At 39.2% G+C, this 288358-nt stretch overlaps 4 protein-coding genes across 7 annotated transcripts; 1 reads left to right on the top strand and 3 right to left on the bottom strand.

Moving 5' to 3' along the window:
* Positions 1 to 83146: 83146 nt before the first annotated feature.
* Positions 83147 to 141637, top strand: DAPP1 (dual adaptor of phosphotyrosine and 3-phosphoinositides 1). The gene is made up of 9 exons (XM_061191686.1): positions 83147 to 83247; positions 103232 to 103354; positions 105754 to 105887; positions 119244 to 119374; positions 134529 to 134576; positions 135960 to 136022; positions 137468 to 137553; positions 140147 to 140234; positions 141569 to 141637. The coding sequence occupies exons 1-9, from the start codon at positions 83147 to 83149 to the stop codon at positions 141635 to 141637; spliced, it is 843 nt and encodes a 280-aa protein (XP_061047669.1).
* A 5676-nt stretch (positions 141638 to 147313) lies between these two features.
* LAMTOR3 (late endosomal/lysosomal adaptor, MAPK and MTOR activator 3) lies at positions 147314 to 163978 on the bottom strand. Its single transcript, XM_061191687.1, has 7 exons — positions 163844 to 163978; positions 163480 to 163525; positions 160865 to 160899; positions 152452 to 152510; positions 150783 to 150916; positions 149582 to 149645; positions 147314 to 147879 (listed from the first exon to the last, which is right to left on the bottom strand). Exons 2-7 carry the CDS (start codon positions 163486 to 163488, stop codon positions 147806 to 147808), a joined length of 375 nt encoding a protein of 124 aa, XP_061047670.1. The 5' UTR covers positions 163489 to 163525; positions 163844 to 163978; the 3' UTR covers positions 147314 to 147805.
* A 9417-nt stretch (positions 163979 to 173395) lies between these two features.
* On the bottom strand, positions 173396 to 216374 carry DNAJB14 (DnaJ heat shock protein family (Hsp40) member B14). 4 transcript variants are annotated; one of them, XM_061191683.1, is made up of 8 exons: positions 216129 to 216374; positions 200345 to 200516; positions 193627 to 193772; positions 181353 to 181538; positions 179713 to 179807; positions 178783 to 178892; positions 177760 to 177932; positions 173396 to 173936 (listed from the first exon to the last, which is right to left on the bottom strand). In XM_061191683.1, the coding sequence occupies exons 1-8, from the start codon at positions 216259 to 216261 to the stop codon at positions 173812 to 173814; spliced, it is 1140 nt and encodes a 379-aa protein (XP_061047666.1). In that variant the 5' UTR covers positions 216262 to 216374; the 3' UTR covers positions 173396 to 173811. The 4 variants fall into 4 exon arrangements, with proteins under 4 accessions (XP_061047666.1, XP_061047668.1, XP_061047665.1 ...); XM_061191682.1 differs by lacking the exon at positions 216129 to 216374 and adding an exon at positions 200772 to 200790 and having other exon boundaries at positions 173402 to 173936; XM_061191685.1 differs by lacking the exon at positions 200345 to 200516 and having other exon boundaries at positions 216129 to 216232.
* A 1509-nt stretch (positions 216375 to 217883) lies between these two features.
* LOC133092390 (histone H2A.Z) lies at positions 217884 to 220134 on the bottom strand. Its single transcript, XM_061191681.1, has 5 exons — positions 219952 to 220134; positions 219431 to 219508; positions 219033 to 219146; positions 218553 to 218682; positions 217884 to 218294 (listed from the first exon to the last, which is right to left on the bottom strand). The coding sequence occupies exons 1-5, from the start codon at positions 219952 to 219954 to the stop codon at positions 218233 to 218235; spliced, it is 387 nt and encodes a 128-aa protein (XP_061047664.1). The 5' UTR covers positions 219955 to 220134; the 3' UTR covers positions 217884 to 218232.
* Positions 220135 to 288358: the final 68224 nt, after the last annotated feature.

Genomic DNA, 288358 nt, shown 5'->3' with positions numbered 1-288358 from the left:
AAGTAAAACAATTAAGAACACCAAACTTCGGCCCTCTGGCATTTTCAGAGCTCTGGATCAGTATATGTGACTATGCAATACTCTCAATTCTGTTGAAAAAAATTTTTGTCATTCATTAGCCATAGAGCCTTTTATTTCCTAACATGACTACAGTCATCTTTTTTTTTTTGCAGATGAACTCAGGGGTTGCCTACCTGATCTCAACTCTTGAGCAATTAACAGTGACTAATGCCACCAGCATTAACCCACGTTAAGCAAGCATACTTGCTAGACCAGGCAAGGTATACTCGGCAGACAACTTTATATGGGAATTCAAAGAGCAACAAAAAGGAAATGACTCGTGTCATTATTTTTATCTCTGCAGAGAAAGTTTCTTAGCATTCCCTGAAAGTCTTGTGAAATGTATCATAGTAGGGAAACCTTTAACATGATTAAAGAAGTGAAGAATGAAGGCCACGCTATCCAGCAACTGGTAAAAGGGTATGGTTATGTTTCAGGTCTCTGACAGTGGCATAGTATGATAGACAAACATCTCATTTGAAAGGAAGAACAGTTTATCAGAGGTAGACTGGAAGAGCAGAAATGAAGAGGTAGGTTTAAACTCTGACTCAAACTAGGAGTTGGACAAAAGATTTTCCAAACAGAAACATTCTCAGGATTCTCTGGGGTGCAACAGGAGAGAGAAAGGGAGAGAGAGAGAGAGAGAGAGAGAGAGAGAGAGAGAGAGACTGATTACTTTAAATTTTGTGTAAGGCTTTCCATAAACACCTGCACGCCTATCCGCACACACTGATGTGAAGGAGGCTTTTCTTCAGGCCACTGCTTAATGCCCAGGGTGTAGCCAGCTGTTTCTCTTCCTGGCCCAGGTTGACACCTGTAAGAATTACATCTGAAGGAAAGGCACCATTTTCATTTGTTTGGTTGGTTTTTTGGCTGGTTGTGCCAGAGTGTCTATTATTTAGTTACTGATATAAATGTTTTACACACTTTAACTCTTTAAATCTTCTCAAAAACACCATGCAAGGGCAATTATTATTCCCATTTTATGGATAAAAAATTGAGTGAAGACATGTAACCTGGATGACTTTTCACAACTAGTAAGTGCTGGAGCCCTCACTACCTGGCTCCAAGGGACTCAAGCCCACTCTCAGCTGATGGCTGGGCTTTCAGTCCATGAGGTGGAGGTCACAGGCTCTTTCCCAGTGCTGGCCAGTTAGCTGTTCCGCAGCCTCCACCAGCTGCCTGCACACGGGAGAGCTGGTCACCATGGAGACCAAGGAAACGGAGTGGCAGGATTAGTGTAAAACTATCCCTGTGAGTAGAAAACAGCATGTCCCGTGAGGATGAATAAGTAGCCCTATCTTCTTGCGCAAAGAAGAACACGTTATCGTAGAAGCGTGCCGTGCACATTGGAGATGCAACCTCTTAGCTATGCCCTTAAAACTTGGAAAGACAAGAAGGAACAGTTCACCACCAGAAATAAAATGTTCGTAGACACAGGGCACGCAGAGGGCAGAGGTGGTGCGAGAAGTCCTTTACTATTCCCCTTGAGTCAGGATGTGTATTGGGTGTTACTCCTCTCTGGTCCCTCCCAGCCCACCGCCTGTCTCAGTGGTCTCCTACACATGTGCCCACCCCCTTTCCCCAGACCCATGCCCCTTCTTCTTCCTCTTGGCCCCTGACAATAGTTCCCATCTCGTTCTCTCTTGAGGGAGTAGTGGAGTTTTGGGTGTTTCAGATCTTACTGGATAAAGAAAAATTATCCCTTCCAGACCAACCTCAGAGTGAAACTTGGACAGGACAAATAAGTCTTCTTCTGTGGGATACAGACCACTTTGAAGAGTCTAACTCTAAATGTTTGTCCATCTCACCCAAGGCTGTCTGTTATCCTAGCCTGTAGCAGGCGGGAGCCTGAGAGGGCTGTTGCTAAGGTTGCCTCCTTGGTCTGGGAGAGCAGGTCAGGGAAGGTGCCTTCTTAGGGTTTCACAAGTTACTGTAAATTCTTTTCTGGTTGGTGTTGAAACAGAATTTAAAGCATCAATCAACTCAGCTGTCTGTCTACGGAGTAACATCAATGACTTATTTCTGAGACTTTAGAAAGGAATTTCTTTTTGCCTTTTAATTCTTGATATTGCATTTTGGGGCCTAAAATCATGTTTCTGCTTTGTGTTACTTTGGAAAATATTTCTTCTCCCCACATTTCTGATTTCAGACTGCAGCAATTTCAAACCGGAGCCTTTAAAGATATACTCAGTATTTTATTTTTCAGCTTTCTATTTTCTATGAATATTTGGAATCATTATGAAAATTAAGAGCTCATTTCTTTCCTTGCTTCAAATCTCACATTTAAATCTGCTCAAAATTCAAGTACTGAGATGCAAATTAGGCAACTTTTTAGAAAACAATCTGACAGTTCCTATCATACATAATAAGACCATTAGGGTTTAATAACATATGTACAGGAATGTTTATTGCAATGTGTTGTGATAGCAAAAATAAATTGAAAGCCATGTGAATATCAACCAGTAGAGGACGGTTGATTGACTACAGAGCATGCGTGCTATAGCTCACTGTGCAGACATCCATTCTTCAGACACTAAATGAAGAGAGACATACGTTCCAATCTTGGAAGAATTTCCATGAAAAGAAAATTACAGAATAAAAATCTATTAGTATGATTCTACTTCAAAAACAATAATAAAACTTAGTGAACATTACTTACCATGTAGAAGTATAACACCAAACTGACATTGTTTTTGTATATGTAAGAAGGTAAGATTGAAAATTATTATTAAATTTTCCTTTATGCAGCTCAGTGTTGTTTGAACTGTTGCAACAAACAAGTTTTTCTTTTATAATAAAAAAAATTTATTTTGGAAAAATTTCATTTCTCTGTAAACTTTCCTTAAGTTAAGCCAATGCAGCTTAGAGTGGAAACAAAGACAACTCACTGCAGAAGACCAAAGAGACTTTTTAAGTTTACTTTCTTATTTCATTAATGTAGGAAATGAAGTTCAGAGACTGTAAGTGACTTGCCCAAGGTCACACAGCGGCAATGAATAGTGGAGGAGGAGTAGAATCCATTTCTCCTGACTCCAAATTCAGTGCTTGTTCCTGTGTTGCTCAAACTTAGTCATTGAAGTGACCAAAGGGAATAGGAGATCAAATTGCATTCTCAAAAAATTGGGGTATGATCCCTAAAAAAGCAAATAATTTTATTGTGGAGTTATGTTTTACCTTAAAAACTAATGTCGATTAAATAAACAAACTATTGCCACATGCAGCAATATAAATGAATCTCACAAATGTAATGTTAGGAAGAAGCCAGCTGCAAAGAGAACATACTAAATGATTCTATTTATATAAAAATCTGAAACAGGACAAACGAATCACTGATGTTGGAAGTCTATCAGGATGGTGGTGACCTTTGGGGGTAGGGTCAGAGAAGGGCCAGTGGGGCCTCTGGAGTGCTGTAAGTTCTACTTCTCCATCCGGTGCTGGTTACATGGATGTGTTTACTTTGTGAAAGTATATTGAGCTATATGCTTACGATTGTTCACTTTTCTGTACGCACGTTACACAACACGTTCATTAAAAAATTAATGTGATGTTTACAACCATAATATACCCATATCTAATTTCATATATTTTTTTGAAATCTTGAAATAAAGTTGATAGTTTGTTAAAATGTGCAGTATTTGTCACTTCACATTCCCCTGGGCAAACTCCAGGGTGTCTCCAGATGCACCAGTACCCCTGGTATTGATGAGAAGCGAGGAGTCATGGCCATCCTTGGCTGCAGCAGAAGTCAGGATATTTCGGGCCGATCAACAGAGTGTTCCAGCACTTGGGCACTGGAGTTACACTGCCTGAGTCTGAATAATGACTCCACCTCTCCTAGCTGTGCAACTGAGAACAAGTAATTTAACTTCCCTTTACCCCAATAGAGTACATGTCAATAGAGCTGTGAGGATTAAAACTGGATAATCCACTTAAAGCACTTAGCACAGGGCCTGGCCCATAGTAGGCATGGAATAAATGTTAATTATTGCTAACTCTGGTTATGCTGTGTGGAAATTTTAACCCTTCTCTACCTACATGTGTATCTCCCAACTCCACCTCCCAACCAGAACACCACATGTTGCTTTATACGTATCAAATGTTCAATATTTTTTAATTGAATTGAATCCAATGCTTCCCCATGGTCTATAGGAGAAAGTCCAATCTCCTAGTTTTCATTTAAGGTTGTCCCTCACTTCATCCCCATCTATTTTCCAGCTTCAGTTTCTTCACTCTTCCATATTAATCCCCTATCCCAATCATGCAAGTCTAAAACAATTTCCAGGCATGCCTTGCACTTCTGTATCTCAGAATATTTCATTGCTTATGTCTTGCACTGTCCCCACTTCCCATAATATCCTTCCTCCTTCTCTGTTCCTTTCTATAATTTAACCAATCTTTTAAAACTGAGATTAAATTGATCTCCTATAGCAATGCTTCTGATCTTTTTTGACTTACAAAACCCTTTGAGAATTTGACAATTGCAATTTGACAATTCTCTTTCTTAGAAAAAATATGTACACATGTACAAACCACCTGGTTCTGGAGGTTTCACAATCCCTCTGAGCCCTGGTCCAGTCCCCCACCTGTGGCCCTTAGACTACTATCACCATTATAAAGTGACTCTTATTCTCAATGCCCATAGTAATCCCTCTCTGGACTAATACATTGTCCCTTCTTTTGACATTTATTTTCACTTTTTTGTGTTTTTTCTCATACCCAGAATGTAATTTTCTTGAGGATAAGGGCTTTGTCTCACACATCTGTTTGCCCACAATGACTAGGCAGTGTGCCTTGAACATAGTGAGTCCGGAGTAAAAATGTGTTGACTAAATTGTTCACTTATCATCTGTCTTCTCTCCTCAGGTGATCTCATCCTGGCCCATGGTTTTAAATGCTTTACGTTTGCTGGTGCCTGCCAATATTATGCCTTCAGCCTAGCCGTTGTTCCTCAATTCCAGATTCTTATACCCCGTAGGCTACTTGACGTTTTCACGTGAATGTCCAATAGGCATCACAGGTATAACATGTCAAGAAGGGAACTCGTGGTTGTTCGCACCACCCTTCCCCTTCCCCAGACAATCTTATTTCTATCCCAGGCTTTTCCATCTCAACAGTGGTACTTCCATCAGTAGAGAAGCTGGTCCTGCCTTTTACTCTGCTCATCCCCATCCCATTCTATGGTAAGTCGTCTTAAATCAATCTCCAAAATATATGCCAAAGCCATTCCCTACCCTCCATCTCCAGAGCTGCCGCCATGGCCCAAGCCCTCACAGTTCTCACATGGCCCCCAAACTGCTCTCCCTCTTTTCCCCTCAAATTCATTCTTCAGCTGCTAAAATGATTTTTTACAAATGCAAAGGAGTGCTGCCACTCCCTCTCTTCAAAACCCTTTCCACTGCTCTTGGAATAAAGTCCAAACCATGCACAAGCTGGCTCTCACCTGCGTTTCCAGGGTGGGCTCCCTCAGTGGTCCTCCAGAAGCCAGCCCTTCCCTGCCTTGGGCTATCAATCTGTCTGAAAAACCCTTCTTCTTTCCCCCGAGCTCTTGAATACCTGGCTTCTCCTTATCCTTCATATTTTAGCTTAATCTTCATTTTCACATGAGATCTTCCCTGACCATCGTATTTAAAGTGGGCCTCAGAATGACCATGTATCCCATCACTCTGTATATTCCATTCCATTCCATTCCAATCCAATTACCTTAATAAAATGTATGTCTTTATTTACTGCCCATCTTTTCCACCAGAATTTAAACTCTCTGTAGGCAGGGAACATGTCTGACTTGTATATTACTTCAATCCCAACATCTAGGAAAATATAAGCTCCTCAGGGCAGAGATTTTCTTTTTCTTTTCTTTTCTTTTTCTTTCTTTCTCCCCTCCCTTCCTCCCTTCCTCCGTCTCTCCCTCCCTCCCTTCTTTCCTTTCTTTTTCTTTTCTTTTCTTTTTTGCTTCTTTTGTTCTTTGATATTGACCCCAGTACCTAAAAAATGTCGTGCCACTAGTAGGCACACAACGAACTTTTGTTGCCTGTGGAAGAGTAGGGACTCAGTAAATGCTATTTTGTCTACTTTATTGAATCAATCAGTCAATCAATAGCTTAATTATTACTTTTGGATAACTGGAGAAAAGCTAACAACATTATTTAGGGAAAATCCTTCTTAAATGACTAGCTAAAAATGATTTATAACTAACGTATCAGAGCACTGTGATCTCTGGGAATTATTAACACATTGTTTATAAACGGTTTCATCCAAAGTCCTTAGAAACACTTAGTACTCAAAAGTTAGCAAACGATTCCCTCGTTATCTTGTTTACCTTAAAAATTTGCTTAGTAAAAAACTGTTTTAAATAAAGCAAACATAAACTTCTAAATACACTGTTATCAAATAATACATATTCAGAATGAATAAATCCTAAAATAATGACTTTTGTATATAATCCAGCTCAACAGCTGATGAGGTAAATTCAGAAGAGGCCTCTTTGGAGTATGCCTTAGCACTTCATCAAACCTGTCACTGCGTCCAACAAAATTCTCTGCTGTCTGTACATCGGCCAATTATATCAAGTAGGAGCTTCCTGGGTCAAAAGAGATCTCTGAATACATAGTCTTTAAAAGCTCAGGGGTCATTCATCAAGAACGACTGTTTCCATTAAGCTCCAAAAGCTGACCATTTTCTGCCAGCAGCCACGGGTGATGAAGGATGCAAGGAGATCTAACTTTCACTGCCGAGCATCTAGGCTTAGTGGGATTACAAAGGAAGGAGAAATCAGCCAGATACATTTCAGGCCCACAGACCCTTCTTATATTTATAACAACATGTTTTCCTAGTAACAGTTTATTTTGCTGAAAACATTTAATAAAAACGTTCAGAGCCTCTTAGGAGAAGACGGCTTCACTTTCCCTAGTCGAGCACCTGCCTGACTTTAATGTGGTACTATTTTAGTCCCTGGAAACATATACCGCCTTCCGTAAGACTCAAGTTGGTCTCTGTATAATCACCAAGCTCACAGCCCCTAAGAATAGAAATAGGTGCAGAGGATTTTTCTGGCTAACTCTGGTGAACTGTGCTCTCTCAAGCCCTTAGCAGCCAGGGAAGCAAACTCATGGGAAAGAATACCATTTCTAACTCAACACAACACACTTTAAAAATATATATATATTATTGAAGTATAGTTGCTTTACAGTGTTGTGTTCATTTCTGCTGTACAGCAAAGTGATTCGGATATATAAATATATATATATTCTTTTTCGTATTCTTTTCCATTATGGTTTATCACAGGATATTGAATATAGTTCCCTGTGCTATATGGTAGGACCTTGTTTGTCCATTCTATATATAATAGTTTGCATCTGCTAATCCCAAACTCGCAATCCATCCCTCCCCGACCCTACCTTGGCAACCACAAGTCCGTTCTCTGTATCTGTGAGTCTGTTTCTGTTCAGTAGATAAGTTCATGTGTCAACACAACACACTTTTAATATGAGAGCTCACAAAACATTTTTTCACTGACTTTGACACATGTTCTCCTAGTTTTGAAAGTTCTTCTCACCTGAGTTTCCTCCCAACTGTCTTAGTGTAACTAAAGCAACCTCTATACAATTCTGGATGAGACCTCACAGACTGATCAAAAACACAAAGAGAGATTTGGATTGGTACTTGGGACCAGGAGACATCCTTCCCTTGGGCCTTTTCACTCACTAAATGGCAATTTTAATTCACAGTGGAGTCAGGCTGGTTGGGCTTCTATGGGTTTCTAAGACTGTGCTTAAGGTAAAAAGACAGGTAAGGTCAAAATTACCCTTGGAAATCCCTTAAATTGCCCATAAATTCTGATTTCAGGCTTTTGAGTGTACAACCCTGTATAACATAATTTGTGAATCTGTATGATTATGTACAATAGATAATTTAGAAGTGCACATGTTTATTCAGTATATAATAAAAAAATATATGCAGAAGAACACTTGATAACATTTTATTTCCAGCCTCCCACGCCCCACAAACAGAGTGGCTGAATTTGCATAAATCAAATTTACTTGAATTGAAGATGGCTCTCTATTTCAGCAATCAGAGATACCATTTGGGCTCTGAGTTCTATCCTGAAGCCTTGATTTCCATTCTGTGCTTGAAACAAGCCCATTAGGAACCAGTTGTGTACCTTAGATATTATTCCCATGGAAAAACTTTAATAAATATCAACAACCTTACTTAGACAAACAAAACAGTCATAAGAAACTCATATTTGGGTCATCTGATTATCTAGAAAGGCAGGTAGTTTTTCTTTCTAAGCCAGAGAGAGCCCTGATCTTTTCAAATTCCTATCTGTTATTTGCTGCCTTTCTTCCATAAAATGATTCATTTTATTCATTCATCAAGCGATTCATTCACTTGATGGACTTTTGATGTTGTACTTGAGTTTTAAAAAAGCCACTAAATGTAAAACATGTTCCATTTCTAATATTGTAGTATGCAATCAAATCTAAATTATTTGAAATGGCTGAAGTGAATGCTTTGTGGATGTGTATATTTGTGCGTGTGTGTGTGTGTGTGTGTGTGTGTGGAAGTGGAGGGTGAGGAGGACTGCATTTCACAACCTCTAAGCACAGTTATACCTCTCAGAATGGACTTCTAGAGCACATGTTTACCCTTTTGCTGCGAATGGATGTGTTTTACTCAGTTCTTACTTTGCAGAGCTTCACTTTTTAAAGTTCAGCTCTCATTGCTACTAGCATAAAGAAGACCATGCTGAGGACTCCACAGAAAAAATAAGAATGCTCTCCTCTCCCCGGTGCCTGATGAGTATAGAATGTAGAATACTCTCAATGAGAAACCAGGCAACTCTGAAAACTGAGATAACCATAGCTAACATGTTGAGGGTGAGGATTAAAGTAGGTAAAGCATGAACGTGTGAAGTACTTAAAATATTGCCCAGCATACAAGGAGTCCTCCATTGTTCTTGGTATTGCTCCTATTGCTGCTCTCGTGATAACAGGCATCCTGGGAATGAGTTCAGATTTTTTGAACCATCTAGTGAAGGTGTTATAACTCACTGACCCAAGATACTACAAAGATAAATAAAAGGCTGGTAGAGTTCACTTTTAATAGTAGATATCCATTTGAAACAAAGACTCATCCAAGCCTTTCATTTTTTATAGCCTTTGTAGGGGGAAAAAAGTAGGCTGTGATTTCTCTGTTGGAGAATGAGTAGAAATCTGGAGGAAGAGTGACTCTATAGGTTATTTAGTTCAACCTAGTTAGTGTAAAGCTGATAAAATTGAGAATAAGACAGGCACCAAGGCAACAGACACTTGTCACTACCAGTGTCTACACTACAAGTAGGTCTTCTTTCCGCATTTGTCCAATTCTATGGGGAAAGGAAAACCAAAATCACATTTAACCATGAGATTGAAACACAGCCCAATCTTCTTTAAAGGACGTGAACTCTAATGTGTCTTTTTAAATTAGTCCTACTGTGAAGATTTAACTAAACCCACAAAATTTTCAGACACTTGACCAAAGCTATAGTTATAAATCTCTATGAAGAGTTGAATAGTTGAACAATTTATGCATTTTCATTATCTATAATAGGTAACCTACCTGTAAAAAGAGTAATCAATCAGAATATAAATAAACAGCAAAATTAGATTTATTGTTATAATTTTGCCTTGGTTCAGTAATACGTGCTTCTATCATGAGAATACTTGCAACATACTTGCTATATTGTGAGTTATAGAAAGGAGTGAAGAAACTAGAAAAATAGGTATGTTGTAAAATAAAATAATGATTATTATAGATGTAATTACATGTGTGCAAGAAATACAGGGTAATAACTGAGACTGCTATAATATAGAAATGAAAATTTTTTATCTTTTACCTTGTAATGAATTTACCTGCAAGTTGAAAACAAGATTTTTGCCTTCTCCATAATCCTCATCAACACATTGTCATCATTATCATCAATACCTTTTAATGAGTAGTTTTTATGAGCCAGCAATATGCTAAGTGTTTTACATATATTATCTAAGTAATCCTTACATCAGTCCTCTGGGTTAGGTTCTTTTTATAATCATGAAGCTGACAGGACAACTGAGGCACATCTTTCCTAAGGTCATACTGCTAGTAAGTGATGGCAGAGCAGTGATTTAACTATTTCCAAAGCCTAACTTCTGAATCACTAAACTTTATTGCTAAAATTTGGTAAATCTCAATGAAAGGGGTAAAAAGTCCAAAACTCTGAAAACATTTTCAAATGGAAATTAAACTGTACATGAGAGACCAGATAAAGTTGATGATTTATTAGCACTCTAGGATTTGAGGGAGGATCGTACCTTCAAGTTCTATGTGACACTGTATTCATTATCATTTGCTGACCAACATATTCTGCCACAACTTAAGGGCTTAAACGAACATGTGGTTATTATTTCACACAATTTCTGTGGGTCAGGAATTTGGGAGTTGCTTAGCTGAAGTGTTCTGGCTCAGGATCTCTTGTGAGGTTGCAGTGAAGATGTCAGAGAGGGCTGAAGATGCATGAAGGCTTAGCTGGGGCTGGAGCATCCAATTCCAAGATGGCTTACTCACACATCGGCAAGGAAATCCAGTTCCTCACCAGCAGTTGGTAGGAGGCCTCAGTTCCTGACCACATGGGCCTCTCCATAGGGCTGCTTGAGCATCTTCCTAACACAAAATCTGGCTACCCCAGAGCGAGTGATCCAAGAGTAAGAGAACAAGACAGAAGACAGGATGCCTTTTATGATCTAGCTTTGGAAGTCACGTACTTCTGCCTCATTCTCTTGATCACGATGTGGGAGGGGACTACACAAGAGTGTGAAGTCTAGAAGGGAGTGATCACTGGGGACCATCTTGGAGGCAGGCTACCACAGACACCTTCCAAAACTCCCCATCATTGTCAACTGAAGTAAATGGTGATTTTTACACACAGTTTCTATTAGGATGTCTAACCTAATCACCATGGCCATTCTCAGGTATTGTGTTTATTTTCAGGAAGTTTTCATAAAATATTTGGACTTAAGAACACAGACAAAGAGAACTAATTTGAATGTCCTCTCTGGATAGTATCCTTTAGCAGTCATTATTCAACAATCTTCTATTATTATCCCATCATTCCTTTATTTTTCAAGGATATTTAGATCCTGGGATTACCACCATCATCATCATTATGGTCTTTCTTGGTATTGAATGGAGCCATAACAAACGTAAGGGCCAACATAAGACCCTGAGAAATACTCCTTATGTTTTTTTGGATGACAAGTATCTATGAGGAATCCTCTTGACCTTCTCCTCATTTCTGTGTCCGTGGCATTACAGCATAGTCTGGCATATAGTGATGTAAATAAGATGAATATTAGAGCTACTGTTGGTGACAAGAACTTAGTGAACATTCTTATATGGGATAATCTTTGAAAGAGAAAGTTCTAAAATAACTTCAAAGAAATTCAGAGGAAGATAGGCTACTAAGGATATAGAACTCTCCATGGGAGCCAAATGGCCATGAAGAGAAGCTAGGCCTTGTGGCCAGCTCAAGTCATGAAGGGTCCCAGCTTCGTGGAAAGGTAGAGCCAACTATTACATCCAAGTTGGTGAGTCTGCCTCAGGAAAAAATGAAACTGACTGGGTTGAAGGGAAGAAAGAAACTTGGTATGACCATGCACCAGGAAACCTTTGCCAACAGCCCAGCCTATGGTAAGCTCTTTGACACTTGTATCTGGTCCCCTCTAAAGCCAGGACAAATCCAGTAGTAATAAACCATGAGGATAATGTCAGAGTAGAAAGGGTCAGGGTTGGAGATTTGGGAGAGATTTGTATGTGAGGCATCTAGACACACATACCCAAACAGACACTTTATGAGCTGACCCCCCCCCCATTTTTCTGATGTCATCCTTACTTCTCTCCCCCTTACTCTCTGTTCCAGCCCTAATTTTCTCTTTACTGTTTTTAAAAACATGAGGTACTTTTCACTTTTGCGGTTTACATTGGCTGTTCCCTCTGCCTGTAATATTCTTCCCCAATCGTCCTCATGGCTAGCTCCCTCCCCTTTTTAAGTTTTTGCTTAAATGTCAATTTCTCAAAGAGGTCTACCCTGGCCGCCCTATTTAAAATGTAAACCTGCTCCCAACTCCTCCACTCCTGATGTACTTTCACTGCCCAGATTATTAAATAGTACTTACTACTTTCTAATATACTACAAAATTTATTTATTTATACTTATTTATTATGTTTTTCATTGTCTGACTCTCTCCACTGCTAGAAATAAGTTCAGTGAGAGCAGGGGTTTCTGTCTGTTTTGTTTACTCACATTTCCAAGCATCTAGCAGAGCACCTGATGCGAAGTAGGTGCTCTATAAATATGTGTTAAGGAAATAAACGATTTACATATTAAAGGGATGAATCTTGATGCACTGTGGAGAGAAGGCTTCTGGAGAAGAGTGAGAGGTGAAGCAAGAAGACCAAGTAGGAGCCTAGCACTCCAGTTCAGGTGAGAGGTGACAGCAGCTGAGTAATCCTGTTTCTGGCCCAGTCGCCTTGTCTGAACAGAGCTGGCCTTACTGTGAGTGATTGCTGTACAATGTATCCCCATTTGGTCCTGGCCTTACTCTTAAATCTTGTTGGATAGTATCTCTTTAAAGCCCGGCTTAAATGTTAATATCCATGTGAAGCCACAATGAACTTCTGCCCATCCCAGGCCAAGTTCATTACTACCTCGTCTTGTTTTCACAACATCTTGCCCATCCCTTTATATATAACACTCGTTGCACTATATGAAAATTAGAATACATATCTTTACATAGTCATGAACGTGTGCTTCCCCTGCCAGATCGTGAGGCCCCAGAGAAGAGTGAATATGTTTTATTGGTTTTTATCTTTGTAACTAAAACAAGATTAATGCCTGCCCATGGTAAATGGTCAGGAAATAAATAACAATTATTTTAGATCCAGCTCGATTAATTTCATTTTAAAGAGGGATATCTTTTTGTCTTAAACAGTATTAATTTAATCATGTGGTAACAATTGATGCAAAATGATTCTTTTTGAAAGAAGTCATGCATTTTTACAATTTTTAAAGTCATTTTTTAAAAGTGAACGAGAGGAGCTACAATTTCTGCAATTGAATTTTTTTTAAATGTAGAATAGTTCAAACATAATAGTTTGCATTTTGGTTTTGGTTTTGTTTTTTTACCAGAAAAAAAAATCAGAATTTCAGGCGATCGCTCATTAGGTCCCAAGTTTCTGGTCTGGAAGGTTAAGCATGTCTTCAGCTCCAAAGGAGCAGATTAAACCAGTTGTGCTGTCAGCTTGAGGCATTTGGAGGCTGGCCAGAACTGCCTAAGAATTTTTTTTTTCCTTCTTCTTCTCTTCCTTTCTGCCAGGCTCGCTCAGTGAGTCCATTTGCAGAATCAAATGAAAATCAATCCCTTTTATGCAAACCTTCCTGAAGCAGCAGGGCTATGTTTGGTCACAAGAGCAGGGGTTCGTGCAGTGAAAGCCCTTGTGGTGATTTCTCTCCACCCAGGGCTCGCCAAGATCCACTCCACCACGCAGTGATGAAAGGGAGGATCAAACAGCTCTCTCAAAGCTCAGCTCCATCAGACTGCCCTTTTCTAAATATAGCGCACTTCAGTAAGCACCACGGTGAATGTGCAGTGTGCTTGCTGGGGAATACGTTGCCACCACCATCAAAATTTTATGCATGCATGTACATATCTAGATCTTATTGGACCCTCTTTCATCAACTAAAATACTAAGCAAATTCTCTTTTTATGTTAAACTTTGACATTCCATCAGTTTCTGCTCAGTGCTTTAGATAAATTAACTTGAGGGAAAGGGCTCTGAATGAGGGAAGGTTGAATGAATGAAGTTTAACCACAGACAAGGTTGAGTTCTCTGAAATTCTTGAAAATATTACTGTAGGCCAGGTTACTGAGGTTCACTGCCCTGTGTCCAGGATATGACACTTCGCCAGTCAAATAAGGACTGGGTCAATCAAATTAAGACATTGCATTGCTTTAGACAGATTCTCCTGAGCAGTGTTTCTGATATAATTATAAAAATGTGTTCTGTTTTATTATCTGAAGCCCCCAGTGGTGAAGGTGCTGTCCTTATTTTTGGTTTACGTTCACCTTTGATCCTGATGGAAATTACACATCTTTGTTCTGGAGCCAGCACCTGGTCCTTAGGCTTCGGTTCACCCTCACCTAAAAAAAAGATCAGGTGAGAAAGCATACCAAGTGTGCAAAGCTCAACGATGGTTTAGGACATGCACCAAGAACGGGATCTCCAATGGGAGCCCTAGGGATCACCATCAGAGGATGTGAAGGTTCAAACTGACTTTGACCCACGAAACCCCCATGCGGGTGGGAGAGACATGGAAATCTAGAGGTGACACTTTCTGAGATCAGCTTCCCTCACCACTGGGCTCAACCACTTTAGTTTTTACATGGAAGAAAGTTTGGAACCTCAGTGATTCATGACTCCCTCCATGTATGGTTTTTAATACCTGTGATTTGGGGGTTGATGAGGTTTTTCATTACTCTACACACCAATTTCTACTTCATTCATCTATCAAGTCAACCCAACACGTTAGGATGCCAGTTTTAGAAAACAAATCTTTCAGTCTTGAATCAGACAGAAAAAGAAATGAAACATAAGATAATGCTAGCCAAATGTGAGAGATGTAGATGCTAATAGACAGGACCAAAGAGGGAAAATTAAGATCCCAAAAAAGACTTACAAAATATACATTAAGGGTGGTTTTCTTCTTTACAAAAGGATTCGTCAGTAGGTTCCTTTAAATCAGAATTATGCAGACCAGAGCTGTCAAGTGGTGGAAAGAATCAAAAAGTCGTAATTAATGTCCCAGCTACACCGTTTATTAGCTATGTGACCTTGAGCACTTGTCAGTTAACCTTTTTGAGCTTCTGTTTTCTCTTCTATAAATGGAGATAACAACACCTACTTCACAGACTTGTTAGGATCAAATGAGATAATTTGTGTAGAAGCACTTGGTTAACATAACTCATTTATCTGTGAGTTCAGTGAACGTTCAGGGAGAATGTACTATGTGCCAGGCACCATTAGGCACTGATATTATGATCTACACAGCATGTGACACTTTCATTTGCAATTTTCATCTCTTAGAAACTTCCAACTTGGTTTGTATGTAGTATAATCCCAACTTCTCAGAAATATATCAACTCGCGGGAATTTCCTGGCGGTCCAGTAGTTAGGACTCGGAGCTTTCACTGCCGATGGCCTGGGTTCAATCCCTGGTCAGGGAACTAAGATCACGCAAGCCGTGCAGCGTGGCCAAAAAAAGAAAAAAAAGAAAAGAAAAAAAAAAAGAAATATATCAGCTGGGTAAAGTGAAAGACAATAACACACATTTGTTTACCTTTTGTATATTTCATATGCACCATGAATTACGAACAAGGGGCCTACTTCTAGAAGACTTACCATCCTTATTGAAATGAGAAGTTTCGGGACTCTCAGCCTTTCCCAAACACAGAATGGAAACGAAACACCTCTTGGTGTGTGGGCGCAGATGTTGCTGAGGGGCTGGCCATTCTGAAGACTCTTCCATGTTCCTCTGCAGTCTGTACGTTGGGCACATAGCAGGGCATCCTTGTTGGGGCTGGTTTCTATATTCCAGAGCCAGGCTGTATTGATAGAAGTTCTGCTTCAGTCTGTTCTCTGTATTGATGGAAGTCTGCTTCAGTCTGTTCTGATGCCAAGTGCCTTGTACGACCTCCCTGTGTCCTTCCTCAACTGCTGAGAGCCCACTGCCACCTGCCCTCCTCTCCTCTCTCAGCCCTTGTGTGAAGAAAGGACGGTTTCCGTCTTGCATTAGATCCTAAAAGCGACCATCAGTAATCTTGCCTTACCCTCACCTCTTCTATTTAGTAGGACTTATATACCTCACATAACATTTCTCAAGCAGCTTTGCAGACTACTTCTAGAAACTTCCGTTTGCACAACCATAGGGAGCAGGAGGGCAGCATTGCACAACTTCCAGAGGTTTTAAACACATTGCGGTCTATGTCAGCCGCATCTCCTGGAGTTGTACAGTGCACAGCCTGTCAGCCACACCTGGTAGCCTTGATAGGAAAACTAGAAGCTTGGGAAGATTCCCTGAAACTGAATCTGAAGCTTGATCACATGTGAAATCCACACTCTGTCTGTCCCCCGAAAATTGTTTTGACCACTTTAATCTAGCTTTCTAGTCAGCAGTGGAAAGAGTCCTGTCTAAGTACAGGCATGCTTAATGCCTTGGAATCTCTCTCCTCTCCTCTATGCAAATAGTCAGATAGTCACCACCTTAGTGCAGGTCTCTGTCATCTCTCCCCTGAGTTCCTGTAGCCACCTCCTATCTGGTCTCCCTGCTTTCTGTCCCACCTCCCATCACCATCCATTCGCTAGTGTTGACAGGGTGACCCATCTCAATCACAAATCTGCTCATGTCATGCCCCTACTTGCAATCCTTTAATATCTTTCCATCGCCTTCAGGATAAAATCCAGCCTCCTTAGCATGGATATAGGACCCTTCATGATTCTGGCTCGTGCTCTGGTCTTCTGCTTCTGAAACACCGTACTGGCCCAAGTCAAACCCAGGCCTTTGTGTCTAACATTTGCTTTGCCTAGAATGCCCTTCCACCCCCTGCCCCGCCCCCTCCTCCTGACCAAACCCAGCTCAGATGTTAAAGACAAAAGCAGGGACCTGGCAGTCAGCAATGAAACTATCTCTTCAGCCCACAAAGTGTGGAATCTTGAAGAAAGGTCAGGAAGAAAGTCATAGCTGGCCCTGCACACGCTGGTTCACAGGGGTTAGATGTTGGTGGCAAGAAGTTCAGAGAGCTCTGCGGAGAGCAAGGCCGTGCTGAGTCTATTTCACTGCTTTCCTTCCTGGCCTCTGGGCCACCAAACGGAGATAACCAGATGGCAGAAAGACCCCATGAGGCGCAGCCTCAAGTTGCCTGGAAAATAAAAGTCAGAAAACGTAGCAGAAAAAGTTAAGTTCAGGAACCAGAAAAACTGAGTTCTGGTCACAGTATCTTTAGATCTCAGCTTATCATTTTATTGTGAAAGGACTGACTCAGTAGGAGATTTTCATATTGTGCTTCATACAACCCTCGGGGTTTCCAGATGTTTTTCAAGGGCCACATCAGGGGAAGAGATGTCGAGGGGATGGATGCAAGTCCCCCAGAGCATCCCCACTCTTGTCCGATATTCCGTTCCTCTGTGTAAGATCGCATCTGAAGAAAGGGTTATGTTGCTTAAAATGCATTGGAAAACCGGAAAAGAGATGAATACACAGCAGACATTCCATGAACCGACATACGCTTCATCTTCTCCCAGGGTTAAGGAGGACTTGTTGACCGATGTGGTCAGTGGGAACTGGGCACTGCTTGTGGCTCTTCCCTCAGCAGCTTACCTACTCTGTTCCCTCCAGCTGGGCTGCATACCATCCAAGGGTCAGTTGGACTTTGTCCCCAGACCCGTCAGTGCCAGTTATGCTTACGATTTTGATTGTATTCTTTTAATTACATATTATATACACCAGTGTAATACAGTGAAATGAGTTTCACGAGTACTTCTATGAATGCTAAGGAGAACGTTTTAGAAAGACAATAAAAACAAGTCACTAAAACTATTGCTATGGAATTACGTGTGAGCAAGTTGATTCTTTGGGGAAAGACTGTAAACATCTGGATGGAATCTACTCTCAGATCGTTTCACAAGTATCTTGGAGTTCTAATTCCACTTTAAAGAAACCCAGCCGGGGAATTGTGCATGGTGCATCAGAAAGTGGGGTTCACCAGTAAGAGGCAACAACACAACTCCAAACAGTGTGTCCACACTCAAAACAAGACCTGGTCCTAAATTAGACACTGGAAAATAAATAGACATCTATGTTTTAAGATAACATAAAATATTTAAATATATATGCATATTATTTTTATCATTTTCCACTTCGATTTTTTCAATTATCTGATAGTCCAACCACCAATGTGTGTATGTGTGTGTATATATCTAGAGACAGACTAGAAAATATTCTTTCCACAAAAACAAACAAACAAACACAAAGACAAACCCAGAGCAACAGCCCAGGATCTGAGGTTCTGTTGGCATTTTTCCTACAAACGGAGAAGACACTTCTATCGAAGTGGACCTTGACTGGCCTTGCATTTGTGCAGCTGTCAGGCTCAGCGGCCACTATAACACAGACAACACGGTCGTTTCCAACTTCGACAGGTGTCCCTGATTTTTAGTCTTTCTTAAGTTTCAGCAGAGACTGCAGTATGATCATGGGAAAAAAAATTGAACTAGAAGAAGAAAGATAGTCGAGGGTGCAGAATGAATGGTGTGCCCTGGGGGCCTCTCTAACTGGTCGGTACATTTGTGGTGCCAGAGGGCTCTTCTTGGCAAGCCCAGTATTAGGAAGATTTACTGATTCTGCTTTCAACTGTGATCAGTCACTGAATGACTTAGCTAGTTTGGGTCAGGTAGTGGCAGCACATCTACCATACAAATCCATCTTTGCCCAGTGATAGTTGTAACTGTTTACAGCAAAATCAGCATTAATAGAGGTCAACAGAAATGTGCCAACTGGGTGGGCATTGGCCTAAAAAGAGTAATACATTAGTGAAAGGAAGATGCCCTATCTCAGTTGGTGGAGGTATAGCCATGGTGCAATCTGAGTGTGGATCCCTGGTATGTAAAGCAGTTTTGTGAAAGAATAATAATTTATTTTATTAGGAGTTTCTATGACATGTAATTAAATTACAACCTTTAGTAAACAAATCAAGAGCTTAGTGTCTTAAATTATACATAAGGCATGAGCTCCCAGAGTGGCATCTTGGCCCATGTAGAATTCCACCTGGGAAAGTGCACTAGGTCTCAAAAAACCTCCAAAAAGTAAATATCTCCTACATCCAACCACTCTCTGACCTCCGCAGCCCCTCTTCTTTATGATAGCCATTGTCTCAGTTCAACAGATTTTACGTATATTAAAATATATTTTCTTTTTATAACACAGTTGAAATCACATTTTATATACGTTCTGCAAATTGCTTTATGCGTCTTATTTTTTAAGCTATACCTTGGTGTAGAGTTCTCTTAATAACCAAAGATTATTTAGCTAGCTAGCTCATGTCATACTTTAACGAGGGAATATGGGCATAGTGGGAAAAAAAAGCATGGAAACAATACAGAAAGATACAACTTTTTCAAAAACTGCTGACAGCATGGGAGATACAAGAGATCATGTGAGGGGTGGGGAAGGGGCTGACATCTGAGAGGGAGACATGTCTTTTTTTTTTTAACATCTTTATTGGAGTATAATTGCTATACAATGGTGTGTTAGTTTCTGCTGTATAACAAAGTGAATCAGCTATACATACACATATATCCCCATATCTCCTCCCTCTTGCGTCTCCCTCCCACCCTCCCTATCCCACCCCTCTAGGTGGTCGCAAAGCACCGAGCTGATCTTCCTGTGCTATATGCAGCTGCTTCCCACTAGCTATCTATTTTACATTTGGTAGTGTATGTATGTCCATGCCACTCTCTCACTTTGTCCCAGCTTACCCTTCCCCCTCCCCGTATCCTCAAGTCCATTCTCTACATCTGTGTCTTTATTCCTGTACTGCCCCTAGGTTCTTCATGACCATTTTTTTTTTTTTTAGATTCCATATATATGTGTTAGCATACTGTATTTCTTTTTCTCTTTCTGACTTACTTCCCTCTGTATGACAGACTCTAACTCCATCCACCTCATTACAAATACCTCCATTTCATTTCTTTTTATGGCTGAGTAATATTCCATTGTATATATGTGCCACATCTTCTTTATCCATTCATCCGATGATGGACACCTAGGTTGCTTCCATGCCCTGGCTATTGTAAACAGAGCTGCAATGAACATTTTGGTACATGACTCTTTTTGAATTATGGTTTTCTCAGGGTATATGCCCAGTAGTGGGATTGCTGGGTAGACATGTCTTTTAAGAGCAGGGATAGGCCTGCTGTGATGAACCTTACCATCTTCTGTGAAATGCAGGGCTAACCTCAGTCTCAGTGAGGCTTCATTTTCCAGGGAGCAACCTGTAGAACAGAACTTGAGTCATATCAGGAAATGTCTTCCAGCATTGTCATTATCCCCAGCTGATCTCTGCTAGTTTACAGCACAAGTAAGGTACTAATTAAGTAGGAGTCAGAGTTTTTGAATGCCAGGCTTTCTGGTGGAGTGGGAGTCAAGCTATTATGAGAGCTCTTTATTCCCTTGGTTAATTTTTCCTTTCCTCCAGGACTGTGCTTACTTTTTGTGGGGAAGCTGAGTGAGTTTAATGGAGTCCTCTCTATTAACAGGGCCAACTGGAACACAGTTCTTAAGGAGATGAAGAGTCTTGAGGGTGTTTAGCTTCCATCAGCAAGGATGGAGTTGTTGGATTCTACAAAAAGGGCACGGGCTTCGGTTCAAATCCAGGGTCTACTACATACTAGCCATGTGACCTAGTCATGACTCAATCCTTCAAGCCTCTATTTACTCATATGTAAGATGAGGGATATTAATCCCTCCATTATAGGGTTATTGGTAGAAGTCACTCAGATAACGTATGCTCTCATGGGCCAGGTCCCTAAACACACTGCGTCAGGCACTGTGCTAGATTTCCAGAGACTGGACACATGTTAAACACGTGGTGGGCAGTCACTAGAGACTTGTTGAGCTGACATGATCTCGTAAAGTAATAGGGAGACTCAAAAATAAAACAAACATATAAACACTATCGTTGAAAGGGCTTTGGAACTGTGCTATGAGACAGTAGATTAAATAGCTCTTTCCATGTAAGTTCCACAGGCCTTCTTCCCCAGAAACAGAAATAGAGAGAAGTAGGGAGAAGAAAAATAAGATATTTCTTGAGACTAAAAAAATGATTCATAGAAATAATGTATGCAATACGTCTACTGCAGCATGATTATTAATGAAAAACTCCATTGTGAAGGGTCGCAGCTTAAACCCTGGCCCTGTTCTCTTTGGATGCAGATATTGAGGACGGTATTCCTCAACCTCGGCACTATCGACATTTTGGGATAGATATTGCTGCGTTGTTGGGGGCTGTCCCGTGCTTCCTAATGTGTTTAGCAGCACACCTGACCTCTACCCACTAAATGCCAGTAGCACCCTCCTCCAAGTTGTGACAGCCAAAAATGTCTCCAGACATTGCCAAATATCCCATGGGGGATAAAACTGCTCCCAGCTGAGAACCAGTGCACTAGGGTCTATTTGACCAAAGAACTTAAGAAAAAATGTATCCCCAAGGAAGAGACTCAATACCCAGGCTTAGCCCAATATCAGCACCTCAGCTGCTGGGACACTTCTGAGTGTCGGTGTTTCTGCCACCCAGATCTGACCTCCAGTCCAGCTGCATATTTGTGCCCAAAGGGGAAAAGGACTACAAAAATTGGAAAGATCTGCTTTCACTGAAGTCTCTCCGAGACATTGAGAAATATCCTTCCTTGCCATTGTTCCCTCTTGCTAACTTTCCTCTAGCCACTCCGCCCCTTAGATATTCCTCAAACATACTGTATTAATTGTGTCTTTTATTCTGTACTTTGGATGCTTTGGCATCTTGGGGCTTGCTGACCCTGGTGGGATTCCCATCCAAGGGCTAGGCAATTTCTAGAGATAACAAACAGCTTGTCTGTGAGTGTGCTCTCATATGCAAACCAACCAACCCAGAGCCCATACCACCAACCACCTCCTTGCACACTCAGGGCAACTATTATATTTCCCTGCTCTAACCACCTCAAGACCAAATACCAGACAAGTAGGGAGAGTCCCTCTCGCCCAGAGCCCGCTGTAACTATTCAAACTAGCCAATTCTAAGCTGCATACCCTCCTTGCCCGTTCCTTCCCACAGAAACCACGATAAAGGCTCTTCCACTCGTTTCTCCCTTGCTCCCTCAGCCTCCAACCCTTGTGCTTCTCCGTGTGCCCCTTCCTCTTGAGATCTGTGAGTATAAGAAATGATCTTTTCAATGGCAATTGTCTCCTGATCCATTGGCCTCTCCATACCTGGAAAATAATGGAACCTACTTTTTAAATTTATTTATTTATGGCTGTGTTGGGTCTTCGTTTCTGTGCGAGGGCTTTCTCTAGTTGTGGCAAGCGGGGGCCATTCTTCATCGCGGTGCACGGGCCTCTCACTATCGCGGCCTCTCTTGTTGCGGAGCACAGGCTCCAGACGCGCAGGCTCAGCAATTGTGGCTCACGGGCCCAGTTGCTCCGCGGCATGTGGGATCTTCCCAGACCAGGGCTCGAACCCGTGTCCCCTGCATTGGCAGGCAGATTCTCAACCACTGCGCCACCAGGGAAGCCCTGGAACCTACTTTTTAAAACACCATGTTGTAGACGCTCACGGCTCCAGGGCTTTCTCCAGTTCTTCAAGCACACCATGCCCCTCCTGCCATGGAGCGTTTGCCCTTGCTATTCCTTCTGCCAGAGATGACCCTCTCTCTTCAGAACCCCTTCCCCCAGACCTAGAGCGCTTCTCCGTACCCAGATCTCATCTCAACAGCGCCTTCCTCACAGAACTTCCCTGAGTCCCAGCCTGGGTCAAGTCCCTTTCGCGTTGTTCTCAGGGCATGCTACTTTTTCTTTGTGGCACTTAACATAGCTTGTGTTTGATTCCCTGGGCGATTATATGATTCAGGTTTGGTTTCCTCCGTAAGGCTGGAAACACCAAGAGAGCAGCAGCTCTGCCTATTTTTCCTCACTATTGCATTCTCAGTGCACTGCCCGGTACATGCTATGTGTTCAATATTTGTTGATTGAATGAATGGATGAATCCCTTGGGGATGCCTAGAAATAAGAGGTGGAGCCTTTGAAGAGAACCTGAAGCCCAGCAAAAGAAAGTTGGAAGAGAGTCAGAGAAACATATTTTATTACTGTTAACATGGCTTCATTTTCCCCAGGCAGCTGGATCATAACAGACAACATAAAGTTGACAACATAAGGTGTTAAATAAATTGTGGTATATACACATGATGGAATATCATACAACCATTAGGAATCATCTTTGCAATCTAAGTGTCTCATACGTATGTCATAGTCATAAAGAAACATTATGTAGTTATTCAAGTTATATTGCAAATTTAATTTTGTTAACATGTGAAAATGATCCTGACATATTATTCAGTTTTTAAAAAAACAGGTTTTAGAACAATTTGTAGAGGTTGGTATTGTCTTGTTTAAAATTAGTATGAAATTATAAATATGTGCTTATGATATGCCAGGCACTGTGAAAAACATTTTCCCTTTATATGAAGTATCTTATACTTATATAAGTATCCTTATAAGGAAGATAATATTATTAGTAGAGATTTTAAAGATAAGAAAATGAGGCTTTTAGAGGTAGAACATTTGTCTATGGCTCAGAGATAACTATATTATTAGTGATCTTCTCTGGTTAGTTAGGACTATTTGCTTCCTCTATTTGCTAAATTTTCTTCAAATAAACATGGGTTAATTTAATTTTGCAATAAAACATAATAAATTTTAAAATACATATAAATGTTTTTAATGGCAAAAGTGTTCTTTATGCAGTGTTTATTGTCAGATAAGACAGTAAGATAAATTTTATATACAGGAGACTTTCAATTATGTTTTCTAAAATGCTGAGAGAATGTACTGGAAGGAAATGTGTACAAATGTTATAAATGAGTCTTTTTTTCTGTCTCTATTTAGGCATGTTTACTTCCGGGATTTCTTACAATGACCTTGTATTTGCCTTCACTATTAAGCAATTTGCCAAAGTTGCCTACTGTGGAGCAGTTAGCCCTGAGATGCTTTAACTTCAGTCCAATTCCCCAAAAAGTATCTGAGGCAATTTCAACTCTCCTCCCACAGTGTCAGGTGTGCAAGAAAGATATTTAAAATGTTTTCCTATAGCAATATTAATTTTTATTTCAAATCTTCACTTTCCAAGAATGGAAAATCTTGGTCTCAATACATTTCACTCTCCTTCATTTCCAGCCCACCTCTTCCTTCACCCCTGTCTGCACCCCCATCCTAGGGATTAACCGTGGTGTTTTAGCACATGTCAAACAACAGGGAAAGAGTAACATATGTTAGTATTTCAGAAATAATATCCTGCCTCACATCAGTGGTGCTGAAACACTGAAACAAGCAATCTGATCCCAAACCAGACCAACCTGGATTTACCCATCTGAGTGATTGGCCTTTGCGGGGCAGGACTAAATTATAAAATCCACCCTCCTGTGACTTAGTCAGCCAGGCTGACAAGAGCTCTCTTTCCTCAGGTTGAGAGTTTATTGTCAAATGGAGATAGAATCCTCTTTACCTAGAAAGGGTGGTCACACCAGGTCATCCTGGAGGGAACTAAAAGAGTACATTGAAGCCTAAGCTGGCAGCTGCTTTTGCCTATTAAGTAGTCTTTCTGCTCTAGAGCAGATGGTGTTGGCAGTGCCATGCAAGTCACTCTGGAAAGACACAAACACATTTAAAAGTTGGCTTTAACTTTCCACATTGAATATCCTTTGAATTTATACCTACATTTAGAAAATATATATTTTTGAGTTCCCATATATATATTGTATATATATCTTTGAGTTTGATATATACATGATATTGTATGCCCATATCTCTAGCATTTATGTGATGTTTACTTGGCAGACTGGTCTGTCGGTGAATTTTCAATGCCTATCTAATCCAGTGCTTGGCACACACTGGGCGCTCAATATCTCTCTGTTTTATCGATGATAAATAGAAGCCACCCTTTCATAAAAGGTGAATGTCCACAGATAATATGCACATAGCTATGACACAATTCAAAAGTATTTTATCTATAAAATGACCCCTGGGGAGTCTTAGGGAAAAGAGTGTAACTAGCTGCTTTTCCCAGAGCTCCAGAGTTGGAGCAGAGTTATCTGGCTGCAGGAGTCCATCTGGAGTAGAAAATACTTAGAGTTGTGCCATGCCGAGTGTGGGGAGGAGGGAGGTCCTCGCTTCGTCCTCGGGTATACCAGGTTCAGACCAGAGTGGAGGCATGCCAGGGGACCCGCAGAGAGTCAGCTTCAAGAGCAGCTTATCTCACAACTCAGGAAAGCCTCAGGTAGAAGAGCATCCCTAGATATCCTAGGACCAGCCAGAAGTACACAGGTGGTGACTCCTCATAGTGGCTGGGAAGTAGGAGATAGATGGGCCCCTGGGCTGGCAGCTGGTGATTGTCATGTGGAGTAAAAGGGAAGCTGTGTCCTCCCCCAGATGCTCCAAGGACAAAGCTAGTGGCAGAAGCTGAGCTCTGCTGAAGTAAAGAGGTAAGATGACCACTCCAGAGGTCGAGGAAAACTTCCCTGTCTGCACATGTGCAGGAAGGCTCCTTGGGGGGGGGGGTCAAAAAGGGAGAGGCCCCCACCCCATAATATGTGTGGACATGCACCCACAGGCCTCTGCGGTGGGATCCATCTTAGCAAAAAGTTGCGTACGCGTGTTGGGGAGGGTCCTGGGACCAGTCAGGTGAAAAAAGAAACAAGATAATTGGCCAAATGTAAACAAAGACCCAGAAGGACTGTCCTATAGAAGGGATTTTAATCTCCTCTTCACTGCACTCCTCTTCCAGGACTCCCGCACTCCTCTCCGGGGGTGTATTTCTGCCTAGCTAGCTTCTGACTTAAATAAGTAAACTGATTCTCTGTGTGCTCTCCCATACGTTGTGCTGTGTCTCTAATAATAAACTTTGTACCTGTTTTTATAGTTTTTGCCTCCTTGAAACATTCTTGTTTTCAAAGAGGGGAAAGAGCTAGGGCCACTTTGCTTCTAATCTCTAGCCCCTGGCGGTCTGGTGGCTAGGAGTCCTGGTTTTCATCCAGGCTACCCAGGTTCTATTCCTGGGCAGGGAACTAAAATGTCTCTTCAGGACCGCTCACTGTTGTCTCTCCAAGATCAGCTGTAGAGTGTTAACCTGTACTCTTCAGAACCTGGTATTGGAATCAGCCAAAACTCCAAGCTCAAATATAGATCTCATAAAGAGTTTAGGTATTTGGAAGTTGGTGCCTGTGGACACCCTCTGTTTTCATTATCATAGTCATGATCATTAACTTTGCAATTACATTTATTTGAACACCTACACACCAGGCACAGTCCCAAGTACTTTGTTTCTAATCATTGCAACCTCTCTGGAAGTTTTCATTATCTCCACATTACGAAAGAGAACATGTGCCCCAGAGAGGGCTTACATCTAGGAATGGGCTTGCCTTCTCAGCTCAAAAATCCATTACTGGAATCCAAAAAAAAAAAAAAAAATGGTTCTGATGAACCTAGGGGCAGGACAGGAATAAAGACGCAGACGTAGAGAATGGACTTGAGGACACAGGGAGGGGAAGGGTAAGCTGGGATGAAGTGAGAGAGTGGCATGGACTTATATACACTACCAAATGTAAAATAGACAGCTAGTGGGAAGCAGCTGCATAGCACAGGGAGATCAGCTCGGTGCTTTGTGACCACCTAGAGGGGTGGGATAGGGAGGGTGGGAGGGAGACGCAAGAGGGAGGAGGAATGGGGATAAATGTATATGTATAGATGATTCACTTTGTTATACAGCAGAAACTAACACAACACTGTAAAGCAATTATACTCCAATAAAGATGTTAAAAAAAATTAAATTAAAAAAAAAATCCATTACTGACTCCCCGTTACCTAAAGTTCCCATTTGTATCTATATTTCAAAGAACCCTAGATGGAGCCACAGAGGCACCTCAGGAGCCATCTCAAGGCAAGTCACAGAGTTCCTCCCTGAAGCACACATTTGATGAAGCTTCCCTGATGTCATCTATTTTCAATAATAGGCAGTCATGTAAGATTTAATTTCATTTCTTCAGGGCTCTGCTCTGATATTTGATAAAAATAACAGAAATAAAGAAAGGAAGAGATTGAAGTAGGAAGGGTGGGAGGGAAAGATGAAAAACGATGGGCCTAAAGAAGAAAATCTAAACTTCTTAATTTGGGCATTTCCAGACCTTCAGAAACTTTCCCCAGGATATCATCCCTTAAGGAACCACAATCTCTATTCTTGAACACTTTTACTCCTGCTTTTAAAACTGTAAAGTAAAAGTAACTTAGTTTGAAGAAGAGCAGGGGAAGAGAGAGAATTTAAATTCTGTGTCCTGTCTGATCTTCAACAGATCACGTGCCTTTATCTTCAGCTGCAATCAGTTTGATTCATTCCATAATGTTTCCTGAGAAGAAAATCCAAATGTTAAACCAAGGTAGGCAGTCATATTTCCAGTAAAACTAAAGGATTATTCTGATGGTATTGCCGAGAAGCTATTATCTGTTGAAGCAGATATAAGAGCGCTACTCGTGTAATTTACCTTTAGAAGGCATCCTTTAACCATTTGCATGCCACACATTTCCTTTGATTACCACCGTGCTGCACACATGCTCAGGGCTGCCCTTTGACATGAATACTCGTCACAGCTGACACTGCTGGACACAAAATCATTTCTGACTGGCCAACTGGCTATGTTGACTCATCAGAATATGGATCTCTAATCTTTCTTAAGACGATAATGTGGCATCACAGAATGTTCTTTGATTAAGACAATTGCAAAAATATAAACGACCATAGAAATAAATTTTCCAATAGAAAATAAATCTTAGAATTATAGAACACGCTTATGGGTGAATCAAAAACCCTGTAAGTTTAATCAATGCAATGTCTAAATGATGCCAACACTGCGTGCCAGAGATCGAATCTATTCTAAAATAACATCTTACTTCTCCTGAATCATTCCTTTTGCTGTTGTAGAACAGTGAGGGTTACAGGAATTTAGAAAACGACGTCTCAGAGTTTCCTCGTTGGTGAGTCACCTAGCAGAACCGGGGGCAGTGAGTAGAGCTGTTTACATGAGTTTGGTTACTCATTGATAGCCTCTCTCATCTGATGAGCTAAGATCTAAAGGTTTCTTTTAGAGAGGAAATAGGTGAGGAAGATAAGCTTATTTTGAGGTTGAAATGAACTTTAGCATCTCACTATCTCGGGTACATGTGTCAAGTAAATCATACAAGTTGTACAGAGTGGATGAAGGCTTAAGGCGAAACATCTAGGGGCCCAATGTCACAGAGTCCTCCATGAATGGAGTTAATAAAATGATGATGGCTCAAGATAGAAAGCTTGAGGGCCCACAGACACACTGAGAAATATCTTCCTCCCCAGGGGCCAGTGAGGGGGCAGAACTGAGGACACAGTGATTGAGTGGCCCAGGATCCCCCCAAACCTGGAGATGCTATTTGGAATCAACTTTGGGAGAGACCATCGCCATATTTTTAACAGTGCTCATCCAAATGTGCTTAATTTACTGTAGCAAACTCAGAGTGGGATTAATGACAAAAAAAACCAAGGTGCAGTATCTAGCTAAGAAGCATGGGATTAGGTTTAGTCAGATTAAGGGAAGAAATCTATGCTTTCTGTGTCAGCCAATTCTATGCTAGAGTCAAAGACGAACCCTGCCTCAGATGAACTAAAAGATGAAGTCATTTTTCTGACTTGGTGACAGTGAGGATGAGGGAAGCAGTGTAACATGTGCTGAGGATGCTGTGTGCAGAGGACAGGGGCCATCCTAGCCAGGAGGCTGGAAAGAGACAGCGTTATAGCAACAGGAAAGGTAAAATACAGGAGGGAAAGAATCAGGACAGCTTAAGGATGTTTAACCTCATCCAATCTGGAACTTTCCCTGTAGGCATGTTGATGTATTTGATACGGTCATTCAGTAGCTGGTGGGAAGTTTTAAAGCTCCCAGAGGTTACCAGTGGTTACTTCTAACGATGAAAGGAGAATTTATACAAGCAACAACTTTGTTGAACACAGCAGTGGCCCACAGTAATACTCTTCTTAACCCGACAACAAGACTCAGAAAAGATTTATGATAGAAATTTTGAAATAGGACAGGCCCACGAGGGCCTCTTTCTTGGGATAGTTTTCTAAACCCAATCTCTGGATTTTGACTTTTCAGTAAGGATCAAATATCATTTTCAGATATAACCCTTGTTAAGGTTATTGCTATTGGCCAGTTTTATAAATGTACACTTTAAGTGGAGCCATAAGCACAGACACTTTTGAATGAAATAATCCTTTATGCATAAGTTACCAAACTTTGTATCACATGATGGTGTTACCATGAGTACAACTAATTGGCCAAGGGCAGGCCTTTGAGCCAAAGGCAGTCATCTATAGCTTGGCCAGCAGCTTATGAGCTGGGGAGCCATAATGATGCATAATACGGACACTCCCTAGGCACTCCATGCATATTGCAGTCAGATGCTCTCTCTCTCTCTCAGGGAGTTGAACTCAGAGAGATGGAAAAGAAAAGAACCTGAAAGATGCAGAAATAAGGCAGTAAACAGAAGCCTGAGACTGCAAGGGCATAGAGGCTGTTTTCAGTGGCAATAGAGAGGTAAGAGCAGTAGAGGTGAAATGTTGAGTCACCAAAATGGTGGAAGGCTGGCATAGACAGTGAAAGATGTGCGCTGTTGATGGAATGTGGACATAACCAAAGGCCAGCCAGTTGAGAACAAGCAAAGGCCATTTATTCTGAGCTTGCTATAGCAAGGGAGTTTGCCACTGTCACCTGAATTTGGGCAGAGGCTCAAAGGCAGGTAGAGGAGTGCGAAAGCTTTGTACTGGACAAAAGGGAAGGCTTCAGCTGTGCCCTGATTGGAGGCTGTTGGCATGGGGAAGCCATAGGCAGGTTAACTAGAAGTGGGCCATCCTGTGGGGTTGGTTAGGGGTGGGTACTTCTCTTTCTCTAACTGATTCTAAGTTGGAAGCAGGAACAAAAATTAGGGAAGCTGTCAGTTATTAAGCAGGTCCCAGCCATGTTGGGCTGATTATTACAAAAGTTATTGTTTAGCATCTTAAACTGTGCTAGAGATAGCAATCTGGCTTCCTGCAAGTGTGACTTAGAGCAGGTGGGCTTCCTGGGTTGTTTATTGCAGACAAGGGGTTGGTTTCCTGGGCAAGTTGCTGCAGGTTGTGGGTCAAAGGTCTGTTTTTATACATGATCTGGCCATTGTCCATTTGTATATTCGATCTCTCAGGAATCTTTAGCATTTGTGTCTGAACTGATAATCCAGTTCTCCATATGACCTGACACTACGGTGGTTGAGACAGTTCCCCTATATTTTCTGCTTCTGAAATGTTTTCTGTTTCCAAAACTGGGACTGTTTCAGGTTTAACACAAAACCTCCTATATCCTGGGAAAGCCCTCAGTTCCAGGCAAATCGGGATGGTAGGTCATCCTACTTGTATATATTCTTTCAGTAGCCCTAATTAACTGAGTTAATAAGCAAAGCATTGATGGTTTTTAAAATCTCATCATGCTCAATATTCTCTATCCCTTGAAAAACAAAACAGCCTAGCTAACGCCGGGCAACATGATATCCTTGTTTTGTACAATCAGAGTAGTGAAAAGTACATTTGTCTAATATCATTTGCATATGAGTGCGATAGAATGCTGCCCTGGCAATTAGGAGGCCTGCATTTGCTGCCAACAAGCTCTGTGACCTTGGATACATTGCAAAAGAGCAAAATGGTCACCTGTGCACGTTGCGGACACAGTGTACAGGCTTGGTTTTGACAGTTCCTTCTCTACAGCTTTGGAAAACTTATTTAATTTTTGAGCCCAAATTTTCTCATTTGTAAAAATAGAGATTCTAATAATCTAGATTTTAAGATCATTGTAAGAAGCATATGAAATAATAATGTATGTAAAACAGTTATCCCATTGCCTGGCATGTAACATGCTTCAATACATTTACGCACGTTGCAAATATATTTTCTTGCTAATACCTCCTGTTATGGACTGAGTTGTGCCACCCACACCCCCCCCCCAAAAAAAAATTCGTATGTTGAAGTCCTCATCCCCAGTAACTCAGAATGAGAGTATTTGAAGATAGGGCCTTTATAGAGGTGATTAAATTAAAATGGGGTCTTAAGGGTGACGCCTCATCCAATATGATTGGTGTCCTTATAGGAAGAGGAAATTAGGACCCACGCAAGTACATAGGGAAGATGATGTGAAGACACAGGGAGAAGATGGCCATCTACAAGTCAAGGAGAGAGGAAATCAACTCTGCTGACACCTTGATCTCATAGTTATAGCCTCCAGAATCACGGGAAAATTTGCTGTTTAAGCCACTTAGTCCGTGATACTTTGTTATGGCAATCTTAGCGATCTAATGTACCGCCTAAAGATACCATCCTAATTTAAATGAACAACTTGAAATAGAGTAGCAACATGTTCAATACTATGATCTGCTATTTGGTTGGTTATTATTTGATTTGATCTATATCTGATTCTCATACGTGATTCTCATACATAAACAAGAAAATATCGTGCAAAACGTTTCTATTCAAGAGATGGCTATAGCAAGCAAATGTTTGAATGTCTCAGAATCAGTGGGTTTCTAATGATGTCTACTGAAATTACATTACTTTTGTGCTATATAAATCTTAAAATCACCTATTGGAAAGCAGATTTCAATTTTTTCATAAACACCTGATTCCTAATCTCAACAAATGAGAAAATCTGTGTTTCAAAGAGCAGTCTACACACCCCATGACAAAATAGAGTGTTCTCATTGCCAGACAGGCAAGAAGATGCCTCTTAGAAGAAATGGCTGTTGTCAAGAAGGATTCCCTCTTCCCCATCTGTCAGGCTCAGTTGCCAGGACTACAGCCTGGCCTCAGGGTACAGTTGTGAATCTTCAGGTGCTGATGAGCTCTAGTGCATTAACCACCACACAGCAGGGTCCTTCATCCAGGGAACTGCTGGAGAGTGCCAGGGGTGGCCCTTGTCCTGAATCTGTCATCCCTGTGATAGATTAGCCTTTGATAAAGCACCTAGTTAAGGGAGGGAAGAATATTTCAGTGATTCCAGTTAAAAGGTCAAGGCTGCAACTTCAACGCATTAGACTTTTCAACCCAGAAGACTTCAATCCTTTTCTCTTAATTGTCTGATAACAGACGCAGGTTATCTGCAAATGCCTAACTGGTTTTCAGAGAGACTAGGGTTGCTCCATTTCCTACATTCCCAGAGGAGAGTGTGAGCTACTCTCACTGAAGAAACAACTATCAGCCTGGCTTGGGTGTCAATTTCCTCCAAAAAGACAGGAGCAGTGCAAGAGAATAAAATAAAATTGAATTAAAAATAAAATAAAATAAAATAGGCAATCTTGCCATGCTAAGTTGCAACCACGACTAAAACAAAGTAACACCACAGCAAATATGCTGTAAAGCAGAGTAAACGTACCCTTTCAAGAAAAAAACATGATAATTTGGTGCTTTTCATTTGGAACACACACCGGAGCTTTGAAAAACAAAAAAAACTTGAGACATCCAAGCTCATGGAGGTTTCAAAAGGCCAGCAACATGGAGTATCTAGGAAGAAAGAAAATGTTAAACTAGTATATGCAGAGTGCCAAAGCACCGCATCAGTTTGAAGCCCCAATTTAGTCGGTCAGCTACAACTATACCGCATGCTTTGACGGCAGTTTGGGGTATTTGGGTCTCCTGTAACGTCAGCCTCCACGTGCTTCTGAGCTCGAGTCTCCTCCGCTCCCCTGATGTTAGTTGGGGGAAAGGGATGAGGGTCAAGGTTGGAGGGGGACATGAATTGCTTCTCAGGCTGTCAGAGAAACAGCTGTTCCCTCCTATCAGGGACTGGATTTCAATCTGAAAAATTTTGTCATAGTGTTCTTTACTTCGTTTCCAGCTCTCCAAATTTAAATTCTATAAACATTTGGGTATTTTTTATTACTACAGAAGATAGCTACACTGATTTACTTTTTAAATAGCCTTTCAAATATTTTGAAATCATTTAGCACTATAATTTGAGAATCCTTAGTTTGGAGAATGTTTTGTTCTCCAAGGAGACAAATGGCAGTTCCCAAGCCCCAATTACAAAGTTAAGGGAATGTTGCCTGTGACTCTGAACTCCCAACTTTGTTTTTCCAGTCAAATGAGAAGGAAGGTTAGGGGAAAAGAGGGTTTAAGTCTTTAGTCTTTGGAAAGTTTGCTCAGCCTACAAAATCCCTACCAGTCTTTCGCCTTTTCCAGGGACTGTGGCAGTGAAGTGCCTGATGACTGTAACTTAAGACAGTTTTAATAACCTTCTCCAAAGGTATGATTTTAATTCAAATTCAAACTTCTGCTCTCTCAAAAGCTGACTTCGTTCATGCTTGCTTAATTTCTTTCTTGCCTTGTGCTACGGTAATTATTTTAATATGAATCAAATGCAAAAGGATAGAATTTTCAACCACATCCCTTTGCTTGATAAAGTCCTACTTTACACCACGGCCCAACTCAGAGCCTTCTAGCAACCTTGAAGAATCTTCTCCAAATGGATCTAGTTCCATCCTCCTGATTATCCCACAGCATCATGTTTGTCCACCTATAATAGCACTCAACACATCAGAAAAGTCTCTCAACACTGGATTATAAACTCCTTGAGGAGAGAAATAGTACATGATTCTTCTCTACATCCTCAGGGCCCAGCACAGTCCCTGGAATACAGGCAAAGTAAATCCTTATTGAATTGAGTTTTCAAGGCTCTGTTGAAGTCAAAGACACCTTTGGACACCTCTGTTTTATGAAAACTCATCCATGATCCAGGTGCTAAAAAATAAAGACAGTCCCAAGACAATGTTTATACATGATATTCTATCTTTGTGATGATTTTCTATAAAGTTACAGAAACAGTCTCAGACCTGTAACATGATGCTTATCAGAGCCATTGTCCTTGGGGTGCGTAAAAATTATCGAGGGAAGAGCTGATGTCTAGATCCTTGCAACTCTGCAGGCCAGAAGAAAGTAGCACAACACAGTTAAAGATCCACGCAGCTCTGAGAGCTACAGTTATTAAAAGGGTGGCTAGAGCATGTTAAGGACCTTTTGAGTTCTCTCTCTTTCTATTTCATCAAGAAGGGCAAGAATCAAAAAGAATCAAATCAATCTTTGCCTTGCATGCTTGTCTCCATGACCATTAAATGTTCTCAGTCACATATATCAGTGACACCTGAAAAGGGCTTGTGATTTCAGAACGTGACCATGCCTTTTCTTAACATACTAAGGCCTCATTCAATAAAAATGTATAATTTACTATTTGCTGGGCACAATGTTAGATGCTGGGATTGTGGCAGTCATTAATGTTTTCCTACTCAGAATCCAATTGTCTTGCCCCTTACTTCCTTATTAATTTTGTTCAAGCTAATAATGTGCTGAGCTGAAAGTCTCAGCTTCCCGGAGTCTCTCAGAACTGGGGGCGGCAAAGCAACACCGTCATGGACAATAAAATATAAACTAAAGGCTTCTGGGAGATCATCCTTATGCATTTAAGCCATTTGGGGGACAGGTCTCTGTTACTTGCAGCTGAGTGAATTTCCGACAAGACAGCCAAGCAAACCCAAGTTGGAGTGTGGCAGTTATCTGCCTGAGGAATGACGGGGCTTAAATGTTGACGTCTCATATCCTGAGCCTTTTATCTCTCGACCGACCTGAAATCTTCTCCGTGGGTGGATGAATGAGAAGAATTGAGGAAATACACCTTCTCCTGTTTTAGGGAAGGAAGAGGATTATGGGCCCATATGATTACCATTAGGCCTAAGACACGGCGTGGGTGTTTGTTGTAAAGCAGCATGTGTGTGAATGAATCCATTTGGGAGTGTGGTCCCGGTGGGTAAAGAAGTGAAGTTCAAAGTGAAGGTCATTTCCCACAGTGCTATGAAACTCCTCCAGGGCAGCAATCTGGCCCTTCCTAGGGAGGAAACTCGATCATTACAGGACACAGAAGGCACTTATTTCCTATTTCTCTAAATCCAGATTTCCTTACAGACGCTGCCATTGATGCCCTTGAAGAGAAGGCAGTCCAGGACGAGAATTTCCTTATTAGCAAACAAATTATGGCTGAAAACCAAAACCACTGGTAGAAGAGTATTGGGTTTGGGGAGAGGGGACGATGTTAAATGCAGTGAAATGGAGCTACATGACTGAGTTTCCTGCCTCTTTTTTGAAGTCACCTCAGTCCTGAGATCATCTTTGTAACCATCATTCGCTTTTGACTGGAGAAGCAAAGTCCCTCCCACTGTCACGGGTAAATATAGTAAGAAACTGGAAATACAAGGCTTTGCAGAGCCAGGATCCTCTATAGGGAGCAACTTCATCTCGATAACAAAGAGATAATAAAGCGACTCCAGCTGGCCTGATGGGCGTTCTGGAACTCAAACAGCTGCTTCCGGATGGAGCATTCCCACTTTTCACAGCCTTTTGGCAGAAATAGTTATTGGCTCACTCATGGGAGAGAAAATCTTTCCAATTAAGCAAGTTGTTGTAAAGGCACAAGGAGGGAGCTGGCAAAGTTTCCTGGAGGAGCCCACCTCAAATGGCAGCCTGACTCCACACTGAGGGCAAGTGTGCTCTGTGCACATCAGATGCTTTAGTCGCAGACAGGGGACCAGGGTGCCTAGGATAGGGTCCTGCCCATTTTTTCCGTATTACCTCATTTCTGGTGTAGGAGTCTTTAATTTTTTCAATCATAACCATAAATCCTTTCTGGGCAGCTATGTGTGTGTGTGTGCATATGCCTGTATGTTTGGAGAGAAAGGAAAGTGGGAGGGAAGAAAAAGCCTCCTACTCCCTGGAGAGTGATATATTTGCAGTCATGAGAGATGTTTATAAATAAATATACTTAAAGTACTTTCTGAATGGCTCAAATATGAGAAACATAAAAAAGAAAGTATTGGACTAAAATAAAAAGTGAGTCTTAGGAAAGGGTCTTGCCGTTTAGTTTTAAGAGTAGGCTTTTTTTCCCTCTCCATCACCTGCCTATCCGGTCTGGGCTAATTCATCTCGCCAAGGCCAGTGACTCAGCAGAGCGTGAGTCCAGCAGCTACTGAATGACACCCCGGGAGCTGCAACTGTCGGTCTCTCCGCTTCTGAGCGGCAGAGTGACCTACAAGGCGTTGTGTCTTTGTTTTCACAGTTCCTGTCTTGACATACATGCCATGGCTGTGAGCATTTTCTGCGCGTTTCCGTGTTGCCTCCTTATCATAAAGTAACCCAGTAAAGGGCTGCTAGATAGGCCTCCTGCAGTCTTCTGTCTCAAGCCTGCAACTTTCTTATCTGATTTGGCATTTAGAACAGCTAGATGGCTCCAACCCCTGGCAAACGTTGCTTGGAGCTGTGCACCGGGGATGTGTTGCTTTGTGATATGATTAAGTAAAAGCATACGCTTTCTCTTTTGTTGACTTTCTCTGTGCTCAGAACTGCAATCAACCCAATCAGTAAAATCCTGATGCAGCAGATGAGAAACCCCCAGCCTTCCTACCGTTACCAAGAAAAGCCCATACTCAGCTCCCTTGATCCCCTCGGGGGAGTTTACCCTTTACCTGGAGACCAGTAATTTCCCTCCATGTTGAAAAGCACGGAATTGCCATTAGATGGAGCTCAATGAAAGAAAGAATAGAGGATTGGCTATTTCTGGGTTAGAAAGAGGTTTTTTCTGGTAAGTCTATTGGAAGTGTTAAGGGGGCAGGTTTCACCCCGGTATGTGATTTCACAGAGGAAACCTCCACGTAAACTCAGTAGACATCTCTCGGACATTAATGTTATCAGTGCAAACTCATAAGCATGAATATCAGTGAGGAAACTGGTAAGTGTGAAATATAAGGCTCTAGGAAATGATCTCAAAATCAAATAGAATAATCTAGTTGATATGACAGAGTGTAGAGCATACGAGCAAACCCAGAGTCCTCGTACTTTGTCAAATGAGATCTCTCTAGCTTGTTCCCATTTCCTTCCTCCTCAGTCACCCACACCGCCATCTCACAAATGGAGAAAACTAGAGTCAAAGAGACGTGCAGCCTGAAAAGAGAAAGGTTTACGGTTAGAAGGCAGTTTCCAGTCTCACTCTGTGTGATGGTGGCACGATGGCCAAGCCAACTGCCCAGCCAGGCAAGATTGTTCTCTTTTGCTTTATGGATTGGGCCAAATCAGGATGTACACGATCCTATGTAATAGGGAAAAATGTATGTGTCATGGGAAAAGTACAACCCTTCTGAGTGACACAGGGGGAAAAACCCCTGAAGATTTTTGTTAACACCAAGCCAGTAACATAATTTAATTGTATCATAACCATTTATATTCCATTGAGTGACACTGGGAATTTGCGAAGGACATTTCATTTAAACACTTCTGTGTGGTGAGGTTTTCTACTACCGTAGAGCTCAAAACACCAAGGGAAAGAAAACAAAAATAAATCATTTCACTGCATTTATTCGTACCCATACTAAACCACAGTATGTGATTTGTGTGCTATGAGCATTTAAAAGGTGAATTTGGTTCTATAAACTGATCTGTACTGATCAGTTTTTGAAAGAAGTCATTTTTCTGCTCTTTTCTAATATACACATATACAATTCTTCCCTTAATACAGGGATTGCCCATTTGTCCTTTCCTTTCCCCCTGTATATGTCACTTGACACATCAGAAGAGATGTGCCTTTAACACATTTTTTTGTAAATCAAAATATGTTTTAATTGCAGTGGGGCAGTCTTTATTACACTATTAAGAATGATTTCAGAGGAAAAAAAACATCTTTTAGGAGGTGAATAATTAAACTGTTGTAAGTCTTTTCACATAAATAGAAGTTCATACGCTAAGTGTGCATAGTATTAAATATCCCACACAATGTAGTAAACCGTGGCACTCTCTACCCATATGGCAGGTGTTCCCAGTTTGGCCGACTACCTCTTGCTTTCCAGAAAGATGTCCCAGGGGTCCTCAAAGATTCCAAAGATCTGAGCTCCTCCACCAGAATTCAAGTGACAACCCCACATGCCTTCTCTGACATCCTGATTTCCACTCTGAAAATGACCTGGTCTTGAGTCTGGTTACATCTAAAAACAGAGGTGGGAAGGTGTCAGGAAACAATAAACTTGTTCTTGAGTCTCCAGGAAGATACTTCCTCCCAAAGAATCAGGGAAGAAATCTTGAGGGGCAGGAAGGCAAGATGCAAGAAGAGGAAGACGACAACAAAGCATAATTAAAGTGTCGCGACCTTAGCCTGTGGTTCGACATTAGGCTTATCAGTGAGTGCCTGGATGGAATATTAATTTGGATTTCTATTCCTGCATTTACCTCCTTTAAAAAAGAAAAAAAAAATGTAGGACTTAGTGACTGACTGGGGAGTGAGAGGGAAAAAAGCATCAGGAGGATGTGGGGTTCCCGACGTGGATGACCAGTGGGTGATGGGCTCTTCGCTGCGCTCAGGGTGGACGCTTCTGTAAGTTCAGCGCTAGGATGAATGCAGAACATGTCTGTCTGCACGGGTAAAAGACAGTGTTATAAAGAACGGCAGTACTATGGCTTTATATTTATATAATGCTTTGTAGTTCTCCAAGTATTTTCAAAAACACTATCCCTTCTGATACTCACAGCAACCCAATAAAATATGTGGGTTAGTTATCAATAGCCTTGTTTTAGAGATAAGAAAACTGAGGCCGCAAAAGTGTAAATGATTTTCCAAAGGTCAAGGGGGAAATAGGTGGCAGGGTGGGGCTTGAACTTTAGTTGGCTGACTCTAAATCTTTAGGCCACTGAATTTAGCATTTAATTATTTTTCATAACTTATGAGTGTTAGTTAGGTTGCTGGTTTGAAATTAGAGTATAAAGTCTCTGAAGCAGAGGAATCATAGCATATGTTTAGTTCTGGAGTTTCTTGATCTTAGCGCTATTGATCTTTTGAGCCGGAAGTTGTCCTACGCATTGTAGGGTGTTTAGTAGCATCCCTGGCCTCTATCCACTAGCCCACTAAAGGCCAGTAGCCTTCTCCAAGTTGTGACAGGTAAATAGGCAATCAGTCATTGCCAAATATTCCCTGAAGGGCAAATCACCTCCGGTCAAAAATCAGTGATTTAGTCATTTCACAATCCTGGGCACTAAAGAGAAGCCCAGTAAATTCCTGGTGGTTGATTGAAAGCTAATATGCATTCTGAAATGTTTTTAATAGAAAGCAATCAAACAGGGAAGTTAAAATGGAGCGTAAAGTCAAGGCCATTGCCTTTTTAGAGTTTGGGATGGTGCCTAAAAAATCAAGAAGGCTGTGATGGTGACTGTCCTTGTGATGATTAGCAGACTTAGTTTTATAGGGATCAGTGTGGGAACAGAAGAGGGACATTGTTTCTCTCAAAGGTAGGTATGTGCACAGCCCTGCATCTCCCTGCACACAGCAACAGTGACTCTTGAGTAGAGGACGCACTCATGTCTATTTCATTTGTTTAGAAATCCCAGCCACCATGGAAGAGCTCCTTAACGGGCCATGAGTGCAAGGAGCCCAGGACTTGAGCACCTTGGGAGTGGAGTCTATTTCTAACCCTGCTACTAATCGAGTAGGAAGACCTTTGGCAGGTCACTGCCCGGCTCTGAACTCAGAGTCCTCATTCATAAAACGAGGAGGTTGGGATGTATTATCTTGCAGGTACCTTCCAACTTGAACATTTATTTATGATTCTATCATGCAGGCTCTCAATCCTCTGTTTGCAAACGTAGATATTGCATGTGTTCCTGAACTCAAACTCTTCCCATTCTTTCAAAAATAGTAAAGTGCATAAGCTAGTTTTTATAACGCTTCCAGTGAGGGCTGAGGCAACACTACCAAATTAAACACATTAGTATTTCTCCAGGAAAATGTATGGCTGTTCACACTCAGGGAAATAAATTAAGGTAATTAACAGCCTTTCATCAGTTCAGGGAAGATTTTGTTGCCAAACGAGTTTGCCACAAACACAAACAAACAAAAACCCTTTTGGTATTCAGACCACTTTAAACTTCAGAATTGTGGATATGCTATCGTGTGTGTGTACTCAATTCTGATTACTGATATTTCACGAATAAATCATGCTATAGGTAAGTAAAGTCTGTTAAATAAGTCTAGGTATACTTTTTTCTTAACTCTTTGAGAGGTATAGTTTCATTAAAAAAATAGAAGGTCTTTTCTTAATATTTATTTTCTTGTTTCCCCAATTTCAAAGTTAACACAATAGGCATTTTTTTCAGACCTCGATTTTTATTCTAATATTTCATTATGATGCAAAAAATTATTATTCCAGGTAATGTGTATGGGAAAAGTACGAATGAAAATAAAAATGAAATGAATTCCTTCTTTAGCTTAATGTAAAAGCATATAATACATTTCATGAAAATAGTAACTGAATGAAAACTTATCAAAATAAATGTAACAAAATTAACAAATAAAATATTACTGTTTGCTTGTTTCATGTTATGTTAATTAGGGGCACGTTAACCTGCAGTTTGGCAAAATGAAAAGGGAACAAGATTCAGTAAGTATCGTTCCCGGGGCACTAATACCAGAAAGCTCGGGTGGTTCCCGGCTGGGACGGACGTCAAGCTCTCAGGTCGGACATGAGTCTCACTCGTACGGGGTCTCCGTTTTCCAAATGACTATTAATAGTGCTGCCAACCATGGCACCTTCCTTCACTCACGCAGCCCTTTCTGTCACGTATGAATAATACTCCACAACAGAAAAAAACCTCTGAACTAAATATGTTAAAAAGTCTTTACCGAATAGAACATGCGTGCTCACGATACTGAAGGGGAAAGTAAGGGAGGTCGTGAGCCAGCAGTAAACGTCATGCGATCTTTCCATCAGGAGCCAAGAGCAGAATACAATTGTCTCGCAGTTTCTGTGAGCAGCCAAGTGTGAAGCTGAAGCTTTACATATTGCAAGCCGTAGAGAAATGAGAGAGAGAAAGTGTTGGGGGAAGGGACAGAGGGAGGAAGGGAAAGAGGGAGGGAAGAGTTTGTGCAATGGTGTCAGTTACAGAAAATTTCTGTGAAGCATCCACCAGTTCAGTTGCCCATTTCATCTCATTCATGAGATCAGTCACTGTGCTAGGGGTGGGGACTACAGTGATGAGCAAGACACTTGAAACTTAAAGCTTAGTGATATAAACAGACAGTAAACAAGTTAAGAAAAATATAATTTCAGATAGATGCTGCGCAGGAAAACAATCGTGTAATCAAATGACACGCAACTTGTACGGGATGCTTCCTATGGGATTGTCGGTGAAGGCCTTTCTAGGAGGTGAGAGTTAGACTGAATCCTGAAGGAAGAGAATAAGTCAGCCCCAGGAGGCACTCCCAGTGCCAAAGCCAGAGACAGGAAAGGGCTCGGAAGAGAAAGGAGGCCCAGGGATGAAGAGGGAGAAAAGGCAGGATCCAGGGCTGCAGGAAAGGAGAGATGGGCTGGTTTATATTTTAAAATGAACATGTCAGCTGCTTTGTGGAAAAATGGATTGGAAAGGGGCATGAGCAAAAGTCAGAGCACTAGCTTGAAGGCTGATGCGGACGACGATATTGCAGTTTAAGAACATTCTAACACGCTAAGACTAAGGCTAGTTAATGAGAGAATGAGATATTACCTTTTCATATCTTTGTCCTCCAAGCCTATACTTTTTATAAGCTTTACGTGTATCTTTTTATATTGTCAACTTGCAACCTCTGTATGATTAAAATACATATTTATTTCTTGGTGTGGATGCTTTTTTATAATCCAAATATAGACAAGACTTTCACAAAGGCCACATTGTTAAAGACCTAAGCATACACACTGTCGTCAGATGAACAATTCCTCTTTAACTTGTCCACCTCCTGTAGGATATTAAAGACTTAAATTTTATTTCCTTTCAACCTTTATCTTCCTAGATTGAAAAATATCTGTCTCATATACATGCGCCTTTATTATTGTATCTATTTTCAGTCCTCCTGCCTCTCTTTTTATTCCAAGTTGACTAGTGGATTTTCTTGAGATGTGGAATTAGCACTGCATCTGAAAAGCTGAACATGAATCCTATGATTTATTTTGTTTCTTTTAGAGCAAATTTTTACCTTGCTTTGGAATTTGTATTATACTTCAATGGGTCAGCAGTTTGTTTCAGCTCAGAACAATGAAAGGTGAGGAGGACATCTGTTGTTGTGTGTGTGTGTGTGTGTGTGTGTGTGTGTGCTGGCTTTAATTATCACATTGTTAAACTTCTTAATCAGGATTTCATATGTTGATGTCAACTTTAGTCATCCTGTGAAGACTCAGCTTTGGGCTCATACTCATAATGACTTGCTGTTGAGTTGTTTTTAGTGACAGCTTTTGTTTGCTACACACCTCATTGGCTTGCTTACCAACACCAGTTAGATGTGGTTCCCTCTTTCATATCCAAACCAGAACACATCTGGGTATTCCTGAGACTTTATAGAGCGTGTATTGTTTGTTATATGAACCTAACCTACCTTGTTGTTTTCTCATATTAAGAAATGTAAATCTACTTTGCTTTAGTGGAGCTATTTTGGTAATGTTTAAGCAATTTTGGTTCTGTTTAGGGAGTGAATTCAAGGTTTCCATCACTTGATTTGGGCTTTGCTAATTTTGTACCAGTAACACAACCATTTTGATTTATCTAAATAAAACATTGCTTCCCCTCCCCTCAACCAAAAGACTCTGCTTTCATGGTTGTCTGAGTAGTCTCTGTGCTCTCACTGGTGAAATGAGGTCAAATAAGGGATTTAATTAGTTATATGTTGGTGTGTAACAAATTTCCAAACCTAGCAACTTATAACAACAAGAAATATTTACTATCTCACAGTTTCTATAGGTCAGGAATTCAGGAGAAGCTTAGCTGGTTGGCTCTGGCTCAGGATGTCTCATGAAGTTGCAATGTCTGCCAGGGCTGCAGTCACCTGAAAGCCTGAAGCTAAAAGATCTGCTTCCGAATGTTCACAAATTGAATTTGGCTCTTGGCAGGAGGCCTCAGTTCTTTCATAAGGCTGCTTGAGTGTCCTCCTGACATGGCAGCTGGCTTCCCCCAGAGGTAGGAATCCAAAAGAGAATGAGGCAGAAACCAAAATATCTTCTATGACTCAGCCTTGGAAGTCATATTCCATCATTTCTGCAACATCCTATTGGTTACCTAGGTCAGCTCTATTCAGTGTACACCCAGGCATGAGTACCAGGAGGTGAGAGTCATCATGGGCCATCTTGGAGACCACCTACCATAGAACGTAAACTAGAACAGGGAGAGGCATACAGGGGAGGAGGAGGCCATGGAACCAGACACACGCCATGACAAGGAGACCAACTGTTGTTCTTTTGGGGAAGTCCCACTGGCTAGATGCAGAATCTGGAAGGTATGGCAGCAGGTGCCACTTCTAGAATGTAGAGAGCTGTGCAGTATTACACGTGTGTGGATCGGGCATCAAAACATGGCATCGATTCATGTCAGAGCAGGAGGTATTCTGATTCAGATGGGCACTAAGCAGCATCTGGAAAAATATTCATTATTCACTTATATATTAAATATTTACTGAAGAACTATGGGCACTGGACACTAAGGATACAATGGAAACATTGACTCCCTGACATCATGAAGCTTTGAATTCAGGAGGGACTGTGTGTAAGTGAAAAGGTCACTATAATGTGATGAGGTCTGTGATAGGAGAAGCATAGGATGGTGGGGATTTCATAAGAGGAACATTTGACTGTAATTGGAAAGGTCAAGAGAGGTGAAAAGAAGAAGTGACATTGGAACCAAAGCTTGAAAAGGAGTTGGAGGTGAAAGACAGGAAAACAGAGAGTATTCCAGACTATGAGAATAGCACAGGGAGCAGAGATGACCCTGGAGCAAGAAAGAGCACGTCCCCTAAAGCAGATAAAATGTGTCCGGAGCTATGCATGTAACCCTGAGGAGCAAGAGTGAGGAGGGAGTGGCGACCCAGTGCAGGGTTTCAGATGGGGTGATGGGGCAGAACCGCAACCTTGGGAGGGAGGGAAGCTCAAGGGGAGGCAAAGGAAGGTCCAGCTCTGGAGGCACAGGGATTCTCTGAAGTCTTCCAGACAGGAACTGTGAGGCTGGAACCGACATGGGCCGGAGGTCATACCAACTCAGACAGCATCTAAGGTAGGAGGTCTCTAAGCATCTAAGCATCTAAGATGGGAGGTCTGATTGTTCATATCAGAAGCCATCACCTTCATGAAAGTGCTGGGATAGGGAGGACCAGGAGAGGCAGGGAGTGACCCTGAGAGGATGAGGCAGGAGATGTGCACAGGAGTCCTCAGACAATAGTGTCCAGAGGATAATGCAGAAGTGAAGATGATGCAAATAAGGGTCAGGAGCTAAACCCACAAACTCTGGACAAACATCCCTTCATGCAGAGCCCTAAACTTCTTGCCAGGAGAAGAGTAGCTTCTCAGAAACCCTTCCCAGACTAGACAAGATGAGTAAGGGGAAACTAGTCTGCTTGAAATTAATGTCACAAGAACAAAGCAGAAATGTAGCTGTCCCTGGAGCCTAACATTAGAGCAGACCTGCGGTGGTCAGACTGGGTCCTGTTGCCTCCATTAAATCAGAGATCTTCAGGATTAGATTGGGAGATTGCATGGGCTGAGCTTTCAAAAAGGGCCCATCAGTGGTCCTGTTGGTGGAGAAAATAAGTAGGACCCAACATCCAATGGTTCTTGACCCATGGAAAATGTAAGGCTCTGCATTATTTCATACCGTGGTTCTTAAACTTTAGTCTGCATTAGAATAATGTGAAATCCTTGTGAAAGGCAGATTTCTAGGGCCCATCTCCAGGCACTCCAATTCAGCTGATCAGCAGTGGAGTGCAGAAATCTGTGTTTTAAGAAGACTTGCTGGGCAACATTGATGGACCTAGAGATTGTCATACTGAGTGAAGCAAGTCAGTCACAGAAAGACAAATATCATATGATATCGCTTATATGTGGAATCTAAAAAAAAGGGGTACAAATGAACTTATTTACAAAACAGAAATAGAGTCACGGATGTAGAAAAAAAACTTATGGTTGCCAGGTGATAAGGGAGGGAGGGATAAACTGGGAAATTGGGATTGATGTTATACACACTACTATATATAAAATAGACAACTAATAAGAACCTGCTGTATAGCACAGGGAACTCTACTCAATATTCTGTAATGGCCTATATGGGAAAAGAATCTAAAAAAGAGTGGATATATGTATAACTGATTCACTTTTCTGTACACCTGAAAGTAACACAACATTGTAAATCAGCTATATTCCAATAAAAATTAAAAAAAGAAGAAAGACTTGCAGGTAATTCTGAGGCCAAGAAGGTGGCAGATCACACTTTGAAAACAATTATTTGGAACTTAAAATTTAGCCTAGTGGGTAAGAGTGTGGGCTCTGTGTAGATATCAATGCCCAGCTCTGTCACTTCCCACAGTCTCCCAGAAGGTCAATCTATGCCTCAGTTTTCTCAGCTGTAAAAGGAGGTGATGATACCCACCTGACTGTGAGGTGGCAGAGGTTGGACAAGTTAGGAAATGTAAAGTACAGCGCCTGGCACAGTTTGAATACTAAATGTTAGCAATTAACTGCAAACTCATGCAAATAGTGCTTGAAAAAATGTTACATGTGAAATTCCAAGCCTTATGGATTTTTTCAGGGCTAACATTTATGGTAGAAGAAAAAAGAATAAAATTTACATCAAAATCCATTTCTGTCCCAGCTGATCTGTCAAATACTTTATTTCTTTCTGCCTATCCTGAAACTCTTAAACTCAGTATAATTATTTGAAAATGTTAAAAATGGGAGGAAGTTAGAAACAATACTGGAAACACTGATTAAATTGTATAAAGATGATGATTGTCATTTGTGTGACGTGCTTCTTGCCTGTCCGCATTCAAAGGGTGGTGTGCGTGATGAGCTCTGATCGGGCCCCCTCTGTCCACCCTACCACCCATCATGCTGGTCAGTGGGTGATACCAAGCATTCGCCAAACTCGCTCTCCACTGATACTTAGATAGTCAGACATGATAACTCAGCCCTGACCTCTGATTCGCTACAAGGAAGACAAGATTGATGGCAACTTCCACCTCTGTAATTCTCAGCCATTCCCTCTGTAGGGATATAAGGCAAGTCATATTGTTCCCATTTTTATGAATGAGGAAGCTGGAGCCCAAAAAGTATATGTGGCTAATAAAAAAGAAAATCAGTATTCAAACCCAGGCCTTCAAATGCAGTCTAGTCTTTAAAATATATATATATATATTTAATAAAATATTCTTTATATATATAAGATATATACATATCTTACTATGCTGTTTTTCTATATAATAAAAAGAGTGACCATTAAAAATAACATTCTACCTAGAGATTAAAGTAGGACTCAAAAAAGAGAGAGAGAGAGAAGGAAAGCAATACACTAATTGTGCCCATGAGGAACAGTAAGCTAGTGATATCACAGTCTAAATGTTTAGGTACCCTCACTTGAGGGACCGCAAGTATGACACCTTTGTATGACACATGTAAGAACTATACATATAAAACCTGTACATATAAAATGATTTTGAGCTATACAGATATGCAGGAATAAACGTCATGGCAGTTGTTGAAATAAGAGTAATATGATACAAGGGGCGTTATTTGATGGTTGTAAGGAGATTCTGATAAAGGGTATTTTCACAGCTGCTTTTGAGAATATGTGGGAGAACCATACTCAGTACTATTTATTGCGCACCTACTCTGTACTAGGAATTTTAAAGAGGTGATCTCATGTAGTCTGAAAACAACCAGAAGAGCTGGGAGTTGGCGTCCACATTTAGCAGAAGAGTAGCTGAGACTCAGAGTAGTTCGTCCCGTGGGCTGGGACTTGTAATGATGGAGAGAGTTGCTATTCGAAGTCTGGTCTGTCTGACTCCGTCCACACGGTCTTGCTCCTACACCAGCTGCTGCAAATTAACGGAACCTAAAGAATTCTCATTTCTTTCTCTTCTGATTCCTTGATGCTGAGTCTGCTAAAAACCCATTCTCGTTAATTGACGTTTCTCCCAAATCTGCTTCTCTCATGTGCTTTCTCTCTGTGACTCCCCTGGCATTCATCCCAATTAGTCAGGCTTGAAGCCTTTCTTTCATTCATCCCCCATCCAATCTGCGGACGAGTTCTGGCAATTCTAATCCTGTCTTCATTTTCACACCACTCCCCTATCTCTGCCCGACAGAAACCACCTACTGCAATGCCTCACTACTTCTAGCTTACTAGATGGAAATAACCTCTAAAATGGTCCCTGATGATCCCTGCTTGCTGATATTTACACTTTTGGGTAAACTCCTCTCCTTGCGTGTGGCCTGGGCTTGGCAACTCGCTTTGTATGAATAGAATAAGGCACCATAAGTAGAACATGGCACATGTGGTGGGAAATCACTTCTGAGACTAGGCTACAAAAAGACTGGTTTCCATCTTGCTTGCCCTTTCTTGCTCTCTGCCACACTGACTTTGATGGACGCTGGCTGCCATGTTATGAGCTGCCGCATGGAAAGGCTCACAGTGGCAAGGAAGTGAGGGAGACCTCTGACCTATGGCATCGAGGAACTGAGGTTCCCAGTCCAAAAGCCTATGAAGAGTTGAATCCTGCCTATAACTACACCCAGATTTCTGACTTACAGAAACTATAAGAAAATGAATGTTTGCTGTTTTAAGCTGCTGAATTTTGGGATAATTTATCATGCAGCAATAGATAACTAGTATATTTCCTAATGGGTATTCCCAAATCCAGGAATAGCACTGTTCATTTTTCTGCTGCCAAATTAAACTTTTAGAAATACAGTTCTGATTCCATCATTCCCATGTTCAAAACTTTTCAATGAGTCCTCATTTGCCTCTAGAAAATATCTAAGCCTCTCAGCTTGGCAATGATGATGCTTTATCACCAAGTCCCAGAACACCAGTTAATAATTAATTAGGGATTAGTTGAGTGCAATAGTGTATAATTCAGATATCAGCTGAGGCTGCTCTATCCCTTAAAGGCTAAATAAGATTGACTCAAACCACTGCTACACATTTTTGTGGAAGATCCAACATCCTTCCCAAGATTCCTACCAATTCCTGGTGGGTTTATGTTCTCACAGTCACCTCTGGCTTCATTTTGCTTCTGTTGAATTAACTCAAGGTATGGATTACCTCTCCATCCCACACCTGTTACTGTTCCACATCATGTCAACCCAGATGTGGAACTCAGTCCCTTCCCTTGACACAAACACACACACACACAACACACATAAACACTTCATATAACACTGTTGTGTGAAACAGACTTTACCAAATTTCGAGAATTTGCCTCACAGCTCAAATAACTTAAGTTGAATACTAGACGTCACTATTAAAATATTTTTGGAAGGCAGAAAATAAAATACAAATTACTTTTGGTTTGTATTTGCACAAATACTGGAAAGAAGCACTAGAAAGTAAAAAGGCAATTACCTGGTGGGGATGGTGGGGGTGAGGGGGAGAGCGTCATGGGGTGGATGGGACAGAAGTTGAACCAAGACATTTCACTGTGTCCTCGATGTTATTTGGATTTATGAATTATGTAAATGGTTTTATTTTTCAGACATGAATTTCTCACAGCAGTGTGTGGCATAGAATAGATGTTCAGTAAACAGTGGCTAAACAAAACACATCATCACCATCACCATCACCATCACCACCACCATCATTAGAAAAGGTATCGTATGAAAAACTAGAAAAAGGCTCTCGGTCCAGGCCTAGAGGAAGCTGTTAGAGGTCATGACACAGATGATGATTGAGAGCCACAAAAGAAAATGGGAGATAAACCGGACACTTAAGGGACTCTGAGGGAAGGTAAAAGGAGAATGGGGGTACATGTGGGATCCTTATGGATATGCAACCAGGCATGGTAGTAAAATCAGACTCCATGCAGCTGAATTTAGAAAGGTCATCTTGCTTCCTCTGCTGAGCCACACAACTCTGAAGGAAGAGGGGAGAAGCTAGGAGGAAGAAGAGGAGAAAAAATAGCGTCCGCTATATTTAGATTTTCCCAGTAAGAGCCATGAATCCTATAAGCATCCTCCCCAAAGGTAGCTTCAATATCCAGGCATAAAGCCCCTTCTGAGCACAGGACGTGTTGCAGTCTGGGCGTTGTCATGCTGCTTCTGCACAGGGCCTGCTTTTCCCCTTCCTCGTCTTCATTTCCTCATCTTCCTGCGCGAGGCAGTTTTAGCTATTGAAAAATCTTTACTAATTGCAATGGCTGGTGCTGTGCTGGGGACAAGGCTCCTGACACACGTGGGTGCGCACAATGGCTCACCACTCGGGATGGGTGTTTCAAGGAAAGGAGAGATGCCACAGTGAGGCTTCCTCTGGGAAAGCCGTCCGTCTGGCACAGGATCTAGGAGAGGTGTTCAATACTTGCCCCCTGTTTAAGCCTGCTATTTATTGTTGTTGTTTCCCTGCGGTTCTTCGAGTCTGTGGAGCCTGTTTCTAGCCTACAGTGTGGCAGGCCCGGCCCCCGTGATGAGTGTGTGGGTGCATGGCTGCCTTCCTCTTTGTCTCTCTGCGCTCTCCTCTCCAGGAGCCCCACAGGACTACACGACCAAAGAGCAGACGTGTCTGCAGGCTGCTTTGTTGTCTACTTCTCTGCCAGGCAGGACAGCTCTATGTGGGAACATTCTAGCCTGGCGTGAGTAAAAGCTTGCTTACCTCTCCCAGCAGACCAATGTATATGTCTGTTCCCACACCACATACAGTTTCACAGCTGGGGGCTCTAGTGATAACAGAGAATTATTTTTGATCTAAATTAATATTACTCCTTGCCTACAATCTCTTCTTAGAAGGATATTGTTAGGAAAGGGGGGCTGAATTATCTCATCTTCCTCTATGCATTTCTGTATGTACAGAGGTTCAGGAAAAAGCAATTTTGCACATTCAGAGAACTTGGAAATGAATGTTTGCATTATTTATACTATAAAAATGCTTTTCTCCTGTAATACAACTCCAGAAATCCTTTCCTCATATCATTTACTATGATATAAATATTGTGGCTAAAAGTACTAGCCTTTGGTTTATTCTGTCCTCCAAGTCTCAAAAGTATCTCTTCATTTAATTAATGCCTCAGTCTCAAATCACATTTATTAGCATACAAAAATACTGGCCAGGTTCAGATCCCCAAAGTCTTCTGAAACTCAAACACAGCATTAAAATCCAAAGTCAGCTTAATTGATTAGCGATCGTTATTTGTTAAGGGCCTGCTAGTTTTGTTCCATTCCACTCAGTTCAACAAATGGAATGTGCCTTGCCAGGCAGAGGGGAGACAAAGATGCCCTCAGACACCTGATGGTCTCCTGGGGACAACTGGAGCACAAACACATCATTTCAACCCGATGCCTGAGTGCTCTGGCTAGTCTTCCCACTGGTTGCTATGGGAACACAGAGAGGGAACAATTTACCAGTCTGCAGTTTGGAGAGATCTGGAGAAATTCTCCACCAGACCTAAGATGTGAAAGATGTGTAGAAATTGATCAGGCCAGGGGAGAGGATGGACACCTGGATGCAGCAAAGGAATTTACCCCCTCATGTGACGTATGAGTGAGGAAATGACAGTAGATGAGGCCAGAGAATTTTTAGGTTACCCATAAAACATTGCTAGAGTCAAGCGTTTTGACCTACAGAAATGACAATTTCATATGGTTCCACCACCTGTCAGAGGGAGTCAGTCACAGACAACTTTGTATTAATTCCAGGTTGAAGAATTTGCACTTTATCTTGCTTGGGGTGGGAAAGTAATGAAGAATTGTAACTAGATGAGTTTTACCCCTCATCTCCAGTTTCTCTCATTTTCTCCCGTCTGGTAATAGCCTAGACGAGACACAGCAGAGGTCTCGACTAAGACTGAGGTACAAATGTAGAGGATCAATTACAGCATGTAATCACAAGATGAAATCTGTCAGAGCTGGTGACTGATTTTCAGTGGAGAAGAAGAGAGAGAAGAAAGTCCCAGGTTTCTGGTTTGCTTCACTAGAGGGAATTTGGAGCCATTAACTCATATTTTAAAAAAAAAGAGAGAGAGAGAAAAGGAGCAGGTTTGGGGTGAAAACAATGAGTTTTGGTTATATTGATTATGAGGTGCTTGAGATAGTTCTCCAGAAGGAAATGGAATATAGGAGTCTAATCCAGGGAGGATTCTGAATTGGAATTGGAGATCTGGGAATCCTCAGATCATGGTGGGGGCAGGAGGGGAGGGGGCGGTGGGAGGAGGGAGAGAGACAGGGGAAGGCAGGGCATCCAGAGCATGAGAGAAGTTGACACTACTGAGAAGCATGCAGTTTTCAAGGGACTTTAGAGATCTTGTGTTTTCTTTACATGCGTTTTGACTGAAAAGCAAAAATAATAATCTTACTTGGAACTCCAACATATGAAAAAGAGTTGCTTTGGCTGAAATGGGGGTGAGAGCGGCAGAACCCTGCTTGCTCAGGCTCCCTACTCTTTTTTATTCCCTTAAGATGGTCCCAGAAATCTCTGAGGAACACTTGGAAAATGATTGGTCTGGACTAGGGGTCAAAAAACTACCTCCTGTGGGCCAAATCCGCCCACCTCCTGTTTTTATAGATAAAGTTATATCAGAACATAGCTACATGTACTCGTTTTCTTATTGTCTGTCTGCATTCATGCTACAGCAGCAGGGTTGAGTTGTTACAGGGATTGTGTAGACTGCAGAGCTGAAAATATTTACTATCTGGACCTTTACAGAAGTTTGTCCACCCCTGATCTAGACTAAACCTTTATTTCACAAATGAGAAAGCTGAGGTCCAGAGAATTTAAATAACATCTGAAAAGCTGCTCAGGCTAGAACACAAGCCTTGGGATACAGCCCCTACTGTCCTTCAAAAAAAAAAAAAAAAGAGAGAGAATTAGCAATCAATTTGCCAAAGAATGAACTGGATACATTGCCCACCCATAATAATTCTCGTAAGAACAGCAAATAGCTCTGAACTTCCTTTCACTCACTGTTGAACAAAATATAGTTTTTAGCATTTTGTTGTTGTTATTATCTCCGAAATCAATTCCCTTTGTCCTATATTACTAGTTACTCTTCCTTAATTCAACGACCAACTTTATGTTAAAATGTGAGGTACTGTGTATCCTCTTTTCTACAGTAAGTAACATGGGTTAAAAATTAGTTTTCCAAGGTAGAGTCACTATGGTTGGTTCACAGAGGTGTGACACCTGCTGTTCCAGGTCGCATTACATTTATGCACCCTGCTTTCACCCCACTACGTGCCTGGGTCCCACCCGGCCCGCAGCTTTCACCCCTTCCCTCATCTCGATCCTTCCAGGCTCTGCTCCTCTTAGTAGACACCGTGTCAAAACTAGGACCAGAAACGAGCGAGGGAATAAGGCTGCAGAACCTTCAGAGCTGGAGACGCGAGGAGAGAGGGGCAGGGAAGGATGCACAGGGACCTGCCATCTCGACAGGTGGCGGCGCCGTGGTCCTGCCTCTGCACGCCTCCTCCTTCTCCTTCGGTCCGCTCTCCCGCAAGCGGCCGGAGGAGAGACCCAAGGCGAGAGGCGCGCGCTGCAGAGTCTAAATGTAGCTCAGGCAGCGCCCGCTGAGAATGGAAACGTTTCCCGCAGTTCACCGCAAGGATTTGAATGGAGTCAGTTAGAGAGCTGGAGCTCTTCAAAGAGACCCGAATTTGGTCTTGGTTCATCTGCTGACAAAGCAATGTTGACAAACAGACTTCATTTTCTTCCATTTGTATCCTGAATTTCTAGAGCAATAAAGCGAACGTAGAAACATGAACAGTAATCATTTACTTGTCACGTTTCTTTTAAGGATGACAAGGGGGAAATGACCAGTCACAAATGAAAAGGAAAGGGTTACTTTCGTAGATAGATAAACGCTAAGATGTTTAAAAGCCCCAAAATAAAATTTCCACTGTGTTTGGTTAAGACTTTGACAGATCACACAAAGTGGGGAAGAGAAATGTGAAGGAGGAGCATAGAATAAAGATCTTTATGAGAAAATGAGGCATTTAGCTCTTTTTTTGTAAGTGTACCAACCCACTTAACCTACCCATCTCCACTAGTTTTGTAAATCATGAGTTCCATTTTATATCATCAGCCACGTGGGTTTCAAATATTAAATATAATAAAGAAAAGCACATGTAAAGTTAAATTCAGATCTTGAGGGTGGACATTATAGTACCATACATTTATTTATTAAATATTTATGTAGTTGCTTACTAGGTGCCAGGAACTGTTTTAAGAGCCTCAGAAATACTGACTCTTGAACAGTTACAGACCTTATCTGAGAAAGAACTGAACACTCATGTATAAAAATTGGTACAGAAAAAAAAAAGGAAAACATCACTAGAAGCAAGATTCAGGAAAAAATGGAAACTATGTTGACAACTGATACTTTCCTTTACTCTATTTTGTTCCTACAGTGCCCCTTCTCTCCTGAGCAAGCACCTTGTCGCTTCACTTAGAGTATTTCTGTGAGAAAAAGAGTCCCATGCCTAAAGGCTGCTCAGCTGGCAAGGGCACCTCATCTCCCTAAGGGGCACTCACATTAATGATAGGTCTTTCTTGCTGCTCGAAATTAAAAGAAAAAAATTGCTGACATTTCTATGATGCTTTTTAGTTATTTTATGTACTTCATTACACAGCTTTAAATATGTAACTTGTATTTAAATTTACATTGTATTCAAATTTACATTAAATTACATTGTAATTACATATTTAAATATGTAAATTATAATACCAAAAAATTTTATTTAATTACAATATTTGTACATTTCCCAATTACCAAGAACTTTCCATAGGTGTATAATAACCACTTCCTATAACTGCAGTATCCTCAAGTTTTCACAATTTTCCTTTCCTTTTTATTTCATCTGGAATGTGTCCTGTCCTTCCAGTTGGCTCTTCTGAATCTTTACAAATCTCTGACTTAGGCATTTCCACTAGATCAATAACCTCATTCATGCAAATGTGATTCTGTGTGTTTCCTTTCCTCTTTCAATTTGCTCACACCTGACCAATTTGTATTCAAAGAATTCAGAGACCCTGCATTGTTGTCTTTCCTCCAGCCTTCTCCATCTTTTGGTCAGAGTATGCTCTAGACCCTGAATGCTTCACTGCCTGTAGCCAGCAGAGGGCTATGCGAGTTTTCTATGTATTTCTGCTGTCTAAGCCCCTCTATTTCCTGAGCTCATGCCTCATCCTCAAGTCTACTCCTTTCTAAAGCTCTTCTTTATATAGTATAAAACAGTTGTTTGGATCTCCTTTTATCCATTCATCTGACAAATACTGTTTGTTAAGCTTATATTATGTGCCAGGCACAGGTGTGTTATCTCTATGTATCCAATGATGAACAAAATAGACATCATCCCAAGTCTCAAGGAGCAATAAGGAAATAAATGTTGTTTCAATTGGGTTAAGTGCCAGGAAGGAAATAACCAAGGATCACTGAGGACAATAAAAGAGGAGACCTACTTAGAATGGTCAAGAAAGACTTCTTAATGAAATGTCATTATAGCTGGGATCCTAACGATTTTTCTATGATACATTTCCCTGATTTTATCTTTGGGGACTTTTACCCTTGTCCTTCATTCATCTCCTAGGATTCTTTCATAGAGGTGCCTTTCTCTGTTAGCAAAGCTCCTAGATTAACACACCCTTGCCCACACCTTTTTGCAGAACTGGAAAAACTTGCTTTCTTTGTTGTCATCTCTTGCCTTAGAAATAAAAGAGTGCTATCCTCTGGTGGCCTACGCATGGGTACACGAGCCACCAACTGTGCTCTACTGTGTGGTCAAAATAAAATCCCCTCCATAGATCGCCCCACCATCCAGACAAACTTGGTCATTGGGAGAGAGATTTGGCACCAGGGACCACGTGACCAATTTTATCCTGTTTTCTGAAAACTTTTCTGATCCAGTCCCAAGATCTTTTTTCCACATTTTGATTTTGATTTCTGAATTTCTTCTGCTGCCTTCATCCCCTCTGAATGGCATATCAAGATTCTCTTTAACCATCCTCCACTTGTATAATACATCTTTAATGGCTTGAAGCTCTTTTATTCCGTGGGAAGCAGAAGAGCACAGCGGTTAAGCACACAGCCATGCACTTGAACCCATGCTTTACCACTTTCTAGCAGTGAGGCCTTGAGCGAGTTACCAACTTCTAGATTCCATTTTCCTCATATGTAGAGTGAGGACAGGACATCTGTATTAATTTTCTATTGCCATGTACCAAATTACTGCAAACTTAGTGGCTTAGAATGGCACCCATTTATTAATTCACAGTTTCTGTGGGCTAGAAGTCCAGGTACAACTTAGCCCACTCCTCTGCTTAGGTCCTCACGGGCTGCAGTCAGGGCATCAACTGGGCTGTGTTTTCACCTGGAGACTTGACAGGGGAAGAATCTGTTTCCAAACTCCCTTAGTTTGTTGGAAGAAGTCATTTCCTTGCAGTAGCAAGGCTGTGGACCCCATCTTCTTACTGGCTGTTGGCTGGAGGCTGCCCTCAGTTCCAAGAGGTCAGTTCCTTGACTCATGGCTTCTCCAGCAAGGCCACTTACTCCTGTAAGCAGAAGGAGAGTCTCTAGCTCCAGTCTGCCAAACAGGAGTCTTAAATAATGTAACATAATCACGTGACATTCACCACATAATGTAACCTAATCAAAGGGGTGACATCCCATCACCTTTGCCATATTCTATTGTTTGAAGCAAGACACAGATTCAACCTGCACTCTAAAGATAGTACTGGGGGTGGCAGAGACCACAGAGGCCATCTTAGAACTCTGCCTACCACAGCATGCCTCATAGGGCTACTTAAAGAGGAATATTAAATGAAATTGTACATGTAAAACACAACACAGTGCCTGGTAGGTGCTAAACACTCAACAAGTAGCTATTATTACACTGCTTCTTTGTTGTACTTTTTAAAACCTACTGCCAGAAGGATGTCAGCTTCTTAAGTTCTAACTGAGCACTGACTGCATCTTCCAATCACCATTTTACCTTCACAAGCTTGTCTCTTAAATACCTTTTCTGAGATCCTTATCTCTGCTTTCTCCACTGGCCACTTGATTGGTTTCCTCAACACCTGAGCCCTAGGATGGATGAAGCGCATACCATCAGCGTATTCTCAGGCACACCATGTCACGGATGATCTTAAGGAGAGAATTACATTTGTCTGATCAAGTTTTTTCTATAGTCCTGAACAAAATAAATACCTTTCCATGCCCCTCCTTTGACACATAGGTTATTTCTCTGCTGCTTTCTTGTACCTCTGCATCACCAGTGCTGTGCCCTCTGCTGTTCTTGGCAGCTTTGCAGCAAGTTTACTTCAAAACCTCTTAGAACAGTGTTTAGAATATTAGCAGCTTCCAATGTCTAATTTCCTTTTGTTTAAATAAAATTGACTGTGCCTGCCCTTGTAAATATCATTGAGCTGGTCCTGTCTGTATCCAGAGTTTTCGTCATCCCATGGGATCCTAAGCCCTGTGTAAAAAGGGACCTAATAGGGCTGGAGGGTTGAAAGAGATGCTGTGGTTATTGTCTGAATCTGTTAGAAGCTGGTGTGGAAATGGCATGGGACGAAAATGGAGGGTCAGCTTTAAGGAGAGAAGAAAAAAGAAGAGGCCCTTAGGATGGGCCATAATCTGTAGTAGCCAGACCACAATCAGAGATGGAACCCTACAGTCTGGTGCTCATGCTGAGATCAAGTGAACTGAGAGACCCAAAAGGGGATTAAAGCAAAGAAGGGAAGAACTTCAGTGTGCTTAAACATCACTGCACACAGACCCAGATGTGGAAATGGTTGCTGGTCTGGCAGGTGGGCCAGAGGAGAAAGTGTCATCACCATAGGAGATAATTTTTGCATGTTTAGCCTCAGCTGTATCTAGCTTGAAAGTGACTGTCCTTGCCAGCTGGCACATTGGCATGTGTCACCCAATTTATTAGCAATTAATTCTGGCAAGTTTGATTCTAAAGTTCTGGGTCATCCCAGTGGGCCCTGTTGCCCTGCCTTTTCCTCTGCATTTTCCTCCGTAGACCATGGTTGACTCAGGCCAAATTCACATGTCAACTATCGTGACACGGGCTGCTTCATTTTTTGGCTAGTAACCGAAGCCCAACCTGCACTATTTCCCTTCTCTCTGTACTTTTCCTGCTTCCGAAGCCATCCCTTAAAGAACCCCCCTTTCAAAAATCTAGCTATAGAAAAAACATATGCACACACAAAAATGTGAATTAAAATGTTCACATATATTAGTGGTTATCTCTGGATAGCACATGTAGCAGTTTTCTATGGCTGTTGTAATAAGTTACCAAACACAGAGTGGCTTAAAGCAACCCCAATTCATTATCTTACACTTCTGTTATTCAGTAGTCCAAAATGAGTCTCACTGGACTAAAATCACGATGTCAGAAGGGCTGCATTCTTTTCTGGAGGCTTCAGAGGAGAATTCATTTCCTTGCCCTTTCCAGCAACTAGAGGCTGCCCGTGTCCATTGGCTTATGGCCCCTTCCTCTGTCTTCAAAGACAACACTGGTGGGCCGAGTCCTTCTCCTGCTGCCATCTCTCTGGTTCTGTCTTTTGACATCCTCTTCCACTTTTAAGAAACTTTGTGATTACATTGGGAAGAGTTTTACTATCTTAAGGCCTAGTGGATTAGCAAACTTAATTCCATCTGCAACTTTATTTCCCCTTTGCCATGTAACCTACCCTATTCACAGGTTACAGGATTGGGATGCAGACATCTGTAGGGGGTCATTATTCTGCCTACCACGGTGGGATTATGTGTGATTTTGTTGTTGTTACTGTTTATTTTGCCTTACATGTATTTTAAAATTTCTATGTAATAAGCATGGATTACTCATATAAATTAAAAAAAATCAACTCACAACATAATATAACTCTCTCATCCATAATTTTCTTTTCAATGTCCCTCTTGTAACACCACCATCACCACTACCACTCTTTATCTTAAGGGCAAAATAAGTCACTGCAATTTTCTACACGTGACTACTCTTTCCTGACCATTTGCTTCTTTTAACAGCTCTGTTGTGTCCCCAAAGTTGTCTTTGACTTGCTCTTCAAATTTTTACTATTTTTTCACTTCTGTGTTTGGAAGTCGGGGAAATATTTGTTTTTAGAATTTTCTCTACCAAAGAGTCACTACTGACTCTTTTACTTGAGAGAATTTTGACATGTTTTAAACTATCAGTCTCTGATATTTAGAAAAAATAATCATAATTCTTTCCATTGACCTTTCCTCTTATAATAATAGTTTATATAGCACTTATGATGTTCCAGGCACTGTTCTAAACACTTTATCTATATTAAGCTAACTCATTTACTGTACACAAAAATTTAATGAGATATCTGCTATCATTATAAACACTTTAAAGATGGAAATGAGGCATGGAGGAAAGGCAAAGAGAGGTTAAGTGACTTGCCTAAGGCCACATGGCTAATAAGAGATGGAGCTGATATGCAGACTCCAAAATACATCCTCTTAAGTATTTTGTTATGTTGCCTCTCATATTTTTATATCTTCTTGTTCCAACATTTTTCTTAATTTACAATAATTTTTTTCCCCTCTCTCATTCCCTTTGTCCAAATTACCACTTTTTGAGAACCTGATTTCTTCTATTAGCACAGCAGGATCAGAAAAAGAAAGTATGGCATCTCTCATAATCTCTATTCTTCTAGGCACATAAATGCCATGAATCCTAATTATGATTACTCTTTTTTGGAAGAATACTCTTGATTACTGCTGTGTTCTTCAATCCTCTATTTATGCAAGTTGATCCTAAGTATTTGATTTCTGGTCACCTTTTTGTTATTTCTGATCTCATTTGATTGCTTTCTGCAACACAGTTAAGTCCTATTCTATGATAAACAGGACAAACACTATACTCCAAAGTCAAATTCACTTTTACATTTATTTTAGAGAAGAAGAAAGGAAGTTAAAGTATATCGATTGGCTCTTAGGCCAGGAAAGAGGAAGTCCTTTTTCAAATGTCTTATTTAACCTTCACAATGAAGCTGTGAGGTAGATGGGCTCCATCCTTATTTTACAGCTGAGGAGTGAGCGCTCAAGAGAATAATTACTCCTACCATAATTACTGATGGCTTGCTTTGATCCACCACTCTGTTTCCATACATTATCTTATTTAATTCTTAGAGCAACCAAACAAGGTGGTATTACTTATCTCCATTTATAGATGAGGAAGCTAAGGTTTAAGGAGGTAATAAAATCCCTAAGATCATACAGCAAGGCTGGTTTATCTGACTTTAAAGACTATTTCCTTTTCTTTTTACCACCCTGGGATCTTGGCTCCACTTCTGCTGGAGAATCTGTTATTATGTTCTTTAATCCTTCTCTTTATGAATTTTTTGAAATTGCGGTGAATTCAAATGCCTACAGGCTCAAAGAAGGTAACAAAAGGGAGTGAGACAAGCCATGTGTCAGAAACACAGTGGTTCAAGCTAAATGGAAGTGGCCACTGGTCCTAGACCTCGGAGTCCCAGGGACGCATGCGCAGTACAAGCGTGAGGCTGGTCCGTGCACAGAATAAAGGTTCGGAAGTGCAGCATTCATGAGTGATGGAGACTGGACGTCTGAGGGCTCAGGGGCCCATATTTCCGTGTGGGAACATCATCCCATGCTCCAGATCTTCAGATTTTTCAAGGCAAGACAGAAAGTTATACTTTTAAATTACAGTTCTTAATTTTTCAATGATGGCAGTTAATTCAACTCTTTCCTCTTGGGCCTCCAGTTTGGGAAAGTCTGCTCTGAATGATCTCATGCTCCACCTGCTTCACTTTAACTTTACTTTCCTCCCTCTTTGCCCATAATTTCATGGAATTTTTCCCCTTTATTTTCTATATAACTTTTTAAAGAAACATTTCATCTCTAACTTTTCATAATACCTTTATTTTTAATTTATTTATTTATTTTTGGCTGAGTTGGGTCTTTGTTGCTGCACGTGGGCTTTCTCTAGTTGCGGCGAGCGGGGACTACTCTTCGTTGCAGTGTGCGGGCTTCTCATTGCGGTGGCTTCTCTTGTTGCGGAGCATGGGCTCTAGGCGTGCAGGCTTCTGTAGTTGTGGCTCGTGGGCCCTAGAGCGCGGGCTTCAGTAGTTGTGGCGCACAGGCTCAGTTGCTCTGGGGCATGTGGGATCTTCCTGGACCAGGGCTCGAACCTGTGTCCCCTGCATTGGCAGGCGGATTCCCAACCACTGCGCCACCAGGGAAGCCCCATACTCCCTTTATTACACAGGGAGAAGATGACCATTTGGGAACCAAGGAGAGAGGCTTTGAACAGAAGCCCTCACGGCCTTCAGAAGGGACCAGCCCTGCTGTCACCTTAGTCTCATATTTCTAGCCGCCAGAACTGTGAGAAACACGTTTCTGTTGCTTAAGCCACTGTCTGGGTACTTTTTGTTACAGCAGCCTGAGAAGACTCATACACGGTCCTTCGCTCTGTTCAGCAGAGTGGCAGAGTGACCCTGTGACAGCATGAGTCTGTTGGAGAGGGGAATTCCTGCTCTACCCCTCTTGAGTTTTTGTGGTGGAACTAATAACAAAAGTGTCGCAAGAAAGGTGAACAGGAGGAAAAAGAAACAAATTTTAATTCATGAGCATGGAGTTCTTACAGAAATGGGGCCTAAGAAGTGGCCAAAGTGGGAAGCTTTTATACTTTTTAGACAAAGAAATAATATATCTGTGAGGAATTGACAGGAGGACCAAGAAATTTAAGTTTGGGGTACCCAGTTAGTAAAGAATCTAAACAGAGTTTGAGTTTGTGGTAGTACATTCAAGAAGTAACAAGGCTTGTTTATACTGGCTTCTTGGCCGGAGTTCCCCACCTCTGGTGATAAGTATGTCCTTCTACCTCCGGGTATAGGGAGTGCACCTTTCCCTGGAGAGATTTATTTCCTGCTTTCAGGGACACAGAGGAGCGTCAGAATGTCCCTCTTGCATTGGCCATTTCTAAAGTAACTTTAATTCAAAATAATCAATATGCCATTGTGGTGTATTTTGGAGCGGTCTGCCCTGGGCCACAAGAAGTCAAATTACACTTCTTCTCTGTTAAAACTCCCCAGAGGCAAGGTTCTTTCACAGATCCACAGGGATCCACACTCCATCCCACCTTCCCGGCATCCTCTCCTGCCCCCCTCCCCTGCTCTGCCTCCACCCCCAAGGCAGTCTGCTGTTCACGGCCCCCCTCCCCATACTGCCGGGCCTTCTGCCCTGAGCACTCTTCCCAGGCTTTTCACCTGGCTCGGGTACAAGCTTTCCAGTGAGCCCATTTGACTTAAATTTACAACCCCTCACACCCTACTTTCTATCCCCCCTTGCCTGCCTTCTCATTCTCCGTAGTCCATAGTACTCTCCAACATAGGGCATTTTTCTTTTCTTTTAATATTGTCTGTCACCCTGCTAGAATAAGTTCTACTGAGGGCAAGGACTTTTGACTGTTTTAGTCACTCCTTTATCTACCGTGCCTGACACATAATTGGTGCTCAATAAATAGTTCTTGAATGAATAAATGAATTCATGAATGAAGAAATTCTTTACACGAATTAGAACACTTCCTTCTTCCTAAATGACATCTTTGGTGATATTAACTTCATCCTACCCTTTCCACAGTTTACAGCACACTGTAATGTAAAACTTTTTCTGATAGTTTTACCGGTGCTCTTGGATTGGCCAAAAAGTTCATTCGGGGTTTTCCAGAAGATGTTACAGAAAAACCTGAACGAACTTTTTGGCCAACCCAATATTAACTTATCACACCAGATTTAACCACAGCATAATACCAATTAAAACCCCTAATCAGTTCTGAAAGAGGATGAGAAGTTTTTTTTTTTCCCCTGTCAATGGCTCTTTTTATCATCCCCTTTCCTTGATAAAATAAAGCTAATAAATGTAAAACAAATCTAATTTCTTTGCTGTTCCAATGGGTGTGAGTTCCCCTCACACCCATTCACAAGATTTGTTCCAGCAGTAAAATTCTATTCTTCCACACATCTCTTCTTCCTTCACAGAATTTGAAGTGCTACAACCATTCCCTTGGTTTTATCTCAATGGAATTAATAATCAAAGTACTCAGTGACTTGCTGTGGCCAATGTACGTTGTCTGCTTTCCTAGTAAATCCAGAGAGTCATGCTTTCTACGTAAAAATGAAATTCCAAACAATACTAAAACCATTATACTTTAATAGGATGCTAAGGATAAATAGTAATAGATTTCTTAATCTCCAAAGGTAGAACCATATTCTAAATTTGATGAGAGACAGTTAGAAATGCTGTATTTTTAAAAATATGGCCTGGAAAAGTTTCAGAAATGATTTTAAGCATCCAGCCTCTTCTGTTTCAAGATGTCCCCAAAAGCCCCTGAGCTCATCCTGCCCCTTTTGAAGGACTTCTCTGACGGCTACTTTCCTCTCCATCATGTGACTCACAAGAGTAAAAACTGTGCCTTCCTTAAAGTCTCTCCCATTGAGATTCTATGAATGTTACTCATGCTGGGTAAGGAAACGTCCACAAATTATTTAAGCTGTCATTGGTGTGAGAGTTGTTGTTGGAATATTTTTGGTCTTTAAGCAAACATATTTTTAAGCAACAATTCAGTTTTCTTTTTGGTTTCTAAAGGATTTTTAGGAATCAGGGTGATCAAGAGACTGTTCTAGCAGTTGAAGCTTCCGACTTGATTTCAATGGCTTCCGAGAACTATCTGCCAAGTGAGACCATGGTGGGAGACAAAAGAGATACATAACCTCAGCCCTAAAAATGCCTGCCTTCTGGCAGTGAAGATCAAACTAACTAGCATCTTTAAAACAGTGAGAGGCCAAAAAATGCAAATTGGGTGGTACTGATGAAAAGTGTAAGAGCAGTTCAGAGAAAAGACAGAAGTGTGGTCTGCAAAATCAGGGAAGGCCTCAGGGAAAGAGGCAGTATTCTAGACTGAACTTTAGGAGTGCCTAGGATTGGGGTTGATAGAGTAGGCAGGAAGGCACTGTAGTCAAGAGAAATAGCATAGGCAAAGGCATGGACATCTTTCCTGGAATTCTCAATAGAGGAGAAAAATCTTCAGCCTCCAGCCTTTTCCTCCAAGATGCCTGGGTGCCTGGCCCCCATAGGACTCCGAAAGCACCCCAACCCTGAAGCCCACGTGTGTCAAGTGAGAGAAGACGTTGACATCTATCTCCAGAATAGTTGTGAGCAGTCTCTTGATTTTTTTCCATTAGATTTTGAAGAAAATAAATGAGCAAATGTCAGATTCAAATAGATCCCCCAAGAAGGATAATTTTAATTGACTGTTTGGGCCTGGAAGCCTGTCTGGGCACGTACAAGCACACAGATATCAGTTACCTTTGCTTACTGAGGAGGAGCACGTGTCTACACAAAGCTTCTGCTAGCCAAACTGATTTAAAATGGCACGGTCCTCCTCCGCAGCCTCAGGGATTAGAGAGCGCGGCAGGCCCAAGATCACCTTCCCTACAGATGGCTTCTGAGGACACCTGTACTTAATTAACTGTCACAGTCGATGGCTACATCTGAACCTGACACTCTGTCCCAAAAGGAACACGAAGTTATAATAGTACAATGCCGTTGAGCTCAGGACCTGGAGAAAGTGACTCCAGGCTATCTGTCCCGGGTTCAATGACTTCTGGAACGATGCTGGGTCTCTCTGAGCTCCTGTGTAACTCTAAGTAAGTCAGGCAAAGGTACAACTTATTATGCTTTCTTATTGCTGTGTTATTACTTTTTCAATTTGTCAAACATGTTTACTGAGCATTTATTTAGTCTGTGCAAGGCTCTCTGCAAATGTTTGAGGGGAAAAAGGGAAACACAAAGGTGAACGAGGCAACTGATGTCTTCAAACAGTGTAAAACCTTCTCTGGTATCTCAGTAGGGCAGAGTAAGTCTGAGGCCAAGAGACAGGTACAGAATATGCCAAGGGAAGCAGGGAGTGGAGTGATTAATTCTGAGGGAACGTTTCAGGGATGACTCCTCATAAGCATCTTTTGACTTGTATTTGGCAGAACAGACAATATTCTGAAGACACTGAGGGACACACTTGATCTTCAGTTGCCTGGTGACCATCAGGGTAGCGATCATCCAGGGGTGATTAGAGATATTCCCTTGTTCTCTCATAGCATTTGACAGAGGTGATGGCTGCTAGTTCAGATATTTGGGAACATTTAGGGTGATCTTTTGTTTGTTTTTTGTTCATCTGTTTGGAAAGTTAACAATTGGGGAAATATAAGTTTCAGTTCTGGTGAATCTTCCAAACTAAAGACAAGAAGAAGGAAAATATTCTGAGATCAAATTTCTTCTAGAAAACTTCAGCAGAGTGTAGAGGCAAACATCATGGGAAATCTCGTAACAGAGCTACAAAGGCCACAATCATTTGTCTTTTAAGCGGGGAGACCAGGCCTTTGGCCTGATGGCATGGGATGAGGCTCATTTATTTTAATTCCATCTACTAAGACCCTTATCTACATAAGCAATTGCTTTTGGCCAATTATAAAGGGTTATGCCTTCCTTGAATGCGATTTTAAAACATGCTCTTTCCCAAAGATTCTGAGGAGGGGGACTCGTGATCTTGGGGAGCTCCAAAGAGGTGGTCCCCCAAGAACACACCTCTGCTCTGAGAAACCCGCAGGTCTTGCCTCAGGAACAGGAGGGGCGGCAGCCCTTTGACCAAAGAGCTCATTCAGGAATAGCGGAAGTAAAGCAATTCAGTGGAATTCGTGCTGAAGAGTTTCAAATTCCTCTGAGAGTAAAGCTAATGCGCTCCTGTATTTCCAGAGCAATTATTAAAGCTTTTATTGGTTGAAAACTTTTAAAAGATTCAGATTACTGCAATTAATACCTTTAAGTGATCTTGCCCAGCATCTAGATAATCAACTTGAACAACTTCGGTAATAACATTTGCTTTTACTCCTTCGAAAACACTTGTAAAACACGATTTGGAAAATACATTCTTGAATGACAAACACAGAAATATAAAGCAAATTTGGTCCCCAGATGTGGGCATTTTGATATGTTTATTCATAGTTATAATTGAGCAGTGTGTTGATCCAACTGACAATTATGATCATTGTTACCTGCAAAGGAGTATTTACAGCGTAGGATTTCAGAGTAATTGTGTGTGTGTATACGTGAGTTTGTGTGTGTTTGAGGTTTGCCTCAACTTACGGAAGAAGACTTGCATAAATTTGCCTCGTAGGAAACTGTCTTTGTCCAAAAAGAGTTCTTGATTCCTGTACTATATCGCTACCTTACAGTTTGAGGACAATGAAAACGTCATCTGAAAGGAAAAATGTGCTTAGGAAATTCGCTACACCTCTTTTTGATTTTTTAGGTAGTTTCCACAAAGCTGACATGAGGTTTTTTCTTTGTGGCTGTTTCTCTTACAAAAGAAATGAACAAATATGTAACTGAGAAGATGTTTTTAACAAGAGTGAGTTTTACCGCTGTATATGATCCTAAAACCAAATACTCTAAAGACACAAACTTCCCAAGCAAGGGGGAATAAACAGTAACATTCTTTGTAAAAATGCCGTCTTGCCACTAATAAGAATGAGTTTTGGTGATTACAGCTAGCCGTGATGCAAATTCCCATGACACAGGGGCAGTGTGGCATTAGGCATGGAAAGTACAGACCCTTTCTCAGAGCCTTGGACACCCTCTCCGATCAAGTCCTCTCTGCCCCAGGCCTCTTTCTGGCTCATTCCCAGCCCATGGCCTCTCATGTGGAAACTTGTTTAAATCTGCCGGCTCCACCAGGTCCTACACTCGGTGGAAACTTATCATCTGCACATGCTACTTCCCATCCTCCATGCTGGAAGACGCTGCTGACATGTAATACTCCAGACTTCCAGAGTCATTGCCAGGAATTCACTATTTTTCATGGCAGGCATCCATGAACCACTCTACTCTATAGATGGTCAGGCTGAGTCCCAAGGAGTGAATGACTTGCCCTTTGAAAACAAAGCAGTGGCAGAGCCAGGTTCAGAAGGTAGGAGGGCCCCCCCAAAAATGGGTCACCCCACATGCCAACTCAGGAAGTGAAAATGTGGCCTCAAGCTCTATGGCAGCGGCAGCGGAGAACTTTTAGTCCGGCTAAATATAGTGACCCGAACTGGAGGACAGCCAAAGCTCAGGGTGCCAGCCTCACAGGAGCATTCTAGGATCCTTAATTGCCACAGGTGGGCTGCATAGTTCTTTTAAAACTCGCCTAAAAATAAACCTTCAATGAGTCTAACTCCAAGGGTTGATTGTATTATCATTATAAAAATCAGGATGAAAAGAGGTAGTGGTGAGGAGGAGAAGGAAGAGGTAGGTTATTCTTAGGAAATTGGAGGAGGTACCTTCCACGAGTTGCTGGGGAATGATGTTGAAAATCGATACTTTTTTTCTTCTTCTTTTTAAAAATGTCTTACAGACAACTATTGTATTTGCTGTTTACAGTATTCTCTTTGTTGCGTAGAAGCCTGAGAAATGTACCTGTCAATCTGTGATTCCTCACTGCCTGAGGGCTGAGGATGACCTCTGGAGATGTCTATTTGCAGCCTGGGGCACCAGCCCCAAGCAGGGAAAAGTGAGCCCACCGATAGGCTGGCAAGGTGCCTTCTCCACTCCCTGGGGAGCCCTAACCTCCTTGGGTGCAACAGGAGAACCGGGTGGGAATGAACAAGAGCTTTGGAGCCAGATAGACCCAGAGTTTGAAGCTGGGTTTCACTCTCACTGCCGTTTCTAGACGCAAGCCTTGGGTTATTTGTTTCTACCTCAGAAATAATAAAATACCCAACCTTCAAACAGAGGCCGCGAGATCAGATGAGGGAACGGTACAGGGTGGCTTCCAAAGGGCCTGACACGTGATACCGTCAGTGCACTCTTAGGGGTCCTTGCTTAGCATCTAAATAATCACCTTGAACAATTTAGGTAATCGCAATTACTTTTAGTGCAACTAAAACACTTTTGTTCAACAAGGTTTGGTACTGGGAATAGAGTACTGGGGACAGCATTAGTTTTACAGCGGCAGTGCTTCCATGGGATAACTTGCAGAGAATAACTTATTTTATGACTATCAGAAATACAGAGGGAAGACCTCTTCTTTTTTTAAAATTTAAAAATTTTTTTATTTCTTGTTTTTTGGCCATGGTGTGGCATGCGGGATCTTAGTTTCCCACCAGGGATCAAACCTGTGCCACCTGCAGTGGAAGCACAGTGGAGTCCTAACCACTGGACCAACAGGGAAGTCCCAAGACCTCTTCCTAATTGGTATTTCAAATGTCCTCTGATTTTTTTTATTTGACTACTAACTTAAAGTCAAATTAATTTTCTTCCTGGATAGAAGGTGAGTGAATTACCGGGGCCCAACTATGCCGAACTGGCTCCTTGTTACACGTTTGCCATCGGGCGTCCTCCATATTGTCATGTGCCTTTTCCCTTCCTCAAAAGCAGAAGCCTTCTTAGCCACATCTAAGAGGCTAGATGTTCTCTTCTTCCCCAAGCTAGTGACTCTCTAGTGTTCTGTGACTTCTTCATCCAGTAACATTGGACTCATGTGGGACCATTTTCTGCTGAGGGATTTCTCCAGACACACACCTACAAGCTGAGTTTCCCGGTTCCTGAAAGCCACTTTCTCCTCTCACACTTGTGCATTTAAATATAATCCTCAATAAACAAACAGTTTTTACCACTACCAGTTGGCCCCTTTTTTTTTGTTTGGCTGTTTTTATTTCCACCCAAGTCTACTCCTTTGTGTTTTTCTCCTGTAAAATCTTTTTAGAAACGAGGTTTTACTTGGAGACTTTTAGCTTTCCTGAGGCCGGGGTGGTGAATTTCTATTGGTTGAATTTTGTTGATGTGCTTGAAAAATTCTAATTAGAACCCTCTGGGGAGTTGCTCTGCACACGGCTGTATAAAAGAAGAGCTGGAAGGATGACCTGACACACCGGCGAAGATTAAACAGACGTCACTTTGGGGCTGGGCACAGCTGCCGCAGCTCGTGCCCCAACCGGTAACCCTGGGACAAAGGTTCGCTGTGATACATTGTTATATTTTCCTGGGTGCTTAGAAGGAGACTTCTTCAAGGAAGGGTTTTGTAGCACTGTTGATTCAGGTGAAGTTGGCTGCCTCTCCCAGCTGATTTAGGGGCACCAAGGAGTCCCCCGAAATAATCGCCCTACCTTGTTCTCTGAAAATGGTCCAAGCCTTTCATCCTATAATTAAAAGGTCAAGTGTGGAATCTAAACACCCCTGCTAAAGTCACAGTGTGCCACTTTATAAGAGAGTCACCAACTGGTCAGGGAACTGTCATAGGAGACGCCATGACGTCTTAGAAGTCCCCTTAGAAGGAAAAGCTTTGGAGAAGGGAATTTATGAATACGTACTGTCCCTGGTCCAGTCCAATGAGAGGAAATAGATTTTCTCATTAAGGACATCCAATGAGGAGTCTCAGGACAGCTACTGCCCCGATCCCCCGACTCTCACCACCCTTGCTTTACCTTAGAGCCTACAATCCACCATGAACGTCTAGCCCTTTGGGCTAAGAATTGTCTTTTTCTCTGAGTGCCTATTTTTGGTTGCTGTTTGCAGATGTAGGGGCTGGGGGTGCCGGCAAGGAGAACACCAGGTTGCTTACACTTTTGCTTCTCAAAGTTCGGCCCACGGCCCAGCAGCAACATCACCTGGGTTGATGTTGATGAGAAATGAAATATTAATGAATTGGAATTAAAGTCTGTATTTTAACAGACTTTAAGGTCTGTATTTAAGGTCTGTATTTAATTTAAGGTCCATGGATGACAAATACGCATATTAAAGTTTAAGAAGCTCTGACTCGCAGCTTAATGTAGATTTATTTATTTGGGGTTTGCATGTTGGAAAGACAATGGACCATTTCTGGATGTTGAAAGAGGATACGAGGACACAAGAAAGTGGACCTCATGCTATTCCCTGGTAGATTTACTTGAATGTCTCCAAGGCCCATCAGCTTGGCTGTCCTAGGTAAAGCCCCTTCACCAGTTTGTCCCCGTGCTGGCTCGATGCACCCCCTCCACCCGCCAGTGGCCGGGTCCAAGTCACTCCGCATTCTTGTGTCTGTCTCGAGGGTCCTGGAAGGGGAAGGGTGTCTCTCACAGACACTCGGGCCTCTACCTCTTGCTCCAGCTGCTGCTAAATTCTTGGGCAGTCTCTGCTTCCAGTCTCTGGAGCTTTAATGCTGCTGCAGACACAGGTCTCCAACCGCGCATGGAAAAAGTGGACACGTTCCAGACCTCCAAGCCCAGAGCAGCTGTTCTCTCTTCTACTGTCACCTGGAGCGCGTTGCCATCTGCTTCATGGTCTCTGATACTCACCTCTTTTTCAGGTAAGAACACCTCCATCCACGTGGCCACCTCTCTTTTGGAGAGGAGGCCAGGGACAGAGAAGGTTGGGAGAAGAAAGGCGCCTCATGCAAGATGGTGGAAAATGTGACCAGACGGCAAAGCTGATCCCCAAGTAATGCTCTGGGGAGGTGCTGAAGAAGACATTCAGCAGAGAGAGACTAGTATTCAACGTGAAGATTTTCTCTGAGCTGTGCTATAGTATGAGCCTCTCTCCATCTCTCCAGGCAAACCTTCAGTAAAGCTTGCTGTCTCCAACTCTTTGGCAGGAGAACTGAGGTTCGAAGGACCATGTGTAGCCAGAGGTCGGGGGTGCAGTGACAGGAAGCATCACCTGACCTAAGAAGGCAGCCGGCTGGCAAAGTGACCTAGATTTCAGCGGAAGCCAGAGTGGAGAACAGTTCCTACGAAAGTGTAGTCTTGGGTAGATCACTGGATTTGCCACAGGATGTGGGATGGGGAAGGCTGGAACAATTACTTTTTAAATTAAAGGAGTGAAAAAGAATAGATACATGTACATGTATAACTGAATCACTTTTCTGTACACCTGAAACTATCACAACATTGTTAATCAACTACACTCCAATATAAAATAAAAAGTTAAATAAATTAATTAATAAATTAGTTAATTAAAGGAATGAGTGCCCCCAAAACGGATGTGGATCACCTAGGAAACAGTTACACTACTGAGTATCATCGGGCCCTTTCCTTCCAGGACACGAAGTGCAGCAGGGTGAGAGAGATTGGGTTGAGCTGAGGTCAGGAAAAGCCACTGCTACCTGCCTGCATCGAGCCCTGAGGACCCCCTTCGTCTGTCCCCGAAATCCAGCTTCTGCCCCTGTCTGTCAGGCACGTGTGTGTCTGAACCCTAAGTCTGGATAAAGTTCAAATTCCCTTTCATGGGACTCCAGGGCCCCCAAATTACCAGTGATATTGAATAATCCCTGACCCCTAAGAAGGCTTGGAGCACACAGGGAGGATCCTCATGGGGAGCCACCACATCCTGACGCCTGCAGAGCTGAGTCTCAGCTGAGCTGCAGCCGAGGGACACGGGCACAAGAGAACTTGGCATCACTTAGCTGCCACCGTGCAAGCAGGAAGAGATCCTGGCCTTTCCTGTTTTTAGGCGTTCTCCTTTCTCCCCATCCCCAGCCCACTGCCAGCCAGCACACACAGATGTTTCAAGGGAATGACTGAGCCTTCCTTGGTGCAGAATGTTGACAGGTGCAAACATGCACAGCGGGTTAGGTCACGCCCTGCCCAGCTTCCTCGGCTCAGGCTTACAGCACTCATCCTTTACCCGTAAGCCCCCACATCTGTCACCATACCACTCTTGGTCTGCAGGCTCTTCCCTAGTCTCCAAGAGTCCTCAGCCTTTGGAGGGTATAAGAATTACCTGGGGCGACGGTCAAGGATGCAGATTCCGGGCCCTGGGCATGGCTAGGGTTTTGAGGCTGTGGACACCCTGGGAGAAGCCCAGCTCCAGTGCTTGGTCTTGGTTATCCAGTGCGCTAACTCCAAGCTCCCTGCCCTCCAGGGTCTTTTGGAGCCATTCATTTTTCCTTCTACATGGCCTTCGGGTCCTTAAATTCCCTTTAGGTTCATCCTTTCTGCTTCTGGTATATTATTGTTTTAATAGTCACCTATTTCATCAATTTAGCCAAGGGCCCTCTTTTCTAGTTTCCCTGATCCCTTCATTTTTCTTTTCTAAAATCCTCTTCTAGTTCCTCATAATTCTGCCCTTCCTCCTGCTTCCTCACTCCACTTAACCTTCTAGAAAAAAAATCACCTTTGTAATAGTCCCCTTAATATAGACCAAAAAGACCAAAATAAAACACAATTACATTTTAAGGGAAACTTCTCTTTATTATCATTAAAATGTTTAAAATACCAAAGACCTCACATTTATATAGTTAACCAGAGACCTATAGGCCAGAAAGGAGCAGTGACAAACAATCTACTTCAGAATTGTTGCTGTGGCCAAATCATGTTCTCTGTCAATGAACGCCGCTCTCAATTCGTTGCTGCGTGCGGGCTTCCTCTAGTCGCGGCGAGCCGGGGCTACTCTTCGTTGCAGTGCGCGGGCTTCTCATTGCGGTGGCCTCTTTTTGTTGTGGAGCACGGGCTCTAGGTGCATGGGCTTTGGTAGTTGCGGTACGTGGGCTCAGTAGTTGTGGCTCGCCGGCTCTAGGGCGCAGGTTCAGTAGTTGTGGCGCACGGGCTTTAAGTTGCTCTGCGGCATGTGGGATCTTCCAGGACCAGGGCTCGAACCCGTGTCCCCTGCATTGGCAGGCGTATTCTTAACCACTGTACCACCAGGGAAGTCCCTGAAATGAAACTTCATTCAGTGAAAGGATTCTGCTCTAGCCGTTTAATAGTTAACAGTTCATAATAAAAGGTTTCTACTTTAACAGTTTGATAGTCACCCACATGCTTTATTTTACATGAAAAATGAGATGCTTTGAAGATTTATATTTACTAACTGGGGGGGGGGGGAAGTAAGTGCTTAAAATATAGTGTAATTGCAGGAACAAAAATCATTTCTAGGTATACAATTGAAGTTTTAGATTCAAATCTCTTTTTACTCATTCAAATCCTTTTGGTAAGGGTCGGGAAGCTTTAAAGGGAAGGAGAGCGGAATACTGAACAACTGAACCATTTAAAGCCTGATGAGACAGGTAATGAATGATACTTGAATCATTTAATGGTTTGGTTTTTAGTATATCTTCTACAAATGAGGTGTTGGGTAGTAGTGCTTAAATTCGGCTTCTTTAATAAAGAGCTATGCATACTCTTATAGATAAGAGGAAAAAGCAATGGATCTGATCTCCACTCTGGATAAAGCAGCCGCCGCAGAGCCCCCTAACCGGTGCGGTATGACTGCCACCTAGTGGCGGCATATCCTCACCACAGGAGTCCTGCCCAGTGGACGTGGAGGACAGGGGGGGCCGAAAGCTCCCCGATGGCAGAGCTGATCTGCAAGTTAAAGCACCCGGTAACTAGAATAAAGTTATATTTTCTATCATGTCAACTCTTACAGCTTCTATCTTAAGGTCTATTTTACGAAATATACCTTTATTGATGCAGTTTCAAAAAGAGTTATATAAGGACATGAAACCTTGGTTTTCACTTGAGAGTTTATCTTTATTCCACTCAGGCTCCAAATGGACAAATAACATATATCCTATATGTGTGTGTGTGTGCGTATCATATATACATATATAAAATATAAATTTGTATGAATTTAATTCTAGCCCAGAAAGCATTTTGTGACTTAAAAAGCACTGAACTTTGCTGGCTTTTGAATCACTGGAATCAGTAAGGAAAGAACCATGAGCTAAGTCAGATTCACTCAGCTCCACCACTGACCACCTGCCCGATCTCAGACAAGTACTTTATTACGTTCCAACGCATTTGCCCAACGTGTTACACAGGGGAGTTGAAATAGATTCTCTCTAGGATGCTCTCCATGAAAAGTTCTAAGACCTCTCCTGTTGATTAATTTCCACCCTAAGGGGGAACAAAACATTTTGAAACTTTAGCTGAGCTACTCCATTCCCTCTGCACTCCCCATCGCCACTCCCAGATTATTCTGGGTGATTTCAAGGCTGACCCATTTTCATAACCTGGTTCTACCCTGGAGCCTCCAGAGAAGCTAGAATATCTCAGAAATATGTCGGCTGGCCAGCTGGTCAAATAATTTTTGCTCTTTGCTATTTGCACCTATTAGCTAGTACAGCAATCTTTTCAAATGAACTCAGACCAGGACAAAAAGTTTTAAAATAAGGCCCACAAGATCTAAAGGTGTGTAACTTGACATGGTTTCACTTTGTTGAGGTAGCAGCTAATTTTTGCAAGCTGGAAAACAAAAGCTAGTGTGTTTGAGGTTTCACTTCAGTCCCTGCTTTCACTATTCAGCAATCAGTGCAAAGACAGTTAAGCATGACCTTTCCATACAGCTGGTGCCACCCTTCACCAGCTCAAAGAGCACCCGTCACATTAACCCTCGAAGGCAGATGTTTGCTCACTTTTGAGACCTAGTTTCTTAAAATGGCAGAGAGTGCTGAAGTAAGGACTTTGCAGAAGGGAGCATAATATCACTTAATCTGCTTGCACTACTTGAGAAAAAAGTCATACTGCAGTTCTAGGAAATTAGGAGACACATAAAACAAAGCACTCTTCTTAAACCACATGTACACGTGCTTTCTTAAAATTATTACAAACACCTCTCTATTTGAAGGCATATTGATCACAGCGATAAGAGGTGTTTTGTTGAATGCAATGGTCCCCGGCTTCAACACAAAGCATAATGTATACTGCTTGTGGGCAGGAGAGCTTCAGCAACCCTGCAGGATTGTTCCAGAAAGTCCCAATATCTCAAAGTTTAAAAGAATCTTAAAAGCGATTTCCTCCAAATACAAGAATCCTTGTATCAGTAGCTACAAAGGCAGGGTAAATGAGGGGGTGAGAGCAATCTAACCCCAAGGATAGCCAGTAAGAAATGAGAAACAACGATAAACCCCATGAGAAGTCAGCCTGCTTTTGTTATCACCAGACACCAGCAATTCCGAACGACCTCAGTGATAAGATGCTCCTCTGGGCAGGGGTAGGCCATCCCCACTCCCCAGACCCCCCCCTACCCGGTCCCCTGCTTTCTACCCTATCTGGCCTCTGATTTAATGTTAGGTGACTAAGAGTACGCTCCTTTCTAATTTTTAAAAAAGAGGTTTTCTACTTCATATCCCCTAACTATCAAAGTGATATTTTATATCTTAGAAGATACACAAAGAATATTAAGAAGCATTTAAGAAATTGTCCATAATTTCACTATTCACTGCTGTTTCCAGCCTAACTTTTGGCAAATTTCCTGCGTTTCCTTCTATAAAGTTTTTCTTTAAGTGATTACGATTATGTGTATATTTATTCTAAAGACCCTTGGAAAACTACATTTTTAAAGGCTACATAAAAATCCACTCTACGGCTGTGCCATACATTTCTTAACTATTGTGTTAATATTAGGCGTTTAGGCTGTTTCCAGCCTGTCACTCTTATAAGATGACGATTACTGTATTATTATTGTATTTGTCTATTTTGGTTATTTTGGTCTATTTGGTTATTATTTGGGTTGAAATTCCTAGAAATGGAAGTACTGGGTCAAAGATACAGCACTTCTTGCAAAAACCTTAGAAATTAAAAATAAACTGCTAAGGGGCCAGTTTTCATACCCAGAGCCGTGTATAAAAACGCTCGTTACACCAGACCTCACTTAATGAAGCATTAATAGGTGGTTGGGTTTTGGGGGCGGGGAGGAGAGAGGGTTGTTGGTGTATTTTCATTTTTGCTAAGTTGATAAGCCGAAAGAAAAGAAAAAACAAGTATCCCATTGCTAATCTGATGTATATTTCTTTGATGACCAGTGGGATTTTGCATTTGCGTTTTCTCATTTATGATTCTTTTTTCAAGTCCTTTACCCACATAGATAATCATCTCTTATTTTTTACTGAAGACCTCATGAAGAAGCCCTAATTTTTATAGGGCTGCCTGCCTGGCAACTCTCACGCTGGAGAGCATTCTCCACTGACCAAGTCCTGCCCTTCTGCAACCACACACACCAAGCGTCCTTTCCTTTCCACGGGCCTTCAGACCCTTACACACAACCATCACAGTCCCCTCTGTGGCTTTTCTTCCAGATTTATCAACTGTTCCACCATCCTGGTTGGACACATTTTAGTTTGTTGGAGTCCACTAGAGTGGCGGACAGAAGGTTACGAAAACCAAGCTATGGTCTCACCAGGAGCTTGGGGCAGGGCTGTGATCTCCATTGGTATTGGTGCCATTTGTTTCTGTGCATGTTGCCTGTGTCCTTAATCTTTTTTTTCCCCTATACTCTCTGACGGAGGTCTCACAGTGAGGAAGAAAGCTACCAACCCCCCAGCTCTTTTTCAGATGACTCTTCTCAAACTGGGTCTCTTATTCTGTGCTTAAAGCATTGGCTTGAAGGCTCTAAAGGCAGACCTTTACCTTCCTGGGAGGTGTGGCAGATACCACTAGCAGTCCAAAATATTTCATCCTGACACACAGCTGGATTACACTTCCAGGTTCCATTGCATTGGATAGAGCCCCGTGATAAGCTGTCTTTGGTGGAATAAGAGTGCTTATGTGTATTTCTTATTGGTCCAGCCCAAAAAACCCTCCCCCACCTGCTCCTCCATGCTGAGTGGATTTATGAAGCAAAAGCAACTTTGAAATCCGTGTGTTAAAGATACGAGACCACTATCAGCCTGGCTTCTATTTTTTTTTTTTTTTTTCTTTTCAGCCTGGCTTCTAAATGACTGTGAGGTAGAGGGTTGCCCTCCGTGCTGGGCAGTTACGTGAATAAGGATTAAACTTCCTCTGTATGGAAGTATTAGATGTTGGGTCTATCTGAAGTAGCAATTTCGCATACCCTGACCAACACTGGAGAAAATGAGGCATGGTGCAAAGAGCCTAGAATGAAAATATTATGTGCCAGTAACTCTTGCTGACCCTCAGCTCCACTTTTTTACTTTCTCTGCTCTCCTTATATCACAGGGGGCTGGAAGCTTCCAAACTACATTTCATTGATTGCCTTGCCAGCTTTCTTCCAGAAAGAACTTGCCAATTAGGAGACTAGAGAAAGGAAGAAACAAGAAACTTTGTTTTCTTTCTGCTTTAGGCACTCCACGCAGCAGCAGTGGTGGCAGTTGTCGGAAGCATTAGTGCCAGTTTTCAGCTGCACCAGCAAAGGTGTGTCCTCCCAGCTTCCCCAGACCCGCAGCTGTGACGTCTCCATCAGTGCATCAGCAAGTGTGGACTTGCACGGCCTGGATCAAAGGCAGTGACAGCTTCACGATCTCCCCCTGAGTCCTCTTGTTCTTCCAACACCTGACTAGCCAATTCCCTGCGTTATATCGGTCTCCGGATGAACTATCTAGAAGGCTTTCTCTTTTCCAATCTGTTCACTGACTGATGCACACAAATTCTCTTCCTGGTACAGCTAATTACTAACAAGTTCCTTGGCTTTTCCGAGCCTCAGTTGTCTCATCTGTTAAAAAACAAGAATAATGAAACCAGCTCTGCCTAATTAACATAACATTCATGATCCAAATAAAAGTGATGATGGAAACTCATTGTATATAGAGATACATTACTATATTGTTTTATGGATCCTGGTTAAATTTCCTCATGTGGGTCACATCTTACTCTTTTGAGAATTTCAAGAGTCTCTTGAATATTTCGACATCTTGGTTCAGTTAAATATACCAGTTATTTCTTCCTCTGAAAAGGACTAATATAACCAACTGCCAACAGGGAGAGCTGCTCCTTTATAACCAGAGGGTGATTGTGTTTCTTATTCGAGGACAAAGCTTTAGTTGTTACAACACTGCTGGTAAATATCACCCATGAACCAATCAGCCTGGCTTCCCGTAACCATGCAGAACTGATTGAATGCCAGGGATGGGTTTGGGCACAGAATACATGGTAGACACGAAGGAAGAGTGATCTCAACATCCTGGGTTAATGTTCCTTGACTTCTACTCACTTCTACTCACTCACTCTGGTCCCTCTTAGAAGAGGCGGGACCTCAGCCTTTAACCTTCATACCCTCCATGGTTCTTTCTCAGACTTCCCAGAAACATCACCTCACATGTGATGAAAACCAAGTCTCCTGCTGTTCTCTTGTTCTACCCTTTGCGCCAAGGATCATGCCGAGGCCCTTTAGCCCAAGTCCCCTGTGAGGTCGCCCTCTGCAGTGCAGGACTCCATCCCGTTCCCCCCACCCCGGCCCCCATTCCCTTGGTCACTCTGGCTCTTTGGAGGCAATTTAGTAAAGTGGACAGAAGCAGATGAGGAGGGCTGGCTTTTGATTGCATTTCAACTCTTTTTTTAGGTAGGTGACTGTGCATAGCTACTGTCAGTGGATTTATGGTATCATCGTTTTTAGGATGCTCTTGGAATGAGAAAAAAAATGTGCTTGCCGTGGACCAGACTGCCCCTTTTGATTGTTTGGGTGAGACAATGCTTTGTTGTCGGGGGTGTCCTGTGCATTGACGCTCGGAAGCACAATGCACTAGATGCCGGTAGGCTCCCCGGGTTGGGAAACCAAAATGTCTCCAGATGCTACCAAACGTCCCAGGAGGGCAAAACTGCCCCTAGTTGAGCACCGCAGTTTTAAGAACTATGGATACTGTATTAGGATTCTCCAGAGAAACAGAACCAATAGTATGCATATATATAAAGAGGCTTATTATAAGGAATTGGCTCATCTGATTTGGAGGCCGCAAGTACAAAATCTGCAGAGTGGGCTAGCAGACCGGAGACCCAGGAGAGCCGATGTTCCGCTTTGAGTTCAAAGGCCATCTGCTGTAGAATCCGTGAGAACCATGTTACAGAAGAAGTCGGAAGGCAGTCTGCTGGAGAACTGTCTTGCTCGGGGGAGGCTGGTCTTTTTGTTCTGTTCAGGCCTTCAACTGATTAGATGAGACCCACTCAATTCTGAAGAACAATTTGCTGTACTCAAAATCCACCAATTTAAATGTTAATCTCACTAAAAATCTCCCTCCCTGAAACACCCAGAATAATGTTTGACCAAATATCTGAGCGCCTTGTGGCCCAGCCAAGTTGACACATAAAATTAACCATCACAGATACGTAGCTGTGAAGACGCTTAAAGTCACTGCCTCCTGAAGCTCACATTCTAGACAGTGACCCAGATGGTAAACAAGTGTTTTAGTTATCTGTCACTGGATAACAAATCACCCCAAACTCTGTGGCATAAAACAGCAGCCATTTTATTATGTGCGTGTATTCCTTAGATCCCAAATTCCAACAGGGCATAGACGGGATGGCTTGTCTCTGCTCTTCAATGCCTGGGACTTAGTGGGACTCAGTCACTGGGAGTGACTCAGCTGGCTGCAGGCTGGAATCATCTGGATCCTTCTTCAGTTGTGTGTCTGGAACCTGGACTGAGACGACTCGAGCTGGGTCTCCTGGGACTGTCAACAGAGCACATGCAGGAAGCACTCCATGTGACTTGGGCTTCTCCCGGCATGACAGCTGGGTTCCACAAGGGAACACTCTGGAAGGAAGGCCTGGAGAATGGGTGTTCAAAGAGACCAGGCTGAAGCTCAAGGCTTCTTACGATGACCTCCCCTCAAAAGTCATGCAGTGTCACCTCTACCACATGCCTAGCTGACATCACCACTTGGCTGCTTTGTATTTCTCAATGACTAAAATTTACCTTTATGAACTATTTCCTGAGCATCTGGGAGCCCATACCTTGGGTCTGCTGATGTTATTTTTTCAGAATTTTAAATCACCGAGGAAACCATATTTTCTGTAGGAATGCTTAGGAAAGTAAAATCCAACGTGTTTATATCCTTCCTTTCCCCTTCAGAGAAAATCCTTTCATTTGTTTCTGGTTTTCCACTCTCCTGAGAGAGGAAGGGATTAGAGTGAAGTTTATACCTTGAAGTTGGTGAGTTATAGCCGCATACAGACAGCTTTATCCAATAAAGAAGCTAGGACTGGTTATCTAGACAAGAGAAGAAAATGAAATAGGGTCCCAGTTAATTCAAGACAACCAATTGCCTTGGCCTTTGATACTGTAGTAAGTGATCACATAATTGTGGCAGAGAACACAGAAGTGGCAGCTTGAAATAAAACTCCAACTGACATACATTTAAAAGCAATATGGCAGCTGTGAGTTTGCCACAGAATTAGGAGGAGAGCTGGAAGACTTCCCTTTAGAAAGCCGGCCTGCAGCTGAGAAACAATGGTTAGTTCTTTCTTCCTCTGCTGTTCCTCTGTTCCAATTTAACATGAAATGATAATTTCTTCTTTTTCATGGGTGGGGAGAACAGCCAGTGGGAAACAGAGTAAGGGTCCCTCAACCCCAAGCTATGGTAACCTCAGTCCATGGTAATCCCAAGCCATGGTTTCCCTTTACAGAATGTATCCTTTCTTTCCCACCAACATCAATGATGGAGAAGAGACCATGCTTATGTAACAGTTAACAGTTAACCAACCAAAGGAGCTGAAGGACCATTCCCTCTGTGCTGTGAAGAGCGTGAGTAGAGTTGCCATTGCCAGGTAACCAGGTGCAAAGTAACACTGTGTTATCTGAGCTTTCTGTAGAGACAAATAAATTAGGAAAAGATTTAAAAGGGTCTTCAACCCGGAGGAATAGATAAGGAAGATGAGGTACATATATACAATGGAATATTAGCCATAAAAAAGAACAAAATAATGCCATTTGCAGTGACATGGATGGACCTAGAGACTGTCATACTGAGTAAAGTTAAGTCAGACAGAGAAAGACAAATATCATATAATATCGCTTATATGTGGAATCTAAAAAAAGGGTACAAATGAGCCTATTTACAAAACAGAAATAGAGTCACAGATGTAGAAAACAAACTTATGGTTACCAAGGGGGAAAGAGGGGAAGGGATAAACTGGGAGATTGGGATTGACATATATACATTACTATACATAAAATAGATAACTAATAAGGACCTACTATATAGCACAGGGAACTCTACTCAATACTCTGTAATGGCCTATATGGGAAAAGAATCTAAAAAAGAGTGGATATATGTATATATATAACTGATTCACTTTGCTGTACACCTGAAACTAGCACAACATTGTAAATCAACTATACTCCAATAAAAATTAATTTTAAAAAATTTAAAAAAGAAAAACTTCCTTGAACAATTATAAGAAAAAAAGGGGGGTGTCTTCAACCACATGGAACTCTTTCTTTTGAAAAAGTTCTTCTTAGAGTAGTCTCAAATGTTAGAAATTCAAATCTGGGGAATTCCCTGGCAGTCCAGTGGTTAGGACTTGGTGCTTTCACTGCTGGGGCCCAGGTTCAATCCCTGGTCAGGGAACTAAGATCCTGAAAGCTGCGTGGTATGGCCAAAAAAAAAAAAAAAAAAAAAATTCAAATCTGAACAAAATAGCTCTCCCTGAATCCTCTTTATGAGAAAATTGATGATTTGAGTGTGATAGTCATCCCGACGATGACTATCTTGATAACATTTATAACATTTCTTGAAAAAGAAAATATTTTTCCAACAAAAAATAAGATGTTCCAAAATTGTTAAAACACTCGATTGTTAGTGCCCATTTCTATGTGCAATACAGTGTGGAAAGAATTCAGTTGCATGAACAAGCATCATTGAAAAGAGAATAAAGAAATAAATAAGAAGTGAACTATGTGCTTTTAAAAAATATTCTTTGTGCTTGTTTGCAAAGTGTTTGAAAGCAAAAGTTGCAGTTTCTTTAATTAGAAGAAATAATGTAGCATGTGACCAATCTAATATAAAAAATATTACCAAATATTTTATGACTGTCCAGCATTTTATTGAAACCATCTAGTAATTCTGCGGCAACTGGTTCCCCTATGATGCTGAATGCATGCGGACTTAGCGGAGCAGGGGGGCGGTAGGAATGGGAGGGGTCCTGGGGAACATGGAATAAGTGACAAAAAGAAAGAATGACATCAAAGGAAAGGACAACAGATGGGATAGCAAAATGAGAAAGGGAGGGGACAGGAAGATTGAAAAGGGAATGAGGGTCATACAGAGTGAAGTAAGTCAGAAAGAGAAAAACAAATACCGTATGCTAACACATATATATGGAATCTAAAAAAACAAAAAAGGTTCTGAAGAACCTAGGGGCAGGACGGGAATAAAGACGCAGACGTAGAGAATGGACCTGAGGACATGGGGAGGGAGAAGGCTAAGCTGGGATGAAGTGAAAGAGTGGCATGGACATATATACACTACCAAATAAATATAAAATAGATAGCTAGTGGGAAGCAGCCACATAGCACAGGGAGATCAGCTCGGTGCTTTGTGACCACCTAGAGGGGTGGGATAGGGAGGGTGGGAGGGAGACACAAGAGGGATGGGATATGGGGATATATGTATACATATAGCTGATTCACTTTGTTATACAGCAGGAACTAACACAACATTGTAAAGCAGTTATACTCCAATAAAGATGTTTAAAAAATAAAAATATATTAAAAAAAAAAGAAAAGGGGATGAGGGTTGTCTTAGTAAATTCTGCTACTTTCCTAAAAAAAAAAAGAAAAACCAGAATTTGCTTAAACAGGAACGGAATAGATACTAAAACCCTGAACAAAGAGTTGTAGAATGGGAACAAGAACTCTGCCCGGCTCTCCCCCTATCTCTGCTGTGTTCACATTCAGCACCTCCCTGGCCAGGACTGGCCTCTGTTGCAAGTGGACACTGTGCTTCTCTCCGAACAAACTGTAGTCAAGAGAATTTTAAATGTTGGTGTACCGTCATTCCCGTGTGTTATCAGAGCCCAGTCTCCGCTCAGGAATCTCTCCCTGGCAGTCAGAGTAAGCCAGGGTCTCACACAGCACTGACAAACAGAGATCATAGGGAAGGACTGTAAGAAAAGCTAGAATAATGCCAGGGGCCGACCAGCCTCTCCTCTTGGAACAGCTCTGCTATCTTGGTTTCCTATAAAGCAGTCTCCTCAAACTTTAACTCGCACAGGAGTCAACTTGGGGATCTTGTTTAAATGCAAATACTGGTTCAGAGGCGCTGGGATGAACCCAAATTCCGCATTCTAACAAGCTCCTGGGGACGCGGCTGGTCCTCAGACACACTGGGAGAAGTGAGTTATAGAGCACCGAGGTGAACCCTGGGTGAGTCAGGTGTGACAAGAGGGAGAGACAGAGAGAGAACAGGCGAGAGAGAAGCACACTCTCTCCTGCAGGTTACATACAGAGAGAACACAGGAAGCGACATACGTTCTTTATTCATTCATTACGGTACTTTGTCCATTCATTACGGTACTTTGTCCAATTCCCCAGCATTCAGAGTGATGACAGTTTCCCTTCTGGACTTTTAGGCAGCTGGCATTCTCTACACATGAGTCTGGACACAGAGCGATACCAGCTGTGAGTAAGCCCAGGGAAGGAAGTGGAACTCGAAGACTCGAGGAGTTCTAACCTGCCCTGTTAGCTGGGCACCCGGCGGGCCCCCCTGCAGCTTTTCCTGCCTTCTTCTCACCCAGTCCTTCTTCCACGGAGCAATGATAATTGTCTCTGAATCATGCTCAACCTGAACGTCAAGGGTATGCTGGAAAGCTCAGGTGATTGAAGCAGAAATATTGAGAAAGTGCTAAAAACCAGACTTCATGATGGAAGCCAGTGGTTTGAGTCTGATTTCTTTACCCCTTTGAAAGATGTTCCTGATCCAGAAGCTTCCTCGATGCTCCTTATGTTTGTGGGTGAGACGGAAGGTGTAGGTGATGGAGTGCATCCTCGACAAACCAGAGGCAAATAGCACTAAGGAAAAACTATGGTTTGGCCTCACGAAGAGAGTTGGAATTAAGAGTCAATTTCAGTTGGAGCAGTTTGATCTTTATTTCCTTTGCCAGAAACTGCGTGTGGCATGATGCAGCGTGGGTGTCCTCAGAGGTGGCTACGCAGCTTTGCGTGTTTCCTGACGGACACAACACTCCTGCCAGCACCTAGGGGCCAGGGCGGGGAGTGTCAGTGGGAGGAGTAACCAAGTTTCACTTCCTTGCTGGTGGAGACTCAGCTACAGCTGGCTTCTCTCGCAGTGGGGAGGGGAGGGCGTGAGGAGTAGCAGAACGTCTCTCTCTCTGCCTCTTACCCAGAGCACCTCGCAGGGGCTTAGCGGACGTGAGGCGTGCGAATGGGCAGAGCAGAATCTCTAGAAGGGAAAATGAGCACCCAGGATCCTTCAGATCTGTGGAGCAGGTCGGACGGAGAAGCTGAGCTGCTCCAGGACTTGGGGTAAGAGGGCAAGTCCCCTTTTCCAAGCGCTTATTGGGTGAACCTTAACTCCTCACTCCTACGCAAATGCTCATCTTGATGAATGATTATCTTTAGCACTCTTTCTCTCTGACACCCCAATCTTCTACCCATTCCACTTTACTCATCTGTGTCTGTTGGGGCCCAATTCCACTGTGAAAGTATGGATTACCTTTCCAGATGTGCAAACAAGTAGGTGGAGAAAATGGGACAAAAAAAAAAATCAAATGCTGGACGTTCTTTGAGATTAGGGACAGAATTGGGCTGTAGTCGCGGTCGTTGCTGGGTTTCCTTGTTATTGATCTGGTCTATGAATAAATGTGCTATAAAAGGTTCTGAGCTCCAAGCTACTGACAGTAAGAGGGCTGCGCTGCTGGTGAGATAAACAGAAAGCCTAGACCCTGCAGTAAGGGAAAGGGACTTTTTCAAAGGAGAAAGAACGAGGAAGTGTCTGCAGCAGTGTCCCATATGTGCTTCTTGCTCCTGACACTGCATTTGTGAGCTCTTGTATGCATGCATGTCTGTAAGGGCAACTTTGAGCCTTCTAAGTACTAACAAGTCAGGAAGAGGATAAACACTCTGCCCCAGACAGGTTACACATTTAGGTAGGAAGAGGCACTGTAGTCCCGTCTTTAAGAAGGGACCAGATGAGACAACGCATCAGGATACGTAATAAAAGAAGCAAATGTTACACAAGAGGGGGGTAGGGGATTTCCTAGAGAAACTGCTCCTTTCCCTTGAAGCACCGGGAATAGCCTGGTGAGGCTGATTTTGACACCTGTGATTCCCAAGAGGCGAGACCTGCACCTGCTGTCTCACTAAACAGCTCTGATCTTCACAAACACTCAAGGGCAGAGGAGCTGCGATCCTCTCCATCTTCCAAAGGAAGAAAACAAGCACCAAAGGGATTGAATAACTTGCCTGTGGTCACACATCAGTTACAAGTCGGGATTCCAATCTGCCAAGTCTATGTCCTTAACCAGAGAAAAACTAAAGTAGGGATGAAATCTCTCTGCCTCAAGACTGCAGAGATTGTATTTTGGGGTGTTGTAAGCGTTCTCAATAAGTCCTGTCTTTATATTTTAAACTTGAGGTCTCAGAATTGAACTTTACCTTCATAGGGTAAATCAAACGTAACAGCTAGACTTTTCAGTAAAGTAAACTCCCCTTATGGGGAGTCAGAGCTCCAGGACACCTCTAGCCTTCTAGACCAAATCCCCAAACTGCAGAGGTAAAATGTTCCCTGAGCATCCAAAATGGGTGTCACAAAGTCCAGGCACTAAAGCTGGACCCTGGACTCTCACTTAGATCCATATGAAGTTATTCAACTATCATTCTTTATGTGTTTGGTTATATGGATTCCCAGCCCACCATCGGTAGGAAGCCACAGAGGAGAAGAGAGACAAAGGAAATATTCAGCTCTGGTCCTTTAATTCAACAATTTTTGAGCCTAGGCTCTGTGCTTGAGTACCCTTGGCACTCACTTGGATGACAAACGTGAGCTAAACACTGTCTCTTCTCCCCACCTTAGTGCCCGTAGCAGGAAGCAACCTTAGGTAAAACCCACTAGGAAACAGAACTGTGTCTTCCCTCCATGTGCAGAGATGGACATTCAATACAACCCAGAAACACCCCAAAAAGGTGCTTTTATGTCCATACTTCACTATTTCAGAAGGCCTGGAAATGTCTTAAACATTGGAAGACGGTTTCTGTAACAACAGGCAAGCTACAGTGGTCTAGGGAAGTTGCTCTACGGTTTCGGTTCTTAACCTTGGCTGTGCGCTAGAATTACCCAAGGAGTTTTTCAAAATTCCTGCCCAGGCCACACACCAGACAAATGACATCAGTATCTTGGGGGTGAGCGTTTTCTTTTTAAACTTTCCAAGTGATTTCAGAGCAAGACCAAGGTTGAGAATCACTGCATAGAATAGAAATCCATCAGAAGCACTGAGTAAATGGGCCCTTGTTTGTTGGATATGTACCTGAATCTTAAAGCCATTAATAAACATTGACATTTCGTCTGTGGGTTTGGGAGCATTTGTTTAACAATTTTATTGAGGTATATTTTATAGATCATAGAGCTCACTCATTTCCAGTGTACAATTCAATAACCTGTAGTGCCTTTAAAGAGTGGTACAACCATCACCATAAATCAATTTTAGAACATTTTCATCCCCCCAATAAGAAACCTCAGAAGCAATTTTTTTAATATACTCAGTGGTGTGTTAATAAACCACCTGGGTGAGGGATAGCCCTGATTCAAGAGTCTGCCTGTTTCCCCGGTATAAATACTCCAATCACAGGCATTTTCAAGCTGCCAAGGGTTTAACAACAAGATTACAAAATTCCTGAGAATTTAATAATGGACTTGAGTTAGTACTTGTGCCTCTAGGACAATCCTGATATACCTCTCATAGGTCATAAGATCTGAGAAAACTTGAAAATGACCTGTTGCCTCTGGCAGAATTCTGAATGAAATGAAACTTCTTCTTTGAACCTCTAGGCTACTGGTTAGGTATAATCTACCCCCAAACTTCTAATTAATTCAGTTTTTAAAACGCTCCTTAAAAACAAAATGATTTAAAGCAGTTGATAGACAAAAAGTGGCTGGTTTTAATGCCTTCATTTTGAAATCATTTTTAATAGGTTATCTGAGTAGTTAGGTAGGTTCTTACATTTGTATTTTTGATAGATACAAACAGACAAGGTGGTGGTTAAATTAAAGAGATGGCATACATCTTTGTTCTTTGGTCCCATTTTTCTTCGGGTTCTGGAATCTGTAAGCTCTGCAAATTAAACCCTGCATTGCAACAAATCCATCCCCTGCCTTTCTAGGACACACACGACTTGCTCAGAAGACATTCTTTCTAAAGTACCTAAATCAAGCAACTCAGATGCATTTCTGTGTCTCATTTGCAGAGTATCAGTCTAAAAACACTTATTTTCCTTCATCCTAAACATATTAATGCATCCAGAAGCAAATGCGAGATAACACAATTTGCAATGGTTGCTCAGCTTCACTTACACGTTGGCAGAATGGGATGGGGGAGGGAGGGGCAAAGCCTGTGGAGAATGGTCAGTGAGAAGCAGGAGGTGTATTGGGAACAGAGGGCAGGCTGTGTGTGGCTTCCAAAATGAAGCGACGGGGCTGTGAAACAAATAGTGAATATTTGAGACACCACCTAAGGAACAAACTAGGATAGAATTGCTAATCAGTTAACAATTTATGATTCCAGCAATTCTTTGATTATAACAAAGGCTCCTACAAAACAATGTAGTTTTGTATGTAACTACAAACTATATAACTACAGACACAAAAGGGATACTGTGAAATAAAAATATTTTAGCATATTTTTAAATATTCAAATTATCTAGTCAGACATATTCCTTCAAGCAAGAAATATAATAAATGTTCCCTTTTTTATATATTTTCCCGTCTCAAATTTTATAAGGAAGTGTCTGTGTTTGGCTGTGCTGTCAGAGTCAAGAAAGTAGATTCTAAGCTCTGGATATTTAAATAAATTAATTAAAAACTCTCTAATTTCTCTGCTGCTTCCCATATAAGAGAAGGTTAGAGCAGATCAGGGATCAGCAAACTTTTTTTGTCAGGAGCCAGGTAATAAATATTTTAGGCTTTGCAGGCTTTATGATTTCTGCTTCAGCTACTCACATCTGCCATTGTCATGCAAAAACAGCCATAGATAACACAGAAACAGATGATTGTGACGGTGTTCAAACAAAATATTATTTAAGGACACTGAAATTTGAATTTCATACAGTTGTCATGAGTCATAAAATATTCTTCTTCTTTTTTCCCCCTAACCACTTAAAAACGTAAAACCATGCTTGGCTCACAGTCTACACCAAAACGTGTACCCTGGTAGGAACTGGCCCTCACGTGGTGGTTTGCTGACGACCCAGGGAATAAGTAACAATAACCGAAGCAAGTTCTTATGAGGAGGCAGACATTTTGCATACAAGAGCTCTGGCCTTCAAAAGGTATCTACGTTCCAGCTTTACCTACGAGGAGACTCATTAGCAGAGAAATCAAGCTGCCTGGAGTCCCAGAGAATCTGGGTCCCAAGTCCATGCTTATTCCACCAAACCAGGTTGCCCTCTTGTTGTGAGAGTCATTTGCCGGCACCAGGTCGTTCACATCATTTGGCCTTCACAGTAACACCATCAATACAGTATGATTATACTCATTTTATAGATGCAGAAGGTGACTTCAGATCAGTCAAGTGAACTGTCCAGGTCACAGACCTCATAGGTGGTGCCCTGAGAGTGCCTAGGCGCGTACTCCAAAGCTGACTCTCTCTCCACCGATGGAAGAAGGTACACCTTCTAAGAACGGCAATTTAGTAAGGGTTGGATGCTCACCATGTGCCAGGCACTATTTTAAGCCTTTTGCTCGTATGACTTATTAAATTCACACATCACTGCCAGGTAGATACTACCACTAGTGACATTCCTGCTCACAAATGAGAAAAATGAAGGACAGAGCTTTTATCACATGTTCAAGATGACACGCTCATAAACCTTCAAATCCAGGAGTTTGGCTCCAGAGCCCACATGCTTCTCCACTAACACAACTTCCTGCTTATTATATCAGCACTGTTAGTGCTAGTGAGAACTGAGAGAAAAAAATGTTCTGTGATTACTACCACCAACACATTTTTTTACTAAAAGACATTATTCTTTCACATTCTTCACATAACAGACATGCATACAAAGCCAGGTCAATATCCTAATTCATCAGAACTTTTTTGAATTGTGTGTAGATTCCTTTCTTCGGGGGCTAGGCAAATCGAATAGGCTAAGAAAAGCATAGTAAATTCAAAGCTTTGAAGGAAGCTGTTTACAGAGCTGATGCCAAGTAGAGCAAAAAAGCTTGTTCCTCTTCTGGGCACAATTCTGTAATCTTGGACTCTAAAAATGGAAGGTGATTCTCTTGTGGCTGAGCGAGAGTATGTAACTAGTGTACAGTTGGATCTCTGCTTGAACTAAAGTGAATTTCCTCTTCAGTTGTGTTTCTGTTCCTCTATGGGTAACGGTGACTTCCTTCTACTTACATGTGGAAATCTGGCCACACACGTTCTCCACATTGAGTGGGGCCACTTTGTTTCATTCATTCTCTTTTCCATTTATTCATAGACCCATATGTTGAATGATGACACTATACAAGGCAGTGTGTGAGTTGCTGACAGTAAGAAGAAGTGGCTGTCCCCTCAAGGAGTTTACAGTGCAGAGGACAGAGAATGCACGAGTGGGTGGAGTTAGAATGCAGGATAGAGGGACTGAGGGTCATTGCAGTGTCTACATAAAGCACACAGCAGATGGCAAGAAAGAAGGAGATCATTGGATGTGGAGAAGATGGCCTTGGAACCCGTAGGATTTTTGTCAGTTGAAGGCAGAGAAGAAGACATTTTCTAAAGAGAAAATGGCATGAATAAAACAGTAAAAGTGGCAAAACACGAATATTCAGAAAATAAAAAGTGTCCACATGGACTCAGACCCTCCCAGTCCCTGGGACCCAGCAGTTACTCATCGTTCAGTCCTGTTCTGGTCTTTACCTCTCAGAGTGCCCACCTTCAGCTACATTCTATGAGAAAGCTTCCACCTGGCTTTCCTCTTCTAGTTTCTAGTGTCATAACCATACACTTAGCCTGTTTTGTTTTCTTTTTTTTTAAGCCTGGGTTAATTTCTTGCTCCCACCAACTCCTCTCAATTATCCTATCAACGAGGATAAATTCCTAGTCTGATCCCCCATGCTCTGGCTCCTACCCCCTGAGGTGGGCCTGTCTGAACCCAACCACAGCCCACGTAGCTAAGTCTTGGCTGTCACTCGGTCACCTACAGATTCCCTGTGGTCCTGCTTCCCCGACTACTAGTGCCTGCTCCCGTTATCTGTTGTTAGACCTTCTTTGTTCAAAAATATTGAAATTTTAAAAAGCCTAAGGGCAATAACTTAATTTGTTTTGATAAAAGTATAGCTATGTAAGAGAATGTTGCTTTTTAGAGACACATGCTGAATTACTTAAGATTAAAGTGCTATGATATCTGTAACTTACTTTTAAAACATTCATCCAAAAATATATGAAGGAAATCTGGCAAAAAGTTAAAAATTATTCCACCTAAAATATGGGTATTATTTAAATGTAGGTATTATTTATACTAATTTTTCTACTTTCTTGTATATTTGGAATTATTTATAATAAACACTTTAAAATAATAATAAAATGTATTAATTATTGAAAATTTGGTGAATAAAGAAAAGCACCAAAAATGTCAGCCCTGTACCACCACCCAAAATGACATATTGCTCAACTTCTCTCCAGTCTTTAAAAAATATTTTTCTGTAAACACATACACACACACACACACGCACGTGCACATAGATTGAATCGCGCTCGTACCATGCATATAATTTTGCTCTTACTTTCTGGTAGCATACATTTTCATCATCTGCTTCTTGTTCTTTCTCAAAGCAGGTTCTGGGTCTGGTCTTTCGAAGGCTATCCTGTTTCCCTGTATTAAAATTTGAATATTTAGATTGATCCAAATTCCAGAAGGCCTTAAATAGATTGACTTTGGACTTTGGTCAAACGTCATTTGACAATATGTAATCATTGAATGTTTATAGGAACGTGGAACTACATGGTCATCATGGTTTTTTTTTAAGGTAGATTAATCTGGTAGTTGAGCATGATCAATAGTAATGAGTCCAGAGACAATAAAACTAATGAGTGAGAGAGTTTACAGACTGGTGTATAAGAAACTAGAGTGAGGACCTGGGAATAGTAAGGAAGGAACAGGGGTGGAAGCCAGTAATTCTACTGAGCTAAAAACATAAGTGATTCACATCCAAATAAGAATGAGTTCTGCTTTTGTATAGTTTTTCAAAATAGCATCAAAGAAGTTTTGAAAATCTTAATGGCATGAAATTCTTCTAATTCATCCATTGTTTGCTTTCTCATTGTAAATATCTAAAGTTACCTGGGTCTCATGTGATTGCTCGTACGATTCTGACTCCCCACCAGTTGAGTCTATACTTTGGGTTAATTCTCTACATAATCTTAGAATCATTTTCTAGATGTCAGTCCTAAAGCCCTAAGAGGTTTGGCCACCTGCTCTAGGCTGAGCACAGTACACTCTTTTTGACAGTGATCTCCTTAGGGGCAGGGCAGTAGGTTACTCATATTTGTCTATTCCATCCAAGCTCAGCACTTGACAAAGAGCAGATGTCTAAATATCTGAATTGTCCCAAGTTGGGTCAAAGCCAAGACCAGAACTCAAGGTCCCTGACTTCAGCCCTCCACACCAACACTGGTGATGTTCTTGTATTTATTACCCTCAGACTCACTCAGTCCTCTTAACAAAAGTTTTTACTGCTGGGACAAATTGACGTTGGTTAGAGGTAGCATCTGAACAATGGAAGAGACAGGAGATAACTAATGAAACAAAGATCTTTTTTTTACATCCCCCAAAGTTTGGGACTTTTTCCTAGAGTTATAGCTTCCTGAAAGTGACCTGACCTTCTCTGTCTCCTGTCCCAACCCACAATGGTAGGTTGTCAATGACAACTACAGTCCAAAGACAATTACCCTGAGGCAGCATTTTATGATGTATATAGGATGCAAGAATAACCACAGTAAGTGCAGAGTCAAGCTTGATTCCACTCCGAGATGAGCCCTCCTGAGAGAGCCTCTGGTTTGGGATCTCTGCCCAGGCATTTAAGTCCCCCTCAAGCTCTTATCCATGAAATAGTTTTTCTAGTCAGTCTCTGAGCTTTGGTTCCCAGTCCAAATCAAACATTCCCTGAGCCCCAACTGCTGGAGAAGCAATGATGCTCTTTTGGTTTTACAGCCACTCGTGTACTGTGCAGGCCGACCTGGGGACTGGAGAGGACCTCTGCTGCAATGAGACACAATTTGCCTCCCACGCCCCATCTCCCCATCCGTGACTCTGCCCTCGGGTCTCTCATGTCTCTGACAGCCCTGGGTGCATTGACCCAAGGCATGCTCTGTGGGTCTGTATCTTTCTCTCACTTTGGTTTCTCTGCCTCTGTCTCCTGGACCACTCTGATTGGGTTTCTACTTGTGTTCCCTAGGTCACTGTTCCTACGTGCTTCTGGCTACCTACATGAGCCGCTGTGCCTTTCTCTTGTCTCTAGGTCTGTATATCTCTCTTTCTACAGCTTTTGACTTATGTATCTCTCACTCTTTGTGCCCATCTGTGTCTCTGGATCTCTGAGTCTCTCTCTTTCTGTGTTTCCATCTCTCAGAACTTCTTGCCTCATTCATCAGGCTCCTTCAAGAACAAGTTTATCCTGGTTTCCAACTCCCACAGAATTACCATACCCCTTCAGTCTTGTTTCCCTGTAGCTGAGCCTTGACTCCGGAAAAAAAACACTTGGGGCCCCACCTTTAGTTCATTGTTTGACCAAATACTCACATACTCTGCCTCTGTCATCACTCAGGTATGCTTCCTAAAGCCTGGGGCAGCTGGCCTCACCATTTAGCTCTGCTATTAGCATTTGTAAATGTGGACATTTAGAACGGCAATGTGGAAAGTCTCAGACAAGCTGGTTCCATCACGGAAACCTCCTGATTGCAAAGACTATGGTCTTTCTTCAGCCTCCCCTATGTATCACACTACAATACATAGAACTTTCAAACTTTTTGCAAAGCCTCTCCTTGGTTCTCTCCTTGGTCAGGGTCCATTTGCTATGATCAATGGAAAGGTCAGCCCACATTTGTGAACAGGGGACTTAACATGCTTATGTGGTCAACACCACGTTGTCACATAATATACGCCACCGCCTGACTATAATACAAATTGCCGCACTGATAGTTTTTGATAGTTTTGATAGTAAATAAGACATTTCCTTTTCCTTAATCCATGATTTCTGATGGCTTAAAGAGTCAAGCGCTTCATGCTTTCACGAAGTCAAAGTGTCTAGCACCAACACTGTGAACAAATGTACACAAAGGCAATCAGCAGTAAAGCAAATCCCATGGAGTGACTCAAGTGCTGAGGACACATGAGCCCAAGTTAAGATTGCTTAGATTGAGATTGCCTAATAGATTCATTTTTTATTCTATTGTCATTGTGTTAGCAGGATTCTGAGGCCAAGCACAGACTTAGCAAGCAAGAAGACAGATCAATGAGCTGTGTTATCCATGGCCTTAAGAAAAGCTCTGTTATCCATGGCATCATAGGTTATGCATTTGCCATCTTTGGTCTAGAGAGTTCAGAAAGTATGTCAGCGTCATTCAAAAGTGAAAATAAGTTTGAAAATGAAAAAAAAAGTGAAAATTCTCCAAAGAAGTGAGCTTTTGTTGGCTGTTCAACTCCAACACCTGTTAGCTCTTTTTACACAATTAGGAATTTCTATTATTGCTTTGGGTTGAAATGTATGTCCTCTTTATAAGCCTGAAGGGACAGAATCTAGGTTCTATGTCACTTCTCTTTGCCAGGAAGGGGAAAAATATGTCATTAAATATATGAATAATCTGTAAACGTGGGTTACTAAGAAAATTTCTCCCCAAGATGTATGTAATCTAAACGGATGTATGGCTCATGTTTTAACATGCAAGACTGATTTCTGTGCCCACTTGTTCTTCCAGTCTTGTTTTGCATTACTCTTCAACATAGACCCTCTGTTCCAGGTAGGCATTGTGTTTCCTGTATACACCATGCATATGTCAACCTCAGTGCCTTTGCTTATGCTACTGCTCTGGTTGGAATGCTTTTTTCTCTCACACTTGATGAATTCTATATCTATTCTTCAAGTTCCAACTCATGGTATTCCTCCTCCATGAAGTTTTCCCTGATCATTTCATCCCCGCACGGGCTCTTCCTTCTATACCATTTACTGTCCCCATCACTAAGATGGCAGCTATTTGGGGATTTTTTTTTATGAAATTTGCCACAGATCCTTCTCGTTTCCTCTAAGTACTTATTTCCTAAGTACTGTAAAGCTCCTTAGTACATTCTTTGCTCTCTTTGTCCCGCTTTTAGATACCACACTCTGTACACTCAAACCATCAAGGTTACTGAAATGAGTTAAAGTTTTTAGGACCAAGAGTTCTTCAGCTCCATGCTTCTCAAACGCTAAACTGCATAGCAGTCATGTGGGGCTCTTGATAAAAACAGATTATAATTCAGCAGGTCTAGGAGGCCTGCAAATGTGAATTCCTAACAAAATCTCAGGGTATTGAGTGGAAAGGCACTATTGTTTTTCAAACACCAGGTACAACCCAAGAGTGTTCTTAAAGTTAATTTAGTGGGTCACAATCAATATTTGTTAAAAAGAAATAGAAAAGAATATAGTAAATAGTGTTTAGAAGAATAGTGTTGTTTCCTATAACACTTTTTGGTTTTTTGTGTATGTTTATAATGTAAGTGCGTGTGTGTGTGTGTGTGTGTGTGTGTGTGTGTGTAGAGAGAGAGAGGCAAAAGAGAGGGAGGCAAAATGTATTTTATACTATGGGCCAATTCGAAAAGTTTGAAAGCCTCTCCTTTAAAGGACAGAGCAGAATGAGATATAAACTTGTATCAGTAAATTAAGACAATAAAACCGATTGGGATAAGAAACTGTGAAGGATCCAATAGGCCTGGGCAATTTCCCAGAAGTTTCTAACACAAAGGGCACGGGAATGAGAGAAGAGGCAGAGCTGAGGACCAGTTTTCTGGATCAAGCCCGACTGCCTTCTCTGTGGTTGATCTTATTTCCTGTATCTTACTGAGAGGCAGCTATGAAAATTCTTTAGTGGGTGGGTGTTTCCTGATTTGTTACTGTATCATGGGAGGGATAACGCCACTCTTTCCTTCAAGGCCAGCTGTGGGTTTGATAATCTCATAAACCCAGTACAAATATTCTTTGGACGCTTGATGAGCCTCTGCTGACTATTAGCCTTGAGACTTATTTATGACGATGTGTGGACCTTGGGGGAAAAGGAAAATACAACATTGCTTCGAAAGTGTTGTTATAAAGAGTAATTTCTTGCTCTTTTTTACTTCTTCAGAGAAAATGAGACAGAAAGGCTTTTTTTTTTTAAGTTTCAGGAGAATGAACCCTATCCCAAATAGCAGAGAAGTCGTATTCCCAGCACGCAGTACAGTGTCCAGCATATTCATAATATGTTGTATAAATAACAAAGTTTTTACCTTGTTCTCTTCTGCAAAAGTTAAAGAGTCATATGAGAAGTTTATTAAAGAAGTCAGTGTTCCAACATGAAAATAAGAGAGTTTTCCTACCAGGTGTTATTATTAGTCACCTTGGCAGATGAGAAAGACAGAGGTTGCTACTCGTGTGGTGTCACATAGCGAACGCCGCTAAGGAAAAGAGTGGAGACAAAGGCCAGCTCTCACCTCGCACAATTTTCGCTGATACTGCATGGGTGTCTGTGACCCAGGTTAGCTGCTTATTAGCGTTCCCTTTCACTTGGCAGTTCCCAGGAGCAAAAAGGTTTCTTATTGCGCTTAATTCTAAAAACATCACCTTTCTAACGCAGCTGGGGGAGAAGTGGCAGAGCCGCAGAGGAAGATGACTTGCTTGGGGGTTTTAATCAACAGCAGGTCTAGCGTGAATCAGCAGCATGATGCAACTGTCAAGAAATGAATGCAATCTTGGGTTGCCTTACAGCGTACCTGGCAGCCAGAATGGGGAGATACTGTGGGGCTTTGTTTTGCACGTCAGATCTTACCTTGAAGATAGATTTTGAAAATTTAGAAGGTATTCAGAGGATATAAGTTCTCTGGGTGATCAAGGGACTGAAAATCTATTGTAAAAGGAGAAGTTGAAGATGATGGAAACAAAAGAGAGAACATTCTAAATGCTTCTAACTATTTGTATATGTATCATCTACATAAATCCAAGAAGTAGCTCTGAGACCATCTGTTGAAAGCCGTACAGCAAGAAAACGTTAATTTGATATATAGGCAAGAGTTTTCTGGCCATCAATCATGGAAGTATGGAATGGGCTTGCCTGGGAAGTAGTGAGTTCTGCATCATTAGTAATATGTAAACAAAGATTGAATAAGGGTCTTATCAGGGTTTAGACTTTATTCACACACTGTACAAAAATTAGAAATATAAACCAAGCTGCTGGTTGTGATTTTCTCTGCGATGAGGGGATTATATGTGGCTTTTATTTACTAAGTTAAACATTTTTAATTATTTAATTTTTTAAAAAATAAAAAGCAGACATGGCTTTTATAATCACCAGAAGTGAGAGTGTGAAGCCAATGAAGGTTCAGCTTCAGGTCCTCTGCCTTGCACAGACCCTAGTGATGTAGTTAAAATAAATGTAGTCAACTCAAAGAGTATTTAAGATTAATCCCTGAACATTAAAATTTTAAATACCCTGAAATCTTACAGCTCATTTATGAAAGAAATTTGATAGAGGTTCTCAAATTTTCCAACGGCCCTAAAAACTTCATTAGCAATATCACATCGTGAAGTTGAAAATAACATTTCTATGCTATCAATAATTTTAAAAAACATTATAGGTGAAAGACTGAATTCTTATTCTATTCTCTATATAGAAAATTGTAGTATACAATTGTTTTTAGATGAAGAAATAACCAGAGATGACATGGCCAAAAGTATAGAGAAAAAAAGGTATAGGGGTATGTAAACACTTAATTAATGAATATAAGTTGTTTTCTCAGTTTTGAAATGTTTGTGATATTTGTCAGTTTTTTATTTTTATTTTTTTAATTCGTGATATAATTGACATATAACATTATATTCGTTTCAGAAGTAAAATAAATATAACGATTTGATAATGTATATATAGCAAAATGACCACTGCAATCAGTCCAGTTAACAACCATCACCACACATGGTGAACAAAACTTTTTTTTTCCTGTGATGAGAGCTTTCAAGATCCACTTTTCTAGCAACATTCAAATAAGCAATACAGTATTATTAACTGTAGTCACCAAGCTGTACATTACATCCCCATGACTTAGTCATTTTATAACTGGAAATTTGTACCTTTTGGTACCCTTTACCCATCTCACTATCCCTTCCTCCCCCACCTCTGGCAACCAGCAATCTGTTCTCTCTATCCATGAACTTGGTTTTTCGTTTGTTTTTTGTTGTTATTTTATTTTTACTTATTTATTATCTTTTCATAGTTAAAGCTTGGTGAATTTTTATTCTTTTTTAATCAAAATATAGTTGACATACAATATTATGTTAGTTTCAGGTGTACTACATAGTGACTTGACATCTGTGTACATTATGAAATGATCGCCATGCTAAGTATAGTAACCATCTGTGCCCTACAAAGTTATTACAATATTATTGACCATATTCCTTATGCTGTATATTACATCCCTGTGGCTTATTTATTTTATATCTGGTCGTTAGTACCCCTTAATCTCCTATACATAGTTCACACACAACCCCCTCCCTTACGGCAACTATACATTTGTTTTCTGTATCTCTGAGTCTGTTTTAATTTAGTTTAGTTTGGTTGGTTGTTTTGTTTTCTGGATTTCTCATATAAGTGAGATCATATGGTATCTACCTTTTTCTGTCTGACGTTTCCTTTAGCATAATGCACTCAAGGTCCACCCATGTTGTCAAAAATGGCCAGATTTCACTCTTTTTATGGCTGAATATATATACATATATAAAACATTTTCCTTATCCATTCATCCATCAATGGACATTTAGTTGTTTCCATGTCTTGGCTATTGTAAACAATGCTGCAATGAATATGGGGGTGCATATATCTTTTCTAATAAGTGTTTTAATTTTCCTCAGATAAATACCTGGGAGTGGTATTGCTGGGTCATATAGTAGCTCTATTTTTAATTTTTTGAGAAACCTCCCTACTGTTTTCTATAGTGGTTGCACTAATTTACATGTCCACCAACCTCTTCTCCACATCCTCACCAACACTTGTTAGTTCTTGTCTAATGATGGCCATTCTAACAGGTGTGAGGTGGTATCTCATTGTGGTTTTGATTTGCATTTCCCCGATGATTAGTGATGTTGAGCATATTTTCATATATCTGTTGGCCATCTGTGTGTCTGTTTTGGAAAATGTCCATTCAGATTTCTGCCCATTTTTAAATCGGATTGCTTTGGATTATTTGTTTTTTTGCTATTGAGTTGTATGAGTTCTTTATCTATTTTGAATATTAACCCATTATCAGATATATGATTTGCAAGTATTTATTCCCATTCAGTAGGTTGCCTTTTGTTGATGTCAGCTTTTAAAATTTGTAATCTATTGTGATTTCTCATTCTAAATAATTATTCTTTTCTTTTTTTGGTAATTTTATACTAATTTTCTTAGAGACTTCCAAATTTTGTAAGTTTCAAGCCCCTTAAAATTTGACTCTTCCATCTAATAATCAGAAGAACAAAATAAAAAAATGTTAAACACAGTCCCAATTACAGAAACTTTAGGCCCGTGCAATTAGGACTCTATGTAATGAGCTAGTGTATATGCGTATTAATCCACAAAAAGCCCTGTAGACATCAGCCAAGGAACTGTCAGCATCCAGGGCCCAGTATAAGACAGCATCAGTCTCCTCCCAGCTTTGTCTCACCATGCCTGACTGCTGCCCTTTGGCACTCACCTGAATTGCTCACCCCACGATGCAGGGCTCTGACCCTGTACATACCTGGCATTCTCTTGCTTCTTGGCCTTTGTTCCTGTTATTCCCTTTGCACAGAATAGCTCCCTGAACGATTGTCACTCCATATCCCACCAGACTTTAAATAGAGAAAAAGTCTCTCTCTCCCTCCCCGCAAATGCTAGATCATTTCCAGTGTTCAATAAACAATAGTTGAATAAGTAAATTAAGTAAAATAATTAAATAAAGCCAACATTAACAGGACCCTGGAGGTTGGATCAAGGTAGACATACAATTTTCTTTTTTTCAAATTTTAGTTACCCAATTAATATATGCGTGTATTTTATTTTATTTTTCATTAGAACAAGCTAAATTAGGAAAATCTGATGGAGCTAAAGTCCCCTTTAACAACGCCCTCAATCCTGGTTCCTTCTTTTAAGGACCAAACTTATGAGTTTGGTGTGTATTTTATCAGACTTCTATTTTGTGCTTTTATATATTATTATATGTGTATGTGTTGTATTGTTTGGAGGGAATGAGAGAGATTTTTCAAAATTAAGTGGTTTCAGACTATACCTGCCACCAGTTCCTCTAACTTAACAATATGTTTTGGGATCTGTCAACTTTGATGTGCGTGGACACAAATATTCACTCCGTGTTTCTCCGTGGGGGAGTGATTAGCATTCTGAGAGGGACAATTCTCAGTTGTTCAGGACTGCATCGGCCATCAGAGGGTGGTAATCATTCCTGGTGCCCCCTCACAATGTGTTGGTAGCACCCAACCCCCTGCCTTTGGCATTTGGCAACCAACAAGCTCTTAGCTTTTCAAACTCTTTTGGTTAACTTTTAACATAATCTCATCCTATGAGCACTCACTGCACTGCACTTATCTGTCATCTCACTGTTGGTGGATATTTAGGATGGCTCCTAATTTTTATTCTCACAAACGCTCTGCAGTAGACACCTTAATTCACACTTCCTTCTGTGTACGTGTGAGTGTTTCACTAATAAGCCACCAGAAGTGGAGTCATTGGTCATGTGTGCATGTCCAGTTACACTAGACGTGCTAAGTTCCCCTCCAACTTAAACACCTGCCAACAGTAGATGATAATATCCATGGCCCCCAAATTCTCCAGAACTTAATACCAACCCTTCAATTTTAGCTGATCTGGTGGATTACAAAAGTACTGCATTGTTGTTTTAATTTGCATTTTTCTGATTAATAGTGAGACTGTTTATTTGAAATACATATTTCCTCTTCTGTGAAAGACTTTAATTTTCTCTTCTGTATGTGTACATATTTCAGTTTTTACTACATATGCTTTATAATCAGAAAAAAATAATGCACACTTTAAAAAATAACTTACATATTCTTCAAGGCCTACTTAGATGTTGGGTCTTTCAAAAAATGGCCTTGATCTTTCTTCCTATAACCCCCACTGGATACTTTACTCTCTCTTGGATGTAGTTTACAAAGTACTTGTCTTACCCTCTTGACTAGATTAATGGTTTCTTGAGGCTCGGCCTGGGTTTGTGTTCCCTTTGACCTGCCTAATACAATGCCTTGCACAGATTTGAGCTTAATAGATAAAGATTTATAAAGTCAAATGATAGAAGGTAGAGAAGGTTAACTGTGGGAAAACTACCAGCTGAACAAGACTGTATTTTCAACCTTTCACAGATGGACATATTCCTGCAAAGGGTATGTAATGTTATTTGGCTTTATAGTCAATTCCCTGGAAGATATGCTGATCTGAAGTTCCTAGGAAAGGATGCTTAAGTCAATTAAGACAGGGAGCTTAGGTATTTGTGGAAGAGTTGTTTGGGGCATGAGGGTCCTCATTGCCCTGCAGACATCATGAAGCGTAGGTGCTGCCTGGCAGCCTCTGTCTCAGGTTTTCCCAGGCCCAGGACTCCATGAAAACTGTGACAGTGATGTTGACGCAACCAAGTGATGTTTCTCACCCAGAAATTAACACTCCCTGACATGTTCCAAATTAGAGCACAGTGTGATCCTTCTTGCTTTATATTCAAGGATTTCTTATGTGTTTATGATATATAGCTACTGTTTAAAAGATTACCATAAAAAAGTTCTCAGTAAAAACTGCCGCCAAGCTAGAATGATCAGAATTCTGTAAATGCTTTAGACAGACATCAGATCTTGTTGAAAATAATCCCAAAGAGTGTCCAAATTCTTTACATTTTAGAATTTTTTGTTGATCAAATTTTGTTGCTTCAAGGGACTTCCCTGGTGGTCCAGTAGTTAAGACTCTGTGCTTCCAATGCAGGGGGCACGGGTTTGATCCCTGCTGGGGCAACTAAGATCCCACACACTGCGCAGCCAAAATAAATAAACAAATAAACAAATTTTGTTGCTTCCAATAAGTAATCTATTGGCTGAAACTGAATGGTTTGCTGAAATGTTCATTCAAAAAATAATTATAGGCAAAATGTATTTAAGAACTTGTGACCTCATAGAGATTTCACTTATCAAAAGGAATTAGAATTTTGTCTGTAACCAAACCTGAAGTTTTTGATAGCCTCACTTTTAGCTCCTCCAATTGTCCTTTTTAAAAAAAAAAAAAAAAATGAGGTATAATTGACATACAACATACTAGTTTTAGGTTCCAATTGTCTTTTGTAGGAATTTCATTCCGTGAAGATTTGAGCATGTCTGGGAATTAGTCCAATGAATGGGTAAATATGTCAATGGGATTTCTTATAAAATGCTTCGCCTTGCCATTGCTTTCAGCTAGCAAGCTCACTTCTAACACAGGATGGAGGCATCTCTGCCCCAAAGAGGAAATGTGCTAAAGAAGCAGATATTAGGAAATGCAGATTTAGAAAACTGGTAGCTTGGAGACCTATGTAGAAACTTGCTTCTACATTTGGTCTTACATTTAATTTCTATTATCAGGTGAAAATATCGTGCCACAGGGATAATCCCAGTAGGATCCCTCACCCCCAGAGCAGGGGTCTTCCTTGTACACCATGCACATCTCTTTAACGGTACTTAGTTCACTGACATTACCAATATTTGTGTAATTGCTTGTGTCCCCTTCCCCTCCACTGCCCTGGACCTTTGGTCCTTTGCAGCAGCTGCTGTCCCCAGGACCTAGCTTTCTCTTATCTGCAGTAAGTTGAAAGTAATAAACAATTATATTTGAGCAACAAGAAAATCACGCCACAGAAGATACATCGCAAGTTATGGCTTTGTGGATCTCAATGGCTTCATGACAACTCCTAATGTGTTTTGAGCCCTGCTGTTTGCCAAGCCTGTTTTGACCATTTCATATGTGTTAATGTGAGCAGGACTTAACAACTGGGCCACAAGGTACAACTGTTATTAATTCTATTTTAGAGGTGAGAAAACGGAGACTCGGATTGGTTAGGTAACTTGCCCACGGTGGTACAGCTAATAAGAGGTGCCACCCAGATCGGGACTCAGGCAAAGTGACTGCAGAGCCCACAGTCCTCATCACCACACTGAACTCTCTCTACCAGCTCATTAGAAAGAACGGGAAAAAACTGTCATTAGGAAAAAGGAGTGAGGTGTACAACAGTGTGCCTGGAATGCTCTTATTTCCATAGAACTGCGGCAGCGGACAGGCCTGAATGCCTCTAAATGCACGGGATACCTCTCAGGAGGAAGCACAAAAAATGGTTAACGTTGGGGTCCTCTGGGGAAAGGAACAGGGGAACTGAGGATTAAGGGAGAGAAAAAAGCTTTATGTTCATTATGTTTTCTTTTGAACTACGTAGATTTTTTTTTTTCTACTGTGGATATATTTTACCTTTTCTGATGTGTTTCTGTTTTTTGGTTTTTATTTTTATTTTTTAATTTTTTTTTTTTTGGCTACATTGGGTCTTCGTTGCTGCACGTGGGCTTTCTCTAGTTGCAGCGAGCGGGGGCTTATCTTGCTGCGGAGCATGGGCTCTAGGCGTGCGGGCTTCAGTAGTTGTGGCACGCGGGCTCAGTAGTTGTGGCTCGTGGTCTCTAGAGCATAGGCTCAGTAGTTGTGGCTCACGGGCTTAGTTGCTCCGTGGCATGTGGGATCTTCCCAGACCAGGGCTCAAACCTGTTTCCCTTGCATTGGCAGGTGGATTCTTAACCACTGTGCCACCAGGGAAGCCCTGTTTTTTGTTTTTTAAAACACATACATCAGTTTGGGCTTCCCTGGTGGCTCAGTGGTTGAGAATCTGCCTGCCAATGCAGGCAACACGGGTTCGAGCCCTGGTCTGGGAAGATCCTACGTGCCGCGGAGCAGCTGGGCCCGTGAGCCACAGCTGCTGAGCCTGCGCGTCTGGAGCCTGTGCTCCGCAACAAGAGAGGCCGCGATAGTGAGAGGCCCGCGCACCGCGATGAAGAGTGGCCCCCGCTTGCCACAACTAGAGAAAGCCCTCGCACAGAAACGAAGACCCAGCACAGCCATAAATAAATAAATAAACAAATACTTTAAAAAAAAAAAACAACACATACATCAGTTTGAATCTCCTTGGGACTTCCCCAGCTGTGCAGATATTTGTCAGTTTGAAACAATATTGGATGAGGCTTGCATCTCAGTATAAAACATCTGAATTCTTTGTGCTCAACTTCATTTCCCTCATGACAATGGACTCTGGTATAACTGCTCAGTGGTTTTCTACACTGCAAAAGGTGGTACCATACTTTCGAAAGAGAGTGTGAGAGAGACCAAAAGAAAGAGAGAAAATTGGCCAAAACCTATTCTTATGGTTATTTTTGACTTGGATTTTTTTAAAAACTTTCTGTCTACAAAGTAAAGTGTGTGTTTGTTTGCTAGGACTGCAATGACAAAGTACCACAAAATGAGTGGCTTAAACAGCGGAAACTGATTATCTCACAGTTCTGGAGGCTAGATGCCCGAAATCAAGGTGTCAGTAGAGTGGGTTCCTTTTGAGGGCTGTGAAGGAGGATCTGCTCCAGTCCGCCCTCCTTGACTTGCAGATGGCCTTCTTCATGTTCACACGGCATTCTCCCTGCGTGCAAGTTCGTCTCCAGAAGTCTCCATTTCACAAGAGGACACCAGTCCTATTGAATTAGGGCCCACCTTAATAACCTCATTATAACTCGCTGAAGACCCTATCTCCAAATAAGGCCACATTCTGAGATATTGGGGCTTAGCACTTCAACAGGATACAATTCAACCCATAACACTCTGCGATTAGCCAACTCTCTCCTTTCCCCTTCAGCCTCATCCAGCAATTTCCTTTTCTTGATGTACTGGCTCAGAGTTTGGTCTCGAGGCTACCAGAGTGGAGAATATTGCTGAGAGGAAAACCCAGTGCAGGAAGAGTCCCCTGTGGTTCACCCTGAGTGAAAATGCTGCTCTCTCCTCCTCAGGTGGTACCATGGTAACCTCACCCGACATGCAGCCGAGGCTCTTCTCCTCTCCAATGGATGCGACGGGAGCTACCTTCTGCGGGACAGCAATGAAAGGACCGGGCTGTACTCTCTCTCTGTGAGGTAGGATGCGTGAGAACTCTATAAATTCAGTGGGGTCCCATCTCTTATTTATAGGGGCACTGACTTCATGGTCACACTCAGATTGCCAGAGAACCGAATTCTCTTGATTCCTGCTAGACCAGCAGGTCCGAGGACGCCAAGCTCTGAGTGGTGAGCCTGCAAAAAACATTCTTGCCCCTTCCATTGGTGGAGAAAAAAATGTTAGAGCTGAAGGAGATTTTATGAATTGTTTAATCCAAAACTCTTGCTTGACTGATGAAGAAACTGAAACCTGAAGTGGTAAAGTGTCTTCCACCCAATAAATCAGTGATAGAAACAGCACCAGAATCACATCCTGAAAGCTGGCCAGTGCCCCTTTCACTATTCCTTGCTTCCTCTGGAAAATCAGAATGACTTGTGGCTGTGCAATTTTCATAATCACAAACTCAAGCAGGCAGTATGCAACTTTTAGTTTTTTTCTATAAATGGACTGACCTTCTTTCTTGAATTTCCATTTCCCCTATTAAGAAAGTTAATCTAGTCCCCACCAGGTATGCCCTGCTCAAAACAGTGATCGTCCAGTTCTTTCAGGGTTTCTCTCCCATCCCCTTCCTCCTGGTGGGCCTCCCTTTCAGAGAAGGTGACCTAGTCACGTGATAATCAGGGAGAGTCATTGGTTATCTGTCAGCATCTGTCCCCTTGGCTTCCACTGACATGTAGCAAGTCTTTCTGGGTTCACAGAGAGTTGCCCCTGGGTCAGAATGGTGATGTGAGGACTCCATGTAATTGCCCTCGGCCACCCAGCCAATAACCTCAAACCATTATTGTTTTATTTTATTTACAAATTTTCTAAAAAACATTTTTGGGAAAAATATTCACCAAAAATAGAATTCTGCTTTGGGGGAAACAGAAATTGTGCTTTCTCAAATCAACAGCAAATGTTAAAATTACATTAAAGTGGTTAGATTGTTGATCCGTTATTGCATGGATCTCCCCCAGATCTCAAACAAATCTGTGGAATTGTTGGCTAAAAGAATGTTAACTTTTCACTTTTGTATGTCTCGCCTGAACAATTAGATCATAAGCTCCTTACAAAGAGATGACATATATATTACATCTATATACAAAGTTAAAATATAAAATATTAATTTCCATTACAAGCACTTGGAAATGCTTTAAAAAATAATAACCACCAGCAAAGGTAAGAGGAATCACAGACCAGCTCACGAGAATGATTGTTTTTATTCATTTGGTCATTCGCTTCCTTAATAATAAATATTTCAAAGCATCTGCTCTGTGCCTACCACTTTGATAAGTGCTGTAGAAGATTCAAAGACCTTGACATCAGGAAGTATAGCCTCACAGGGGCAATAAGACCATATCCAAATACCTTACTACAAAGTAGAGCGCTGTAAATGCCGTGAAAGAAAACAAGGTAAGTGCTTGGGTTGTTGAGAAGAGAAAAGGCAAGTAACTCAAGCCAGAAGTAGCAGCCAATATTTGATAGAGTAAGTGGCATTTGAACTGAAACTTGATCAGAAACAAAGTGGAAGAAGTCACAGGTGAAGGGAACTGTACGAGCTAAGGGACAAAGGCAGAAACTCCTAGGAGAATACTAAGCGCGGCTGGACTACAGCAGTTCCCAAGGTGTGGTCCCCAGACCAGTAGCATCACCGGAGAGCAGGTTAGGAATACAAATCTCAGGCCCCACCCCAGACCTACTGAATCAGGAATTCAGGGGATAGGGCCCAGAAATCTGGGCCCTGCAGGTGCTTCTGGTTTCTGATGTTTGCTAAAGTTGGAGCATGCCCTGCAAGAGAGGAATGGTGGAAGTGAGGCTAGAAAGATAGGATTGGGTCAAATCAAGTATATATATATATATAAATTTTAAAAAATTTAATTCTCTGCCTTATTCCAAAAATGAAGTGGAGAATGACAATGTAGGAAATCTGATATTTTATTCAGCAGGCAGTGGAATAGGCACGGGAGGCAAAGGGCTGGGCTCACATAACTGATTAAGTGACACAAGCAGAATTTGGATTGACTCCCAAACAAGTAAGGGAGGAGGGCCAGGCACAGAGAAGAATCTGAGGAGGGAGGGACTTGCCATTTCTATCATCTCTCTTCCTGCCCTTCTTAAACTCATGCCCCTTAAGAGGTTAATGTTCAAAGACTCGTTCGGCAAGTCAGAGAATACACAGGGAGCACCGGCTCTTGTCTTTTATTAGAATGAAAAATTGAGAGCACGCTCTGCCCGAAGAAACCAGCGCTGTTCTTTAAGTGCCAGGGGTTCCAGTGATTGTGTCATAACTCTCAGCTTTTAGAAGGGTTTAATGGTGATGCTAATGCCTAAAGTTACATTCCCCTTCAAAAAATATACTCGTTTCTTAAATAACGTTAAACATTTTTTTCCCTTTTAGAGCCAAAGACTCTGTCAAACACTTTCACGTTGAATATACTGGATATTCATTTAAATTTGGCTTTAATGAATTCTCATCTTTGAAGGATTTTGTCAAGCATTTTGCAAATCAGCCTTTGATTGGAAGTGAGACAGGTAAGCTATGGACAGATACTTGACCTGTGAGATATCATTTCAGGATGGAGGCGGAACAAAGCGGGTTTCAATTAAATAGTTGTCACTTCTATTGAATTATGTGCATACTATATGCAACTGGATATGTTTAGAAACTTTTTTTTCCAATTACAGTGCCATATGCTACATTAAAAAAATATATATATATTTCAGTATATACATATATATATATATCAGTATGTTAGTATTATTTTTAGGAGAAAATAATGTGCCTTGTACAAAATAGGTATTTTTCTCAGAATGTGTTATTTAATGGATTGATTAAAAGCACACATTTCTTTAAAATGACCTATTTGTTTTATAATGATATATACAGTAAACAAAGAAAGAACAAAGGAAAGAACAACTTTTTGATTCCTCAGAAGTTTAGGTATGAGAAGTTTGCATATTGGGGAGACCCAAAAACGATCATTTTGAGCAGTTTTTGAGCATTTTAAAATGAAATGCAATTTCCCAACCATCATTGAATATTAAAAATACTGACCAGAAATTACTCCCCTGAACAATTCCTTAATTTCATCATAAAATTCTGTTTCTCTTGTCTTGGTTTCTGATAAGTTTTTACATGGCACTTAAGTATGGCTGGAAATAGTTTAAAATTTCCTTTCTGGGTGGTTAGAGTCAAACCAGAAAATTCAAGTTAAAAAACAAACACACCCTCTTGGTATTTAAATTATCTGACTCATTTGTCTATACTATTTAAATAAAGTAAAAGATTTCCTCTGTATTTGTGACATAGAATCATAATTTTATATGTCCTAAATGTTGATAATTCTCAGTTAATCAAAAATTGGACAGTTCCAAGAACCAAGCACAAGAGGAATTCAAGCCTTAATAGCAGAGTCAGTTGCTGCGAATTTGTACACACTCATTTTCATGGTAAACTTGGTTAGTGGGCTTTTTGTTGATCACACTGGGAGAAATGCCACCAGTGCCTTTTCCTTTTCTGCTATTTCTGTGGCCTGAATAGACCCTGATATGACTCACACAGAGTCAAGGAAAGACAAAAAGCACAGTGGAAACCACAAAATAGTTGACTTACTTTATACTGACCATACAAGGTCTTTGATAGATTATTTCAAACCATAAAATTGAAGCAATCATCGTTTTTTTTTCTGGTGGAAATTCTCCTAATCAACCCTGAAAATTACTTTATCATTTAACCAGCAATAATTCTCATAAACAAAGGGCAAGTGGCAATGATTTTATTTCCATTGCTACTTTGGCCTTGGCAAGCATTTCAATTTCAAATCCCTTCCCTTCAGACTTATTTCCTACTTGTGTCCCAATCTACCCTCATTTTCGTTCAATTCTTGGTCACTGGCAATGGAGAGGAGATGTTGAAGCCAAGGACTCTGTTTTGTCTACTTCAACTTTTGTCCTTCTCTGTGTCTCCCAGGTCCTGGTACAGTGCGTGGTGCTTTGGGTGAGTGAATGAATAAATGAATGAATGATGACTGTGAGTTGCAACTCTTTGTATCCTTCAAAGCCATTACCATTGTTACTTTCCAGCCTCCTCTCGCCAAGCAAAATCAGCTCCCTTCTTTTAAACTCTCCCTCTAGACTCTATTTTCAGTATCTTTGGTCATTCTCCGTACTCCTTTCCAGACTTTCTCCAAGTTAGGAAAAAGTACATACTCTGCCTACTAGCAGGTTTCAAAACCTCCTTTTTTTAAAGTTTTTTTTGTTTTATTTTAAATTCTTTTTAATTGAAGTATAGTTGAAGTACAATACTATATGTTACAGGTGTACAATATAGTGATTCACAATTTTTAAAAATTTTACTCCATTTATAGTCATTATAAAATATTGGCTATATTCCCTGTGCTATAGAATATATCCATGTAGCTTTTTTTAAGCACAATAGTTTGTACCTCTTAACCCGCTACCCCTATACTGTCCCTCTCCTCTTCCCCCTCCCCACTGGTAACCATTAGTTTGTTCTCTATGTCTGTGAGTCTGCTTCTTTTTTTATTATATTCACTAGTTTGCTGTATTTTTTAGATTCCACATATAAGTGATATACAGTATTTGTCTTTCTCTGTCTGACTTATTTCACTTAGTATAATGCCCTCCAAATCCATCCATGTTGCTGCAAATGGCAAGATTTCATTTTTTTTATGGCTGAGTAGTATTCCATTGTGTGTGTATATGTATGTACCACATCTTCTTTGAGATCAAAGTGAATGCAGTCCTTTCCGGTTGAGCTTTCCTGGCACTGATCCGATCACTAGGTGAAAGGATCACCTAAGACTGCCCCGAAGTAAAGGCTCCTCAGTGTTACATTTGGGTCAATATTAAGCTTCCCAGCAAATAGATTAATCTGACCAAAGAAGGTCTGTGATTAATGCAATAGGGATTATAAAGATTTGTAATCCAGACACCTATGGTAGTTTTCTTCAAATTGGCAGAGGGTGGGTGGTGGTGGTGGGATGAATTGGGAGATTAGGATTCACATATATACACTAATATGTATAAAATGGATGACTAATAAGAACCTGCTGTATAAAAAAATGAATAAAATAAAATTCAAAAATTAAAAAAAAAAAAGCTGAAACTTGCTGTAGCCTTATCATCACTATAATTGTTACTTTATTTATTGCAATAAAACTTAGGAAACTGAGATTTTTGCTCTCCATTGCCTCTCCTCTGTTCTATTCATTACCCAGTTGGGAATTTGCTGCTATTTAAACCCCTGCTACAGACCCTGGGTGCTGATAGATATGTACTTGACAAACTGGCTTCCAGCTCTTGAGTTAAATCCCAGTAACTCTGAAATATTCCTCTTATCTGTCCATGCCAGCTGAAGGCAAAGCCACCAAAGCTGGGAACAAGGGGCAAAACCCATGACATATGAGCTTCTGTTATGCCCTCTGGGAGTAATAGGCCTCCGGAAACAAGATAACCTGCTGAAGCTATGATGGCTTTTAAGCCCAGATGGTCCTTGGAAGTCACAGAGTCAGCAGTGTGACCTATGAATAACAGTGAATGGAAACTGGGATTCCATCTTCTAAAAACAGATCTCTTCTTGTTCATGTAAGAATTGGCTCCTGGGGACTTCCCTGGTGGCACAGTGGTTAAGAATCCGCCTGCCAATGCAGGGGACACGGGTTCGATCCTTGGTCCGGGAAGATCCCACGTGCCGCGGAGCAACTAAGCCCTTGCACCACAACTACCGAGCCTGCGCTCTAGAGCCCACGAGCCACAACTACTGAAGCCCCTGCGCGTACAGCTTGTGCTCCGCAATAAAAGAAGCCACCGCAATGAGAAGCCGGCACGCAGCAATGAAGACCCAACGCAGACAAAAAGAAAGAAAGAAAGAATTGGCTCCTGAAGAAAAGGGGAACCCTCCTACACTGTTGGTGGGAATGTAAACTGGTACAGCCACTATGGAAAACAGTATGGAGGTTCCTTAAAAAACTAAAAATAGAACTACCATATGATCCATCAGTCCTACTCCTAGGCATATAGCCAGACAAAACTATAATTCAAAAAGATACCTGCACCTCTACGTTCATTGCAGCACTAGTCACAACAGCCAAGACATGGAAACAGCCTAAATATCCATCAACAGATGAATGGATAAAGAAGATGTGGTACATATATACAATGGAATACTACTTAGACATAAAAAAGAACAAAATAATGCCATTTTGCAGCAACATGGTTGGACCTAGAGATTATCATACTAAGTGAAGTAAGTCAGAAAGAGAAAGACCAATACCATATGATATCACTTATGTGTGGAATCGAAAATATGGCACAAATGAACCTATCTATGAAACAGAAACAGACTCATAGACATAGAGAAATGACTTGTGGTTGCCAAGGGGGAGGGAGAGGGATGCACTGGGAGTTTGGGGTTGGTAGATACAGACTATTACATTTAGAATGGGTAAACAACAGGACCTACTTTATAGCACAGGGAACTATATCCAATCTCCTGGGATAAACCATAATGGAAAAGAATATTTTAAAAAAGAGTGTGTATATATATACATACACATATATATAACTGAGTCACTTTGCTGTACAGCTGAGATTGGCTCAACACTGTACATCAATTATAGGTCAATTAAAAAATAGAATTGGCTCCTGCAAAACTATATTTCAAAAAGATACATGCACCCCTATGTTCATAGCAGCACTATTCACAATAGCCAGGACATGAAAACAACCTAAATGTCCATCGACAGATGAATGGATAAATAACTGTTATGTATGGGATGGATGGGCAACAAGGTCCTACTGTATAGCACAGGGAACTATATTCAGTGTCCTGTGATGAACCATATGGAAAAGAATATAAAGAAGAATGTATATATATGTATGGCTGAATCACTTTGCTGTGCAGCAAAAATGAACACAACTTTGTAAATCAACTGTACTTCAATTAAAAATTTAAAAAATTTAAAAAGAATTGGCTTACAGTGATCAGGAGACCTCCAGGCTGATGATTCCTTCTTCACCATCAGATGAAGTGTAAATTCTTATTAAAATTTTTGTTCGGTTAAGGATCACCAGGGGAAGCATTTGTCTGCACGATGGATGAGGCCCTGCCAGGGTTCTGACCTCCAGATCCCCAGAAGGGGAAGGACTAGAACTGAGTATTTCAGGCCACTCTGCAGACCAGCCCAGCTCAGGCCAGCCTCGCCCTCCAGGGCCTGGGCAGTGAGTTTATTTAAGAGAGACTTTCTCACACTCATTCACCGGCAGGAATGGCATCACCTTTGAGGGCAACAGGGAAGATGTCCAAATAAACAACAACCGTACACTTTCGCCTTACAATCTTATATCTATTTAACGTCTTCAGTAGGGTGAAACCAGAATTCTTGGTCCTGGGTCATAAGAAAATATTTGCTCTCAGGATAGGTAAAAGTGTTAACCTAAAGGGATGAATACTCTTTTAAGATTTCTTTTTCTTCTTTTATTCCTATTATTTAAACTCCCAGGATTTCTGCCTCCTAAGCTAAAGAATGAAGATTTTGTAAGCAAGATCTAACCCTCCTGACAACTTTAAGATTCTATTATTATAATTTTCCCTTTCCCTTGTTGTAATCTACATTTAATCTCTCTAATCTTCATTAAAGTTTCCGTTCACTCTAATTTCTCCTTATGAATACCCATAAACACTCTTAAGATATTTCTCATTCTCAAAACCCAATCATCTCCCAAGTATATCATAGAGATATATACAATGTACCCACTTGCTTTACTCTCTTCAATGGCCCATTTACCTTCTAACATATTTTTAATTCACTTATTTTTTAAAAACCTTCACACTCGTATGTAAGCTCTATGAGAAGAGGGATTTTTGTCAGTTTTTTTCCCTGTTATGTCCCAGCACCTAAAAGAATAAATGCTAATCATTACCCACAGCATTCTGTGGTGGGTATCCCATTACCAAAGCCCGCGTTGCAGCTTTCATGGCAGCCTCGCAACCAGCAAGCTACTGACAATTAGTTTTTACTCCCAAAGTGCACACAAAGCATAATTTGAAAATGATGATTTGCATTGTATGTATGCTCAGTAATGATCAAATTCAGACCCTGCCTTTCATTTGTAATAGTAAGATGTTATGTAAAACTTCTATTCATATTTGTACAAGGCTTCTAAATTCAACTCAAATAGATTTGGAAATTTGAGGCTTTTTTTTCAGTATGAATATGTTTGGTCCATTATGAATTTTTACTGTATCCTCTTGTAACTGACTGAGTGTCATCTTGGAAAATGTAGACACCATTTATCTTTATGCTTAAATGTCCAAATAGTATTAAAACAAAAATTGCCTTTCCCATTACCTTTTATTTATATTGCAATACTTTTGTACATGAAATTGTCTTGTACAATTTATTATAGGAATTACTGTGTTGTGACTTTAATCACCTAACTAGCATGAAAAAAATGTGGTATAAGTCAAGTGTGCTGTATTTGTGCTTACCCTTTATAGTAATTGGTTCTCAATTTTGAAGATCCTATCTGGTTCTTTCTTAAATGTCAAATTTCCACTTCTCTTTTTGTTTTGGCGTGGGGATTCCCAACCTTTTAACTGCTACAGTTATTATTTTATTTTGCGATACCAGCCATTTTACCCAGACAGCATTTTAAAATAATTAATTTAAAATTAATTTTAGTTTGAGAATTATGTGACACTTCTGAAAATAATTGGTGACAACTTAGAATGTTGCCAAACCACAACCAAGAGTCACTTCTTTAGTTTATGTTTGCCAAAAATATAAATCTTCTTAGTTTGTAGATGAGGTGTGTTTGAAAAAGGAAAAAGTAGGCAAGGAAGAGAATGAAACAAATCTTTGTGGACTTTTACTAAGTTTGAGGTATGCTACTAGATATTTTCACATATACCAAGTTATTTAAGCTTCTGGACCACCCACTATAATGTGTGAAGTGGTCCCATTTTCAGATGAGGAAATAAAAAGTCAAAGATTTTAATTTATTTGCTCAAGCTGCACACATAGAAAGCATCAGAGCTGAGACTGGAATCCAGGCTAACTGGTTCTAAAGTGTGTGTGCTTTCCACTCATTTTGCTGTCTCCTGAAACTGGTGTCACAGTGACACTGCAATACAGTATTGCCACATCACAGCATGGCCTTGAACGGATTTGGATGGGAAGAATCCCTGCCACGTGATGTAACAGAATGCTTGTAGGATACGGCAGGCCTACAATACATGTTTTAGTCCTCAGTCTCTTTAAAACCTTTAATATTTTTGGTATGTGATATAAAGCCATTGTTCTAAAGAATGTGACTCAATTTGAACTTCTGTCTTCGTGTTTATTGCTGTTCTTAATTTATTTACATAAATTGCCATTGGAGAAATTATACTAGGAAATCATGAAACATAAAAAAGGCTGACTAGGAAACATCCCCCAAATACTTAGCCCCATCTCATTCATGACTCTCCAGAAAGGATATAAAATAGCCTACGTAATTACAGTAAAGTAAAATAAAATTTAAAGTTTGAAGAGAAGGTGGAGGAAAAGAAAAATGAGAGGCAAAAATAAAATGACATCAGGATAAAGTATATCAAGTGAATATTGTACATTTGCAGAAACAGGGTAAACATTTTGTTACTAAGCATCCTAATATTTCTTGCCCTTCAGTTGGGCCTGTGCTTTTAACTAGATTTACAGAATGTTGGATTTGGAAGGGAGCTCAGAGACCATTTCATTTCTCCTTTACAAATGAAGAAACTGAGGCCTGGTGAGAAATTTTGAAGCAAAAACTCTCCTCTCCTTTCCTCAAGTTGCCTCTTAAAGAATCCACTTCTTCGAATTTTGATTTATACATGTGATCTCTTGCCCACAATAGCCAAGAACAACATTTCACTTGCCGTAGAGAGTTTCCATGGTGGTCATTATCACCAAGGCTGAGAAAAACGTATGGTATAATGAGTAAATATGTGAACTCCCAGTTCTAACTCCAGCCTTTGCCATGTATCAGCTAACTGTGTGTCCTCGGGCAAGTTACGTGACCTCTCTGAGCTTCAGTTTCATCATCTTATAAAACTGAGCTGATGGTAATAGTTGATATCTTAATGACTTGCTGTGAAGATTGAATGAGATGAGGCATATTTAGAATGATTCTTAGCATGGCATAAATACTTAATTATTATTACTGTTATTTAATGAAGCCCTTTTATGGTAATTCATTCCAATAATTATATGCAAGAGCTGTATATTCTTTGGCATATCATGAAGAGTTGGTTTAGGGACAATTGGATTAGTGTTTATCAAATCTTTGTGATGTCCTCTTCAAATTTTAAGCCAGTTCCATAGTGCATTCATCTGAAAGGTAGAATCAAGTACTCCAAAAAAAGTGACCTGATTTGACTTGGATGTTTAACAGACTTCTTTTTCTCTGGCTAACTGGTCTGCTTTTCCTACTTCAGTATATTTCTCTTTTCCTACCTCAGTATATTTCTCTTCTCTTAATATTTTTAATATTAAAACCAATATTAAAACCCCTTCATCTATAAATGAATGTGGTTTTACTAGCCCCCTTTTATGATGAGTTCAAGTTTATTTGCAGAAAAGGTAGCAAAGAAGAAAAGAGAAAGATCTTAAATAGTCTTATAAACCCCCTTAGAAAGTCACTTCCCATTGGTGGGAGGAGATGGAGGAACCCACCATGCATACGCCAGTTGGAAAGTTTGTTTTCTGAACCTGAGGGCAATAATAAAACATGGATGGATATAATCTTACTTTAATTTAATTCATAATTAACAACTACGTATTGAGTGCCAGCTATGAGCTGGGCATTGCTGGCCACTGATAACACAGTGATGAAACAGGTATCATCCTTGCCCTCAAACATTTTACAGTCTAGGTGGGCAACCTGGCTGAGTAAGTATTGAATACTAGCTTTAGTGCATAAAAAAAATATTCTAAACAAAAGTTTCTTTTTTAGGAGCTATATGTGCCTTGCTCTACTCTCTATTTTAGATATCAAACCAATGCCTAAGGCTTGAGACTGTCCTTACTCTTTTTCTGAATTCCTGCTGGGATACAAGATAAGGAGTCCTTCAATGCAATCTCATAGTATTACACACTGAGTAGGTGTCCTGTAAGTTACGGTTCAGCCAAAGCAAATTTAAATACCTGCCTCGATCCTGCTCTGATCACTTCAAAAATATACCTCCACCAAGCATTTCTGATACCAGGTTTCATGTCAAAGGCAGGAAACAGCAGTCTCTTCCTTCATGTAGTTCAGAAACTGAAGTGAAACTTAGAGCGAGCGTTCCAACCTGTGGTTGCAGATCTGTGTCTCTTCTCTCTCTACAAGCCCTTGTCTCCTGTTGCCTTTTATCTGAATTTTCAAACCAAGTCCTGGGGTTAATTTTGTCTGAATATCACTAACCCAGAGCTCTCTCTTATGGAGCCAACGTGCTGTCTTGAACCTTGGGTGGAACTTATATAATGAGTCTGTGGTGGCAACATTAGATAAGTTTCGTTTGACTGCAAATGACAGAAAGTAACCCTGGCTAGCTGAATTAAAAAAAAAAAAAAAAAAAGGAAAAGAAGGATACAGGGAGAAAAGTGGAATTTTTTGGAAAGATATTCGTATATCAGCTCAGAATTTAAGGGCAAGCTAAACCACAAGAGACAGTAAGTAATCAGCCCAGCGATCATGGCAACTCTGTAGCTTTCAGCAAATTGAAATGCCTGCCTTCCTCCTGCTCTGATCATCTCAAAAACGTATCTCCACTGAGCATTTCTGAAACCAGCTTTCATGTCAAAGGCAGGAAACAAGTCTTCTCCGTGAACTCAGAAACTGAAGTTAGTGGACCTTTTTTCCAGAGAAGTGGCTAATCAGATCACTGGGTTGGTCCAATGAGTGTGTCCAGGTTAGGTGTTAGCGGAGGAAGGCCAGCGTCTTTGGGGTCTACTTCTGTGTAAGGGGATGGGACGATCTCTACAAAAGGGGAAATCATTGTAAGCCTAGCAGCCATGCCAAGAAGTCCATATATTGGCCCTTCCTTGGGCAGAATAGTTGGCTAAGAAGACCTGTTTCTCAAGAGGCCATATTTTTATCAGTGGAAGTTATTTTATTCATTTATTTATTTATTTTTGGCTGCACCATGTGACATGCAAAACTTCCCCGCCCTGAGATCGAGCCCATGCCCCCTGCATTGGAAGCGCAGAGTCTTAACCACTGGACCACCAGGGAAGTCCTGGAAGTTATCATTTTATAAGTAGTTTGTCATTTTCTTCATTCTACCATTCAATCTAGCCTCATTCATGGTCTTACTAGTTAATATCTATCTATGGTCAATTCTGCTTTCCTGGTTGACTCAATATCATTTACCTTAGCTTAGCTATTCATTGGTTAAACTTCAGAGGAAGTTTTCAAAATAGAATTTGGGTCCCCCCAATGGAGATTTGGAGAGCCGAATTTGGAATTGTTGTCCTGTTGTCATGATTACCCTTGCCCCAGACCAGGGTAATCATGGACCTGGAAGAGCCTGGTTCATCTCAGGCTCTTCCCTGCCTTAAATCTGATTTACTGTGGCATTCATTCATCCATTCACTCATCAAGCCTTCCCTACGTCAGAAACTCTACCAGGAGGTAGGGATACAAAGATAAATTTGGCACCATTACCTGCTCTGAAGGGACTCACAGGGCTTGGAAATGCACGTGTTGGAAAGGCAATGGCTTTACAGTACCAACTGGTTACGGCACTGCAGGCTCAGGCAGCAACCCTGGCCCAGAGGTCCTTACAATGCAGCACAACGGGCCCCTATGGCTATGCTTACCTCCCAGAAACTGATACCGTGGTAAGCAGGATAATGACCCCCCCAAAAGCATTCCCATCCATCCCCGGAAATGTGAATGTTACATTACATGGGAAGAGGGAATTAAGTTTGCTGATAGAATTAAGGCTACTAATTAGCTGACTTTGAGATGGGGAGATTATCCTGGATAATCAGGAGCAACCACTGTAATCACAAGGGTCCTTATAAGATGGAGGTAGAAGAGGGAGAACTGGAGAGATAGCAGCATAAGAAAGACTTGACCCGCTGTTGCTGGCTTTAAAGATGGAGGAATGGGGCCGCCAGTCAAGGAATGCAGGCAGCCTCCAGAAGCTAGAAAAGGCAAGGGAATGGATTGTCCCCTAGAGCCTCCAAAAGGAAAGCAGCCCTGCCGATACTTTCACTTTAGTGAGACCCATTTCGGACTTCTGACCTCCAGAACTGTAGGATAATAAATTTGAGTTATTTTAAGTCACTACGCTTGTGACGATTTGTTACAGCTGCAGTAGGAAACCTGTATAGGTAGGCATATACCTGGGGAATGCTTGGTTCTATGCAAAAGGACAGAGGATTGTCCAGGTGCATCTTTCTAGGGCATCATTTAAAATATTATTTTCATATTAAGCATATGGAATAGGATGATAATTTAGCATCAACTTTGAAGATGAAGCACAAGATTTCACATTTTTTTCTTATTTGTGAGCCGCTTTGAGCCCTGAGCTCCGGTCCCCCTCTCCTCCATTGTCAGATGAAGTGTTTAAGAGGCACCTGTTTGTCTTAGCGCTATATCGTCAGTGTCTACTAAACTACTGCCATTTTTATTCTTAGCACATCGTTACACTTAGGTCTTTCTTAACTTATTTTAAAATCCACATTCCCAAAGATGCCACTCATTGGAATTTCACTCAAGGGTTTAAAAATGCTCTATATCAAAGCATAACAACATCGAACATTGTTATAATCCTTTCACAAACACTTCTCTATTTGGTGCTTAAAACAGCTTCATGAAGAAAGCATAATTATGCTCACTTGTCAGAGGAAGAAACAGAAGCTTGTGATAGAATGTCCAAAGTTAACAGGTGCTGAGTGGCCATGGTGGCTCTTTCCATGATGCCTGGGTGGCTGCCAGGAGGTGTTTCTCTGGGGTAGGCCACTTAGAAGCCAGCCCCCAATTCACCAAGCATCTGCCATGTCACAGCTGCGTCCACAGTGACCCTGAGACTGCATAACGGCTGCTGTTGATTTAGGTGTTGCTGCTTTCATTATGACTGTGAACCTGTAACTGGCCCCTTGTCCTGATATGACTGGATCTGTTCTCATGAAAGAATCACATGGACAAAAGGGAGCACAGACAATGTGCATGAGCAGTACTGGAGCTTCTGATAACTGCAAACGCCATTTTCCACTGTGTTCCCAGGGTTCCTGAGGTGATTGGGTACAGAGAGAGCAGGAGGGTATTGTTTTGGGGCCAAGATTAGAGCCCTCTTTTGGCTGTTCTCAATGCTCCTTTTCACTTTGCAGCAGGGCACTATCTGGGCCCAGGTATCAGAAGGCACGGTTCTGTTTTTGCAGTCAGTACACTGTATGTACTCAAGCCTCATAGAAAGGTTTTGCTTTGTTTGTAGGTTTATCATTATTATTAAGGGTTTTTTAACTGCAGAGGAGGTATTTTCCTTTCCTCCTTGTCTCTTTCTTACTGCAATTCAAGGTCTATACTTTCTATGAGCTTTCTGTCACCCTGTCAAAGAAGGCTTCCCTGACCTGATATAAATACCACCCTCCCCAACCCCTCTCTTTTCGCTCTCTGTTCCTTTACATTGCTCTGTTAGGGTTTTCATAAAGATTCTCTCACTTGACATATTCTTTTTTTCACATTTTTTTCTGTCTCCCCTGCCATGAGAGCAGACGCTACATCTCCTTTGTCTGTTGCTGCATCTCCAGGGCCTAGACAAGTGCCTGGCAATTAGTAGAGCTCAGTAAATATTTGTTGAATGAATTACTGAATTCTTTGCATCTCCTCCAATGTCTGGTACAATCCTGGGCCTGCCATATAAAAGATCTGCGTGAAATTAAAAAAACAAGAAGCCATAGCAAGGAGGAGAAAACCCTTAACTTAGTCTTTTTGTAGTCAGTTTCTAGTTTCTGACTGACTGATTGACTGGGGAAATGGAAGGATGCAGAAGGGGGAAATGTCAATGTTGAGCTGAAAGCGCTCAGCCCTCTGAATGACTCGCCCAAGCCCCCAATGCCTGGCCCCTGGGGGGACCCTTTTTCTGCCGGGATCCCCCTCCTCCAGATGGAAGTGAAGGTAATCACACAGGAGCCCCAGCCTATTCACTTCATGTTCACTTAAGAAAAGCAAAGACTTCATTTCCTCCAGCTGTTAATTTATTTTCTCCCATTCTGGTAGGAGATACTACGGAAAATGCTACGAGCTCATATTTTTCAGGTCCACTGATTTGTTGCAAGTTGTTCTGAAACTAGTGAGAAGTAGGGCAATGGAATAAATCCTCCTATACCCGGAGTATTTGATTAGTTTTGTTTGCATGGCTTTTGTAAAGCCCACCTGGAAAACCTCCAGTTACAGCTTTAAGGTCTAGAACGGTGTTGCCTCCCCTAGGAACGAGTTTCTGAAGCATTCCACAGAAAGGCTCTTCTTATGCATGACCTTTTTGTCTCTGTGGTACTTTTTCTACCCTGCCACCAGTGACATCTCTCCTAAAAAGCACAGTTACCACACAGGCTCCCAGCATGCTTGGTTCACGTGGCCGACGTTGGTCTCATCACCCCATTCAGTTAAATGACTATGTTCATTGCTAGCTCTGTCCCAGCACGAGGAGGCCAGATATCGTCTCATCCTGCTTTGTATCTCCAGCGACTGGCTTAAGTGCCTGGCATGTAGTTCGTACTCGATACATGTTGAGAAAATGAGTAAGTGAATCCATGAAAAAACAAGAGACTTTACAATTCGGCCACAGTTATCCAGTTGTTAGCATTTGGACCTTATTTCTGGGGATTCTACTCATGTTTTTTTGTCTTCATTCAGGCACTCTGATTGTTCTGAAACATCCCTATCCAAGAAAAGTGGAAGAACCATCCATTTATGAATCCGTCCGGGTTCACACAGCAATGCAGACAGGAAGAACAGAAAACGACCTCGTGCCCACTGCCCCTTCTGTAAGTGGCCATCCATCTACCCACGGGGCTCACTGTCTAAAAGCGGTAACAGTTACACACTTTTAAAAATATATTTGTTCACATAAAAATTCTAACTTGGGATATAAAAGCTGGAAACGAACATAAGGTTCAAAGCCTATGACTCAGTTCATCCGGTCCAGGGTAAATTGTATAAAATTACAATGCAATAGTGATAGGATTTTTTTTTTTTTAACATCTTTATTGGAGTATAATTGCTTTACAATGGTGTGTTAGTTTCTGCTTTATAACAAAGTGAATCAGCTATTCGTATACATATATCCCCATATCCCCTCCCTCTTGCGTCTCCCTCCCACCCTCCCTATCCCACCCCTCTAGGTAGTCACAAAGCACCGAGCTGATCTCCCTGTGCTATGCAGCTGCTTCCCACTAGCTATTCTACATTTGGTAGTATATATAAGTCCATGCCACTCTCTCACTTCGTCCCAGCTTACCCTTCCCCCTCCCTGTGCCCTCAAGACCGTTCTCTACCTCTGTGTCTTTATTCCTGTCCTGCCCCTAGGTTCTTCATAACCACTTTTTTTTTTTTTAGACTCCATATATATGTGTTAGCATACGGCATTTGTTTTTCTCTTTCTGACTTACTTCACTCTGTATGACAGGCTCTAGGTCCATCTACCTCACTACAAATAACTCAATTTTGTTTCTTTTTATGGCTGAGTAATATTCCATTGTATATATGTGCCACATCTTCTTTATCCATTCATCTGTCAATGGACACATAGGTTGCTTCCATGTCCCGGCTAATGTAAATAGAGCTGCAATGAACATTGTGGTGCATGACTCTTTTTCAATTATGGTTTTCTCAGGGTATATGCCCAGTACTGGGATTGCTGGGTGGTATGGTAGTTCTCTTTTTAGTTTTCTAAGGAACCTCCATACTGTTCTCCATAGTGGCTGTATCAATTTACATTCCCACCAACAATGCAACAGGGTTCCCTTTTCTCCACACCCTCTCCAGCATTTATTGTTTGTAGATTTTTTGATGATGGCCATTCTGACTGGTGTGAGGTGATACCTCATTGTAGTTTTGATTTGCATTTCTCTAATGATTACTGATGCTGAGCATCCTTTCATGTGTTTGTTGGCAATCTGTATATCTTCTTTGGAGAAATGTCTATTTAGGTCTTCTGCCCATTTTTGGGTTGGGTTGTTATTTTTTTGATATTGAGCTGTTTGTAAATTTTGGAGATTAATCCTTTGTCAGTTGCTTCATTTGCAAATATTTTCTCCCATTCTGAGGGTTGTCTTTTGGTCTTGTTTATGGTTTCCTTTGCTGTGCAAAAGCTTTTAAGTTTCATTAGGTCCCATTTGTTAATTTTTTTCAATTTCCATTTCTCTAGGAGGTGGGTCAAAAAGGATCTTGCTGTGATTTGTGTCATAGAGTATTCTGCCTATGTTTTCCTCTAAGAGTTTTATAGTGTCTGGCCTTACATTTAGGTCTTTAATCCATTTTGACTTTATTTTTGTGTATGGTGTTAGGGAGGGTTCTAATTTCATTCTTTACATGTAGCTGTCCAGTTTTCCCAGCACCACTTATTGAAGAGGCTGTCTTTTCTCCACTGTATATTCTTGCCTCCTTTATCAAAGATAAGGTGACCATATGTGCGTGGGTTTATCTCTGGGCTTTCTCTCCTGTTCCATTGATCTATATTTCTGTTTTTGTGCCAGTACCATACTGTCTTGATTACTGTAGCTTTGTAGTATAGTCTGAAGTCAGGGAGCCTGATTCCTGCAGCTCCATTTTTCTTTCTCAGGGTTGCTTTGGCTATTCAGGGTTTTTTGTGTTTCCATACAAATTATGAAATTTTTTGTTCTACTTCTGTGAAAAATGTCATTTGTAGTTTGATAGGGATTGCATTCAATCTGCAGATTGCTTTGGGTAGTATAGTCATTTTCACAATGTTGATTCTTCCAATCCAAGAACATGGTATATCTCTCCATCTGTTTGTATCATCTTTAATTTCTTTCAACAGCATCATAGTTTTCTGCATACAGGTCTTTTGTCTCCTTAGGTAGGTTTATTCCTAGGTATTTTATTCTTTTTGTTGCAATGGTAAATGGGACTGTTTCCTTAATTTCTCTTTCAGATTTTTCATCATTAGTGTATAGGAATGCAAGAGATTTCTGTGCATTCATTTTGTTTCCTGCTACTTTACCGAATTCATTGATTAGCTCTAGTAGTCTTCTGGTAGCGTCTTTAGGATTCTTTATATATAGTATCATGTCATCTGCAAACAGTGACAGCTTTATTTCTTTTCCAATTTGGATTCCTTTTATTTCTTTTTCTTCTCTGATTACTGTGGCTGACACTTCCAAAACTATGTTGAATAATAGTGGTGAGAGTGGTCAACCTTGTCTTGTTCCTGATCTTAGTGGAAATGGTTTCAGTTTTTCACCATTGAGGACGATGTTGGCTGTGGGTTTGTCATATATGGCCTTTATTATGTTGAGGTAGGTGCCCTCTATGCCTACTTTCTGGAGGGTTTTTATCATAAATGGGTGTTGAATTTTGTCGAAAGCTTTTTCTGCATCTATTGAGATGATCATATGGTTTTTCTCCTTCAATTTGTTAATATGGTGTATCACATTGATTGATTTGCGTATATTGAAGAATCCTTGCATTCCTGGGATAAACCCCACTTGATCATGGTGTATGATCCTTTTAATGTGCTGTTGCATTCTGTTTGCTAGTATTTTGTTGAGGATTTTTGCATCTATGTTCATCAGTGATATTGGCCTGTAGTTTTCTTTCTTTGTGACATCTTTGTCTGGTTTTGGTATCAGGGTGATGGTGGCCTCGTAGAATGAGTTTAGGAGTGTTCCTCCCTCTGCTATATTTTGGAAGAGTTTGAGAAGGATAGGTGTTACCTCTTTTCTAAATGTTTGATAGAATTTGCCTGTGAAGCCATCTGGTTGTGGGCTTTTGTTTGTTGGAAGATTTTTAATCACAGTCTCAATTTCAGTGCTTGTGATTGGTTTGTTCATTTTTGCTATTTCTTCCTGGTTCAGGCTTGGAAGGTTGTGCTTTTCTAAGAATTTGTCCATTTCTTCCAGGTTGCCCATTTTATTGGCATATAGTTGCTTGTAGTAATCTCTCATGATCCTTTGTATTTCTGCAGTGTCAGTTGTTACTTCTCCTTTTTCACTTCTAATTCTATTGATTTGAGTCTTCTCCCTTTTTTTCTTGATGAGTCAGGCTAGTGGTTTATCAATTTTGTTTATCTTCTCAAAGAACCAGCTTTTAGTTTTATTGATCTTTGCTGTTGTTTCCTTCGTTTCTTTTTCATTTATTTCTGATCTGATCTTTATGATTTCTTTCCTTCTGCTAACTTTGGTTTTTTTTTTTTTGTTGTTCTTCTTTCTCTAATTGCTTTAGGTGTAAGGTTAGGTTATTTATTTGAGATGTTTCTTGTTTCTTGAGGTAGGATTGTATTGCTATAAACTTCCCTCTTAGAACTGCTTTTGCTGCATCCCATAGGTTTTGGGTCGTCGTGTTTTCATTGTCATTTGTTTCTAGGTATTTTTTGATTTCCTTTTTGATTTCTTCAGTGATCTCTTGGTTATTAAGTAGTGCACTGTTTAGCCTCCATGTGTTTGTATTTTTTACAGATTATTTTCCTGTAATTGATATCTAGTCTCATAGCATTGTGGTTGGCAAAGATACTTGATACGATTTCAATTTTCTTAAATTTACCAAGGCTTGATTTGTGACCCAATATATGATGTATCCAGGAGAATGTTCCATGAGCACTTGAGAAGAAAGTGTATTCTGTTGTTTTTGGGTGGAATGTCCTATAAATATCAATTCAGTCCATCTTGTCTAATGTATCATTTAAAGCTTTTGTTTCCTTATTTATTTTCATTTTGGATGATCTGTCCATTGGTGAAAGTGTGGTGTTAAAGTCCCTACTATGATTGTGTTACTGTCGATTTCCCCTCTTATGGCTGTTAACATTTGCCTTAAGTACTGACGTGCTCCTATGTTGGGTGCATAAATATTTACAATTGCTGTATCTTCTTCTTGGATTGATCCCTTGATCATTATGTAGTGTCTTTCTTTGTCTCTTGTAATAGTCTTTATTTTAAAGTCTATTTTGTGTGATATGAGAATTGCTACTCCAGCTTTCTTTTGATTTCCATTTGCATGGAATATCTTTTTCCATGCTCTCACTTTCAGTCTGTATGTGTCCCTTGGTCTGAAGTGGGTCTCTTGTAGACAGCATATACACGAGTCTTGTTTTTGTATCCATTCAGCCAGTCTATGTCTTTTGGTTGGAGCATTTAATCCATTTACATTTAAGGTAATTATCGATATGTATGTTTCTATTACCATTTTCTTAATTGTTTTGGGTTTGTTATTGTAGGTCCTTTCCTCCTCTTGTGTTTCCTGCCTGGAGAAGTTCCTTTAGCATTTGTTGTAAAGCTGGTTTGGTGGTGCTGAATTCTCTTAGCTTTTGCTTGTCTGTAAAGGTTTTAATTTCTCTGTCAAATCTGAAAGAGATCCTTGCTGGGTAGAGTGATATTGGTTGTAGTTTTTTCCCTTTCATCCCTTCAAATATGTCCTGCTACTCCCTTCTGGCTTGCAGAGTTTCTGCTGAAAGATCAGCTGTTAACCTTGTGGGGATTCCCTTGTACGTTATTTGCTGTTTTTCCTTTGCTGCTTTTAATATTTTTTCTTTGTATTTAATTTTTGGTAGTTTGACTAATATGTATGTTGGCATGTTTCTCCTTGGATTTATCCTGTATGGGACTCTGCACTTTCTAGCCTTGATTGACTATTTCCTTCCCCATATTAGGGAAGTTTTCAACTATAATCTCTTGAAATATTTTCTCATTCCCTTTCTTTTTCTCTTCTTCTTCTGGGACCCCTATAATTCGAATGTTGGTGCATTTAATGTTGTCCCAGAGGTCTCTGAGACTGTCCTCAATTCTTTTCATTCTTTTTTCTTTATTCTTCTCTGCAGTAGTTATTTCCACTATTTTATCTTCCAGGTCACTTATCCATTCTTCTGCCTCAGTTATTCTGCTATTGAGTCCTTCCTGAGAATTTTTAATCTCATTTATTGTGTTGTTCATCATTGTTTGTTTGCTCTTTAGTTCTTCTAGGTCCTTGTTAAACGTTTCTTGTATTTTCTCCATTGTATTTCCAAGATTTTGGATCATCTTTACTATCATTACTCTGAATTCTTTTTTCAGGTAGACTGCCTATTTCCTCTTCATTTGTTTGGTTTGGTGGGTTTTTATCTTGCTCCTTCATCTGCTGTGTGTTTCTCTGTCTCCTCATTTAGCTTAAGTTACTGTGTTTGGCGTGTCCTTTTTGCAGGCTGCAGGTTCTTAGTTCCTGTTGTTTTTGCTGTCTGCCCCCAGTGGCTAATGTTGGTTCAGTGGGTTGTGCAGGCTTCCTGGTGGAGGGGACTGGTGCCTGTGTTCTGGTGGATGAGGCTGGATCTTGTCTTTCTGGTTGGCAGGTCCGTGTCCGGTGGTGTGTTTTGGAGTGTCTGTGACGTTTTTATGATTTTAGCCAGCCTCTCTGCTAATGGGTGGGGTTGTGTTCCTGTCTTGCTAGTTGTTTGGCATAGGGTGTCCAGCACTGTAGCTTGCTGGTTGTTGAGTGGAGCTGGGTCTTAGCATTGAGATGGAGGTCTCTGGGAGAGCTTTTGCCATTTAATATTACATGGAGCTGGGAGGTCTATGGTGGACCAATGTCCTGAACTCTGCTCTCCCACCTCAGAGGCACAGGCCTGACACCCGGCCGGAGCCCCAAAACCCTGTCAGCCACACGGCTCAGAAGAAAAGGGGGGAAAAAAGAGAGAAAGAAAGAAAAAAATAAAATAAAATACAGTTATTAAAATAAAAAATAAAAAATAATTATTAAAAAGAAAAAAAAAAGAAAGAAAGAGAGAAGAGAGCAACCAAACAAGAAAACAAATTCACCAATGATAACAAGCGCTAAGAACTATACTAAAAAAAAAAAAAAAAGAACAAAAAAACCAGACAGACAGAACTCTAGGACAAATGGTAAAAGCAAAGCTATACAGACAAAATCACACACAGGAGCATACACATACACACCCACAAAAAGAGAAAAAAGGAAAAAATACATATATATCCTTGCTCCCAAAGTCCCCCGCCTCAATTTGGGATGATTCGTTGTCTATTCAGGTATTCCACAGATGCAGGCACATCAAGTTGATTGTGGAGATTTAATCCGCTGCTCCTGAGGCTGCTGGGAGAGATTTCCTTTTCTCTTCCTTGTTCGCACAGCTCCCGGGGTTCAGCTTTGGATTTGGCCCCGCCTCTGCGTGTAGGTCGCCTGAGGGTGTCTGTTCTTCGCTCAGACAGGACGGGGTTAAAGGAGCAGCTGATTCGGGGGCTCTGGCTCAGTCAGGCCGGGGGAGGGAGGGGTACGGAGGAGGCGGGGCGAGCCTGCGGCGGCAGAGGCCGGCGTGACGTTGCAGCAGCCTGAGGTATGCCGTGCGTTCTCCCGGGGAAGTTGTCCCCGGATCACGGGAGCCTGGCCGTGGCGGGCTGCACTGGCTCCCGGGGGGGGGCGGTGTGGAGAGTGACCTGTGCTCACACACAGGCTTCTTGGTGGCGGCAGCAGCAGCCTTAGCGTCTCATGCCCGCCTCTGGGGTCCGCGCTGATAGCTGCGGCTCGCGCCCGTCTCTGGAGCTCGTTTAGGCGGCGCTCTGAATCCCCTCTCCCCTGCGCGCCGCGAAACAAAGAGGCAAGAAAAAGTCTCTTGCCTCTTCGACAGCTGCAGACCTTTTCCCGGACTCCCTCCCGGCTAGCTGTGGTGCGCTAACCCCTTCAGACTGTGTTCACGCCGCCAACCCCAGTCCTCTCCCTGGGATCCGACCTCCGAAGCCCGAGCCTCAGCTCCCAGCCCCGCCCGCCCCGGCGGGGGAGCAGACAAGCCTCTCGGGCTGGTGAGTGCTGCTCGGCGCCGAGCCTCTGTGCGGGAATCTCTCCGCTTTACCCTCCGCAGCTCAGAAGCTTCCCTCCTCCGCCACCCCTGTCTCCGCCCGCGAAGGGGCTCCTAGTGTGTGGAAACCTTTCCTCCTTCACAGCTCCCTCCCACTGGCGCAGGGCCCGTCCCTATTCTTTTGTCGCTGTTTTTTCTTTTTTCTTTTGCCCTACCCAGGTACATGGGGATTTTCTTGCCTTTTGGGAGGTCTGAGGTCTTCTGCCAGCGTTCAGTAGGTGTTCTGTAGGAGTTGTTCCACATGTAGATGTATTTCTGACGTATCTGTGGGGAGGAAGGTGATCTCCGCGTCTTACCTTTCCGCCGTCTTGAAGGTCTCCCTTCAGTGATAGGATTTTAAAGACTTCAGAAATGGCACTTAAATCCCGGCCTTAGTTCACCAAAGAAGTTCGTGGTAGAATGGGCGAGAGGTTTATGGTCACACAGTTGGCTAAACTGTTATTCTACAAATTTCTTAAACTAAGAATAGAAAAATCTTCTTTTACATTTCAACTTTGTATGGAAGAAAAAGATTCTCCACCTTGGCCGTAATCTCTCAGGATGTTATTCTTTCCTGGCCTTTTTTTCCTTCACTGAGTGAAGGGTACGGACAGAAGACACTTGCGTTTCTTTGCAGCGTGTGAGCCACTGTTCAGTTTCAGTGTAACTGGGGCTTTCATTGTTCTCCTCAGTCCGTTTATGTTTGTTCTGGGAGCTGGGACCCTGCAAAGATTCTTCTCCAGCACCCTTTTCCCTTCATCATGTGCAGCGCTCCCCTATTCTTTCCCTCTTCCTCGTTGGCTACATGCTCTGGTATAAGACATCTGGATGTGTGCCGATGACAAAGAGGACAACACCCAAATGAAATTTCAAAAATTAGTTCTAGACAGCAACCATTATGCTTGAAGATGTTCAGTTACAAATTATGTTAAAACATGCTTGACCTTTTTGTCTTTGCGGTACTTTCTCTACCCCGCCACCAGAGACATCTCTCCTAAGAAGTAGATTTACTACATGACCTCCCTGCTTAACATCCTTCGGTGGTGCCCACTGTCTTCATCCGCCTGGAACCTGCTCACCTCTCTGGCCTGACCTCATGTTCCTCCTACACTCACGCTATGGACCCCACCTCTTTCCACAACTGTGCTCCTCCTCCCCTGCCTGCATCAGAAATGCTGCCAACACTGCTACTGTCCCCTCATCCTTAGAGACTTGCATCCAGGATCAGTCTCTTCCAGGAAGCCTTCTTGGACCCCTCTTAGCTTCCTCTAAAATGCCCCTCCTCTGTGCACTCTCGGCTCACCTTTATCCTGGAATCATCATCCTGGGGGCTGACTACCCTCACGGTGTCTGCCCTCTCCAGGAGCCTGACACTTCCCGGGACAGGAATCATAGCCTGTCTTCATAGCTTTATAGCCTAGCCAGGTTCACGACATATTACATTGTTACTACGCTACATCTACTCAAAAATAAAACTTCTGGAAATTGGTTGAGAAAGATGTTTTAGCTTTGTTAGAGTTAGAAGGGCAAGGATAAGACCTCAGAACTAGAGAAATTTAGGAAAGCAAGACAATAAATAGTCCCAAGTCAAAACAGACCAAAGAACACATTAAGGTCTACCCTCTAACCAATCCTTTGTTTTCCAGTCGACGGGACTCTTCCTAACCTTCCTCTTTACGATCCTTACCCCACCACCGATCACTTTAACAGCGTTTTCATTTGTACTCTCAGTTAAACTTACATTCTCATCTGTTACCTTCCCCTAAAGATCTCCACTCAAGGTCAATCGAACCATACCCTACTACGTGCAACATTTTTCAACAGTAAAATGCTGATAAGACCTAATTTGTGGAGTTGGTGTAAACATGAGACACAGCATACTAAGGTAGATACAGCCCTCTTGAGATCAAATTCTGCAAGCCTTATTGCTTACCTTCTTTGCTCGCTCCAGGTATCAGATCGATTCACCTGCCCAAGTATTCAAATGTGAATATACACAAAAGGTTCTGTATAATGGAGTTTTTAAAACAGTGATGAGTGAATAGTTGAAAATGTCTGCACTCACACTGTATAATGAGAGGTCCATGACATTTATTGTGTATTGATATAGACAGAAACCTATAAAGGTTTTCTAGTGGATTCTGCAGTGTCACACTATTCCTCACTAAGAAATGATTGATAACTGAACCAGCCCACTGGGGAACCAGTTCTGTTCTGATTAGAAGCTCTTGTCCCTTGCTGAGCACAAAAGCTCACAGCCTTGATTGATTACTCCCATGCACATATGATACTGCACCTCCACCCCAACCTGAGAGCTCTGAGGGCTTCTAGACATCTGCCTTCTTCTTTGGGGATGGGGTTCTTGCACAAGCTCTGGCAGTGGAGGAAGAGGATTAAGTGCTATTTACAGGAAAAAGAACTTGCTTGAAGTGAAAATGAAAATAGGTGTCTTATTGCCCAGAAATGTAGATGTTTCTGCAAAACTGTTTACCATCCTTTGGCAACTGCATTTGGGGAAATTACGATTTATATATTTTATACACAACATAGGATAGGGCTTCTGAGATAGGATGAAATTTAACTTATTCATTTATTTAACAAACTTTTTAAAAAGTGCCTACAATGCACCCAGGACTGTTTTAAGCACTGGAGAGTTGGGAATAAATTAGGCAAAGGTTCTGCCCTTACTGAGCTCACACTGTAGTAGGGGGACCATAGACAATCACCAATGGAATATTATAAACCCAGATACTAATAGGTCATAAAAAGAAAAAGTAGGATAAGGGGAGGAGAGGGAAGCAAGGGAGGCCTCTAGGAGGAGGTGACATTAGAGCAGAGGCTTCACAGAAGGGAAGGAATGACTCAGGTCAGGATGTAGAAGAGCATTGCAGGCAGAGATCAGGACAAAAGCCTCGAGGTGGGAACTAAATTGAGGCGGTTTAAAGACTAGTAAGAAGATCTAGCAACTGGCATGGAGTGAGCTAGAGGGAAAGTGGTAGGAGATGAGATTATTGGGGTGATGAGGGGTCAGATCATGTAGCCAATGGGGTTCTCAAAGCGCAGTGCCACCCAGCTGAGTGTTTGGAAATTTATGAGCATTTCAGTTGTCACAATGCTCTGGAGCATTGCCAGCATTAGTGGGTGTCTGGAGCTGTGAAGGGTCTGGGACTTTACCCTTCTTGCCAGCTAACAAGTTTGCCTGCCACCGTTTCACAGGTGTTGAAAGACACAAAAGGCTTCTGCTTGTCTGCCTTTTCCTCTGAAGCGAGCACTATTTCTATCTTTTCAGGCTGTCTGCTATACAAATATGCTTTAAAAATTGGTGTGGGACAAAGGGCTGTTGGTGCCTTGCTCCTAAGACATGGAGAAACACAAGAGACCCCTGGAGAATTGTCCAACAATGGGCAGGGGTCATGGAGGCTAAATATCCCACAACACATGATGAAGAATTACCCAAAATGCTAATTGTCCTTTCCTTACACAACACGAAAGGCCTTGTAGGATAAGGTAGAGAATTAATTTTTTTTCTAAGCGTTGATAAAAAAAATCATGGGAGTTTGAGTAACACAATTTGTTTAAGTTTTAAAATTTTTAAAAAGATAATTTTCACCACTAAGTTGAAAATGGAGTCGGGGCAAAGTTGGAGGCAAGGAGACCAGTTAGGAGGCTGTGACAACCGTACAGGTGAGAGACCATGGTAGTTGAAACCAGAGGGGAATAAGAATAGTAGTTAGAACAGGAGGAAGGCATAAGAACTGGTCAACTTCACGATGTGTTTCAAAGGTAGAAGAAACAAGACTTCCTGATGGATTGAATGTAGTGTGTGAAGGAAAGAGCAACGGAGTAAATACTCCTGCTGTTTACTGAGATGGCTGAGATTGCAGGAGGAGTGGGAGATGGGAAAGAGGTGTAGTTTTGGACCTGGGGACTGCAAACCACCAGTTAGTTATGTTAGTAGAGTTTACGGGAGATAATATATGTCGAGTGCTTGACATAGACCACAGCCTATCTCAAATGTCAGCTCATTAGCTTCCTTAGCTTCCCGTTTGTGGTATTTGACATTTTTAAGAACTCTCTTCCTCTAAAAATTCTGTTTCCTTTGCTTCTGCAACCTCTTTCTGTCTTTATTATGTTATCTTTTCAGCACATTTTACAGTTCCTCTTCTTAGACACCTCCCCTGCATGCTGGCCTTTCCAGTATTCTGTCTTTGAAGCTCTTCTCACAGTTTTGGTGTCTATCCTTCTAGTCTTTTTCTTGAATAAATGTATATATTTTGTTAACTGCACAAAGTCACGTTTGGTTTTGTCCATTTAAACATTATCACACAATCCTATTCTAAAAGACAAATGCTCATTAAAAACAAACAAAAATAAAAACTCACAACCTTAATAACCTAGAAGATTTGTCATTTAAAGAAGGTTTAAAAGGAAAAAAAAGGGGGTGGCAGAAGAGGGGTTTTCTTACAAGCTTTTCAGCAAGTGTCACATTTTCTCCTTAAAGGGAAGGATTTCAAAACAAAGGTGAAATGGCTTAAATAGAAGTATTCATAAAAAGGAACTTTACAGAATTGTCAACAATATTAAGACAACATTGACTAACCAGTTTCATTATGGCATCTTCCCCCACTCTTCATTGTCGAGTTATAATATGCTTGTTTAATTAATTATATATTGTGAACATCTTCCACGTCATTACATAGTCTTCTAAAACATCATTAAAACAAATTCCTTAACATTTCATTATTTGGATATATCATAATTTATTTTGTTAATTCTCTATTTTTACATGCTATTTTTTAATTTTCAATAATTGCAAAGTTATAGAAAAATTGAAAGAACAATACAAAGAAAGTAAATTGCCTGCATGATGCCATCACCCCAGTACTTCAGTGTGTATTCCCTACACACAAGGACATTTGCCTCAGGACCACACGGAGCCATTCAAATGAGGAAATTAACATTGATACAGCACCATGGTCCCATCCACAGATCTCATTTAGGCATCACCAGTTGTCCCAGTAAGGCCCTTTAGAGCGAAAGGATCCAATCCAAGATCACAAGTTGCTTTTATTTGTCCCGCCTCTTGAGTATTCTTCACTCTGGAACACTTCCTCAGTTTTTCCTTGATATTGTGACTTTGACACTTCTGAATATTAAAGGCTAATTATTTTGTGAACTGTTCCCCAACTTTAACTTATCAGCTGTAGCCTTGTGATTAGATTCGGGTTTTGCATTTTTTGGTAGAAATACCACAAAAGTGATGCTCTGCACGTCTCACTGCATCCTGTCAAGTGGAACACGATTTCAATTTGTCTTATTCCAGTGTGTTTGATGACTTGATTAATGGGTGTCTGCCAGGTTTCTTCACTCTGAAGTCACCTTATTCCCTTTGTCATTAATAAATATTTTGGGGGGAGATTATTTGAGACTAAGTAGGTATCCTGTTCCTCATTAAACTTTCATCCACCAATTTTATCATCCATTGATGTTTCTTGGCTGCTTTAATTACTGTGATTGTTGCCAAGTGGTGATTCTGTGGTTGTCTTATTCCTTTTACATTTATTGGTTGTCATTCTACTGAAAAGAAAAGCTTTTTATTCTTTGAATTTATCCAATTATTTTTATATCATGGGTTCTAATCATGACTGTTATTATTTATTTTGATCCCTCCAATTTCCCCAGTTTTGGCCAGTAAGAGCTATTTCCACATGACTTTTGTATCCATACAACCTCATAATTCTTTGAGAATTTTCTTAATTTCTGGTACAGCAAATTGTTCCAGGCTTATCTTGCACTTTTCTTGTATCCAGCTCTACAATCAGCTATTTCTGGAGAGTAGTACTTTAGAAATCCAGATCTGGATGCTACAGTTGCATTATTAGCAGAATGTCACTCTCCCAGCCCACTCTGAGAACAGAGCTAGGGAAAATATGTATGTCTATACATATGTACACTTACCTATATTGCTGTCTGTATTTCTTTCTAGGTCTATCTATCTAAATTTCTTTCTATCTCTCTCTCTATCTACCTATCTATCTATCTATCTATCATCTATCATCTATCCATGGGTTTGCACCCATACCTCCAATCCTACTCCAGTTCCACAAGGCTTATTTTAATTTCTTCACTTTTCATAGTTGTAACTCTCTTTCCCCACAGTGAGGAACATGGATTCCATTATCTTCAATATATTCACTTATTTGTAGATCAGTCAAATGTAATCAATCTCCAATTGCAGCCAGGCAGGAACCCCACTGCCTGTCTACTTTCACTCCCTCCCCTACCGCAGATGCCCACGTAGCCCGACTTGGCTCTGAAACTGTGCCCTGGCTGGCACCTCCACGCCTCTGGGGCGGAAGCCCTCCTCGCCCTGCCAGGCTTCAATGCCTGGCACCGAGCTGCCACCCCCGCCATTGTCCCCACAGATGCCCTCTGTTCCCTGACTGGACTCCACCCTGTACGAAGGTGCACCAGTGCCCTGCACACACTCACACTGATGCCTGCCTTGCTTCATCCCACCTGATGGTTTTGGACTAAATTTAAGGCAGGTAGGGAGGCAGGTAGAAAGGAGGGTAGGCAGGTTAATGCTTTATTTTTAAAATATTTAGGTTGTTTCCAATTTGGGGCTATTATAAACATCTTTCTTATTACAGATCATGTATTTTTAAAAACATAAATCTGCCATATAGTTGTTTCCTTTCTTACCTCCTGAGGCCGTGAATAAAATTGGTATTCTCAGCTTTTTTCTCTGCAAACTTCTATTTATCTGTCAAAACTTTAGAAAGATACTAGACTTATAATATATTGTTTGGATGGAGGTAAGATAGAGTGAATAGCATATCCCTTAGTAAGATTTTAGTAAATAATTCTATCAGAGTCTTCTATGAAACAATTTACCCTTAATTATTTTGCCTCTGCAGACTCAACAATCCAAAATGTTAAGTTTTTTCTATTTCCATAATACAATACCCAAACTCAATTCAGTCAGTTCAATTTTTTTTAGTGTCAAAATAAGCTGATTATCTGATATCAAATTCACCAATATTATTTAGCATTATTTAAATGAACGCCTGGGAAGTTCATCCTTACTTAAATGCCATAGAACTGTAGAGGAAGTGGTCATATATTATTTCTAGTTTTCACTCTCTTTGTGGTTCCTCTTTTTATTTGGTAGGGAGAATTCACCTCAGGGAAACATACTCTAGAAACTCCCAGGGAAAAAACATTGACATCAACAGGTCATTTCCCAGTTTTTATTCATTTTTTTCTTACTAATATAAGATATATTATGACATTATATTAGAACATAACATCTTACCAGGAATTCAATTTCTTTGGAAATTTATGAACTTAGAATTTTTTTCATCTGAGGGTCCTGGTTTTATGCAAATTTCTATTCACACAGTTCCCCACCATTCCTTACATTTTGTAGGTGCCAGCTAAGTGTGTAATGTTGCTGTTACTCTGGAATTAATGATGAGTGAGTTAAAAGGAATGACTCATTCTCACTTCAAATCCCTTTTGGATGAATCCAGTGTAAATAAATCTGCACTCATGAAAATCTGTTCCATGGACTATAGGTCTCAAGAGACGGTCTGCAAAAAAATAAAAGGAGGTTTCAAGGAGAATTACATGATAAAATAAATGTTGAAAATGCTATTCCTAATGTTCCTTCTTTACAATTCATGAAGCATATTAGCATAAAACAGACTCCGGGAAGTACAGAAATCCTTCTTTGCTTAATCCAGAGTTTCCCAGGTACTGACCCCATGTCAGTGTGTGTGGACATATTTATGTGCATAACACCCCACCAACAATGCAAGCAGCTGGGACGCACACACACACTTTGCCCAATGCCAACTTTTATAAGTGGTATGATGTGGCTGATGGTTTGCAAACTGCGAACTCGTGTTAGAGGAGAATCTGTCCATTGTTGCCTGTTGCTACAGAATCACGCCAGATGATCTGGTCTGAAAACAGTCTTTCACAGCACAGGGAGGGTTTTCAAGTGCCTAGATGAGAACTGAAAGGCAATTACTTAAAGATCAAAGGCAAACTTGTGTTTCATTTTAAAATAGGACAGAAATAGAAAGACAAAAATAAAGTTGTGATATTTCTGGGTTTCACTTGTTTCTTTCTTTTTTCAGCTGGGCACCAAAGAAGGCTACCTCACCAAACAGGGGGGGCTCGTCAAGGTAAGGAAGCACGTTGCTGCCAGCCACAAAGAAAGAGAGCACGTCATGGGGGCTCAACCCTCATTTTGACTTTTTAAAAAGCAGAACCTACTTATTTTGACCCAGTTATAATATTTACCTGTTTCCAGAGTTCATCTTTATGGCCAATATTAGTCAAAATTCTGGAAAATGACTTCACTCTTCTTTGGCAAAGCCAAATGTATGAGAATAGCCTACATTTAATACCCAAGAAAACATGTAATCCTTTTGATGCAATGATTGAGGATGAACGTAGCAAGTTAACTCTAGCACATATCTTGGCCTTTTAAGATTTTTTAACAAAAAAGAAGTGAAAATTGGATGAAATGTTTACCTAACAGTAGGCCCCAAAAAACCCGTCACTGGCATGAATGTAAGTGTATTATAAAATTCCACAGAAAACAAAATTTAGGACTTTACTAGTTGGGGGGGTATCCTCTATTTATGTGATTGTACCTTTAAAGTTACTCTATTTCATTTTCACGTGCCAAGAAGACCTTCATGGAATGTGTCTGTTCTTTCCCATTTTAAGAGTCAGGACACTTAACCTCTCGACGATACTGGCCTGCTTGAATTTAACTTAAGTATTTCGTTATTTGTGTCCCTACTGGACTGGATGCTCCCTAAGGAGAGCAAGTATTCATGTTCACAGCATTATTTTTAAATCCAGTTACTTCTTTCAACCGGGAACATTGCCACCCAACATCATTAGTGTTCTGTTAGTACATAAGAAAGAGGCAGTGGGTAACAACTGTTTATCCACCAATGCCACGGAATTCTTAGGCAAGGTTTAGAATAGCATGTGGTTCAGCTTCCTAAACCTCAATCTGCTTATCTGTAAAACAAGAATAATAATATTGGGTTGGCCAAAAAGTTCGTTCGGGTTTTTCCGTAGGATGGTAGGCAATCCCGAACGAACTTTTTGGCCAACCCAATATTTGGCAATGTATGGGGATTGGCTATAATGTATATAAACCTCCAAGAATAGTATGTAGCCCTCAGTAGGTGCTGAAAAATGATATCTATTCTTATTATGGAGTTTTACTAAGATTATTAAGTCTTATTAAGATGGAAATTTCAGCGGTTTGTTATAAATCACCTTGAATGTTTATAATAGGTTATTTCTTTTGTTTAAAAATGTTGTTATCTTTGCCTTAGTTGTGAGCTTAATGCATGGAATCATTTTAATTTTTGAAACTTTAAAATTTTATTTTATTTTGAAAGTTTTTTCCTCAGAAACAACACTGCAAGAATATTTTATTGTACCTAACCTTTTAGGTACTTTTACAACAAAAGGAAATTAACTAGTTCAAATATTATGGTCCTGTATTCAAAACCTACATGTTTAATTTTTTTTTTTTTCAGACCTGGAAAACGAGGTGGTTCACTTTGCACAGGAATGAACTGAAATACTTCAAAGACCAGATGGTGAGAAACATGATAATATATTTTCCCTTTAAAAATGAGCCCTGTACCACTATGGAGGACAGTATGGAGGTTCCTTAAAAAACTAAAAATAGAACTACCATACGACCCAGCAATCCCACTACTGGGCATATACCCTGAGAAAACCATAATTCAAAAAGAGTCATGTACCACAATGTTCATTACAGCTCTATTTACAGTAGCCAGGATATGGAAGCAACCTAAGTGTCCATCGACAGATGAATGGATGAAGAAGATGTGGCACATATATACAATGGAATATTACTCAGCCATAAAAAGAAATGAAACTGAGTTATTTGTAGTGAGGTGGATGGACCTAGAGTCTGTCATACAGAGTGAAGTAAGTCAGAAAGAGAAAAACAAATACTGTATGCTAACACATATATATGGGATCTAAAAAAAAAAAAGTGGTTCTGATGAACCTAGGGGCAGGACAGAAATAAAGACACAGACGTAGAGAATGGTCTTGAGGGCACGGGGAGGGGGAAGGGTAAGCTGGGACGAAGTGAGAGAGTGGCATGGACATATATACACTACCAAATGTTAAATAGCTAGCTAGTGGGAAGCAGCCACATAGCACAGGGAGATCAGCTCGGTGCTTTGTGTCCACCTAGAGGGGTGGGATAGGGAGGGTGGGAGGGAGACGCAAGAGGGAGGAGAAATGGGGATAAATGTATATGTATAGATGATTCACTTTGTTATACAGCAGAAAATAACACAACACTGTAAAGCAATTATACTCCAATAAAGATGTTAAAAAAAAAAAAGAGCCCTGTAGATGAAATGTCTGCCTTCAAAATCCCTGAAATTTTCTTATGAGCACCTGAAACATCCTATAAACGATTGGAGATGTGAATTCTTGATTCCTGATATGAGCAGTGTTCTTTTGCAAAGACGAGATGTGTATCCCAGACACCGCTCTCTCAGGCTGGCTAACCTCTAGCTCCCTGGGGCCATCACTCCCTCCGTCTAAGGCAATGGAATTGTTCTCTTGCCACAGTGTATTAACTGGCTCTTGCAGCAGTGTCCCCCTTTATTAAAAATATGTCCATTTCTCATGCCGATTTCATTAAACAAATTTAAAATTATTTCATCTCTTCTCATCTTTCCTACACAAAATTTCTGAGTAAGTGGATGTTTAAAAACATGGGAGACAAATATGACTCCCTTCCACGTGTTAAAAATCCATCTCCACCAAATTTAAATTGACAAAGAAAATCTCTTCCTAATGTCCAGTTTCATGAAAAGCCAGTCCCCAGATGAGCATGTGACTTCCCTTAGGAAGGTTTTCTATAATCAGTCCCCGTAGTGGAAGGAAAGTTGACAGTCGCTCATAGTGGAGACTTGTTAGGGGAACAAGTGATGTACACATTTGTATGTGTGTTCTTATGATGACACAGTTTGCCCTTTTATTTTATTTTTTTAAGTCACCGGAACCAATTCGGAGCCTAGATTTAACAGAATGTTCGGCTGTACAATTTGATTATTCACAGGAAAGGGTGAACTGTTTTTGGTAAGTTGTTTTATAAAGTAAATGTTTTTAAAAGTCTTCTTGCCAGACACTTAGTTTAGCAGAAGAATAAAAAATTGTATGTCTTAATGTGTGCAAATGTTCTGATCTGAGGCAGGTGGGTTTAACCATCACGCAGGGCATGTATGTCAGAAGTGCTTTCAGCCGAGTGTGACATAATACCTCATTTAAAGTGACTTAAACAAGTAGGAAAATCTCCTGGGTATAATTGTTTAGGTTGTACACTGCACAAGTATGATGCACTGCACAAGTAGGATGCCATTCACATCTTAGACAGTTTTTATTCCTTTGAGGTGTTTTATTCAATTTCAATTACAACTTTGTTGACTCCAACAATGAGTGATTTGTATAATGATGACAATTCTGGCAGATGGCACAAAAGTGTTTTGTTCTGTCACAATCAGTATATCGTGACAATTTTCTAACTGGGAGAAGTAAAGTATCTTGAGAAAAGAGTGTCTTATTTCTCACCAACTTTTAAAGTTTTCAAACATACAAAAATTGAAAAACTTATATACCCATAGACCCTTCACCTAGATGCATCAATCATTAATATTTTGCCATATTTGCTTTATCTCTATCTATTCACTTTTATTCCCCTGAACTAGTTGAAAGTAAGTTGCAGACATCATGGCACTTTATCCCTGAATACTTAAATTTGCATCTCCTAAGAAAAAAAAAATCACCTATAGAACTACAATACCATTGCCACACCTAAGAAAATTAACATTAACTATTATTAATTAATGATTGTATAGTATCAACCAATAATGTAAATCTTTTTAAAATTCACATAAAGGTACCATATGAATTAACAGGGGTTTATATTTCTCATATAACAAGCAATTAGGAGATAGGCAGCTACCTTGACAAGGTCAGGTCCAATGTCTCTACAATTCTCTTGGTCTTTCCCTCATGCTTACTACTTCAGGGTCCAAGAGAGCTACTCTAACTGTAGGCCTCACATTTTCATGTAAGCCATAAAGAAAGATGCTGGGATGGTATTAGCCAGGTCCGCCCTTTGTATCAGGAAAGCAGACATTTTCCCAGAAACTCTTCTATCAGATTGTTCCTCATCTCACTGGCCAAGACTGAGTCCCATGGCCATCACCAGCAGCAGGGGAAGCTAGAAAACAGTATAGTACTATCATAATTGGCTCCGACTAATTATAATTTATCACCTGGGGTTCTGTTAGCAAGAAGAAAGGAAAAATTATCTGTATTAACAGGCAATTAATCATGTCTCTCCCAGGGAGGACCAAACAATGACAATTCCAGCATTTGGTTCTGTACACAATATCACACCTCCCCCGAGCTCCCCGTCTCTCTACTCACTGCCCAACCGGACCTCACGTCAGGGTTTACCTTTTATACACAGGGACTTACCTCTTGTCTATTCAACATTAATTACTGGTATAACCAGATATGCTGCTTTGGTTTTAGGATATAGAAACCATTCTGATTTCACTTTAAGGCGTTTTTCTTTTTTTTAATTAATTTTTAATTTTTGGTTGCATTGGGTCTTTGTGGCTGCGCGCGGGCTTTTCTCTAGTTGCGTTGAGCGGGGGCTGCTCTTCGATACTGAGCATGTGCTTCTCACTGCGGTGGCTTCTCTTGCGGAGCACGGGCTCTAGGCACTCGGGCTTCAGTACCTGTGGCACGCGGGCTCAGTAGTTGTGGCTCGCGGGCTCTAGAGCACAGGCTCAGTAGTTGTGGCTCACGGGCTTAGTTGCTCCGCGGCATGTGGGATCTTCCCGGACCAAGGATCGAACCAGTGTCCCCTGCATTGGCAGGCGGATTCTTAACCACTGCACCACCAGGGAAGTCCAAGGCTTTCTTTTTTTTTTTTTTTTTTTTTTTTTCTTTTTTCACAAAAAGGACAAAAAGATTTTTAGTGTTTGGCATCTCAACTGTAAGGACAGGAGGTGTGGGCAAGATATGTCAGATGATTTTGACTCTATCGCCAAAGAGACAGTCAAAGGAGGAGTTAACTCTACTCCTAGAACAGTCTTTCATGCCAGTAGGCAAGTTTGTCTTCCCTTCAGCAAAGATTAACTCATGGCCAGAAGTGGGCAAAATAAATAGTTGAAGAGATTTATTGTCTCTTTTTCCTGCTCTGAAAAGTTAAAACTGCCTTCATCCACAGAGGGCAGTGTCATCCTTGCTGAAGCCAGCTAACACAAATGAGCTCCTTCAACAAACTCTTACCTGTCTTGCTTGTTCTTCGAATCATAGCACAAGTTCTGAGTCATTTAACAGATCAGCTGAATAAACACATATGTGTATTCAGTCTAAGACATGAACAATAAAGTGATCTGGGGGTGACCTGGACCTGGTTTTTTTCTTTGGACTCTCACTAGAAAATACAAATCTGGCCTGTAATAATAATATGAATCTACAGCCTCAACATTTCTGCGTTTGCTGGCAGGACTAGCTCCACATACACCAACTCCTCAAGTTCTCACCCAGGTTCTTTGTCAATTCTTTTTCCCCTTGGAATACTCTAATTAGTGCTCAACTAATAGATGTTCAACCAACTATCTGGAGTGTTACATTCTTTCTTTTGTCTTATCAGCTTAGTATTTCCATTCAGGACATTTTATCTCTGTGCAAAGACAGGAGTAGAAGCTGACGAGTGGATCAAGATATTACGCTGGAAATTGGTGAGTTATTCGTGTCTCTGGATGCCTAGTACTCAGAAATCACATGTTGATGATTTCAAACATATTTCTATTGAAAGAGTCAGACAACCCCCGAGAATGGACGGGAGGTCTACTTGCAGGCTTGTGGAAGAATCTGTTCATTCTTCTGGGATGCGGAAGGGATGGAGAAAGGAATAAAAGAAAAAGAACAAAGATGCACTGGGGTCTCAGCCCCAGAGCCTAGCCTGGCACCCTGGTGTCTATCAGGCTTCCTATAAGTGTGTGGGCTGGTCCAAGTTTGCCTGGAGGAGGACATGTGGGACCAGAGGTCAGACAGAGGAAAGCTGACATATTTCTATAGTAGAAAATCCTTTTATTTTGTCAGAGAAGGAGGCTTGCCAGAGAAACTTAGCTTAATGTCCAGTGTAAGCGTTTCTTTGTGCCAGTCAAGGACAAAAGGTGTGTTAATTTATCTGCTTTCTATGTACCTCCCAGGAGGAAGACAAAGGGCTTATAAGAATTTACTAGTCTCATGCATTTTTTGTGTGTTTGCAAGTTAGTGAGTTGTTAGCCGAGAACTTGTCCTTAAAGCTTTCTTAAATTTCCTATAAATACCATCTTGAAACCCTTCATGTTTTCAACTATAGAAAATTATTCCTAATTTTTTTAATGAAATTAGCTGATATATACAATCTTATTGAATATTCCTTTCTAAATACTGGGATTTTTGCTTTTGGTTATCTTTTCAGTTTGAGATTAAATGCAATATACCACTCATTCTGAGATAGTTCCAATGTATTTGATATTCAATGGGGAAATACTCTGCCATATGAAGCTTTTGCTCAAATATGAATCATCTTTTATTTCTTCTATTTTGTAACTATGCAAGTGACACAATCATTATAGAAAATTTAAAGTAAAAATATATCAATTGCACATCCTTTCAGACTTCTCTCTCTGAAAATAAGTATTAAAAACAAAATTTAATCATTCTGTAGTGTTCTTTACTTGCTCACTCCACTTAGCAATATATCATGAACATCTTTCCATATCAATAAATTTAGATCTATATCTTCATTTTGATTCATTGAATAGTATTGCATTTTATGGATTACTACAAGTATCAGGCCAGTTCCCAATCTGTGCGTGTTTTAGCAACCACTTTACAGTATAGTCTCCTGAGAAAAATACAGAAAACCTGAATAAAACTTGGGGAGGAGGGGACATGATAATTAATTTGTAGTTGCACGGTTTCCTTACTAGTCAGCATTTCTTATTTAATATTTGTTAAAAGCCAAAGTTTGTTATCTTAAAGTTGCTCAATAATAAATACACGTGGGTGTGCTTTCTTGCAGTCTCAAATAAGAAAACAGCTTGATCAAGGGGAAGGCACAATCCGATCTCGGTCATTCATCTTTAAATAGACAGACCTTCCTCGATGAGGGATGCCCTGACCCAGGAGCAGGGTGGAACGTTCCTGATGTTGTGATCCACAGCAGGTTTCAGATGAAAGCTAAGGATTTTTCTGTAGAAACAAATCAAAAGCAGATGCGGATTTGGACCTTTCAGAAGACACCTCATTTGCTGACTCACAGAAAACTGCTGCCCGTCAAGATCCTGCCACGTCCCTGAGAATACCGAAGGCTCCTCGTTCTGATGGAGACGGATGAACCACTGCGACCAGGCGTGCTCGATCTTAGAACACGCAGTGGGAGATGGTTTTTGTTTTCCCTCATTGTTGTCCCCAAGCTGGTTGACATTAGTTACCCAAAGTCCCACTCTGCACCAGGGTCAACTCATCTGACTTCCAGGTTGTGCTATGATCCAGGAAGGAAACAGCTATATATGTAGCCCGAGGTTTAGACTGCTTTTCAGAAAGTGTATTGAGATAGCAAATGTCCAAGATTGGGGTGGGGGAGCAGTGTTGTTTTTACTTTTTTTCCCCTTTATACAAAAAACAAAACAATTTCCAAAACTAAAATGGAAAATGTTTGTAGTATTTATTTTCTCTTTCTTTGTAAAAGGCTCAGATATCTAATGGGTCCTTTGTTCCCCTCTAATGATAAACCTGTGAGAACTAAATCTCCTATGGGCTATTGGACAAGATGATAAGGATAATGGAAGGTACAATCTTAAAAAAGCATCTCTTTTAGTCATTTTGGGGGAAATGCTTTAAAGAGTGAGAAAACAAATTGAGGAAGAGTGATAAAGTAGTAACTTGTAGTTTAATAATAATTATCACAATAATTATTATTATAACAATAATAGAGCACTTGTAAGCACTAAGTTATCTTCATCCAACACTTCTCAAACAGACTGAAAGAAACTTTTCAAGTAGAGTGTGTTGTAACAATCCCTTCCCCAGAGTGAAAGGGAGGTATTGGCCCAAGAGAAGAAAGATGTACCTTGCACTGCACGGAACACCCTATGCCTTATTCAAGAGCAACTTCTTTTGTCTATTGAGGGAGTAACACTAAATCCACATGCAAAGGGTAATGATGTGTTTGTTACACAGCGTTTTCAAGCTAGAACAAGGGGATTGAAATAGGGGGATGAGATACTGGCATCCAGAGCTCCTAAATAGATTTTAACCCCTTCTATTATCTTTGTTAATACTGCTTTTTTAGACTGAAGTTTGAAAGGAGACAAAAGTGGAGGAAGAACCCAAACAAAAAGGTTGTGGAGCAAAGCTATGATACGACGCTGCTCTTGCAGTCCAAAGGGCTACCTTGTTGAATATGTTTCTTCTGTTATTTAAACATCTAGGACTTAGAAATTACATTAAATTTTTGTATGTTTCAACAAGGTTTTTAATGTATTTTGTAATGTTTGTATCATACGGGATAAAGCAAATGTCAAGTTAAAATGTATTGTGTCAAGTTTGCAAAGTAAGGATTTAGACATAAATCTTCACTGAGACGTACAGTTTTGTTTTCTTAGATCCAAGGGTGTTGTGTAGGTAATATTTTTATTTTTTGTAAAATATGTCATGTTTATTTACATTCTTTGGTTATGTTTATTAAAAACAGCATGATTTTGCTGCGCCTGTAATATTTTGCTATTAAAGTGTTTTTAATAACTGTAATTTAAAAGAAATATAACCAATTAATATCATAAATAGCAATGAAGAATGCACTCTGGTTAGACTATGAGCTACAAAGGATTGAAGGATTCAGAGTTGAAGAAATAGTCCCCGTTCTCAAGGAGTTTTCAGTTGAATATGGAAAAGATAAGAAATACATCCATGATGACGTATAGAAGTAAATACGATAAATACTGCAAGTGAGGCACACAAAGCTATATGATGGAGTGGGCTTCAGCTTTTGGAGGGTTTTGACACGAAAAGGGCGATCTAACGTACACTATGCAATTAGTACTACCCCAGATGCTTTACCTGCTCTCGGCAGCCCTGAAAAGTGATCACGATTTCACCTCCTGAGAGAGCTCAGGGAAGGGCCCCAGGACGAGGGAGGATGATTTGTGCCAAATCGGAGTGGGGCTGTTTGGGAGAATAGCTGTGTCAAGCTCTGTCGCTAACAGTATGTGCTCATCATAAAGTACCTCAAGACACAGCCAAAGGATTAGCAGTTATTCTCAGAATCCCACCAACCCCGGGAAAATCTTGCCCTGCAGAAGCGCCATTGCCTCTGGACCAGGGGAGCGCCCCGCTCAACAGTGAGGTGGCTGTAACTGCCTCGGAGGGAGACCCATCCCTATTCCTGGGCCACCGGACAGGGGAACACTCAGCAGGCCAGAGCCCTCTCCTCCAGCCACGTGGCACTCGGGAGACTGGGCTCTTTGGTCCCTCCCTCTCGCTCACGCTTGGAGTGCAGGTCAGGGAGTTACACCGAGCCGCTGTTTCAGGCAGAGAGCAAGAGAATTATTACAGGGTGAATATAAATTCTACCTCCCTCCTCTACTGCTACTTCAGGTCAACTGCAGCAAACTTGTCGTTTTGCCGAAGTCTTCCCAGCCACGTTGAGCCTACACTCTGCTCACCGCGATTCAGGCTGTCTGGGCATGACGTCCAGCAGAGCTTCTTAAATTATCTGTGGAAAAGGGCCAGATTTTTTTTTCTTTTTAAATTTATTTTCTATCACAGACTGGGAATTTGTAAAATCCAATAAGTTATTAGAACACTGAAGTAAAAATACAACTATCACAATCCCATTTTTTAAATCAAATTCAATAGTTAGTATGTCTGCTGTTTTTTAAACCCTTAACCCTCAACTTCTGTAACTTATTTTGTACTAACAAACAGAACAGCCCAGTCTATGGACATTTCAAGTAGGTCTGGCTAGTGGACAGCCACGTAAAATAAAGCAAGAGCCTTCTTGAGAAGGAATTCACCTTGATGTTGCTATCAAGCTATTTCATAGACGTGCTTAATCACATCTACAATCCCCTGAATTTATATACAAGGTTATACTCCATAACACGGGTGGGGCTCATTCAAGCAGTTGAAAGGCCTCAAGAGCAAAACTGGGGTTTCCACGGGGAAGAAATTCTCCCTGTAGACTGCAGCCTCAGCTCCTGCCCGAGATTTTCCAGGCTTCTGGCCTGCCCTGCAGATTTGGGGCTTGCCAATTTCCAAAATCAGGTAACCAGTCCCTGGAAATAAGTCTAATTCATATATATCCTACCGGTTTTTTGGTGAACCCCAAGTGATACAACTTTCTTTCCCAAATACCTCATCACCATTTTATTATAAATTTTGTTGTTTGCTGAAATATTTTATTTAGTTAATTTTAATTTTATCATTTTTGGATAGTTAACAATTCAGTAAGTAAAGTTTACAGTGAAAAGGGTCACTCCTGGGAACCCTGTCCCCCAGGTACCTAGTTCCACACCATGGAGGCTACCCATGTTACCACGTTCTGTGCATCTTCAGAGATACCTATCATATACAAGCAAATATGAACATACATCTATATTTTTTCTTCCTATACGTAAGTTGTAGCATAGCACACAGTTTCACACGTTTTTTCTTCTGAACATTGTTTTGGAGATCATTCCATCTCAGTACCTAAAGTCTTCTTCATTCTTTTTTCCATTGGACAAATGTAGAAATTTCTTTAACCAACCCTCTATGATTAGGGTGAACATATAATCCATCTAAAGTGGGACCCTTCAGAGTTGAAAGGAGCACTAATAATTACACCAAGAACAGCAGGTATAAACTGGCATTGTTACAAAAAAAAAACAAAAACAGATGGTCACCTCATCTATGATGGATACTTGTTTCCAATCCTTTAATGTTACTAAATTGCAATGAATATAAGTATATACTTTTCACACGTCCGTATGCATTGGTAACATAAATATCTAGAAGTGGAATTGTGGGCTTTTGTGTCAATTTGACTCAACATGGGGTGCCCAAACTAAATATTTTGTGTCTGTGGGTTCTCTTTCTCTGGAGAATCCTAATACATTGGGTGAAAGGTTATGTGCACTTGAGTTTGGTAGAGATAGCCAAGTTGTCCTATTTAGAAGGATATAAGAATTCACACTTCTATCAGTAGGGCATAAAGAATGTCTGTGCTGATTTTTTAATAAATCTTTCCCAATTGACTTATGATGTCATCTTTACAATGTTTTAACTCCTCATATGTATGTACTAAAGTCTGTTTCTGGGTTATTCTGTTCTACTGATCTGTCTAGTTGTGCACCTGATGTAGTTTTACACTACCCTTTAAAAATAATCTAGTTTTATATTACCTTTTCAAAAATTCCTTAGAAAGTTTCACTTTATTTCTCTGGATGAACTAAAGAATAATTTAACTATTATACCCCTTAAAATAGAAATTTTAATAGTAGCAGTGTTCACCATGCAAAGGTTAAATATCTCCATTTATTAGTTCTCTTTCCTGGGTGGTGGGTATCAATGTATGTAGGTATACATATAAAATTACCAGTAATTACAATTTTGGTCACCTCATTTATAAAAGACTTTCTTGCTTCATGAATCATTGCATTGGCAAAAACTTCCTGGACACTATTAAATAATAATCTGGATAATGGGAATTCTAGACTTTAATGGATGTGTCTAATGCTTCATTAGGTTATAACAATTAACTATTTATAGCATGCTGCAGGTAAAACATAGCTCCTGCCTCTATTTCTTTGTAAAGGCTGTTGTTCTTGCCCAATTTAAATGCCCCATTCTGTGTTTTCTATAGCATCCTGTGCACAGCTTCATCACAGCACTTCCTATACCTGTTGCGTTTACTGAGCTGTACATTCTTTAAAGATAGGTACCACAATTTAGTCTCATATTTGTAGAGGATGGGAGAAGAGAGGGAAGGAGGGAGGAGGAAAGGAAGGCAAGAAGAAGGAAGGAGGCAGGCACAGTGCCCGGCTGATCTCACTGCACAACTTGAGGGACTGCACTCGTACACATGTCGTGTAAAACGCACTCCTGGAGCACAGAAATATGACGTACACTGCGCTCCTTAGAAGTCTGCAGTGTGGTAGCGCTAGTGAACGGTGCACAGTAGGTGCTCAATGCCAGGTACCAGTGACAAACTCTGATTGTCAAAGATCCTAGGAGGAAATTACCAACCTTGAATGATGGACTGCATTCCTGAAAATGAAAAGCACATGCTAGAACTGTGATACCAATTTCAGAGATTAAATTAGGCTCGTGGATGAGGTTTATTTTCCAACTGACAGTTTATGTTAGGTAAAATGGTCTCCAAACCAGACGTGAAACAGTCACTTATTCGTATGGTTGAAAGAGTGAATTAAGTTAATTATAGTCTTTAAACGTTTGAAAACAGTCTGGGGGAAAAAACCTACATAGTGCTCAAACTGTACTTTTAAAAATACTATTTTATTTATACTCATGTATGAAAAAAAAGGGCTATACTACCATGTTTACATACATACCAATATTGGAAACAATTCAATAATGAATCACATCTAAATTTTATAAAGAATACACAAACATTAAAAAACACTGATTGGTTACAGACAGCAGAGTGGAGGAAAAACCCATTAGCTATCATTTTCATTTCCAGTAAAGAGCAGCGCCCTCTGAGAAGAATCAGATCAGTTAGTAACACTCACCTGTACTGCAAAACAAGACATACAAAGGAAAGTTAGCGATTGCACTGATTTTATTACTTTTACTAAGCCATTTTATCTTCCTCTCAATGCAAATAAAATAATACGAAGAAAAATATGTCCTCACTATTCACAATAAAAAGAGTCTGCTTATTCTGCAGGCCTGGCATACTGTCCAATAGGGAGCACTCCATGGCTCAAGTGGGTCAAAGTATCATTTCGATTCTGAGCCACCGAATAGAATCTCATGCATATTTGGTGACTGGACTAACTCCATAGGAGCTGTGATAGATTGAACCATTTCTGTGCAATCCCCAGATCTCACAAATAGGAAAAGGCCCTACACAAAAAAAGATAACAATCAATCTGTCCGTAAATTCTATCTATAGGCTCTTTCTCTAGTGTAAGGTGGAAAAAGGGGCCCTTTCTTGAGTACACGGATACAAGTGTTGTTGTGGTCTAAAGATTGCTGGATTGATACTGTCTGATATAATGAAGATAAGGTATACATAGAAACCACTGCCAGATCAAGAAACTTCCACAACTTGTCTCAATTCTTCAAATAATGGAGCAAGTTCCTTTTCTAGGCTGACAATTAGTCCTAAAACAAAGAGATTAAGAAAATTTGAACATTAGAAAAATGTTTATCAAAATGTATAATACTAAAAAAGTAAATGAGACATAGTTCATTCTCCATTACTAAAACATACTTAAAACAAAATATTGTAATTCTAAATAAAGTAACCAAAAACCCATATTCATTATGAAGTTTATTTTTATCATCTATTAACGTAAATGGAAATATTTATATGTATTAGAAGACGTAAAATGAATTATATATGTGCTATAATTTTGTTAGTTTTGAAAGGAAAACTTTAATTTATACCTTATTATTTCAAAATCTGCACTGATTCAGGAATAATACACATGATTTTTACTAAAAAAAGGTATACTTTTTTCCTGAGCCAATTTTAATGAACTTTATCAAAAGATAGGTAGATAGCAAAGGAATAATCAAATATTTATTATATAAATTCAATAAAGCTAAGATATAAATGGGTATTTCAAATGAAAACAATAATTTTAAAGATGCTTGGCAGGAGTATAAAACACACACTGAAAGAAACAAACTAGTCTAGAAATTAGCTTCTCCTTAGTTTACCAGAGTAGAAGGCTATATATATCTTAAATACTGCTTGTTTTATGCTCAAATAAAGATCTTCCTCTGTCTCACAGAGCATTAAAAGCACCTGGGATTCTCAAGGAAATGTTCTAAGTATCAATACTAAAATACAATTCTGCACATTATCATAATTTATAACAACTGATGATTTTATAACATGACAGTGATTTATCAGAACTGAGGTTTAATATACTTAAAATACTGACACCACTACTATCCTATACAATTTATAAAGTGTGTTCACATACAATATTTTATAGCTTCAAAACATTTAGAAATGGAAGAGACCCAATAGATCATCAAATCTAAACCCCTCATTTTAAAGATGAGGAATCTAAATACAGGCTTCAGTGACATAGCTGGAAACAAAACGGGCTCAAAGAGCTTGGAAAGAAAAAAAAACAGAAAAGGAATGTATAACAGTCCTAACAGTGGTGAAATCTGAAGGAGACAGACCTTAACAAAATTCCACTTCAACCAAAAGAGGAAAAAAATTACAACTCAACTGAATACTGTCATTATTTTACGTGAAAGTAGACAGTGAAGGCTAGTGGATATAATGAGATCTTACTATCTTCTCTAGGAAGTACAGCTTCCCAGTGTTTGTCCTCACATTCTCCCACCCTAAAGAAGAATGAGTATATGCATCCTCGTCACACTCTTTAAGTTCTCAGTCACACTCATCTCGCCCACTATGGTTCAAGATTTTATAGATTGGTCTATATGGAACTGAACTCATCCTTGATTGTTTTTATGTGTTCTGTTTGGTTATCTTCTCTACTCTTCTTTGTTTTCTTAAACTGTTGTAACGTGAGCAAGACATAGCATTCAAGAGGTGAAGATAACATTTAATTTTCCTTTCTGTCTTAAACGATCACTTACCTATACACTGTCTCATTTGAACTAAAAAATAACCGCACAAGATCGAGAAAGCAGATATTAGTTCCATTACACAGATATGAAAAACACAATTCAGAGAAGTTACACTTCCAGAGATCAAGGAACAGATGGTAGACTGGGCCATGAATTTAGGTTTTCTTACTCTAAATCTGCTATTCCTATCATATTAGACTGCTCAGATATGGTATTATAAAGAGTTAAAAGCTGTATTAAAACACACCTGTATTAGCATTGCTGCTGGCTATGAAACTCACCACCAAAGGTAAACGATTGAATTGAACCACCTAAAAAGAGAACAAGATCTAAATAATATGTTACATAGTGAAAAGGTAGTGTAATTCAGATGAAATATCTTAATCTTCCAAAAAACTTTAAATGGTCAATGTGTAAGATACTAGCCCAACATCATGGTATTACATCATGAAAACATGCAACAGCTGAAAATAAGTATTTCCATAAAACAGGCTTACTGATTATCTCTTAGAGACATTAATACCACTTAGCCTGGAAAGTTTTTAAGGTGGGGCTGTGTCTTCTTCATCTTTTTTTATCTTCTAAGGCCCTACAGAGTGTCAATTACATAATAGGGGCTCAATGAATATTTGATAAGCAAATAGGTCAACGCAGTATTTCTCAGTCATTCAAGTGGTTATAACTTCATGATCTTCTGCCTCCTCTGAACCACTATAATTTAAATTAATTTAAATTTAAATTAACTTTGAATCAACTATCTTTTTAAAAAATTTAGCTTCAACCTAACCCTTATTGGCTAAATTAAAGGTCAGATGGGCTGGTTACCTCTTGCCTAATAGACATTAAAATATGTAACTTTTAAAATAAAAAATGTCACTTATGTAGCACCAGTAGTACATGACATACTCTGGGAAACATTGTTCTAAAGTAGAAGTGATTAATTTATTCTAAAGAAGAAAATCCAGCTGGAGGTCAAGAGATACGTAGCAACTAATTTCTTTCCCACAAATAATAACCTCACTTATTTTATATATTTCAAACCAAATGAAGGAATTAGTAGCGATAACAAATTTAAATAACTTATCATTTGACTTTCAAGGAAAATTCTGTATCTGTCACCACAACAACAATTAAAAAAGTGTGTCATTTGAGAAATCACAGTTGTTAAATAAGCTAAGGGCACCATCTACTGGAGGTAATAGTGACCTGACGTACCCTTTTTAGGATAACATATACTTTACTACTAAATCTTTTCATCTAATTTTCTATATTAATTAATTCCTGAAATGTGAAAAAAATTACTACAGTTTAACATAACCAATTTGAAGGTTAAGATTTTATAATTCCATCCCCTTTGAAACTAAAATTTAGAATTATAAACTACTTTATACAGAAAACATAATAATAGTTGAAATCATCAGCAAACCATTTGATAATTATGAACTTACCTGGTAGGTGTTATAGTAACAGATGATACTTTTATTTTTTGAAAGTCCAAGTTTGCTCCCTTGGTCTGTTGCAAGGGCAAAAGTAGACAAGAAACCAGGTCTCAAAGCGTGCTCTGGAGCATTATCATTGGCCACTGGAAATATAAATGATTTAAGTAAAAATTATGCAGGAAATACGGTAGGGAAAAGATGTAGAGCACTTTTTTTTTTAACATAAACCTGTAAAAAAATGAGCACAACGGTTATGCTTCACAATACTGAAAATCATATTACTAACTGGGTCTCATCAATTTAGGTGGGAAAAACCACTCAGCCAGAAGTTGAGTGATCATAACTAAGGGAAGAAATGCTGGTTCTCACAATTTTTTAAAATTTTCAAATGAATACTAATTGTTTCCATTTTCTTAATATCTAACTTAAAACACAGATTATGATTATCAGTACAATTAATAAATTGAACGTTTTGGTTAACAGAGCAAAGCTAGAATAGTAAAAAAAAAGCTTCAAAAACCTTTGCTCTTATAAAACCCACAGAAGTATCTTTTGTAGATGATAATAATTCTACAGCTGGCCATGTGTTTTAAGTTTCTTTCACTCATTAAAAGGTCGAAGTGGAGTTAGTTGTACCAGTAAGTGCTGAGCTTAATTAAGGCTTTTAACACAGCGATCCTCAGAAAGAACATTAGAGCTGGAAAATCTCTGAGATTACATTCTTCAAAGCCCTCATTGCAGAACTGAGAAAAGGTAAGTGACTTGCCCATGGCTATCTATGTTCTATGCTGGGTTAGAAAGCACACTGGATCACACATCAGGAGATGATGGGTTCTTTGCCTATCTTGTCACTGACTCATGTGCAACTTTGGACTGACAATGTATTCCTTGTGCTTGACCATTTTCACTTATAAAATGAAAGAACTAAATTAGCTAATTTCTAAACTTTCTTTCAATTCTAAAGTCTGAAATTATCCGACATATATGATAACCCCAGGTGGAAAATAAATTGTAAACAAAATACGCAGAACATTATTTAATCTTTCTGTGACATATATACTTTAAAAAAAAAAGGTAAAACTCAGGCAAAAAGAAATTTCTTTTTCTTTTTTTTCTTTTTCCTTAGGTTAACCAGTTCTTCTTTAGGCAAAAATTATTGTTAGATTCTGGTTAACTAAAGTAATTGTGAAGTTAAAAGTTTTTCAAAATCTTATTTCCAGTAAGGAAGCAGAACAAGAAAGAGTAAACAAAATAATAAATTTATGTTAATTCAAATGTATGGATGTTTATCCTAAAACTACTAGCAATATTGATAAAAAACATATATTGGGGGAGTCTGTGTGTATAATATATCTAGCTGCATATATGCCTACTCTCATCACTTAGATTTACTAATCGTTTACATTATACATAAAATGTCTTTAATGGGAAACTGGGCTTGTGATAAATCCATGCTTAAACTCTGGATGATATCGTGATACATTTGATATATAATAAGTTACTGAAGATTCCAACCCAGCCTTCAACACACAAAAGCAAACATTTCCTCCCAAACTAAGACCATCTCCTGAATGTATTGAAATGGGTTATTTTATGCTTGCCTTCTATATTACTCAGATATAAATACATTTTTATTCAAAAGCAAACATGACACTGGCATATAATTGTTCCATTTTACCTTTAATGACAGGCACGCCATCTCTATCTGACACAACAATAGCATGGAGCCCCTCAACACTAGAAAAAAAACAAAAAGTTAAAATATTATGAAACATTTTCTCAAAATATGTACCTTCAAAGTCATAATGGTAATTTTCATGTATACTTCTGAAAAACCATGGGAACTCAATTATTGATATAAGCTCCTATAACATGTTTGCCAAAACTCTTCCACCATAACAAGCAAAAACAGACACAGTTGCCTTCACACAACTTATAATCTAAAAGGAGAGCAGCTATCATTCAGATCACCTCACGCAAATATAAAACTACAACTTGGGAAGTGCCATTAAGAGATATGTGGGGATACGTGAGCCTATAAAAGGGGGGTTGATTCAGACAGGTGGGTCAGGGAAGGCTTCCCTGAGGAAGTGGTATCTCAGCTGAGATGCTATGGTACTAAGAAAAGAGGGGCAGAAAGATCATTGTAAGCTGAGGGAACAGGACAGAAAGAATGGAGGTCATACAGCAATCCTTTCAGCCACGCCTACACAAGAAGTAAGCAGAATGGTTAAGTCTACAGCTGTGAAGTTAGAAAGACCTGGTTTCCAGTTCAGAGTCTGGTGCTTACTGTTTAAGCTACCTTGTGTCAGTTACAAAACCTCTCTCTAAGTCTCAGTTAATCTGAAAATGGGGATAATTGTACTTATTTGGCTACTGTGAAATTTAATAAAATAATGCATGTAAAGCAGAGGGTGGTTGGTACATAATTAACATTCAAAAACATTAATTAACATCAATGTTGTCATCTGTGCACACTGAGAATGACATAATTTATCCATGCAGTTTAAATACTAAATTATTAGTGAGAATCCCTAGAGCTCAAAAGTGTTAAAAATTATAATGGGGAAACATCCTCAAACTTTCATCGTTTACAAACGACCTATAGCCCTTTAACTATAACACAAAACCTATAGCCTTGTAACTACAGGCACATCTCATTTTACTGTGCTTCACTTTATTGAGCCTTTTATAACCCTGCATGGAGCAAGTCTATTGGCACCAGTTTTCCAACAGCACGTGCTTTGTGCTTCTGTGTCACATTTTGATAATTCTCACAGTATTTCAAACTTTTTCATTATTACCATATTTGCTATGGTGATCTGTGATAAATGATCTTTGATGTTACTCTTGTAATTATTTTGGGGTACCACAAACCATGTCCATACAAGATGGTGAACTTAACTGATGAATGTTGTGTGTTGTGACTGCTCCACTGACAGGCAGTTTCCCCACCTCTCTCCCTATTCCCTGTGACATAACAGTATCGAAATTAGGCCAGTTAGTAACCCTACAATAGCCTCTAAGTGTTCTAGTGAAAGGAAGAGTCACACATCTCTCATTTAAGTCAAAATCTAGAAATTATTAAGCTTAGTGAGGAAGGCATGTCGAAAGCTGAAACAGGCCAAAAGCTAGGCCTCTTGCACCAAACAGCCAAGTTGTGAACACAAAGGAAAAGTTCTTGAAGGGAATCAAAAGTGTTACTCCAGTGAATACACGAATGGTAAGAAAGCAAAACAGCCTTATTACTGATATGGAGAATGTGTTAGTGGTCTGGATAGATGATCAAACCAGCCACAACATTCCCTTAAGCCAAAACCTAATCCAGAGTAAAACCTTAACTCTCTTCAATTCTATGAAGGCTAAGAGAGGCGAGGAAGCTGAAGAAGAAAAGTTTGAAGCTAGGAGGTTGGTTTAAGTAAAGAAGCTGTCTCCGTAACATCAAAGCACAAGGCAAGTGCTGATACAGAAGCTGCAGCAAGTTATCCAGAAGATCTAGCTAAGATAATTAATGAAGATGGCTACACTAAACAGCAGATTTTCAATACAGATGCAACAGCCTTCTATTGGAAGAAGATACCATCTAGGACTTTCATAGCTAGAGAGAAGAAGTCAATGCCTGGCTTCAGAACTTCACAGGACAGGCTGACTCTCTTGTTAGGGGCTAATACACCTGGTGACCTTAAGTTGAAGCAAAATGCTCATTTACCATTCTGAAAATCCTAGGGTGCTTAAGAATCAATGTTCCATCTACTCTGTCTGTGCTCTATAAATGGAACAACAAAGCCTGGATGACAGCACATCTATTTACAACATGCTTTACTGAATATGTTAAGCCCACTGTTGAGACCTACTGCTCAGAAAAAAAGATTCCTTTCAAAATATTACTGCTCATTGACAATGCATCTGGTCACCCAAGAGCTCCGATGGAGATGTACGATGAGATTAAGGTTGTTTTCATGCCTGCTAACACAACCTCCATTCTACAGCCCATGGATCAAGGAGTACTTTGGACTTTCGAGCCTTATTATTTAAGAAATACATTTCATAAGGCCACAGCTGCCATGGACAGTGATTCCTCCGATGGATCCGGGCAAAGTAAATTGAAAACCTTCAGGAAAGGAGTCACCACTTTAGATGCCATTAAGAACATTCATGCTTCATGGGAAGAGGTCAAAATAACAACATGTACAGGAGTCTGGAAGAAGTAGACTCCAACCCTCATGGATGACTTTGAGGGGTTTAAGACTTCAGTGGAGGAGGTAACTCAGATATGGTGAAACAGCAAGAGAACTAGGATTAGAAGTGGAGCCTGAAGATGTGACTGAATTGCTGCCATCTCAGGATAAAACTTTAATGAATGAGCAGTTGCTCTTTATGGACGAACAAAGAAAGTGGTTTCTTGAGATGGAATCTATTCCTGGTGAAGATTCTGTAAAGATTGTTGAAATGACAACAAAGGATTTAAATATTACAAAAAACTTAGTTGATATAGCAGCAGCAGGGTATGAGAGGACTGACTCCAATTTTGAAAGAAGTTCTACTGTAGTTGTAAAATGCTATCAAACAGCCTTGCATCCTTCAAAGAAACTGTGAAAGGAAGAGTCAATCGACACGGCAAACTTCACTGTGGCCTTATTTTAAGAAACTGCCACGGCACCCCAACCTTCAGCACCCACCACCTCGATCAGTCAGCAGCATCAGCACTGAGGCAAGACCCTCCACAAGCAGAAACATTACAACTCACTAAAGGCTCAGATGACGGTTAGTATTCTTTGGCAAAAAAGTATTTTTTCAAGAAAGTGTTTCTTACCTAAGGCATGTACATCGTTTTTTTAGACATAATGTTATTACACGCTTAACAGACTACAGTATTAGTATAAACATAACTTTTATATGCAATGGGAAACCAAAAAAATTGTGTGACTCGCTTTATTTCGATATTCACTTTACCGTGGTGGTCTCCTCAGAAATATGTTTACTGTCCCTACTATATCCCCGAATTACCCCCTCCTTATGGTGTTAACCTTAATATTTTAACTTAGGAATGAGGAATATTAATATTAACTTAATGTGCAGATACTGAAATTAAACTTTCTAAAAATCTCATTGTCAAAAATTTTCAAGTCAGGGAAGTGTGATTAAAATTCAAGTAGAAAATGTTACAAACAAAACTACTTATCTCCCTCACATTTAAAATTAAAATGATGAAAACAACTGTGTCTCAATATTTACTGGTATTATTTTCTATTATCATTCAATCTTGAAACTATCTATGGATTAAAACATACTCTATAAAATTAATACATAAAAACAAATATTTGTCAAAGTTAAAAACTAGGTTATATGAAAACATATCCTACAGATACTTGTACACATGCAAATTAACTTTGTGCAACTGTCAATAGCAACACTACTTGAAAGAGGAAAAGACTGGAAACTTAACTGTCCATCAAGAAGGACAAATTAAATATGTTATGACACGCATAAACCATGGAATATTCTGCAATCACAAAAAAGAGAAAGCTCTTTATGTACTGAGTGACTGACCTCAAAGTTACATTAAGTGAAAAAACACACATTTTGAATAGCGTGTACAAGAACCAACAACTTATGTAATACAATGTGTAGGCATGTGAGGGTATATGTTGCAATGGACTAAATGTTTGCCATCACCCACAAAATTCGTATATTGAAACCCTAATCCCAGTGTGCTGTTATTTGAAGGTGGGGCCTTTGGGAGGTAACTGATCATGAGGATGGAGCTCTCATGAATAGGATTAGCAGCCTTATCAGAGGTCAAAGAGCTAGCTAGCCCTCTTTCCACCACATAAGGATATGAGAAGTCAGCAACCTATAACCCAGAAGAGAGTCCTCACTGTAACCAGACCATGCTGGCACCCTGATCTCAGACTTCTAGCCTCCAGAACTGTGAGAAATAAATTTCGGTTGTCTATAAGAAATCCAGTCTATGGTACTTTGTTATAGCAGCCTGAACTAAGACATATGAGTATATGTGCAAATACATGTGCTAATATACATTTGCTTGCAGGTGCATAAAATCTCTCTGAAGGTAACAATGGGTGCCTCTGAGACAGGAGTTGTGCAGCTGAAGGACAGGGATAGGAGGCTCTTCACTCTATGTCCTTCAGTTAACTTTCAGATTTTGAACTTTACAAATGTACTGTCTACTCAAAAAATAAGCCAATTGAAAAACAGGTAAAGAGTACTAAAAAATGTTTAGAAATATTTGTATCACCATAGGTGACTTCTTTTTTCTTATTTTCATGGTAATTAATTTAAAGGCCAATTAATGCACCAAAAGAGGAGGAAGAAATATAAGGACATTCTTTTTAATGGATTTCAAATCCACAGATATAAAAGCCCAACAAAGTAGAAAAATGACTCATATATTTAAAGGACCCATTTAAAGAAATCAGGTCACAAATATAAGACGTGTTTCCAATTCTATACACAGTGAAACAAGAAAAACATGAATACATCTTACTAATAATTGAAAATAACTATGATGTATTAATAGGTACGCTACACTTTTAGAGGGGATAAATTGAATGTTATGAAATATCCTGCAGAAATCTAAACCTTAAGCTAAGTGAAACAAATATTTTTATCCTAAAAAAGCAAATGTTACATTAGTAATCAAAGATATCATACTTAGTTCTATTCACATAATGATGAAACATTTGGTTTTAACACAAGAAGCTGTGAATATTAAAGCCTGACACTGTTTTGAGTCACAATTAGATTTGAAAATACAAATCCAAGAACTATATTTAACAGAGAATTCAAATGAACAAAAGCACATTCCATTCACATGTATCTCTGACTTGGTTGTTGAAAGTCATAACGGTAAGAATTAAAAGCATGAACCCACAAGATAGGGGTAGGGGATTAAGAGGTACAAACTATTATGTATAAAATAAGCTACGAGGATATACTGTACAACACAGGGAGTAGAGCCAATATTCTATAATAACTATAAATGGAGTATAACCTTTAAAAAGTGTGAATCACTATATCGTATACCTGTAACTTATATAATATTGTACATCAACTATACTTCAATTTGAAAAAAAATTATTCTTTCAAAAAAAAAAAAAAAAGAAAAAGCATGGACCCACAGCTCTGGAGCCAGGCTACCTGTGTCCAAACCCCTTAACTTTACATACATCTAGCAACAAATCAAAGTGTATATTCTATGACTTTTCTTTACATGTTATTACTTATTCATTCTTTTAGCTCTTGGGTGCAATAAGCCCACTTTCAAGAAATGATCATGAAAATGAACCAAAGTGGCCTCAGTCATTATGGGAAAAAAACACACAGTACTAATCCCTTTCCTTCCACTGTGGAAAGATTTTCATTATGTTTTTACAAATATCCTTTTCACATATATCAACTATGCTTCTGTTCCTATATTTTGTCTCCAGTGTGGTATCCCTCCCTCTCCCCAGGCCAATTTTATCATCATTTTAATATGCTAAGCCTCCAATAAGGTAAATACAGGTAAGCACAGAAAGCCCTTGTTTTGTATGGTTCCAATATGGACACATTTTAGTTACCACAATTTAGATAAATAATACCACTCTCCCCCAGCAGCTTGGGTAAAGTCTCAGTTAGCTGGTACATTAGCTGAACAACTGCATAAAGTACAAGCTTAGTTAATTCTTCAGTTCACAAATCACTATGTAAGTAACTCTGTAAATAACAGATGCAAATTGTGACCAGTAACCAGTCACACCACTTCTTTCAGAGTGTGTTGGTGATTGTTCATGGAGCATGTTATGCAGTTTTTGAGGAGATAGCAAAGCATGTTGTAGTTTTGTTACTTTCTTGTCTTCCAGTGACAAACCACGTGACCAAAGAAAAAAAAAAAAAAGGATAACTGAAATAGGGAACGGCCAATAAAGATGAAATGCAGCAAAGAAATGAAAAGTGATAATGCTGGAATAGAGAGTAAACGGAGTTATAGAAGAAACAGGTGGCTGAGGAATGCTGACGCTTGCTGCTGTGCACTAGATGTGCAGCCAGAACAACTTAGTGAAAGCAAATGTACTGATGTAAATTAAGAAAAGTGGTTGTGATGAACAGGATAAAGATGTCCCAGAGGAAGTGACACTGGCAAGAACCTCACATTAAAGGAACTCTCAGAGACATTTCACATCACTGAAAGTACAAAGGACAGGGACTTCCCTGGTGGCGCAGTGGTTAAGAATCCGCCTGCCAATACTGGGGACACGGGTTCGAGCCCTGGTCCTGGAAGATCCCACATGCCGCAGAGCAACTAAGCCTGTGCGCCACAACTACTGAGCCTGCGCTCTAGAGTCCGCGAGCCACAACTACTGAGCCCATGTGCCACAACTACTGAAACCCGTGTGCCTAGAGCCCGTGCTCCGCAACAGGAGAAGCCACCGCAGTGAGAAGCCTGCGGACCGTAACAAAGAGTAGCCGCCACTTGCCACAACTAGAGAAAGCCCGCGTGCAGCAACGAAGACCCAATGCAGCCAAAACTGAATAAAATAAAATAAATAAATTTATTAAAAAGAAAAAGAAAGTACAAAGAACTTTTGGAAGCTAATCCAAAGTTAGAAAGAAATATGCCAATTTGCCAGGCACAGAAAAGATGCCTGTTCCTTATCTTAAGGATATACCTTTCAAATATCTGAAGGTACAATATATGAAAAGAAGTGGAAAAACACTGTTCAAACTACTTTTGATACGTTTTTTTCAAAGAAATAAACACCTTAATTCTCAATGTTTCTAATGTTTTAAATTATAGTGTATTAAACAAATATTACTTTTAGCACTTGTTTCCATTTCCCTAAATATAACCAACAATAAGAGAAGTTTTAATGTGTTGGCAACATTTTTTGAAGGTCACAAAACCAAAGTAACTTTTCCCATTGATTATTAAAATTGCTTTGGACAGTTGCAGCTTGTAGGGTCATTTTTATGGCCCTGCCCTGCTGTGCAAAGCTGAGGCTGCTGCTCCTGCTGGTCATTAGGCTGAGAACAGCGTCGGCAGCTTGTCTTTACAGCTGCCAGTACTAGGAGGGAGGCAGTAAAAATGAATCTAAGTATCACATTAACATAAAGTCAATGGTAACAAATAACACTTCAGTAGTGATTTCTTCCTGAGCAGAGAAGAATATAGATAAATCAAAACTAGAATACTAATTTCAACTGCTCTGTAATCAGAGTAAAGGCACAAGCCTAGGCAAACCAGACAAACCAATTTAGGCAAAAATCCAAACAAGGGTTGTTTTTTTTTTTCCCCCCACCTATGTAAATTGACATCTAAAACCTTTTTAACATCAAACAGATTCGGAGAATAAGAAATAAAAAAAAAAAAACAAAGGATCTCACTACATATTCTGCTATACTAATTCAAAGGTTATTCAATTTTTCTGGAATGTGAAAATGGATGTCTCAATATATTCCTCTCTTTCATGCCCTTAACTCTAAGGTATCATTTTACATTAAACTAAATGTGAATTTTAATTCAACTAAAGTGACAAAGTCCTTTGAATCAGTAAAATACCTAAAAGGAAGTCACTATCCTCAACACAAGAGCCTAATTTACAAAATGGTGCATCAAATCCACTGTGGGCAGGTAGGTGAAAGCCTTGTGATCTTTCCAAGTATGAGCTGCTAAGTCTAGCATTTTCCGGTTATGTAGACTCAGCAACTAGGTCTTACAAGCAATGTTAAAAATAAAGGCAAATTCTTAGGTTTTTCCCCCTTGAAATTACTCCAACTACTTCAAAGTATAATCCAGTAAATCGCTATGAAAGAACTCTCAAGTGGCAAGAAATCTGGGTTCTAGCCCTCTGGCATTCACTAGCTGTTTAACCTCAGACAAGTCATGTAACTTCTCTAGGGCTCATGTTGTTTATCTGCAAACTCAAAGCACATCACTTGTGCTACATAAGATTATGTTAGGTATTTGAAAGTGCTAAATAATAGCATAATACACACATATTAGTCTAAGATAAACAGAAACAAAATACTACATAAAATTAACATATGTTAAGCAGAATTTATTTACTAACAAATTAGTAATTTTTTACCTTGGTAATTTTTTGTACAGGAATCGTTTTAGGTCCTGAAAGAAAATATAAAAAATCGTATTATAATAATAATGCCTTGTACTGGTTCTCTAGACACTGTCCTATCCACATCTCAGGTAACTTAAGTATTCGTTCATAACCATTCTTGCTTGTGTTCTGTCTTTCTTTCTGATTTTGATGCTTTAACTAGTTGTGTGATTTCCAACAAGTTAACCTTTTTCTCTAAGCCTCAGTTTCATTATTTGTTGAGTAGGGATAATTATAGAACCTACATCATAAGATTGTTATTGAAGTTTATTGATACGATGCATGTAAAGTGATTAGCATATCCAGAAGTGGAAACACAAATACATATTAGCAGTAATATTAGATCATACTTTTCATCCTATTGTACATCTTCTTGTTGCTAACTTTGTGTTCACTTGAGAATATATTATGAACATCTTTCCATATCCACAGACTTTCTAACAACACTTTAACAGTCTTGGGTAAGTTGAGGAGCTTCTCTGAAACTCAGTTTCCTGCGTGACTAAAGACAAACCACCATGTGTGTCAAGTGTTTAGCATGGAACATAATTACGACTAAAGAAACAGAAGACTACATTGTCTCATTACACTCTCTCATCTGGGGAGTTTCATTGACAATCCCGGCATCAATTATGAGCTCTACATACGTAAATCAGACACCTGCTGTTTTGGCCCTTTAATCCCTACTATTCTCCAAACCTGGACGCTCACTTTATTTCATGTTATCACCACCAGCTTACCTTTGCACACACTATCACAAAGCTCAACTCATCACTTTTCATCCGAAATCCAGATTTCCCCAATCTCTTCTTGTTTCCACTAATGGCACTACCAATCCCTGTTACTTACTCAGCTTTGAAACATAAAGTAATATTTAACCCAAAACTCACATGTGTCACTTTAAAAATCACTTGTGAAGACAAATGTTTTTAAATTGACGTTCTTCTCTCCTTTCCAAATGACGTTACAGTTTAGGTCCAGTTTATTGTTTATGACTTACACTAGCCTCCCAATTGGTATGACGGTCTACCATTTCTACCCCACACATTTCTGCACAATGCCAATAATCATATTATTCTCCTTCTCTAAATCTATAGTTGCAGTGATTCTCAACCCTGGCTATGGAAAACACATGGAGAGCATAAAAAGAACTCTGATGCCTGGTTTGGAGGCGCTCCCCAGATGATTCCCTGTGCAGCCAAGATCAAGAATCAATGTTTGAATGGCTCTCCACTGTTTACCAAATTACGTACAAATTCTGTAGACATTTGAGGCTGTCTACAATATGGTCTACAACTAATTTTACAGTCCTGCTTCCTACCACTCCCTCAAATATTTCCTCAGCCACAGCTGAACTGGACTGTTCACAGCTCCTCCACATACATCTTTTCCTTTCCTATCTCTAACTTTGCTTATGCTATTCGTTCTACTAGTAATACCACCTCGACCTTTAAAAAAAAAAATTGCTACTCATCATTTAGAGCTAATCTCAACCACCAAATACTACAAACCAGCTTTCCTGATAAAGACAAACCGAGGCAATCCCTCTCTCCTTTGAATTTTTACACAATAATGTATGCACATCTATGATCACTTGCTTACTATACTTTTTTTTTTAACTTTAGAAACCCTTAAGGAAAGAAATCATACCTTAGTCATTTTTATTTCTCTCACAGCCCTTACTACAGCAATCTTTTCAAGGGAGATGCTCAAAAGAATTTAGTGATTTGATGATGCCTGGAGAATAAGGCCTCAAAAATATAATGGAAGGCACCCAAAAATGGAGTGATAAAGGCATAAAAAGCTAACTGTTGAAAAACATAATCTTGCAACCTAAACAGAAAAATCCGATTCATATTGATGTTGAATAACCATTTAGTGTACTGGTTAAGAGCACGGGCTCTGGAGCCAGTCTGCCTGGGTTGCTATCTTGACTCCACAACTTCCTAGTTGTGTAACCTGAGGAAGTCACTTGATCTTTCTGTGCCTTAGCACCCTCATCTATAACACAGGGATAATAATAATAGTGCCTACCTCATAAAAGTTACTGTAAGAATTAAATGTGTATGTTCAATGTTCCAAAGAATGTTTAGCATGTATGTCAGCAAAATAACAGTATGTAAACTATAAACAAACACAGACGTTAATAGTATTAATTACCTGCTGTTTCTAAGAGTGAAGTTCTCTAAATTTAGAATTTTGGTTGTATTGCTGTGCTAAAGAGGTGTTGGTTATAAATCATCTGCAATTGCTACAATGAGCTCAGAGAGACATAACACTTACTGGAAAAAGATTCAGAGCAACAAACCATCATTTAGAAATCGAAATGGTAGATATACAGAGCTTCTCTCATGCCCGCAGGACTGGGGCGTGGGAAAAATAAAATCTCAACCTCAGGCACCTTACAGTCCTCCTTACGCCCATTCCAGGCAGAAACTCTGGACCCCGCAAACTACTCAAATTAATCTCTCACTTCAGATCCTAGAGAAAATAATGAAGTGGAGGGAAACGCTAAAACGAAACAAATTTGTACTTGGGAAGCGCTACCTCTCCCCGCCCACTCTCTCCTTCCTCTTGTGTTAACTCACATCCGCCATGATGAACCCCTTCCTCTCGCAGGATCAATCTCCACGCCTGAAAAAGAAACTCCTGGTGACTGTCCTCTCACCACTTCCTCGCCCTCCCCACCTCCAACCCAATACGCGGGGTCAGCTTTCCTCAGGGTCAGACAAGGATCCGCGGCTCCAGGGCTCGTGCCAGGGAGGCTGAAGGCACTCGGAGTTTCCACATACCCAGACGGGTAACCGAGATGCCTGACCTCAGCCCACTCCACCCTCTCACCCCCAAAACTCAGCCCTAAAGGGGAGGCGAAAGGGGAGTCCTCTCTTCCGTCTCACCGCCCGCGCCACCTGCGGGCCCAAGCCTAACACCGGGCAAACTGGCTCCAGTTACCTGGGTTCCTGGGCTGCCCCGTTCCCTGAGCTGTCACTTCAGAAGACAGCTTCTGACACAGGTTCCTCTAAAAGCCGCTGTCACGTGATTTGTAACCGCCTCCGTGCTCCAGGAAGCACTTCCCAGACCTTCGACCCCGGTGACGCCGGATTTCCGGGGAGGTGCTTCGGCAAAAGGGAGCGCGCAGCCGCGCGACGCGCCCAGCCCGACCCCTGCCCCCAACCCGGGGGCTGCTTCCTGCGCCTGCGCAGAGACTCGGACATCGCGACCTCTGCTGTCGGATCGAGATTCCTAAGAGATCGCCGAGCCGTGAAGACCCCCGGAAAACGCAAGCAAGAAGACGTTTTTGTTTGGAGAGGGTGGAAAAATCTCATTAGTTTTTTTAGGGCCCGTTATCTTAAAACCTCTTCTTGTAGATGGAGAAATTTGAAAGGGTGGTGTCACGCGCTGAACAGCAAACACCAGATTGCCCGTGATTAGAAGTCCCAGGTCCATAGGTTTCTGACCCCAATTTACTAGTCTTTTTTGGCTTTCCCATGGGTGCTACCCACGTACTGCGACTCAAGGCCCTGTCTAGATTGAATCGAGGATCCATGAGCTTTCTGGAGATCTGAGTTATGTGTGTACCTCAAGCCTCTACATATGCAGACATTGGACAACCTTCTTTCATTGGCTCTTGGCGTAGAAGGCTATACCTTTAAGGACTGCCTACATTACTTTTCGTTTGGTGCATTGCTTGTGTGCACGTTTAAGGAAAACCTACAGTAGGTGGTAGGAAAATGAGGTCTATGGGAACTTGTTTTCGACTGATTGTCAACTCCAATCCCAAAAAGTAGAAGTGCAAAAGGAACCATAGCCCAAGACGTGGCGAAAAGATACTTATTTCCTAGTTATCCTTAGGAGGATGAAATGGTAAACTACAAAGCTCCCAGCTGTTACAAATGACCTCCTTGTCATTACAAGTGAACTTGACAGTTCCATAGCAACTGACGTCATTGAAGATCACTTTTCCTTCCTTTCATTTCTTAGCTTCTAGGACACTGCACTTATTTTAGCTCCTCACCCACTCTAGCCTCCTCTTAAATGAAGGCATTTAAAGCTTGTCTTTGATTCCTCTGCTGTTTTTCCCTGTCCACAGTGTCCTGAGAATGTGAGTCCTAAATCTGCACCTTTCATTTGAGTTCTAGGTTCACATTTTCAGCTGCTTGTTGGATGTTGAATATTTCTACACGTCTGTCAGTTCTAACTCAAAGGCTCTAAAAACTCCAGTAAACCTGTTTCCTGATCTATGTCCATGTTGGTTCCAAGATTCCATCAGGTATCATGTTTGCTCTTTCCTTCCTCATGTTCTTTTCTTCCTTAACAATGTTTTTTTACATCTAGATTTTTTCAGTTCTTCATTCAAACCATTATTCCATTCAGCAAGACTGTATCGATAGCCACTTAACAATGGCCAGTTAAACTTTTCTAAAATAACGTACATTATTGCTGATCAAAAAATCTTTAGTGATGTACCATTGCAGACAATAGTTGATGTAGTCTTTAATCTGGCACTAACATGTCATTTTATTTTACTTCTAAATGCACTCTATTGTGAATCCTATACTCCCAGCCGAATTGATTACCTCACCCTTCCATCCAAATGACGCTTATTTTCTTTCCTATGCTAGTTGTGGAGGTTCCCGAATCTGAAATGCTTATTTCTCTCATAGGAGAGGCAAAACTTCCTTCTACCTTCTTTCATTTTGTGGCTGGGTCTAACAATGAAATTAACAGACAGATTAACAGGAGGAAAATCATACAAATTCATTGAATATTTTTACATGTACATGGGAGTCTTCAGAAGGAAAATGAAGACCCAAAGCCATTAAGCCTTAAGTTTATATACCTTTTTACACAAAAAACAATAAATTGTGGGGATGAGACAGACAAGGGGGCTTGGGCTAGGGGCAGTAGATTGTACAACAGTGACTATTAAACGTATGGGATAAACTAATGGAAGATAAGGGTTATTTTAGTAGGTTTGTTTGCACAGGTCCATTTCAGTGTCAGTTCCATCTCTGGTGATAAGAATGTTCTTCTTTTCCTGGTAGAGGGAGGGAACCTTTCTCATGGCAAGTTTTATGACAAGCCTTTAAAAAGTAGGAGGTCAGAGAGCCCCTCCTGCATTTGCTGTTTCCTAGTGCCTTCAGATCAAAATAATCAATATGCTAAAGTGGCATATTCCAGGGTGGCATGTTCTAAACCCCTTCATTTTCTGCCTTAGTTATTTAAATTTTGTTTCCTTATAACACCTTCTCATCCATCACATTCTCTTGAATGCTCCTATATACTACCAAGAATGATTGATATTTATTTGTGCATAATTATGTGTCATAGTTTTAGTTTGTTTACCCAGTGAGACGGTAAGGTCTAGAAAGAAGGGTCATGGTTTAGATTTTTTCCAGTTTCCTACAATGCCTCTGTTTCTTGCATTCTGTAGGTACTCATTTCAACATTTGTAGAATGAAAGTGATTACAAGAAACCATTAGTCCTGGCCCTGACTAAAACTAAAACTCCTTATTTCCCCCTGTACCTCCCCACCATTTGCCCCCAAGTTTGGAGGCAAATAAAAATATGAACTCTAGCGAAATTCTAGTTTCTGGAAGCACTACTTTTCATTTTAACATAATTATCCATTTTAATGACATTCTTATATGGTAGTTGACCTGGAAAATATTGCTGATTTTTTTCTTCCTCTTGAGTGGCAAAAAGGGAGAGCACAGCTTTCCAAGATCTCCAAATACTACGATGTCTACAAATTGAAAAATCTAGTAAGATTTTTAATTTCCAAGTGTGGTGGTTTCCAAACTATGGCATGTCAATAGGAGAGTTCCTTATGTACTCAGATTGATCTGTTTGCATTTACCCATCAATAACACTGCTGTTGGTACAGGACTAAGGGAAATATTTACTGACCTAAAAGATTATCAGCACCGTGTGTCAGTTCTCCAAAGTGGGATTTAACAGATGATCTCTGAGGTTCAGAAAGAAACAGATAGTATACACATACATGCATATGCACACAAAATTTTTATCTCATTATACAAATCTTCTATTTTGTTCTACTATGTACACAGTATACTAGTACATTATATAGTCAACAAACATACACATGTTAAAGTTCTGAGTTTATTATATCAGAGCCTTTGTTTCTGCTTTAGCTTAAATTTCTCTTAGCTGTTGTATACAGCAGAGCTCTCAATTTTTTTGTTTTTTTTTTAGATTCTGGTTTCCTATCAAAAAATCAACAATCAATCATCTGGATTTAGGCTGGCTCTGCTGTCTGTGTGAAAATTCTATTGGTATTCAAACTCGTATGGGGAGGAGAGTCTTGCTGATTCTCCAACATACAAAAATGAAAATTTTATCACTTACACTGGCCAAGTTGGAAAATGTCCTACAAATTTTGATTTTGGCTCTGGTTTGGGATTTGGCCCATTGAAAATACAATTATAAGGTCTATACAATAACTTTCTCTTCTGTACTATCACCCATGGTCACCACACCCTGGACTTAGGCGGTCACCTCAGAAATCACTAATTCCCTCGAGCTCTGGCTTACATCTAATAGTCAGTGAAACCACTCACTTGTCAACATCTTAAATGCCCCTACCATCTTTCCTGCCTGACAGAACCTCAAATTTGGAAGAGTTAAATGAGTTGTACTCTACATGTCTATGCCAAGACTGCTAGATTAAGTTGGAAAAAATACACAAAATTTAACAGATTGTAAATTCTGTCACCAATGTGGGACCCAAAGAAATCCTACTTTTCACTAGTCAGATGACTCAGTGAAAATGATTCCTTCAAATTGTCTTCATTCTTTTTGAAGTGTCTGCTTATCATCCTCTCCACCCCCTAATTTCCCATAAACTGCTTATCTCATTAAGAAAATACAAGACATAACCCATATATTCCTTTCTGAAAGAATGCTGGTGGTGTCTCTTAGCTAAAGTAATTATTCCATCTTTGCAGTGGCTCCAACATCCTCTAGAATATCAGGTACTTAATGCTATTATCCTTCTTTTTCTCTATTCTTTCACTTTCTACTTGCCCCTTTCCACCAGAATAAAAAGAATTAGTAAGGTCTCTCATGTAATAAGTAGTAAGGTTTCATGTAATAAATAATAATTGAACAAACAAAAGCCTTCTTAGAAACCACATCTTCCAGCTACCACCCCTTTTCTCTACTTCTTTTCACAACCAAATTTTTGGAAAGTTTTTAATTGCTGCCTCCATTTATCCCAAATCCAATCAATCAAATAATTCTCTTGATTCTACATCCTGACTGTATCTCAAAATCAATCACTATCTATATTCCTACTCTGGTCCAAGCCATGATCATCTCTCCTTTGACAATACTTCCTATCATTTCCTACATTCACTTTTGCCCTCCAGTCTTCTTTGCACAACAACTAAAATGTTATTTTAAAAACTCAAGTCTCATCATGTTAACTCCTTCATTAAAAATCTCAAAGTTTTTCTTTGAACATAAATCATCATGGTTTATATATAGCCTCATGGGATCTGGCCCTTATCTTATTTTAATTCTCTAACTTAGCCTGGCTTCCTATGTCATAATCATACAAGTTTGTTTTCACTTCTGTAAAGTTTCTATGACTTTATCAACTTAGCACAATCTGCCTGAAATATTTATCTAGCATTCACCTCACTCCTACTTATCTCATCTTTTGGGTTTCAGCTTAAGCTCACTTCCTCAGAGAAACCTTCCCTAATCCTCCCAGAGTAGGTTAAGTCTTCTAGATATATGCTTTTGTTGTACCTTGTAATTTTCTTTGTAGCATTCATCATAATTATAATTAGTTATTTACTTGACATTTATTTCCCTTGCTAGATGTAAACTTCATAAGGATTTTTGCCTTCTTCAGTGATTAATTCCCATATTACTGCCTGGGTTATAGCAAACATTCATACATTTGTTGAATGGTTGAATGAATGAAGGAAAGGGCATATTAAGAATGTAAAACATGATAAAAACAAATCCTTTACAGTGAGAACAGACCTTCTTTTTATTCATATATTGAGATAAACTGCAGAGACTGAAAGACAAAAATTCATCATAAATCATTCAGCAGAACATTCATTAAAAATCAAATGCATTTTGTTTAACAGAGTTCTCACACAGAAAATTTTATTTTATATAAGTCTGATATAACATTAAATATTTTACAAATCAGACATTTCATTTTGAAATCTAATTGTATAATCTTGAATGCACTATAGACAAATAAAGTAAGATCTCCTTTACCAATTTCACTTCATTTAACTTATACAAGGCTTCCATTAAAATTCCATCACACCTTGAAAACTACCTGCAGCTTTTAAAAAACATGATCTAAACTTCATATGGAAAGAAAGTCTTATGTAGCAACCCAAAAATTGAAAAAACAAAAAAGGTAAGAAGCATTTCCTAATACAAATAAATTACAAAAATATTATTTATGTGTTTCTTTCTTCTCATTGATATAGTCATCCATCCATATAGAGTCCAAAGCAGTTCATTTTTAAATTGATGCTTAAAATACTCCGATATCATCGAAAAATCTCTATTATTTTAGTGGTGCTCTTAAATGGCAAAGTAGAATATCAGATTAGAATGTCCCAACTCCTGGGCTGAAGTGAATGAGACATTCACATTCATGCCAGATGTCATCTGTTATGCAGTTACCAGACAGCTTGGCAACGAGTAATTCCAATTTTTTATGGTAACTTACTAAAACATTCCAAGAAACACTTCTTACCCCTACATACTTCCAGATTGCTATAGAAAGATACAATTATATTTGAAGTATGGGCCTTATAATAGGAATCTCTGTTAAAATATGGAAAAGATCAACAGAAAGAATCCACACCAATGAAATTCTGTGGACTGATTTTCAAAGTTAGAAATAAGAAAATCCACTGCTAATGGAAGCCCTGCTCTGTGCAAATATAATGTGGTATATATTAAACAATCACATATTTGAGGTATTAGCTGGAAAATATATATATATATATGTGTGTGTATATATATATATATATATATATATATATATATATATATATATATACACACACACACACACGTATACATGGACACATCCACAGAATATTCACAAATCTATTGGCCCCAAAACCAGCAGATAATAAAATTAAATAAATGAAAAGGAATCACATACCAACAGGAAAGTTACACACAGGGAATTTACAAAAAATGTGGTTACATAATCCTTAATATAAGGAATATGTTTTGAACTAGTGTTTTGAGGGAAAATGTTTCCATTTATATGAAACTGTCTATTTAATAGTAATAAAACAAAGAGGAAGCCTGAATTCGAGGACTGTATCGCCTGTATCGCCAGATTATTAAAGGAATGTGCAAGAATGCTTGAAGATCCTCATTCTACCCACTTCTTCTTTGAACTTAAAAATTAGAATTAAAAAAACTGAAGTTATTGTGAGACTACTCTCTTTTCTTTTTGATGGGTTTATAGAGAATTTTATGGACTTTAGGCAGTAGTCCAATATGGCCAAGAGACAAGGTTTTTCAGCTATCTAGTACAGATTAAGATTTATTGTTCATTTTCAGAAGGTTTTCTGTTCAGTTAAGAAAAAAGATTATGAATGCCTTTTCAGTTGGTTCACTCAGTATGAAGACAGACAATAGTAAGAGTAATACTGAACACAAGCTTCATATGGGAAAGCTAAATAAGTGCACAAATTCTCCTTTTGAATCATTTGGTCTTTTGACATAATTCTTACTTAACTAAAAAGACGGCTCATTTTGGTCCTCAGGCCAACATCTAGAAATATGTCACTGCCTTAACACAGGTGGGAGATTTTTTTAATGAAATACGTTAGAATGCATTATTAAGTAATACTAACATGTCACATCTGTTAAATAACAGCTGCATTTAAAAATATTACAAATCAACAAAGGGAAATCAAGAGGTTAACCATTTCTCTCAGTAACAATTTTACATACTAGTATAACTAAAGATTTAACAGGAAGAACACTTAAGCATGAAAGTGCAATTAAAGCAGAGGGCTGGAATTCTATCTTCCTGTTCCTAGTAACACCTGAGCTGACATAAAAGCAAAGTGGTTTAATGCACTGGCATACATATACCTTAAGGGCTTACTCTTCTCTACCAAATCTTTGTAATTATCATAAATAAGAATGTAATGATTATGAAACAAATACTTATTTAAGCATTCAGATGCAGTCTGTTCCCAAAACATATTGTTTTCACTTATTATTTCTCATTGTTGAGAATTAAATTCTCAGATTTTATCACAATAAATTCCAAAACTTACAAATGCCTAGCACCTATTTGGAAACAAAGGAATTAAAAGAGGAGGAGAAAGGGTACTACTTATTTTCCCCCAAATCCTCGCAAAGACAATGATGTTTGTGTATGTGTTTAAAAAGGGATAAAAGTGTAAAGCACTAATAAATATAATTGCTGCCAAACTTCTAAAGTACCAGTTAGGAAAGCTAGTAAATCAATACTTAAAGATTGAGGGCTTTTAGGCAATGATTAAAATGAAGAGGACAAGTTATCAAATTAAATTGGAAAGCTCAGGTACCTAAAGATAAGATGGCAAAATGGAATTTTTGTTAGAAGAGCAGCAAATGTGAAAATCTTACATCTCAAGATAGCTGACACTGTAAATCATACACTTTGATTAAAAAGAAAAAGATAATAGAAGTCTTTTTACTTTGTAGAATTAACCCAAAATTCTAAGACACTTGGACGGGCCTTTACACCATGATATAGGTGACATTAAGGGCTTACTCTTTACTTGCATACTTTACATGTGGCTTAAACTGTCAGGCACTCGATCAGTCATTTCCCACAGTTGTTTGAAAATTTTATCAAATGCATTTTATGAAATGAAATGTAATGCAACTGAAATATAATACTGTCCAAAAGCCATGTATGACTTCATAATATATAACTTCACTTAACTTGATAACTTCACCTATCCCCTTAAAGTCAGGATTAAGGGAAAAAGAATCAGTCAACAAGAGTTCAATTCATATAAGCATCAATCACAATAGTGTAAATTTCCCATTAAAACTGGAAAAATAATGGATGAATTTTTTTTCATTTATATTTGTATAAGTTTTCTGATGCATATAAACTTTCAAAGTTAATTAGAATGCTATGACCTTGTTTTTCAGAAACTAATCCTATAGGCTGAAGAAAATATTTTAAATTGTATTTTTTTTAAGCACGCTATTTTTTTTTTTAAGGTTGCATTTCTAAAAGAAAGTTGGTTAAGCTGTCCAGTTTTCCTAGGATAGTATGCTGTTTAGTTAAACAACTAATTCAATCAAGCATTTCTACTGATTTACCTGGAAAAGGGGATACAAGAGAACATTTAAAAAAGAATGGTCATTTCAGAAGTTCTATTCAACAGATGCTATATGAATTACATTCAGAAAAAAATCTTTAAATAAAAGAACACTGCACTCCAACTAGCATTCTCTCACACACAAAAAAAACTACCAAAGACGTGTTCATGTTCTGTTAAATGAGTATGAAAGCAAAATCATTAAAATACTACAACTGTTAAACATAGAAGAAAAAAAAAAAATAGAAGACTAGAAATCAAATAGTTTCATATCCAACATACAGGCACCAAAAACTTCAATTTCCAGCTGATTTTTCCCATTTATATTATGGATTTAATTATAAGGAGCTTATTCCTATAGGATTAATTGAATTACTCAATGGCGAATATATTTCAGCTCAAATTTTTGTAAGGATAACTTGTTATAAATCACTATTCTACCTGCTGCTATGTTTCTGCTCACTGCTGTATATGGCCAAACAGATCATGCTCTGATCAAGTAAGTCTGCTGTAATCTACCTATATGTTTACGAGCTGGCAATCAGGTTAAAAGGCACAAAGCTTCATTTCAGTAGTAATTTTTCCTATTACTTAGACAATATTAAGAACTCATTTAGTTTCGGATCCTGTTTACTAAGGATCCTGATCACTAAGAAGAAACTGCAAATTTCCATGGGGGGTAAAACAGGTAGGTCCTGTTCTTCATAAATTTTAGCAGCCTTCAAAGATGTATACATATGAACATTTGGGGGCCTTTTAGTTACTGGAATTGCAAATGACATAACTGCAATTTACTGTTGAAGACCCTTTTTGGTTAATGTTTATATAGCCATTTCCTCATATTTTCTTTAAAATCTATCAGTATAGCATTTCATTTCTATGCATGGCTTAGCAATTCATAAAACTAAATAAATAGCAAACTTATACTTTACACCAGTTCATTTATCTCAATATATAATTTAGAATATAATGGCAATATTAAAAATATCAATTCCCTCTACGCTGATAATGCTACAAGATTTTACACAAAGTTAAACAACTTTTGTTTTTTCTTTTCTTTTTGATAAAGTTTCATTGTAACCTCCACACATTGGACATCTGACAAGGAAAATGCAATTTTGTCATAAAACATTTATTCCGTCGCTTTAAACTAAAGTGTCTCATGGAGCTAAACACCAAAAGAATTTAAATAAAAAGGCAATAACCTGTATATACACAAAATGATCATTCCATAAATATTTACATGACAAGGGAAAAAAATTGAGAATCTAAAACCAGAAATTGCTACAGGTGCAATAATCCTTTCTCAAGACATTTTTAGTTAGGAATCATATAAGCTTTTAAAGTGAAAATAATTGCAGAAGCATAACTAAAATATTAATTTTAGTTTTCAGTTCTTTACTATTTAAAGGAGCCAGTAGGTCATAAACAGTCCAAGATTTCAGGTACCAACTATTCAGTTTAGTTTTCAACATCAAATCTTCTTCTTTAGCTCTCATGATGAAACTAAACTTACTTACAGAAAAAATAGAGAGTACTCTAAAAGGTATAAATAAAATTCCAGTTCATCCTCCTTTATAAATACTGGTCAGCCGCTCCAATTCTTTACAGTTGTCCATGCTCAAGGCATCTGCCTTCCTTCGGAGTCGTTCATCATGGTATACTTTTGCTGCATACTGCATATCTGTTTCTGTTAACCAAAAAAAATATTTTGCTAAGTAAATAGTAATTTAGATCAACTAGTTGTTTAAACTCAAAGATGTTTCATAGAAGTCCTTCAATATATTTCTATTAACTGTTTGTTTGTTTGTTTTTAAAGAAATCCAAGTACTAGACCTAAAAGCCATTTGGAATCCTACCATGTGAAACAAACACAGAGGGACTTCCCTGGTGGTGCAGTGGTTAAAAATCCGCCTGCCAATGCAGGGTTCACAGGTTCGAGCCCTGGTCTGGGAAGATCCCACGTGCCGCAGAGCAACTAAGCCTGTGCACCACAACTACCGAGCCCGCGTGCCACAACTACTGAAGCCCTCGTGCTCTAGGGCCCACGTGCCGCAACTACTAAGCCCAAGTGCTGCAACTACTGAAGTCCGCACGCCTGGAGCCGGTGCTCCGCAACAAGAAGAAGCCCGCGCACTGCAACAAAGAGTAAGCCCCGCTCTCCGCAACTAGAGAAAGCCTGCCCGCAGCAACGAAGACCCAACGCAGCCATAAATGAGTGAATGAATGAATAAATGAATGAATGAATAAATAAATCACAGAGCTGCTCTAGAAAAGAAAATAAGGATGGTGTCCTATCACCCCTTTCCGTCCTCCACTCCTGTTCCCAAAGGTTTAAAAACTGCTGCTCTAAAGCATTATCTTGACCTCTTATCCCAAAGATACCATATGCTATTCAATACTGCTAGTGGTTGTTTTGCTGTAACCTTTTATTAAGGTTCCAGATTAAATAATTATGCCAAGATCTGCATAGAAAAATTTGCAATCTTGTTCTGAGTTTGCTTGAATTAAAAACATATATAATAAACTTACTAAAGGAACACAAAAGAGAAAAAAAGCTTGCTATACAATCACAGCAGTGATATTCAGCAAATAAGTACTTCTGACGCTTCCTTCAATATGTGGATAGAATTAGTAAAGAAAAATGAAGGGACTAGAAATCAAACATTCTTCAGGGAACTATTCCTTGTTACTTTCCTGTTATTCTCAGCCATTTCACGGTTTATTAACACTCCTAAAGGGTGGGCTCACTTAGATAAAATGTAACCAAAAACAGTGACCAAATTAGAGGACATCAATCAGGACCACATTCAAAATAAACTCATAGATAAGAGTGTATTCTATTTGTAAAGATTTTCAGAAATGATCAATCAGGTTAGGATTTAACAAATCAATTAAAATCACTCCCCTCCTTTTATTTACAAATGAGGCACTTGTAAAATCCATTTGCAGATGACTCTTTCCAAGTGTGGTAGATAAAGCAAAGTTCACAGGGCTAGTAAATGGCAGAATCTAGATTTCAATCCAAATCTCTAACTCCTAGCCTAATATTCTTTCCATTACCTCAAATTACTGCTTGTATTTTATAAAACACCTATTTTACCAATCTAGACATTAGAGAGTGTTAGAAGTGACTCCAAAACAGAAAAATCCTGGCAAAAGTGTATTCAAGCCCCTAACCTATAGATGTGCTGAATTTGTTGAATTTTATATTGAAAATTTCAAACATACACAAGTTGAGTACCACAATAAACACTCTAAAACCCTTTACCTTGATTGACCAATTCTTCACATTTTGTGAACCTACTGATATTGATCTTGTCAGACTGTTAAAAGATTAAACTAAATTATGCCAGAAAAACTACTTGGCTTATGCTAGGGATGGAGTAAAAATAATAATAATAATCAATAATAATATAGAACACTTATGGATACAAGGCATTACGCTAAGTGTTACCATATATTATCTGTTATGGTCCATATTTTAATGATAAGATAACTAAGATTTAGAGAGGTTAAGTAACTAGGTAATGCGTTGGTGAAGCCAGGATCTTGCAAGGCAGTCCCAGAGCCGGCACTTTAAACATAACATTACACTCATTCATAAACATGAATACCTTTCCTTCTTTCTTTCTATTTATGCAGTCAATTCCCAATTTTTATTTAAGGTAATAGAATGTAAGTATGCATAACCCCAAAATCACCCGTATTTGGCTGGGGACTAGGACTTGTATTTGAAAATGAGGTATCTAATGTGCTCGTCATTCTTTTAGCACAAAATAAGCAGGTCTTTCATACATTCATTCATATGAATTCATTAATCATTCATCCAACTGTTCATATATCCATCAAAAATTTATTCTGCCTATGTTGTACCAACAACTGTGCAAGGTGCTACAGATCAAAAAATTAGGTGAAATAAAATTAAATAAGTAAAATTTGGGAAATACTTCCCTTAAGACCTTTGGCTAATGCACGGTTTCTCAACCTCAGCAATACTGGCATTTGGGGCCAGATAATTCTTGGTGTGGAGGTTGTCCTGTGCATCCTAGAATGTTAGGCAGCATCCCTGGCCTTAACCCATCAGATGCCAGTAGCAATCCCTTCCACCCCAACCCCGTGTTGACGCACACAGTTTCCAGACATTACCAAATGTCCCCTGGGAGGCAGGGGCAAATCCTTCCCAGCTGAAAAACCACTGGTCTTATGTAACCTTCTCCACTTTGAGAACATACTGATTCACAGACTCAGAGACTTAGAAACCAAGGAGGTTTCTCCTCTAACTATCAGTATATAGATGAAGAAACCAATGCCAGAGATAAGAACTCTCTTAGAAGTATACAATGGTTATGTTTTATCAAATTTTCCCCGGTGGATAAGAGATGATAATTGCTCCCATTTTCTGAGTATTTACTACATGTGAAACACTTCAACTATTGCCTGATTTAATTTTCACAACAAACCCATAAAGTTAGGTATTAGAGAGAAGACTGTGAAGCACAGAGCCTAGATTATGAAAGCAAATTGGTTTTGAATCACAGATCACCTCAATGACCTTGGGCAAGTTACTAATTAGTCTCTATGCCTCAGTTTCCTCATATGTAAAGTGGGTATAATCGCCTCACAGTGTCATTGTGGAGCTTAAATGAGTTAATATATATAAAGGGCTTGGGACAATGACTGAAAAAATAGGCATTATATAAATTATAGTTACTTCCTGTTCCCACTCATCATCAGCATCATCCATTTTATACACGAGGGAATAAATTCATAGAGGTTAGAATATTCGGCCTTAATCACTCAGCTAAAAATTTCAGACCTAGGATTCAACTTTAGTCTGTTTAATTCCAATGTCTATACTATATGGTCTGTATTATTATTCGGAACAGTAAGAAAAACAAAAAACTATAATAACAGTTCACATGGAGCATCTCAGCAGATTCTTATGGTCAATAGTCAATCTTTTTATAGATATAACTGCTTAAATTAAGGAAGCTGAGGCTGGAAGAGGCTAAACAAATTAAGTGTTCACAAGAACTTCTCTACCTACAAAATAAGTAAAGGAAAGTGGAATGTCAACAAAACTCATTGTACATTAAGTGTTACCTGTTGAAGCTAAATTAATGAAGAGTTTCAAATTTAATTCTGAAACAGGATACATATTAAAACTGATGACATAGTTTATACCAGGATTTTTTTCTTTCTTAGTGGTACATAAAATAACGTTGCATGTTACAACTGACAACATCTTAAATACAATGAAATTTGATATTATCTACTTATTCCATCAAATATTTATTAAGAACAATAACACAAATACCATTTATTAAGTCCTTGCCATGTGCCAAATATTGTTATAAGACCACATGTACATTAAAACATATTTTCTCATTTAAGTACTGGGCTCCGAGTGCCAGGCAATTCTAGAACATTCCTTGAGTAGGGAAATCTACAGTAATCAATTCCAAAGACTCTGAATAAGTTTTTAAATGTTAAATATTTGATAAACTTACTTTGTTGTCTTTCTTTCCAGCAATTATTTCGAATATTAGTCACATAATCTTCTTCCACACTCTTTTCTACCTTTTGTAATAACATTCCTTTATATTCATTTTTAAAGTCTTTGTTGACATAATAAACGACACCCAAGTTTTCTGTCTGCATTTTAATCGTTTGCCCTGATCCACTGTAAAAGAAATGCTTGATCATTATTTTTTTAATTAAAATTGTACATTCTGATCTGCTTCTACAAATCAAGCTAATAAAAATAATTAAAAAGTCAATATTGGTAATCAAGTATTTAATATTATCTCAAATTACCTAAAACCACCATTCATGTCATAAAAGAGTAATCGTATTTTAATACATTATGTTCCTATAAGTTCTCTCAACTTTTAGTAATAAAAATCTTATTTGGAAGAAATAAATTACTTCTTATTTTTAGACCAATCTGTTTTTAATACTATATAATCACTAGCAATATGATTTTACAAAGTTTCCATTATATTCATTGTATTACACTAAAGTTTTTTGGAAGGTATGCTGCATTAAATTTGCTATATGTCCTGATCGCTTATATATAAAGTATATTGTGGAAAAATACCTCACATAACAAAAAAGTAATATTTGCTTTTATTTAATCAATAGTTTATAAACAGAAGAGTGAAGTCATATCCTCTTTAACGACACAAATCCTATGTGAGATCAATTACAACTCTATTTTTGTCTTTAAAGTATTTTTGTCTTCTAAAGTTTTTTGTCTTTGATGTCAACACATTACCTATTACATTAAACTGCCATCAAGTTCGAACGTAACACTTCTGTCTTTATCCACAATAGAACAGAAATGTAAACTAACATAATACAAACTTATTGCTTAAGTAAACTACCTTTAAAATTAGACATTTTAAAATCAGGTACACATGTAGTAATAGAATATTTGGCACTTAGAAGTTTAAAAGAGCACAAGGCCCCTTAAAGTTAGTTAGGTAAGAAACAACAGTTCTTTTTTTGTAAAACTTCACTGAGCTACTTACGATCTGGGATATAAGGAATAAGGAGGATTAGAGACCATCAACTGGCTTAATAATGACACGAGGATCAATACAATAATGGGCATCAGCTGGATAAACACAGAAAAACCTCCCTACAAAAAAATCATCAAAGAATAACAAATTGTAATATAACTTTAGTTGTCAATAATCCAACAATTGTCAAACATTTTTAGAGGAAGAAAGGACATTTGAGATCATCGGTTCAGTGCTTCCAAATCTGCCTGATCATACCAACTTCCTGGGGTGATGCTTAAAAATACAACTTTTTAGGTGCTTCACCTAGAGATCCTGATTCTGATTTGGAAAACACTGATATAACCTGATCTCATTTTACAGATGAGGAAGTTCTCTGTCTCCCTCTTTATCTTCATACACAGAGACTCTATCAATATGCAGCAGGTTGCAAAACTATTTTTACCATGGATTTGAGGGTGGAACATGGACACTGATGAGAGTGGTACAGCTGGGGACCAGACCTTTTCATTTCTGGTCCAGTGCTCTTTCCATTTACCCTTCTCCTTCACGTAATTTAACTGCTATATGCAATTAGGTATAACTGCATTAGAATAAGGAAAGTGACTTCTAACTTAATTTTTTCAGTATTAATTCTAAATTCTTTAGAACCAACAGTAACAATTTACGTTCAGAACATGCACACTGCAAGTTTACCTTCATTAGAATCATAGAATATCAAATGTGAAGGTGTCATATTGCCCAACCACCCGTCACCTTGACTTCTACCCCTGCTTCCCCAATATCCCTAAGGGATTCTCTAGTCTCTATTGAACACCTCTGGTAAAAGAAAACTCATTACTTCCTTTTAAAACAACTTGCCCTATTTTCAGACAACTCTATGCTTTTCCTGAGCTGAAATTTGCCATTTTCTGATTTCTAATCATTTCATAAACATACATCTCCTCTTTCTTCTTCTCTTTCATGTCCACTATGTTGATGCTGATGTTGATTGCTATAGCCAGCTCGTCCATTTGAAAATGAATGTACACTACCTAGAAAATTAAAAGCAAGGTTAAATTAGGGAGAACAATTATCATCAGAAAAATCATATTTTCCTTTATATTTTTATTTATTTATTTTTAATTACTAAAACAATGCATGTTTGAGTAATGAATGCTTATTGCCCTCTCCTCTTGTGAGTGAAGGGTGGACAAAACCAGGAATGATTCTTCTTTGCTTCCCTTAAAGTAAAGGAGAAGCTCTTTCTTGATGAAAACTTGAATGAGAGTTCCTCCCTAATACTGCATACAGGGAGGACTTTTGCTGTGGTTGGTTGATTTTACAAACCTTGGATCATTAATCTGAAACTCTGCTTTCTGCATTTATCAATGAATCACAAGTACTTCTAGAAATCAAAAGCTTGTGCTCGAATTCATTTTTTAAAAACAGCTGTATAATATACTATGGTACAGGTGGACCACAATTTTCAAACATTTTCTTGTTGATGGACATTCAAGTTGTTTTCAAAAAAGGTGACCAACCAGAAATGGCTATCACTGATAAAGTATGTTATAACAAGCAAAAGAACTGCAAATCAACTATCAGAAAAATTCACTATTGTCTGAAAGATTTCTAATTGTTCCCAGCATATTTTTAGTCAAAATTATTAGTCTGAATAATTTTTTTGTGAGAGGTAATTATGTATCCTAGTACGTCAAAATGCAGGTTATATTTTCAGTCATTAATTTGTATTTACACATCCTCTTTCTTTCAAGGATGCTTTACAAAATGCCTTATCAATGATCACAATCTTTCTCAATAATATTCAGACAGGACTACCAGGCCAAATTATATTGCTACTTTCATAAAGACTATCCTAATTTTGAATGGGATGTTTAACTTAGCACCTTTCATTACTGCTGTAAACAAGACTGGAGCTATAATTTTAAACACCTTAGAGGAGCTACTCTTAAAGAAAATTAATTTCCACACAAGCAACTTACAGTAAATGTAAGTAAAACACAGTACTACTTATGCTGGTACTAAAAATCTATTCATTTAGTAGTACTTCTACAGTATTTTACTTTGATAGCCTAGTTCAAGAAATTATTTCTATCTTAATGTAATTTTTTAAAACCCACTTACTTTATATGTAACCTATGATTCAGACATTTCAATGGACAGTACCTCCACATACATCCATATTAACAATCTACAATATTATTAATGAAATCTACAAAGATCTTCAAAGAACCAATGTCAAATAGTCCTTCAAGGTACAGGTTACTTCCTATAATTGTATTGGCACTTAACTAATGCATTGCCACTGGATCTCCTACTTACAGATCCTTTCTTCAGCTCTATGTAAAATACACAACATCTTTTTAAAAATAAAGTATGTTCTAGGAAAAAGACAGACTTACAATAAAGGTAATAAGTCTAACAATTTTCTTCTATCTTCATGAAAAACCATCACAGGATCATAATACTATAAGAAAATGTCAGGGAGAAGGTACATAAATCTCTAAATAGCCTAACTGGAGGTGACGATCTCTAGCTTCATAAAGTACAAATATTTATAACTAACATTAAAATACCTGAAGGAAATCCACCACCAAAGAATATATTAAACAAGTCTTCTGGAGTTATATCAGCTTCACAACCTCTATGGAAATTAAATCTACCATTGTTCTGCTGATTACATGCTTGTTCTTCATTGCCTGTGAGGTCATACTGCTTTCGTTTTTCTGGATTGCTTAAAACCGCATAAGCGTTTCCAATCTCTGAAAAAGTAATGAGCAAAAGTTGATAAGCAAAGTTTTTTTTTTTAACTCTTTGGGTTTATTTATTTATTTATTTATTTATTTTTGGCTGTGCTGGGTCTTCGTTTCTGTGCGAGGGCTTTCTCTAGTTGCGGCAAGCAGGGGCCACTCTTCATCGCGGTGCGCGGGCCTCTCACTATCGCGGCCTCTCTTGTTGCGGAGCACAGGCTCCAGACGCGCAGGCTCAGTAATTGTGGCTCACGGGCCTAGTTGCTCCGCGGCATGTGGGATCTTCCCAGACCAAGGCTCGAACCCGTGTCCCCTGCATTGGCAGGCAGATTCTCAACTACTGCGCCACCAGGGAAGCCCCGATAAGCAACGTTTTTATATTATAAAAGACTGCCCCATATAAAGGCTACTTGTCAAACAACAACAAAAAATGACTTGAGGTTAATCAAAAAAATAAGACAGTAACAATTTCTTTTAAAGGTATTATACATTGCTTACAGTTACACATATTACCTCCCAATACAATTTTTTATATTAATCAGGCAAGTCTCCCTACTGCCTTGAACATAAAGGAATGCTCATCTTGCTTTCTTACCATTGTGCTCCCCTAACTTCCTGCTTCTTTTCTTGAGTATCCCAATCTAGTCATTCATTACTGCCCTTCAAACCAATAATAATAGCAGTAGCCACCAACTACCAGGCTCTGAACCCAATATCTTATTACTTTATCCATTAGTGTCTCAACTTTACAGATGAGCCCCCTGAGGTTCAAAAAGGTTAGGAAACTTGTTCAAGATCAAATTTATTTTTTAGGACAGTAAGTAAACTCTATGCAACCTACACCATAAACCTTTTTTCGCACACTCCAGCCCAGAGTAAGCTATTCTTCATTTATTCCTGAACAATTTATTTCTCTTAAACTGTCAACTCCATGAGGGTAGGGACTGTACCTAAGTTTTCACTGCAATATCCCCACGGTAGAGCATAGAGACTGAATTTGTTTTTGAATGAATCCATATATCCATATCTCTAGTCCTCCTATCTCACTTTGCTACTTTCATGATATTCATAAAGAATTCTATTGCCTACCTCATACTCCCATGTCCAAAAGATCACATTAATTACCAAAATGTCTTCTCGAGGTAATTTACAAACGCTGTAATGCTTTAATCTAAATGCAAGAATCACCCTATTCACATTCTGAAACATCTAATAATTAATCATTTTATAAGAACAGCTTACTTCTTAAACTGGATCAGAAGCCTCTTGCATATGGGATTATTTTAAAAATACTTTTGAGATCCCATGTGGTGGCTGCCACAGGCACTGTGCAAGCAAATACACGCTCATTAGGTAGTTGTTTCTGGAGGACTACATAGCACACTGAAATTAATCATATACAGATACTCTGGACCCTTTCTTCTGAATCAGAGATAGCTTTCAGGTGGTCTGTGAACCCTATGGTATGGTAGTTGTTTTTGGATGACTACATATCACACTGAAATAATTATATACAGATACTCTGGGCCCTTTCTTCTGAATCAGAGATAGCTTTCAGGTGGTCTGTGAACCCTATGGTATGAAAAATTAGGTGGATGGTCCACTTATCTGAGGAGATGGTCCAAAACTTTCTTCAGATTTTCAAATAGATCTGTGACTCAGAAATATAGCAATCATTTATAATGTTGCTCCAATGGAGAAGCATAATCAGAGATCCCAGCAATGTACTTACAAACACCATCAAGGTATTAACACATACCTAAAAAAGAAGCATATCTTTCAATATCTGCCAAAGTTGTACTTCCAGTAATAATATCAGTTTTAGGATTTAACCTCTATGCACTAAAAGGACTATTTCAGGTTCATAATGCTATTACTTTTTATACTAATAATATATTGGCAACCCAATTCTATCTTTAAGGCTTTGCTTTTTAAAAAAGTGACTTCCAAACATTATGATGTTTTAGAAAATATTTGTGAAAGATTGTCATAATTCATAATTCTATATGTAAGACAATTTATTCTATCTACTGTGACTAATTTTCTATTCACTTACTTTGTGCTATACCTATAATCAAGATTTTTTTTTCAGGTCCTCATTATCTTACGAATTAAAACCAAAATTTATTTTGGTATTCAAAAGCCTCACAAAATACATTTCCATCTCAGTGTTATTTACTTCACCAAGAGATACCTTCTGCTTTATTCATTTTTCCTTAATCACACCTTTTATTTTGAGGTTAACTTTAGATTCACATGAAGTTGTAAAAAATATTACAGAGAGATCCCTTCTACCTGTTACCTAATTTCCCCAATGGTAATATCTTATAAAATTATAGCACAGTATCACAGATAGGATACTGACATTGATACAATCAGGATACAGAACATTTCCATTACCGTCTCAGGTTGCCCTTTTATAACCACACCCACTTCCTTCCCCTCCATCCCCTCTTTAAATCCCCACAAACATTAACCACTCTATTCTCTATTTCTAAAATCTTGGCATTTCAAGAATGTTATATCAATGGAATAATACAGTATATAAATAGAATGACACCTCCCAGATTGGCTTTTTTCAATCAGCATAATTCTTTGGAGATGGATCCAAGCTGTTATGTAAGCCATTCATTCCTTTTTAATTGTTTTCCATGGTATGGATGTTTGTTTCACTAATCACCCAGTGAACAACATTTGGGCTGTTTCTAGTTTTTGGTTATTACAAATAAAACTGCTACGTAGGGACTTCCCTGGTGGCGCAGTGGTTAAGAATCCGCCTGTCAACGCAGGGGACACGGGTTTGAGCCCTGGTCCGGGAAGATCCCACATGCCGCGGAGCAACTAAGCCCGTGCGCCACAGCTACTGAGCCTGCGCTCTAGAGCCCATGAGCCACAACTATTGAGCCCATGTGCTGCAACTACTGAAGCCCACACACCTAGAGCCCATGCTCCGCAACAAGAGAAGCCGCCGCAATGAAGAGTAGGCCCTGCTCGCCACAACTAGAGAACGCCTGCACACAACAACAAGGACCCAACACAGCCAAATATAAATAAGTAAAATTAAAAAAAAATGCTACGTACATTCATGTATATTCATGTACGTGTAAACATAAATTTTTATTTCTGGGATAAATTCCCAGAAATGCAATTGCTGGGCTGTCTATTAGTTGAATACTTCGTTTTGTGAGAAACTGCTGAACTGTTTTACAGAGTGACTGTGTCATTTCATATCCCATCAGCAATGTATAAGTGATCCAGTTACTCTGCATCCATACCAGTATTTGGTGTTCTTACTATTTTTTACTTTAACCATTCTGATAGGTGTGTAGTGATATCTCATTTTGGTTTTACTTTGCATTATCCCTAATGGCTAATGAATGATGCTAAAAAACCTTTTCACATGCTTATTTGCCATGTGTATATAATCTTTTGTGGGATGTCTCTTCATGTCTCTTAACCAATTTCTAATTGGGTTGTCTGCTTTTTAAATTTTGGGTTTGGGGAGTTCTTTATATATCCTAGATACTCGTCCTTTGTCAGATATGTGCTTGGCAAATATTTTCTCCTATCTTGTTGCTTGTCTTTTCCGCTACTTCATAGCATCTTTGCGGAGCAAACAAAAAATTTTTTGATGAAGTCCAATTTATCCACTTTTTGTTTTATAAACTGTCTAGTGTTAAGTCTAAGAAGTCACTGCATAGCCTAAGATTCTAAAGATTTGCTTCCATGATTTTTTGCTAAAAGTTAAAGTGTTGTTTTATATTTATATTCAAGATTCATGTCGAATTCATTCTTATATAAAGCATGAGATTTAGGTCAAGGTTAAATTTTGTTGTTGTTGTTTTACCTATGAATGTCCAATTGCTCCAAAACCATTTGCTGAAAAGGTTATCTCTTCTCCACCGAATTATTTTGCACCTTTATCATATTGTATGGCTTCCCTGTCTTGTTCCATTGATCTATGTGTCTATCCCTCTACCAATATTACACTGTTTTGCTAACTGTAGCTATAAAGTAAGTCCTAAAATCAGGTACACTAATTACTCCTACTCCTTTCCTTTAATGAATCATTTTTATTTATTCAGGTTCTTTGTATTTCCATATGAGTTTTAGAATAAACTTGCTCTTATCTACAAAGAAGTCTTGTTAGGATTTTGACAGGAACTGTATTAAATGTGTATATCAACTTGGGAAGTCTTGACATCTTTACCACCATGTCCTTCAATCCATGAACATGATATATCGTTCCATTTATTTAGATCCTCTGATTTCTTTCATTAGTATTGTATAGCTTTCAGCATACAAATCTTATACAAGTTTTGTTAAATTTACAGCTAAGTATTTCTTGTGTGTGTGTGATTGTAAACAGTAATGTATTTTTAATTTCAGTTAGACACATGTTCACTACTAGTATATAGAAATATGCTAAATAGAAATTGATTTTTGTATGTTTATCTTGTACCCTGAAATCTTGCAGGATTCACTTACTAGTTCTAGGATTTTTTTTTTTTCTGGTACATTCCGTGGGGATTTTATACATGATCATGTTATCTGCAAATAGGGACAGTTTGATCTCTTCCTTTCCAATCTGTGTGCCTTTTATTTCCTTCTCTCACCTTAATGCACTGACTAGAATTTCCAACACTATTTTGAGTAAGAGTGGTGAAAGGGGACATTCTTGCTTGTTCCCAGTCTTAGGGGGAAAGCATTAAGTCTTTCACCGTTAAGTATACTGTTAACTGTAGGTTTTCCATAGTTGCTCTTTTATCAATTTGAGGCAGTTTCCTTTGGAATTACTATTTTTTCTATCAGTGTTTTATTTCCTGTCAGTTTTACCATGAATGAGTGGAGAAATTTTTCAAATGCTTTTACTGCATTGACTGATAAAATAAGATTTTTCTTCTTCAGCCTATTAACATAGTGGATCACACAGACTGATATTCAAATAGTGAACCAGCTTTGCATCCTTGGAATAAACTCTACTTGGTCAGGATGTATAATTCTTTTAAAAGATTGTTGAATTCTGATATTTTATTAACGATATTTGGGTTTATTCCATGAAGGATATTAGTCTGTAGTTTCATTTTTTTGTAGTGTCTTTGACTGGTTTTGATAGCAGGGTAATAATTATTTTGTGAAATGGATTGGGAAATATTTCCTTCTCTTCTATTTTCAGGAAGAGACTGTAGAATTGGTTTTAACTCTTCTTGAAAAGTTTCATAGAATTCTCCAATAAAGACATCTGAGCCTGGAGATTTCCTTTTGGGAGCTTCCTAATTACAAGTTTACTTAACAGTTATAGGCTGTTCATATTACCTACTTCAAAGTGAGTGAGTTCTGATCATTTTCAATTTTCAAAAAATTGGTGGTAAATTTATGTGTGTGGAGCTGTTCATAGTATTCTCTTACCCTTTTGATGTTTGCAGGGTTTGTATCCTTGTTTCTGATACTATTTTTGATAATAGTAAATTGTCTTCTTTTTTCCCTTTGTCAGTCTGTCAATTTTATTGATCTTTTCAAACAACTAGTTCTTTTGTTTCACTGATCTTCACTATTGTTTTTCTGTTTTCAATTTTACTGATTTCCACTCTCACCTTTATTTCCTTCCTTCTTCTTGCTTTAGGTTTACTTTGCTCTTCTTTTTCTAGTTTCATGAGGAGAAGCCTAGATGACTAAGGCTGTTCCTCTCTTCTAATACGTGCACTAAGTGTTATGTTTCCTCTTAGTGTTGCTTTAGCTGGTTCCCTCGAATTTTTGATATGTTGAGTTTTTATTCAGTTTAATGTATTTTTAAAAAATTCTCTTTGAGATTTCTTTGACCCATAGATTATTTGGAAGTGTGTTGTTCAGTTTCCAAGTGATTGAACATTTTCCAATTATCTTTCTGTTATTGACTCTATTTTGATTTCATTGTGGTCAAAGAACACACTCCGTATGATTTCAGTTTTTTAACTTGGTAGAAATTTATTTTATGATCCAGGACATGGTCTAACTTGGAGTATGTTCTGAGCACTTGAAAAGATTTTATAGTCTGCTGTTGGGTGGAGTGTTCTATAAATGTTGATTAAATCTTCTTGGGTAATAGTGGTGTTTAATTCTTTTATATTCTTGCTGATTTTCTGTCTTTTTGTTCTATCAAGTGTTGAGAGAGAGGTGCTAACGTTTCCAACTATAATTGTGAATTTACCTATTTCTCTTTCCAGTTGTATTAGTTTTTGATTTACATATTTTGCATCTGTTTTTTGGTGCATACACATTTATATTGTTATATCCCCTTGAAGGATTGTCTCTTTATCATAACATAATATCTCTCTCTGGTAATTTTTTTAGTCTAAATTCTACTTTTTCTAGTATTAATACAGCTATTCCACTTTCTTTTGATTAATGTTTACATGATATACCATTTTTCATTTCTTTACTTTCAGCCTGTCTATATTGTTATAAATGCAGTGAGTTTCTTATAGGTAACATATAGTCGAGTCATATATTTTTAATTCACTCGGCCAATCTGTCTTTTAATTGATATATTCAGATCATTTACATTTATATGTAACTACTGATAAGTTAGAGCTTATGTCTACCATTTTATTTTTTGTTTTCTGTTGTTTTCTTTTTCCTGACTTCCTGGGAGTTATGTGAACATGTTTTTTAGAATTCCATTTTGATTTATCTAGTGTTTTCTGACTCTATCTCTTTGTACAGTTTTTCAGTGGTTGTTCTAGATATTATATTATATATACATAACTTACAACAGCCTACTGGTATCATCACTTTTCTAGTTCAAGTGTACTGTGAAATCCTTACTTCTACTTCTCTTTACTTTCCTTTGTTCTTCCCCATTTATAATGTAACTGCCTTACGTATTTTCTCTACACACATTGAGAACCACATCAGATAATATTAAAATTTTTGCTTCAAATGTCAAACATAATTTAGAAGTTCAAGAGAAGCAAAGTATATTGCATTTACCCATATTTTTGCTTATGCTGTCCTTTCTTCCTTCTTGATACTTCAGATTCCTTTTTTTTATTATTTTCTTTTGTTTAGAAAATTTCCTTTAGCTATTCTTTTAGGGTATGTCTGCTAATGACAAATTCTATTACTTTTCCTTCATCTGAAAATATCTTGATTTCCCCTTCATTCCTGAAAGATATTTTTGCTGGGTATAGAATTCTGGGTTGATAGTTTCTTTTCTTTCAGTATTGAAAAATGTGCCACTTCTTCCCGGCCTGCATGATTTCGGATGTGAAATTCACTGTCATTTGAATTGCTTTTCCCCTATAGGTAAGGTGTCACTTCTCTTTTGCTGCTTTCAAGGTTTTTTCGTTATCTTCAGTTTTCAGAAGTTTGACTATGATGTGTCTTCGTGTGGATTTCACTGGGCTTATCTCTTTGGAGTTCACTCAACTTCTTAAATTATGGAAGTTTATATCTTTTGTCAAGTATTTGAAGTTTTCAACCTTTATTTTTTTTAGTACTTTTTCAGCTATGCCCTCTTTCTCCTCTTCTTCTAGGAGACATATAAGAATGTTAAATCTTTTGTTATAGTCTCACTTGTATGTGAGGTTATGTTCCTTTTTTCTCTTTCAGTCTATTTTCTCCACTGTTCAGATTGAATAATGCCCATTTTTCTATTTTCCAGTTCACTGATTTTTTTTTCCTCTGTTATTCTGCTATTTATGTTATTCATTGCTAGTTTCATTTTGGTTTTGTACTTTTAATTTATAGAATTTCTATTTGATTCTTTATACCTTTTGTTTATTTGCTGAGACTTTCTATTTCTTTGCTGAGACTTTTATTCTAAATGTTTCAAGCATATTTGTAATTGCTCATTGAAGCATTTTTATGATGGATGCTTTAAAGTCTTTGTTAGGCAATTCTAACCCTTCTGTCATCTTCATGTGCCTTTCTATTGATTGACTTTTTAAATATGATTTGAAGTGTTCCTAATGTTTAGTATGGTAAGTGATTTTCAATTGATTTGTGATCATCTGAGGTATTGTCTTATAAGGCTCTGGACCTTATCTAAAGCTTCTGTTTTAATTGTCCTGTTTGGTACAGGAAGTGAGGATACCACCTTGTTACTCCAAGGTGGGAGTAGAAGTTGAGGTTTCCCCCTTGGCCTCTGATGACGTCTGAAAGAAGAGGCTCCTCATCACTGATGGGCAGGGATGGGATTTCCAGTCCCCAAGCAAGCCTCCACTGATATCTCTTTGGCTGGAAAGAGGAGGGGTGCCTCATTATTGCTCCCCAGGTGGCTTTAATGACACCACAAAGACATGGCTTTGCTTACCTCTGGATGGCAGTGAAAGTCCAGGCCACTGATAACACCACCCCGGGTGATGGGGGAGAGGAAGGGATACCTCGTTACTGCTGGTAGCAGTGGAAGTAACAGCTCCCTACTCAATCTTCTCTGTTACCACCCCAGTTGGGAGGGTAGGGCATCTCATTACAGCCTGGAAAGGGTGACAGTATAGGTTCTCGGCCTCTGCTGGTGTGGGTGTGGGTGGGGCCACAGTTTTTTCTGTGGTATTTGGCTGCGGTAGAATGACTACTGCTTAAAAGTTTTCTGTCTGGCTATGTCGCCCCTTTCCGGGTTGTTTGGCTAGAGACAGCAGGCCTTTCTTGGGAATTGTTTGTCTGTGCTCATTGGTGTTTCTGGGTTATCTGCTTCTCCAGCACCCAGTCTAAGACATAAAAGGCAAAAGGAAACCCAAGCAACACACTGCCATGTTGTTCTTTGGGTCCCAAGGTCCTTAGCTGGTCTACCGTCTTCCCTCTATGTTTCAGTTTTCTTATGTTTGTTTTATTTTATAACTAATATCCAGTTGCACTTTAGTGTGAGGAACAGGGAAAAGTATAACTCTTCCATCTTCCTGAAAGTGGAAGTCGTCACTGACTTTTAAATCACTTCCCTCATTCTCATATCCAAGTTTCTGCCATCTTCTCTCTTCACTAACCATAGAAATCATACACACCTTGAGTAAACTCTTAATTCTCACCTATTATATGGCGGCTTCTCCAATTACTCTGATTATGATTCTACTTTATCTTTCTGACTTTTCTTCAGACATCTTTATTCTATGTTTTGAATTTAATTACATTCAGTTCTTCTGGGAGATCCTGGGTAAATCAGTTAATCTCTCTGAGCCTCAATTTTCTTATTTGTGAAAGAATGACACTGGTTCCCATCTATTTCAGAAGAGTGTTAATAAGCATTAAATTTTTAAAAATAGGAATGAAAAACTATAAAATGCTTGTCAAATGTTAGGTATTACTATTATTCCAAATGTTCTGTGTGAGTCTTGTCTCCTCTTCATAAATTACAAATTCTTTGAGTAAGAGGATATCTCATATTTTCTTACTGTATTTCTCTCAGAATTAGCCCATAGGGTAGAACTGATTTCTCTGTTCTTATAGGTTCACTCTAGATGTTAAGAATATTGAACTACCAAACCTAACATAGGCAGTAGCATCTGATCCATTATTATTTATCAAGCAAACATATAAACAGCTAATCAATGCCCTTGTCATTATATTCACGTATATGTAAACAGGCACATGTACTATTCAAATAGTCTCTGAAATACTTGGGAGTCTTTGAAGGTCAAGGTAGACTGGGCATGTTTTGAAGATATCCACATCAGACAGAAGAAAAGGGATCCATTTGATTCAAATATTTTTTTAAGGTATGTTTATATATACTATGTAAGTCACTGTCTAGATGTAAATAAAATATTCCCTGCTTTGAGAAACTCACAAACCTAACTAAAGAACAAAGAGCTACATGAAGTTAGGAGTTCATTTAGTCTACTCTCTTTGATAGTAATCTTTTATTTTTAAAGTTTTACAAAACACACAAATGAAAATATCTCTTCTATCTAATTTAATTCCTTAACCAATTATCTCCTCTTTTTCTATTCTTGAAAGATATAAAAAACAAGTGGTTTCCATCCTCTGTAAAAAGTATTTTGGCAATTACAGAGCAATAAATCTATACTTACCTCTCATATAAACAAAAAACTATAGTCTTTACTTAGAATAAACAGCTTGGTATCCCAAACACAGAAGTTTAGATCAAATGGTTAAAAATAAAATAAGACGATTCAGAAGGTAATGAAAAGGTCCTATGTGTTGAATGAATGAAACCTGCCATTTCTGTGTGCTGACAAACTAGCAGTAATATCTTCTAATTAACTACCTTTGCTCACCAAGCATCTCTGGCTTACAATCTGGGTTTTCTTTTCTTTACTTTTTTTAGCCATGCCACGTGGCACGTGGAATTCACAGACCAGGGATCGAACCCGTGCCCCCTGCAGTGGAAGCATGGAGTCTTAACCACTGGACTGCCAGGGAAGTCCCAACAATCTTGGTTTTCTATGTAGTTTCCACTCAATGAAATATGGGTTCATCAACCACCATCCTATTATGATCTTCTTTGGAGTTAATAAATTGGCATTCTGATTTACAAATAACCCCCTATGTATTGAATAATGTGCGCCTTTCCTCTAGAGATGAATCACCGCCCAGCATGTTGATAAATATTAAGTTTCTAGTTTTGCAAAGTGTAGTATTAGACTCTGAAATGTACCACGTCAAAGAACAATCACCTTTGTTAAACTCCTCTAAGTGTCTGTGTGGGGTGACATATATGTCGCTCACCTCTTCAAAACACAACACAGGCTGTAAAAATACTGGTAGGTCCACTTACTGTTATTCTAAGACCAATAATGCTAACATGACTTCAATATAGAAATGGGAGAAAGAAGCAGTTAAATGTCCTTAACATTAATGAAGAATTAATACTGAAATCATCTAACAGATCACAAACATGCAAATAACTCACTGCCAATGTGTTTAGACATCTTAAAAACACAAAAGATTTTAAATTAAACGATTTTAATTCAGAAAGTGAAAAAAAGGTTTTTAACTTTGGGGGGGAATATGTGCTAAAGTTAGTGTTTTGAGTAAAGCAGCTTTTCCTATGCTTTCAACACACCACTTTTAATTTAAGGAGACAGAGAAGGCTCTCACTGTCACAGAGATATTTTACTTTGGGGGGGAGTATGTGCTAAAGTTAGTGTTTTTGAGTAAAGCAGCTTTTCCTGTGCTTTCAACACGCCACTTTTAATCTAAGGAGACAGAGAAGGCTCTCACTGTCACAGAGATAGTCTACTTTCACCAGCACCACTTTGGCAGCTGCTTTTACTGGAAAATATTAATAATCCCCAAATGTATTTTGCTTGCCAACTTCTTTTAAGAAATAAAACTGTATTGCAAACAATTTTAACAGTATTTTTATGAATGACAATTGAGTCGTCTATCTTTTAGGAAAATTTAAAATGATTATCTCCTTCCTGTTATTCCAAGACCCCAGCATTTCACTGTAAACATCATACATTGGCTTTATGAATGTCAAATTCACAAGAACAAATAATCACAAATTTAAGCATTTTCCTATGAATCAGAAGTTAACTATTATGAATAAATTGTAATAAACATGAATTATAAAATCAGTTCTCTCACACTTATTTACTAAATTGGCAAAAAAACTGAAATAATAAGAAAGAAAATGAAGAAAATATTAGCCAAGAGAAAAGAAACATTCTTGAAAAAAAAATCACAGTAGTTAGAACTACATATGAAAAATGCAAAAATTGGCCAGAGTTAACAGAAATAGAAGAATACTGGACAAATAGTGATTCCAAGTAATTTCCCAATTCTAGACAGTCTCTAATATCTTAAAAACTCATAAAAAAAATATTGCTTTTAGTTCTTTTAGAACCAGCTGGTAACATGCTAGAAGCTCATGCATAATCATCACACTACTTGTATGTAGTAAACTAGAAGGCGTGCATGGGTATCTAGAAAAGTTACTTAGAACTTTGCCAAAACTGACATGTTGCTTTTGTGAAGCCAAACAGCATTTGTTTGGCTCTTGGTATAACAAGTTAATAGTGAAGTTTTAAAGGATTTTGAGGAGGCTTGCTTATGCTGGCTTCTAAATGCACCAGTCTAAAGGCAGAATTTAATATTCTAAAACACTGTAAAGTGGATTCTGAAAAGGGCTTAGAAAATTGCTTTAAAAGGTTTACTTTACTTTTAAAAGCATCTGTTGCTCCAGGTGCATGGTTTTTGTCTGGATGAAACTTCAAAGCAAGCTTTCTATAAGCTTTTTTCAAATCTTCATCACCAGCATCTTTGGTAACTCCAAGTACTTCATAGTAATTTTTACATTTGTTTATGCTGTGAACAAGAGAATGTGTTACATTGTAAGCAAACTTCAAGGAAGAGCTTCAAGTAATACCTCTATTTTTTTATTTATTAGAATAGTATAAAGAACTGTCTGTGGACTGTTTTCTCGATATCAAGTTATAGTTTATCCGTTAACGGTTATTGCTCCATTCTCTTTTTCAATCACAGACCATTTTCCCAACCTCTCCCAATCTAAGAAGAACTGACCATAAGAATGTCCTTGGTGCAATTTATCACAACTACAGAGAAGTAAAGCAAAGCTCACAACAAATGTGGATGAAGGACAGAGCACACACTGCAACTAAAACGAGAGAGTAAGAACAATTTTATAGTACTCTTAAGTGCATAAATAAATTCCAAAACTCCTCGCAAGTATGTCACAGCTAAAGATTAATGTGCATTGCATTCCAAGAGTTTTATTGTTGCATAATGTAAACCTAACCAAATATCAAAGCAACAGTTTAGTGCATGTAGACAATTACAGTACCCTATGGCTTCAATGTCAAGGCAAGTTAATTCAGCTAGGCAATGCTAAAGAGAATTCATTTGTGTCAGTCTCTATGAAAGATAAAATCTCATAATAAAATACATCATGGGACTCAAAAATATTTGTTACATCTGATTTTCATTATGATGAACATACTCTTAACGATTACTTACATGTTTATAACCCTAAATATGCAACGTTTAAGCCCAGAGTCTTTGAAGTATGTTAGGAAAAGAAATACTCTGAATGGAGCAGAGAATACTAATCCTTTTGTATGCTAACATTCTCCCATGACCTAAAAATTTTCCTTCACTAAAATACAGCTACATTTTAAATATTTTTTGTTGAGTACTATATAACTTTAAATGTGTTCCATGTATGAGCGGCTTGATGACAGAAGTAGTAAGAAGTAAAAGGATCTGAGGCACAATTGTTCCCTGACAGCTAAAGAACTGCAAAGGCTGACTTGAAATTTTCAGAGAAAAGAGACAAGATTGATCTTATTTCGCTACTAAACCTATTAGCCATCACAGTGCTTGGTACATGATGGGTTCTCAGTAAATATTTATGGAATAAATGAACCTTAGCTCTCCTTTCATAATGAAAGCATTCATCGTTTGTTATATGAACAAGGGGAAAAAAAGAACACACTGAAAAGATTATAGAATTTTTTAATAATCACAACAAAAATCTGTTAGGCAGTCTTCTTCAGAGTAATAATAATTAAAATCAGATTTTTCTACTTTAGATACTTAATAAATACGAACACAAGTCAATTTTATTTCATAAACATGACATTTCCTTTATTTAGTCAATAATATTTATTGAGCACCAACTAAGTCCCAGGGCACTTGAGATCTATTACAGAACAAAACAGAGAACGATCACTGCCTTTGTAGAGACTCATTCTCCTAGATATGTTAAGAAACTATGTGATAGAAAAAAAGGGAAGAATGACATGTACAGAACACCTACTGTGTGTCAGGCACATATCCACAACCCCATACCCATGTTCCAACATCCATAACGTTCTGAAAAATGGAAGTTATTCTATAACTAACTTGACTGCAAAAACCTGACTTGGAAACTTTCAGAGGCAAAATTTCAAAGGCAAAACTGAACTGATGTGAAGCTGCTAGAGAGTCTTCATTTATCACATTCAAGTGTGATATTTGTACCTTTTGCTGCAGAAATGGCACTATTAGGTTAGGGCTGCTTACCAGACCCTGCTAAGACATTATGTAATCTATAACATATGCTCCTTAGTACTTTTCGAAAATATGAAGATCCCGAGTTCCAAACTACATCTGGTCCACAAAAATTTCACGTAAAGAATTGTAGAATCTTATTATGCTGATTATTTTACACAAATTATCTCATTTACTCCTCATTAGGTAGATATTATTCCTATTTAACCAATGAGGAAATCAAGGCTTTGAGTGGTTATGTAAATTGCCAAAAGTCATATAACAAAGTAACAGATGGAAACCAAAATTTATTTCTTCAACAAAAATTTACTGAATATCCACTTTCTGCTAGATGCTGTTTCAGACACTATAGTGGTAAATAAAGCAGTCAAAAAATCCCTCCTCACATTAAATTTAAAATTGGGAGAGAGACAAGCAATTAACAAATATAGACGTAAAATACGAAGTACATCATATGACATCATATGGTGATATATATTTAGAGAAAAATGAAGTGGCAAAGGGAAATAGTGAATGGAAAGAGAGGCCTGCTATTTTAAATAGGGCGATTAGGAAAGGCCTCACAAGTGAAGATTCAATCCTCAGTTTGTCTGACTTGAAAATCCTGCTGTCTCAGAATCAGAATAAAGAAGAAAAGGAGCCCATTCAGAATCCAGACCAACCATCCACTTCCTTCTATTTGCTCTTCTAATCAGTGTTTAAACAGATTCTCTGTTGGTTTTGGTGCCCCAAACATGCCTTCTCTGCCTCTCTTCTTGTTTAGTTAGTTTCTACAACGTCTTCAGACCTCAGCTGAGCTCTTCCTTTTCTCAAGAACTCAGATTCCTCAAGACTAAGTTTGGTGACCCTCTTATATTCTCCTAAAGCTCTCTGAACTTAGCCCTATCCCAGCAATTATCTTAAATGTGCCACAGCTATCAGTTTACATGTTTGACTACTTTTCTAGACTATTAGACCCCCTGAAGGCAGGGATTGTGTCTTGTTCACCATATGTGTTGAATGGATGGATGACTAGTACAATTTGAGGGCAGAAATGGTGAAGATCTACAAGTCATTTTTGGACCAAAGATAATGTGCTGTAAGAAAAATATTGTTGGCACCAAAATATCAATTTGGAATAGAAGACTGTGGGACAAGGACCAGAGCTAAAAATATGACAGACACTATCTGAACACAAAAGACAAAAGGCAGTGATAAACAAAACACTGAACAATCCTAAAGTCATTACTATTTGCTTTGAATGCATAAGATGTTTCCTTATGACCAGATTAATCCTATAAAATTATTTTGTTGATTATTTCCTGAGCACAAAAGGCTAGGCAATAGAAAAAGGCAGCCTAGGAGAGGGCTGCTGGATAGTATAGGGAAATTAGGTTGGAATTCACAGTCCTCTAGAGATGGGTCATAAAGCTAAGTACTGTCACAAAGAGAAAACAGGTAGGAAAAACAATTATTTTACTAACTCTTAGCCGTATCTAGCTCTACCATATCTTCCTTGCACTGAATTTTTCATCATATATGAGAGAAGAAATTCTTTGAGAAGCTAGCAGAGGTATAAAGTCAACATCACCAATGGACAAGCTATAGACTACATATCTCAAGTAAAGCTACAAAAATACTCATTTACTTAATTTTTCACACTTAAATGAGAAATTACCATTCACAAATTAATTTTAATCTATATATTGTTCATTATACTCCTTTTCACCAACTAACTGCATTTGTCACATTTTTTTATAGTTTGCTCCTTACTGAAAGATTCAAACCTTCTTCACCATCCTCACCCAGACTAAAAAAAGAAGGAAGGAAGGAAGGAAGGGAGGGAGGGAGGGAGAGAGGGAGGAAAGAAAGAAAGAAGGAAGGAAGGAAGGAAGGAAGGAAGGAAGGAAGGAAGGAAGGAAGGAAGGAAGGAAGGAAAGAAAGAAAGAAAGAAAGGAAGGAAGGAAGGAAGGAAGGAAGGAAGGAAGGAAGGAAGGAAGGAAGGAAGGAAGGAAGGAAGGGAGAAAGAAAGGAAGGAAGGAAGGAAGAAAGAAAGAAAAAAGAAAATAAAAAAGAGGTAATCTATTACCTGCCCTGGAAGAAAATATTGTGCAAAAAGGCCAGAAAGATATGTCTGGGAGCTCAACAGGGGAGATGTATGCATGGCTCAACTTTTATGTCTTCCTTTATGTGTGAGAAAGCATTCTGGCCGTGGAAGGAGGGGTCTCTTTCTATTCTTTTTTTCATATATTATAGATGAGTTTTAAATAAACTTCAAATTTAATTGCTGTTTAGGAAAATGATTCCTTATTCCTGAGACAAAGGTTTATTTATTTTATAAATTTAGCAAAATGGTTTATTTTGTTTTCATTTAAAGAACTACAGCTAAATCCAATCCTAATGAAATCCCCATAATTCAAATAATTTTAACAGTTATACAGAAGTGTTCCTAATTGATAAATATAATGATGGCCAGTTAATGATTTCTCACTGACCTTGTAAATTTTTAAAATAAAAAGATGGGCTTTTTTTCTACGCGATATTAAAAGTCTCTTTAAATTAGATCCAGGACACCTTTTGCTCTGTAATTTTTCAATATATTTCAACGCAAAGACAACAAATACTGCTTAGTTTCACAGAATATGAGTTTTTACAAAGTTACACACTTTTTCTTCAGTCTTACTGTAAGCTAGCTCTTACTTATGCAATGGATGCAGTATTATTGCATGGCTTCTCCCATTGAGCCAAATTGTCACTGAGCAACTTGTTTGCATAATCGTGCTAACCAACAAGATAACATGGCTTTCTTCAGAAAAATCCCCTGTGTATAGGTAAAACAAAAACAAAAACATACAGCATGTAAGTGTTTGCTGGTGACCTGTTACCTCACTAAAGCGACACTTACAGAAGGCTAATATAACGAGTAAGTGTTACATGATTAGCTAAGCAACTCTTATACAGTATAAGGTACCAAGTGAAATACTTTGAATAACTTAGGGGTTCTATTAAAGAATGTTCTGATCATATTTATCCCCAAAGGAAAAAAACTTCATTTATTTAATTTAAAAAAGGTATGCTAAAATTATTGATAAGAGAAACAATCTCTAATACAGGTATACTACTAAGCTAATACTTGTACTCCACAAAAATTCAGTCTCAAACTTTGCTGGGTCCACAGTGCTAGCCAGCAATCCTGCCATTCCATCTGCCTTTCCCCTCTGCAAATATTCCATACCTTTACCACTCTTCTCAAGCTTTCAATCTCATCTCTTTTCTTCTAACTCTCAGAGGATAACTTCATCTCCAATTTCATAGAGAATACAGACCCAAAAGACAGGAACTCCCTCAACATTTTATTTCCATCTGTCCAATTCTGGCCATATACAAAGGGGATCTGCACCCACAATCATCTTTCATCTTTCACACAATTCACTCTATTTAGGTCTTTTACTGAGAACAAGTTCTCCCAGTAAAAAGTAATTTCTACAAGAAAATAAAATTTGTTTTTGGAGAGATGTGGTTTCCTGAAACACATTTCAGCACACTGTTTAATTAAAGGTTTTTCTTAAAGAAATTCAAAAGCAAGTCACTCATTTATTCACTTATCTCACTTATTCAGCCACCTCTGACACAATACTACAGTTATAAAAGTCGTTAGCAAGATTATTTATAATTCTCAAAGTACTTCACTACCATTCAGGCTAACCAAATACCCTTTACCATGATTAGGGAGTCTTTGTTTCTTATTGTGGTCACACAGATAAAATGTTACATTCAAGCTTTAGCATCTGAATATATATGAAGAAAAGCAAAATATAAATACATTGATACTTGATTTAAAAATAACTTCAATTCCAAATTATGGTGAGTAAAAAAGAATTAACTAAAAATAAGAATGGGGAAAAAAAAGGGTGAAAAAAGAAAGAAAATAAGATTAAAAGAGAAATAGATAAGAAAGGGCAAAAGAGAAAGAAAACTAGCTTTACATACTTTTCACTTAAGCTAGTTCACTGCACTATTCACTCTCTATGTTGAATTATCCGATTAATCACTGTTCAGAGTCCTTCATCCTTATACTTTAGTTTCCCTAGACAGCAATTTCAGTACAACATCAATACAGTTTCCTTAAGCTATAGCAGGAAACCATAACAGTATCTTCTCTAGTGTTTCATACTCAGAAGTTCATTTTCTTTCCAGAAAATCTTTTCTTAATTATAAAATTAATAAAGTCAATCTCCAAAACCCAGTTCATAATTTTCCAATTCTACCCAATTCTTCTGCTTTAAGTAGACGTGTATCATGAAGTAAAACTAAAACACTGAGACAGAATGATCAGAGTAAGAGAAATATTAAAAGGAGAGGACGTTATAGTGTTTGCATATATATATAAAGATAGCCTTAAAGAAAGAATATAAATAGAAAAAAAAACCTATCCTTCATTAATATAAGAAATTGAAAATGCTGTTGCAATTGCCCTCAATTTTCTTCTCATATGAAATTCTCCTGCTTTCATATATATATATATATATATATATATATATACAAATATATATATATATATATATATGTGACAAAACAATTCTTTATCCTCTTTCAATATTGTTATCTAAACACTGTATTGTGTCAAAAATCGAAACAATTTGCCTCAAAAAATTTCTTTCTGTAAGTAGCTTTGTGGCTTATAGTTACTTTAAAAGATGGAAACTTCCACAGAATTGGTAATTTACAGACTGACTTTATAAAGAATATAAAGCATAAGACACACAGAGTTCAATTTCTCAATGTCTGTTCTTCTACTGAATTATAATTCAAACCCATTTTTTAGGTGTTACGACACTAAACTTACACTAGTATCAGTTATAATTGACATATAAGTTACTTACTCCTACCTGAGAACTCCATCTACTTGGTCTTTGGTGTAGCCTTTTCCGCTTTCACCACTACCAGAGGAGCTGTCCTTTGTGCACTTAGGCTTGCTTTGATCACCACTATCCGACGGTTTTCGGCAATGAGGGCTATTTCCAGCAGTGCTTCCATTTTTCATAATTATTTCCAATAGTGCTGTGGAAAGATACAGAAAGCATACTATCTCTGTTTACATCAAGGTACATACACCTGGTCTTGAGAAAAAAGTTATAAAGCTGACAAATTGTGTACTTCAGAAAGATACACCATAGGGTCTTTTAAAATAAATAGCAAGCATTCCCTTATGTACTTAGCTGTTGACAGACTACTGATCACCATTTAGAAGTAGAATATTAAGAAGTTTAATGTTAGTAACTCAAAACTACTATCATCCAATAACTTATGACATACTTTTATTTGTCACATCATGGTGAAACTGCAGAATACCAAAGAAAAAGATAGTCCTTAAAGTAGCCAATGAGATTACCTAAAAAGAAACAGAAATTAGACTTCCTATTTATTTCTCAGCAGCAACAATGGCAGCTAAGTGAGTAATATCTTCAAAATACTTAGGGAGAATAACTGTCAACTTGAGTTCTGCACTAATTTTCTGGAACTTAGATAAGATTAAAATAAAAACATTTTCAAACAAACAAAAACTGAGAATATTTACCACTAAGATTTCACTAGAAGATACTTAAAATACATATTTTGAACAAAAGGAAAATGCTTGCAGACAGGCTGAGATGTAAAAGGGAATGGACATCGTGAGGTCCAAATACTGTGGAGCAAACACTGTGGTAATGTGTGAGTAAATCTAAACTGAGTCTATAAAGCAACAGTATATGTCTAGGATCTCCTATAAAATACTGGAGAGGCACAGAAGAGGGGTAGAGAGAATATATGAAATAAGAATGGCCATGAATTCATAATGATTAAAGATGGGAGGGTGGTAGGGATTGACTAAACTATTCCGTCTCCTTTCGGGTATGCTTGAAACTTCCCATAATGAGTTAAAACTAAACATTGAAAAAAAAATCAACAGAACTAAAAGGAAAAAACAGAGAAACCCACCTTGACAGTAAAACACTTTAACACATTTTTAATCCACAACTGACACTGGGTCGATTAAATAATCACTAAGGATACAAATGACATAAACTTCTAATTTATCAAGTTTGATCTAAGAAACATAAAGTAATTATATCCAACAAATGTGAATATTCATTCTTTACAGGCACACAAGGAATGAAAATTGACTACATTATAACTAGACCATAATATTATCCTCTTCAAATCTCAAAGAATTAGTATTACAATATACTACAATCTCTGAGCAAAATGCATTTAAGTGAGAAATCAATTATAAAAATGTAACTAGATCACAAATGGGTTGGAAAGGAGAAGAGTCTAGAAAAACTCATGTATCAAAGAAACAATCATAATAGAAACAAGAAAACAGAATTGAAGAAAAATGAACATACTACATATCAGATTTTGTGGGTCATCAAATGGTGCTGGGACAATTGGACAGCTATGTGAAAAACAATGAATCTGGACCCCTTCTTCACACCATACACAAAAGTTAGCTCAAAATAGATCACACACCTATACGTAAGAGTTAAAACTATAAAACTCTTAGAAGAAACTATAGGAGTAAATCTTTGTGACTTTGATTTATTCCAAAATTCTTAGATTTGACAAATTAAGTAAAGTGGCAAAAGAAAATACAGAGAAACTGGACCTTATCAAAACTGAAAACTTTTGCCCCTCAAAGAATATCATCAATAAAGTAAAAAGAGCGTTTCCCTGGTGGTGCAGTGGTTGAGAATCCGCCTGCCAATGCAGGGGACACGGGTTCGAGCCCTGGTCTGGGAAGATCCCACATGCCGCGGAGCGGCTGGGCCCCGTGAGCCATAACTACTGAGCCTGCGCATCTGGAGCCTGTGCTCCGCAACAGGAGAGGCCGCGATAGTGAGAGGCCTGCACACCGCGATGAAGAGTGGCCCCCGCTTGCCACAACTAGAGGAAGCCCTCGCACAGAAACGAAGACCCAACACAGCCATAAATAAATAAATAAAAATTAAAAAAAAAAATAAAGTAAAAAGACAATCCACAGAATGTGAAAAAATATTTACAAAATCATATATCTGAAAGAGACATATATCTAGAATATATAAAGGATTCTTACAATTCAATAATAAAAGGACCAAAAACTCAATTAAAAATGGGTAAAGGATCTGAATAGACATTCTCCAAAATATACAAGTGATTAATAAGTACATGAAGAGTTGCACAACAATAGCCACTAGGCAAATGAAAATTAAAACTACAATGAGATACCACTTTACATCCACTAGGATGACTATCATCAACAAGATGGACAATCACAAGTGTTGGCAAGGATATGGAACAATGGGAACCCTTATACATTGCTGGTGGTAATGTAAAATGATATGTCCACTTTGAAAAATCATCTGGTAGTTCTTTAAAAGATTAAACATATAGTTACTATTTGACCCAACAATCCTATCCCTGGGTGTATACCCAAGAGAAATGAAAACATACATGTATACAAAAACTGGTTCACAAATGTTCATAAGAGTATTGCTCATAATAGAAAAAAGTTGAAACAACTGAAATGTCCATCAACTGATGAATGGATAAATAAAATGTGATATGTCCATATAATGGAATATTATTTGACAATTTAAAAAATGAAGTATTGATATATGCTACAACACGGATCAACCTTGAAAACATGCTAAGTGAAAAAAGCCAGTCACAAAAGACCACATATTGTATGATTCCATTTATATGAAATGTATAGAATAGGCAAATCTACAGAGACAGAAAGATCAGTTGTTGCCAAGGGTTACTGGGGAGGGAAGGATAGAATTGGGGAGAAATGAGGAGTCATTGCTAGTGAGTATGAGGTTTCTTTCTGTGATGAAGATAATGTTCTAAAATTAATTGCTGTAATGGTTGCACAACTCTGTGAACCCACTGAATGGTATACTTTAATTAAATGAATTGTAAGGTATGTGAGTTACAGCTCAGTAAAGCTGTTATATATATATTTTTAAAAATCCAGCAGTGTCATTGCCACATGGCTTGTGGGATCTCAGTTCCCTGACAAGGGAATAAACCTGGACCACAGCAGTGAAACTGCTGAATCCTAATCACTAGACCACCAGGGAACTCCCGATAATTATTCTTAATATTTTATATATGAGAAATTTCTTCCATATCTTTTTCCTAGCTAATGCATTCAAGAGGTCACCAAAGACATAAGATATTCAGTTTTTATAACAATCTAGCTGTAGATGGTACAGAAAGGCTCTTAATTAGACACCAATCTAGTAGTTATTAACAATATAAGAATAACATATAGTTAATTTTTAACTATAGTTTAGTTCACATTCAATGCAATCACATTAACCTTGAGAGCAGAAGCCAGCACGGTCTAGTGGGTAGTGGTTCACAACTTTTTAATATGAAAAATTTTGTGGAAATTCTGGGAAGACAGCAGCTTACATTTTAAATCTCATAAATTAGAGCAATTAGACAGCAAAATCAAAACCTCATGTACAAAATCCCAAAATACAAGGTGGGGACAAGCCACCAATAGTTACAAGATCTATGTGGGTAGTATCATCCGTGCAGGAAAAAGCAGAGGACAGTAACAGGGCGTTTTACCAGTCCACAGAACAAAATAACTGCAAAATAGCCAACAAGGACTCTCTATGAGGCAGAGCAGGCGAAAATGAGAAAAGTGAATAAAAAGGAATGGGTTTTGCTCACTACAATAGCATGTGATTGAAAGGGTTCACAATAAACTCTTAAGGGCATCCAGTCACTACAATTCTCAAAACTAATCAGTCAAAGCTCTCCTCCAGAACAAAGCCACACCAAGGAGAAACTGCTGGGAACAGGATCCAAACTGAAGAGACGAGAGGCAATAGAAAAAAAAGAAAAGCAAAATTCCAGATAAAGTGGGGAAGGAGAAAGGAGTGAGGAGATCTTATATAGCAAGGTGACATACTTTCAAACATTACACAGAAACTGGAGAAGATCTCTGTGTATTTAGAAAGGCTAACTAACTTCACATAAAAATGAATAAAAGAAAATGATAGACGTGAAATCTGATACAAAGTTACATTAAAAAAAAAAGAACAGGATAAATCTCTGAACACAATGAAAGCACACCACAAAGACTTGCCAACAAAATAGGTAAACACTATAACCTACTATTTCAAAACAAGCTGAAAAGACTTTTAAAAATTATTCACAATACAAAAGAACAACATAAATTAGAATTAAAACCCCCAAAATTATCTACCCATAGCTTAGGTGATAAAACTCAGGAGACAGAAAAAAAGAAAAGGAAAAATCAATTCAAAAAAGAAGAATTAAACTAGAAGAAACAAAGAGTTAATAAACACAACAGAACTGCTGTGTAAATTAAAGAGAACATAAAAAGGACAATTTTTTAATTAAAACAAATGAAAAAGGCAAAAAATTAGAAAGAAAATGGCAAATATCAAAGATAGTTAAAGAAGATCCAACATACATATAATGAGTCCTGAAGAAGAAAAATAAAGGAAATTAAACCAATATAACAATAATTGGAGAAAACTTTTCTGATATAAAAATAAAAACATCTGAAACCACATAATGAAAGGGCAAATCATGTACCTAAGAATACTGACCCAGAAAAACCAACATCAAGATATACTCTAGTAAAATTAATTGGGCATCTAGTCAAAAAAATCAAATGGCTTATTCTCTTATAAAGAAAATCAGATTGTCATCAGACTTTGCTCATCAGTAGTACTTACATAAAACAATAGAAATATATATTTAGATACCCACAGAAAGAAAATTTGAGCCAAGGATTTTGTATCCCTCACTAACTTCAAGCATTAAGACCCACAGTTGAACTGTTTTCAACATTCCAGAACTTAGGGAGCATAGTTCCCACAAGGCCTTCCTAGAAATCTACTAGAAAACAGGCTTTAAGAATCCAAAATTAGACATACAATGACATAAGGACTGATGGTGAACATTAAATGTACAGTGACCTATTGAGTTAAAACTGAACAACAATTAAAAGAGAGCACATAGTACGTAATAATAATATACTCTTGACACCGTAGATAGGTTCAAATATTTTGTAAATGGTAGGCTCCCTCTGTCTTTCCTTTTACTTGTAAAAAAAAAGATTATTTGTCTTCTCTTCCTTTTATTTTCATTTGGCAGCTGAAGCCTGGACCAAAGAAACTTATTGGGACCAAGGAAGCACTCATAGCCAAAAGCATGGCTGAGCTTGATAGGCCTGCACCAATGGGATCAAAAATGCAACTCATTACATACAGGGGGAAAAATGAACAAATAAGTAAATTGATAATAACGGGAGCCACATTTCTTACTGTCAGAAAATGGAATTACAGGGGGCTTCCCTAGTGGCACAGTGGTTGGGAGTCCGCCAGCCTATGCAGGGGACATGGGTTCGAGCCCTGGTCCACGAGGATCCCACATGCCGCGGAGCTGCTAGGCCCACGCGCCACAACTACTGAGCCTGCACTCTGGAGCCCGCGAGCCACAACTACTGAGCCCGTGCACCACAGCTGCTGAAGCCTGTGTGCCTGTAGCCCGTGCTCTGCAGCAGGAGAGGCCACCGCAATGAGAAGCCCACACGCCACAGCGAGCAGTGGCCCCCGCTTGCCGCAGCTGGAGAGGGCCCACATGCGGGAGCGAAGACCCAACACAGCCAAAAATAAATAAATAAAATAAAATTTTAAAAAAACAAAGAAAATGGAATTACAAATATGAAAACGCAGAAGGTTAGAATGAACCCTGTGGACTTCAAACGGAGGTGTGTGAATCTTTGCACAGATTGCAAAATTAATATAGATTAAACTACTACAGGCATGTGTATACCCACAAACATATATAACACACAGATATACATACACATACATACATGCAACATACACACACATACATGCATTCATACATACATATATTTCTCTTTTTTTTAAAGATTTATTTATTATTATTATTATTTTTGGCAGCACTGGGTCTTCGTTGCTGCACGCTGGCTTTCTCTAGTTGTGGCGAGAGGGGGCTACTCTTTGTTGTGGCGCGCAGGCTTGTCACTGCAGTGGCTTCTCTTGTTGCGGAGCACAGGTTCTAGGCGCATGGGCTCAGCAGTTGTGGCTCACAGGCTCTAGAGTGCAGGCTCAGTAGTTTTGGGGCACGGGCTTAGTTGCTCCACGGCATGTGGGATCTTCCCAGACCAGGGATCAAACCCGTGTCTCCTGCACTGGCAGGCGGATTCTTAACCACTGTGCCACCAGGAAGTCCCCATACATATATTTCTTAGCTCTACCAAGAGGACCTAGAGGCAATGACACACCTGTAGCAACGAGCTTATCAAGTGTCTATATCTTAGTTTCTAAGTACCATTATCCACTAAAAAGAATCAGGACTCCTGGGGAGAGAACTGATTCCCAGGGCAGAGAAAGTAAAAAGTAAGCTTGAAAACTTTTTTGTGCCAGAAAGTAAGGAAGTTCAAAGAATGATGAGGACGTGTCAAAAAGACATAGCAGCCAGCTTGAAGGGGCTCCTACTGACTAAATCTGAGGCAATCTGAGCATCAAAATGAATAACGATAATAATGGATTAAATAGGAATCCATGAATCCATACTAATAAATAAAGTTGAGTGCCAACTAATAAACTGCAGAAGAAATAATGGAATAAAAAACCAACATGTGGCAACCATCGGAAATGTATTCTGGAAAGAATCATCAATGGATGCTAAAAGGGGTTGGTGAAAGTCTGCTGTGGAACAGGACATTTACAGTTTCAAAGTATTTTCCCACAAAATATTTATTAATTACAAGAGGGGGAAAAAAAAAAGTAAGTTTAGAGTGGAGAAACCTGGTAATCACCAACTTCACCAAGTGATCAAAGTTAACTTCACCAGTAAGGACCAAATCGACATAACATGTCTTCTGATAAGTTACACTAAGAACATGGTATGCCTGCCAAAGATTCATATGAGGAAATGTCAGCCAAACCCAAATTGAGGGAAATTCTATAAAATATCTGGTCTGCACTCGTGAAAAATGCCAAGATCAAGAAAGAAAATAGAAGGGATGTAAACTGGTACAGCTGCTATGGAGAACAGTATGGAGGTTCCTCAAGAAACTAATAATAGAGCTACCGTATGATCCAGCAATCCCAGTCCCACTCGTGGGCATATATCCAGAGAAAAACATGGTTCAAAAGGATACATGCACCCCAATGTTCATTGCAGCACTGTTTACAATAGCCAAGACAAGGAAGCAACCTAAATGTACATCGATAGATGAATGGATAAAGAAGATGTGGTACATATATACAATGGACTATTACTCAGCCATTAAAAAAGAATGAAGTAATGTCATTTGCAGCAACATGGATGGACCTGGAGATTATCATACTAAGTGAAGTCAGACAGAGAAAGACAAATATCATGTGATATCACTTACATGTGTAATCTAAAAAAGATGATACAAATGAGCTTATTTACAAAACAGAAACAAACTCACAGACTTAGAGAATGAACTTATGGTTTGGTTACGGGGGGCGGGGGTTAGGGAGGGATGGATTGAGAGTTTGGGGCTGACATGTACACACTGCTATATTTAGAATAGATAACCAACAAGGACCTACTGTAGAGCACAGGGAACTCTGCTCAATACTCTGTAATGACCTACATGGGAAAAGAATTTGAGAAAAGAATAGATACACGTATATGTATAAATAAATCACTTTGCTCTACACCTGAAACTAACATAACATTGTTAACTGTTTGATTAAACAAGCAATTGTTAGTCAACTATACTCCAATATAAAATAAAAATTAAAAAAAAAAGAAAAACGATATCTAGAGAACAAAATATGCCAAATAAATGCAACATATGTCCTTTTTGCTATCAAAAACATAACTGGGAGAACCGGCAGAATTTGAATGAGGTACATGCATTACTTTCATGAATCTGATGGTTATACTGTTGTTATGTAAGAGTGTCCTTGTCTTAAAAAACATACACTGAATTATTTAGGGGTAACAGGACATCATGTCTACAACTTACTCTTAATTGGTTCAGGAAAAAATATAATAAGAACAAATTGTGTATGTGTGTGGGTGGGGGAGAGATAGCAGGGAGAGAGAGGGAGGGCACGATAAAGCAACTGCAGTAAAATTTTATCAAATAGGAAGCCTGAGTGAAATGTACATAGGGAACTCTACACTATTTTTAAGACTTTTCTATAAGTTTGAAAGTATTTCAGAATTTTAAAAAAGCTAAAATATGGAGGGAAAATAGAGAGAGTATATGAAAAGAAAATATAACTGTTTTCAGTAATTTTTATCAGTGAGGTAATATTGGTAATATTACACTGAAACTATTCTGTATATGATGTGGCATAAAGCAAATAAATAATCATGACATAGTCTATCATTTGCCATGGCCTTGAAAACCAGGATTACTACTGTGGAAGGAAAAAAATAGAAATAGAAGTGAGAAAAGTTTAAACACCCCAAAGTGCTTAACTTGAATTGGACTTACTAGTATAAACTTATTAAGCTGTTTTAGCTTAAAAAAAAAAAAATTCCCTAGTCTGTACACTGAAAAGGCTCAGAAACAATGAACAATCTATTAGCCACAGCATCCTTAGTACCAGATTGTGATACTGAAACACCATTTTCCACTAAAAGAAACCAGGGCTTATTGGAGATATGGTTGATTCCAGGTCTAGTATAGGGAATATATAAGAGGAACCTGAAACTTCCTGTTATACCAGAGAAAGGAAACTATTAAAGACTATTGGGAATGTGTCTATAGGACTCAGGAGCTAACCTAAAGGGGTTCCCACTGGCCAAATCTAAAAAATAATATTATCTGCTTTTGGAAAAGGGGAGCCAACTCCTTTTCTTGAAAACTGATAAAAGCAGTCAAGCACTTACCATATCCTGCCTTTCCTATATGAATTGCACCACTGTGTAACCCTAAGACAGGTGAGGGGAAAGTGTCTCTTTATAGAAGTATTTCAGTCAATAAAAGAAAAAATTATTTTTTAAAAATTGTTAAAGCCAGATGTGAAAGTGGTTATATGTGTTTACATTTGCAGGTGGCCACAAAGTCCCTATGCATGCTAATTAGAAGTTATCTGTACATTTCCTTTCATTCTTAGCACATACACATTCTTTCATGGACATCTTCCATGTTAACGGCTAGATGCTAGATATTGCTAAAACAGGATCATACAGTTGCATAAAATTTTCAAGTTATTATGATACTGAAAATCTTTCTACAATTTCATGCGTAGGAGCTGTGCTTAACGATGGCCGTGTGTATACATGCACTCACGCCAAGCACTCTTTGGCTCCAGAAGAGTGAAAATTTGGACAAGTTCCATTACCTCTGGGTCTCACTACCCAGTTTTATCATCTTAAAAATGGACTCAGCAAGGTTTTCTGGATTAACAATCACTGGAACCAATGCCTGAGAAGGTAATGTGAGTCAGTTCAAATACTGCCAGAATTTAGAACACATTGGCCTTTTCTGATTTATTAAATGTCTTAGCTATCATATGAGATCTCAGTTACTACAATAATGTGCAGTATTACAAACATTAGTTGGGCAGATACAGTACTTATAAACCAGATTACATTTACTTTTGGTTTTAAAACTATGCAACCTTATTTTATGTGTTCACTTTCCAGACAAACAGCTTTGCTTGTGGTTTTAATGTAATTTGTACTTACTTTAAGTATACCCCATATTAAGGACCAGTGGAAAAGTAAATATAGTATTAAAAATGGTTATGTGGATAATCCAAAAGTGAAAAACCAAGATCTGTTTTTATTTCATAAGGTTCTGCTGCACACCTGTTATAAATAATGTCCATCACTAACAAAACCTAAAATAAGAACACATGATTTGAAAAAAGGATTTTTTTCCTTCCTCCTCGCAAACTGGAAATAGCTTTTGTGTGATTATAAAAGTAATGTTGTTCAGCTCATTAAAAAAGACATAACAAAGTGAAGATCACTTATAAATCCCACACAAGAAAAAAAATCACTCAACCATTTTGGTATATTTAACTCTAGTTACTCTAGTTGGCTAGCTGTCTAGCTTTTTATATATTCTGAAACAAAACGAGAATAATCTACATATGACTGTAGCCTACCTTTATTAAATTCATAATTCAATGTATATATCATTTTATAGCAATAAATCTAGGTCCACATCATCTTTATTTTTTAAGACCTTATTCAGAACTATTGCAATAGGGGAGAGAGAGCAGGCTGAACTCTGAATTCATTAAGGCAGCTGGGAATTTGTAGCCAATAAGCAGGGTGAGGTGGGTCAGTGGATGGAAAATTACTGAGGCACATCATCGTTTTTAATAGGTGCATAGTATATGAATGCAATGCAATTTATTTAATCAATTCCCACTGATGGACTCTTTCCAAATTTTTGCTACAGTGACAACCCTTATACATACATTTTTGCACACTTGTCCGATTATGGAAAAACTTCATTTGTGAATATATTACCATGAAAAGGCTTACAGCTATAACTTTTTCATTTATTTATTTAACAAATTGTCTTCATTGATAAGGGAATAAAATTATATAAACAAGTATTATTTCAGAAAATCTAGGCTTTACAGATGCCACAAGTATATGCAAAACAGTTAGACACCCTAAGAGTAGAAAAGATGATTAACATTAAAATAGTTCCTGACAGCAGAGGAATTTTTAATGTAGGAAAGGAACAACTATATACATAAATAATACAAGGAATAAATGCAAGGCAAGGAGAACTACATGTTAACTAAGAAGGGAATGAGTAGTTGAATCCAAACGGAGATTAATCCTAACTTAAGGTAATTATTTTATGCTTAAATAGGTAACTAAAAAATGACAGAAAAGAGACGAATACTATATTGTTAACTCCAAGCCACCATCCAAATACTTTTGCCATAGTATTCAATAGTAATACATGAAATTCTTATAGCTCTTAATAAAATAACCTTATAATAATCCTGTGAAGACTACAGATAAAACTGCGACCCAGGAAAGGAAAGGGGAATGACAGGAATTGAGCCATTTTTGTGTCCAGCAGATACTTCCTATTTCATTCTTCTAGAATGTAAGCTCCCAGAGGATAAGAACTCTTACTGTTCACTGACTCCCTAGTTCCTAGAACAGTGCCTGCCACAAAGAAGTATGGATTCAGTAAATATTTGTTGAATAAATATATCCCCATTTTATAGATGAGGAAATCGAGGATCAGAAAGACAGTTATGGATGTAGGGGCACAAAACCATTAAATTAAGGTTCAAACCAAATTCAATATTCTTTCTTCAACTATAATGTCTGAAATAGTTTGGTTATTAGCTGAAATTTGGAGATCATTTTGTAACACTTGGTGCTATCAAAATAACTGTTCTGAATGTATCATTTACACTTGTCACTAAATTTTGATTAAGTCAGAAACAGAAGAAAACGGAATTGTCTTGAAAGGAATAGGCTGGATAATACTCCAGATGTGAAATGACAGTTTTAAAAGCTTTATTTTACCAATTTAAGTGTGACAAAGGGGGGCAGAACTTTGAATTTTTTATCAGATTTAAATTTAAAAATAATGCAGCAAAAAAAAAAGAAGAAAAATCTACACACATATGTCTCATCGGAGGGGAAAAATAAAAAGAGGACTATTTTAATTGCTATTGTGCAGATAGATGCTGCAAATTATACGTCAGTTATCCATTCAATAAAGTAGACACAGGATGGACTTTTTTGAGGCTGGAGGCTGCCATTTGGTTCAAATTACTATGAAATTCTTGAAAACAATTAAAATGCTTTTCTCTGAAAAAAAAAAAATCTATACTTCAAACCGCCTGCCAATTATATGAAACACTAAAGTATTAAAATACCAGTGTAAAGAATTAAAACAGTGAGACTATCTCTGTAAAAATCCAAAACATATCAATAATCCAATAAATGTACAGTTTAAGAAACTAAAATGCAATTTACTTTCGCATGCTGACATTACTTTTCCAGAATATTTATATGTCCTATGTAGTAGACATATACATATATCAATCCTTTCAAACATAAACCAAACTCACAGTATGAAAATATTTGAAAGCTGTAAAATTTAATTTGCTTAGAAGTCCACTGCAATAAATAAACTGTAAAATAATATTCTCAACTAAATACTTAGAAAGCAACAATGTCCTAGATTCATTTGAAGATGCTTCTCCTCAAGGGAAACTCTTGCCAGTTTTTTAAAGTGGTTTATCAATCAGACTTCTCACCTGGCAAGAATAAAATGTAAAGAGGACAAAAATTCTGGAATTTAGCTAGAACTTAGTCTCACATCTTCTCATTCACTATATAAAAATAAGAGAAATCAAAATGCAATGTTTTATTTTGCCTATCTTAGCATGAAAACATTCATCAAAACTCTGAGTTATAAGGATTTGAGGGTAGTCTAGAATAGGTGAAATTCAGGTATAAAAATTTTAAATTCCATTTTAACCAATAGCTTTAATTCCCTTCTACACTAAATATTTTATCAGGAACTTATACAAATGTTCTAGATCTTTCCCTCCCCTGAATTCTTAAATTATTCCAATAAACATCTTCTGAGAACATTCTATGTAAAATACACGTTAAGTATTTGCACGTGACTTATCTCAGCTAATGTTCACATGGGCCCTGTGATGAAATCTTCCTTTTACTCATAACTAAACAAGGCTTGGCAACGTTAAGCAACTCATCCCTGGTTATAAAGCTGTCAGAGGCAAAGTCTGCACCTGAATAAGGTCTTCAGACTACACCACAACTGTAATCAACCACTTTATTTGGTAATCACATATTGCCTTACAATACATTGTACTATTAACTTTCACTGTTATTTTCTTAATTTTCCCTATGTTCATGTCTTTAAGAGCAACGTGTTGTGCTTTGATATCTTACAGTATCTTTAGTATTAGCAGATTGATTCAAGTTGCTTGTATGATAGAATTACAGACTACAAGTTCAAAAATTCTCAAAGCCTCACACTTGTTAAATGGAAATGATACCAAAATAATTGAGTGCTGTTAAATGCCTTCCATGTATTAACTCATTTAATTCTCATAATAGCCCTATGAAATCAGTACCTTATTGTTCCATTTTGCAGACAAAAGTGCTAAAAGCTAGAAAGGTTATCTAACTTGCCCAAGATTAAGGTTACAAGCTAGTTTTGGGCAAGGCTTCAAAAGCAAAGGTATTCTGTCTCGAGTGGTTACACGCTCAATGTTAAAACTGTCCCTCTAAGACTAGACAATGACTAAATGAAATCATGTGTTCATACAGTAGAGAAATTCAAAAAATTTTAACTCTGGGCAATGATTTCTTGGATATGAAACCAAAAGCACAGGCAATAAAAGCAAAAATAGACAAATGGCCCTATATCAAACTTAAAAAACTCCTGTACATCAAAGGAAACAACAGAATGAAAGAAAACCTACAAAATGGGAGAAAAAAACCTGCAAATCACATATCTGATACGGAGTTAATATCTAGAATATATAAAGAACTCCTACAACTCGACAACAAAAAAATAACCTAATTTAAAAATGGGCAAAGGACTTGAATAGATATTTCTCAAAAAATGATATAAAAATGGCCAACAAGCAAATAAAAAGATGCTCAACATCACTAATTGTTAGAGAAATGCAAATCAAAACCATAATGAGATATCACCACACACTTGCCAGGATGGCTACTATCAAAAACCAAAATGCAAACAAACAGAAAATAACAAGTGTTAGTGAGGATGTGGAGAAACTGGAACTCTTGTGCACTGTTGGTAGGAATGTAAAATGGTGTTAACTGCTATGGAAAACAGTATGGCAGTTCCTCAAAAAAAGTGAAAACAGAATTACCAATATGATCCAGCAATCCCATTTCTGGGTATATATCCAAAAGAAGTGAAAGCAGGATCACAAAGAGGTATTTGCACACCCATGTTCATAGCAGCATTATTCACAGTAGCTAAGATATGGAAACTACAATCTATTCATAGATGATGAATGGATACCGAAAATGTGGTGTATATATATGCAATGGAATATTATGCAGCCTTCAAAAAGGAACTCCTGTTATATTTATGCTACAACATGGATGAACTTCAGGGACACTATGCTAAGTTAAATAAGTCAGTCAAAAAAGGCAAGTACTATATAATTCCACTTATATAAGTTATCTAAAGTAGCCAAATTTTTAAATGAAATTACAGTGGTGGTTGCCAGGGTCTGGGTGGGTAGGGAAATGGGGAATTGTTTAATTGGCATAGAGTTTTAGTTTTGTAAGACAAAATTTTGGAGATCTGTTGTACCACAATGTGAAAATGGTTAACACGACTGAACTATACACTTAAAAACGGTTAAGTTGGTAAATTTTGTTGTGTTTTTGCCACATTAAAAAAAAAAAAAATCACTAACTTTTCTTTCATTTCCCTCTCCTGTCCTCCCTGGTACAGTACTTAACAGCAGTGTAATGAAAAGGATAGAGAAAAGTACAGAATGCAAGGGCTTCAACAATGTAGAAAAAAATTAAGAAAACAACAACAAAATGAAACAGGTCGCCCCACATTCTTACTTACTGATAATTTTCTTCTTAACCTGGAAATATCTTGAACCTCAAGTGAAACAGTATCCTATCGGCCAGACAATGGAGTGTAGTGGTGAAGGGCCTTTTGGAGCTAGAGAGCTCAAGTAGTATTATTCTAGCTTTGCTACTAATTACTGTCTGACCTTGGGTAAGTTATTTTCATTCATTCACTCATTCATTCATTCATCAAAAAGTCTGTTTCCATATGAGTAAACCTGGTCAAATGAATCCTAGGATTGTTCTGGGAAGTAAATGAAACAATTCATGTAAAACACTAGACACTTTGTAAGCGCTCAATACATGCTGGCTATAATTACTTTACAGCCTAGAAAGCAGGACAAGAACAGGACTTCGACTAAAGGAAGTCCAGTACTCTATTCCTAAACATGTGCCTCATTTGCCGATAATTATGGTGCTATCGAATCGGATACTACTTAGCAAATCATTCCTGACTCTATCATTCTTGTGCTCCTCTCTTCTAAAGAATTCTCTATCGGAAAAGCAATGTCATCTCAGGTGTTCGAAAACGTCTGCTTTGGCAACAGTGTTTCCTACCCCAGAGGCGGTGGAACCAGGGACCTGTACATTAATCACCAAGAGTTCCCCGTTCCTCTCACTTCATTAGGGGCCTAGACCTTATTTGGGGGTGAAGATGAGGAGGGAGGAGGCCACACACCCACACACCCAGATATAAAGCCTCACTCTGGAAAGACAGTACCAGACGAATCTCCTGGAAGAATGACAGCTGGACATTTACGAAAACCGACCGGGGAACCGGCAACTCTCGCCTGCCGGCTGAGAGCCGGCATCTCGCAGGCAAGCTGGCGCGGAGGGAGTCTCGGGCGGTCCCCAGCGGGCCCGGCTGGGTCGGTCAGGGCCGGGGCGGGGGTGTGTCGGGGAGGAGCGTCCGGGGGGTCGGGCGGGCGGGGTCGTGGGGCCCGGGGGCCCCGCGGCTCCCAGAGGAGCGATGGTGGGGCGGGGGCGGGCTGCGCGGCGGCCCGGGGACCGGCCGCGGAAGAAGGGGACCGAGGGCCTCACCGCGGGCCGAGGGCAGTGGGTAGAGCTTCTCGGCCTTCTGCAGGAAGCGCTGGGCCTTCTCGCGGTTGCCGGCGTTCAGGGCCTCCCGGGCGATCTCGACACATTTCTCCGCCTCATCCCGGTTCCCCTCCATGGCTTGCGCCTTCTTCCGTTTCCTGCGGGAGCGCAGCGACGAGAGGCGGAAGACGCCGTCGCCGAGGAGGCGAGGCCGGCCGGGGACGGGGGCGTGCGGAGGCGAGCGGGGAGGAGCGCAGGCGACCGCGGCGGAGCCCCGGCGCGCTGGCGGGCTCGCGGCTCCGCCTCCTCTCGGCGGCCTCCCCGCCCCCCGCGGGCCGCTACGGCTCGAGCCGCATCCCTCCCGGCCCCCGGACGGACCTCCCGGGCCCGACCGCCCGAGCCGACTCGGCGGTCCCTGCCTGGCGCGGCCCGGCTCGGGGTCGACCGACCTGGGGGGCAGGGGTGCGGGCGATATCGGGCCGGCTGCCCGCCGTGGGGTTCCGCCGAGGCGGGGACCCGACCGCCCGCAGCGGCAGTGCCGTGCCCCCTGACCTCCCGGGGCGGCCCGCTCGGGCGGCAGCCCGCCTCCCTATAGCGGCCGGGCGACGGGTCGGGGTGGGGACGTCAGTTTTCAGGAAGATTCCCAGGGATCGAAGGCCCCGCCTCTGGGCCCCCAGCCTCGGGAGGATTCCGTCAGGTGAGGACCGCGCTTCCGGCACAGGTGTTCAGGAAGCCCAGGAGAGCTTCGTTTGACCCTTACTCCTGTTTCATTGCCGTATTTCAGCGATACACCATTTTTCCGACCCAGATGCCATTAAACTTAGTACATCCAAGAGGTACAAAGCAAACACATAATTTGTAGTTTGCACTTATTCTGGTGAAAACCACAACCCTAATAAGGCTTCATGACCGAAACAGGGCGGAAATCAGCTCTTTGGGAGCGTATTACCATCACATAAGTAAACTTGTTGGGTTTTCTCCCTTCTCCCATTTTAACATCACCCCTTGTGAAATGCTGTACCCTGTCATGTTGGTCTCCTCGGTGAAGGGAAAGGGCCCACTTTTTGCTTGGTAATGTCCTCTTCCAAATTTCAAAAATTAAGAACTTGCCAGAAACCAAGTGTCGAAATGATCCGTACTACAAAATAACCATTTTCACACAATGCTCAGTAGAGATATTGTTAGCCATGCCAGCAAATATGAACTCAGGACTTTCATAGAAATCCTGATTCCCCTCTGTAAAACGGGAATAGCACGTCCCCCAAAGATGTTACCGTGTACTGAACAATTTAATTCAAGTAGCCTTCAAAACAGCCTGCAGCACACAGGAAACACTATTCTCAGTCTAAACTGGAAGTTCCTTCCGTGGAGGTAGCTACGTACAGGACTTCCCTACCTGCTCCCCACCTCTCCCACCCAACTCCACCACAGTGCTCTGGCGTAGTGCTGCTGTCACAAACAGCAAACACAGCTAACAAACGGAGATGGTCAAACTTAACCTAGAAAACAGCAACTTGTCCCATGTTCCAGCTCCTGCTGAAGTTTTAAAACCTTTAATAGTTCATTACATAGTAGTCAAAAAAAATTATACTTGTGTCTTCTGACTCTGCTGATCTACAGAATTAACAGTTTAATTTCAAGGAAAGAAATGTGCTTAGGTTATTGCTAGATAAGATACCTATTCAAAACAAAGCTGTTCCTATTATAATCAAGCAGATTTTATACACAACTAGTTTGGGATATGACCTTTATTGAGCTTATCCACCGGAGTGGAAATAATGTCTGTACAAAACCAAATGTTTGTTACTATAACTTCTGCATCACAATTAAAATCCAAACAGTTTTTTAAAAACAGTCAACTCAATCAAAACCCACTACTTCAGAATCAATAGCTTCTTTGAAGCCACAGTAACACTTAAATATGGTTAAGACTCGAATGCAGAAATTTGGTTGGTTGGAAAGCTAATTAAACTTCCAACTTGCTCAAATAGAATTACAAAAAGGCAAAATTGTGTTTTTCACAGAGATACAGTCCACTGGAATCACCAACACTGGACAGCTGTTAGAGTATTTAGAGTCCTGAGATAATAAGGAATCCAGGCATCCTTTAGACAGTCTTCTGTTGTCCTTTCTTCCCAATCAGAGATTTGTGGATGTGTGGAATGACACCTGGAAGAAGGATAAAATAACATAGTACTTTAAAACCAAGATAGTTTAATGTTCAACTTGGAAGACGTCTTTAAATGTGAGACCGAAGCGTGCAGAGTAAAAATTCAGAAATACATACAGATATCAAATTTTATGATGCAACCATACTACAGATCACTGAAACTATACTGTGTCCTCTTCTAGACTGAAAATTACTAGTGGGAATTAAAGCAAATAATTCTTTTCTCTAAAGAAATTAAAATTTTAGTATTTACATACCACCACCAGCAATTGTAGCCTTGATGAGAGAGTCCAATTCTTCATCTCCACGAATAGCAAGTTGCAAGTGACGAGGGGTAATACGTTTTACCTTCAAGTCTTTTGATGCATTTCCTGCCAATTCAAGTACCTAGAAGACAGACTGTAATCAATCTCCTTCCCGCTTTCCTTATGTTCAAGATCCTGACAAGAATCAAAGCCTCATGAACGTGTATCTACCAAGTGTCATCTCCCCCACTACCTGAATGGCAAGATACGCAAAAGCTATAAAGGGGTCACGCAATTTTATTTCCTAAAGCCGCAAACTCAAGCCCAGTAGGATCCCATCGTGAACACCAGCCCCCTCTAGCGTTGTCAGAAGCTTCTCGCCGCGTTTAGAGCCTGGGAGTTTTCTTGCATCACTTTCCTCCTTCCCTCCCGCCGCCTCCCCCCACCCACCCCCCCCAATCTTTCCCAGATTATAGGCGTACACCCATTTACCTCTGCGGTGAGGTACTCCAGGATGGCTGCGCTGTACACAGCGGCAGTCGCGCCCACACGTCCATGGCTGGTCGTCCTAGATTTCAGGTGTCGATGAATACGGCCCACCGGGAACTTTATTTTTAGAATACACAAACATAAATGCACAAAGATAGACGGGCCAAAGATGGTAAAATTATACGCGCGCCAAAGCAAGGGGAACGGACGCTGGTGCAGCAACGCGCCCCAGCACCCACACACGTGATCGCCCCCCTCCCTGATATTTATTGTATCGGTAAACCAAGTCGCGACACCATCACCCACGCAAAGACGAAACGCTCATCTAGAGTGATGATAAACAAGAGAGGAAAAGGAAAGAAAAACGCCACGATTCCCAGACTGCACGAACCACCACTGACCTGCAAACCGGCTCTCTGCGAGCGGGAAACCGCCTTTGTCTTGGCCTTTCCGGAGTCCTTCCCAGCCTTACCGCCAGCCTGCGGCGCGCACACGCCCGCGAGCGAAGAAGGAACGCAGAATATAGGATTACCAGGGCGGCGCGCCCCTCCCCCACCGCGGCGCGGCCCGGGCGCGAGCGCGGCCCCGTTCCCAGCCGGGGTCTTCGGCCCGCCGCGCGCCGCAAGGGCGACCCCGCCCGCCCGACCCGCGCTGCGCGCCCGCCGCGGCCGCGCGCCGCCGTCCACCCGCTCGCCGCCCGCTGGCCCCCAGCGGCGCTGCGCGCGCCACCCAACCGTCGCCGCCCGCCGCGAGATCGGAGGCTGCTCCGCTCGCCGCCGACAAAACACCTCCCCCCGCTCTTCCAAATCCTGTCTCCGCGCGTTCCCAGCCGCTGCCGCTTCAACCCCATCTCCGTTTGTAACGGGTTTTTCTCCCGCCGGCAAAAACCCGCGGAGTCTTCGAGCGCCTCCACCAAGTTTACCATTTCAAATTCTGCTGAAGCTCAAACAAGCAAGGCAGAGAGAGGACTAGTCAAACACCTAGCGAGAACCTGCCGCCTACTCCTTCGTCGCACCGCGATTCAAACTGCGCTGTCTCCCGCCTTCCCCGCTCCCTTTATACTGCAGAATGTTCCCTCATCCGGGAACTCGGATTGCTCATCCCACCAATGGCTGCTACCCGCCCTCGGGACGCGTCCTTGAAGCCTCAGCCAATGAGCAAACGAAGAAAAGGGCGGAGGGGCGGGCGCTTCGCAGCTCGAGTCGCTATTGGGGCGTGGAGAAGGTGGTGGGGGAGGGCGGAGGGATGGGAACTGGGGAGAAGAAGGGCACGGCGGCGGGAGGGAAGAAACAGAGCGAGCTACGCTGCGGGAGCAAGGGGACCCGCCGGCTGTGGTCACGTGTCTGGGAGGAGGGGCTGAGAGGCTTAGGGGAGGGGCACGCAGTACCGAGCACCGCCTCCCTCCTCCCCCCCCGCCCCGTCACCCGCTCCGCCTTCGTCTCCTAGCCTGGTTCCGGAGACTACGAGAAGTCTCCGCGGGGTCTAGCGCGCCCTCCTTCCCGCCCTGCGACCCCCGCAAGAGCACCTCGCCGGCGGAGACCCGCCAGTCCTCATCCTTCTTCCGGGTCCTGGGGTACCCTCCTCCCCGGTCCCCTCTGCATCCCTGCGGATCCTCCGGTGTGACAGGTAGCGCGAACGCGTCCAGTGAGAGGAGCCCCGAGTTCATCGCGAACCACAGCCTTGATAGTGATGCCGCGTTCCTTCCCCCTAGGCGAGTCCCGAGCCACCGACTGGTCACGACCCACTGTTTACACTTCATTTTCAGCTGAATGTCCCTACTCTTCTTTCCTCACGACTTTTGACTCCCCTACCTCCCCTACCCCACCCCAACGGGATAGTTTCACAGGAAAATCAGTGAAGCAGAGTCACCTCGTTGGTCACAAAAGACGTTTTGGTCTACCCATAGAGGGCTTGGGGTGAGGCGGTAATCTTTTCTTAAATCATAAGCCATGTTTTTCTGGAAATTACATGTCAATGGGTTGTACCTATAGCCTAGTGTCTAAAGTTGATTTAGTGAAACCTCAAAGCTATTATGTGTCAACTTGTATGCTAAACAGTTTGCTACATGACAAATGTTCGGTAAATGTCAGTGGGGTAACTCCCAACACGATTCACAGACAGTTACAGATGGTCCGTGTAATCAATTGCAAATGGTGGGCTTAAAAAATAGTACTGTACACACACAGTACGATCCTAATGCCAGCTACTTAGTCTTCCAACTAATAGATTAATAACACCTGTATACATGTCCAGCTGCTTGAAGAAAGTAGTGATCTAAATCTTTAATATTTATAGTGTTTAATAGTGTATTACATTTTAAACATATTTCAGTATTTCTGACGTCAAGAAATTTTGAAATACATACTTTTAAATACTGTAGTTTGGGTTTCAATTTGAAAGATTTTATCAAATTAGAGGACCTCTCTATTTCTAGGAGTTAAGTTCCAAGATTCCCAACAATTTGACACGAAGGTTTATTATTTTCTTCCCCTTGCAACTGAGATTTCTTAGGATGTAATTAATCAATAGCAAGAGTTAATCAGCTCTCCCACTGAATTGATATAATGACATTAAAAGCTATGAAACCTGATGTAGTAGTTAACCTGAGCTCCACTGAGGCTTCCTGATACATAACTCACAAACCGACATTAATACCTTTTCCAGTTTGGAGACTATATATGTACTCTTTGCTATGAGGCCCAGCTAAAGGAATTCACTGTTGCCTCACTGAATAGTGGTTAAGAGAATGAGCTCAGGAGCAGGTAGACAAGAATTCTGCTCTGCTTCCTTCTCAATGTGTCATCTTAGTTACTTTTTGGAGCTTCAATTTCCTCTTCTATGAAAAGGGTATGGTAACACCTATTTTCACATGGTTGTGTTGTTGAAAGATTAAAGGAGAAGGTATGTGATGTACGTGCTAACGTGTTTATCACACAGCAAGCCCTCGATGATAACTATGGTATCTTCTACACTGGATGTTGGGGAGGGATGAAATAAAGTATCTTTGATTCCTAAATCTTTTTCCCTGTCTAGTGCATTGTCATCCTTTGACATGAAAGCAGCAAGCCTGAAACCTACCCGAAGTATATGCAACCAAGTCATCCAACATCCAAACTAAAATCCAAAATTGGTTTAATACTTTCAATAGTTTTCCACATCCTTTGGAGAATAGGAGAATATCAGTTTCAACACTTTTCACAGCAGTTTTGTGAAGATTTCCTACTCACTTTGCTGCCCTGGAAACAGCATGGTAAAAATGTGTTAATATTCTTGGTTTCTGTCTCCTCAACTTGGGTTTATACTAATACATGTAATACATGTATATATATAGCCAGAGCTATATAATTCTTTTTGTTCAATGCCATACCCAGTCAGCTACTTAGTAAGTGCTCTCTTGTCATAGGAAACTAATATGAGGTAGATGGCTCCACTGTTATTGACTTTCTCCTTAATAGTCTTTTCCTAACTCAGCCACACTTTCTATGACCAATTATTATCCCCTCTCAAACACTAGTATGAATGTTAACTTCTATTCTTGACTTTTTATGTTGAGAATTTGAGAGATGGTCTCACACTGGGGAATCTCAAATTTCTCGAGTACATCTTACTTTGAACACCTGTTTTTAAGCAAATGCAAACAGACTTCCCAGTTATTTCAAAGGCTATCAGCCTACCACTGGTAGTGGTCCCTGGCCTGTTAGGAACTGGGCTGCACAGCAGGAGGTAAGCAGCGGGGGAGTGAGCAAAGCTTCATCTGTATTTATAGCCGCTCCCCATCACTCGCATTACTGCCTGAGCTCCGTCTCCTGTCAGCATCATGGTGAGTTGTATAATTATTTCACTATATATTTGAATGTAATAATAATAGAAAGAAAGTGCACAGTAAATGTAATGTGCTTGAATCATCCCCAAACCACCCCCCCCAACCCCCGGTCTGTGGAAAAATTGTCTTCCCAGAACCCGGTCCCTGGTACCAAAAAGGTTGGGGACCACTGGCCTAGATAGATAATGGCAGAATTCTTTTGGTTAGATAATCCACATTAGAATCTTGGCATCCACCTAGGGCATCCGGGAAAGAAAGTGCCTTCAAGGACTCACTCAGTTGTCAATAACTGAGTCCCACTGCAGTATAATACAAAATATTGAGCTAGAGTAAAAGAACTGGGAATGATTCTGGGCAGCCAGCCACTTACTAGCTATATGGCCTTGAGTAGGTTGAACTCTAAGCCGCAGTTTCTTCATTTTTTATAGAGGGATTCACAGCACTAGATAAGCCAACCTCATAGAATTGTGAAAGGATTTCATGAAGTGTGAGGAATATACTCCATATATTCTAATATGATGTACTAATATTTGTGGCACAAAGGCCATAGTTCTTCCTGAATTCTTCACGTAAGTGTGATTATGTTAAGAGAAGCCTATGTGTTTAACTCAGTGTTGATGAAACAAAGACCATGAATTTAAATTCCAAATTTCCCAGTTATACACTTCCCATGACCACAGATTTCACACACTTAATCTCACACACAAATACAGGGCATAAATAAAGAGGATCAGCTGAATCTACTCTACCTGATCCATTGCCATTTCAGGAAAAACAATTCAAAGATCATGGGACCCAATATCTCTTAATACAGCACTAAGTTATTTTTTCTGTATGTTAACAGTCCTCAAAATTTTTGGAAATTTGCTGTTAATTTTAAAATTTAAAAATTGAGGGTCTTTTCTTCTCATATTATCCTTTCATTGTCTATTATTGATCTTTAGGATTTGCTGGGTAGAGAGAGGGAGTCTATGTGTTGATATTGTTTTCCCAAATAACATTTCACCTATATTGGTATTTAATAACTTATCCCTCCAGCTAAATTGTAAATTCACTTGCATAATAATGTCCCTATCATACGTTTTTAACATAATTTCAAGAAGATTGTTATTGACATTTAACACGTTTTTATTATTGTATTGTCTTCTTTGTCTTTATATATACAACTGAAATGGAATACAATACCATACATCTTAACATATGATATATAATCCCTCCCTAATAAAGGAATAGATGTGATATATTCCAGTTTGGTGCTCTCAGCCTGTTAGATAAGCTAGAACACAACCATTAAATTGTATGATGTGCCAGGCAACAGGCCAAGCAATAGCAGTTGGGAGATGGAATATATAAGGCTCAGGTTCTTCCCTCCATCTAGCTGAGAGGATTAGACAAGGAAGAAAATTTAAACAATGCTCTAATCATTAAGACCACATTTCTAAGGCTGTTACAAAATAAATACCTGATTGGCTGCCAAATCGACAGTTCCTCTAGCTTGAAGGACAGAAAAAACCATGGGCTGAAGTGTTTTGAAGAATTTATGTTTAAATGGACAAGGGGAGAGATTGACTAGAATGGCAGGTTAACATAAGGAAGTAGCAGTTAAAAGGTAAGTGTGGCCGTGATTCCTGGTTATAACCCTGTGTCTATTTTCCCATCTTCCTCAGTACTGGAACTTCAGATTTTTAGTGGGGCACTTGGTCATCAGAATATAAGTACATTTGGCCGTGGAAATAAGTTTTGACCAAAGGGTGTAAGCAGCAATGGTAGGCACAAAAAAGATCTGGAAATTTCCTTAAAAGAGACAAGCCCTTTTCTTTTCCATTTCTTCTTCTCACTGACTGGAATAAAGACAAAGTTGGAAAGCCATTTTGGACCATGAAATAAACTTGGGAATGTAGGCCACATATAAAGGAAATCAGATAGAAGGAGCAAGAGTCTTTGATACTATGGAGTTTCAAACCTGCCCTGGATCTCTTTGAATTTTTACATCTATTTTGTTTGAGCCACTTTTATTTTGGATTGTCTATCACTTGCTGAACCTGATCTTAACCATTACAGTAGGTAAACACCCTAAATCTTAAAGAAAGATAGCACAGTTTACCCTGAGGCACTAAGAAACCAATCAATATTTCTGAGAAGGGGTTCCTTGATTTTAGGATACTAATCTAGCATGGGGTACAAGGCAAATGACAAAAGGGAAAATTTTTGTTAGAAGGCTGGTAAAGCTGATGTATGTCATTTAGGTATAAACCCTAAAACCAGTATAACACTGAAACCAAGACAAGGATGTAAAACATCTTGAAGGAAGACTCAATAAGATTTAGTAGCTAGGTGTGACATTTAGGAAGGTATAGGAAGTGGACATGGATAAATGAGAGAGGGCGTGAAAGAAGATACTCAGGTTTTTAGATTGGTGGTCTAAGATATGAAGTAGCATCTATAGAAATGGGGATGCCAAAAGGGTAGACATGGATGGGCAGAGGAGAGAAAAAAGAGGAAAGTCAGGAAAGTTATGAAATATTTAAGTTGACATTTGGGGAATTCAAGTGGAATTTTCTAGTAAGTATGTTGGCAATAAGGGCAGGAGCTTCTGAAAGAAGAAGTTTCAAAGATATATCCCAAGAAGTATTCCCAACAAAAACATTAGGCGATGATGTCAGAAATGTTGAAAGATAAACTGAGGCATATTTAAAAGTTTTAAGAGTTTATTTGAGCAAAAATCAGTTGGAATCAGGCAGTGCCAAGTTGGAAGTGGTTAGGAGCCTTCTGCCAACAGGAGCCGGGTGGTGGTGGGGGGGCGGCGGTGGAGACTTCTGTAGCGAAGGTCTGGAAGCAAAGAAAGGAAATAATTTGACTGGCTATAGCTTAAAGCAATTGGTTGTCTTTAGGTTTTGATTTCATAACCCCGAGGCATTTACAGGCTTAGATTTTAGGCTGCCATAGCATTAGAGCCACCTCAATCTAATAACCTCGTCCTTTAATTAATTTGACACCACAGATGACAATACCAAGGAAAAGAGTGAATACAACTGAAAGCTGAAGAGCAGCCAAAGAAAAAGATCCAGAGAAGTAAAACGTAGTGTCTCAGTAGACATAATGATTCCCTACTAAACTAGAAAACTCCTGTAGTTACAACATCTGGCAAGATGATGTTCATCACATGTGTATTGTTTGCTCCGGGTAAAGAATAATCTGTTTGATCTTTACTACTCTCTTCTGTTTACCAAAGATGACGATGTTGCCACAACTTCTGAGACTAAATCTCGTTTTATCAAAACTCTTGGTTATTAAGTAAATCATTTATGCCCAATGTTATAAGGCAATGAGAAAAGCCCATTGGCTAAATTCTGTAGGTTTGAAATTCCACATTCCTGTCTTAGTACTAGTGGGAATCCAAATACCACCTTCATCCTGAGGAGGAAAGGGAGAACCACAAAAAAAAAGGCAAGAGTCTAAAACCATGCAATTTATACTTCACACCTCTCTGCAGACTTTGGCCCCAGGGCCAAAACCATATAAAAGTTGTGGTCATCACACCTATTGCTAAAACCTTGTACAGATAAATGTGACTCCCTAGTCCTCTCAATTGGATGGACATAGCTCAGAGAAGAAACTAAAGGTTTTTCCACACCCTTAGACTTTCCCAACTTCATTTTGTGTGTGTGGTATGTATGTTTGTGTGTGTATGTAGGAGTGGGAGTGGTTGTTTGGAATTATGTTTTAGCACAGAATAACCTGGTGAAAGCTAACTAATCCAGCTAACAATCTATCTGAAAATCATCTTGTTAACTATTGTAACTGCTTTAAGGAGTTTTTCCCAGTTTGCTATAGAATTATTCTCATCGAGATTTCATACCGTCTGGACCCAGGCAGAGAAAGAAAGAGCAATGCTTTTGCTTATAGGAGTAGATAAGGCTTTCCGAACATGATTAATGAGTCACTAGGTTAAGGATTCTTGAGACATGATATTAAGCAAGATCAATTGCTCAAAATGCTTCCTAATGATTCTGTACATTTACAAGGCGCTTTATGAGTTTTCTATGGAATTTGACCTAGAGGTCAAATTCCCACCTAAAAATGTCTGAGGTAGACATGATCATGGCTTATCTTCATTTTAAAAGATAAAGAAATAGACTTAGGGGGACATTCAGGGATAAAAGGACCTGATGTAAGTTCCCTATGCTCTTTCTATAGCTTCGTACTTCCGAGTTAAAAACCTTCTCGAAGAGGATTTGATTAGTGCCCATGACCATACATACCTGTGATCTTCTCTGTCTTAAACGAAATAGATACAATCGCTAACTGAACAACTTTTAAGACATCAGTGTTTGTAGATGAATACTGTTTTCATTGCCTTCTAGTGTCCTGATGTTTCGTGAAATAGTCATTAATTTCTTCAATAAGCCTTCTCTACTGCTCAGAATCTCAGCAGGAAACAGGCTGAGACGAACTCTTTCTCCATTAACAGATTAGTCCAACAAGTCTAGGCAAGAGCTGGCCAGGTAATTTATCATATTTCACCACAGTATATGGAAATTTACGTGCTGGCTATTTGTTTAGATTTTTATTTCCTGTTTTAAAATGAAAACAGTGTACTCGTCTTAATTCTCAAAAATGAAACAAGTCATTTTTTTCTCCCAACTAAGCTGACAATTCAGGAATTTTACAAAAATCTGTAAGGAGAGGAAAAAGTGTTACTGTATATTATTATAATGTAGAACCTGTTTCACATCACTGATTTTGTAATGTAGTAAAACTTTGCTAATTTTACAGAAAGGGTTTTTTCAAATTAATGAATATTATGAATTATAGCGCACTTGAAGATAAATACACATATGGTATGTATAAAAATAAACATATAGAAAATTTATAATACTTTTACATATGGATATGTAACACTCCAAGTGACCGGGAAATAGTTTTGCCAAGAACAAATACTAGTAGATTTGCTTTAAAAAAGAATTTGTAATAGCATTATTTATTTGTAAATGTATCAAAGCTCAAGAACTTTTAAAATATATATTAGAAAATTTCTATACTTTGTGTTCTCTATTAAGTTGGTTTACAAACATTCTTTATGGATGATTTAAACTATAGTTCAATTCCATTTCCAATGACAAATTCTCAATGAATAGGATCTGAAATATTGAGGCTCTACTCTTGGTTGCCTGTGGCAATCTGATTGCCTCAAAGACTGGGGGATGTGACTTGAAACTGCATTTACAAAGCATCACATTTTTATTCAGACTGCATATTTTGGGGGTGGTCAAATCTCCTCAAGGCACTCCTAGGTGCTGAAACTTTGCCTTGAATGATAGCTCATGTAAAAATACATTTATAAGATTGCACCTGTCATAGGCTCCTTTGTTCCATTTGCTTCACACACATACAAAGGCTATTTTGCAAGTGGGACACAGCGCCTTTTCACTGACATGATCTTTATTTATCTGGGCTACAGATTTGTATATAAACGTTGGAACAAATATATTGAAGAATATGAAGCCGATAACCAGAGCTCTGAAAGACCGATATTGACTCACTTCACCAAAACCATTTTTTCTTCCTGAACATTCCACCAGAACTCCTGCTACGTTGCAGGGAGGGGTGGCCACGTGATGGGTCCTTGCCAAGGTGTGTGGAAGCGGCATGTGTCATTTTCATATCAAGGCTTTTAAAAAGTAACTTTGTCTTCTCCACCCTCTTTTTCTCTATTTGAGAGTTGCACACAAAGCAGGAGACTCCAAAGTAAGATAGGAGGTTAGAGCCTCAAGATCAATCACACAAAAGCCACCCACCAACCAGGAACACCAGACCAATACTTTTACTGTGTTAAGTCACCGCAGTTTTGTTGTTCATCACAGCAGTTCGCCTTCCCTAACTAATCACCTAGTTTACAGACACAAAACAGTGAAGGTGGAGGTGTTTTTGAGAGACCTATATGTGTGTAATCTATTATTATTAGGATGCTGGATTCATTTGCTAATACTATACAATAGAAGGAGAAGTTTCGGCAAACATTCCCTAATAAAGAATCCTTGTTTTCATTGTTCCCTACTTTTAAAAAGATTGTGCTTTGCAAAAATACAAAGGAACTTATGCACAGGTTACTTATTGTGGCAGTATTTGTAATAGCAAAAGATTGGAAATAACCCAGATAATCATTAATAGAGAACTTATTAATAAACTATGGCCATCAACATAATGAAGTAAGATGGAGCTGTAAAAGGGAATGATATATATACATTGATAGATGGTGATCTTCAGAATATATTATTAAGTGAAAGAAATAAGTACAGAATAGGTTCTCTAACATGTTATGTTTTGTATAAGTTGTATATTTGCTCATATTTGCAGAAAGAAATAATAGTGGATTGATAAACCAAAAATTAATAAAAATTATTATAGTCAGAGGAAGGGTAGAGAGGACAGGGATGGAAGTAAAACTTCTTGTTTTATAGTTTTCACTTTGGTGTGTTGTAAGGGTTTTTATATAATTAAAAAAACAAAAGTTTAATAAGCAATCTGTAAATATTAAAAGCAAATTGAATAAATTCAACCGGATTTATTCTAACAGAGGAAAGAAATTGTTCCAAGTAAACTTAGAAATAGTATTACTCTCAATCTTCAGTGGAATATACTATAAGGACAAAAAAAAAAAAAAAAAAATACCAAGAAGTCTTATACTTCATTCAACAGTCAATGTTGGTAATAATATCAGTATTGTTATTTTTTAACTATTACATGTATATAATAGGATAAAGCAAATTATTAAGTATGTTAATTTTCTTAAGTATCAATAATTTAGCATAAGAAAAAGAGATATGAATATAAAATAAAAAATGTTAAGACCCTGTAATTTTATATTTGAACAGAAATAGCAGTGAGAACATACGAATTTTCCCCTCCTCTTAAAAAAACGTGTTTCTTAGCTCTGTCCAAGGAAAAGCCTTAGAAGCAATGACAAGCTACTATCAGTAAATACTCCTAGTGGCAAGATCCTGGTCTCTAATTATCATTTCCTACTAAATGGAATCTATGGAGAAGTGGCTGACTCCAGGGATGGGGCAGAAAATGTTCATGATGAGCTTGTGATATTATATTGTCCCAGAAAGTGACACTATCAAAGGTTGTGGAGTCTTGCAAAAAGGACGCAGAAAGGGCTTACCTGGTGGCGCAGTGGTTGAGAATCTGCCTGCCAATGCAGGGGACACGGGTTCGAGCCCTGGTCTGGGAAGATCCCACATGCCGCGGAGCAACTGGGCCCGTGAGCCACAACTACTGAGCCTGCGCGTCTGGAGCCTGTGCTCCGCAACAAGAGAGGCCGCGATAGCGAGAGGCCCGCGCACCGCGATGAAGAGTGGCCCCCGCTCGCCGCAACTGGAGAAAGCCCTCGCACAGAAACGAAGACCCAGCACAGCCAAAAATTAATAATAATAATAATAAATAAATAAAAATAAAATTAAAAAAAAAAAAAAAAAAAGGACGCAGAAAAAAGTTTGAAGATTCTCCCAGTGGCCAAAATGGGGTAATTTGAACATTGAAATAATGCCTCTAAGTTTAAGTCCAACACATTGAATTTAGAAAAAGCAATGAGTTCAAATTGAAGAGAAAAGAGAGGAGGAAAGAGGACAGGGGAGAGGAGGTGGGGGAGGGAGAAAGGAAGGGGTAGGAGGAGGAAGGAGAGAGAGAAACAGAGAGAAAAGAAAATCCATTGGATGCCATTGGAAGTGTCCACAACACCAACTCACTACTCTAAAGATTGATAATTAAAGAGGAGGAAGTGAACATTCATCTTGTCTCTCTGCAACGAATTATATTTCAGTTTATACTGAACTAATTGATGAGGAAAAATTCTTCTAAACAAAAGATTTCTGGCTAATAAATACAGAAGAAATAAGAGAATTAGAAAAAATCCCATTATGCAACCTTCACATGAATCATTTAAAGGTCATAGCTCTATGGTAAAACTATTTTTCTTTCTTTATAATATATTCCACTGAAGATTGAAGTAATAATATTTCTAAGTTTACATGGAATAATCTTTTTAAAAGAATATTTTATAGATGGGGCTGTGTAGTTCATTTCATATCTATTCAAGTCTTCAGAACTAACTTCTTAGCCACTGGAAATCAAAGGACACCATACAGACAATGCAAGGGAGCATTATTAGCCACATGTAGAATGGGCAAATTGACCTGGTTTGCCCAAAAAGGAAATAGCACTGAGAAGAGAGGAAGGGGAAGAGAGAGGGAGAGACTGAGAGAAAGAGAAGAACGCTGTTTTAGATGGAAAGATTTTAAAAAAGAATTAAGAGACAGTATAACCCAATAATGTGTGTGAACCTTCTTTGGGAGCTGATGTTCTGTCCTTAGTTTTTTGTGGGTTTTTTTTTTTTTAAGTTTAGATAAGTGGGGAAATTTGAATATGAACTTAGCATTAGGTAATATTGAGGAATTATTGTTAATGTTATTAGATAAAATAATAGCATTTAGTGATGTAAAGAAATGTCCCTTATTTTATTATTTGTAAAGAAATGTCCCTTATTTTTATTATTTGTCCCTTATTTTATTATTTGTAAAGATGCACACTGAAATATTTAGGGGAAAGATGAAAAAATGTTTGGAATTTGCTTTAAAATGTTCCAACCAAAATAAGAATTTTTTTTTTTAATGCAGGATAGATAAACACGGCAAAACATTGATGATTGTTGCAACTGGGTATTCTGAAAATTTCAGGCAAAGTTCAAAAAACAATTTTTTTTTTTTTTTTTTTTGCCCTGCCGCAGGGCATCTGGGATCTTAGTTCCCGAAGCAGGGATGGAACCAGTGCTCCCTGCAGTAGAAGCACGGAGTCTTAACCACCGGACTGCTAGGGGAGTCCCCCCAATTTTTTTTTTGAAGGTGATGAAACTGCTACAAATGGTATCTTCATGTAGGGAGGGAAAAAAATTGTAAAGTTTGTAGTCATGAAAAGTTCAAGTCCAATGCATTTATGGCCCCCATTTTTTCAGGGGCTAAAACTATGTTTTGCATCATGGGTTGCCCTTAAAAATGTTATTTTATAAAGGGTAACCCCAATATCTGATTTGAACGGACCAGGATGGCTTCTCAGCCATTCTGGTTTCACCACGTAAAGGATACTTTATTGTTTGATGTTGTGCTCAGCTGTCTTTAACAGACAAGTTTATCTATATAAATGTTTTTGTTGTTAATTTTGTTTTGCTTTGGCTATACTAAAATAACATGCGGGGAATTTGTACAAGAGTTCACAGCGTACCAATGTGGACCACAAAAGATAAGGAGCAATGAGGCAGGAGTAGAAAAAAAGAGGAAAATTGAATTCAGGCAATGTGGATTTGACACTGATACTTCCCAGCCAAGAGACATTGGTCAAATCAACCTCTGTGAATACTACGCTTCTCTTGGACAAAATGGGAATGGTAACGTGGTTATTATAAAGATTGCATGAGTTATGTGAGGTATTTTTTCAGCTCTAAAGCATCATAACATTATTAGCATGAAGAATGAATACTGGCAATATTTCATATGAATATTAACTTTTACTTTCCAAAAGTGAAAAATTTTCTAAGTTATCTTATTTAAAATAAAGCAAATAAACACACCAAAATTTTCCATTGAAAGATACCTGGGTAAAGAAATGATAACTTCATAATACAGAATATTACCCATTTTACTGTTTCATGCCTTATCTTTAATATATCAAGTTTGTGTGTTTGCTTTACTTCGGCACCTATTCAAAAACATAGGTAAATTTAGTACCATACTGAGGGGCAACAGGCAACATTAACTGTGACTTAGCTTGTTTTCAATAATTTATAATTTCAATTTGCTGTCAATACTCAGTGTTGTTATGCCCTTGAACACAGCTTTTCTCTAAATTGTTTAAGGCACTTAAACATCACGCATTAATGAAAAGTTGTTTTACAATATAATTGTGAATCATGAAAAGAGAATTGAAGAAAACGAAACCTTTTTCCCTATCGTCTCTTCAGCAAAAGAGGCCACATGAAAGAACATGAATATCTCTTTAAAGTAATTAATGACTTAAGGGCTACAAAGTACTTTAAAACAAAGAAACACAAACATATCTTTTTCCTAATGAACAGCAATAAGAAACATTTCATCTGATTTTACATCTTCTATCAGTAGAAAGATTAGATCAGCTCAGCAGACAGAGCTCCACATTAGCTTTTTACTTTGTGCCTGCCAAGCCTCATTTCACTACAATGATGTTAGACCTTATGTAGTTAAACGATTATCCTGTTTCTTCAAGAGAAATGATAGAGAAAACAGACTATATTCCTGTGGATACTGTTAGCACTTCTAATACCTTTATTAACTGGCTCTTCCACGTTTCATGACCCTCACTTTTTACTATTCTTGTCTTTCAATCCAGATTGATCTTTTTAGATAAAAATTATCTATCTATTTTTGAAAGGTTAAATGTTTACATGTTTCAACAGTTTAAAAGGCTTAAAAAAAAAAGGTGCATAGTGAAAATTCTCTCTCCCATCCCTGTCCCTCAGTTACCCAGAAGTATGTTTTCACCATACTTTCCTTGATCACCTGCTTTTATTCACATTACTTCTTTTATCTGAAATTACTTCTTTTATCCTTTAAACATCTTTCGGTTTTTGCCCTTCACTTCTTCGGAATGTAGGTCACTACTCTCCTATAACGAGCTTTCCCTGAACCATTGTCTCTAAAACTGATCTCCTATTTCCCTTATTCTGCATAATTGAATATGGTTTGTACCTTGCTTTCTTTAATATGTTTACAATTGCTAATATTCCTAAATTATTTTCATATTTCCTGAGCAGAAGATTTCTGAACAGCTTATGGATTTGTAGCTTCCTCGAAAGTAAGAAATGATTCCCATCTCTTTTGTTTTCCACCTAGTAAGTAGTCTGGACTTCAGCAAGTGGTTGATGCCTAATACCTTCTCTATCCTCAAAAATCTTACCTGGTGGTTCTCAAAATTTGCTGCTATTAGAATCAGCTGGGCAGATGTGGAAACGCAGAATCCCCTGGCTTCACCCCATACTGATTATATCAGAATCTCTGGGGGTAGATTCTACGCAAAAGGACTATTTGAAACTTGCCATATGACTCCAACGTGCAGCTAAGTTTTTTTTTTTTTGAATTTTTGAATTTTATTTTCTTTTCTTATACAGCAGGTTCTTATTAGTTATCCATGTGCAGCTAAGTTTAAGAATCAGTAACCTAACCCACCTGCTCCCCCTCGGTCTCAGTCCTTGACCTCATTTCAGGAAACCACGCTCTTCCTACCAAGGTCGAGCGTGAGCCCTTGCCTCACCCACACCCATCTTTCCTGCTTTTCTCTGCTTGCCCGTAGGAAAGAGTTCCTCTTCCTCCCTCAGGCCTCCTTCCAGCAGACACGTTGTCTAGGCTCCCTTCCCTGGCCAACCTTCTCGAAAGGCTTTGCTATGCGGATGGCTGTCATTGTTTCCCTCTCCATTTCTCTCTTCAGCCCACTTATATCTGGCTTTCATTCCCATCGGCCGTCCAGAAATGTCCTTGTCTGTGTTACTTGTCGTGCTGCCAAACCCAGGGGTCAGTTTTCGGCCTCCGTCTCAGCTCTCAGCAGCATGACCACTCTGTGCTCCAAACACCGTCTTTCTTGATTTGCAGGATCCACGTGGTCGCTCCTTCTCCCCTCCCTCCGTTTCCCCTTTCACTGCCTCTTCACCACCTGACTGCAGGGCGGCAGTTTCCCGGGGCTTCATCCTATGCCCTCTGCTCTCTTCACAGATTCCCGTGCACAACTTGTGCACAGAGATGATTGCAGATAGCAGATGATTTGAAAAAAATGTTACCTTAATAGATAAGTATTTCTTTTCAATGATATTAGAAAAACTACAACCTACAAATCAAACTCACTTTAAGGCTATAAAGTGAAGGAGGTAAGTTTAAATAGCAAAGCACATGACACACTTCATAAAACACCCTTTACACACCTCTTCTCTTTCCCTAAATTTCTCCAGATCGCAGCTACCTTTGTATTTTCTAAAATCCTCCATCAACTGCTAGGTCTCCCTTTTTCTTTAACCTTCCCCCCAGGCATCCTTTCCATTCTTCCCCATTCATCTCTAGTGGAAACATCTTGTTGATGAGCTTCTGTACACTGATTTGAAACTGCCTGTATTATTCAGAAGGTAGGGTTCACCTAACAGGGAAGTCTTCAAAATAGGGAATATATACATTGCCAGGAAGCCATAGAAAATTTACTTGATATAGAAGAGATACTCTGGGGAAGAAAGAGATGCGGCAATAAAACAATATATACATATATTTTAATAATAAAGTCTGTCTCAAATATGTTTTTATCTAAGAGTCTGGAATTATTCACATTTAGGAATGTTGGTACACTTTAGAAACAGGGAGTCTCAAAAACACCTGGGTCAAGATCAAAGCTGTCATTTTCATCACCAATTTATTTAAATATTTAATGGGACTAAGCATTGTCTATATATAACTCTAATTATTAGATTTACATCCCTAAGATTTTAATAGAATACTTATAATAAATCTTTTTTCTAATAGTTCTGTTAGAATCTTTTAAGCTCATAATAATAAGGTCTGACGTGATATAATATATGTAATAATTCTATTAGTATCTATAGTTTATAATAAAGCACCAAGAAGTATACTGTCTCTGTAGGACAGGATATAAAATAATACAGATGTCAAAATCTTAATGAGTAACCAATTTCTATTATTATCCTATTATTGCATTTTGCCTTTGTTTTGTAATCTTCAGTGGGGTTCTTTAATATGGGGAGTCATCTCTTTTCAGCATCACAAACTAGAACAGCTGATAAACTGTAAATGAGGCAGGTAAATAAGATATAAATCCTCACTTCCTTGGGAATGAAACAATACTTTATACATTTATATAATGACTTTTAATAAATCAGACCTAGCGTTTGTGGGGACTCATATACTATATTCCTGAATGTTTGCATGTTACAAATTAAGCTAACATTGTTAAATAAAATATCTTTTATCTCCCTACATTGAAAAAACTTCATTTATAATGACAAAAATTTTTAAATGAAGAGCTATGTTATTGTTATATAACTCCAAGTTAGAAAATGTAAAGGATGACTGATTTTAATTATGGTTGGCACGTCTGGCGTTTTGTTGATGAACCAGTGATATTTGGATAGTATATAGTAAAGGGATATGGAACTAATAAATTATTATATATTTATTCCATAATAATTGTTATTCTTCCTTTCATTTTAGAAATGTCACTAATTATGTTATGATCAAGATTTTCATTTAATATATGTTGACAGTATGTTAAATTAGACAATGTTTCTTGATTCATTAATACTTTTTGATAGTTTTTAAAATTAATTTTAATTGGGCTGGGACTGCCCTCGTGGCGGTTAAGAATCTGCCTGCCAATGCAGGGGACACGGGTTCGAGGCCTGGTCCGGGAAGATCCCACATGCCGCGGAGTACCTAAGCCCGTGCGCCACAACTACTGAGCCTGCGCTCTAGAGTCCACGAGCCACAACTACTGAAGCCCGCGCGCCTAGAGCCCGTGCTCCGCAACAAGAGAAGCCACTGCAATAAGAAGCCTGCGCACGGCTACGAAGAGTAGCCCCCGATCAATGCAACTAGAGAAAGCCCGCGTGCAGCAACAAAGACCCAATGCAGCCATAAATAAATAAATAAATAAATTTATTTAAAAAAAAAAATTTTAATTGGGCAAAACTGCTGAGGTAATAACATTTGGATTTTTAATATAATTCTTAATGCAGTACTTAGATTTGGTAATGAATCATGAATTTTACATATCAAGTGTTGTGGTGGGTTTGCATGTGATAAATTGTTGTGCCCTATAAGATTTTACAAAATATTTAAAATTTTATTGCCATCACCTTTATTGCAATTTGTGCTATCTCTTAAGGCAATATCTAAAACTGTAGAGTAATGTAAAGAATTGACAGCACACTTGACTGATGCTATATCTAGTCTTACATATTCAATTATAATATGAATTACATAATATTGAAAATTGTTCTTCAGCTACCATGTGCAATTGTTGTGATTATTATACTAGTTTATGAGCATTTCTGGAACCACAAATGGAACTTAACACCAAAAAAGCAAAAAGGTAGACACTAAGCACTACTGGGAAAAAATATTCCGTTACACAAGAAACCATTGCATTGCCCTGATTTCAGAATTGCCTTGTAGATAGGCGATGCTGTCAACAAGTAGCCCTATTTCTAAACTAAGATGTCTATTTCCAGGGCATAAAAAGTCAAATCTCTATTTTGTTAGAGTTATATGATAGGGGGGAATTGCAGATGTTTCACAATGTCACTGATATTTGAAAAAGTGAACTAAAAATAGGGGGCTTCCCTGGTGGCGCAGTGGTTGAGAATCTGCCTGCCAATGCAGGGGACACGGGTTTGAACCCTGGTCTGGGAAGATCCCGCATGCTGTGGAGCAACTAGGCCTGTGAGCCACAACCACTGAGCCTGCGCTTCTGTAGCTTGTGCTCCGCAACAAGGGAGGCCGCGACAGTGAGAGGCCCGCGCACCACGATGAGGAGTGGCCCCTGCTCGCTGCAACTAGAGAAAGCCCTCGCACAGATACGAAGACCCAACACAGCCAAAAATAAATTAATTAATTAAAAAAATAATAATAATAATAAAAAATACATATCTACTTACCACTAAGGTTTAAAGTTGCTATAAATTATTGATGTTAATTTGTAATTAAGTGACAAGTTTTAGAACTTTACTCAAAATAGGCTTAAATATGCATAATGCTGCTAAATTTCTGAGACTCAATATAATACACAACAGCTATTTCAATACAAGTGAAATCCATAAATATTAAAAAGGCAAAATTTCGATTTAATGAAGACTGGTCTGTAGACTACTAAGAAATAATTAATATTCAGGAAGTAGTATATATCAACAACTGTGTGACAAAAATCTGAATATAAGCAAGTATGTATTATTTTTATTAACATTTTTAGTTTTATTTTATTATTGTAAGAACTCTTAACATGAGATCTACTCTCTTAACATATTTTTAAGTGTGCAATACAATATTGTTAACTGTAAGCACATGTCATACACCAGATTTCTAGACTTTATTCATCTTGCATAACTGAAACTCTAAACCTGTTGATTAGCAACTCCTCGTTTCTCCCTGCCCCTTACCCCTGGTGACCAGTGCTCTGATCTCTGCATCTATGAGTTTGACTATGTTAGACACCGTCTGTAAGTGAATCGTGCAATATTTGTCCTCTGTGACTGGCTTATTTCACTCAGCGTAACGTCCTTCAGGTTCATGCATGTTGTTGCAGATGACAGAATTTCCTTCCTTTTCAAGGCTAATGTTCCATTCTATGTATATACCACATTTTCTTTATCCATTCATCCATCCATGTACAAGATATGGATGATTTTAAATGAACCACATGTTAATATGTGAAATAGGACAATGAATTTTATTACAAAATTTTGAGATCTATTTTATTGCTTTATTGATATCTACTCATATGTTTACTTCTGGAATTTTATTTTTAATTAGAAGCTGGGATGAGGAAATTATTTGAGTTCTAAGGACCCTTAATCTCCCACCTTATTTAACATACTCAGACCATTTCGTTAATGGAATGAAATGCCTACTGGGTTTTTGATGACCAAAGAAGTCATCAATTTATAGAGCAAAAATGGAATCTGTTTCTGAACAACAAACTATATTCAGTAATTTAATAAATATTTATTAAATACACACTATATACTAGCTATTGTTCTAGACACTGGTTTATAACAGTATACAGAAAGAGTACTGATTTCAAGGAACATACATTCTAGTAATGGGATGGAGTGGGGTAACGACACAGATAGAGAACAAGTAAGTAAATTATATAAAATGTTTGAGGACAAGTACTGTGAAGAAAACAAGTCAACATAGGGATATGGGGAGTGCTGAGCAGAGGATGCAGTTTTAAAGGGATTGTCATGAAAGACCTCACTGAGAAGGTGACTTCTGAGTGAGGAGGAGGTAAGTATTAAAATATACACACACATTTAAAAAAATAATCTCAAACTTACAGAAAAATTACAAGTACAATACAAAGAACTCTTTTTCCCCTAAGCCATTAGACAGTAAGTAGCTGACCTGATACCCATCACTCCTAAATACTTTGGGGTGTATTTTTTACAAACAAGGACATTCTCCTACATAACAATCAAAGCATAACCATGAAAATCAGGACATTACCCTTCCTACAGTACTACCCTCGAATCCATATCAAGTCCACAGACCCCATTCATGTTCCTCCATTTGCCTCAAAAATACCCTTTATTGTAAAAGGATACAGTTCAGAACGTTGGATTGCATTTAGTTGCCATGTGTTTTTCATGCTCAGTCTGTAACAATCCATCAGCCTTTCTTTGAATTTCATGACCTTAACACTTTTTAAGACTATAGACCACTTATTTTATAAATTGCCTCTCAGTTTGAATTTGTCTGTTGTTTCATCATGATTACATTCAGATTTTGCATCTTTAATAGGAATATCATAGAAATGATGCTCTGTTCTTCTCATTGCATTCTTTCCAGTGGCTCATGATTTCAATCTGTCCCATTACTGATACCATTAACTTGGATCACATGATTAAGTTATAGTCGGCCAGGTTTCTCCACTGAAATTATCACTTTTCTTTTCGTAATAAGTATTTAGTGGAGAGGTACTTTGAAATGTTGTTCCTCATCCTACTTCTCATCAAACTTTTTATCTATCAATCGATCTATCTATCTCATTGAATCCATGATTTCCTATTTTATTCAATGCATTATAATTTTTACTACCATTATTTACTGTCATGTCTAATGGTCCCACATTTGGCTGGTAGGAGCCCTTTCTAGCTGATGCCAGTGTGTTTTTGACATGCCCCTATCTTTCTGGAGCATTTCCTTGTTTGGGGGGCACAAGATACTCAGGCTCATCTTGTACTTTGTCAATCCTATCCCTGAAATCAGTCATTTCTTCAAGGAGCCCTTGTTCCTTTCATTGGAGACTGATGTATAAGCCATGATTTGGGTGCTTGGTGTGCTCATTGCTATTGGGGGTGGGGATGGGAGTGGGGTGGTCTCTGCCCCAAGGTCTTATCAGTGGTTATAGGTAGGGAATATAGTGTGTGTACACATACATATGTATGTGAGTACACATACATATGTACACACACCTACGTACGCACTTGTATATAAACACACATACATTGACAACTGCATTAGTTTTCCACATCCATCTATAAGTATCTAAATCTATGAGTATAATAGATACTTTTGATTCCTATCAAACAACACAGAACTCATTTTAGTTTCCTCCCTTTTCATGTTTATTTGACCAGTCTGCTGCAGCCCCTCACCCATGTGAAGCTCCCCCATCCCACTCCCATGCTTAGGCTTTGATTCCCTGCACTGGGCTATCTTCATCCCCACTGCATATGCACCTTCCTCACTCAGGCTCTTCTACACCAGGCTGGGTCACTTTCCCTGCACAGACAATCTGTTCACCTCTCCTGGGCTCTAACACCCTGCACTGGGCCTTTCTTGCATGGATGGCTTCTTTATCCTTCTTGAACGCCGACACCTCATGCTGGGCCTTCTTCCTCTGCGGACTCCCTCCTCAACGCCCTCAGGCCTTGAAACCCTGTACCAAGCTGTCCGCATGCATGGACACCCTCCTCAGGCTCTGACTCCTTGCCTGGTCTTCTCCCAAGGTTGACGCCTGCCTTGCTCTGCTCAAGCTCCGCCCCACATATTGCCCTTGTGTAATACCTTCCTTACCTTGCTCAGGCTCTAACATCCTCCCTCCATCCCACCCCATTTGGAAGCCCTCCTCACCCAGTTTCTGGCTTCGACACCTGATGCCAGGTTGCTCTCACTCAAGCGTGGCATCCTTACTCTTCTGGGCTCCAAAGCCCCATGCCAGAGACCTGTCCTTGTGTGGAGGCCTTCCCCACTTCACTTGGGAGCTGACATCTCCCTCCAGGCCCCTTTCCCTGGGTGGATGCCCTTATTCCTCGTGGACTCTGACACCTCATGCAAGTCGGCTCCTTTATGCTGATCCCTGCCTCGATCTGCTCACCTAGCATCTTTAAGACTAAATTGTTCAGAAAGAGGAAGAGGATTGGAAGGGAAAGGGCAAGTAAAAGGAAGAGGATGGAGACGAGAAAGCTGAACAATTTTTTTTAATAAACAAAAATAATATGTGTATGTCATGGTACCATGCTTAGTCCATTCGGGCTACTATGACAAAATACCACAGACTAGGTAGCTCATAAACAACAAACATTTATCTTACAGTTGTGGAGGCTAGAAATCTGAGGTCAGGGTGCCCATGGGTCAGGTTCTGGTGAAGACCCTCTTCCGGGTTGCAGACTGCTGGCTTTTTGCTGTGTACTCCCCACCTGGTAAAAGGGCGAGGGGGTCTCTTTGGAGTTTCTTTTATAAGGGCACTAATCCCATTCATCAGGACTCTGCCTTCGTGACCTAATCATCTCCCAAATTCTCTACCTCCTAATAACATCATCTTGAGGATTAGGATTTCACCATAAGAATTTTGGAAGGGCACAAACATCCACGCCAATCTGGAATTAGCCTTCAATTTAAACCAGACTCCAACTCTTGCTTTAAAGCCCCTGAAGAAAATAGTTGCCATGAACTTCAATTCCCTGCTCTAAAAAGTAGGATTAAATCACCCTCAGGCCACAGGAACTAACATTTTCATGCACAATCAAGCTTAGTGACTAGGAAGCCCTAGACTACACATCTGAAGAAATAGGGATGGGAGGGGGGATGAGGAAAAGTTGAACCATTGAAAAGTAATGTTTACTAACAAGTAAACAATATGATAGCCAAAGTGAAGAACCAATCCACTAACAAATATTTATAGAGTTTCTACTAAGACACAGAGAATCACTATTGACCAAGCTTTTCATATTTCAATAGTCTCAAGATTTCCATGAATCCAGGAATTAATGTTCATAATGCTGAATGAGTCATCTATGAAAGGCAAAGTGAAGTTCCATTTACTTTGTCTTTAAAGTCAGGAAAGTATAAAATATACACATTAAGACAGATTTCAAAAAATGGCTGACAATTATTTAGTGCTTAAGTTTTAGTTATCTGGAAAATTTATGTGTGGAAAAAAACCCATTTTATTTATAAGGATCATTGGAAAATAAAGTACTATTGTTTGTATTAGAGCCAAGCCAAACTCAAGGTCCTACACGTGTTGCCTTCAGCCACTGCTGGGTCTTGGAGTACTCATTGAATCTCTTAGGACCTTCTGCTTCCTCAGCTATAAAATAGGAAGTTGGTCCAAATTAACTCAAAGATAATTGCCAACTCTAAAATTCTATATCTTAAGGCAGAATAATAAATGAGTTTTTATCTCCTAAAAAGAGCTTATAGTATATACAAGTCATTAAAGGATAAACTATTTTGTGTTGGGACTTGCCCAGTGGGGCAAACGAGACTGATTAGAAATGAAATCTTCGGGGCTTCCTTGGTGGCGCAGTGGTTGAGAATCTGCCTGCCAATGCAGGGGACACGGGTTCGAGCCCTGGTCTGGGAGGATCCCACATGCCGCGGAGCGGCTACGCCCGTGAGCCACAACTACTGAGCCTGCGCGTCTGGAGCCTGTGCTCCGCAACAAGAGAGGCCGCGATAGTGAGAGGCCCGCGCACCGCGATGAAGAGTGGCCCCCGCTTGCCGCAACTAGAGAAAGCCCTTGCACAGAAACGAAGACCCAACACAGCCAAAAATAAATAAATAAATAAATCATTCGTTAAAAAAAAAAAAGAAAGAAATGAGATCTTCACTCACAAAACACCTGCACAAGTCTAAGAATAAGATCTTGTTTTCTCTCAACTGGTGGAAAATTTGAATAATGGCATATGGAATCCATAAGTAACTAATTTACCATTCATGACTTACATTAGAGATCAGCTGTTGGAATTTCCCAGAAGGTAATTTCCCACTGCGGCTTGTTGTTCCCAATGTATGGCCAATAGAAGCCACCTAGACTACAAATCAGAACAATAACTAATATTTGATTTGTATGGTGCTTCCACTATAAGTACTTCTAACTCCCATTTCTCCTTCTTTCTTAGTGTCCACGTCCTCAGTCTGGCTGTTCAAGGACATAGCTTTAAGGACTTTGTTTGGGTGTATTTTTTGCTGACTTAGACAGATCATATTTCCTCACTTGGGATGCTGATCTAGAAAATATCAATACTGATTTAGATACAAGGGGAATTGAAAAAGAAAGACTTAAACCAGGACATCCCAAGAGGTAGAGCTGGAAAGTGACAGCCCACATGTCTGCTCAGATTATTGGGTACAGATAAATTGAAAAGGTTAAGGAGAGAGGAGAAAGGAAATGAGCAGGGAAGAGCAAGGACACATTCATTATCTTAAGTTACTTTCACAGCTCCTGTGAGGTAGTGTCATATTCTTACTACCAACTGCAATTTACAAATTAAAAGACTAATACTCAGAAGGGTAAATGACTTAATTTCCAAAGGTCACATGACTAATTACTATACAGTTATTTTGGAACCTCACTCTTTTGACCTCTAAACTGGTTCTCTTTCTACTACACTGTTCTAACAGCACTGGCTCTGCCACTGGCCTTGTGACCTTGGAAAAGTCAATTAATCTCTCAGAGTCTCAGTTTCCAGGTCTGTAAAGTGGAGTTAAAACACAAGCCTTGCCCTACTTCGTAGGGTTGTTTTAATACTCCATAAATAAATATTTTATTTCTTATCATGTTTTAGAGTTTATAAAGGGACAATGATGCATGATTTCATACAGTTTAATTCTTACAAAAATGCTGTAAAAATCAAATAAGAATGTATGCAAAAGCAGTTGCATGTAATTACTGCATGCTTCTACTTCCATATACTACTTCCCATCTCTGAAGCTGTCGAAATTCTTGAGATATAGTTATGATTTAAAGGTTGTCCAGTGAGACATTTCAAACAGGTGCCATAGCCTGTTTGATAATGCTTAGAATAAAATAAATGCATAATGAGAATTGTATAACCTGTGATATCCAACTTCTTCAAACAGACTATCAGGGCCGTTAATAATCTGTCCACCACAACTTATAACATTCATGTAAATATCCTCCAACTTTATTATCCCCAACGCTAAGTGAATTCTTTCTCCATGTAGACCTCTTTGGGGTTCTACTAATGGTCAGCTCTATGCCTGTGTCTTACCCACATTCAGTTTTCCCTGCCTAGGATACACTTTATCCATTTCCTACCCTTCTCGGTAGAGTCTACATATATGGGTTTTGTTCTTCAATTGCTATTAGTTCTATTGTCTATAGCAGGGCTCAGCAAACAGTGACCCACTCTCTATTTACGTAACTAAAGTTTTACTTGAGCTCAGCCTATGACAGGCTACAGAGGCAGAGTTGAGTAGTTACAACAGACACTATATGTCACCTTAAATGTTTACTATCTATCCATTACCTATTTACTATTTATCTAGTACTAAAGGGTACTATCTGGCCCTTTATAGAATGCTTTTGACAACCCCTATCTATAGCAAAAATTTCACTTACCCATGGAAAAACCTGGATCTGGCATGATAAAAACAACACTTTTGTTCCCTAATATTATTATTTACAGTAAGTTTAAAACTGTAAACATTAAGATCACAATAGTATGTTGAGTGAACATAGAAACATTTTGTTTCTACATCTTTAAACTGTGTTTAGAAATTCTGTTAAAAAATGAAAATAATAAATATATTTTAGGGCTGCGGCAATGATAGAGTACCAAAACCAAATAATATTATATAAATACTATGAAATATAATGACAATAGGAGGCTAAGGTAATGCGGGAGAGTTAGGTAGCAAAAGATAATCCCTAGCAGGAAGCTTAGGCTGGGAGGGACCCACCAAACATACCTGCTGGACAGAGAAAGCTAGGGTCATGGCAACAACAAATTTTGTCTTCCATCTTTTCTGTCTTTTGTAGTTTTAATTGAGCATTTTATGATTCTATTTTATCTCCTTTTTTTGCATATCAGTTGTACTTGTTTTTTTAACTTTTTAGAATGGTTACCCTAGAGTTTGCAGTATACATTTACAACTGATCTCGGTTCACTTTTGAACAACCTTATGCTGCTTTTTGTGTATGTGAATACCTTATAATAGCAGAATAATCCTAATTCCTCCCTCCCATCCCTTATGTCATTGCTGTCATTTCACTCATATATAAGCATATATATATAATACGTTGTTGCTATTATTATTTTAAATAAACTTTTATCCGTTAGATCATGTTAGAATAAGAAAAATAAAAGTTTTTATTTCATCTTTTTTGGCCACGCTGGGCAGCATGTGGGATCTTATTTCCCCGAACTGGGATCGAACCCACGCACCCTGCAGTGGAAGCACCGAGTCATAACCACTGGACCGCCAGGGAAGTCTAAAAGTTTTTATCTTGACTTATTCCTTCTGTGATGCTCCTCTTTTCCTCATGTAAATAAGAGTTTCTAACCTATATCATTTTCCTTCTCTCTAAAGAACTTCTATTAAAATTTCTTGCAAAGCAATTTAAATGGCAACAAATTCCCTCAATTTTTATTTGTCTGAGAAACCTTTATTTCTTCTTCACTTTGAAGAATAATTATGCAGGGTACAGAATTTTTGCTTGGTGGGATTTTTTTTTTTCTCTTCCCTTTAAATGTTTCACTCCACGCTCTTCTTGCTTGCATGGTTGCTGGGGAAAGTTAGATGTCATTCTTATCTTTTCTCCCCTATCAGTAAGTGTTTTTTTTCCCTCTGGCTTCTCTCAGGATTTTGCCTTTATCTTTGATTTTCTGTAGTTTGAAGGTGATATGCCTAAATGCCTTTTTTGGGTTGGGGGTGTGGATTTATCCCTCTTAGTGTTCTCTGAGGTTCCTGGATCTGTGGTTTGGTATCTGACATCAACTTAGGGAAATTCTCAGTCATTGCTGTTTCTTCTGTTCCTTTCTCTCTTCCTTCTCTGTCTGGTATTCTTATTACATATATGTTACACATTTTGTAGTTGTTCTTGGATATCCTGTTCTTTTTTTTTTTAATTGAAGTATAATTGATTTACAATGTTGTGTCCTGTTCTGTTTTCCAGTGTTTTTTTCTCTTTGCTCAGGTCCAGTCTACTAATAAGCCCATTTGAGGCATTCTTCATTTCTTTTATAGTGTTTTTTATCTTTAGCATTTCTTTTCAGTTCTTTCTTTAAATTTCCATTTCTCTACTTACATTGCCCATCTGTTCTTGCATACTGTCTATTTTATCTATTAGAGTCCTTAGCATATTAATTATAGTTTTTAATTCTGATAATTCCAATATCTATGCCATATCTCTGTCTGGTTCTGATGCTTGCTCTGTCTCTTCAAACAGTGTTTTTTGCCATTTAGTGTGCCTTTTCTTTTTAGCTGGACATGATATATTGGGCAAAAGGAATTGCTATAAAAAGACCTTTAGTAATATAGTGGCAAGATGTTGGGGTAGGGGGTGTGTTCTATAGCCCTATGATTGGGTCTCAGTCTTTTAGTGAACCTGTGTCTCATTTAATGACCCATCTTGATCATTTAAGTTTGCATTGAATGGAAAGAACTAAGTATTGCTTGAACATTATCCTCATTTGCTAGGATGTCTGACAAGTCATTTTGTCTCTCTAAGCCTGTTTCCTGCTGATAGTAATATTTACCTTGCAGAGATGTTTACAAAATAAAATAATTCATGTAAGGGCATTTTGTGAACTCAAGCACTATACCAGTGTCCAGGGTTAAAAATTTGCTATTTTGCAAACATGTCCATCTATTAACATTTTAATTCCTACAAGGAAGTGTCAAAATTTCCCAACATTCTGCTGTTTGTTAAGGAATGTAATCTAAGTTGTAAAAAATTTCCCCAGTGGAATTCAAGAAAGCTACTTTGAGATTTAAAATAAAAATATACTCAATGATTTTTTTTTCCCTTGTATTGGGTCATGTGCTAAAAGGACTCAATAAAGCATATGGCTATCCATCCCAGCTTGCACATAACCCCTCTGTGACACTGAAGGACACCTACCAGAGACTTTTCCATTTTCACAGTTTCCACTAATCCATCCTAGTCCGTCAAAGCCTCACAGAATATTCCTAACTAACTGCTCCTCAAATATCTGAAGAGAGCAGTGAATTCCTCTTGCTAGGTTTTCAAAATCTTTTCCAGTTTGACCACTGCTCACTGGATATTTTTCGTTTTTTTATTTTTCTCATGGTGTCTAGAACAGAACAGAGTATTCCAGATATGGTATGAATAATACAGAAAAAAATCACTTTCCTTATTCTAGGCCCTGTATTTCTCTTAATATGTCCTTAGTTCATATTAAAGTTTTAGTTAAAATCTTGACTCTCTTCCTTTTTTTACAATAGCTGGTTTCCCCATTCTGTTTTCCTATAATTGCTTTTTAAGTTTCAACTGCAGGAATTTAATCTATTCCTTGTAGATTTTGTCCTGTCAGTTGCAAAAGCGAAAGTATAGAAAACATTTTTGTTTCCCAACCTTCCATTTCATATGAAACCTGTCCTAACTTCTTTGCTGTCCTCAGACTATGTAAAATCCAAGAACAGTGCTCCTGTATCCCCAGTACTGTATTGGCTTTTCTTGTGCTTGAACTAATGTGAGTGGGTTTCTGGTCTTTGCACTCAAAACAGCCTTTGGCTAGAACACATCATCAACCCAACTAGGGCTTACTTTACTCATCCTTAGTCTGCAGGACTAGAGGCCAACCTCTGGAGCTGTCTCAAACTGAAAGATCAAGAATTGTGGAAGGCTTGACTACACAACAGCCAGAATAGAAGAAAATACTCCTCTATATTTTCTCTTTCTTGTACTGAAAATGGAAGAAGCAACTGTGTAAAAGGATCATTTATGGGGAGGCAGGGAATGAATGAAGGCGGGGAGGCAGGGAAACAATTCCACTGGACTTGGAGTCAGGGGACATTGATTATTATCCTAATTCTGCTGTATTCAGGGTGTGTGACTTTGGGCTAGTCACAGCCTTCTCAGGCTTCAGTTTCTTCATGTGTAAAAATTAAATGGTTGTGTGGATTATATATGATATCTAATGTCTCTTTCAGCTTGAAATGTCAGCTCTCGGTGTAGCTCTGGCAGTGCACACCCAGCACCACTTTGCCATTGCCTGTAGCAGCCCTCTTTATCCTTGCTTTGGTTTCTGTATTTGGAAGACATTTCTCCCCAAGTCCTGGAGACAGCCAGGACTGTCACAGTGTGTAACCATGGTTCATGGATTCAAGACCTTTGCTCTTCCTCTCTAACCTGTATCCAATCTCTTTTTCTTCACTGAACACATACAGGCCTTCTTCATCTTTGTTCTTTGACTTTGGACGAGTCCATTTCTGCTTTAACAAATATTCCCAGTCCTAAGGTGAAATCTAGGGTCAGAGGGAAAGATGCATGGAGGGAACTTTACCTGCCACACTGTATCAGCAAAAAACAACAGACTTGGGTTATTCAACCAGAAACATGCTTATGGATATTTATTGCATGAATCCAATTCTTGATAAAGTACTTAATTTTGGTATTTTTTTGGTTTTGATAGATCTTTTTATACTTACATTTCTTTATAGCTAAGTAAAAATGATGTACTAACTTTTATATACATATTCATGTGTATGCTTTAGTATTTTTACATAGTTTTAAATAGATAACACAGAAACGTAATATAAAATTCAAAAGGTACAAAAATGCATACATACCATCTCATCTACTGTCCACCCTGTTTCCTGGATATTTATTTTCCCTTTTAAGAAGGAATCACTATTTATATTAGCAGTTTTTTAAAGTGAGAACTTCTAGAGATACTTTTATCCATACACAAGCATATACACACAAATATAGTCATAAATATAAAGATTGTTATAATTATTGCCTTTTCCCCTAATGGTAACATGCTATGTAATAAAGCATTTTTCCCCGCTTACCAATAAGTCTTGGCTCTGATTGCCATAGCAGCATCTGGAGAGCTTCCTGGTTTATTCAACCAGCTTCATAGTATTTCATTGTTTGGGTGTATCAGAATTGACTTAATTAGTTCTCTATTGCAGTTGCAAGTAATATCGTTTTACCTTTGTTGTTTTGTGCATGTATGCATCCATCCACAGGACTGATTTCTAGAGACTTTGACAAAGGGCAGGTGTATGTGTGATCTTGACGGATGCTTCTAAATTTCACCCCACAAAAAATGGTTTTCTCAATTTGTATTCCCACGGGCAATACAAAAGGGCCCGTTTCCCTACACTCATTCCAACGCAGTGAATTATCAAACTTTTTGGGTGTTTCTAATTTGACAGATGAAAGACAGTATCTCATTGTTGTTTTAAACTGCATTCTCTTACTGTGAGTGAGGTTGGCTATCTTTTCATGTGTTTAAGGACTATTTGTCTTTCCATTTTTATTAATTGTCTGTTAATATCATTTGCCAATCAATATTTCTATATAGGTATCATAAAGACAAGTTTGACACAGGTTTTTTTGAATTATGTAAAAGAAAGACCAAGTAATGGTCTGAAGTCAAGACAGAAGGTTTTTAATCTTAAAATAATTAAAAAGAAAAATTTGAAGAAATTTTTAATGATCATCTTCCCTTCTGCATTTCATTCTCTATCTTTCTTTTCCTATTTACCTCTGTCCCTTCTCTCTCTTAAATATTCATAAGAATTTAAATATACATTTAGTATATCTATTTACTGAGTACAGTTTTGTGATGCCTTTCCTTATTGTGTAAAAAGAAAAATAATTAGATGATTCTAATTATTTTAAAAATACAAATGTCAAAATTACAAATTCAAGTGGTCTTTGTGTCAGAGTTTTTAGTTGGAAGCAGCAGAAACTATGGATGGTTTAAACACAGATGGGGTAGCTCTAGAACCTGTGGCAGGCATTTAACTAGGCTACTCATCTGTGAATAGTGGTCAGAGTCATGTTATAGAATCATGAATCTATCACAGTTGTTGAGTGTTATCCTTTGTGGCTTGATCACTACTGATAATAGACCCCGTGGGCTGCTGCAACTACAGCTGCTCCTTTACCCCAGAAAACGGATGTGGCTGATATTGGCTTCTCTAGCATGAATGTAGAGCAATCCCTATACCTTTGGAACCATAGCATCTGATTTAGTTAGTCTAGGCTCTGTGTGGTCTGTGCCCCGGGTGTGGTGTCTATGCCTTACCTGAAGGGAGGCTACGGAAGCCAGTATCAGGCATGTTCATCCTCTGTAGTCAGAGGCAAGCTCGTAAGATGGCGAGGCTCCATAATTGGAAAGGTGTTTAGATTCTGGATGGCCAAAACAATTGACAGTTGTCATCAGCAGTTCTCAACTAATTTTCTCCTTTTTTGGGCAGAGGTCTTTATTTTTTTATTTTTTATTGTTTTGGCCATGCCGTGCAGCTTGTGGGATCTTAGTTTCCCAACCAGGGATTGAACCGGCGCCCCTGTAGTGGAAGCGCGGAGTCTTAACCACTGGACTGCCAGGGAAGTCCCATGGGCAGAGGTCTTTAAGAGACTGCCACTTGAGAATCCAGACTAATACTCTGTTTCTTCTCTTGGCCTGAAATATTGAGGGCTACAGAGAAAAATAATTGGTCCTCTCTTCACATAGCCTGATCAGAGTTTGGCTGGGACAGGAAATAGGAGGATACAGGTGAAGAAATAGCTGCCAAAGCCAAAATTTATGCAAAGCCAATTTATGCCTGAAAGTACCAATTTTTAATCCTTTACAATACTTTGATTTTAAAATTATACAGTCTCTTTCCATCTGCTTACTTTTCCTCAAAATTGATTTTTAAAAAATTTTTATTTATTTTTTGGCCGCGTTGGGTCTTCATTGCTGTGAGTGGGCTTTCTCTAGTAGCAGCAAGCAGGGGCTACTCTTCATTGTGGTGCACGGGCTTCTCATTGTGGTGGCTTCATTGTTGCGGAGCACGGGCTCTAGGCGCGCGGGCTTCGATAGATGCGGCGCAGTGGGCTCAGTAGTTGTGGCCCAAGGGCTTACTTGCTCCGCGGCATATGGGATCTTCCCAGACCACAGATCGAACCCGTGTGCCCTGCATTGACAGGCAGATTCTTAACCACTGCACCACCAGGGAAGTTCCTCAAAAATGATTTAACACACTAACATTGTCTTGATGAAAATAACGATTTATTGTTTTTCTATTTTCTAGAATTACAACAGTCAAGTTAGAGCTAGCCATGAAGATACACATGGCCTAAAAAAAGTTAATATAATTCCTTTCCTCCAGGCTAATTGCATTAGTTTGTTAGAGCTGCTGTAACCAAGTACCACAAACTAGGTGGCTTAAACAACAGAAATTGAATGTCTCACACTCCAGGAGACTGGAAGTCCAAGGTCAAGGTGTCAGCAGGGTTGGTTACTTCTGCGGGCCGTGAGGGAAGGCTCTGTTCCAGGCTTCTCTCCTTGGCTTGTAGATGGCTGTCATCTCCTGGTGTCTACACATCATCTTTCCTCTGTACATGTCTCTGCATCCAAATTTATCATTTTTACAAGGACAACAGTCATATTGGATTAGGGCCCATCCAGATGATCTCGTTTTAACGTATTTATGTCTATAAAGATCCTATCTCCAAATAAGGTCACATTCAGAGGTACTACAGATGAGGACGGCAACATACGAATTTTGAGAGGGATACAACCAACATCAATCTTGTTGCTAATCTTAGTAAAAATGTGCGTTTAGGAGAGGAGGAAAGGAGACTGTAAAAGACTCTTTTGGCTGCATTGGCTTCTAATTTGGGAAGAAAGTAGTGCCAAGGGTCATAAGTCTGAGATAATGGCATTTCCAAATGTGGACAGGCCTGAGAGATCTCTCAGTATACAATCTACTGTAGTGATATTTTAAAAGAATAATTCGCGGGCATGATCTAGGCAATTAAATATACAGCACTAGAAACATTTTTTGTGTGTGTGACTTAAAAAAGCACAACTTCTCTAATTCGCTTTAGGTGCTAAAACTTATTCTGGAAACAATTTGACAACATTGCAATAGAACTTAATCTTACTAATTTTACTGAATTTTTTTTTGATTATAGGAAATCATATACAAAATCTCAAAACTCATGAGTATTTTCATATGGATTCATCCAATCAAATGAGACCAACTTTTTCTGAGCACCTGTATTTAAAGCAAAATGCAGTAAAGAAATGTACTAGAGTCAGAAAGTATTTTAATAGAACCTCCTCTAATCCTTCTGTCTTATCTATCTCACAGGACTAAAAAACAATACTGTAGTATAAACTGCATAAAGCTCTACAAGTCCAAGGTATTTTTATACCAAGCTATGAGCACAGCCTAACTTTTGCTTTTAGGTTACTGAGACATATGGCAAATTCTTTGTGGGTCTCAAGCACCTCAGAATTAAAATAGAGATGATTGCTGAGATGTTGCAAGGAACTAATAGTATAAACAATTACTGTCAAGTTTTATTAAATAGCTTTATTAAAATACAGGCTTAAGGTTTTTAAAATAGACTGTAGTCTAAGACAGTTGACTCTCACCTGAGTCTCCTTTGCACTTAGTCTTTTTAGGTTCCTACCATATTCCATACTGTATTTTGGTAAACTACATGTATATTTCACAACTCTGGCAAATTATACCTATTTTATGCCGTACTCTGCAATAAGCTCATGGGAAGAATGTATTCTACTCACTTGGGGCTTCCTCCTTTGCATGCTGCTGAATAACAATAAACATTGTTATCTTTGAAACATTTGAATGTAAATGAGCAAAGCAACCACATGATGGCAGCATGTTAAAAGAATAAAGAGTCCTTCACTTGACGCTATCCTTTTAATTTAAAAAAATCTGTGTGAACAAAGAGGAAAATCTCAACTACCTACTTAGTGAACCTCTTATTCTAGCTGATTTTTACAGCTGCAGGAACTGAGGGTAAATGACGGTTTCCAGATCTCAAGAATAGCAAGGTGCAAGAGAGCAGAGAGCTCTGGGTTCTGAGATTTTAAACTAGAACCAGACAACCAGGTTGTGACATTCTTCAAACTGAATGGTTTTTGGTAACAAGTAAGGGAATTATTTGGTGAATTGTACAAAGAAGAATGATAATTTACAGATTGTGCCTAATTTTACTGTCTAGTCGTTATACAAGATGTTTGGAGTTGCCCTGCTGATTAAATTGAAAGACCTCTCAGTTATTATATACATGTTATGTGTTACTTGTTTTTGAATGAATTGCCAAAACATTGTAATGATGAATTTGAACAACCTCCTTGCCTTGTCATCTGTGACTAAGGATTTTTATTTCATTAGAAAACAAATTGGTCAACATTTGTCGAAAACCTCCAACTGTAGGATAATTGCCTAGGAATGAGAGAGAGAGTGAGGGAGAGCCTCTTGTATTGGGAAAAGTCTAGGTGTGATTAACAATGTTATCAGACATGTCTTTCTCTTTCAAACTCTTGACTCTGTTTTCTTTTGCTTGGGTTTCATTTTCAGCCAGGCTTTCTTTTGTGATGATGAACATCGTTCCAGGTTGTGTTTAGCTGGAGGTATAGCCGCTTCAAAAAGAGAATGGTCTTTCCCAATGGTTTCAGCAAAAGTTCTGGGGCTGGGTCCCATTGGCTGGGCGTGGATCACTTACAAATTCCTGAACCAATCACAGTGGCAGGGAGAAATGGGATGCTGTGACTTGCTAGGTGGGTCACAGGTACTCAGCCGGACCCCGGCTTGAGCCACTTTCCTCCCCACTAACAACATGGACTGAGAATGCAAGAACAGAGGTTTCCCAAAGGAAAATCAGGATTCTGTTACCAAAATAAGGGGAGGAATGTTAGGCAGGCAGAAGCAATAGCTGTCCATTAAAAGAAAATAAAAGATGCAGTTCCTGCCCTCAAGAACTTTATAAACTTGAAACGAATCATGAGCTGAAGAAATATGGTCTTCAACATTTTGTTTAAAGTCACTTTAGAGGTTTTGAAATACTTATTTCATGTGGTACTTACAAGAAGAGTGTCATGTCAGTCCTATTTTGTAATTAAGGACAAAGAGAAGCATAAACATTAAAGTATTTAACTGCTGCTTATCATGCCCAACATAGAACTTATATCAAAGTTGAAACTCATATTTATATTTCCCAGATGACAATAGTTCTACCTATTACAACAGTGTGGAATGCTTATGAGTATTTATTTGTGAGTGACTAAAAAATAAGTTTATATTATATGATCGAATATGCAATAATCAAGCTGTGTTTGACATAAGAAAAATCATCTAGCACACTGTTTCTCAAATTGTGATCTACCCACAGAGTAATTTTCTGGGGTGTTTGTTATAAATACAAATTCTAGGGCTTCATCCTTCAGACTTCCTGAATCAGAGTCTCCAGAGATGGGGTCCTAGAAATCAGTATTTTTATACCAGAGGCTCACATGATTTTTATGCACCATGATGTTTTAGAATCTCTGACTTATATTTAATTGCATGCAGCCTTAGAGATCTTGTATTTATAGAAATGAAATCAGAGATCTACAGGATTCTGCTCAGTCCCTCCTTTAGGTTTTGCCTCTTAATCTGGTCATACTTCCCTTTTTGTTCTTTTCTCTTCCCTTTAAGTTAAAATACTCATAAATTAGAAAGGCTAAAAATTATGCCATCATGCCATCTAATTTGTGACATTCCAAATTAATCAGTGAATAAGAGTATCAGTTTTCATAGTAAATACCATAAAATAAAAATTTAGAATTAGAAAGGAACTTAGCTGAACGGCTCTTAGGCTCAGATAAGGAAACCAATTTCCAGAAAACTAAAGTGAGTTGCTTAGCTAGGCAATTAGTACGGATGGCCCTTTTGAAATTACTCATTTTAAAATGACTATTTCATTTGGGGAAATCGTCATAAAAGTCAGTTAGCATTTAGAATTAAAACCCAGCTTTAGTTACATTTAATTGTGTGCGCACTAGAGCATAGAATTCAATTTCAGAATCCTGAACCACATTTTATGACTTGTCTTTATTAATAGTTATTGGACATTTGCTATTCCTATGCATGTATTCCTTATTGTATGTCCACAATGGTAGGAGTAAGTGCTAGTATTCCCATTTTATAAATGAGGAAGCTGGGGCATGCATAGATTAAAAGAAGCAAGTGGGAAACAGGAGGTCAGGGGTTTCCTGGTAAGGCCAGCGGGTCCTGTTTTCTAAGGTGAGCTAGTTAAGCTGAGATGGGAGATGGTGATTGGCGTATGTTAGGTTTTCTTGACAGAGATTTTCCGTTAACTGCAATCTGGCTTAGGTTTAGATTTGTGATGTTGGCCTGGCCACTGGGGTGGCCTCCATTCTGTGGGTCCGGATGTACAGATTATCTTTATCAATATAATATAACCATGTATTACATTTGCTTCATGATTTCTAACTTACCTTACTTTGCTTTCCATTTTCCTTGGTGTTCCTACAGCTCATTTTCTTCTGATTGGTCTTTTCATCCTATAGTTTCTTTTTGAGCAAAACCACTTGCTTTTTACTATACTGCTATAATTTTAACAGTTACTAAAAATGAAGAAGATTCAAGTTAGTCACCTTTTATATTGTATTACTTTGGTAAAAACAGCCTTTTCTCTGTTTTATTTTTCTTCAGGTGAGGTAATTTGATTGACTTGGTTTGTTCAAACAGAGTGACAAGAGGAAAGAAATCTGGCTGTTCAGCATAAAAGAGAGCTAATGACAAAGCTATTTTTAGGGCAAGGGACTTTTTGTCTTTCCTAGGCTATTCTTCATGTCGGTTTGATATCTCTGTTCTCTGCTTCGTATCTTTAGAAGACAGCTGCTTTGCCCCAGGCGTAAATCAGAAGAGAAAAACCAGCTACCCAGTGAAGCTGGGCCGGAGGGAGGATGAAAGGGAATAGGCATCGAGAGAAGGAGGAGGGAACAATAAAGGACCCCTGGAGAGTCCACTGGGCCAAACACAGCAAACAGAAGGCCTCTAACCAACCATTCCGGTGAACACAGACGGAACAGAGGCGCCAACTAGGGAAGAAAAAGATGAAGCCTTTGATGCCTCAAAAGCAGAAAAGAAGACCCCAGGCAAGTGACATATATGCCTTGGGAGCCAATCTGCCCCGGAAGTACAAGGCACACACTCTGGATTCATGGCATGCATGGGAGGTAAGGGCTCAATTCCAGGACATGAGACCCAACAGGAAAAAAGGGAGAAATGCTGTTAATTGTAAATCATAGTTGCATCAAATAGGGACCACACTGTGTTTTTCTACAATGCTCCAGAGTTAAGAGTTTATAGAGGAAATACTTGTTTTCTTGGAAAATATATTGAAGATAGATTTATTCAAGATTACATGCATCAAGACAATTTCAAAATTGAAATGTACACACAAGTTTGGACTTCCTGACTTAACCAGTTAATTTATTTAAAAACCAGTAAACAAATAAAGAACTCACACACACACACACACACACACACAAAAGCTCATTAAAATTTAGTCAATTATTTGATACCGGCTAGCCAGCTTTGCTTTTTTCCATTTTTTAGTCAGCTGCTAGAAATCATATAAACACAGTTTAATTGACACAAACTTAGCTGGGAAATTGGAGGATTAGTATCAATTTCAGTTAATGTTCTTATCTTTTAAAAATTTGTTTGGTATCAAACATTTAGAGCTTTTAAAAAATTGAAAGTCTGTGTAAGAAGAATAAAAATCTACTATGAAACTTGCTTGCTATTGGTGTTCTCAGCCCATTCATATTTTAACATACTCTTACCCTAAGGTATTAGAAAGTGGATTATTTAAATGCAGGTAAATAAAGGTGATGGGGGCTGCAGAGGTGGTGGAAGAGGGAAATGCCAGCAGTTTTGAGATGGCAAACTAAAGAAAATGTATTTATGAATAGATGAAAACGTGCAAATTTTTAGACATCTATTGCCGCTAGAAATCCAACTTTAGGCCCTTTAATGTGCCGGTCTTGATTTGTATTACTCCTTACAGCTCCCTTTAAATCTACCACTCTATCTCTCTGCATTTCTTTTCTCTTAGTTGATGGCTAATAGACATTGCACACCTGATATTCCCCCAAAGACATGAAACTAGAAGGACCTTTAGGGAGCATAAAAATTCAGCTCTGAGCTGTGAACACACACACACACACACACACACACACACACACACACCAGAAACCAAAGGAAGTTAGGGAGAAGCTGTGATGTATTATAAGAAAAAAAGTGTTGGAATATATTAATGTAGAACTCAGTTTTACAGAATGTTCTTGAACAGAAACTATTGTAATTGCTATGCTATTAGGCAATACTGATGTCTGAGTAAGAGCAATTATATGAATAGTATAAGAATATAGATACCCCCTTACATATAGCATTTTTAAAAATCAGCTGAAAAAAACTTTTGCACCATATGAATATGGTGCAAAATTCAAGAATTATGTAGTAAGAAGAAGCCCCCTAACCCACTATCACAAGTTCCTACCCCATCACTCCTAACCTCCACCCACCAAATTCTCCTCCGTAGAGGCTACCACTGTTAAAATATCTTGTGTATTGTCCAGAGACATTATGTGGAAGATTTTAAACTCTCTTTTCTGTCCCTTAGTTGAAACTTAAGAAGCTGAGTTTTTCACTGACTTGAAACAACAAAACTCTAGTCTTTGATCCTGACCTGAAAATGAATTCTGTTATCAGTCCAGATAACTGAGAACTTGCTGGATATGCCAGGGGTAGTCCTGATTCTGCCTCGGGAGAGGGTTCTTTCCTCTGGCAATGAGATAAATAGGTGACTCTTAGGAAACAGTCCTCCCTTAATGGGCCCTATTTCATTATTTCATTGCTGAGAAATTACAGCCGAATCCAAATGAAAATGTAAAATGAATGTGATTTACTTGTATAGGTTGAATGATATGGGTGGCCCGGACCGTGAAAAGAAACAGATTACTCTGTTTTTTGTTGTTATAGCCAAGCCTTCTTATCTGCTTTGGGTGAGTTATTACCAGCCACCTGAAAATACACAGATAAAAAAAGACAAGGAGAAGCTACACATCTTCCTCTTTGTAGAGTGCTGATAAATTTATATGACTATGTTGTCTGTATAAAGTACCAATTATTAATAATTCAGCAATAGATCTTTTGAGTTCTAAGCTCTTCAAAATTGATGATGTCACCAAAATATCTATAATTTGCAACCATTTAAAACTTCCCAGGATGGTACAACAGAAAGTCCTCATCAAAATATCCATGGCTCTTATAATACCAAAGTTTTGTTTTGATATTTATAGCAGAGTTAACGAAATGCCAGCACTGTGTTAGTTGTCATTGCTATAAGTGTGAGATTAAATTGGAATGATTGTGACAAACAAGCTATGATGACAATAAATGATGGAAACACTTCCTTTTATTCCCTGCTTCCACCCAAATTGGTCCACATAGCAGCACGACAGGTGGGCTGCTGGGTGCAAATAGGACCCTGTAGCAACATCATTCAAATTTGAAGGAACAGTTACATAGTGATGGTGTTCAAGATGAGAATGTCATATCTCAGAAAGTATTCTAATGGTATTGCTCGTTATGAATCATTACGCCCTTAGTATGTGCCAGCAGGAAGTCACAAGTATCTGAACCTGCTCAATACTTATTTTCCTAGGTAGAAGAAATGTTCAATTGTCATTACTTATAAATTAAATTTGAGTCTCTGAAGATAAAACGGTCACTTTTTTCTACCTTTTAAATTAATTTTATTTTTAAAGCTATAAACAGGCGTTATTTAAAAAGTCAAGTATTTCACAAGGCATATCATTTAAAAACAGCAGTCTTCTCCCCCTTCTTTCTCCTGATTATTGCTCCTCAAAAACCACTTTCAACTTTTAGATCTTTTTCCTGGTGTTTACTGCCATCTTTCTAAATAACATTCATGTAATGCTATTTTGTTCAATTTATATACAACTGATAAATTCCTATTTCTTACCTCTGCCCTCCTGTCCTTCAAACACAAAGTTACCCTCTCTTCGTTCTAGTATAGCTACAGCTTTCTTTTTGCTAACCAATATTCAATTTTCATTATTATGACCATTTAAATATTATTTACAGCTGACTCATGTAGTATATTGTAGGGGAGGAAAATAGTTTTCCTTGACCCTTTTTTTTTTTTTTTTTTTTTAATTAATTAATTTATTTATGGCTGTGTTGGGTCCTCGTTTCTGTGTGAGGGCTTTCTCTAGTTGTGGCAAGCGGGGGCCACTCTTCATTGCGGTGCGCGGGCCTCTCACTATCATGGCCTCTCTTGTTGCGGAGCACAAGCTCCAGACGCACAGGCTCAGTAATTGTGGCTCGCGGGCCCAGTTGCTCCGCGGCATGTGGGATCTTCCCAGACCAGGGCTCGAACCCGTGTCCCCTGCATTGGCAGGCAGACTCTCAACCACTGCGCCACCAGGGAAGCCCTCCTTGACCCTTTTGATTGAGTCTGAAAATTAAACTGACAAAGACAGATTAATAGGAGAAAAGCATATAAATTTATTTAACATGTTTTACTTGACATGGGAAACTTCATAAGGAAATGAAGACCTGAAGAAGTGGTTCAACCTGAATTTTTTTTGCTAGGTCTGATAAAGAGTGGACGGCCATGGAGAAACATAATAGGACGAAAGGTGTGAGGTCAGTGTAGTGACTGGGGAAAACTTAGCAAGGCCTGTTCAATTGAATTCTGGGTCTTAGAGATAAGGAGGCTCCTTTCCTACAGGTATAGGGAGGGCATCTCTCAAATAAGGATCTCGTGACCTGCTTCAGGGGAGAAGGGCAGGGGTAGGTCAAAGAGACCCTCTTGGTTCTTCTGTTTTCTCAAATTCTTTCAGCTTAAAATATTCAATATGCCAAGGTGCCATATTTTGGGCCTCCTGTTCTGAACTCTATCAATACCATGATTATAATTACTTTCTTCCATAACTTTGTTTTCTGGGTAGTTATAATTCCATCTCTCTTTTTTTTTTTTTTGGCTTAATTTTCCATATCCCCACGTCTAATTCATCTTGTGTTGCTTTACAAAGTATTACCTTCCTCTTAATATATTCTAACACTTTGGATAATCTCTCAGTTTCCCCTTTCTCTTGAATTTCCACAATCTGGAAATTTGTTCTCTCCACCTGCTCCTCAGGGCTCTTCCTGGGATTTCCCATCACATCTTGCTGGAAATCTCCTTCGCGTTCCTCCTGTACTGGATCCCTCATTCTTGGATCCTGAGACATCCTCCTTCTTGGTTTACTCTCCTGTTCTGTTGGAGTACGTCCTCAAGTAGCTGCCTACGAGATTGCATGAGAGGTAGACTTTAAGACCTTTGTGTATCTGAACAGGAAAATGTCCTAATTCTTACTTACCATCACACTTACTTTACAGGTAGACTAGGTGTAGAATTCTAGATTTCAAATGCTTCATTCTTAAAATTGGAAGGGATTGTTCTACTATGTTCCAGATAACAGCTTTGGGGCTGAGACATTTGGAGTATTCTGATTCATGCTTCTTGGTATGTGACTTCCCTTCCTTTCCCTTCTCTTCCCTCCCCTCCCCTTCCCTTCCCTCCCCTCCCCTTTCCTTCTCCCTCTTCTCTTCCCTTCCCTTCCCTTCCCATCCCTTCTCTTCCCTTGTCTTCCCTTCCTTCCCATCTCTTCTCTTCCCTTCTTTTCTCTTCTCTTCTCTTCTCTTCTCATCCCCCACCCTCAGAAGCTTTTAGAATCTCTTTTCTATACATAGTGCTCTGAAGTTTCTCAGTGGTATGCATTTATGTGATGTTTTTTCCTTCCCATAGTGCTGGACATATTTCATCATGGTGTGACCTTTCAGTCTGGAAACTCCTGTCCTTCAGTTCTGGGAAATTTTCTTGAATCATTTGTTTGGTAATTTTCTCCTTTTCATTTTTTCTGATTTCTTTGTGGTACTCTGATTATTTGGAAGTCAGATTTCCTGGAAAGATGCTCTAATTCTCTTTTATCTTTTTGTTTTCCTGTTCTGTCTCTCTGTCTCTCATTGGTTTCCTGCTTATGAAGGGGTTGAAGTTTTGCAGGAAACTAACTACTCTCTAAGAACTAGTGGCTAAGCCCTAGTGGCCAGTGATTAAGCAGGTGATTGATATGGGAGTATCCTTTTTATTATTCAAATATGAAATTACCTTACGTGAAAACTTCTACGAGGCTGCCTGACTAAATACCTATTAAATAGCCTAGAAATGCATCCACAAAATTTAGGATAGGGAAATGATTTCAATTCCCAAGGGAGAGGAAAAAACCCCAAAATGAATCCCTTGAATGAAATTTCTACCTTGTCCCTAACATTAAACTGGTCCCAAATATCAGTGGCACTCTCTTGGCCATAAAAGCACCCAACAGAAAAAATACAAACGTCTTTTTTACTACTGATCTGATTTAAAAAATACTACAGTCACTAGAATTAATTTATAGATAAGAGAAGAAAATGCCAAATTTCATCCTAGTTTGAACTTCATTTTGTTTAGCCTTCTTCCCAGATAATTATGATTCAAAGGGCATTCAAGAATGCTTGCTCCTGTATTGTGGTTCTCTTTTAGCTAACAGTGGCTTTCAATATTCCTTATGTGTTCCCCCAAGATTCCACTCCCCTGATGTGAACCAAGAGCAGTCTTTTCTGCCGCACAGACACACATGTGGATTACAGGCGCTGCTACCAGCTTTCCCTCTTCCAACGTGAACACCAGATTTGTCATTCAGGAAGTACGTGCCGAACGCCTCCGGTTACTCCTGGGCTAAATACTCGCAGGAAGAATGAATATGTTGGATAATGTAGGAGACATATAGCAGCCATGAGAGAAGGAGACACGCACTTAATTGGAGAAGCCATAAGTTTTGTTATCTTATAATTCAAGAGTATCTTTTCCCTCCCAATTTACCTGCTGCTCAGTTATTTATTGAAGCTGAGGATGTGAAAGGGCAGTAGGCCATGAGTAAAGGGTTAACAGCAAGCTAGGGCTGATCCAGGCCTGCCTAGGAATGTCTTCTCACAGTACTATTTCCTTGGCTACTTCAGAGTGAAGATAAAATGTGTAATGTTGTGTCTATTTTGCTTTATTTACCCTTGGTCTGTGCAGCTGCCCCCGGGTTGAGACTTCTGCGAGTTGGGATGCAGACCTTAGGCTGACATGACTGGAACAGTTTAAAAGATAGGTGGGAAGTTGAGGGCGGCTTCACTGAGGCCCGGTGACCACACACACCTGCTCTGTGGCAGCCCTACGAGCTGTGGCTGAGGGGTGGCTTCTGGGCCCCCGGATGAGATGCAGAGACTATACTTACTGCATTTCCTGTCCCATTTCCCTCCATAAAGCTGAGCAAACATACTGTTAGACTAAATCCTATTTGTGGCTTGTGAGCCTGACTGTCAAGTTGGACATAGCAACCACTGCGGCACTGTAAAGGCAAATTCAAACAGTTATCTCAGGTTATTTTTGTGCGTATTTTTTTAAATTTTCATTTTATAAATTACCAATATATTTTATGTTTTCATATTTCTCAATAAATACTTGAACGTCCTCAACTGGTTTTCCTTAGTTGAAGCTAAGGACAAGCTAGAAATAACCAGTAAACTTCATAAATTAAGTTCAAGCTCTGCTCCACTCAAACTCATTCATTCAGCTGTTAAAGGAGCTACAGTGTATGAGGCAGGTAGCCGGGAGGCAGGTAGCCGGGAGGCAGGAATGCAAATAAAAATAAACAAAACAACCTTTCCTTTGTGGAGCCTATAAAATGTGGGTTTATGTGTGTGGGAGGGCAGGTATCACTGATACTGCAACAGAGGTGGGTACCTGTGGCTATGGAAGGAAAGGAGGAGCCTCTCACCCCCTGGCTGTGGTCTGCAGAATGGGCTGGAGGGCTCGAGGCTCGGCCTGGAGAGGAGCGCAGTCTTGGTTCAGGTGAGATGGCGGTGGCTGAAGTGAGTCTGTGACAGCTGGGGAAAGAGAAGAGTGGACATACAAGAGACGAGGAGTCATCACACAGGACCTGGAACTGATTGAATGTAAGGGAAGTGACGAGGAGGTGAGTTGTGTGGGAGAAAATAGGGAATTTAATTTTGGACAAGTTGTATTTTATTTGCCTGTGGGATGTTTAAGTGGGGACTTGAATCGGGAGCTCAGAAGGGAGGTTTGCTCTGGAAATAGACATTAGGGTGTCATTCACACATAGGTATGAGTTGAAGCCGTGTGAGTTGAGGTTATGGGAGGAAAGTATCTAGTTGAAGGGAGTTCAGAGGAGGTTTGCTGATGGAATCTGAGGGAGCATGGACATTTAGGGGCAGCAAGAGAAGACGATCGCATATGTATCAAGAGAAGAGAGGATTCAAGGAACGAGTACTTAGCATTGATGGGGTTCAGGATAGGCTACCCTAAAATATGGCACCTTGGCATATTGAGTACTTTAAGCTGAAAGAGTTTGAGAAACAGCAGAAGCAGGAAGGTTTCTTTGACCTTCCCTCCCTTTCCTCTCCTGAAGCAGGTAATAAGACCGTCGCGCGAGAGGTGCCTCCCCTCACCCACAGGAAAGGAGCATCCTGATCTCCAAGATGGAGAGACACCAAGAAGAATTTGAACCAGTAGGCCTTGCTCAGTTTCTCCCAGTTACGCCTTTGTCTTACCATGTTTCTCCCCAACTGTCCACTCCTCATCAAACCTAGCAATAAGAACACTCAGGCTTTGGTAATTGCAATCATTGTTGCTTTTGTTGTGGTCATCCATTTACAATGCTTAGTGTCAGTTTATTTATCTCTTGTAAAAATAAAACACAGTGTGTGTGTGTGAAAAAAAAAAAAAGAACACTCAGGCTTAATCGTTTTTTCTGGGGGTCTTCATTTCCTTATGAAGGCTCCCACGCGTTTAAACGTATATTAAATAAATACGTATGCTTTCCTCCTGTTAACCTGTCTTTGTCAGTTTAATTTTTAGATCCAGCCAGGGACTCTGAGAGGGTTGAGAAAACCTTTTTTCCTCCCCTACAGTTTCCCCGAGGAGGAACGGTTGATTACTGTGGCAGGCGCTGTGCTGAGGGCTTTGTGCGGCATCTCATTTAATTTTCAAATCTACACTCTAAGTTTCTAACACTATCCTCCGCACTTAACCATTGTAGTAAAGGCAGCTCAGAGGGCATAAATAACTCGTCGAAGTCACATATCTAATAAACGGCAGAAGCCGAACAAGAATCCAGGTCTGTCTGCTGCATGTTACGTGTGTTGACAGTTCCCTCCTATGTGTGAATTTCTTTCATCTGGAAGGCTTTCCTGACCCTGTTTTTCTTGCTCGTACTTCAGGGCTGTATGACGATAAAGATAATAAATAATTGTTATTTTGCAAGGCCTACAGTGTGTGGGGCACTAATAATCTGTATGTACTCTTTAAAATGTTCATCAGATGCTTGGGTGCCCTGATACACCCAAACAGGGATTGTATGACTGAGAGTTAAAAGGGTTTTAGGTGCTTAATATGAAATATATCCAACTGCACATATCAAAGTTTCTAATTTATTTTGAAGCTAAGGATTGAGAATAAAATTGATGTATACTTAATTAACACTAAAATATATATTTTAGTCATAAAGGAATAAGCCTTAGTGGTCATTCCTGATGGGGCTCATTTCTATACAAAAATTATTCACTTCCCTTACACAAAACCTGAGGGCTCATCTACTTGTGTATCTATAACACAAAACTGAGGTGATGATGTGTAGGCCCTACTTTGAATGCCAAGAGCATCCTGTACCCGATACAGGGCTCTTCTCTGTGCCTCAAAACCAGTTAAAGAAGAACTTTGCAATTTTATGTGCTAACTATTCTCCAGGCCAGAAAATTCTGGTCATATCAGTGACACAACCTTTGGAAGAAATCCACTAGACAGAATTAGGTACCATCCTCTCTTCTCCCCTGAAACTTTGTACATTCTGCATCTTTATAAAAGAGCTTATCGTTCTGTTTTGCAACTCACTTGTATCTCTGCTCCACAACTTTGAAATGCTTGAAAGTGAGGTCTAAGTCATATATTTATCTTCGTAACCACAGAGTGTAGCACAAATTACGTCCTCAAATTTATAGAAATTACCATAGTTGGGGACTGAAATATTGATTTCAGTCTTTCATCACTAAGGATCCAGTTAAAACTAGTTTCTCCCTTAATGAATTTTGTGTTTTAATAGATTTCCACCAAGCAAACCGCAATATAAATATAATCTCTGGCTTCTGATCCTTGTTGATATAAACACACACCATATCGCTTAAAAAATTTCCAACCAAGGGTAAAGCAACTTGTTGTTTTGGTTAGTTTTAGCAATGCTATTGTAGTTAAATAGTATTTTCATTCAATTATGAAATACTGAAATAACTTGGAACTTCCTTTTTTTCCTTAACGTGGATTTCTAGGATTTATGCCTGTTGGTGTAGCTAACTTCAGCCCATTCTCGCTTGAAAGCATCCAGTAGAATGTTGCTCCGTTAATGCTGGCTTAGTGGTCACCTCTAGGAAGAGATAAGGATGAGTGCGTTTTTATTTCTACAATGCTTTAATTCTTTAAAAAAAATCCGGAGTGAATATGGCAAAATATAAATCTACCAAATATGGCTGGTGGGTGCATGGGTATCTAATTTCTTTTCTGTGTGTTTAAAAATTTCATACTTTAAAAAGTGAAGCAGCTGATTTCAAATGCCTTTTATTTTTTTCTTTGCAAATGCCTCTTTTAAACAAGTACCCATATAAAAAGTCATTAATACATTTACTCGTGAAAAAAATGTACCGTGAAATTCTCTTCTAACAACCCAGATTGAAAACATCTGCCCTTAACTTTAGAAAGGATAACTTTAAAAACATCAGAATAACTATAGAATTTCAATAGTGACAACAGGGGAAGACAGATCACAAGGGATATGAGAATTTCAAAAATGGAAATTTTGATATTTAAAGGTAAGATTTCATTAAAGCCTATAAAACCTAAACTACCAACTTTATAAATAAATAAATTTATTTATAAATATATTTATGAATACATAAATATATTTATAAATAAATAAATTTTATTTTGTTTTGCCAAACAAAAGTAAAGCACCCCTGCCCCCTCTCCCCTCTGCACATCCTAACCTGGTTCTCTTATTCCAGGGACAGCAGTCAGTGCAAGCCAGAAACCCAGGGCAAGTTTTTGGTCATTAAGCCTTGCAATTAGCATTCACTTCATCCCAGGTTTCTTTACAAGAGTCTTTTAAAAATTGTGTCCACTTTATGAAGGGTATTTCAATTAAACTAGCATTATGTCCATAAACTCATACATATACGAACTGAGACACAACCAATGAGTGGAAGTACGTGAATGAATGAGGGCTCCCCAGGCAACGCTGTGGAACAGTCCTGCTTTCCTCGGCTTGTCTCTACTCCCCCAAAAGACATATTATTACCTGACATATAGACTAAGCGAATCCCTGGACTAAATATCAATAGAGCTTAAATTTTTAATGTAATATGTTAACATAAGCTCAAATATTTTCCTTGCTCCCCAGTGGAACATCTTGTGTACTTCACTTTGGCAGCTGCAGTTCTACACTGCAGTTTTATATATACTGTATTTAGTACCTAGTTTTCAAACTCAAAATGATCATGTTCCCCCCAACTCATTATCTCCCCCTACCCCATATACATGAACACTCCAGAGATTTCCTATTGCTCTTAAAATGGAGACCAAAATCCTTAACGTGGCCCTTTGATCAAAAGTTTTCATAATTTGCCCTCTGTCTCCTTCTCTAGCTTCATCTTCCCAAAACGAACCCTTGCTCTTTGATACAAAGAAATGAAGAACTGAACCTCCTTACTATACGGTTGCATTCTAGTACTTACCACAGTTGTAATTTTACTTGCATATTTTATTATTTTATTGTTAGTGTTTATCTCCCATATCATTTAAGCCATATGTGTTTTCATTCTTGTTTTTGTTTTGATCACTGCCTAATATCTAGCATAGTGCCTGGCTCATTTTTTTTAACGAACAAATGATCCAAAAGAGAAAGAAGATAAAGCATTCTCTCAGAAGATTGATATTTACATAGTACCTCTGCCTGTGAACACAGATAAAAGAAGGGCATGTGAAAAATTTAAGCATCAATCAATAAAGGGCAAATATAAGAAAATAACATTAATGTGCCTACAAGAAGAAAATAGAGGCTCCTTAAAATTGGAAAGGAATAAAGATGGTTGTAGATTTATTTGGGGGAAAGGCATAGACTCACTGCTTTGAGCTGATGGCATAACATTACAGATGACAGTGAAAAATTTGACTTTTATTTCTTTATCAGTATTGCCATTTGGTTATGCGGATTATGGGCAATGGCCTAGATGTTCTTAATAGGTTAGCCTATATATCTTTTGGGTCCTAATGAATTACACACCTAGGAACAGAAAAAGCTTACAGATGAGATTAATAAACTATATATATATATGGTTTATTAATATATAAACCATATATATATATATATATATATGAAGAGTCGTGATACTATTTTTTATGTTAAAAATATTTTTTGAACTAGTTTCAGATCTACAGAAATGTCATCAGGATAGACTGAAAACTCTTGTATTCTCGTCATTTGGGTGGGTGATCAGTTAACTTTTCACTACATTTGTTCTCTTTCTTTCTCCCCCGTTGAATTGATGCCCCCTAAATTCATCACCCCCTAAATACTCCAGTTATACCTCCCCCAAACTGGAATATTCTGCTACTGTCACAACAGATAATTCAGCCAATGAGAAAATCAGCATTGATAGAACATGACCAGGGAGTCCACAGACTTCATTCCCATTTTGCCAACCATCCCAGCAACGTTTCTTTTTCCTTTTTGGTCTAGTATTTTGTCCTGGAAATTGCATTACATTTAGTGGTCAGGTCTCTTCAGATTCCTTCAATCTAGGGACAGTTTTAGTCTTGCACTATCTCTCAAGACCCTGAGTTGTAAAGACTATGTGACTTTTATTCTACAGGATGACCCTAAACCTGAGTATGTCTGATGTTCCTTCATGACCAGACACAAGACATGCTTTCTTGTCAGGAATATCACAGAAATGATGATGTGTTCTTCTTAGTGCCTCATATCAAGGGCCACACAATGTTGATCTGTTCCACCTTTGGATCTTACGTTTGTGTCTACCAGATTTCCATTGTAATGTCCTCAATTTTCCTTTAATAACCAATTAACACTTGTATGCAGGGATTCTAAGATTTTACACTAATACCCTGTTCCTCATCAAGTTTCCCACATCAGCCTTAGTATTCATTCATAACTCCTGCCTCAATCAACCATCATACTGAGGGCTGCCAAATGGTGATTCCTTATTTGCATCATTCCTTTTACATTTATTAGTTGACCTTCTAATATAAGGAAGAGCTTTCTTTCTGCCTTTTGTTTGTTTGTTTCAGTATGGACTCATGGATTCCAATTTTATTTAGTTGTTTCAAATCTGATAACCTCATTATTTATTATGATGCAGAAATTGTCCCAGATTTGGCCAGTGGAAGCTCCCTCAAGCTGTCTTCTGTATCCTTTTGACATGTCCCCATCATTTGCTGAACATTACTTTTATGGATGACAATATGCTCCAGGCACATTTTGTTCATTCCATATTTCAGCCCTGGAATTAGCCATTTCTTAAAGGACCTCTGGTTTCTTTTGGACGATAATATTTAGAAATAAAAATTTGGGTGCTCAGGGTCATCGTTGCTACTGAGGTGTCATTGCATCCAGGCCTTTTCAGTGAAGAGAGCTAGAAATTTATGTGTATACACACATACACATGTGTGTATACACATGCATACAATTATAACTAACTCTGTGTGTGTGTGTGTGTGTGTGTGTGTGTTTGAACTTGAATTCAAGTTGAAATTTTCAGTTTAATCCTATGCCTTGGAATTCTTTCCAGCAGGCTCTTTATATGTTGTAAATTCCTTCTTGGATAGTAAGAAATGTAGTTTTCATTATCTTTAATATATTTCCCTATATGCTCAATGCTACAGTGTTTTCTCATTGTAATCAATTTTCCAACCACTCAGTAGCATCCTCTGTATCTGCCCCCTTACCCCTGGACCTGCTTGGACTCTGGACTCACTGACTTCTCCATGGTGGGAAAGGATGGGAGGGCAGGGAAGAAAAGGTGGGAAGATGAAGGAAAGATGAGAAGGGGAAAGGGAGATCCCAACAAGGTATTTGATAATTCACAGAATTCCTACAGCTGGAGTCTTAATAGCCCAGTTTTTGAATGTAACATGATCTATCCTTACTGGATCTCAAACCAGCACAACTCATTGGCAGCTAACAACCCTGAAGAAGGTAAAAAAGCCAAAGCCACTTGCCCACAGCAACTTTAAGTGAATTTCTGATTTATTGATTGTGATATTTAGTGATCAGAGTAATCAGAAAGAGGGGTATTAAATCATGAGTTGTAAATGCTTAGGACAAGGAATTAGTGATCATTATGAGCCAGCAATGCTCCCGAACAAAATTACAGCTGACAAACCTTGTTTTTTAAAATGGAATTAATAACTTTGATATAGCTATTAATCAGTATAATGTAGATAAGTTGTTTTTGAATTTTAACAAACAAATGTCCAAACATGATGTTTGGAAGACAAAATAAAGAAATGTAAGCTGAGTGTTAGAACAGTTAAGTGAACTAATTTAACTGGTGCTGATTTTTTTTAAAGAGATTGGAGTTTATTTTTTTATTTATGTATTTATTTTTGGCTGTGTTGGGTCCTCGTTTCTGTGCGAGGGCTTTCTCTAGTTGCGGCAAGCGGGGGCCACTCTTCATCGCGGTGCGCGGGCCTCTCACTATCGCGGCCTCTCTTGTTGCGGAGCACAGGCTCCAGACGCGCAGGCTCAGTAATTGTGGCTCACGGGCCTAGTTGCTCCGCGGCATGTGGGATCTTCCCAGACCAGGGCTCGAACCAGTGTCCCCTGCATTGGCAGGCAGATTCTCAACCACTGCGCCACCAGGGAAGCCCCACTGGTGCTGATTTAACTATATGGAGCTTTCAGTAAGTTCAGGGTATAATCAGGACACAGAATACAGCGAATGAAATGCATCTTTCCTTCACAGTCTGTCCCATCTCAGGAAATAGAACTACTATTCACCCTTTTGCTCAGGTCATGGGCCTTGAGGTTATCCTTGATTCTTCTATTTATCTCACTCTTCGTGTCCAATTCATTGGTAAGTTCTATCAGCCTTGTTGAGAACTATAGAGTCTGAGATTTTACCTGCATACAAGCTAACCAATCTGCCTGCCACTGTTTCATGGATGCTGGCAAGAGCCACGAGACTGCTGGGTCAGAGATAAAGGACCGTTTATTACAGAAACAGCAGTAGCCAGCGTATCAGTATTTGCACCAGTTTATGGAGTCCCAATTCCCAGAGGGTGAGGTCAGGAGAGTCAGGTGACACCTGCACACGCAGCGGGTTGAATTACAGCCGAGGATTTGGGGGAATTCAGTTCTTTTATAACAGACAGTAAGCCTGCCTAACCTTTGCTTTGGAAGGTGTATTTATTTCCTACGTAACAAAGTACCACAAACAGAGTGACTGAAAACAACAGAAACTTATTCTGTCACAGCTCTGGAGGCCAGAAGTCTGAGATCAAGTTATCGGCAGGTTTGGTTATTTCTGGAGGCTCTGAAGGAGAATCCATTCCATGCTTCTCTCCCAGCTTCCAGTGGCTCTGGAAATCCTAGGTGTGAATGAGGCTCTCGACATACTGCTCCTCAAGTACAACTCCCTGAATATAGTTTCTCTCTACCTGTGCCCCGTGAGACTACAGAGACAAGTCAGCTGACTCCATACACCCAACATGCAATGGTGGGACCGGCACAGAAAAACTGCCATGGACATTTCAGTTCAAAAAGGGGGGAAAATGGGAGTCACAAAGGAGTTCTCAGTCCATAGCAGTTCTGAGGTGCAGCCAGGCAAAATGGGAAGTTCCTTGATTGGGTTCCAAGGTCTGCTTGGAACCACCCTCTGAGGCTTTTGGCTCCACCCTCTTAGCTCTTGGTTTCACTCTCTGATTCATCCTTCCTTTCTTCATGACAGGTAGCATGTATTTGCAGGTGAGTAGTTTTCTTAGCCTGCTCCTGAAAGTAGAAAATTGGGGGTCCAATGACCTCTTTTCATTTTGTACCGTCTCTGTCCCTGGGAGTGTTTTTGCTGATACAGCTCTCTCAGATCTTCCCAGGCATCCTGTGACAGTCACTGGGCTTCACTTCATTAAACAGAGCCACAGCCACACATTCCTTTTCTACTTTTCTTTGCCCCCCATTTTCATCCACCCTTTTGAAATTTGTACCGCTTGCCTCATCATTTCCTATCCTCCTTCTGTTCTTTCTCTGTCGCACTTATTACCTTCCAATACATCATGTTTTACTTATTTAGTTTATTATCTGTTCCCTCGTTTTCCACCCCAATTATAATTTAAGCTACAATAGGCCAGTGAATTTTGTTTGTTTTGTTCACTATTTTATCCACAGTTATTAGAGCAGTGTCAGACACATTCAAATAAATACTGAATAAATGAAATAATTTCAAAAAGGATTGAAGGAGTCTCAGTACAGACATTCATCTTCTGTGAAACCTTGTAACATAGAAATATGTGAAAGATCATCTGTTCACAAAGCAGAATCAATAGAGATGATTTTGAATGCCCTAAAAAGAGGATAAATAATTAAAATATCTCCCAACATACACGCCAACTCCCCCAAAATCTTCAGTAACAAAGAACACCACTACCATCACACACACATACACACTCACACACACTTGCGCAAAGATTGAAACATAAACTTTGCCATACGTTGTTATGAATAACCAACAACTCCCTAATGAGGGAAGAGATATGTTGTCAAAGCTGAAATCAGATTATGGAAATTTTTTAGAGTAATGTATGACTTATAAGTATGTTTATAAGTATAGTTATAACTTACAATTTTGTCTATATTGGATTATGCTAAGATAATTATTTTCTTCTCTCTTGTATCTTCAATATGACCATTAAAAATATTTAATGATCTTTATTTTGTGCTTATAATGATTCTGAATGAAAGTCTGCAAAACCCCTTCTCTCGTTCTCCAAGTTTTCAATCCCTGACTTATTTGTTTGTCTAAAAGACTTGAATTTCAAAGTCTATTTTTTTTTACAAATTTATTTTATTTATTTTTGGCTGCGTTGGGTCTTCGCTGCTGTGCGCGGGCTTTCTCTAGTTGCAGTGAGCGGGGGCTACTATTCGTTGCGGTGCGTGGGCTTCTCATTGCGGTGGCTTCTCTTGTTGCAAAACACAGGCTCTAGGCGTGTGGTCTTCAGTAGTTGTGGAGCACGGGCTCAGTAGTTGTGGCACACGGGCTTAGTTGCTCTGCGGCATGTGGGATCTTCCCGGACCAGGGCTCGAACCCGTGTACCCCTGCATTGGCAGGCGGATTCTTAACCACTGTGCCACCAGGGAAGCCCTCAAAGTCTATTTTTAAGGGCAGTTCTTGGTCTTGGAGTAAGTAATAGATCTTTACCTTTCATGGCAGTACTTGAGAATAGGGTTTTTAGGTTTGAAGCTGCATTTTTATCTTCTCCTAGAAGTAGAATCACACCCGAAGGGGAAGATGTCAGTCCCACTGTATTTTTTTCAGAGTCTGAGCTCCTCCTTAGAAGCCAGCTGAGTGTGGCCAGGAGATGGGTCTGGGGCCCCTGAGCTGTCCGTGCTCGTGGAGCACTTTGTGGTCTTGCTGCATTTCAAGGCTGCCACACATGACTGAGTTCCCTCTCTGCCACTGACACCTGCATGAACTGACATCTCAGAAGGTGTTTGCCATATTTCTGCAAACAGGAATGGCCATTCTGATTCGGTTGTTGGACAACGTAAACTTGTTTGGGCATCAACGCATTGCTGAAGTACAAGCTTCTGATGGGAAAGGACCTCACTTAGAAGGGCTTCTTGAAGAGAACTGAGCAGCATGTTCAAGCTGCTAGAGAAGATTGATGTGGGGAGTTCCCTGGTGGTCTAGTTGTTAGGACTCCGGGCTTTCACTGCCGTGGCCTGGGTTCAATCCCTGGTTGGGGAACTACTGAGATCCCGCAAGAAGCGCGGTGGAAAAAAAAAAAAGATTGATGTCAAAGCTCCTGTTAATACACCAGCTTTTTTAGGAAGTATCCTCTGACTGTCAGCCTAGGGTACTGGTATGGGCTAGATTTTGTCCCCCATCAAATTCATATGTTAAAGTCTTAACCCCCAGTACCTCAGAATGTGACTATTTGGAGTCAGGGTCTTAACAGAAGTAATTAAGTTAAAATAAGGTCATTAAGGTGGGCCCTAATCCAATATGACTGGTGTCCTTATAAGAAGAGGAAATTTGGACACAGAGATGTACAAAGGAAAGATGATGTGAAGTTACAGGGAGAAGACAGTTATTTATAAGTCAAGGAGAAAGGCCTAGAAGAAATCAACCCTGCTGACACCTTGATCTGGAAAATCTAGCTGTAGGTTGTGAGAAAATTAATTTCTGTTGTGTAAGCCATCCAGTTTGTCATATTTTGCTATGGCAGCCCTAGCAAACTGTGAGTTCTCATCTTCCTTCATCTTCTGGAGGCCCACCGGCTCCCCTGGACCTCTTCAGAGGGGAAGCTGAAAGTGCCATCCGTAGGTCTTTTACTCCTGTAGAAGCAGCCGAAAGTGTCAGAAAAACAGACCAGGGCTGCGGGTTCTCCAGACTGTGGCAGAGCCGGGCAGGAACCTCCCTCCCATCTTAGCCACCTCCACGATATTTCTGCCCAAATAGCACACATACTAATTCTCTTTTCTACTTCCTCTTTTGTTTTTGCCTCCATTTTTTCCCTTTTATAAACAGCAAGATCCTATTGGTCAGCATCTAATCCTAGTTAATTACCCAATCCAGTTATATTACATCAGCCAGAAAAAGTACATATCAGAATGACTAAAAACAAAAGACTAGTGACAGTAAATTACATCTCATTCTGAAATGCCTTTCTCGTAGAATATACTCATTCCTCCCACATACGAAACTTATCTGAAGTATATCCCCACACTTCTTTTCTTGTTCCTTTTTTTTTTTCCAGCTCCTGGTCATAATGGGAAGCATGATCTCTCTGCTTTACATCTGGCTGTATTCCCTGAGCTTCCATTTCCACGTGGCGTATCTTTACGCTCACGTTGGGTACCCCAGTGCTCAGCATATTGTTGGCCAGAGATACCTGAAAGGTAACGTTTTTGTTCCTCCGGTGCTTATTCTACTGAGGGACAGGGTTGGAGAGGGGTTTGCTAGTTAGATTTATGTATCTCTAGGTACATAGAAGATTTTAGCATCAAGCAGTTAACTGAGTCCCTTTTTTTCTATGCTACCTTTTGGTTTTACCCGGGAGCTGGTGTGGTGAAGGATGAAGAGATGGCAATGCATTGGTTTAGGTAAGAAAGACAACACCTACCAAAAGCAAAACTCTAGAGCTGTCATTTCAGGAAGTATGGAAGTACAAAACCTTATGATTTGGGTGCTTTTTCCCTAGAATAAAAATAAGGTAAACTCTCTTAAAGTCTTGGTACCGTCTCTTCTTTTTCAGCTTGGTGGTGAAGTAAGAGTAGTGATGGAGGTGATGTGTTTGATACATTTAAAAACAGTCTACACAATGTAAGCAAACAATAGATTAACTTTAAAAGAGCTAAATTGGAGAATATGTACCATTCTAGGTCAAGATTCAGAACATCAATAATTTTATTAACAGTGCTCTGTATTAGTATTACCTGTTTATTAAAAATTTGAGCTCTTGATCATAAGAGACACATTCATTTGAAATTTAAAAGTAGAAATACATCTTACCTATTGTTTATTCCATTTTTGGCCTAAATTTCATTCAACTTGTTCACATCCAGTGTGCAAATTTTTCCACAGGCAGCTTTCATAATTCTGATTGTATAACATTGGCCTGATGAGTTCTCAAAGAAAAATATTTCATATTATATTTACAGTTTGAGAAAGTAAGAATAACTTTGGAAACATACACTTGAACACTCCACCTGACACTCTAAAGGTTAGAGAATGGAAATAAATAGGCTCTGAGATGTTAGAAACTCCATTCTACATGGAGATGGTGGGAGAAAATCAGGACAAGTTAGGTCCAAAGTCTCTTAATATAGAGAACTGGCTTTGGTTTCATGTAGTCTCAATTTATTTAAAAGTAGAAACCCCTTAAAGTAGAATTTTGCCATAATACTCTTTAAAGGGATATTGTCCAATATGGCAATGACTAGTCACATAGGCCATTGAGCACTTATAATGTGGTTAGTCTGAATGGAGATGTGCTGTACTTGAAAAATACACACTGGATTTCCAAGATTTCATATGAAGAAAGGAATGTAAGATATCTCACTAACAATTCTTTATATTGATTACACATTGAATGATAATGTGTTGGATATATAGGGTTAAATAAAACATATTATTTAAGTTAATTTTACTTATTTCTTTGAAAACTTTTAATGTAGCTATCAGGACATTTAAAATTACACATGGCTTGCACTGTATTTCTATAGGGTAATGCTAAAGTACAGAGTTTCTTATGATCCTGAGAAGTGTTTGGTTATCTGAGAGAGAAGTGAGCACAGCTATGGATTTGCCATTGCCCGTGTATTGATGAGATCAGCCTTCTCAGATGCTTTCTTTCTTCCCACTAGAATAGTGAGTGACAAACTTGGCTACATACTTAAGTCCCCTGGGGAGCTTTTGAAACATACTAATGCCTAGCTCCAGATCGACTGAACTGTGCAGAAAAGCTCCCCAGGTAGCTGTAACGTGTAGCCAGGTCAAACTGCTACTCTAGAAGTCTGCATTGGTTTTTAAAGTAAACACGAACCAGCAGAGGAAGCCATTTCAGTAACACATTTCAACATGAAGTTTGAAGTGGATATTCTGACCAAGTTCACCTGCCAATGGAAGAAATACCTTTGAGAATCAGGAAGGGAATGACATGGTTCTAGAGTGGCTAAGCGTGGTTGGTGCTTAACTGTATTTGGCTGAAACCCTTGCTACTGAGACTAAGACCTCACACACATACCACTGGCATCACTAGGTGGGCACTTGTTAGAAATGCAACATCTGACGTCATAACCCAGCCCTACTGAAGCAGAATCTTCATTATAACAAGATTCTGGGGTGACTAGTATGTGCGTTAAAGTTTTAGAAGTGTTGTCCTAAACAACATTTTGTAAGCCAGACCTTCCTTACATGGGACCATACAATTAAAATCCAATTTGAAAAATCTTTCCATTTTTCAGTGATGGAGTCCACTGTCAGGAATGGGATGGGAAAAGCATTACAAAGGCAAGATTTCCCCCAGCATATTTAAAAAATATATTTTATGGTTTACGACTTACAAAATAATTTAGGCCTAATGAGGAAAACATTGAAAAAACCCCAAATCACCTGTATCCCATAGCACAGTAAAAACTACTTTTGACATTTTGGTGAGTATTCTTCTAGACTTTTTTCCAATTAATATGTACATAATATACCTTAATTTACTTGAATATTTCACTCTTTTATGTTTAGTCCTTTTTTCTATTTTCTTACTATCATTAACTGCTGTTGGGAAGAGCCTTTCATGTACATCTTTTTGTGCATCTGACTAGTGATTTTTTTCTTTTTTTTGGTAAAGAAATAAAAATGGAATTATCAGGTCAGACAATCCTCATTTCTAAAGTTTTTGATATGTATTACCAAACTATCCTGAAAAATCGTCTGGGTTCCCTCTAGTATAAATCTGGAGCTAGGCATTAGTATGTTTCATTACATTTTTCTCTTTTTTGTCAGTTGTGAAGCTTTCCTTTCTAAATGTCTATTGTAATTTTAATATTTTTTTCCTGCAAAAGGCCTATTCATGTAGTCTGCCCACTTTTCCACTGGATTTTGTTATCTTCCTGCTCATTTTTCAAAATTTTTATGCATTAAAGATAGCAAACTTTTGTACATTTCCCTTGTATTTTGGACTTTTTCCCCTAATTTTAATTAACATGAAAAGAACTGCAAAGTAACAAGACAATTATATAATTTATACTGTCCAATATGATGGCCACTAGCCACATGTGGTCATTTAAATTTAAATGAATTAAAAATAAAAATTCAGTTCCTCAGTTGTACTATCTACATTTCAAGTATTCAATAGCCACATATGGCTAATGGCTACTATAGTTGATGGTGCAGACATAGAACATTTCCATCTTTGTAGAAATTTCTGTTGGAAAGTACCGGCAGATTACATTTATATTTTGGCAATTGGAAATAGTGCTTAAGGATCAGGTCACATGTTACTGAGTTCCTAACATTCCCAGATAGTCCCTTCCTATATTTTGATTTTCTATATATTTTGGAGAGAAGATTGTAATTATTCTAATATTTGGAAAAGATGATGAATGGGTTTGGAACAAATAAGTGATTTAAATATTCTTACAATATCTGTGTTTTAAAAAGTGCTGTACTTGTTTCAAATAAGAGACAAGTTTTTTAAATGAAAGAGGCTTATTAACATTTGTCCAGATTTATAAGATGGAAGTAATGGTTTCCAGTAATGGTTACATATATGTGTTGGCACTGCCTTTGGTTTGATTAAGGGGATGCATTTTCACAGATTGTTTCCTTGTTTTTTGTTTCATACTCCTCCCCAACCCCATCTCCACTCCCCTTTTCTTTTCCTTTCTTTTTCAGACGAGCCTCCCAGCAGGACCATCCTCAGGCTTCCTTTAACGTTGCAGTAGGAAAAGTGAAAAACATGACTGGGTCCATGGCAGTAGGGCAATGAAATTAGCTATCTTTTCTCTTCCAGCTGAGATGTCATTCCTTCTAAACCTGCCCCCATATATTACCTGCAATTGACAGACAAAAGCATTTTATATATAGTTCACTTCCCACTCTTGCCTTTTTATCTATTATACTTACATGGCTATGAGTTATGATAAAAGTCACAAAGTAAAGGAATCTAAGATTCATACACGTGCATAGAGCCCACGGAATAAGTTCTTAAGGTAGCCCATGAGTCCAAGATGAAAGACCAGGTTATTTCATGATCCTAAGAGTCTCCTGTGAATTTCTAAGTCTCCTTGGAGTACCATCTTTACAGCCTCATAGCATTTTTTTATAAACAGAATGGAACATATATGAATATAAGGTGGAAAGCTCTTTGGGGCACAAATTCTCCTTGTGTGTATTGGACTAATCCTCTTTTGATTACTCGCAGTCATCAAGAGAAATACTACTATTTTCTCTGGAGAAGTTTTCTTAATGTTTTTGAATAGTTCATAGTTTGTGACATTTTAATGCAGCGATTTGGAGTCAGAGACATTTTGATAGGGCCCCCCAAATACACCGTTAAACTTTCAGCTTGTTTTAAGTAATGTAACTGACATATATTCCATTATCAAGTCATGTGTATAACCTCTCCCCCCAACTCTGGCCCTTAATCCACCTCAGGCTGAGGAGTAGACAAGGTTCAGAAAGGGGGAGTCTCAGTGAGAGGCTGAAGGATGGGGTGAGTCTTGGGAATTGGTATAATGCTCAGGGATATTTGTTGCACGCGTTACTTGGTAACGAAATTTTGAAATGACCAGCCGGAAGCAGCCGAGTCAAAATGGTGCGGTCAATACGTTCTCTTTTACAACTGCTGGTTGGCAGTTTTACAACTGACTTATGAGCAGGTTGAATGGAGCCTCACTCCAGTTACCACTCCCAGACCAAAATATAGAATTTGCTGGCAAGAGAGGGGTGTCTCAGACATTACCTAAGAGTCTTGGCTAGAAAAACTTTTCTAAATAGGGCAAAAGTATCCAGCTGGATTCTGATGTTGTAAGACTGCTTCTTTGGGTAGCTTTGACTTTATTATGAAGACACTCATGACAAAACCCAGAGGAAATGGCATGTGTTTCCCTCGGTTTCTTAGAATGAGTCTAAACAGGTGTTAACCTGGCCCTTAGCCTAAATACTTGGACATGCAGGTTCTTTCGGTTTCCTCTTTCTTTATGCTAAATAACTGCCTCTCCTAGGGATATAGAGATGCTCCTTCATGTTGCTGTGAGACAGGGGATACAAGAAGCCCAGGAACTTCTGGAGAATGTTATTTGGACTAAAAGCAAGCCCCTGCCAACTAAACGAATGGGAAGTTTTTATAAACATTAATGCATGTCCTGCATGTTCTTTCTGGAACAGGGAATGTGAATCTCACTCGTTCACTGTAGCCTTGCAATGCTTTGTCTGTAGAGTTGGCTTTTAGTTACAGTTTTGTACGCTGCTGCAGCTTCAATTTGCTGTTCCAAGTCCTTTAAAGCAAAGTATTGCTTATATGTTTTCCTGGGATGTGAGTTTGATCTCTTCTGGATGGACGAGTAATTTCTTTGGATTGCATGACTGCTCACCTCAGCTAAGTTTCAAGTCAGTGAGCATTGTATGCAGTGGTGGGAGGGAAAGAAGGAAGCAACCTGTCACACTAGCGATTTGGCTTCTTGGATGTGTGAGTTGGCACCTACAGATCCACTGTGACAGAGCTAAACTCATCATCAGCCTAATCTATGACATGTGGTATTCTGCTTAAAATAAACTTGTTTTCATCTCTCTACATTTCAATTTTCTGCTCTGTTAGGTTTCTATGGTATTTTATTGTGCCCACTTTTTATATTACAAAAAGTCCTTTATGGGGAAAAATAAAAAGGCTGTGAATATTGTCAACGGGAGGGAAAAGGTTAAAGTATAAGAGCTCACAGTTATTGAGCTCCTGCCACGTGTACGGTAGTTTCCTAACTGCTTTACAAGTATGTTAGTATTCACTTGTGATAAAAACCTTATGAGGTGGGTAGTATTATGATTCCCATTTTACAGATGTGGAAACAGATGTAGAGAAGTAATATGTGCAGTCATAGAATGAGTGGTAAAATAGGTTTAAACTTCTTAACTAGTTTGACTAACATTTCTCCCCCGAATTATTATCTCCTTCCTAAGAAATTCAAAGATGCTCCGAGAGCAGGTACATGGGTTTATTACTAGTACACAGTGAGAACTTACCTTACCCAAAAACTCAGCCACGTTTTCTAACTGTATTATTATTTGAGCACAAGCCACATATTCCTATTCTTTTAAAGTGGTATTTTTAATCTTAAATATAGTTACCTGTATTTATTGCATTTAGCTTAAAGCATAATTTCTCCTGGGACTATAAATTCAGAAACATGATGTGAGGATGACAAAAGTGTGAAACTAGAATTCAATAAAATGACTAAGCTGTGTATAAGATACTTGTTTCGCTTTTAAGTTCAAGTGTCAAGTTTACACTATATGCACTTGCAAGATGACTGCCTGAGATTCAATCTCTTTGTCCAAACTTGAACCCATAAGCTTTTAAAGGATGTAGGTAAAAATGGTCAAAGGTTTTTTGTTTTCCTGATTCATTATTTTATGAAGCACTTTAAAACTCTTCAGTGTAGAAAATCCAAAATCCATAAACTAAATTCTTCACTTGAACCTTTGGTAAGTATTTCTGTCATCCCTAGAACCACTTCAAGTTTTCCTTACATTTTCCCAGAGGACATAGTCTTCATTTCAATCTATGTTGTTTGAGATATAACTCTGAAAATTTTATCCTGAGCCATGAATACCTATTTGGATAATACTAGGACAATAATTTCAACCATCATGTAAATGTGCATTTTTTACCTTCACAATGATACCCACTCTACTTTTAAAGTAGTATTTCAAAGCCTTCTTATAGTGACAACTAAAACTGGCCACTGTGAAGATATACCGTAGAACTAATCACTAAATGGTGTTAAATTTATTTGTTTATTATTAAAATTTATTTATGATTAAAAAATTCTTTCAGGTGACTCCTATAAGCATCTCCAACTGATGCTGATTTTGTTTGCGTTAGGGTGCAGGTAATGTCTTTTTATAGTCCATTGCTGCTGAAATAAAGTAATGAACAAATTGAAAAGGTGTAACTACAATTAGAAAGACTATATAAGGACTCACTATAAAACCCCTTTAATTTTGACTTTTATTCTAGAGTGTTAAATAGGGCATGACCTGCAAATCCATTAGGGTTGAAGCTGAACCCTTCATGCAAAACCAGAGGGTGAGAAGGATCAGGAATCCCCGGAAGCCAAAGCAATGCTTCTACCTTTCCTTACTGTAGTTGGAGAAAGAGTCAAGTGGGAAATGCAAGAGATAAAGAGGGAGAGAGGAAGAGAAAGAGAGAGAACATCTACCTGTTTGTTTACTCAGAGATACCTCAGATTTTGCTGACCTCCTTCCTTCTTCCTCTATGCTCCTTCCAAATCACAGCGGCTGAGTCTCTTTGCTGCCTTCTAGATGTTCCCAGGTTCCTGTTTAGTTGTTTTGATATCTTGATCCTTTTTCTTTTCAAGGCAGGTCTTGTTACAGTGCAAGAGCTTGTTGCCCAATGAGCATAGAAGCCAATACTATGTCACCAGCTTTTGAGAAAAGAAAGAGCTTTTGTGAGATTGACCGGCAAGGAGACAGGAGGCAAAACTCTCAAATCTGTCTCGCTGATCCAGGGTTGGGGTGAAATTTAAGGTGTTAGGGGAATTTCAAACTTGAAAGCTGATTGGCCAGTCTTGAATCAGTCCATATAATCTACTCGTGCTGCAGGCAGCCAGATTTTCCTTACTGAAGGCCTTCTCACTTTGTAAAGAGTGGCCACATTTCTTTAAGTTCTGTAGACTGAAGATTCTTGGTTCCAGGATCATCCTGGAGACGTGGGTACCTGTCTTGCACGTGCATGGTGCTGTCTGTGTAAAATAATTGAGTCTGATTAATCTATCAGCCTATTTTAAGGAGGCAAAACCAGTTTAAGCTGGTCAGTGTTTTACATGCTGTTTCAGTCTGCCTTGATGTCAATATAAAAAATATTTTAAAGTATATATTTATGGTACACAAACCTTAAGTCTACAATCAATGAATTTTACATGTATATCACCTGCATAGCCACCCCTCAGATGAAGATGTAGTTTTCCAGTATTCCTTCCTAGTCAATACCCCTAGGTAACTACTATCCTGTTAGCTACAACTACAGATTAGTTTTGCCTACTTGTGAATGCTGTCATATTTGTTTGGAAACTTAGTTGTAAATATTATACTACACAGTGTGTTATGTCTGCATTCTTTCATCATGCTTGTTTGTGAGATTTACCCTGTTTTGCCTGCAGTTAGTTCATTCTCATTTCTGTATAGTATTCTATTGTGTAATTATACCACAATATACCCTTTCTACTTTCGATGGGCATTTAGGTTCTTTTCAGTTTCTGGCTATTATGAAAAAAGTGCCTATGAACATTCTTGTACGTGTCTTTTATGAATATAAACACTCATTTCTTTTGGATATATAGCCAGGAATGGAATTGCTGGGTTATAGAGAATACATACATTTAGCTTTAGTGAGTTCTGCCAAATACTTCTGTAAAGTTGTGCCATTTTACATTCTCACCATCAATTTTTGAGAGTTCCAGTTTCTCCACGTCCTTGTCAACACTTGGTTTTGTCAGTTTTAAAATTTAAGCTCTTCTAGTCATTGTTAGAGTGGTATCTTATTGTAGTTTTACTTTGCATTTCTCTGATGAGTAATAATGGGGAGCACATCTGTTTGGAAATGTTTGTGAAAGGGGTTGGGTACATAATGCAGCATGTAATACATTTAAGATCCCCAAAAGAGCCTGTCTATGATTTCCTGGAGGTGAACTTCCCCATGTGGCCACATTCTCAGAGGGATTTAGGATAGACAAATAGCACAAACCTAAACAGTAAATTGGTGACTTTCAATGATCTGAACAGAGCTAGGGTTTTGATGGTAGGTTGTCACCCTGAAAATTTTTCTGGTAATAATAGATATAAACTTAGCCAGGAAACCAAAGAAAATTATATTAGTAGTTCCTTGGATTCAAATGGAATAATTTCAATATACTCATGCTTTATTACACAGACTCTTCTAGGGTACAATCTATACATACTATTCTAGTAAGAAATATCAAATCAGGCCCCATATATGTTATTTAGTAAGGTCCATTGAATCTTTTTTTTTTAAACATCTTTATTGGAGTATAATTGCTTTACAATGGAGTGTTAGTTTCTGCTTTATAACAAAGTGAATCAGCTATACATATACACATATCCCCATATCTCCTCCCTCAAGGTCCATTGAATCTTGATTTTAAAATGGAAACTATATTTTTAATTTTACTAGAAAACGTTATTTGGCATATCTTAAAAACTGAGTTAAACTGTTGGTGAAGGCTCATCCAAGTAATGCAAAGGCAGTACTAATATCTGAATAAACTTTTTAGGCTAGGATCCAACTTACTGCTAAGAGGTATTGATGCATTTTATTTTATTTTATTTTATTTTTTAAAAAATATTTACATGGTGAGAGAATTGGGAAAGTCTGCTTATTTATTTTGGCTGCGCTGGGTCTTAGTTGCGGCATGCGGACTCTTAGTTGTGGCATGCATACGGGATCTAGGTCCCCGACCAGAGATCGAACCTGGGCCCCCTGTATTGGGAACGTGGAGTCTTACCCACTGGACCACCACGGAAGTCCCTATTAATGCATTTTAAATTCTTAAAAAGACTTTGATATCTATGAATGTTATTTTTGTGCCGAAGTATGCATAGTAAGCTCTTCTCTTGTTCTTTTTCCACTCTAAATTCATTCTATTCTCTCAAGGAAGCGGGAGACCAAACTTGTGTGTGTGCCGGCTTTGGAAACAATTGCACTAGTTTTGCAATCTTGAACATGTAGTTGTACATTTCAAAGTCAATGTTTCCTCAGCTGTGCAGTAATAACTACTCCATAGTGTCATTGTGAGGATTAAATGAGCTAATGTTTAAAAACCACAAAGCACAAAGCTTTGCATGAAGCAATCAGTCGAATGGAAGATGGGTATAAAAGTTGTCTGGTGTGAGACAGTGAGAGAGTAGTCATTTTCTGTCAGAGGTGTTCTCACAATGAAGCAAATGAAGCTAAGCCTCAGGGCCTCACTAGCAGGAACCCCTCACAAATGTACTCAGAAAAGGTATTTTAACCACTGTTGGCTGGGGTCACTTTCTCTTCTCATTTTGACTTCCTCTCTATCACGTTTGCCTTTGCATAAACCGGCATTGGAGGGATGCAGGCATTTCTGGGTTTCAGTTGTGGGAAAGTTGAGTTGGGGATATGTTTAGTTTGGGTTTTTTGGGATATATGTGACTCACACTTCCACGTATAGTTGGTTACTGCTAGACGTCTTGATGTTGGAATGGCTTCTAGAAAACCTCCAGCTGCCCACTGTGATTTGTGCGGGTGCAAGACCAGAGGTGTGGTCAAGCTGTTGAGTGTGTGTACAGTATCTGGCCTCAGAAATATGTGCGTGGTGGAGGGGGACATGGTTTGATATGGACTAAACCAGATGCAACTGGTAGAAAATTCTTCTAAACCCTAGAGCTCACATTATAGAAACTCGGTAAAAGCCTTCCCAATATTGACCATAACCCTAAAAATTCATAGGAAGTTACCAATAATGAGTTGTGAAGCTGAAAGCTTTTCTAAATTATCAATAAAATAAAATTTGAAAACCCTGCTTACAGAGATAATGAAGTCCTTCTATTCTCTCTATAGAAATTTTGAAGTAATTGTCATATGAAAAGGTGCTCCAAAAGCATGAAGTCTAAAAAATAGGGGAAAAAGGCTGATAGAAGTATGTCAGGAAGTTAATACCATTATGTTATTTTTTTCTGGATGTTTATAGTATATGTCAGTTTTTAGTTTGTTATTCATTGTGATTTCTTTTTTTATTCCCTGATACATTTGTACTCGTTTTTGTATTCACAAGTTTGTAATTCTTTTTCTAAAGGGAGGCCTCAAATTGTACAAGCTTCTGGGGCACACTACTTGAATCTGGCCCTCTTTGTGATTGTCTACCCAATGGCCCAAAAGGACCTTGATAAACACACCTCAGTTTGTGGCTTTCCTTGTCTGTGAGTCCTGAAGCACCGTGAAACTGAGAAACCTGAATAGAATAGTCAGCACTCTGCATCCGTGGCTTCTGCATCCACGGGTTCTATATCCATGGGTTCTGCATCCTTTGATGAGGAGGGCCGACTGGGCCATTTTATATAAGGAACGTGAGCATCCATGGATTGTGGTATCTGCTGGGGTGGGAGTCCTTGTACCAATCCCCAGCGGACACTGGAGGGGCAACTGTATTTGTAGGGATGAGATTTTTTAAAAATTTCATTCTGCTCTCATATTGCTTCAATTCCTTTTGGCAAGCCAAGTATTGGCTTTGCATTGCTGAGGGAGAAATCGGGGGTTCTTAGTCCCCTTCTTTCCCTGTGTAATCACACGGAAGACTTTGAAGCTATAGATGCCTGACCGTACATAATGAAATGACAAACTATGCATCAAATAAAGGGACCATGCCCCAGAATTAAATTGGAGAAAATACATCAATATAATTACAGTTGCTTTATGGGAAAAGAAACTGAGGCCTAAGGAGGTCCACCTGATTAACCACGGACACAGTGATTGGGATTAAACCCAATTAACGGCTGGATTAACTAATGTCTATAACTCCTTGCTATGTTGCTAAATGATTCACTTCAAAAACAGGAGGAAGAAAGATTTACCTTGAATGTACTTAGGTATTGATGTTTTCTTGGCAACAGATTCTAAGTTAAAAGCAAAATAGTGATTGAACATATGCACTTTTGTTAAAAAATTGTGGGCTCTGAAGCAACAGTCTCAGAAGCTCTTTCCCATCCTTTGTTAATTGAAAGAGAAGTTCTTTTTTTTTGGATGTTGTTATGTAGCAGTTATTTTAGAAAAATCTGTCTTCTGGGCATAATAATAGGAGGCCGTTTCCCTTTCCCCCTGATTCTCCCTCTGCTTTGGCCTTTTTAACTTTCTTGCAGTCAGTTAGAGCCATGTGTGTAATTAGCACTTACCGCAACCTCACTGAGATCTTGTCATCAGTACCTGTCTCCAGCTGAAGTGATTAGTTACAATTTTGTTGCAGTTAAAGAAAACTAGTATGAACATAAGGTATGTAAATTATTAGTAGAATACCTATTTTTTTCTCTAGATACTTTAAATTCCTGCATTAGGATAAAACCACTCCAGTGCTACATTCCTTGTATAGTTTTGTTTTTAGAAACAGATACTTTTGGGTTTCCCTGGTGGCGCAGTGGTTGAGAATCTGCCTGCCAATGCAGGGGACACGGGTTCGAGCCCTGGTCTGGGAAGATCCCACGTGCCGCGGAGCAACTAGGCCCGTGAGCCACAACTACTGAGCCTGCGCGTCTGGAGCCTGTGCTCCGCAACAAGAGAGGCCGCGATAGTGAGAGGCCCGCGCACCGCGATGAAGAGTGGCCCTCACTTGCCGCATCTGGAGAAAGCCCTCGCACGAAACGAAGACCCAACACAGCCAAAATAAATAAATAAATAAATAAAATCCATGATTGTCTGCTTTCATGCTCTTGACCACCTCTCCATTAAAAAAAAAAGAGATGCTTTTACTGAAATGCTTTGTTTTAGGCGATCCCCTTCCTTAAAGGGATTGTGTAAGATAGAACCACTCAAAATTGTTGGGATATTGTGCCCTAGAGCTATGCCAGTCACAGTGTGATCTGGGCCAGCAGCATGAATATCTCCTGTGAGCTGGAGGGATCTACTGAATCAGAATCTGCATTTTAAGAACCCCAGGTGGTCTATATGCACGTTGAAGTTTGAAATGCACTGTTCTTCAATGCTTGGTCTATTTTCTTGAGGACTTACGGGGAAAATTTATTTCAGATATAATCTAGTGGTTAACTTCCTGGGCTTGAGGAAGGCAAGGAGTTTACTTGATTGGAGGTTGCCAGCCCTTACTGGTGAGGTGCTTTTAGGAAATCCACTTAACTTCTTTAAGACCCAGTTTTCTTCTCTGTAAAATGGAGACTATAATAGTCCTCATCTCATGGGCTTATTGTGACCACCAAACAAAAAAAATTTATAAATTAATCAAGCCCCATATTATAGTAGTACATGATAACCAATAAATGCTAGCCATCGTTACTGTTACTCCTACTACCAGAAGTTAATTTTTATTTTTTTAATTGAATGGTTTATTTTGCCTTATGGGACCATATAACTGATGATTTTTTTTTTCTTTTTTTTATGGGGTGAGGGTTTGACTGCTAGGAAATATAGAGCCAAATTTACAGCCCTTTCCAGCAGGTATTTGACTTTTTGATTGACCTCACCCCAGCTTCATCTTACTTTTTATATTTATTTTTCTTTCCTCCAATTTCCTCAGATTTTTACATTTTATTCTGTTCACCGTGATATCTTTGTAAGCCACTTCAAAATCATTTTAAATCGAGGTATGACATAAAAATAATCATCACAATTACAAATTTATTAGTCCACAATTTCCACTCCAAATTATGTTGACAGCCTTGTCTTACATTTTTTTCTCTACCAACTTCTTGCTATCGTTACACTGGTTAACCTGGTAACCTTGTAAGGCAGGGATGCGTAAAACAATTTTCAAAGAATATTTCCCTCGCGTTACCTTTTTGTTCACCACTGTATCTCCAGCATGGTACCTTACACATACTAGGTGTATAAGACATATATTGAGTGGATAATTATGTACAAATTTACATCTAACATCACTTACAGACTTAATCTCTTCACGTTTGCTATTAAACTCAAACCTGGAATGGGCTTTCTTCATCTTTTGACTTGTCCAGTACACAAGACGCAGATCAAGTTTCACCCTTGCTGGGAAGACTTCCTTGACCCTTCAGCCCGGACAGGGGAGCTCTCTCTTCCCAAAACTATGGAATTGACTGCCTGTCTTACCCAGCTGGCACTTGCCATTCCTTCTTATGTTGGCCACTCTCCTTGATTGACAGCGCAAGTTTTGGAATCAAGAAGTCACAGGTTCAATCCTATCTGGGCCACTTACCAGCTGTGTGACTTTAGAAACATTACTCAGTTTCTCTAGGATTGTCATCTCATCTGTAAAGTGGGGAAAGTTGGGTGTTATATCGCTACGACAGATAATGTATTGGTTGATTAGTATATTACCTGGATATACTGTCATAATTGTGCCTTTTTTTCCCCAAATTAAATTCAGTAATCTTCTCTTGTGGAATCAGCAGGAAATTATTATGGGGTTATGAGTGAAGCCCTATTCCTATAACTCTTGAGGATTCTTTTTGCCTCAGGCTCCCACGGCTGACAGAAGCTGCTGGAGTTGTGTCTGGTGATGATTTGCGGT

The sequence above is a fragment of the Eubalaena glacialis genome, chromosome 5 (assembly GCF_028564815.1).
Source record: "Eubalaena glacialis isolate mEubGla1 chromosome 5, mEubGla1.1.hap2.+ XY, whole genome shotgun sequence".
NCBI lineage: Eukaryota > Metazoa > Chordata > Mammalia > Artiodactyla > Balaenidae > Eubalaena > Eubalaena glacialis.
The sequence above is the reverse complement of the archived record's forward strand: the minus strand, read 5'-3'. Positions and strand labels throughout refer to the sequence as shown.

What these genes read in the sequence shown, in the direction of transcription:
- DAPP1 (XM_061191686.1), top strand. Translation starts at nt 83,147, where the DNA reads ATGGGCAGAGCAGAATCTCTAGAAGGGAAAATGAGCACCCAGGATCCT. An exon ending in GAGCTGCTCCAGGACTTGGG is followed by an intron (nt 83,248 to 103,231) that starts GTAAGAGGGCAA and finishes TCTCCTCCTCAG; the next exon opens with GTGGTACCATGGTAACCTCA. An exon ending in AATACTTCAAAGACCAGATG is followed by an intron (nt 136,023 to 137,467) that starts GTGAGAAACATG and finishes TATTTTTTTAAG; the next exon opens with TCACCGGAACCAATTCGGAG.
- LAMTOR3 (XM_061191687.1), bottom strand. An exon ending in CTGTACAAAAAATTACCAAG is followed by an intron (nt 152,511 to 160,864) that starts GTAAAAAATTAC and finishes TTTTTTTTCTAG; the next exon opens with TGTTGAGGGGCTCCATGCTA. An exon ending in TGGCGTGCCTGTCATTAAAG is followed by an intron (nt 150,917 to 152,451) that starts GTAAAATGGAAC and finishes TTATATTTCCAG; the next exon opens with TGGCCAATGATAATGCTCCA.
- DNAJB14 (XM_061191683.1), bottom strand. Translation starts at nt 216,261, where the DNA reads ATGGAGGGGAACCGGGATGAGGCGGAGAAATGTGTCGAGATCGCCCGG. An exon ending in GAGAAGAAGAAAGAGGAGAT is followed by an intron (nt 178,893 to 179,712) that starts GTATGTTTATGA and finishes ATTTTTTTGTAG; the next exon opens with GGAGGTTTTTCTGTGTTTAT. An exon ending in CTGGAAAGAAAGACAACAAA is followed by an intron (nt 173,937 to 177,759) that starts GTAAGTTTATCA and finishes TTTGGTTAACAG; the next exon opens with AAACAGATATGCAGTATGCA.
- LOC133092390 (XM_061191681.1), bottom strand. An exon ending in CGCAGAGAGCCGGTTTGCAG is followed by an intron (nt 219,147 to 219,430) that starts GTCAGTGGTGGT and finishes CTAAAAATAAAG; the next exon opens with TTCCCGGTGGGCCGTATTCA. An exon ending in GGCTACAATTGCTGGTGGTG is followed by an intron (nt 218,295 to 218,552) that starts GTATGTAAATAC and finishes TCCTTCTTCCAG; the next exon opens with GTGTCATTCCACACATCCAC.